The sequence below is a fragment of the Sciurus vulgaris genome (assembly GCF_902686455.1).
Source record: "Sciurus vulgaris genome assembly, chromosome: 3".
In the NCBI taxonomy this organism is placed as follows: domain Eukaryota; kingdom Metazoa; phylum Chordata; class Mammalia; order Rodentia; family Sciuridae; genus Sciurus; species Sciurus vulgaris.
In genome coordinates, this window is record NC_136463.1 from 57239136 (window position 1) to 57516033 (window position 276898).

The 276898-nt window shown below is 45.3% G+C and overlaps 19 protein-coding genes, 1 long non-coding RNA gene and 2 pseudogenes across 65 annotated transcripts in view; 10 read left to right on the forward strand and 12 right to left on the reverse strand.

Moving 5' to 3' along the window:
* Positions 1-1681: 1681 nt before the first annotated feature.
* LOC306656399 (uncharacterized protein C17orf114) lies at positions 1682-2737 on the reverse strand (the record flags this gene model as incomplete). Its single annotated transcript, XM_079131530.1, has 2 exons — positions 1682-2197; positions 2665-2737. The coding sequence occupies 2 exons, from the start codon at positions 2735-2737 to the stop codon at positions 2031-2033; spliced, it is 240 nt and encodes a 79-aa protein (XP_078987656.1). The 3' UTR covers positions 1682-2030.
* Positions 2738-11221: 8484 nt separating this feature from the next.
* On the forward strand, positions 11222-23790 carry PLD2 (phospholipase D2). Of its 5 annotated transcripts, none has more exons than XM_079132427.1 (25): positions 11222-11518; positions 12204-12313; positions 12405-12535; positions 12644-12786; positions 13163-13268; positions 13362-13427; positions 13577-13635; positions 13770-13862; positions 13958-14110; positions 14810-14959; positions 17745-17828; positions 17958-18036; positions 18758-18868; positions 19028-19198; positions 19535-19661; positions 19797-19966; positions 20058-20171; positions 20303-20407; positions 20600-20688; positions 20800-20913; positions 21065-21114; positions 21803-21937; positions 22131-22284; positions 22631-22745; positions 23019-23790. In XM_079132427.1, the coding sequence occupies exons 2-25, from the start codon at positions 12205-12207 to the stop codon at positions 23241-23243; spliced, it is 2853 nt and encodes a 950-aa protein (XP_078988553.1). In that variant the 5' UTR covers positions 11222-11518; position 12204; the 3' UTR covers positions 23244-23790. The 5 variants fall into 5 exon arrangements, with proteins under 5 accessions (XP_078988553.1, XP_078988552.1, XP_078988555.1 ...); XM_079132426.1 differs by lacking the exon at positions 11222-11518 and adding an exon at positions 11530-11663; XM_079132429.1 differs by lacking the exon at positions 11222-11518 and adding an exon at positions 11530-11663 and having other exon boundaries at positions 19848-19966.
* A 5859-nt stretch (positions 23791-29649) lies between these two features.
* On the forward strand, positions 29650-78011 carry MINK1 (misshapen like kinase 1). 15 transcript variants are annotated; one of them, XM_079132413.1, is made up of 34 exons: positions 29650-29952; positions 60732-60797; positions 62696-62752; positions 62841-62966; positions 64506-64616; positions 64993-65083; positions 65518-65648; positions 65961-66015; positions 66173-66251; positions 66497-66672; positions 67125-67194; positions 67553-67775; positions 69811-69927; positions 70430-70516; positions 70726-70944; positions 71168-71341; positions 71705-71905; positions 72324-72409; positions 72541-72651; positions 72795-72913; positions 73142-73230; positions 73460-73483; positions 73607-73770; positions 74102-74243; positions 74325-74462; positions 74655-74763; positions 75147-75314; positions 75424-75567; positions 75761-75895; positions 76050-76150; positions 76231-76380; positions 76468-76627; positions 76719-76858; positions 77159-78011. In XM_079132413.1, the coding sequence occupies exons 1-34, from the start codon at positions 29896-29898 to the stop codon at positions 77240-77242; spliced, it is 4104 nt and encodes a 1367-aa protein (XP_078988539.1). In that variant the 5' UTR covers positions 29650-29895; the 3' UTR covers positions 77243-78011. The 15 variants fall into 15 exon arrangements, with proteins under 15 accessions (XP_078988539.1, XP_078988528.1, XP_078988541.1 ...); XM_079132402.1 differs by having other exon boundaries at positions 29651-29952; positions 71645-71905; XM_079132410.1 differs by having other exon boundaries at positions 29652-29952; positions 71645-71905; positions 74138-74243.
* Positions 70870-84490, reverse strand: CHRNE (cholinergic receptor nicotinic epsilon subunit). 3 transcript variants are annotated; one of them, XM_079132440.1, is made up of 12 exons: positions 83068-84489; positions 82684-82826; positions 82515-82559; positions 82281-82390; positions 81989-82144; positions 81444-81544; positions 80877-81077; positions 80687-80801; positions 79331-79445; positions 79056-79242; positions 78868-78974; positions 78534-78783 (listed from the first exon to the last, which is right to left on the reverse strand). In XM_079132440.1, the coding sequence occupies exons 1-12, from the start codon at positions 83111-83113 to the stop codon at positions 78718-78720; spliced, it is 1392 nt and encodes a 463-aa protein (XP_078988566.1). In that variant the 5' UTR covers positions 83114-84489; the 3' UTR covers positions 78534-78717. The 3 variants fall into 3 exon arrangements, with proteins under 3 accessions (XP_078988567.1, XP_078988566.1, XP_078988565.1); XM_079132439.1 differs by having other exon boundaries at positions 78534-78755; positions 83068-84484; XM_079132441.1 differs by lacking the exons at positions 78534-78783; positions 78868-78974 and adding an exon at positions 70870-71002 and having other exon boundaries at positions 83068-84490.
* Positions 79444-80636, forward strand: LOC306656878 (uncharacterized protein C17orf107). The gene is made up of 4 exons (XM_079132457.1): positions 79444-79631; positions 79736-79945; positions 80063-80341; positions 80425-80636. The coding sequence occupies exons 1-4, from the start codon at positions 79566-79568 to the stop codon at positions 80521-80523; spliced, it is 654 nt and encodes a 217-aa protein (XP_078988583.1). The 5' UTR covers positions 79444-79565; the 3' UTR covers positions 80524-80636.
* A 13261-nt stretch (positions 84491-97751) lies between the features above and the next one.
* Positions 97752-106357, forward strand: LOC306656868 (UDP-sugar transporter protein SLC35A5-like; annotated as a pseudogene). Its single transcript has one exon. The product of its transcript is annotated as a UDP-sugar transporter protein SLC35A5-like (transcript).
* A 26-nt stretch (positions 106358-106383) lies between these two features.
* On the forward strand, positions 106384-108974 carry GP1BA (glycoprotein Ib platelet subunit alpha). The gene has a single exon (XM_079132438.1). It carries the CDS (start codon positions 106598-106600, stop codon positions 108725-108727), a length of 2130 nt encoding a protein of 709 aa, XP_078988564.1. The 5' UTR covers positions 106384-106597; the 3' UTR covers positions 108728-108974.
* A 1650-nt stretch (positions 108975-110624) lies between these two features.
* SLC25A11 (solute carrier family 25 member 11) lies at positions 110625-113637 on the reverse strand. Its single transcript, XM_079132448.1, has 8 exons — positions 113389-113637; positions 112629-112781; positions 112340-112546; positions 112076-112166; positions 111902-111992; positions 111720-111819; positions 111479-111530; positions 110625-111354 (listed from the first exon to the last, which is right to left on the reverse strand). The coding sequence occupies exons 1-8, from the start codon at positions 113481-113483 to the stop codon at positions 111199-111201; spliced, it is 945 nt and encodes a 314-aa protein (XP_078988574.1). The 5' UTR covers positions 113484-113637; the 3' UTR covers positions 110625-111198.
* Positions 113638-113782: 145 nt separating this feature from the next.
* On the forward strand, positions 113783-118038 carry RNF167 (ring finger protein 167). Of its 2 annotated transcripts, XM_079132446.1 has the most exons (10): positions 113783-113938; positions 114076-114574; positions 114655-114735; positions 115575-115700; positions 115801-115888; positions 116082-116172; positions 116394-116499; positions 116635-116728; positions 117373-117453; positions 117531-118038. In XM_079132446.1, exons 2-10 carry the CDS (start codon positions 114491-114493, stop codon positions 117839-117841), a joined length of 1062 nt encoding a protein of 353 aa, XP_078988572.1. In that variant the 5' UTR covers positions 113783-113938; positions 114076-114490; the 3' UTR covers positions 117842-118038. The 2 variants fall into 2 exon arrangements, with proteins under 2 accessions (XP_078988572.1, XP_078988573.1); XM_079132447.1 differs by lacking the exon at positions 113783-113938 and having other exon boundaries at positions 114419-114574; positions 115575-115648.
* Positions 118039-118627: 589 nt separating this feature from the next.
* PFN1 (profilin 1) lies at positions 118628-121734 on the reverse strand. Its single transcript, XM_079132461.1, has 3 exons — positions 121441-121734; positions 119843-120035; positions 118628-119011 (listed from the first exon to the last, which is right to left on the reverse strand). Exons 1-3 carry the CDS (start codon positions 121570-121572, stop codon positions 118914-118916), a joined length of 423 nt encoding a protein of 140 aa, XP_078988587.1. The 5' UTR covers positions 121573-121734; the 3' UTR covers positions 118628-118913.
* A 2049-nt stretch (positions 121735-123783) lies between these two features.
* ENO3 (enolase 3) lies at positions 123784-130068 on the forward strand. Of its 4 annotated transcripts, none has more exons than XM_079132442.1 (12): positions 123784-123822; positions 125022-125108; positions 125365-125460; positions 125616-125674; positions 125839-125908; positions 126276-126409; positions 127473-127695; positions 127807-128004; positions 128571-128772; positions 129522-129630; positions 129775-129833; positions 129917-130068. In XM_079132442.1, exons 1-12 carry the CDS (start codon positions 123807-123809, stop codon positions 129984-129986), a joined length of 1323 nt encoding a protein of 440 aa, XP_078988568.1. In that variant the 5' UTR covers positions 123784-123806; the 3' UTR covers positions 129987-130068. The 4 variants fall into 4 exon arrangements, with proteins under 4 accessions (XP_078988568.1, XP_078988570.1, XP_078988569.1 ...); XM_079132443.1 differs by lacking the exon at positions 123784-123822 and adding an exon at positions 124281-124406; XM_079132444.1 differs by lacking the exon at positions 125022-125108 and having other exon boundaries at positions 123788-123822.
* A 973-nt stretch (positions 130069-131041) lies between these two features.
* Positions 131042-138602, reverse strand: SPAG7 (sperm associated antigen 7). The gene is made up of 7 exons (XM_079132451.1): positions 137667-138602; positions 132594-132661; positions 132266-132354; positions 132045-132129; positions 131829-131918; positions 131564-131720; positions 131042-131462 (listed from the first exon to the last, which is right to left on the reverse strand). The coding sequence occupies exons 1-7, from the start codon at positions 137749-137751 to the stop codon at positions 131353-131355; spliced, it is 684 nt and encodes a 227-aa protein (XP_078988577.1). The 5' UTR covers positions 137752-138602; the 3' UTR covers positions 131042-131352.
* LOC306655951 (acidic leucine-rich nuclear phosphoprotein 32 family member E-like) lies at positions 135118-136351 on the forward strand (annotated as a pseudogene). The gene is made up of 2 exons: positions 135118-135279; positions 135649-136351. The product of its transcript is annotated as an acidic leucine-rich nuclear phosphoprotein 32 family member E-like (transcript).
* CAMTA2 (calmodulin binding transcription activator 2) lies at positions 137951-154472 on the reverse strand. 8 transcript variants are annotated; one of them, XM_079132422.1, is made up of 23 exons: positions 154378-154472; positions 152954-153048; positions 152646-152749; positions 151562-151629; positions 151344-151479; positions 150697-150783; positions 150296-150449; positions 149653-149787; positions 148169-149112; positions 147225-147351; positions 145531-145665; positions 143496-143611; positions 142703-142887; positions 142296-142374; positions 141903-142125; positions 141403-141701; positions 140181-140368; positions 139758-139941; positions 139511-139582; positions 139388-139408; positions 139055-139224; positions 138823-138897; positions 137951-138735 (listed from the first exon to the last, which is right to left on the reverse strand). In XM_079132422.1, exons 2-23 carry the CDS (start codon positions 152982-152984, stop codon positions 138672-138674), a joined length of 3597 nt encoding a protein of 1198 aa, XP_078988548.1. In that variant the 5' UTR covers positions 152985-153048; positions 154378-154472; the 3' UTR covers positions 137951-138671. The 8 variants fall into 8 exon arrangements, with proteins under 8 accessions (XP_078988548.1, XP_078988544.1, XP_078988543.1 ...); XM_079132418.1 differs by having other exon boundaries at positions 150697-150768; positions 152954-153043; positions 154378-154447; XM_079132417.1 differs by having other exon boundaries at positions 152954-153043; positions 154378-154447.
* Positions 154473-154605: 133 nt separating this feature from the next.
* On the reverse strand, positions 154606-165765 carry INCA1 (inhibitor of CDK, cyclin A1 interacting protein 1). Of its 4 annotated transcripts, none has more exons than XM_079132455.1 (8): positions 165024-165765; positions 162824-162901; positions 161142-161229; positions 156787-156900; positions 156527-156566; positions 156072-156265; positions 155485-155623; positions 154606-155272 (listed from the first exon to the last, which is right to left on the reverse strand). In XM_079132455.1, the coding sequence occupies exons 3-8, from the start codon at positions 161183-161185 to the stop codon at positions 155129-155131; spliced, it is 675 nt and encodes a 224-aa protein (XP_078988581.1). In that variant the 5' UTR covers positions 161186-161229; positions 162824-162901; positions 165024-165765; the 3' UTR covers positions 154606-155128. The 4 variants fall into 4 exon arrangements, with proteins under 4 accessions (XP_078988581.1, XP_078988578.1, XP_078988579.1 ...); XM_079132452.1 differs by lacking the exon at positions 165024-165765 and adding an exon at positions 164552-164996; XM_079132453.1 differs by lacking the exon at positions 165024-165765 and adding an exon at positions 164552-164996 and having other exon boundaries at positions 162824-162905.
* Positions 164004-190750, forward strand: KIF1C (kinesin family member 1C). The gene is made up of 23 exons (XM_079132425.1): positions 164004-164174; positions 165814-165933; positions 166169-166301; positions 166722-166798; positions 167323-167502; positions 168133-168198; positions 168561-168739; positions 168823-168934; positions 169379-169456; positions 169617-169682; positions 169772-169847; positions 170383-170461; positions 170660-170805; positions 172015-172184; positions 172337-172416; positions 172534-172609; positions 180639-180718; positions 182092-182186; positions 185371-185454; positions 185849-186035; positions 186169-186241; positions 187352-187966; positions 189526-190750. Exons 3-23 carry the CDS (start codon positions 166196-166198, stop codon positions 190210-190212), a joined length of 3312 nt encoding a protein of 1103 aa, XP_078988551.1. The 5' UTR covers positions 164004-164174; positions 165814-165933; positions 166169-166195; the 3' UTR covers positions 190213-190750.
* On the reverse strand, positions 174937-177644 carry LOC306656884 (ubiquitin-conjugating enzyme E2 D3-like). The gene has a single exon (XM_079132462.1). The coding sequence runs from the start codon at positions 175854-175856 to the stop codon at positions 175446-175448; it is 411 nt and encodes a 136-aa protein (XP_078988588.1). The 5' UTR covers positions 175857-177644; the 3' UTR covers positions 174937-175445.
* A 35911-nt stretch (positions 190751-226661) lies between the features above and the next one.
* ZFP3 (ZFP3 zinc finger protein) lies at positions 226662-238250 on the forward strand. 3 transcript variants are annotated; one of them, XM_079134379.1, is made up of 2 exons: positions 226662-226774; positions 234271-238250. In XM_079134379.1, exon 2 carries the CDS (start codon positions 234279-234281, stop codon positions 235785-235787), a length of 1509 nt encoding a protein of 502 aa, XP_078990505.1. In that variant the 5' UTR covers positions 226662-226774; positions 234271-234278; the 3' UTR covers positions 235788-238250. The 3 variants fall into 3 exon arrangements, with proteins under 3 accessions (XP_078990505.1, XP_078990504.1, XP_078990506.1); XM_079134378.1 differs by lacking the exon at positions 226662-226774 and adding an exon at positions 226784-227022; XM_079134380.1 differs by lacking the exon at positions 226662-226774 and adding an exon at positions 229041-230449.
* Positions 228946-231787, reverse strand: LOC306657908. Its single transcript, XR_013762918.1, has 3 exons — positions 230588-231787; positions 230399-230552; positions 228946-229052 (listed from the first exon to the last, which is right to left on the reverse strand). It is a non-coding gene; the product is annotated as an uncharacterized lncRNA (long non-coding RNA).
* A 4487-nt stretch (positions 238251-242737) lies between the features above and the next one.
* ZNF232 (zinc finger protein 232) lies at positions 242738-248556 on the reverse strand. 3 transcript variants are annotated; one of them, XM_079134383.1, is made up of 4 exons: positions 248432-248556; positions 246942-247416; positions 246530-246683; positions 242738-244379 (listed from the first exon to the last, which is right to left on the reverse strand). In XM_079134383.1, the coding sequence occupies exons 2-4, from the start codon at positions 247356-247358 to the stop codon at positions 243664-243666; spliced, it is 1287 nt and encodes a 428-aa protein (XP_078990509.1). In that variant the 5' UTR covers positions 247359-247416; positions 248432-248556; the 3' UTR covers positions 242738-243663. The 3 variants fall into 3 exon arrangements, with proteins under 3 accessions (XP_078990509.1, XP_078990507.1, XP_078990508.1); XM_079134381.1 differs by having other exon boundaries at positions 242738-244415; XM_079134382.1 differs by having other exon boundaries at positions 242738-244415; positions 246942-247316; positions 248432-248532.
* Positions 248557-257636: 9080 nt separating this feature from the next.
* LOC306656674 (14-3-3 protein epsilon-like) lies at positions 257637-258686 on the reverse strand. The gene has a single exon (XM_079132133.1). It carries the CDS (start codon positions 258594-258596, stop codon positions 257829-257831), a length of 768 nt encoding a protein of 255 aa, XP_078988259.1. The 5' UTR covers positions 258597-258686; the 3' UTR covers positions 257637-257828.
* A 16393-nt stretch (positions 258687-275079) lies between these two features.
* ZNF594 (zinc finger protein 594) overlaps positions 275080-276898 on the reverse strand; it is a 13511-nt gene continuing 11692 nt past the window's right edge. For all 6 annotated transcript variants that reach the window (XM_079134374.1, XM_079134376.1, XM_079134373.1 and 3 more), the window contains one exon: positions 275080-276898. This exon is cut by the window's right edge. In XM_079134374.1, coding sequence (XP_078990500.1) covers positions 275650-276898 — 1249 coding nt within the window. In that variant the 3' untranslated portion in view covers positions 275080-275649.

Consider the following 276898-nt stretch of genomic DNA (forward strand, 5'->3'; position numbering starts at 1 on the left):
TCCTCCCTATCTAAAGGCATCTTTTTTTTTTTTTTTTTTTTTTTTTTTTTTTTTCCAGTGCTGGGGATTGAACACAGGGCCTTATGCTTACAAGGCAAGCACTCTACCAACTGAGCTATCTCCCCAGGCCAACATCATTTTTTTATAATTATTTTATTTAGTTTTGCATGTGGTGCTGAGGCTCAAACCCAGTGCCTCACACATGCTAAGCAAGCACTCCACTACTGAGCCACAATCCCAGCCCAACAAGGCATCATTTTTTTATTCTGCTCTTTTCCTGTACTCCACATTCAATTTAACAGTTAAGTTTTAAGACTTTCTCAAAGTATACATAGAATTCTACTTACCATCTCTGTTCCACTCTCCTGAGCCAAGCCACCATCATCCCTTAGAGTATGGCAACAACCTCCTAAAATGACCTTGCTACTTTCCTACTTGCCTTTTAGACAATCCCATACAGCACCCCAAGTGATCTTTGTAAACCTGAGACTATGTTGCTTCCCTGCTTTGACATTCTTCGATGTCTTACCATACCACCTGGAATAATATTTTGGCTCCTTATCAAGACCTGGAAGATTAACAATTGCTTAACCTTGATACTCTAGTCACTCCTTATTTTCTGTTTGCTACAACCTATGGGATTTTGCACTTAAAATTTGCTGTCTTTTCTACTGAGGTGGGGGTGTTCATACATGTTAGACACTGCTCTAGCACTGAATTATACCCCCAGTTGCGTGAAAATTTTAATTTTTTTAAATTTATTTTTTGCTATGGGGGATTGAACCCAGGGCGCTTTACCATTGAACTACATCCCCAGCCCTTCTTATTTTTAAAGAAAGGTTCTCACTAAATTGCTAAGGGTCTTGAAGAGTTGCTAAGGCTGACCTCCAACTTTTGATCCTCTAACCTCAACCTCCCCAATCATTGGGATTACAGGTGTGGTCCCCTGCACCCAACATGATTTTTTTGGTAAAGTATTTCTTAGAGCAGTATTAGGTTTACAGCAAAATGGAGTGGAAGATAGATTTTCCATATACCCCTGGCCCACATATGTACAGCCTCCCCTGCTATCAATATCCTGCATCAGAGTGGTATGTTAGAATTAGTGACCTATTACTGATAACCTCATTTCCCAGCTTTCGCTTAGCTGCTTATGATTGAGGTCTCAACTCAAATGTCATCTCATCAGAAAAGCCTTTTCTATCCTGAAATGGAGGAAACACCACCCTCTCCCATCTCATTCTCACAATACCCTGTTTAATTTTCTTCATAGAAGCACTTGGCACTATCTCATACTGTCATTCTTATTTTGTTTACTTGTTTATTCTGTCCTCCCCCTACTAGAAAGTCAGCTCAGTGAGAAAAAAAGGTTCTTTCTTCTTGGTTCAATGACACATCCTCAACATCTGGCAGGGGGTAAATCCCAAGTATTTATTGAATGATATGCTCCTTAATCCCATCTGTCCTGCCAACCTCCCCAAACTTTTTTTTTTTTAAACTGGGGATTCATTTCAGGGATGCTTAACCACTGAGCCACATCCCCAGCCCTTTTTATTTTATTTTTTAATTTTGAGACAGGGTCTTGCTAAATTGCTGAGTTCCTTGCTAAATTGCTGAAGCTGGCCTCGAAATTGCAATCCTCCTGCCTCAACCTCCAGAGTCTCTGGGATTTCAGGTATGTGCCACCACACCCTGCAAACCAACCTCCCCAAACTTGTTCCCACCATACAACTCTGAAGCTGGATTTCAGCAAATTTACTTTCCTCTTAACACACCTGGGGTCTGCCTCATATTCACCATTCCTATGTCCCACTCCCACCTGATGCTACACTTCCTACTTCAGCCTTATACCCAGCCTTATTGCCTTGACCCCCATCAACCTTTCAGTCACACAATACTTGGCAACTCAGAAAGAATTTAATGAGAAGGTCATAACAGACTTGGGGGAGCCAGACACTGGGACCATTGAGAAATAGGATGAAGAGAGGGTTGCCAAGTCTTCCTGGAAGGTCAGCTCCTGGTAGCCCCCTTCAAATGGTGGAGTCATTGGCCGATGCTACATCATGCAGCTGGTGTCGGAAGGAGAGTCGGGCTTTTCTGCTGAAGTAGGCACCAGCTGCTGGGGAGGGTGGCCCTCCCTCAGTCGCCATGGAGGTGATAGCTGGGCTGGGATCTGGAGGGGTAACAGGACCCAGACCTAAAAGGGGGATTGGAGGAGGAAGAAAGGGATTGTGGTTCCGGGTTCAACTCCCACCACCATCACCACCTCCCACCAGTAGCTGAAAAAGAAAAATTGTCCTGGGAGTCTGAAGGGATGAGCAGTGTTAGTGGCGGCAGCAGGGATGTGGAGTGGGGATGTTGAAGAACAGGGCTGGCTTCACATGCATGCAGCCTGAGCAGTTACAAAGGGACCCCCTAAGTCCCTCTCCTGCTCAGAAAGTCTCCCATACTTGGAATAAAGGTCTTAAATTTTGCCCCAGGGCACCACTTTTCCATTTTGTACTAGACTTTGCAAAGTCTTTAACCAGCCTTGGGAGAAAGTGAGGGATCCACCTACAATCCAGGGAGATAGAGGATCCTTTTTCCTTTGCTGGTTTGAGGGTTCATCTTTCTCCCCATACACTTTTCTAACAACCCTGTTGTTCCCTCAGTTAACCCCCATACCTGCTCCTCTTTCAGTCCCCCGCTGTCTCCGGCACCCACACCATGGGAAACACCATACACCCTTCAGACCCATCTCAACAATGGAGAAGACCAGGATGCTGGGAATGGCCAGGAGGGACCCAGGGGGAGGGGTGTGGTTTCTAAGCCCCCCCACCAAGGGCAAAACTACCACTTAGCTTCAGACCGCCTGGTGATTATAGGCGCCAGGGGATAGAAGAGGGAGAGGGGGGAGGAGGGAAGATGGGGGAATACCCCGTTCAGACACCTTTTTTTTTTTTTTTTTTTTTTTTTTTGTGGTGGTACTTGCGATCAAACCCAGAACCTTAAGCATGCTAGGCAAGTGCTGTACTACTGATCTCCTCAGACATTTATTTCTTGTGTCCCCTTAATTTTGAGTTTCTCTCTGATACCCATGTAAAAACAGGAGGATGTCAGAGGAGGGGTAGCATGGCAGAGATAGGCACAGAGTTGCTATAACTCAGTGAAAATTCAGTAGAGCAATGCCTGAGAACTTGGTGCCAGAGGCTAGACACTGCCAGGGTTAAGGATCTGTTTGCATTTTTTTTTTTTTTTTTCTTTTTCTTCTTCTGGGTATTGAACTCAGGCCTTGCACATGCTAATAAGCATGTGCTCTGTTACTTAGTTATATGGCTAGCTGTTCTGCCCACCTTTCTTCCTTTCTTCCTTTCCTGTTTTTCTTTCTATATTGGGGATTGAACCTAGGACCTTGCAATGCTAGCTACCACATGTACTCTACACTGAACTATATCCCCAACGCTTGTTTTTTTTTTAACTTTAGAATAAGATTTGGAGTTGAGCTGGGCATGGTGGTACACACCTGTAATCCCAGTGGCTCAGGAGGCTGAGGCAAGAGGATCACAAGTTCAAAGCCATCCTCAGCAACGTAGTGAGGCCCTCAGCAACTCGGCAAGACCCTGTCTCAAAATAAAAAATAAAAAGGGCTGGGGATATTTAATAATATTTAATAGTAAGGAAAATGAAAAAACCCCAACACAGTGAGGCCTGAAAAAAGGGAGTGAAAAAGAAGCCATACATTGATGGCTTTCTCAGCGCATTCCTTCCCAATGACAGAACAGTTCCTAGAAAGGAAGCCAAAACATTGATCCTTCCCCAGATACATCCTTTCCCTGTGACAGTACAGTGGGACCCTGAAGGAAAAGAGATTAACACTGAATACTGACCCCAGACCCTCCATTCTTCTCCAAGTAAAAATATTGCCCAGTAAGAATAAATTTTTAAATTCTCACAAATGGGTTTCCTGAGTGCCTAAATTGACATGCTCACTAGGCCACCCCTCAAAAGTGCCCTATATAAACCCAGTCCCTGTCTTTGTTCAGGGGTTCATTTTCCACCAGGAAAGTGGGTTCCATGACACCATTTCATCCCTGCACCCCCTGTTCTCGTGTGAGACTTCGTTCCTGAATAAACTGCTGAGCTGATTTGTGGAGTCTGCATTCATCCTGGTCTCTCCTTTTGCACTAACAGATATGGCTTAGTGGGTTTAATTCCTGAAAAAAAAAAAAAAAAAAAAAAAGAAAAGAAAAATGGAATACCCAGAGTATAAAATTTGAAAGAATGATCAATTTTTAAAATAAGAAACTTCACTAAACAGGGAAATGTTATGTTCTTATTAAATGTTGTGGCAGCTCTTGTCCCTTTTATGTTTGTTTCTTTGTTTTGAAACGGGGTCTCACTATGTTGCCGAATCTGGTCTTAGACTTACTCCTTGTGACTATAGGTACAGTGTCATGCACCTGGCACTCTTTTCCCTGTTTATGGGGATGGCTGTAATTGATTAATTATGCTGTGCCCAGTAGATGCTAGAGACTTACGTTATCTCATTTAATCATGTCAATAATCGTGTACGTAGGAGGGGTATTGGGGAACAAACCCAGGCCCTTGAGCATGTACTCTGATACTGAACCACACCCCTAGAACTCAATGATCTTTTAAGGTTAGTGTTATTACTGTCCTGATTTTACAGATGAGGAAAGAGAGGCACTAAGAGACAAGATAATTTGCCCAAGGTCACACAGGCAGTTATTGCAGAGCAAGAATCATGCCTCCCCATCCCCACTCCAAGTCAGTCTGACTACAGAGAAGACTCCTTTAGTCACCACACTGAACTTTGGATGCATGTCCCCAGGCATAGGTGGCCTCAGCCTGTGTAGCTTGGTCAAAGCCTAGTCTGGGAGCTCTGAGTCCAGAGCAACCTAGCCAAGAATTCTAAGTGCCCTAGTCTAGGAGCTTTGAGTCCAGAGTAACCTAGCCAAGAATTCCAAGTGCCCTGGAGTAAAACTGTACAAATACTGTGTCATTGTTCCCTTAGGATACCATCATGTGGGAAATATTAGGAAGCACTGTTAAACTGTATGGCCTGACTTAGACAGAAATCTGTTTTTTTAAATGACTGTATTGAAGTAAAATGTATATACAACTTAATACACATATCTTAATGTACAGTTCCATGAGTTTTGTCAAGTACTTACACTCATATAATCATCATCCCCAGTCAGAATATGGGAAATTTCTATCATCTTAAACAATTTTCTCGTAGCCAGGCATGGTAGACCACACCTATAATTCACGACTTGGGAGGATGAGGCAAGAGGATTATAAGTTCAAGGCCAGGCTTAGCAACTTAGTGAGGTCCTAAGCAACTTCTTGAGAACTTGTCTCAAAATAAAAAGAACAAAAAGGGCTGGGGATGTGGCTCAGTGGTAAAGCAACCCTGGATTCAATCCCTACTACTACCAAAAAAAAAAAAAAAAAAAAAAAAAGATTATAATTGGCTCAGTGGTAGAGTGCTTGCCTGGCATTTGTGAGGCACAATTCTTAGCACCAAATATAAATAAATAAAGGTCCATTGACAACTAAAAAAAAAAAAAAAAAAAAAAAAAGAGTAGAGGGTATAGCTCAGTGGTAGAGCTCTTGCCTAGCATGTACAATCCCTGGCACTGCAAAAAAGAAAAAACAAAATTCCCATTACATGTCAGTCTCTTCCCATACCCTGCCACAGGTAGCTACTAACCAGATTTCTATTGATTGGTTTTGCCTGTTCCCACTCCTCCCCACTCTGGTAATCAGGATTGAACCCAAGGACACTCTACCACTGAGCTACACCCCATCCCCAGCTCTTTCTATTTTTTATTTTGATCCACATCTCCCAGTCCTTTTTATTTCTTATTCTATCTTTTGCTACTGGGGATTGAATCCAGGGATACTTTAACACTGAGCTAAGTCCCTAGCCCTTTTAATGTTTTATTTTGAGATAGGATCTCACTAGGTTGCTTAGGGCCTCACTAAATTTCTCAGACTGACCTTGAACTTGCAATCCTCCTGCCTCATCCTCCTTTATTGCTGGTTTAACAGGCAGTGCCACCACAGCTGGCTCCTGGCCCTTTTTATTTTGAACTACTTCCCCAGGCCTTCATAATTTTTATGTTGAGACAGTGTTTTCCTAAATTGCCCAAGCTAGCCAGGAGTGGTGGTACACACAGGTAATCCCAGCAGTTTGGGTTGCTAAGGTAGAAGGATTGCAGCTTTGAACCAGTCTCAGAAACTTAGCGAGGCTCTAAGCAATTTAGTGAGAACTTGTCTCAAAAAAAAAAAGAAAGAAAAAAATGGGCTGGGTAAAAAATGGCATAGTATTGGCACCAAAATAGACAGGTAGATCAATAGTACAGGATAGAAGAAACGGATACATACCCACATAAGTACAGGTATCTCATACTAGACAAAGGTGCCCAAAATTTACAATAGAGAAAAGATAACCTCTTCAACAAATGGTGCTGGAAAAACTGGAAATCCATATGCAGTAAAATGAAATTAAACCCCTATCTCTCACCCTGAACAAAACTCAACTCAAAATGGATCAAGGATCTAGGAATTAGACCTGAGACCCTTCACCAAATAGAAGAAAAAGTAGGCCCGAATCTCCATCGCGTTGGCTTAGAACCAGGCTTCCTTAACAAGACCCCCATAGTGCAAGAAATAAAAGTAAGAATAAGTGGGATAGACTCAAACTAAAAAGTTTTTTCTCAATACAGGAAACAATCAATAATGTGAAAAGAGAGCCTACAGAGTGGGATAAAAATCTTTTCCACACACACTTCAGACAGAGCACTCATCTCCAAAGTTTATAAAGAACTTAAAAAACTTTACACCAAAATACAAAGAACCCAATCAATAAATGGGCTAAGGAAATGGGCAGACACTTCACGGAAGAAGATATACAGTTGATCAACAAATATATGAAAAAGTGCTCATCATCCCTAGTAATTAGAGCAATGCAAATTAAAACCACCCTAAGAGTTCATCTAACTCCAATTAGAATGGCTATTATCAAGAACCCAAGCAATAATAAGTGTTGGCGTGGATGTGGGGAACAAGGCACACTCATACATTGCTGGTCGAGTTGCAAATTGGTTTAACCACTCTGGAAAGCAATATGGAGATTCCCCAGAAAACTTGGAATGGAACCACCATTTGACCCAGTTATTTCACTCCTCAGCATATATCCAAAGGACTTAAAAATAAGTATACTACACTGATATAGCCATGGCAGATGTTCATACAAGCTTAATTCACAATAGCTAAGCTATGGAACCAATGTAGGTGCCCTTCAACAGATGAATGAATGAAGAAAATGTGGTACATATACACAATGGAATATTACTCAGCCGTAAAGAGGAATGAAATTATGGTATTTGCTGGTAAATGGATGCAACTGGAGACTATCATGTTAAGTGAAATAAGACAAAGGCCTAATGTTCTCTCCGATATGTGAGGGGAGTGGAGGTTTCCTGAATTGGACAGGGGGGGAAATGGGGCAAAGGGAAGGGGGATGGGAATGGGAAAGACAGTAGAACAAATTGGACATAACTTTCCTATATTCATATATGAATACATGACCAGTGAAACTCCACATCATGTACAACCACAAGAATGGAAAGTTATACCTATGTATGTATGATATGTAAAAATACATTCTACTCTCATGTATAACTAAAAAGAACAAATAAAAAATGCTAAAAATTGCAAAAAATAATCAGGAAATATTGAGCAATCTACTAAAAAAAATGCTGGGGATGTGACTTAGTAGTTAAACACCCCAGGGTACAATCTCTGGTATCCCCCCAAAATAGAAAATAATTGAAAAATTAAAAAGTTGTCCAACCTGGCCTCAAACTTGCAATACTCCCACCTCAGCCACCAAGTCACTAGGATTACAGATGTTGCACCATCATGCCTGGCTGGTTTTGCCTGATTTAGGACTTCATATAAAGGAAATTATCTGGTATTACTCTTTTGTATCTTGCTTATTTCAGCATAATGGTTTTGAAATTCATCCCTGTTATATGTATTAACAGTTTGTGCGGTTTACAGCTTCAGTGAAATATAACTCACATACTATAAAACTGACATACACAATTTTAACATACACTATTTCTGGCTGGGAATGTAGTTAGTTCAGTGGTAGGCCACTTGCCTAGAGTGTGCAAGTCTCTGGGTTCCATCCCCAGTACAGTAAAAAAACCAAATAAATAAAATATATCACTCAGTGGTTTCTACTATATTCTTAGAGTTGTGCAACCATTGCAAATAATTTTACATTTCCATCACTCCTTAAAGAAACCTTTGTACTCTTTAGGTCACTCCCCATTTGTCCTTCTCCCTACCTGTGCCAACCACTAATGTCATTTGTTTGTGTGGATTTGATTAATCTAAACATTTCATATAAATGGAATCTTACATGTGGCTTTTTAGAAAATGTTTTATGTTATTGTATTTTTTATACCTTTATTTTATTTTTATGTGGTGGTGAGGATCAAACCCAGAGCCTCACACATGCTATGTAAGCGCTCTACCACTGAGCTGCAACCTCAGCCCCTACATGTGGCTTTTTGTGTCTGGTTCCTATCACAGGCTAATGTTTCCAAGGTTCATCCATGTTGATGATAGCATGTATCAGTACTTATCTTATTTTTATGACAAGATAATTTTACTTTGTATATTCATCCATTCATGAATTGATGGACATTCAGTTTGTTTCCACTTTTTGGTTATTATGAGTAATGCTGCTGTGAACACTCATGCACAAGTTTTTCTGTGGGTATATTTTCATTTCTCTTGGGTATCTACCTAGGAGTACAATTGTTGGGTTGTATGGTAACTCTACATTTAACAATTTGAACTATTTTCTCCCCTACCCCCAATACTGGGAATGCCTCCCTTGAACTGTTTTCTAAAGTGGCTACACTATTTTACACTTCATTCATTTTATTGCTAAGTAATCGTCTATTAAAATAGACCACAGGGTTAGGGGGTGTAGCTCTGAAGTAGAGTGTTTGCTTTGTATGTATGGGTTTAATCCCCAGCATCTATAAAGAGAAAGAATAAACCATAAATCAAAACAAAAAAACACCAAAAAACAAAATTTACACTCTTCAAAAGGTACAATTATTAAGAAAATGAGCAGAGCACTGTGGAGCATGCCTGTAATCCCAGTAATGGAAGAGGCTGAGGCAGGAAAATGGCAAATTCAAGGTCAGACTGGGCAATGTAGTAAGATCCTGTCTCAAAATTAAAAAAAAATAAGAAAGGCTGGGGGTGTATGTAGATGGAAAAGTGCCCCTGGGTTCAATCCCTAAAACCCCAGGACGAGAAAAAAAAAAAAAAAAAAAAAAAAAAAAAGTCACTATATCCTGGGAGAAAATGTTTGCAATACATACTTCTGATAAGAGACTTGTATCCAAGATACAGGGATATATGGAGAATTCTCCATATATCCAGCAAGAAATCCAGCAAGGCAACATGATTTTTAAAAATCAGCAAAAATCTTGAATAAGCACTTTACAAAATATGTACAAATAGCCAGTAAGCACATGAAACATGGTCAACATCATAATATTAAGAGATACGCAGGCTAGGCCCAGTGGCACATGCCCGTAATTCCAGCAGTTTGGGAGGCTGAGGCAAGGAGAATTCCAAATTTGAAGCTGTTAGTGAGGGCCTAAGCAACTTAGTGAGACCCATCTCTAAATAAAATATTAAAATGGTTGGAGATGTGGTCCAGTGGTTAAGTCCTTCTTGGTTTAACATCCCACCCCCACCAAAAAAAAAAAAAAAAAAAAAAATGCAAACAAAATTGCAATGATGCATCTATTTTTAAATGACTAACACTTAAGATTGACAATATTATTAGGGCTAGGGTGATAGCTCAGTGGTAGAGTGCTTGCCTCGCATGGTGAGGCACTAGGTTCCATTCTCAGCGGTGTAAATAAAGGTCCATCAACAACAACAACAAAAGACTAAAATAAAAAGACTGACAATATTAAATGTTGGCTATACTGTGGAATAACTAGAATGACCATACATTGGTACTGAAAATGTAATTTGGAACAGCATTTTTGTTTTTGTTTTTATTTTGGTATTGGGAATTGAACCCAGGGGTGCTTAACCACTGAGCCATATCCCCAGCCCTTTTTTGTTTTTTATTTTGAGGCAGGTTCTCACTAACTTGCTTAGGGTCCCCCCTAAATTGTGAGGCCAGCCTTGGGTGTGCCATCCTCCTGCCTTAGACTCTGGAGTCCCTGGTATTAAAGGCAAGCCCCATAAAGCCCAGCTGGAATAGCCATTTTAGAAGGAGGCTTGAGAGGGGCTGTGATTGTGGCTCAATGGTAGAACACTTACTTAGCATGTGTGATGTACTGGGTTCAATCCTCAGCATCACATAAAAATAAACAAATAAAGGTATTGTGTCCCTTTACAACTAAAAAATTAAAAAAAAAAAAAAAAAAAAAAAAAAAAGAGGAGGCTTGACAATGTTTTTTGTTTTTGTTTTTTCCTTTCAGTGCTGGGGGTTAAACCCAGGGCCTGGTGCATGCTAGGCAAGGCGGTTTCTTTTAAACTAAACATACTTTTATGACCCAGCAACTCCACACTTAGTAATTACCTAAGAGAAATTAAAACATATATGCACATAAGGACTTACACAGAAATATTCATAGAGGCTTTATTCGAAGATGAAAACTAGAAACGACCCAAATGTCTATCAAAATAAGAAACTTTTTTTTTTTTTTTTTTTTTGCTGTGCTGGGGATTGAACCCAAGGCCTTGTGCTGGCGAGGCAAGCATTCTACGAACTGAGCTTTATCCCCAGCCCAAAATAAGAAACTTTCTTAAAAAAAAAAAAAAAAAAAGAAAGAAAAAAGAAATATCTTGTCTTTTAGAATCTGTAAAAAATATCCTGTTTTCCCCTAGACTGTAAATTCCAGCCGAACAGGTTCTAAGACTGTCTTGTTTACCACTGTACCCTCAGTGTCTGGCACAGAGCTTGTTCGCAATAAATGTCTTGTGAATGAATGAAAGAATGCACAGTAATGATTTTGCAGTCACCATACTTCGGTTTTTTTTTTTTTTTTTTAAATCCCCGCATTCCTCCACCTGCAAACATATTCTGGGCCAGGCCCGGGGTGGTTCGAAGCCCCTCAGCAAGGGGACATAGGCGGTTCCCGCAGTGGAGGCGCGTCCCGCCAGGGTCCCAAGCGGATCTCGGCTGGCCTGACCTGGGGCCGAAGCCGGAGCAGAGGAATCGGCGCAGCGTTGAACGCTCTCTGGGTGGCCCCATAACGTGGTCTAACAGACGGCGCAGGACGGATGAACAGACCGGCCGACGGCGCCTGCGGGGCACACGAAATGAGTGGCTCGGCCGCTCAACGCTGATGGCGCCCCCGGGTAGTGGGCGGCCCTGGGGCCACCGCGGCGCACGGGACAGCGGGGCGGGCGAGGACGGCGGGGGCGGGACAGAATAGACGCGAATCCCGCGGAGGTGAGGCTGGGGGGCTGTCCCGCCCCCAAGGGCAGGCCCTGAGTCCCGGCCCCGCCCCGGCCCTCTAGGGTGTGGGCTCTGGCTCCAGCTCATCTCTGCTCCCTGTGCTAGCGAACCCGCGCGGGCGCCGGCTCCCGCAGCCAGGGTGAGGGGGCCGGGGAAGGGGCGCCGCAGAGGTCCCGGGACCCGGAAATCGGGCGGGAACGGGAACGGGCTGGGGTTGCTGGGCTTTCTGACTCAGCCACACGCCCAGATTTCGGCTTTTCCCTCCCGGGCCGGGAGCGCGTAACTTCCTCATTCCCGTCTGGACCCTCGCTCCCTTCTGGTCTGGCCTGGCTTGAGTTCCCGCGGACCCGGGAGCTTCAATTCACCACCCGGGACTCCTTCCCTAGGTTTCTGCGCTGCCCCAGTTCATGGCCATCCGGGCCTGGCTGGGTGTTCCCCCGGGCCCTGGATGAGGGACAAGGGGCGGGGCTGAAGGTTTCTGGATGAAAGACTGAGCGAGGAGGGGATGGAGGTTACACTGGGGTTGGTGGGGCGTGTCAGATCAATGGGTCTGTAATCAGAGAAAGGTTGGGAGTCAGCCAGAGCAAGATGAGTGGAAAAGATGAGGACCATTGAGTTTAGGATGGGGGCCAGATTCTGAAGGTCACAGCACTTCCCTGAGGCCTCCCCATATTCCTAGGATGACCACGACCTGGGAGAGCCCCTTCCCTTCTGGGGACGACCTGGACTCCAGCCAGTTACATATGGAGCCGGATGAGGTGGATACTCTGAGGGAGGGAGAGGACCCAGGTACTGGGAATATAAGCCTGAGGGTTGGGAAGTCAGGGGGCTGGGGCCTCCTGAATTCTAATCCCTTGGGCTTTCCCCCCCCCTCCCCCAGCTGACCGAATGCATCCCTTTCTGGCCATCTACAACCTTCAACCTCTGAAAGTACACCCTTTGGTGTTCGCCCCTGGGGTTCCTGTCACAGCCCAGGTGGTGGGCACTGAAAGATACACCAGTGGATCCAAGGTGGCTGGGCCGGCACCTGGGAGGGGCTGGAGGGAGGTCTGTCCAGAGTGGGGGAGGCAGCGCTGAGACCCAATCAGGGGACATGGATTCAGTTCCTTACACCTGCAGATAGGAACCTGCACTCTGTATTCTGTCCGCTTGACTCATGGTGACTTTACATGGACAACCAAGAAGAAGTTCCGTCATTTCCAAGAGCTTCATCGGGACCTCCTGAGACACAAAGTCTTGATGAGTCTGCTCCCTCTTGCTCGGTGAGCAGGACTACCTTGCTTCCTGCGAAGTGAAGGTGTTCCTTTCCTGTGGCAGATATCACTTTTCTGTCTGTTTCTCCCACAGTTATAACCTTTCTTCTCAACTCTGGCTGCTGGGCCCCCTCCCCTGACCCTGGTTACCAGGAAACTTCATGCTCAGCTCTCCCTCTCCAGGTTCTATGCCAATATCTCAGCTGGGCTGAATGCCCAAAATGCCCTTGGCAGCTTCCCACTTCCCTTGTCTCCATTCCCAGGGTAGGGAGCCTTCCTTCTGCCTGCATCTAGGTCTTCTCCCCTCCTCCAAGACCCCTCCTTCAGTGTTTCAGGCATCCGGACTTGCAACTCTTACCTGAGCCTCACCCCATCCCTTTCACAGCTTTGCTGTTGCCTATTCTCCAGCCCGAGAGGCAGCCAACAGAGAGATGCCCTCTCTACCCCGAGGCGGTCCTGAGGGCTCCACCAGACATGCAGCCAGCAAACAGGTGCGACCAGACCAGGTCCTCTGGGAAGGTGTGCAGTCTACAAAGGTCTCTTGTCCCATCTCTCTCTTTCTCTCTCTTCCATCCTTACTTCAGAAGTACCTGGAGAATTACCTCAATCGCCTCCTGACTATGTCTTTCTATCGCAACTACCATGCCATGGTAAGGTCCAAAGATTGGATGCCTGGGTCCTTTGAGGTAGAGCAGGATAATTAGACCCCCAGGGGGCAGAGAGGGTCTAACTCAGAATCACTAGAGTTTGAGGGGCTGAACATCAGACCTTCCTGCCAAGCTCTTGTTTTCCTCTGCAGACAGAGTTCCTGGAAGTCAGTCAGCTCTCCTTTATCCCAGACCTGGGCTCCAAAGGACTGTGAGTGTGTGAATCCCTCACCTAGCTATCTGCACACATCCCCATCTCTCCCTGCCTGAGAACAGGCATTGCAGAGTAGGCTATGGTCTAGGAGTCCCCATCCAGCATCTCTTTCTTTCCTGATGTCCCTACAGGGAAGGGATAATCCGGAAGCGCTCAGGTGGCCATCATGTTCCCGGCTTCACCTGCTGTGGCCGAGACCAAGTTTGTTACCGTTGGTCCAAGAGGTGAGGGCTAGGACTAAGCAGCTAGGCAAGTGGGTAGGGGTGAGGAGGGAGATTGGGAGGGCAGGGAAGAAAACACAGAGCCCTTTCTGCTCCAGGTGGCTAGTGGTGAAGGACTCCTTCCTGCTGTACATGCGCCTGGAGACTGGTGCCATCTCATTTGTTCAGCTCTTCGACCCTGGCTTTGAGGTGCAGGTGGGGAAAAGGAGAACAGAGGCACGGTATGGGGTGCGGATTGACACCTCTCACAGGTAAGGCCTCCATAGTGTTAGTCAACTGGTGAGTGGAGAGCAGCCCATGGCCCTAAAATGAGTTAAGTAGAAGACATCACAGGAAAGGAAGGCTTTTCCACCCCACACCCCTCTGGATTCACTACAGTTTTAAAGCAGGGAATGAGTTCAGTCAGATGCTTGGTATGTTTTTAAAGTCAGGACCAAAAGAAATGAAGGTTAGTACACGTCTGGAGGAAGGGCTCCAATATCAAAGAAAAGGAACTCCATTCATTTATTCATTCAACAAACCTAATTGCCTGGTATGATGCTAGTTGCCTAGGAGACAACTGTGAGTAAGGCAGATACATGTCCTGTGTCTATGGAGTCATGATTAAGGGCAAGGAAGGGAGTGGGGAAAAGTAATAACCAGGGCCAGGCACAGTGGTGCAGGTCTGTGATCACAGTGACTCAGGAGGCTGAAGCAGAAGGATCCCAAGTTTGGAACCAGCCTTAGCAACTTAGTGAGGCCATATCTCAAAATAAAATATAAAAAAGGTCTGGGGATATGGCTCAGTGGTAAAGTGCCTCTTGGTTCAATCCCCAGTCACCACCCCCTCTGCAAAAAAAAGAAAGAAAGAAAAGAAAAGAAAAGAGAAAGAACAAAAATAAAAGTAATAGCCAAAGCTGGGAAGTTTCTGGGCAAGATCATAAGTGGTTCATTTCATTGTTCTTGTCCAGGTCCTTGATTCTCAAGTGCAGCAGCTATCGGCAGGCACGGTGGTGGGGTCAGGAGATCACTGAACTGGCACAGGGCCCAGGCAAAGACTTCCTACAGCTGCACCGGCATGACAGCTATGCCCCACCCCGGCCTGGGACCTTGGCCCGGTGGTGAGACACTGAAGTCCCTCTGAGCTTGTGTGTGCTTTCTTGACCTTCTTGGTCTTTTCTGAGTTCTTGACCCTCTCTTTTATCTGCTCTGACACCTTCTGATTCCAAAGCCCTCTTTGATTTCTCCAATCTCCCTGATCGCTTTAACCACACTGATAGTTGCCCCTGTGACCTTCCTGACCCCCCTCCTTCCTGACTGCTGACATCTTAGGAACTTTTTAACCTCTCTGTTTTTTTCTTTTCTTCCTTTCTCTCTCCCTCCCTTTCTTTTCCTTCCTTCCTTCCTTCCTTCCTTCCTTCCTTCCTTCCGTCCTTCCTTCCTTCCTTCCGTCCTTTCCTTTTTTTCTTTTCATACTAGAGATTGAACCCAGGGGTACTTTGTCACTGAGCTATATCCCCAGCCCTATTAATTTTTTATTTTGAGACAGATCTTGCTAAGTTGCTTAGGGCCTCACTAAGTTGCTAAGACTGGCCTCAAACTTGAGATCCTCCTGCCTCAGCCTTCTGAGTTGCTGCACCCTACACCCAGCTGAACCCTTCCCATTTATGATCTCCTTAAATCTCTTTCTGATTTATTCCTTCACTTAATAAGAATTTTCTAAGTACCTACTATGTGCCCAGTCCAGTGCTGGCAATATGATACAGGCTTCTTTGGTTTAGGGAAGTAGGTGATCTAATTATAAAATAATGTGAACTTGCCATAATCATGACAGATACAGTGTAAGGAGCACAGAGGGGGAGCATCTGCACCAGCAATGGAATGTCTGAACTGGCTTCCAGAAGACATTCTTTATCTTTAGCAAGATAAAGAAAATAGAGAAGGGCAGTCCAGGCAGAGAACATAGAAGTAGCTTGACATGTTTGGAAACCGTGAAGACCAATTATTTTTTTTAATTATTTATTTATTCTTTTTAGTTGTAGATGGACCCAATACCTTTATTTCATTTTTTAATTTTTATGTGGTGCTGAGGTTCGAACCCAGGGCCTCACATGTGCTAGGCAAGCGCCCTACCACTGAGCCACAACTCCAGCCCCAAAGACTGATTATTACTGCAGAGAGGAACAGTCAGAAAAGAGCCTGGAAGTCAGCAGCACCTGATCTTACAGGGTCAATGTGCTAAGCCAAGAGGTTGGACTTTATCACAGGCAGAGGGAGTGGTAGAAAGAATTTTATTTTTCTTAAACACAAGAACTAACAATAGCTACTACTAAATAGCATTTACTTTGTGCCAGAAGCTAATTATTTTATATGCATTAACCTTTTGGATCTTCACAACTCTGTGAAGTAGGTACAGTTGTCTCCTTTTTACAGATGAGAAAACTGGGACAAGGAGATAATTTATCCAAGGTCACAAACATATGAACATTTGAACTGGGACTCAAATGCAGGAAGTCTGGGTCAAGACTCTGCTCTTTACTATCATCCTAGACTGTTAGTTTTTAAAAGTCAAGGACTAGCTGGGTGCAGTGGTGCATGCCTGTAATCCCAGCTGCTTGGGAGGCTGAGGCAGGAGGATTGTGAGTTCACACCAGCCTCAGCAACTTAGTGAGGCCCTAAGCAACTCAGTGAGACCCTGTTTCTAAATAAAATACAGAAAAGGGCTGGAGATGTGGCTCAGTGATTAAGTGCCCTAGTTCAATTCCCCTGTACCAAAAAGAAAAAAAAAAAAAAGTCAAGGGCTAGAGATACTGTAGCTCAGTGGTAGAGTGCATTCCTAGCACACTCAAGACCCTGGGGTTTGATCTCCAATACTACAAAAAACAAAAAAGTCAAAATTTGGTTAACACAATAAGTAAAAGAAAAATTTTAAATCTCACTCATTACACAACACTCTATTCCCCCTTCCTCCTCCCTTATACCCTGTCCCAGCAATCCCATTTCTCTTCCCAGAAATAACCCTGACAATAGTGGATATTTATCCTCCTAGATTTTTTTCTGCATATTTTTATATGTGCGTGCACATATGTTATTTTTAATTTTAACTTTATATATGTACCCTCTTCTTGCAACTCCACCTCCCCAACTTACTACATGTAGTAGAGATTAAACATTTGGGTTATTTCCCATTTTTTATTCTCATAGACAATACTTCCATAAATACAAGTCTTTGCCTAAGCATTTTAGAATATGTATTCCTAGAGGGGGGAATGTGTAACTCTGTGGTAAAACATGTGCAAAACCCTGGGTTTTGATCCCAACACCACCACAAACAAACAAACAAACAAAAGAAAAAGAACATGTATTACTAGAACTAAAATACTATATATATTTAATGGTATTGAAGAGTGTATGCATATGGGGCTGGGATGTAGCTCAGTGGTGGAATGCTTGCCTTGCATGTATGAGGCCCTGGATCTGATACCCAGTACTGCCCCCCGCAAAAAAATAATAATAAAATAAAATAAAAAGTTTTTTCATTCATTTCAATTTCTTGTTTGCTAACCAAATATCTTTTCCTATGATGAACCATTTTAATTTCTTCTGTTCTTTGCCCATTCTTCAGTGTCTTTCTCTTAATCAATTTGCTAGAGCTCTTTATGTGTGATGTATTGATCCTCCTAATCTCTAATCCATTTCTTTATCATTTTTTTTTAAACATAGCACATACTGGCAAATCATACTGGTAAAGCCCACTTTGATATGTCTGATACCATCTCACCTTTCTGATCATTCCTGATCTTTGACTTTGCTCTCACCTCTGACCTATGGCTGTCCTCCAGTCTTCACTCTCCAGAGCTTTCTGGTTTCTGCTTCCCTGATCTCCTTGGCTTGGCCTCCCCCCAGGTTCGTGAATGGGGCAGGTTATTTTGCTGCTGTAGCAGATGCCATCCTTCGAGCTCGAGAGGAGATTTTCATCACAGACTGGTGGTGAGTGGAGACAGACCCATGAGAGAAGGGGCAGGGTAGGACCTGTAGCAAGATCAATTTACAGGTGAAGGGAGGAGTGACTGACTGGCTGGAGCTTAGCTATCTCTTAACTGCGGCCCTGAATTCTAGGTTGAGTCCTGAGATTTATCTGAAGCGTCCAGCCCATTCAGACGACTGGAGACTGGACATTATGCTCAAGAAGAAGGCGGTAAGGAGAGTGGTCAGGCTGGAGAGGAGGCATGGTGGGATTGCCTGTGGGTGAATGTTGATTGGAAGGACTTCAACAAGGGAGAAGGTAGGGAGTTCGAGACTTCAGGGGAGGGAAATGTGCCCGTTCTGGCTCAGTGTCTGTCAGATATCACCTATTCCCAGTACTGGCAGATTTCCCTCCTGGTACCCATAGCACATTATTGTTACCTGGGGTGTATACGTGAATTTCTTACTGCGCTGATTAACAGCACTAGTTCCAGAACAAAGCACAACACCTGTCATACAAAGGGCCCTTTATGGGTGTTGATGGCTGGGAGAAAGGATACATGGATGATGGAAGGTGGGTGAGTAAGTGGATGGATAGATAATGGAAAAGGAGATGAATGGAAGAATATGAGTTAGAAAGGTGGAAGGCAAACAGGGTGGGTGGGAATGTGAATGAATAATAGATGATAGATAAGATGATGAGTAAGTGGTTAGGAAGATGGAGGGATAGATAATGAAAGGGAGGTGGGTAGATGTGTGGAGAGATGAGTGGATGAGTAGATAACATTTGGTTTAATTTTGCTGCAAGCATTAAGGCAGGGTTGCATGCAGAGTATCTAGGATCTTTGGGCAGGGTGGAGAACCATATAGGAATCCTGAACTTGAAGAAAGGAGGGTAGAAAGGGACCACTCTGGGAGAAGTACAAGTTTTTAATTCCCCCATTCACCACCAGGAGGAGGGTGTCCGTGTGTCTGTACTGCTTTTTAAGGAAGTGGAATTGGCCTTGGGCATCAACAGTGGCTACAGCAAGAGGACTCTGATGCTGTTGCACCCCAACATAAAGGTGACTATGCCTCAGAGACACCTCCCACAGTAGAAATCTCCTCACCACATTTCCCCACCCCCACTAATCCCCTACCTGGAGGTCTCATCCTTCCATCTTTCCCTCTCAATCTTCTCTTATCTAAATTCACCCTCATGAATCCTTTCATACCTGCTTCAGGTGATGCGTCACCCAGACCAGGTGACATTGTGGGCCCATCATGAGAAGCTTCTGGTGGTAGACCAAGTGGTGGCCTTCTTGGGAGGGCTGGACCTTGCCTATGGCCGCTGGGATGACCTACATTACCGACTAACTGACCTTGGAGACTCTTCTGAACCAACCACCCAACAGGTAATTCTCCCAAGGCCTTCTTGAGTTCCCCCAAACTCAGATAGCCTAAGTCTACATGTCTTCCCAGCTCAACCCTCCTCCCTCCAGTCATTCTAAGCACTGCCCACCCTTCAACATTTCTAGAATCCCAAGAACCCACTTTGAAAATACTATAACCCAGACTCTTCTCCATTTTCACTAGCTACAAGTGCAGCTAAAGGGTGGGATTGGAGGATCAAACTCTGTTTCATTCTTACTCTCTCTGTCTCTCTCAGCCTGTTTCCGTGTTCCTGTCCTCTCTTTGGCTTGGCTCTGTATGGCCCCATGACCTCGCCTTGCCCCGTGTTGCCCCTGCAGCCTCCCACCCCGTGCCCAGACTCTGCAACCACCCCAGACCTCTCTCACAACCAATTCTTCTGGTTGGGCAAGGACTACAGCAATCTTATCACCAAGGATTGGGTGCAGCTGGATCGGCCTTTTGAAGGTGAGGATCCCTTCCCGCAAGGCTTTTAAGAGCTGGGAGCAGGGGCAGATATTGAGGCTGGAACTGAGAACTGGATGACATGGTTAAGGATAGTGCAGCCTTCCATCTGGCAGCCTCCTCCTCCTCCTGCCTCAGGTACCCCTAGAGACCAGCCTGACCTCTCCCTGACTCACCTGGGGCTCCCAGATTTCATTGATAGGGAGACCATACCAAGGATGCCATGGCGAGACATTGGAGTGGTCATCCATGGCTCAGCTGCCCGAGACCTCGCCCGGCACTTCATCCAGCGCTGGAACTTCACCAAGGTGCTCACTCCTCCAGGGCATCTGGAGGTAGAGAGGGTGAGGCAGGCTTAGCTTTCTACCTCCTGCTGACTCTGCCATCCCTCTACCTCAGACCACCAAGGCCAAGTACAAGATACCCATGTACCCCTACCTGCTGCCTAAATCCACCAGCACCGCACACCAGCTCCCCTTCACGCTCCCCGGGGGGCAGTGCACCACTGTGCAGGTGAGGCTCCTGACTTTAGCCAGTGCTCTCTTCCTCAGCCCAGTGCCCCACCTGAGTTCCCTGTTGTGACAGCTCCCAAGATTCTACTTATTCTGGAGTTAGAAAACACCTTATTTTCACTGTGCCACCAGGTTTTACGGTCTGTGGACCGCTGGTCAGCAGGAACTTTGGAGAACTCCATCCTCAATGCCTACCTGCACACCATCAGGGAGAGCCAGCACTTCCTGTACATTGAGGTCTGACTGGGGTGAGGTGGGGGAAAAGATGGAAGGGATGTCTCAGAGGAGAGACAGAGGGTACGGATGGGGCCATGGAGGGCTGGCATGGGTGGGCCTGGAGCAGATGGGGAAGTACTGGGCTGGGGCCTGGGGAGTGAGGACAGGGACTGGGGCCAGGCTGCTGATGTCTCTCTTTGGTCCCTGCCCCAGAATCAGTTCTTCATTAGCTGCTCAGATGGGCGCACAGTTCTGAACAAGGTGGGCGATGAGATTGTGGACAGAATCCTGAAGGCCCACAAGTAAGGTGGACTGTCAGGAAGGTGGGGACAGTGGGCATGTTTAAGCCCAGCCCAAGGGGGTAGGGTTCACTTTAGGGTCTGTCACCCCTCTGATTCTGCCCTTCTCCCCAGGCAGGGACAGTGTTTCCGAGTGTATGTGCTTTTGCCCTTGCTCCCTGGCTTCGAGGGTGACATCTCCACAGGTGGAGGTAACTCCATCCAGGCCATTCTGCACTTCACTTACAGGTGACACAGCAAGGCTCCATGTCTCATCCTGCCCATGCTCCTTCCTAACTCTGTCTTGACTCTTTCCTGCTACACCTTGGAGGTCCACCTCTCCTGAAACCTTCCTTCCCCTATCCAACCTCCACCTCCCTCACCTTTTCTTTTCTCTCAGGACCCTGTGTCGTGGGGAGTATTCAATCCTACATCGCCTCAAAGCAGCCAGTGAGTGCTGGGGCCTGGGGAATCCAAGCCCCCACTGAACCTCTGGGGAGAGGGAGCTGCAGGTCTGGGAGTGAGGGATGGAGGCTGTCATTCTATTTTTTTAATGGTACCGGGGAGAGTGAACCCAGGGGTGTTCTACCACTGAACTACTTCCCTAGCCCTTTTGTTTGTTTGTTTGTTTGTTTATTTATTTATTTATTTTGGGGTACCAGGGATTGAACTCAAGGGTACTGGACCACTGAGCCACATCCCCAGCCCTGTTTTGTATTTTATTTAGAGACAGGGTCTCACTGAGTTGCTTAGCCCCTTGCTTTTGCTGAGACTGGTTTTGAATTCTCGGATCCTTCTGTCTCAGCCTCCTGAGCTGCTGGGATTACTGGCATGCACCACTGTGCCCAGCCCTTTTTATTTTATTTTTGAGACAGGTTCTTGCTAAATTGCCCAGGCTGGCCTTGAATTTACAATCCTTTTGTCTCAGCCCCTCCAGTTTCTGGGATTACAGGCCTCTGCCACTGCATGGGGCTTGTCATTCTTCTGTGCCTCTGGAGCTACTTAGACCACAAGTGGCCTCTCACTGCCAGACTAGACTCTAGGCAGGGCTTCTGAAGTGAGGAGAGAGGTGGGACAGGGCCCCATCTGCACACAGAGGGCATTTCTCACCTCATTTCCCATCCTCTCTTGTGTTCAGTGGGGACAGCATGGCGGGACTACATGTCCATCTGCGGACTACGCACACACGGAGAACTGGGCGGGCACCCAGTCTCAGAACTCATCTATATCCATAGCAAGATGCTCATTGCAGATGACCGGACAGTCATCATTGGTCAGTACTGGACCTAGGCCCCTAGCATCAATAGGAGGGTGGGGAGAGGCAGAGGGGTAACAAGGGATGACAGAGACTGCAGCTGGGCTCAATGGAAGTTTTGCCCATGGGCCAGTGCTCTGATAAAGGTGATGAGGTATTTGGGATGCCCCTGAGTCTGAGGCAGACACAGTATGTCCTGCACCCACTGCAGGTTCTGCGAACATCAATGACCGGAGTTTGCTGGGGAAGAGGGACAGTGAACTGGCGGTGCTGATTGAGGACACGGAGATGGAGCCATCCCTCATGGATGGGGCAGAATATCAGGCGGGCAGGTTTGCCTTGAGCTTGCGGAAGCACTGCTTCAGGTAGAGCTGGGTGGGGTGCTGCAAGAAAGAGGTAGGGGGAGAAAGGGGACTTGCTTTTTGAGTCAGATGTCAGAACTGCCTAGAGCTTGTATTCTATTTCCCAGTAGGCAGACTGATTCAGTTTAGGCTATCAGCAAAGTTGGAACACCAAAAAAAAAAAAAACTTTAAATATTAAAGTAGTCAGTATTCAGCAACAAATCAAAGCTCTGTTGGACTCGTTTATTTATTTTACAGTTTAATAGTACCATCTATTTTGAAGTACAGAGTAGGGATACTAATAACTTTTCTGATAGTCTAGTTTTCTAAAGATTTAATTTGGTCCCATTGGGATCTTTTCTTTCATAGTGTGATTCTTGGGGCTAATGCCCGGCCAGACCTGGATCTTCGAGACCCTATCTGTGATGACTTCTTCCAGTTGTGGCAAGAGACAGCAGAGAACAATGCCAATATCTATGAGCAGGTGGGAGCCTGGTGGGGGTGGGTATGTGCTGGCCTTGGGAAATTGATGGATTATCCTGTTCAGGGTGGGTTGGAGAGAAACCCTACCATATAGTCATTCTCAGAAAGGGGATGAGGATCTAGGGAGCATGTATTATTAGGGGACTCAGTGGCCCCAGACAACATAGGGGATACTGAGAAGTGGTTTGGGGAGTCAAGAGTCCGGGCCAGTTAGCTTAGACTTTTGTGCAAGTCTCCCCAAAGGTAATTGGTTTCCATGCCCTCCTGCCTCCAGATCTTCCGCTGTCTGCCATCTAATGCCACCCGTTCCCTGCGGACTCTCCGAGAGTATGTGACCGTGGAACCCCTTGCCACAGTCAGCCCTTCCTTGGCCAGGTCTGAGCTCAACCTTGTCCAGGGCCACCTGGTTCACTTCCCTCTTAAGTTCCTGGAAGATGAATCTTTGCTGCCCCCGCTGGGGAGCAAGGAGGGCATGATACCCCTAGAAGTATGGACATAGCTGAGGCTTCAGACAAGGAGAGGTGTCTAGCTATGGGACTCTACCATGTTTGGCTCCCTGTCCCTGAGGACTGAGGATGGTGCCCTTTGAGATCTGAGGAAGCAGGCATCTCTGAAAGGGACTAGAGAAATTACAGAGAACCTTTACCTGAAAAGTATTCAGAGAGGCACTCCCAAGCCTGGTCTGGGGAGGCAGAAGAGGGTCCCTGTGAGTTTCATCCTCCCTGCCTCCGAGTTGAAACCACTGCTATAGAGGAGAAGTGTAACTACTGCCAGGATGCCTGGAGTCAAGCTTCTTATTCTAGGAGGAAGGGACTCTACCCTGGGCATTCCCCATCTCCCCTCCTCTGCCCTTGGACCCCCTCCCTACCCAAGGGCCTCTCCCAGCCCACTGCTGCAAGATGGAGGGAAGGATAAAGCCACTTCTGGCTGCAGCCCCCGCTGGGGGCAGGGAGAAGGCACACTAACTCCCTCAACTAGCCTGCTGACAGACACTAACTTTGTACCAGTTCAATAAGCGTTTCATAAATAAAAGTGTAGAAAAGGCACATGTCTCTTCATTGGAGGAGCTGAGTACACATCTCAGGTGCCCCCTTCCTGCCCCTAAAGGGCACCAGTCTCCTACATCTTTCCACCCACTCCTTTCTTCTTCCTGTCTGCTTTTTATCTGTAACTTTAGAGTATAGTCACCTAGCTGCTGAGAGGAGAAGGTGGTCACAGACTGCTGCTTGGGTAGAAAGAAGGGCAGAGCAAAACCAGGACACACAGAGAACCCTGGAGCTTGTGCTATAGCTGCCAATGCTGGTGCCCTGAGAACGGCCTGGCAGGCTGCCTCTTATTCAAGTGGCAGCACTGGTGGTTAGGGTATATGCTTGAGTCTGGGGGTAGAGCTCAGAGGTAGAGCTCACATTGAGCATGCATAAGGCCCTGGGTTCAAAGCCCAACACACACACACACATACATGGTGTTGGCTTGGCCAGGTACAGTGGCTCACACCTGTAGTCCCAGTAACTCAGGAAGCTGAAGCATGAGAATTGCAAGCTTGAGGATGATTCAGCAAGACCCTGTCTCAAAATAAAAAAGAAAAAGGTTTTGGACTGTAGCTCTGGTGGAGTGCTCCTGGGTTTAATCCCCAATACCAAATGGGGGGGGGGTTTGCACAGTGTAAGCTTGTAGTCAGGGAAAACTGGATTTATCACTTAGAAGTTAGATGGTCTTGTCAAGGCATATTACCTTTCTGGGCCTCAGTGATCTGGACAGGAAAATGGGAATGATACTTATAGGGCCAGCTTGCTGTAAAGATTCAATCACTGACTTAAATATTGACTGAGCTCCTGCTATCTGCCAGGCACTGTTTTACACTCACAAAAGTAAGTACAGCAAAGTCCCCACCCTCAAGACTTAGGTTGCAGAGCTTCATTGACCAATATAATAGCCACTAGCTATATGTGGTATTTCAATTTAAATGAATTAAGGGCTGAGGTTGTAGCTCAGTAGTAGAGCACTTGCCTCACATGTGTGAGGTACTGGGTTCGATATTCAGCACCACATAAAAATAAGTAAAGTCCATTGACAACTAAAAAATATTTGAAAAAAAAAGAATTAAATTGAGAGGGGCTGGAAATGTGGCTCAGAGGCAGAGCTCTTGCCTGGGCTGCTTAGGACTTTCGTTTGAACCTCAGCACCATGAAGAAAAGAAAGAGAGAAAGAAGCAAAAGAGAATTAAACCTTCCATACTCCACACTTTGCACATTTCAAGTGTTTAGTAGCCACTTATTGCTAATGGACCGTATAGTAGACAGTGCAAATATTCATCATTTCTATCATTGCACAAAGTTCTGTTGGACAGCACTGCTCAAGAGGAAAGAGAATAAAATGCATAGTAAAGGAAAGAGGATAAAACATACCAACTGAGGATGGTTACCTCCCAGGAGGGAACACAGACAGCTTCAACTCAATTGGTGATTTATTTTTTAAACTGAGTGGAACACACATTATGGAATATAGATACATATATATGTTTATATATACACACATGTATATATAGATATATTATGGGTTTTATAAATTTTTAAAAATTCTACCAACTTTATTTATATATTTATTTATTTTTGGATTGGGGATTGAACCCAAGGTTGTTCTACCACTGAGCTACATCTCCAGCCCTTTTTATTTGTTATTTTGAGACAAGGTTTTGCCATGTTGCCCAGGCTGGACTTGAATTTGTGATCCTCCTGCCTCAGCCTTCTGAGTTGCTAGGATTACAGGTGTGGGCCACCATGCCCATTAGATTATATATACACATACATATATATTCATAACTTTTTAAAACCAACTTTGTATATCTGAAATATTTCAAAATTAGAAAAAATGTTTATCACAGGGCCCAGCATATACCCTTCATTCCACCAGTCTCAATCACCAGTATTGCAATTGACCACAGAATCAGAAAGAAGCCGAGTGGAGTAAAGCAAATTTAGTGAGGCTTCCTGCAAGATGAGGATGCTTGGGGGCTGATGATGGGAAGAGGAGAAAAAGTTGCCTGCCCCATTCTTTCCTTTGAGTTCAGGCCTCTGGTTCTCTCAAGAAGCCACTTTCCGCACCTGGGTTGAATCCCCAAACCAAAAAAAAAAAAAAAAAAAAAAATCACTTCCATGCAAGAAATCCCCCTCCCACATAGAGCAGTCTTTGGGTACTAATTGGCATTCTAATAATTAGCCTCATTATCAGAATTAAGTGCTTCTTTTCCTAGGGGGACCATTACCTCATAACCATAGAGTGGGGTAGGAGGCAATAGCTGCCCTGGGCAGGGCCAGGGTCTTGATAGGCCTCTACTTCACACTGGCAACCTGACTTTTCCTCCTTAGTTCTCAAATCTTGATTGGAAGCCAACCACAGTGTAGTGGGGGAAGGGGGAAGGAGAGAGCAGGAGAAGGTTTAAGAATAAAAATAATTAGTTCTATTTGGAGGGGCACCAGGGACTGAACCCAGGGGTGCTTAACCATTGACCCACAACCCCAGCCCTTGTGAGACTGGGTCTCACTAAGTTGCTTAGGGCTTCAATAAATTGCTGAGGCTGGCTTAGGGGTTGAGAGGGTGTAGGTCAGTTGCAGAGCACCTGCTTAGCATGCCTGAGATCCTGAGTTCAATCCCTAGCACCAAATAGAACAAGTCTCTAGGCTCAGCATGGAGGGAGAAGGTCTATTTCTCAAGATTGGTGGTGGACAACTAGGTCTATGCAGTATTCATTTATCCTCCAAGGGTTCTGTAATTAATCTTTTGTTGTTTGTTGATAGAAGCCGAGCTAAACAGCTTCTCTATCCCTGAGCTGTACCCTGGCTGATCTTGTTTTTATTTCATTTATTTTTTTATGATATTTTAAAAGAGGTGCTGTTTCTTTATTTTTTTCTTAAGAATTTAACCTTTATTTTATTTATTTTTTTAATGTGGTACTGAGGATCAAACCCAGTGCCTCACACATGCTAGGCAAGTGCTCTACCACTGAGCTACAACCCCAGCCTCTTATTTTATTTTTTGATGATGGAATCTAACCTAGGACCTCATGTATACCAGGCAAATACTTTTCTACTGAGCTTTATCCCTAGTTCCTGTCTTATATTTAATATTTCAACTTTTCTTAATGCCTGGATCTTTAGTGTCTCTTTTTGTTTTTATCATGGGCAACTTAAAAATATACAAAAGTAGGGAACAGGATAACAAATCTTCACACATCCATGTTTATCCATGTATTCATACTCTAGCTTCAATAATTATCAGCTTGGAACCAGGTGTGGTAGCCCATGTCTCTAATCCCAGCAATTACTCTGAGGAAGGAGTATTGCAAATTGGAAGTCAGTCTTAGCAATTTAGGGAGGCCCTTAGCAATTCAGCAAGACCCATCAAAATAAAAAATAGTCTGGGGGTATAACTCAGTGGTAATTTGTGCCTGGTTCAATTGCTAGTAACGACAACAACAAAAAGGAATTATCAGCTTGAGGCCAAACTTATTCTTTGTTCTCTTTATCCCCAGATTACTTTGCCTCTTGAGGCTTGGGTGACCATTTATTCCATCCTTGTGACTTAGATTCATTCATTCATTCATCTACTATTCATTAAACACTATGAGTCAGGCACTAGTAAATTTATTGAGGATCTAGTATATGCTGAGTGCTTTACATATATAATTGTGCTTTATCCTAACCTCTATTATTATCTCTGTTTTACAGATGATTAGAATTGAACCTCAGAGAGGTAGTGATTTGACTAAAGTGCTAACTTCAAACTCTGTGTATTTTGTTGGGTGTGGTGGTGCAGCCCTGAAATCCCAGCTACTTGTGAGGCTGAGGCAGGAGGATATAGCAAATTCCAGCCTAGGCAACTTAGATCCTAGTTCAAAATAAAAAATAAAAAAGGGACTGAGTGTGCTGCATGTGGTGGTGCATGCTTGTAATCCCAGCAGGACAGGAGGCTGAGGCAGGAGGATCATGAGTTCAAAGCCGGCCTCAGCAACTTAGCAAGGCCCTAAGCAACTCAGTGAGACCCTGTCTCTACATAAAATACAAAAAAGGGCTGGGATGTGACTCAGCGGTCAAGTGCCCCTGAGTTCAATCCCCAGTACCCCCCCAAAAGGGGGAGGGGAACTGAGTATACTTATCAGTGATAGCACATTCCTGGACTCAATCCCTAATTAGGAGTGGTGGTGGGTGAGGGATGGGAGTGGAGAAATCTATGCAATTTCTTACTTATCCAATAATTTTTTTAAAGTTATCAATCGACCTTTATTTTACACGTTTATATGCAGTGTGGAGAATCAAACTCAGTGCCTCACACATGCTAGGCAAGCACTCTACCTTTCAGCTACAACCTCAGCCCCATCTAATGATCTTGATCTTGAACTACTATAGTGCCTATCCAAACAACAGAAGCCTTCATTCAAGTATTTGTAAGCTCTAGCAGGTGCCAGGCCCTGTGCCCCCAACACTGACATTATTCTTGCCTTTAAGGAGATTCAACAGACACCTACAACTCAAAAGTCTTAAATTTAAAGGGCTTAAGCCAGTAGCTAAAACAAAAGAGCCAAACTCAGTGGGTTAAGAGAGCCTCAAGAGAGGTGATTTAAACATCCAGATATGCTTATGGTTCAGACAAAAAGTGGTTCAGCTCTTTTCCAAGGACCTTTTTTCAAATTCCCCTAAGTGATTTTTGATTTTTTTTTTTTTCCCTAGTTCTGGGGATTGAACTCAGGGAAATTCTGCCACCGAGCTACATTCCGAGACAGGGTTTCACTAAATTGTTGAGGCTGGCCTGGAACTTGAGATCTTCCTGTCTCAGTCTCTCAAGTAGCTGGGATTACAGCCCAGTGCTACCCGCCAGGCTCCTAAGTGATGTTTATATTAAGGCTGCTGGGGTCTTTCAGAGCTAGTATTAGTGCTGGATGAGATCTTGAGACTCACAGACTTCCCTCTCAACTTTGCAATGAAAGAAAAGCCAGGGAAGCAAAGCGACTAGTTCAAGGTCACAAAGCAAATTAGTCAGAGGCAGAATGTGACTCCCTGTTCTTATACAGCAGTATCCAGCCTTAAGTGAGGCTAATGACTGGGGGGGGGGGGGGGGGGGGGGGTGCTGTGCTAACCTGGTTAGATCTCAGGTGACCTGAGCAAGATTTGAAGGGATTGGACGTTTTCTTCCTTTTTCTCTTTTGCTACTGGCGATTCCAGTGATCAATGAATAGTGCTCGAACAGTTCTCTTGTGCAGAACACTTTAAGAGAGGTGCAGAGATAAAGGTCTGTAGTGGGATTCCCTGTGCTGAGATCTGAGACTCCCCTCCTCTCCCCTCTTCACTCTAGCTGGGGAACAGAGTAAACGGCATTCCCGAGACCGCCAGTGCCCGCTCCACCCCCCAACTCCCACGTGGTTTCTCCAGCCAACTTCTCACGGAGAGGCCCCTCCCTCAGCAGCTCCACAGTTGCCATGGCAATTGGGTGGGTGGACAGCCCATCCTATCTAGAGGCCACCCAGCCCTCGCGTGGGGAGTTACCATAACAACCCCCAAAGTAATAGAGGGGGCTGGGTCCCGCCTCCCTTCCCCCGCAAATAAAGAGGTGGGTGGCTTGATTGGCAGCTGGGCACACGAAAGGAGGGAAAGGGAAGGAAAGGCGTCAAAAGAGATCTAGGAAAGAAACAGAAGGGTAAAAAATGGGGAAGGGAAGAAAAGGTGTGTGCGCAGGCGCACCCGCTGGTGGGAGCGCTCTGCGGCCGCCGCCCACTTCTTTCAAGCCAGGCTCGAGCGGTCGCTTAGTCCTGGTGCGCGCCTTTCGTCTGCTCGGCTGCGCCTGCGCGCAGGTGTCGGCGCCTAGGGGGAGGGGGAACCCGGCGCGCTCGCGTCACGTTCCCTCTTCCACCCTCCCGGGGCACCGCCGCTCCGCGCCTGCGCAAGAGAGTCGGGAGGCTCGGGTTGCAGGCTCCGGGGCGATTGCTCCTGTCAGTCGGTGGGTCGGTCCTCCCGCCGGCCCTCCCCCATCCGCGTTCTCCCGGGGAGGCGCGGTGGAGTCCGCCCCCAGGGTCCCCCGATGGGGGAGAAGCGGCGACGGCGGCAGTGGAATAACCGAGCCGGAGCGTGAGCGGCCCTGGGGCCCCGTTCCCCGTGGAGGCCATGGGCGACCCAGCCCCCGCCCGCAGCCTGGACGACATCGACCTGTCCGCCCTGCGGGTGAGCGCGCCGCCCCCAGCCTCGCCCTGGTTACTGTCCTCGCCGCGAGGGAGGGAGCGTGGTGGCTGCACGCTTCACGTGCTTCCCTGGCGTCCCCCTCCATCAGCCCGGTTCCTCTCTGCGACCCTTGCCCCTTTCCCGGGCTTCCGCCGCTGCTGGGCACCCGCCCTCTGCTCTCCTTCTCGCTCCATTCGCTGCAGATTCTGGGAGCCAGTTTGGTCCCCACCCTGTGGTGCCCCGCCCCCACACTTCCCTGCCACCCCTACCCTCTGGGATTCGGTCCCCCCTTCCTCCAGGGTATTCGAGAGTCACCACTGAATTTCCTAAACCTTGGCCCTCTTCATCACCTGCATAGTCTTTATTATGGCTCCTCACCTCTTGGCCCTCTTTACACCCTTGCTATTACTCAAATCTTCCTCCCCCTTTTCTTCCTCGGCTTCTCCAATTTTGACTTTGCAACTGCCTTGACAGCCTCCCCCTCATCCTTCTCTCTCTTCCTCGCCCACCCCTGAATTGCAACTCTTCCCTGGTCGGCATTTCGCCCTCCCCACTCCACCCCACACCTCCTACGGTCTCCCTCAATCCCACGTTCAGTTTTCCCTGTCCCTTCTCTCGGGTTTCAAGTGCAGCAGTTCAGATCCAGGCATTTCCGGTCTCGGGGTCCCTGAATATTATATTACCAACTCTGCGGCGGTGTGGTGCCGGGAAGATAGACAAGTGCACTGGAGGAGGAGGGGAAGCATTTATTCCCTTCAGAAACTCTAGCACGGGCTGGGAAGAGGATGTTTACATATATGTACACACAAAAAACACATGCTGCATGTGATCAGTCTGGAGGTCTGGAAAAGCAGTGGGGGTAGATGCAATGATGATATCTCAAGGGAGGAACTAATTAGGAAAGGGTTTAGAAGAAACAAATGCAGCAGGAATTTCTTCAAAATACCTTTCTATTGTCCCCGCGTGGGGAATTTACTTATTCTCCTTTAGGAGCTTTTAGCAGCAGCATGTTTTTCTTCAGCTCGAAGCTTTGGCTTAAGGGCAATGTAGTGATTTCAAGGTGAACACTTCAGGCTGTCACCCAGGTGGTGTTTTGATCCAGTGCCCTTCCAACTTTCTCAACAGATCAAGGTGCAGGGAGGCAGGGTTTTGCATATCTAGGTGAGCTTCTCAGGAGGTCCCTATTCACATTGTCTTTCGGCTTTTGAGTTAGCTAGGGAACATGGCCAGGAATGGGAAAAGGCGGTCAGCCACCCAGGTGCCCTGGATATGACTGGAGGGAAGAGAGGAATTGAAGAGAGCAGAGTCATGTTGTTAATTGGGTTTCTCTAGGTGACACAGTTTTTTCTTGCCATTCAGGTCATAATTTATTTGATGCAATGTTGGGCTATAAAACATGACTTGCTGGAGATAAGATGATAAGTTGCTGGGAAGACAGACCAAGCATTGGATTTCTGTGTGTGTTGATGGGGAGAGGGTCTGAAGACTTTAGGAGGTCAGCTCAGCTAGGGTTTAAACTGGGGTGCTCAAGTTAGTTGGAGTGTTAAGACGGGAATCAGGCTGTGAGTAAAAGTCCCTTAATGTGGTCCATACTGGAATGAACCCCACCTTCCTGGCTCACCTTGGTTGTTGATTAACTCTGACCACAGGTTCTATGACTCTGGTAACTGAAATATAATTACAAAATGGGTGGGTCCAAACCATGACCTTGGATTTGAACCTCGTGGGACTCTACTTGGGTTTCTCTTTCCTTTTAGCTCTCTGGTAGATTGGCCTAGACCCTCAACCTGAGATTTCCAGCAATTTTGCAAATACTCTCTGAGCTTGGATGTGGTATTTCCCTTCTGGACTTCCCTGCTTGAAGCTATGTTAATATTTTTCCTCAATAACCCCTTGCCTTATTCTCCTCTCCTTTCCCTCAAGAGAGGTGGGTGTCTGCTCTTGGTGCTTGTCTGTCCTGCCTTATGCTTCTGAAGAAAGCTTTCCATGTCCCTCTGTACCAGCTCAGCACTCCAAGGCTTGAGGGAGAACTGTACTTTCTTTGAAATAGAATTGGAGAGGGCCTGTATTTTCCTTGCTGCTGATCTTTTCTCAGTGCATGTCCCCTCCACTCTACCTCAGAGCTGCCTTGGCTCTGTCAATCAACTGGCTCAGTCATCACCTTTTTTGTTCCTATCTTTTTCCAGAGAAAAATGGTAACCTGGAGAACTGGCAGTAAAGGATGTCTCTCTTGACTTACATGACTATGTTTTGGTGGCTGGGATCAGGGGTGGCAGAGGAACATACTCAGCATTTGGAAGCTGGTTTTAGAGAGCTTAAGGTGTCTCTTCCCTCTTGTTTCAGGATAAGTCCTGCTGTTCATCTGGTGATGAGAGTTAATGGTCTCATAGTAGGGTAGACGGAATTGTATTAATCTCTTAGCCATGCGTGAAGTGGCCAGATGGACCTGCTCTTTGTAATTGTAGCCACACTGACTTCCATAGCTCCAGCTCTATTTTGTATTTTATTTAGAGTCAGGGTCTCAATGAGTTGCTTAGTGCCTCACTTTTGCAGAGTCTGGCTTTGAATTCTTGATCCTTCTGTTTCAACCTCCTGAGCTGCTGGGATTATAGGCATGTGGCCATACTGACTTTTTTGAGGGTCTGTTTCTCCATTAGCATGGTAGCATGGTATGGTAGAGAGACTTGTGGGGTCTAGAATTGCGTTACTGTGTTCAAGACCTGGCTGCTTCACTTCCTGTATAACCTGGACCTCAGGCCCACTTTATTCTTACTCCCCTTACTGCAGACTCTGCAAAGAACCTTACATTTTCTCTTCTATATGGTGGGAATGGTGATTGTACTGAACTTAGTGTTATCGAGGATTAAGTGAAATGCTGTACATTAAGAACTTGTCCACCCTGGCACATATGTATGGTGGCCCTTATTACTGCTAAGACTCAGAGAAGTCTTCCAGGACAACTTTGTCTAAAATAGCACTCCCTTCCCTGCTTTATTTTTATATAAAATTTTACATAGCATTCCCTTAGTCTGCTTTATCTTTCTTTGTAGTATTTATCACCAGCTGACATAGATTTATTTCTGTCAACCACGACTGAAATGCAAATTTAGGCCAGAGAATCAGCTTAGTGGCAGAGTGCCTGCTTAGTATGCACAAAGTCCTGGGTTCGATCCCCAGCATCATAAAAATAAAATGAAATGCAGGTCCAGTGAAAGCTAGAATTTTGAGTGTTGTGTTCATTTTTATATCCCAGTGCCTCGAACAGTGTTTTGCACACAGTGGGGCACAGATGCTTGTTGAATGTGTGTGTGTTCTAACAAGTGAAAGCTCTTAGCACAATGCTTGCTTAGAGAAAGTGTTCAGTAATGGTTGTTTGGCTTCCTTTTCCCCTCATTTATGTATACACATGATTGAGACTATATCCTTTCTGAGATGCTTTTGGAATCAGACCTGGTCTTGGGATAAACGGAATTCTGGATGCCTCCTTGAAATAAAGTTAGGATCATCCAAGAGAAAATTTGGGTTTCTTTTTCAAACCTTCTTTCTCTGTGTCCAAGTTCGGTTAGATTCCAGAAGAATCTTCTGGCTTGGAACTCTTGGCTTCTCCCAAAGGATGAAATATGAGTGGAAGTGAATGGGACAAGGACAGAAAGACCCCAGGCTGACCACTTTCCTTTTCCACATCACTGCTTTTGTTTGACCCACTTCATAAATCAAACAGCTTCTCTTTACTGTCCAGCCAACTAGAAGTTTTAGACTGTAGTGTCCTTGAGACTATGAAGCTGGGCTCAGTGTTGCTATATTGAAATAATATGGAGCACATTCAAGAAGGACTTGTTGCGAGGTGGTGGTTGCTGACAGAGATGTTCTTTTTCAAATGATTTTTTGTTGTTGTGGCTGTTCTCTGGAAAAGTCTCTTCCCCTTCCTTTTCTTCTCATGTGCTGTGGAGCCAGCACCACTTGGAAAGCTGGCAGTTCTGGGCATGTATTTCTAGGCTGCCGATCAGTGTGGAACTGCTGCTGTGTTCTGATGTGCTAGCTGTCCAAAGGTTGACAACAGATGCTGTGGGCAAGGGAATGGGAAGACTGACCTCCCACAGCAGAGAAAGGGTGTTTCCTGACTTTTTTCCTAGAAAACTGCACATGGGGGTGACACCATTTAGGGAGCTTGTGGCATTTGAAGTGAAATGAAGTGATGCTTGGGCCAAACATTGGAAGAAAGATTACAGAGAACTTTGCTGGAATTAGATATTCCAGCCATTCTCCAGTCAAGGGACATCACTACCCTATTATGCTGTGGGATAGGACAGATTACCACAGCCCTTAGCAATACATACAGAGGAGGTTCTTTGGGAAAGTGAGGTTTTGACAGTTTATAGTAAGAGGGTCAGCTAGAGAGCCAGCTTATCCACCCCTTTACTCTTGCCCCAAGAGTTAAGTCAACATGATGTTGTATAGAATCCCAATATCAAATCTTGCCTCCATTTCCTTCGAGTTGTGAACTGTGTGCCTATGACATAGATGAGCTATGTAGAATATCTTCATTTGTCATATAGGGGACAAGAAGACAGAAAAGTGTGCTACTGCTCTCAACAGGTTTGGGTTCTAGCATAGGTCTGTAAATCAGGAATGTGGTAACCTCTTAACACAGCAATAAATAATAATGCTGGACCTGAGAGTCTGCCCACTGAACTTTTCTGTCTTCAGGTAAAGTTGTACCAGAGAAAGTTATCAGTACCTACATCATTCAGTTACCAAGCATTGTCAGTTTAGTGTTGAGAACCAAGTTCTAGATCCTACAAGAAGGTATGATATTGTGCTTAGTTGTTTAACCAGAACTTTGGGAGCATCCATCTAAGAAATAACTTTGCAAGCTCAGGCACCTTTTTCTTTTTTCCCTTCCTTTCTTTTTTCTCATAGGGTCTTACGTTGCCCAGACTGGCCTTAAATTCTTGGACTCAGGTGATCCTTCTGTCTTCCAAACCTTTCAAGTATCTGGGACTACATGTGCATACCACTGTACCCAGCTAGTCTCCATTTTTCTTAACTGTTAGTGCTTTCCTCAATATCTTAGTACTGTCAAGGTTGGGACATGTGTGTTAAATCTGATTGCCGTGAATTACACACATTTGTCATTGTCCCATGTTAGTGGTAAGTCATGCTGAAATCTGGTATTCAGTCCTTACCCCCCTCAACACCCACTTTTACCTCTCTCCTTTTCAGTTTCTTCTTTCCTAGGTTGAAGAAATAGAACAAAAAGTAATCAAGTTAATAAGTCAACTCTGAAACTGTCCCCAACCCCGTGGTGCTGGGGATTGAACCCAGGCCTTGTGCAAGCAGGGTAAGCACTCTACCAACTGAGCTATGTCTTACTCAGTCCCTGAAGCATTTCCTGAATGCCCACCAACTGTAGGAAAATACATAAACATGGTTTGGTAGAAGACTTGGACCTTCTCCACACCTCCCATTCATTCTTTCCTATTTTCAGTTCTTGCCATTTCCTCCCAGCCAGCCAGTCCTTAACTTGAGTCTGGGATTCTCCCATCTATAGAAAGCTCCTCTAGTGGTTAATCAAAAAGGTACTTAGTCTCTTTGTTCTTCCTTAAGATAAGAGATAACATACTGTAGTTGGAATTATAAGTAACCTAAAGATGATTTAAAGTATAGAGGATAATATGTGTAGATTCTATGCAGATATGACACCCGGCTTAACTCCAGTCTTAACTTCCAAAAGAATGTCTTGTGAACCTTGTGAAAATAAGAGTTTGTTTCAAAAGGTAAGGCCATGTTCCAGTCTTGGTAGTATAGCCTGTAATCCCAGCGCTCAGGAGGCTGAGTTGGGAGAATTGCAAGTTCCAGGACAGATGGGGCAATTTAGCAAGACCCTATCTCAAAATAAAGAGGATTGGAGATGTAGCTCAGTGGTAGAGTACTCCTGAGTTCAATCCCCAGTACTACAAAAAAAAAAAAAAAAAAAAAAGAAGAAGAAAGAAAGAAAAGAAAAGAAAAAGCATATATGTGGAAAGGGCATATGACTTTATGACTCACATTTATTTATTGGGGGGAGAGTCTCTACGTCCAGGGTCTGTGGACACACATGTGGTTCTGCAGAAGATGGGGGAGTGTGCTTTTATCCTCTGGAGCTTGATGTTATTAGCCTGTGTGGTGGCTAAGTGGTGACAAGGGTTTAGAATAGGTAAGTCAGTCTTCCAGAAATAAGAACTAGTAGGCCCAGGCTTGGGCTTAGCACTCGTGGTCTGTGGTAAATGGGATTCTTCCTAACATTAGATAGTGTATATAAATAGATGAGAGTCTCAATTTATATTGCATACAAGTAAAGGATGAGTGGGGTGTGTAGGGGGAGTGTTACTGATTTTTCTTGTTTGAATCGAAAAAGGGTTGGGGAAGCCACAAGTCTTGGGCTTGATACAGGAGCTAGTCTCCAGGACCAGCTTGAATGTCAGGTGGTTGGTGGTGTAGAGGATGGTGGGATGGGCTGTGAGCAGTTTGTGTGGCACAGCGTGTGGGAGGAGCCTGAGAGGCTGGAGGAAGATGAATGGAGGAGATAGGGACTGTTTGCCTAAGGAAAGTGGAGGTGGTTGATGAGCGAAGGGACCAGAGACCTTTGGCAGAGGAGGTAGTTAAGACATGAGACTCACCTGAGTTCATGTCACCAGAGCAGGAGACTCTCAGGGCCAGAGATAACAGGTGAAGTGGGGAGTTTCTGTAGTCATAACTGGGAACCCCACCACTCAGCATGTGGCAGTAAATGCTCTTGGTTCCATTTGGGCACCTCTGCTTTGCCTTTGGAACAAAAAGCCTCTGTAATGCAGGCCTGATAAAAGCTGGTCTTCTGAGGCAGGTTGGAAAATTTCTCACACCCTCTTCTACTGAGGGATCATTTGAGGATGGGACTTGAAGGGCTTGGGTTCCTGAAATTCTCCTGGAACCAAAGGTTAGAGGAATTTTTCCAGACTGTGGTCCTTGCAGGGATAGACTGAGCATCAGAAAGACTGAGTGAAGAAAATTCCACTTCCTTCAAGAACCACCTCAACTTCTGTTTTTTTCCACAATACTTCCTCTGACGATGCTAGTCCTTAACGGACAACCTTATCCGCTTCCTTATAAACCTATGATTTAATTTGATTATATGTTCATGTATTTATAGGTGTGTGTGTGTGTGTGTGTGTGTGTGTGTGTGCTATGATACTGGGGATGGAATCTAGGGGCACCCTACCACCCAGCTACATCTCCAGCCCATTTTATTTAGTTATTTTTAACTTTTGAGACAGGGTCTTGCTAAGTTGCTTAGGGCCTTGCTGAGTTGCTGAGGTATTAGCTCTAACTCGTAATCCTCCTGCCTCAGCCTCCCGAGTTCCTGAGATTACAGGCACATGACACCGTGCCCAGCTCGTTGCTTTATATTGAACAATGTTTTATGGTCTTATTTTCCCTTCCACTTCCTTGTGTACAGGGACTGTGCTCCATATTTCCTATTGATCTCATGCCTATAAAACTGCCGAGTGTATAATAGCAGTTCAGTAATTGTTTGCTTGGTAAGGTACAGATCTGAGAAACTTCTGCTTTCCTATTAGTGTCAATTCATAAGCCATAAAGGGTGTCCAGTATATGCTGGACCCTGTGGGACACAAAACAATACAAGTATGTACTCCATGGTTCTCAACCACTTTGGCCCTGTCCATGTGTTTAGAAAATGTTGGGAATGGAGTTTAACTGTCAGGCTGGGGATATAGCTCAGTTGGTAGAGTGCTTGCCTTGCAAACACAACACCCTGGGTTCAAATCCCCAGCACTGAAAAAAAAAAAAAAAAAAAAAAGAATTTGAGTTTAACTGTCACTATGTTTTGGGAGCACTAGTGGCGCTTAGTATGTGGGGATCATGGATATTAACCATCCTGCAATCTTGAGAACAGTACATTGGAGAATTGTTTTTCCACTCCGTGGTCCTTGCAACCACTAGAGCCCTGGTGAACTGGTTATGGGTTTGGTAGAGGTCAGAGGAAGGACTAGACAGGTTTCTTTTGTGAAGTAGGAAGTACTTCTGTGTTCCCTTATTTACTTCTTTCTGGGTAGAGAGAGGAAAATACAGGGCTCTAAATTATTTTAGTGCATGGCACATATCTCTTAGACTAACAGCTTTTATTTGTCTGCCAGCACACCTCTGAAGGTAAAAGCGGGTAGGCTTCAAGCCAGACTGTAAGGAAGATTTTCATGTTCTCTCTTCATCACCCACCCACTCTTTCTTTCAAGGCACATTTGTAAGAAAGTGGCTGAAGCATGCAGTAGTTGGGCTTTCATTCTGAGTGGCTCAGGAAGGAGTCTTCGAGAAAACAGCTGCACAGGGCACCCCAAAGTCTAAGCATCGTGAGGCAGAGGTAGGCATGTGTGCAGTGCTTGAGATAGGGGCTGGCATGTTTGTCTTCTCTCATGTCCTGTGGCTGTCTTCTTGAAGACAGAGGTGAAGAATGATTGTCATTGCACAAATTGTGGGGGAGTGACCAGAGGGTAGAAGGCACCTTGCCATAGTGTATCCCTTGAGGGTGGGGAGTGGTGGACGCAGAGCCGCTGAGCAGAGAAGCTGAAGTGGTGCAGCAGAGCTGCCGTTCCACTTCACGTTTCAGGATCTAAGCAAAGAGAACGGACGGAACTTGACAGATGCCTGGCCTTGCCTAGCCGAGGTTCAGAGAAGCTGGAGAAGTTTCTCCAACCTTAACAGAGTCATTCCTCACCCTGGAAACTACCATGGGCCCACATGTGAAAGCAAGGTGAAGGGAACAGGCAGTGTGTGGACCAGAATGTGTGGTTCTGTCCTTTCAGTCTTCTCTTGTGAGCCCTTCTTTTTTTCTCTTCAGTTCAGAACAATGATTGCTTTGATACAAGTCACTTATATTTTAATGTGGATTCATTTCAGAAGGGGGGTTTGGGGGCTGGAATAGGAACAACAGGGAGCAGTTACTATGCAGTAGTTTCTTTGCTTATGTAATCTCATTATCCTTCACAATAACTCTTTGAGGTGGATGATTATCCGCCTTTTCAACATGAAGAAACCAAGGTTTAGAGAAGTTACTTGGAAATTAGATAATTTGCCCGAGGTTGGACGGCCAGTAAGTGGCAGGGCCCAGATTCAGACTCAGGTCTGACTCACTGCAGAACCTGATCTTCTGTTCACCTCGGGAGTGTGGGTGGGCTGGGGGCAGTGTATAGCCAGCATGCTGCTCCATATGCAACCAGTGCTGCTCTCTGCTTGCTTGAATTACAAATGTATAATATTTTTGTGACCTCTGGTAAACAGGATTTGTGGACTTGATGAGGGCTTTAAACTGTCCATAATGTTTCTTATAAAGTACATGGAGACTTTTGGAATGTGACCCACTTCCTGGATTAGAAACAGTCTATTTGAGAAATCCTTTTGCCCTCCAGGAGCAGATCTGGTCTAAATCTGTGTTTTAGTGGAGGACAGGTTTTATTTGTATACCTGGTAAAGTTTTGAGGGTAGGAGACAGTAAAGGACTTTAGCCTGAGCCTTTGGGAATTGTGAGGAGCTTGGCATTACAGGGCACATGCTGGGAAAACAAAGCTTCATGGGGTCTGTGCCCAGAACTGATGGGGATTTCTGAATGTTGGGCCACTGGACAGAGCACTCGAATGACAGGAAGAGAAAGACATGCAAAAGAATGCAGAAGATTTAGTCTGGGAAAGAGTTGAATAATTCAAAAGAAGTCCTGTTCTTCAGAGGGAAGAGGGGAAGGCTGTCTCATTTCCTCCCACTGCTTTTTAAAAAAATCTTTTTTATTATGGTTAAATATACATAACATTAGACTTACCATTTTAACCATTTTTAAAGGTACAGTTCTGTGGCATCAAGTATATTCACATTGTTGTGCTACTGTTGCCACCGTCTATCTCCAAAACTTTTTCATCTTTCTCATGAAAAGTAACTCTCTATTCCCTGCTCCCCCAACCCCTGCCAACCACCCACCACTCTACAGCTCTGTGTATGCAGAGTGGAGCAGAGGGCCAGCCATAGCAGGTGCTTAATATCTGTGGAGTCAGGTGAGGTGAACTGAGAAGCCCATGTGTCATAAGCCAGCCCAGAGCACTACCCTCCCTCCTGGCTCCAAGGTGGTAGGCCTAGAGGCTTAAATGAAATGACTGCGTGGAATCACAAGAGGTTTGGGCAGTAGAAAGAGAAGAATTTCTCTTGTATTCAGCTTACTTTCTGACTTCATTGTGTTTTTATCTGTCACCTTGCTTGTTCTCAATCTCTTTATCTCATCCTGGGGCTCTGGGGGCAGGTGCTAGAGGAAGTTTGAAGGAAGGTCATTTAGAGGATGAAGATAATAAGATTTAACAGCCTTTCTGTAATTGTGTGTGAGGGGGTAAGTGTGTCAAAGGGAAAGTTTAAAGCCAGGTTAGGCTCCTTATCCCTCTGTAGTATCCACAGTCCTGGACAGACCCAAAGCATAACCTGGAAGTGAATGGATGTCTTAGGATGGATGTGATCTATTTGGTATTCTTTCCTTGTCCCTGTCATTTAGTTTTTTCTTTGACCTTCAGGGGAGAAAGGGGAAAGGAGGAGAGACAGACTTGGTTGTCAAGTGAACCAGGAAGAATGGAGGAGAGGAGGGCAGCAGAGCCCCCTGTCTTTGAGAGGCCCACCTTAAAGGTCAAAATCCAGGCACCGAGTCCTCTTAAGTGTGGTAGGTTGGGGTGTTATCTCAGGGTGCCCTGGTCAGGACTGTGCCCCTACATTACCAGGCAAAAGCCTGCAGCACAAAGACCTCTGTATTTCTTCCAAAGAGTGAAGGATGGAGGGAAAGCTAGTGAACTCGTAATGCCTTTGTCTCCTCTGCATGACCTTAGAGGAGGCTATGTGTGTTCAACACAACCTTCCAGGGCTGCCAGTACTGAATGGCCCATCCCGCCACAGTTTCTCTCTGCAATCTAAAGCCTCCTTTTTTCTTAGATTGAGCCAGGTATCAATTGATGCCACTTGTTTTCCTTGGGTTGAGCCTGGTCTACTCTAGTGCTCAACGTTTGAATAAAGGAATGTTCCAGTTGATGACTCCTGGAAACTCTGTCTTCCTTAGGTGTCATCGGATAGTCTGGCATTATACATTGCCTGGATGTTGTTGTCATCATCATTAATAAAAGTAAAAAGTGACTTGAGTGCTTGTGCCTATAGCAGACACGGGGGTTGGGCATTTTACATTTTAGAAGGTGCCAGGAGTAGGCTAACTTCCCAGAGCCAGTTAGAGCTGACTTTGGTACTCTTGTGCTTAGTTAATTTGCTGGATTGCCTGGTCCTCACCAGAAATGTACTCTGGTGTGTGATGGTTGTCCTGGGGTCCCAGGTGTAACCTTTGCAGATTAGGTATGTTTTAGAGGTTAACAACTGTAACTACCCAGATCTGCTGCCCTGGCCTCAGGTTGCCTTGGGTAAAATTGTTGTCTCTATTGAGTTCCTACTTGAGAATCCTGCTGATGGGAGGGGCTGTGCAGCTTGGTTTAACTGCCTTTGAGCAATGTGATCCATGAAGTGAGCATGACATTAGGAGCTGGGAGACCTGGTTCTAGTTTCCATTCCGTTTCTAGTTCACATCTCTCTGGGACTTGGTTTCCTCACCAAAAAAAACAAGGGTGTAGGAACTCTGTGGCTTTTAATCAGAGGTGCAATCAGAACCACCTTGGTAGCCTTTGAAACCTACATATACCAGGGCCCTGCCCCTGGAGGTGATTCAGTCCCCCCAGGATGGAGCCTTGGTGTGTGTGCTTTCCCAGCGAGCCAGTGTGATTTCCCTAAGTTCCCTCCAGACCCAGGAGCCCTTCTTTTGTCCCTTCCTGCCCCAAAATCTGAGTGACTGTTTGTTCTCAACAGACTTAAATGTACCAGTAGATCAGATGTGGGATTTGCAATGTTCTGTATGCAAGGAAAGGTGTTCCTATGAGGTGGTGACTGTTAAGCCGGGTGAAGGGGTTGGGAGAGATTGATAGCGGGGTGGGAGTGGTGGTCAGTGTGGACTGGTGGTTCAGAGCTGGTTGAGGAGACATCAGTTTCCACTGTGGAGATCTCAGCGAGGGCACAATATGGGAGAGTGGGCACGGGGCCAAGCATTTGTGGGAAGGGCACAGATGACCTTCAGAATATGTACACTCCAAAGACTATTTCCTGTCCTTTAGTGCTAAAGAGGAAGAACAGTAGGAACGAAGTGAGACTGACTTGGGAAGAGAGAATTTTCACTTTTTTTTGTTTGTTTGTTTGTTTTTTGAGGTTGAGGGGATGGGGGAGTTGGAATAGGTGGAGCCTTTCAGCAGTGTAGACCTTGGAGACTTGGATTCAGATCCCAGTTCTGCTACTTACTGTGTGATCTTTGACAAGTAATCAGTACCCCTGTGCCTCATTTTTGTCCTTTGTAAAGTGAAGATAACAAGACCCACCTAATAAGGTTTTTGAGAGGATTAAATAAAAGCCATGGGAAGTGCTTCCTTTAGCAAATGCTCATTAGATAGGTGGTTGCTGCGACTTCTCTGTTGAAGAAAGTACCCAGAAAGGGTGTCTCCTGGGGTTCTGTTAACATTCTTCTCTGGATTTACTGTTTTGTTTAAGAAAGAGAAAACCACTTGGTTTATTGATTTCAATCTTAATGTCTGTGGTGAGTCACAGTCCCAGGTGCAGGTCTGGAATTCTATGAGCCTGACTCCCCTTGCCCTGTCCTAGAGCCTTCTGCCATCTCCTGAAAGTCTTCCAGCATCACTGGAAGCAAGAATGACTTGAAAATCTTCTGTCCTAACATGAAACTCCTGTTTGTCCTGCCGACTGAGTCAGGAATTCTGGCAATCACTGGGCAGTTCCTCTGGCCCTGCTTTGTGTGAAAACTCTGTACCCACCCAGAGGAAGTACTCAGATGGTGGGGGTTGGGAGGACTGTGCCTCACCCCTGGGGATATTCTGATGGGGATAGGCTTGGGATGTGAGAAATAGGATGTGAGAAATAAGACATTAGTACAAACATGTCTAAAGAGTGTTGTCGAATGCCCAGATTCAGGGCTGGGCTTGGCTCCTCCACTGCCTGGAGACTGAGCCTCTCTCCTGCCTTAGAGCCCTTAGGCCCTCCCTGCCACCGGCCTTTGGTTAATTCTTACTTATCCTTAAATATCACTTCCTTAGCAGGCCTTTCCAGGCCTCCTTTGCCATGAATCTCCCTTTAATCTTTCCAATAGTAGTCAGTACTTTCAATTTTTCACAATTGTGTAATTGTGGAATTTTGTGGGTTTTCTTTTCTTTTTCTTTTTTTTTTTTTTTTTTTGTGGTACTAGACATTGAACCTAGGGCCTCCTAGGTTAGGCAAGCACTCTACCATTGAGATACATCCCTAGCGACTTCTTTATTTATATATATATTTTTTTGAGACAGAATCTGACTAAATTGCCCAGACTTTCTTCAAACTTGCAAACTTCCTGTCTTAGCCTCCAAGTATCTGGGATTACAGGTATGCACCACCACGCCCAGCTGATTGTGTCCTCCTTTAATCTCTGCTTCCTTGACTAGACTATAAGGATCATGGAGGAAAGGATTATTTCTATTTTGTTCGGTGCCTACCCTAGTATCTAGCAGAGCCTGGCACATGGCAGGTACTCAGTTGTTCATTGAATGAATGCATGAACTGGTTCAACAGACATTCAGAGTTGGCATTGAAGAAATCAGAGAAGGTTTCTTAGGAGGAGAAAGAGCAGAGACAGGACTGGCGAAAAGTTGGGTGAACATGCTTGTTCCATCCTGCTGGTCAGGAAGTTGTTCCTCCTGTCTCACCTACATCCCTTGAGCTGTAATTTATTCTGGGTTGGTTCTTGGCAGAGCCAGAGAATATCTGGTCTCCACACTGTGGGGAGTAACCTTGGCCTTCCTTTTGAAGTCCATGATTCAGACCATCTTGCCGGCCCCACCCTCCACCCTCTCTTCTTCCACTAACTCAGCTTTGCACCTCTGTGCTTCCGCCTTTTGTCATCTCTGGCCTCCATGGCATTCTTCCCTACCTTTCCTTTTTGAATTTTCATGGCCTCCAATTATCTTCTGGAATTAGAAGCAATATGGGAATAAGACAAGGCACAGGTTTTCTTGGTCATGAAGCTTCCCCAGTCTTTCCCCTTGGATTTGTGGACACTTGACTCCAACAGTAGGAGGTTGGCAATGAGGTATAATGATTTGTTTGTGCTACCATTGAAAACCAGCAGGGAGAAAGCTTATTATTATCCAACCCCTGATTACTAGTGTCGTCCTCCTCCGTTAGCTTGGTATCTGCCAGCCTGAATGGGCCTGGCATCTCCCTGCCTGCCCACCTGCCTTCTCTTGCTTCCAGACTATGTGCTCTCCTGCTCTCCTGGTGTCTGCTTCTGGGATTTGCCTTTATCAGGCCTGCCACCAAGGCCACAGATCATATTTTCTTTCTTCTCCTTCACCTGCCCTCTCAGTTTTATTTTGTCTTTCTTTTCTCCTGAGCTGCTGCTCTTCACCCCAAATCCCACTGATGCCAATAGTTCCAGTAAATCACCTCTTAATAGTTTCTCTGCTTCATGGGAACCAATTTCTTCACAAAGACTGTAGGCAAATATGTAGCAGTTTATAGATTTCAGAATATTTTCACATCAATGAATTTGGGGGGTAGCACTGTTTGGGGGTTTGAACCCAGGGGTACTTTGCCACTGAGCTATGTCCCCAGTCCCTTTTTCTTTTAAGACAGGGTCTTCATAAGTTGCCCAGTCTGGATTCGAACTTGAGATCCTCCTCTCTAAGTCTTTGGAGTTGCTGGGATTACAGGTGTGTGGCATTGCACTGGGCTATGTCAATTATTTTCTGTGAAATGGCATTGGGTAGACAAGGAAAAGAGACTATGAGAGGTTAAATGATTTACTTATTTGCCTAAATTATACAGAAACATCAGAACCAGCACCCAGGCCTTCTGGTTGTTAGTACAATAAGAACTAACCATCCCCAGTAGTTTCATTTCACCACACTTCTGGCTTGCTTTCTGCTTCAGCTAAGATCCGTGCCCTGAGTCTTCCTCTTACACTTTTGAACCTAACAGTAGGCTGTCCTCTAACTGAGATGGGGATTCCTGCCCTTCTCACCCATCCCAACCTCTGCCAGCTTCTTTAACTCTGTTCTCCTCCAGGAGGCTTTCCCTTCGTGTCTTGCCCATTGCCGTCTGTGATCTTTGGGCCTTTATTAGTGTTCCTGTTTGGGTTTTGCTGATCATATAGAAGTTTCTTGCTTTAAGAAAGTCTACTTTCTGGTAATACTTACTTACCAAGCTTATGAATTATGGAGTGCTGATTCACATGACAAAAAAGATTCACTTTTAGTAGTTGGCATAGTGCACTGAAGCGAATATTCAAGGATCATTTTGTAAGGAAATAACTCCAAACTAGTGTTAGAAACCACTGCCTTAAGGAGCAAGGAAGGTTTTTTCTAGAAATGTCAACTTTTATTTCTGTATTCATTCATTCCATGGACAGGTTTTGAGTACGGCCCTGTCTTCTAAGAACTTAGTCTAGCAGAGGAGACAGACAGTTATAAAAATGTAATTGGTATTATGAAAGGGGTGGTACAGGTGTTGCAGAGGACAGGCAGGGGGCATCTCCTGGAGATGATGATGTCTAAATTTGGATCTGAAGGAATGAGCATGAGACAGCCTGGTAAAGAGGAGAGTGATGAACTTGGAAGAGCAGGTATGAAGACCCAGAGGTGGGAAACTGAGAGGTGCAGAACTGAGAGGTGCATTAGAGCACAGGGCTCCTGCCCTTTGCCTCGACCCACACCAGCAAGAAATAAAAGGACACCAAAGTAAACCACACCTGGCATAGTCAGCTGTGAGGCAGTCACAGCTGAACCTGCAGCTTCACCTCATGACTGGCAGGGGGAATCTAGCCATAGTAGCAGTGTGGTATTGCCATCAGCAGACCAAGCAGACTTGAATTCTGGCTTCACCATGACTAGCTTGTCAGAGCTTTGGTTTCCTCATTTGTGAAATGGGTAATAATTCCTGCCCAGCCACCCTACAGGCTTGATGTGCAGATGAGATAATGACTAAAAAGCACCTTATAGACTGTGAAGCACTGGGTAATGGGTGGTGGCCACAGCCATGAGGTGATGAGATTAATTCTGCAGACAGGGATAGAGATTGATTCTAATTCTTATGGAGGAGACAGAATCAAACCGCTGCTGACAGCTTGTAACATTTTAAAGAAACTTTTTGTGTGTGCATGCTAGGGATTTAACCCAGGGCCTCCTGAGTGCAAAACCGAGGCCTCACCTAAGGTGGGACTTAGGAAGGAAGATTGAGAGATAAGGGCAAGATACTGTCTTGGCTACCTAGAAGATTTTGCAACATCTTCTGACTAGGGACAGATGGATGGCTAGAATGACCTCTAGCAGTCTCCTGACCCAAGGATTGGCCTCTGAAGCTTGCAGCTCTCTTTTCTCTTAGAAGGCTTTGGAGGCAGACAGAAAAACCTCAGAAGCAGGCTGTTTATCTTTTAGGTTTTTCCATTTATTTTTAAATTCCTGACTGTGATGGTGTTTATTTTTCCCTTTTCCCTTTCCCTGCTTCCCCAGCACAGAATCAGAAAGGGACCATCTGTCCTTGCCTTGCCTGCAGCCATTTTAGAACTAGTCCTAGGCTGCTAGATTTCTGGTCCCCTCTTCTCCCTCGTGCCCTCCCTCTTCCACTGCCTGACTGTCTACTCTGCACTGCCCCCAAACCTCTCTCCTTGTGTCAGCTACCACCTCCTGTAGGCCTCTCCATCTGTGAAGACTTCTAGACCCGGCCCTGTCTGAGGCTGCCAGGTCTGTGGGGAGCCTCACATGGAGGCAATAGAACCAACTTATGAGAGGAGGAGGGGAGGTTCCCAGCCTCCTTGCTGCAGGCAGGGCCCCCTCTGCTCTGACCGGTTTCTGATGAGAATGGAATTTGCGTTCGTGGATGTATCACGCCTTGACTTGTTTCTGCCTCTGCGTGTATCTGCAAGCGTGTGTGTGTGTGTTTTACACGTCCTGGCTTAAGAGACCCAGGAGGAGTCAGTTATAACCACCCTTCCTCCCCTATATAAATATCTTTCCTGACTTCTTCCCCTCCCATCTACTCCTCGAGCCTACTTGATTCCCTCCCTCTTGTGCTTCATTCCCATAAAAACACTTCAACATGTGGATATACAGAGGACTAGTACTTCACAGTGTGGAATCAGCACAGAGGAGTCTGATTGAGGTCCACAGTGTGAAAGGGAGGACTCTCAGAGTGGAGAGTCTCTTTCAGGCTAAGGAAACCTGGGAAAAGGAGTTTAGGGAATGCTTTCTTAAAGAGTCCTATTTGGCTGGACGTGGTGATGCCTGCCTGTATTCCCAGTGACTTGGAGACTGAGGAAGAAGTTTGATGTCAGCCTAGCAACTTAGTGAGACCCTTTCTTAAAATAAAATAAAAGGGGGTGGGGGGGAAGGGAAAAAATAACAGAATGAATCAAACAACATTGTTCTATGTAAATTTATGATTACACAAATGGTATGCCTTTACGCCATGGTCAAACAGAGAAACAACATGTATCCCATTTGTTTACAATAAAAATAAATAAATAAAAAATAAAAATAAAAATAAAAATAAATAAATAAAATAAAAGGAATGGGGATGTGACTCAGTGGTAGAGCGCCTCTGAGTTCAGTCCACAATAGTGGTGGGAAAAATGTTGAGTTTATTAATGGAAATGATGGACAATAGGAAACTGATAGGGTTTTAGCCTTTTGTCCATTCTTTCTTCCTTTCTGTTATTGGGCTCAATGAAGAGGTGCTGTAATAAGCATCTGTCCCCTGTCGACTTCCTTTCTCCCCCTAGGAATATTTAATCTGTTTCATGCTTTGGCTTTGGGCCTGCCTTTCACAGTGAGCCCTTTGGTTCACACTACATCCTCCCCTGGTTCGCTTGGCAGACTTCTGCCTTTCTGCTTTCCCTTTGGGTCTCTGGGGACTGTGCTTGGTATCTCCGCTGGGTGGGAAGAAGGGGGTGATTTCTTGAGACTTTTCCTGCCACCTCACTACCTCTGGCCTCCCTACCCCTCTCCCATTTTCTCTTACGCACACACTGTCTTTTCATAGTCTTCTGTATTTTCTCCTTTTGCATACATCCTCTAACTACCCATATCTAATCAGAGGGTATCTGAGACTCTACCCCCTCTACCAGAACACTTGCCTCTCTTTCCATGTTGTCAGTACTTCTGCCTCTTCCCTGGTGGTGGCTTCAGAAAATCTCATATAGAAGGAGATTAGGATTATTAATCCAATTGGTAGGGGATCTGGGGTGGGCTTTAAAACTGCATTTGAGTGGGCTGGGGTTGTGGCTCAGTGGTAGAGCATTTGCCTAGCATGTGTGAGGCACTGGGTTCAATTCTCAGTACCACATATTAATAAATGAATATAATAAAGCTCTATCAACATCTAAAAATTTTTTAAAAAACACAAAACTGCATATAACTGGGCACAGTGGTGCATACATGTAATCCCAAAAACTTGGGAGGCTGAGGCAGAAGGAGCACAAGTTCAAGGCCAGCCTCAGCAATTTAACAAGCCCCTGTCTCAAAAGATAAAAAAAGAACTGGGGGTATAGCACAATGGTAGAGTACCCATGGGTTCAATTTCCAGTACTTAAAAAAAAAAAAAAAAGGGCAGCATTTTCATAGAATGCACTGTTTTAGTACTTGGATGGTCCATGTTTTGGGGGGTGGCTTTGAAGGAGCTGCCAAGTTTATGGGAGGTGGAAGTCCCCCCCACCAAACTGTTCCTTGGTACTGCCACTGCCTTTGCCCCTCTCTTCCTCTTCCTGTGGGTTCTCTGGATTACAGGAAGAGTTTAGGAAAACAGGCCTATTGTTTTCAACCAGGAAGGAGGGAGGGCCAGCCTCTCAGCCTAATCCAGTCCTGGTCTCCTCTGAAACAGAGAAGACCAGGGCTTCTCTGAGAAGAGACAGGGAAACAAGGGCTACCTAGGCCTTGGCAGCCCTGTCTTCTAGTGAACTGCTTGGCTTGACTTCCCTCTTTAGGCCACAAGTTCCCATTCTCTTTCCCGTTGGCCCCTTAGTTCTGTTTTCCCTCTCCCTTCTGTTTCTATCTTATCAAAAGTTTCCCTGGGTCTCTCCTCCCACTGTATAGTCCTGGTGTGGTTGGTGACAGGAGGAAGCTTGTCTCCTGTGAGTGCACAGGTGGGTATGGCCTAGCAAATGGAGTCCACCCCACCCCCCTCATCTCAGCCTCACAGTTGGTTCACTCTATCTTGTCCTTCTGTCCCCCATACCCTGTGGTGGCCCCACCCCCACCTCCTGACACTGTTCCCCTGTTGGGGTAGGATGGCACCTTGCCTCGATTTGGGAAAGGCACTGCCTGCAGCAGCAGGACCTGCTAGGGCATATCTGAATAGGCTTGAAGCACAGGTGAGACCAGTTCTTCCCTTGTCCCCACTGGGGTTTTGTTTGTGTCTTTCCCAAGGATTTCCACCACCACCACCACCCCCACCACCACCACCACCACCACCATCTGGCCCTGCTGCCCAGTCTTTATGGTTCTAATTCTTTCTACCATTCTAACAATTCTCTAGGATCTCCTGGAATTCATAATGGACCCTTCCAGGTCTGAATTTCTTTAATTATAAAACTCATGGGTCAGCAAAAAGTGGGAAGATCTATTTTCCTATCCTATCTGCTTCTCCTGCAGTTACTTCACAAGCAAATCTATATCTTTATATTTTAGCACATGTAACTTTCTCATGATATTAATTCTTTTCTGTGTTGGTGTCTTTTAAGCTATCTCCAGGTTTTTAGAAGGTATGAAGTCTTTGGGCTGGAGGTATAGCTCGGTGGTAAAGCCCATGCCTAGCATGTGTGAAGATCTGGGTTCCATCCCGAGCACCACAAAAAAAAAAAAAAAAAAAAAAAAAAAAGAAAGAGAGAGAGAAGGTACCCTTTGACAGGTACTTAATAAAGATACTGGTTAATAACAGTTTGCATTTGTTGAAGTACATAAAAATAAACTTTACCCCTCAAAGGATTTCATCTACAGACAAAGCCAACCAACAGAATTACTTTCCACATTTGGAGATGGGCAATCTAGATACAAATGGAAGGGGCTTGGTGCTAGAGGAGTTATTATTATTGGAATAATGAATGAGGTTCAGAGTTCCTACTCCAACTCTTGGCCACTTCTAAGAAATTTTACCCCAAATCTCAGCTGCTGGCCTCTTTTTGTCTATTCCTGTCTTTTGTCCAGCATTCTGCTATGATCCATACACCAGTTGGGAGGGACTGATTGGAGTTTACCTCCTTCATTCCTTTTTTCCTCAGCCTTTGCTCATATTCCCAGCAGTTAAGCTTCAGTTAGTGTCCCTACCACCACCCATCCCAGCCTCTGAACAGGGCTATGTCTGGGTAGTCCTGACACAATGAGTATACAAATCATTTTCATTTTCTTTTGGGAAATAGCCAAAGCTTTCACTTCTAGTCTAATCTCATTCTGCCCTATTATTGCATTTTTAAAAAATGACTTTTTGGTTTCAGGGAAGGGAAAGGAAAATGTCACCCAATACAGGGTACCAGGCATCAGAGTCAGAGCCGTACTTGCGGTTTCCTTCCTGTTCTACACAAGCCATGGGAGGAGCCCAGGTAGCCCTTAAGGGTCAGCAGAGGAAGGAAGGATGAGCTGAAGGCCAGTTTGTACCTGGTTCTCTTCTGGTCAGCTCTAACAAGCAGAGCCCAAGGTCAAAGAGTAAGTGGGTGTCTTGGGAAGGATCAGTATGCTCTCCTCCTCATTGCCCAACACCTCTCCTTCCCCAGTGCTGAGGAGACTGAAGCATAAGGCAGTGCCTTCAGGAAGTGTTGGGCTGTAGCTGGGAAGACTCATACATTAGCAATAATCAAAGGAAGCTTCAAGACAAGGGAGCAGAGTCTGAGGGGCAGTCCATACCCTTCTGTGCCTGTGCCCTTCTGCTCTTTGCCCATCTCAGGCTATGTGTTTCCCTAACCCACCAGTTTTGTGTCTCTTCCTTCCTTCCTTTCAGTCCTATATCCTTAAATTCTTCTCCCCCTGATCCCCTTTCCTGTGCTGGGGATTGAACCAGGATCTTATACTTGTTAGGCATGTGCTCCACCACTGAGCTACCTCCCCAAATTTGTTGTTTTGACCACAGGAGAGGTATGTCAGTTGTCTCAGAGCCCCTCCCTTTGATAAATGGGTCCAACACTTTTGTGATTCCTTCCACAGTCTCTCCATCAGCCAGAAATTATAAGTATGTATAATCTCACCACCCTCCCCAGTACTGGGGATCAAACCCAGGGCTTCATGCACACCAAGGAAAAGCTCTACCACTGAGCTACATCCCAGCCCTTTTTATTTACTTTTTTTTTTTTTTTTTTGGTATTGGGAATTGAACCTAGGGACACTTAACTACGAAATCATATCCCCAACCTTTTTTATTTAGTGTTGCTGAGCCTGGCCTCAAACCTGTGATCTTCCTGCTTTAGCTTCCCAAGTCACTGAGATTGCAGGTGTGTGCCACCACGCTCAGCTTATCCTTAGTTCTTTTTGTGTTTTATTCTGAGGCAGGGTCTTTTTAAGTTGCCCAGGATAGCCATGAACTTGCAGTTCTCCTGCCTTAACCTCCTCAGTTGTTGTGATAACAGATGTGTGCCACCACATCTGGCATACAATTTCAATATATGTAAAATATGGGATGATAAGATATACTTAACTATAGTAAAAGCTCTAGTGAGAGGAAGAAAGCACTTACATACTGGTTTCACATGCTCACTATGCAGCCAAAGTAGTTCAGTGTATGCCACAGAGTCAGAGTGGCATGGGAAAAATTCTGCCATTATTTTTCATTTGAGTACCCATATCAATATGAGTCTGCCCAACTCTCATACTGTGTTTAATACCTATGTACCATCTGAACAGCTTCTATTCTACTTGGGAGAATGAGACATAATCATGTGAGAAATACAGTAGGAATGTGAGGTCTGGTTTGCTTGGTTGCAGGAACCTGCTCTGGCTAGATCAAATAAAGGGATAGTTATAGAATAGATTCTGGAACCAGCCACGTGCATACAAATCCTGGCTGTACCACTGAAGTGGTTGTTTGACCTTGTACTTTCCTTCACTGAGCCTCAGTTTCCTCATCTGTAAAGTGAGAATTATAAAACTGTTTACCTCTTGGAATTATACAAGGATTAAATTAGTGGGTGTGTGTAAAACTCTCTTTTATAGTGTCAGGATGTCAATATTATTATTATTTAAGGTCAAGAATCTCATTAGATTCTGAGCAGCAGGACTGCAGTGTGGATGGTTCTTTGGGATTGGAATTGCAGGGTGATTCTGGATTCATGCTAACAGCAGGGGGTGGCTAGAATCACTCCCTAGCTCCCTCTCCCACTCCTGTTTCCTCTACAGCTCTTGGCCCCTCTTGCCCTGCATATGCTTTGATCTCCAGGTTCTTCTGCCTCTCTTTGCTGGCTGAGAGCTTCTGCTCTCCTTTACCTGTGGTAATAAAGCTTCTGTAGTTTTGGCTCTCCGTGTACCATATGGCATCTTCCACATTGTTGGAATGGCTGAGGGGAAGTTTGCCCTTGGTCGTTGTTTTCTTCTGTCTTGGATGGACTGCCTTAGGTCAGGAACCCATCTCTTGAACTCTTGCTGAAGCAAAAAAGGGAACCAAGTGTTTGAAAACATAATCCCTTAGGCCACAGGAGCTGAGAGCCAAGCAAAGCACACTGTCGGCCTTGGAGTCAGATTTTTGAGATCAGATCCTGGCTCCACCACTTACTAGTTGTGTGTAACCCTGGGCAACTCACGTAAATGCTCTGAACTTTCTTCATGTGAAGTTCATAGATGAGTGTAACTATAGTACCTACCTCAAAGTTTGTTATGAGATTGTACTTTTTTTTTTTTCAGTGCTGGGGACTTGTATATGTTAGACAAACACTCTACCACTGAACTAATTCCCAACCCTTTCACATTTTTTTTAAATTTTGAGACAGGGACTAGGTAAGTTGCCCAGGTCAGCTTTGAACTTGTGATCCTTTTGCCTCAGCTTCCCAAGTAGCTGGGATTATACTACATCTGCACCACCACATCTGGCTGAGAGTGTACTTCTAAAGTACTTGGTAGTATCAGGAACAAAGAAGGTGCTTTAAAATTGCTAGTTATGCTGGGCACGGTAGCGCATGCCTATAATCCCAGGGACTCGGGAGGCTGAGGCAGGAGGACTGTGAGTTCACAGCTAGCCTTTGCAAAAGGCACTAAGCAACTCAGTGAGACCCTGCCTCTAAATAATATACAAAATTGTGCTGAGGATGTGGTTCAGTGGTCGAGTGCCCCTGAATTCAATCCCTGGTACCCAGAAGAAAAAAAAAATTGCTAGTTACTATAATTATTAAAGGGCAGTGGGGGGCTGGGGTTGTGGCTCAGTGGTAGAGCGCTTGTCTAGCATGTGTGAGACACTGGGTTCGATTCTCAGCACCACATATAAATAAATAAAATAAAAATTCATTGACAACTAAAAAAAATTTTTTTTAAATGGACCATGGGGATCGTGGACAGTGAGCACAAACTCAGACAACCAAGGTGAGAGATCTCCTAAGGTAGTAAAGGCAGGGACCAGGGGAGGGGACAGATGATAGCCTGCCTTCTTCACATGAGGTGCTAGGACAACTTTCTATTGTGGTTTGTGCCTGTTTTCTTTCAAGAGCCTTTCCCTGACTCCTATGTTCTGGACTTGGCTGAGTTTGTTCTCTTAACACCCTGTATGTCTTCATAGCATATAGAACATCACAGCTATAATTAAATAATCAATTGTGGAGCTGTTTTGTGCAAACCAGGATGGCAGGAACTGCCTCAATTTATTCACTCTTTTATTCCCCAGCCCAGGAGTGACACAGAGTAAGGAAGGAGTAGACATAGGGTGGCAGCTCCATGCATTACACCTGAAATTCGGGTAGAATTGGAGAGTTTTCTTAGTTTGTCAGAAAGGAACCCAGAGTTTAAGTGACTTGCCCCCAAACACAGCCTGTTAGTGGCACATCCAAGAATAGAAATCAGAATTGCCAAACTAAAATCATGTGAGTTATCATATGTTATTTTTTGCTCTGTTTGCATTCTCCCCGACCCCTTCTGTTGGCAATCATTAATCTACTTTAGGTCTCTATGAATCTGCCTCTTTTGGACATTACATATGAATGGAGTCCCACAACACGTGGCCTTTTGTGACTGGATTCTTTCATTAGCATAATACTGTCAAGATTCTTTCCTGTTACCACTTCTAGTCCAGTACTTCATTCCTTTTTATTTTGTGTGAGTGTGTATACGTATATGTGCGCATGCGCGCGGGCACACACACACACACACACACACACACACACACACACAAAATGTTTATCCACTCAGCAATTGACAGACATTCTTGTTTTTTCTACTTTGGGGATTTTATGAATAATGCTGCTGTGAACATTCATGTACAGGTTTTATGTGCTTTGGATCCTTTTGAGTCTATACCCAGAAGTAGAATTGCTAAGTCATATGGTAACTCTCTGTTTAACCTTTGACAGACTACCTGCCTTTTTTCCAAAGGACTCTATACTATTTTACATCCCCACCAGCAGTGTTTAAGGGTTCCAATTTTTCCTTGTTCTCATCAACACTTGTTATTGTCAGAATTTTTTGATTATAGCCATTCTAGTGGGTGCAAAGTGGTATTCTCATGTGGTTTTGATTTGCATTTCCCTGATGACTGTTGATGTTGAACATCTTATGTGCTTTTTGGCCACTGAATATAAGTTCTTTGAAGAAATATCTATTCAGATCCTTCCCTCGTTTCTTATTGTTTTATTTTTACTTTTTGCCTGACTCTCCCTACCTCACAGGCACAATAAGTGCTGTCCAGAGTGTAGCCTTGTTTGGGCAGCACCTCTGCTCAGTGCCAGGCCCCCTGGGGAATTCAGGAACAAAAGGACCCTGGGGGGGGGCCCTCCACAAAGCCCACCGCAGCCCAGGAACTGCATAGCTAGCACACAAGAACCAGCAGTCACCCATAGCCTGCAGATGGTGCCCCTAGCCACCCCATGCTCTGGTCCACAGTGCTAAAGGGTTTGCCCATTTTTAAATTGGTTTGTTGATCTTTTTTCTTTATGTTTGTGATTCAAGGGATAGAACCCAGGGCCTTGTGCATGCTAGGCAAGCATTCTACCACTGATACATTTCCTGGCCCTTTCTTTTTATCTTCTTCGTGTGTGTGTTTGTGTGTGTGTGTTTGCTGGAGATCAAACCCAGAGCTTGTGTGTGTGTGTGTGTGTGTGTGTGTGTGTGTGTGTGTGTTTGCTGGAGATCAAACCCAGAGCTTCACAAATACTAGGCAAGTACTCTACCACTGAACTATACCCTCAGTTCTGTTTATCTTTTTATTGTTGAATTGTAGAAATCCTTTTTATATTTCAGATACAAGTCCCTTATTAGATATATAATTTGCAATTTTTTTTCCATCCTATTGGTTGTGTTTTCACTTTTTAAATGAAAAATTATCAGTTTCCCACATGTTAGGCAAGCACTCTACCACAGAGCCACATACTGACCCTTTGTATATTTTGTTTTATTTCTTATTTTGAGACAGGATCTTGCTAAATTGCCCTGGCTGACCTTGAACTTACAATCTCCTGCCTCAGCCTCCTGAGTTGCTAGGATTACCCCTGTGCCTGACTCTAGATACCTCTCATTTCTTTTTCTTTTTTAATCACTCTGGCTAAAATCTGCAGTACAATATTGAAATCAAAGTGCTAAGTGGGAATGTCTTATTGTTAGATTATTATTATTATCATTATTTTTATTTTTTTTTAATTTATTTTTTTGCAGTGCTGGGGATTGAACCAGGGCCTTGTGCCTGCAAGGCAAGCACTCTACCAACTGAGCTATATCCTCAGCCCAGATAATTTTTTAAAATATATCTACTTGATCTTGTTCTTGAGAAATTTAAACTCAGGGTGGAGATAAGATTAATAAATAAAACTAAACCCCTCTTATTTTATTTTTGAGTTAGGGTCTTGCTAAGTTGACCAGGCTACCCTCAAATGTGATCCTCCTGTCTCAACTTCCCAGGTTGCTGGGATTACAGGCATGTGCCACCATGTTCAACATTCATCTTCCTTCCTCTTGACCTCAATAGTCCACTGTCTATTCACTTCTCATCTCTTCCTGTCCTCCTCTCTTGCTCTTGTGATTTACCCCTGCTGTGGTTATCATCCCTTCCTACCTTCCAGCAGCTGACTGGACAAGAAGCAGACTGCTGAGGGAGAACAGAATGTGAGTATCACAAGGAAGAGCTGGACAAGACCAAAAGCACATTGCAAAGCTGTTCTAGGGCCAGCCAGGACTGCCTGGGGGCTTCCCAGGAGCACAGCACCTCCCTCTGGAGACCTCTCACCTTTGAAGAGGGTGAACAAAGGTGCCATATTTGAAGGGCCACACTGGTAGCCTAATTAACACACAAATCAAATCTGAATTGTGTTATATGTCTCTGGGCATTCTAATCCATGGGTATGTGTATAAGAGATAAATGGGCACTGTTGGATTTTATCACTACTGCAAATCAGAGAAAGAGAATTTATATGTTGTGAAATAAAAATGTACGTGCACTTGGGTTGGGGTTGTAGCTCAGCGATAGAGCACTTTCCTAGCATGTGTGAGCTCTTGGGTTCAATCTCCCACACTGTAAAATCAAACAAAAAAACACATATACATATATAGTATTTAAAAAACCAGTTCCTCTGTTGTCCTCCCTTTTTGGATCCTTCCCTTCCACAGGCATGAGAGCTCTTCCCTGTTTTGAAAACCATCTTGTCCAAACCTGCTGCCTCCTCCAGGCATCATCTGATTTCCCTCTTCCTCTCAGAGTTCAACCCCTCCAGAGAGGGTGCTGCCCCTGTAGCTTCCACTTCCTCCTCTAGCCCCTGCTTGCTGCCTTATTTTCAAACTCCAGTTCTCACAAGGGTTCCCTAGCACTAAGGCCAGGAGTATTCAGTGTCTTCTGACTACTCTGGAGCATTTGAGCCACTGTTCACCCTGTTCTTCCTACACGATGGTCTCCATGGTCATCCCAGTCGTCCCTCTTCCGGTGTCTCTTCTCTCCAGTGTGTAACCTGCAGCCATTCCTAAGGCTGGCCTTGGCTCTCCTATTCTGCTTTCCCTGTACATGATCCCTCAATATTTAGTCTTATGTCTCTCACACATAAGAATATCTCTAAATCTTTATCTCCAGATCCTGTTTTTAAATACCTGTAGGCATGTACTCCCACGTCTCCCCTAGCATCTCAAATTCAATATCCATACCCAGTTTCGGCTCTCCCTCACTGGGGCATGGCCTTCTCTGTTTTTTATTTCCTATCACCAGTTGAAAACTTACCAGACTCCGAAGCCCTCAAACATCATCTCCAGTGAGATGGCCAGACATTCCCAACTAGAATTTAATTCTCTCCCCTGAAACCATAAAACAGACTTTGTACCCAGTCCAACTACCTCAGTTTGTGGGAGGAAAATGAGTCCCTAGACAATTCAGTGCTTACTGAGAGACAAAGGGCTAATGCCCAAGTTCTTACTAGAAAGCCACTCTGCCATGCTCTTTCCACCATACCAAACAGTTTCTTCATTAGTTCTGTGACATATAATCATATATTACCACATGTCTATTTTGGATTCTTGGCCTGTCTCTAAAAATGATAAGGCGATATGCTTCTTACACATGGTTGAGCTCCTGTGGTGCCTAATTCAGGAGTTGCTGCATAATTAGTACCTAATGAATATTTAAGGGATGAATGAAATAAGATAAGGTTTCCTTATCAATTTTCCCTGATTAGGGCCTAGCCCAGTGCAGGGCAAATGTAGACACATACTCAAAATATTCCCTGGTTGGTTGATGACGGGGCAGTTGTGAATATCAGGCAGAGTTGTTTGGACTTCCTTTCAGCAGTAGGGAGCTGTGCCAGTTCTGGGACAGAGGAGTGAAATGAGGAGAGCACTGTGCTTGGAGGATAAAAATGGGCAGTGGCAGCAAAAAGAGCTGTGGAGAGACAGGAGGTGCATGGGGGAGGACAGAAGGGACAGGGCTGACATGGCAGGTGCAAGAATTGAGATGAACCAGGGATACTTGAAGGGAGAGAGGACAGTGGTGCTGAGAAGGGAGGGGGAATTGCAGAACACAATGCTGGGGGTGGATTTTGTTGGGGAAAATGTGCTGCTGTCCCCAAGCAGAGTGGGTGGGGCCTCTATGGAGCATCTTTTGTGAAGGGTCCAGGGTGCTATGACCACCATAGCATGCTCACTGTCTCAGTGAATTCTCCAAATCACCTTTCCAGCAAGCATGTTCCAAAATTGGACTTAAAACCCATTGAAAATCTATGTCTGAACCCAGCTTGTCTGACCTCAGATTACTTCATCCCTTAGTGCCTCCCAAACATATAGAAAGGAGACAGATTGGGAATTAGTATCACAAAATTAAAATGTATTCATTGTGATTTTCAGAGATGGTGATATATCACTGTACTTTTAGTAGGCCCATTGTCATTTTCCTCTTAGATCAGGAGCATTAAGAAAATCACAACCCTGAGTCCTTTTTTCTGTCTCCCCCCAATGCAGAAAAAACTAAAGTTAGATTCAGGGATGGACTTCCCAAACATGAGAGCTATGAGGCCTCAGAAAGGATGGACTCTTGTCTTGGGAAGATAGATAGATAGATAGATAGATAGATAGATAGATAGATAGATAGATAGATAGATAAATTTTTATTTCATTTTTGTACCAGGGATTAAGCCCAGGGGTGCTTAACCACTGAGTTACATCTCCAGCCCTTTTTAAAAACATCTTTATTTTGAGATAGGGTCTTGCTAAGTTAACTAGGGCCTCATTAAGTTGCTGAGGCTGGCTTTGAAGTTCCAATCCTCCAGTCTTAGCCTCCAGAGCTGCTGGGACTACAGGTGTGTGCCACTGTGCTGGCTCTTGGGGAGATCTGAAGGGAAGTGTGTTCTCCTCAGACCTCTAAGTCTGGAGTTGTAGATGGACATGAGAACTTCTTCCACGTTTCTTGCAATTCTCAGGTGCAAACAAAACTCTTATTTGCCCTCCACCCCAGTGATGCCTCTTTCCTATGAATCTAGACAAACTATTAAAATAGTTTTTAGTAACTTCAACTGAAGCAAAATAATTGAAATACACCCTGAGGTTCTTGGCCTGGTCAGCCCAGTCCCCATCAGAGCCTGTAGGAAGTCTCCAACTTCTGTGTCCTGTGCCCCCTGGGGGCAGTCTTGGCAGTTCTCTTAGGCTACCGAGTGCCAGACCTGGGCTGGGTGCTGGACAGCCTTAGTGTGAGAGATGAGACATGGCCTTTTCTCCAGGAATTACAGACATGTGAATGCAGTCAATGCACTGTGCCATGTACTGCGATAGGGCAGGTTCAAGGAGCCAGGGAGCCATTCCTGCCTTCCAGTTCCTCTCAGAAAATGCACTGAGTTCAGTGAGGACATTCTCAAAAAGCCTTAAGCCTTCTTCTGGTCTCCACCATGCCTGAATCCTGTTCTGTCTGCTCACGTCAGTGGATAAAGGGTGTTTTTGCCTTGCTTGTGGAGTTTATTTTGTTGTTTTTATTTTTTCAGAAATCTTGTTAGTTTTCAAAATTAGGGAGAAGGGAGCCTTGGATTATGTGTGATCAGCACAGAGGCCCGAGTGTTCCCTGGAGAGTTATTCCCAGGTGCCATCCTTACTCTCTGCCTCCCCTCACCATCCCTTCAGTGGTGGAGAGGGACCTGCCCTTTCCACAGGAGCCACAGGAGAATGGACAGTGCTGGGGCCTCTCTCCAGCTTGTAGCTTCACCTGCTAGCTTCTCTCTCTCAAAAAAATGTCTGGCCTGGAGTGTGTGGGTGGCCTCAGCCCAGCTGTGGCAGCTGTGCTTCTGAGGCCAGGCTGCCCACTATGACCCAGCAGACCCAGGAGCCTCTTAGAAGCTTTGTTCAGCCCTGGGCCCTCTCCTCCTGGCACTGCTTGGCTCAGAAGAGGAGGAACAGGGAGTTCTTCCTGATCCTTTGCCCGCCAGAGACCCTTTCTAACTATCATCTGTTCTTTCCCTCCCTGGAGGTTCTTTCACCTGCCCTGAAGTGCCTCTAACCCTGGCCTTGAAACCCGCAGCCTCAGGAGGACTGGGAAGGGGAGAAAAGGACCAGAGGAGAATGAATTCCTGCTGGTCCTTCCTGCACCCTGATAGCTTTGTTCATCCCTGCCTTTAAAATAAAATAATAATGATGGTAATTAATTTTTATTGAGCACACACTCTCTGCCAGACTCCATCTTAGCATTTTATGGTCATTACATCACTTAAAGTTTTCACTAGCTCCAGAGGTGGGTTCTTCAGCATCCTCATTCACAGGTGAGGGATTCAGACACAAGCTGATCAGTGTCTTGAAAAGCCATTTGGGCTCTGACTTCCATGCCCTGCCTGCTCCTTCTGACTTTTCCTGTAGAACCTGAACTCTGAACCATCCGGGAGCAGGGCAAGCTGACTATTAGAGTTGCCCAGAAAGCCCCCTGGTGACATTCTTATATACTATTCATCATCTGATAGAACACCCCTCTTCTCTCCACTAGTGTCAGAGTCCTTTCCTAAAGTGTTGACACTGTTTTTTTATGTCCCTCTTGTCCCCATTCTGCAGGACCCTGCTGGAATCTTTGAGCTGGTGGAGGTGGTCGGCAATGGAACCTATGGACAGGTGTATAAGGTGAGATTCTAATCATGCAAAAGTGTGACTTCCACATCTGTGAGGCCCTCTCAAATGGATGAAGCAGGTTCCAGTTCCAGAGATTTGAGGGGAGCTACAGGTGATTTCAGAGACTGGGGGAAAAGAAAGGACCCAAAAAAGAGGAGAGCAAAGAGAACAGCAGCAAGAAGCAGGGCATTTGAGTTCTCCTCTCAGTGTAGAACTGGTCTTGGGCGTGGCAGGAACAAGTCTGCAATTGGGTGGCTGTGGGACAGGAAGTGGGAGGAGCAAGGAAGGCAGTGGGAAACATATTTGGGTGTCAGAAGTCATCTGGGAATTCAGAACTCAGGCCAAAGGTGTGGGTTTGACTCCTCCCAAGACCACAAAGAGACTCAGGACTTGGGGTTGGTGGCCCTTATAGATAACCTGCAGAGGGGAAGTGGCTTCTTGATCTACAGCTGCCTGTAATAGAGCCGGAACCAGAGCTCAGACCTTCTCCTTATGAGTCTGCCTCTCTCCTGCACAGGAGTGGCATTTTCTCAGCCACTGATGGTACTTTTTAACCCAGCCTTCTCATGTGGCCTGACCACTATTCACACTTAGACTTGGGGAAAGGGAGTGGAGATGCTGAAAGTGCTAGCAGCTCTCCTAGAATACACAGCCTGCTTCTTTGTCTCCAAACACAGCACTTGATATTTTCACAATTCCCCTCTTTGTTTATCAAGTCACTGGGACCACTTGACTTTCTTTTGCCTTCCTTCCCTTGTAAGCCTTGGGAAATAGGCACCCTGCCCTGTCTCTTGCCTCATTGTTGCCATGGAAATAGTAGCTCTGTGTGCTTCTGCTTCTCTGGGATTGGGGTCTTGAATGGCTGTGGAGGACAAAAATATCCATGGGCTGGTAGTACCCAGGTCCATCTGCACAGTGGCTGCCCTTCCCTGCCCTCCCCAGGAAGCCTTGGACTTTCCTGTCTAAGCCTTTGATGGCTCCTCCTAGGAATTTCAGAAGGATGGTGGGGGAGGATAGGGAATGGCTGGCACAGTCAAAAAGGGGAAGTTTCCGCCCATTAAGACTGATGACAGAGCATTGGCTCATATCATTGGGTCCCTGTGTCCCTGTTTCCCCAAGTTCCTTAAGATCCTAAGCTGTGTCTATTCTTCCCCTGTTGGCAGCAGTAAAAAGCCTCGGGATGGGTTTGCTGCTGGTAGAGGCCTCCTGTCTAGAGTGGGCGTGCCAGGAAAGCACCAGGCACTCTGTCTCACATAGAGATGAGAGAGGCAGCCCCTCCCCCAGCTACCTCCACTAGAATGGAGAAGGGTCTTTCACTCCTGCTCTAGTTATCATCTGCGGAAACACCAAATCAGTAGAGCTGGAACAGGATAGCAGTGACTGTCACGCTCGAGTTTTTTATAGGACAGGCTTTATCTTTGTCGAGTTTCATCTTTGTAGCTTGGAAGTCCAGTCTAAGAAGCGTTGGCCACAGTGGCTCAGAAGCTCTCTCTCCCTCTGCTGTCTATGACCAACATGTTTTTTATGTTTGCTTAGTTTTGGTTCTGGGCATTGAACCCAGGGTACTTTACCACTGAGCCACATCTTAGTTCTTATTTATTTATTTTATTTATTTCTGAGGCAGTATCTCCCTAAGTTGCTGACAGTCTCATTAAGTTGCTGAGGCTGGCCTTGAACTTGCTTCTCCTGTCTCAGCCTCCCGAGTTGCTGGGATTACAGGCATGTGCCACCACACCCAGCTTATCTGTGACCAACAGGTATACTAAGGCATCTGATCACAATGAGGGGCACATTCTTCTAAGACTAGAAAAGCTAAAAGACAGGACCTCTCCCAGAATCAAGCCTTCCCTGTTGGTCTGTTCTCTGAGTACAGACCTGGATCCCTCCACACTCTCCTCTCTGTCCTACAGGGTCGGCATGTCAAGACTGGGCAGCTGGCTGCCATCAAGGTCATGGATGTCACAGAGGTAGGGAGCAGAACAGGGCAGAGGGTAGGCTGGACATCGATGGAGGGATATAGGGGTCACCCAGGCTTGCTTCCTCATGTTCACCTAGGACGAGGAGGAAGAGATCAAACAGGAAATCAACATGTTGAAGAAGTATTCTCACCATCGCAACATTGCCACCTACTATGGAGCCTTTATCAAGAAGAGCCCGCCTGGGAATGATGACCAGCTCTGGGTGAGAAATGCCTGCTGCCTGCCCCTCCCACACTTCCCTGCCTCCCCTCAGGCTATTTGTGTGGAAATCAGGGTCAGTGTCCAGAGTCTCTGCCTGCCAGCCCACCCTTCAGTGTACACAGCCTCTTCTGTCTCTGGATCCAGAGGGACCTCATGACTCACATGGACCCTACATCCAGCCCTGCACACACACTGCAGCCCGGTGTCTGCCCCCATTTTTGCCCTGAGCAGTCTGACAAGCAGTAGAATACTGGTAAGGGCTAGAAGAGATAAGGGGCAGTTAGTCATTCAGTTTTCCTGCCTTTAAGCATAGCTTCAGAGGGACCCTCAAAATCAGTGTCTATTAGAAACGACAGGACTCAGACCCCTTCCAGCAGTGCACAGCCTTTTTGGATAATTATTCTACCAGAGCCCACCCAGAATCCTCTTGGCCCAGAACATTCTTAAGAGTCATTCCCCTCCCTAGCCTGAGCACTGGTGCCAACGGATTCTCCCAGCCTCACCCTTTGTGGTGCTGCACCCGGCCCTGAGGGGAGAGCAGCAGGCAGCATCGCAATGGCTTTTGGGAGTTTGGGAGCTCATGCCAGGCCTCCCCTTCCAGCAGTCAGCCAGGCAAGTACTTAGTAAGCACCTTCTGTATATCCTGTACAGAATATGTACATCCTGTACAGAGCATGAGCCATGGTCCTGGCCTTAAAGGCTCTTAGACTTTCTGAACACACACATTCATACACACGAAGGTGATTAACAGGTTAACCTGCCAGATGTGGGTGTGGTGGCGGATCATTGAGGACTAGCAGCTAGGTGCTAGTGGCTGGGCGCCCTCTTCTGGACTTATTGGGCACTGTGTTCCCCTGCCCCAGATACAGGCCCAGACTCAGGACACATGCAAATTATTTCAACTGAATAGCAAATATACATGTCCCATCCATTTTTTTTTTCTTTGCAGTTCTGGGGATTGAACCCAGGGGTACTTTATAACTGAGCTTATTTATTACTTATTTATATTTATATATATTTTTTTTTTTTTTTTTTTTTTTTTTTTTTTTTCTTTTTTTGGATTAAACCCAAGGGCTCTTAACCACTGACCTACATCACCAAATAAAATATTTTTTATTTTGAAACACGGCCTTGCTAAGTTGCTTAGGGCCTTACTAAGTTGCTGAGGCTGACCTCAAATTTACATTCCTCCTGCTTCAGCCTCCCAAGTTGCTGAGATCACAGTTGTCCACCACTGTAACCAGTAGGCAGAGCACTAGTTCATAACTATTTTGGATTTGGGGATCTCACTGAGAATCTGATGAAAGCCTTGGGCCCTTCCTCAAGGAAAATGTACCTGCTAGTTCTTTCCTAGCTATGTTCCTTGTTCTTTCTCTCTTGATCTCAGGATATTCTATGCCTTTTAGGGATCAGGCAGTTCCTGCTGTCTGACCTAGATCAATTCTGGCCCAAGGTTTCTGGTCCTCCTCCAGAGGTCTGGCAGGGGGCAGAGGCCTTGCTTGATGAATACTTTCCCTTCCGGTGCCTTCCTGGGACATAGCTGGTGATGGAGTTCTGTGGTGCTGGTTCAGTGACCGACCTGGTAAAGAACACAAAAGGGAATGCCCTGAAGGAGGACTGTATTGCCTACATCTGCAGGGAGATTCTCAGGGTGAGCTCAAGGCTCCCTCCCCCCACATCCTCCCCCTGTGCCACCCTAACCAGAACTTCTGCGTGGGCATACACCATCCCCACACCAGGGAAAGAGAACTGCCCACTCTAAGGAGCATGGGGGCGGAGACAGGGTCCCAACCTTGGGAGCTCTCAGGCTATTGGAGGAGACAAACTCCAAGCTCTGCCACTTCTCCACTTGTAACCCTGCAGCTGCTGGGGCCTCACAGGGAGTGAGCCACCAGGGAGCTCCTCCCAGGGCAGCTCAGTTTGTATCTGAGGTCTGGGTGGGGAAGGTCTGCACCTTTAGCTCACCTCCTTGTTCTTTCTCACACCCTCCAACACCATGGCTGATGTTCTCCACTCTGCTGTCCCAGGGTCTGGCCCATCTCCATGCCCACAAGGTGATCCATCGAGACATCAAAGGGCAGAATGTGCTGCTGACAGAGAATGCGGAGGTCAAGCTAGGTACACTGGTCCACTGTGAGGCCCTCCCACTGGACAGAGAATGGGGGGCCCCTTTTCCCTCTGGTGACTCAGGTTCAATGCCTATATGCTGAGGAGGTCTGCTTCCTCTTCTCCCATATCCTGCCCCGGGATGCTTCCCTCCTGCCTTCCACTGAAAAGCCTTTGAGAAGCTTCTCACCTGCCAAGGGCTCCCAGTGCTATGCAACTGTTAGAGGGAGACCCCTGCTGCCTGGGATGCTGTCCCTTGATCCCCAAGATATAGGAAGGCTTGTCAAGTTCTCCAGGATATTGATGGGGAGAGTGCTAAGGGTTTCTGACCACTCTCAGAGATGGGACCAGGGCTTCAGCTGCCTCAGATGCTGTGTACACAGGACCTGACTCAAGGGAGCAGATGGGGACTCCCTGTGCTGACATTCCCTTCCCCCATCTCACAGTGGATTTTGGGGTGAGTGCTCAGCTGGATCGCACTGTGGGCAGGCGGAACACTTTCATTGGTACCCCGTACTGGATGGCCCCTGAGGTTATCGCCTGTGATGAGAACCCTGATGCCACCTATGATTACAGGGTATGAAGTGGAAAGTGGGAGCATGGGGCCCTCAAAGGGCAGGGAGTAAGATGGGCATGATGGGTAGGTTAAAAGTCTGGGTACATGAACAGAGGGGAACAAAGTGAAAATGTGGTAGAGTTAATAGTAAGGAATGTTTTATAGCAAGGAAATTATAGATGGGAAGACAAGATAATTTGGAGAACAGTGGCCTCAGGAAGGGGAGTGGACCAGGAAGGGATTCTAAATGGGCTGGAGATGACAGGCAGAGAAAGGTTACTGGGGAGAATTGTCAGGAATATTTACCTGTCCCTTCCTCTCTCCCCTCCTTAGAGTGACATTTGGTCTCTAGGAATTACAGCCATCGAGATGGCAGAGGGAGCCCCCCGTAAGTGCTGAGTCTGTCCTGGGTAGGATGGGAAGGAAGGGTGGGGGACCAGAGAGTGGCTATAGGGAGGAGATAGTCCTGGGAGGTCATGTCAAGGCGAGGTCCTTTGGGCCCTTGGTGTAGAGAAGGGATTGATGGTGTCTCTTCTTTGTCCCAGCTCTGTGTGACATGCATCCAATGCGAGCCCTCTTCCTCATCCCTCGGAACCCTCCACCCAGGCTCAAGTCCAAGAAATGGTAAGTCTCTGAGGGTTTAGGGTCTGGAAAGGAAGGTTTCTGTGCAGGGTGACCCCCACTCTAATACCCTTCTGTGTTCAGGCTTGATCTGCCCCATGGAAGAGGTGTGGGTGGTGATAGATTGGAATGTGGAGCTGCCAGGAGGAAAGTCAGGGTGGCTTTTGGGTGAATGGTCCACTCTCTTCCTCCTGCAACCCTCCCCTTCCAAAGGAGGCCCTCCTAGTGTGAGCCACCACTGTTTCCAGGTCTAAGAAGTTCATTGACTTCATTGACACATGTCTCATCAAGACTTATCTGAGCCGCCCACCAACAGAACAGCTACTAAAGTTTCCCTTCATCCGTGACCAGCCCACGGAGCGGCAGGTCCGCATCCAGCTTAAGGACCACATTGACCGGTCCCGGAAGAAGCGGGGTGAGAAAGGTCAGTGGACAGGTGGGAAGTGGTAGGTCTTAGGAGATACCTCAACCCCAACTCCCTTCAGCCCTGATGCCTCCAGGCTCTGCTTCATACTTGCCTCCCAGGCCTTAGCTCTCCTTCTCTAAGATCTCCTTTCTAAACTTCCAGCCCCAGATGGGTTTTTAACCAATTGATCTGAGTCAACCTGCCAAATGAGGATTGCCCTTTCACATCCTAGCAAACCTCACACTGAGTGCCTGCATGTGTTAGTGCATGTGCACATCTGCCCCATCCCACCTCCTGTGGGACCTAGCCCCTTCTCTGTCCTGGCCCAAACCTGAGACCCTGCCTCCCACTGCTCTGGGTGCTGGTCATCCAGACAGACCTTACAGGTTATCACTATCTAAGGTTTCCCTAGTCCAGGGTGGGGTCTGGGCCACTCGATGAAGAAACAGCAGTGATCTCCTCCCCTGCAGAGGAGACTGAATATGAGTATAGTGGCAGTGAAGAAGAAGATGACAGTCATGGAGAGGAAGGAGAACCAAGGTGGGTTTGGCAGGTAGAGGTAACAATTGGGGCCATCCTGTATTGTCTGAGGGGACAATAGTGATCCTTGGCTTTGGGGACTCTCAGTCTGGTGGTGGTGGCACAGAAAGGTAGAGGCCTATATAAACTGATTCCCTGAGTGCCTGAGAGATAAAATGAATGAATGAGCAAGAGGTGAGGAGGGGCATGATTCAGGGATGAAGAGGGTGCAGGCTGGAATATTGAAGACAAATCTCTTGGCCCCCTGGGAGTGGCCAGAGGCAGACTCTGTGGTAGTTAAATCACCCAGACAGGCACCCCAAGGATGAGGGGAAACAAGCAGGTTCTGACCCAGCATTCCTCTGTGACACTGACCCAGCTCCATCATGAATGTGCCTGGGGAGTCCACACTACGCAGGGAATTCCTCCGACTCCAGCAGGAGAATAAGAGCAACTCTGAGGCTTTAAAGCAACAGCAGCAGCTGCAGCAGCAGCTGCAGCAGCAGCAGCAGCGAGACCCCGAGGCGCACATCAAACACCTGCTACACCAGCGGCAGCGTCGCATAGAGGAGCAGAAGGAGGAGCGGCGGCGGGTTGAAGAGGTGGGGCTGACCTCTGCCCTGGTCCTATCCATGGTTCCATTAAGGCAGCAGGAAGAGCAAGGATCGAGCTGAGTCGTCCCAACCCTCTTCTTTCAGACTTTTCTTTCTTTTTTTAATTATTTTTATGTGGTGCTAAGGATCGAACCCAGTCCCGCACACGTGCTAGGCACGGGCTCTACTACTAAGCCACAACCCCAGCCCCCAGATGTTTCTACAGAAGCTCTATCTTCTCTTATTAGAGTCTCGGTTTCCAGGCCTAGGTCTCCACCAGTTCAGCCCTGTGTGGTAGTTGTCCTGTCAGCATCCTTTAGAGAAGACATGACTTCTGAAAGGCCATTGCCATTTCCTAGGACAAGACTACTCCTCTCTTAGTTTCTGCTATAAACCTCTACTGTGCGTTTATCTGGTTCCATGAACTGACAGTCTCAGATAGCCAGGGATCTGTACATATAAGTGCTTGAGTGCATATTACTGTCAGATGTGCTGCTGATCTGCTCTGAACGTGAAAAAGACCCCTCAAAGTCTCCTTTTACTCTTGGGTTATTTTGGCTTTGATGTTTTTATAAAGTACTCTTTTCAGTTTGGGTTAATTAGAGACGAGTGGGGGAAATTCATTTTAATTAATGGAGAATCTTTTTTTTATACCAGGGATTGAACCCAGGGGTGCTTTACCACTAAACCACATACCCAGCCCTTTTCTACATTTTATTTAGATACAGGGTGTCACTAAGTTGCCGCAACTGGCTTTAAAGTCATGATGCTCCTGCCTCAGCTTCTGAGCCTTTGGGATCACAGGCCTGTGCCACTAGAATCTTTTTGTTGTTGTTGGTACCAGGGATTGAGCTCAGGGGCACTCAACAACTGAGCCACATCCCCAGCCCTATTTTTTTTGATGTTGTTATTTTATTTAGAGATAGGGTCTCACTGAGTTGCTTAGTGCCTTGCTTTTGCTGAAGCTGGCTTTGAACTCACGATCCTCCTGTTTCAGCCTCCCAAGTCACTGGGATTATAGGTGTGTACCACCACACCCAGCCAGAATCTTATTTTTAAAAAAGTGTAGTTTTTCTATCTTTTTAACCAATTAAAATATATTTGCATGTACATACATATTTAAATTATTTATTTTACAGGGGTCAGAGAGTACAGATTGTTTTTTAAGTGCCTTAAATGAATGTATTTTTTTGTTGAATTAATTACCTAATTTCAAAGTTTGTAGCTGGGCTTAAAAAAGAGGTAAGGAACTTATACAGATCCACACCACCTATTACTCTCCCAAGCAGGCTCCTATCTCTGTAGAACAAAAACTAATCTATAAGAAAGCCTGCTAGAATCTTCCTCAGTTTTTTATTAAGTGTAATACTTGGTAGCTTGTAACAGAATCTGGGGTAACAAGGTATCTTCTGGAGAAGGCTGCCACCAGCAACTCATTGCAGAACAAGCGCAAGTTCCTCCAAATGTAAGGACCCCAGGGCTGAGCTTGACTTTTTGTTGTTGTTTAGAGGGACCCAGACTTATTTGTCAGGAATATTCTGAAAAATCACAGGCAACCTGGGGCTATGAAGTTGTCAAGGCAGTTTCTTAAATCCAAAGGTTGTTTTTCTGTGTATGGCTACCTGGTGCCCTCTAGTGGCCAACGCCTATCACTAGTACCCACTGTATTTGTACTCCAGGCAGAGGTTGATTTGAAACCAGGAGTTGGGGGCGCTGAGGTTTTTTGCTGATGAACCTTGGTTTTGTTCGTTGTTTGGTAGAGTAATGGATAGAGGAAGGTGTCATCCAGTTCAGACTACTCCAAGGACAGCAGTCAGCTCTCAGCCTCTGGTCCCATGCTCCCATTTTCCCCCAAGCCAAGCCCTTGCAGTTCTGGTACAGGGGCAGGTATGTTTGCAGAAACATGTTAAAGCTGTCCTTTCCACCATCCCTAGCAAGCAAGAAGACCTGCTCTTGCTGTTCATGGAAGGCTCCCCTTTCCAGGGCTGTGCTGTCATCGTAGCATCTGGCATGGTCCATAGACCACTTCCTCCTTGGTTCACAGCAACAGCGGCGGGAGCGAGAGCAGAGGAAGCTGCAGGAGAAGGAACAACAGCGGAGACTGGAGGACATGCAGGCCCTGCGGAGGGAGGAGGAACGGCGGCAGGCAGAGCGTGAGCAGGTACGGGCCGCCAGCGCACACGTACACACCCGCCTCCCTCTCCACCCTGTTCACCCCGTCCTCCCTGTCCACCCTCCCCCTGCTCCTGCTGCCTGCCTCCCCTGCTCCCTTGTGCCCTTCCCCCTTGGCTCCCCTACCCATAGATTCCTCCTATCTTTTCTAGCTTCACTCTTTCTCTCTGTTTTCTCCCACCCTTCAACCCCCAACCCTGGCTCCCTGCCCTCCTCCTGTCTCTGTGCCTTCATTCCCCATCTCTCTAACCATCCCTGACTCCTCTCCTGCACCTTCCCTCATGGTCCCCACCTGCTTCCTCCTCATTCCCTGTGCCCTCTTCTTCCCATCTGTACTGCATCACCCCCAACCCCTACCCCGGGGCTCATTTTCCGCTGCTCCTCCTCATCCTCACCCTGCTGATCGCTCCCTTCGCCGCTGCTGCTGCCCCTCCTCTGCTGCCTCTCCTTCTTTCCCTGCCCTGTGCCCCCACCCCACCCCCGCCCCCCAGGAATATATTCGTCACAGGCTAGAGGAGGAGCAGCGACAGCTCGAGATCCTTCAGCAACAGCTGCTCCAGGAACAGGCCCTACTGCTGGTAATGGGGTCCCTCAGTGTCCTTTGGGAAGATGCCATCCAGAGCTGCTTTGATGGACTGGGATGGGAACACTTCAGGGGAAGGGACTCACCCAAGATTTCACAGGAAAGCAGCTCTTGTCTAGGCAGTTGGAGGAAAGAAAGGGCATGCCTGCTCTAACTTCCAGGGTCACACCCTGCTGAGCCCTCTCTCCCTACCCTTGGGCCCAGGAATACAAGAGGAAGCAGCTGGAGGAGCAGCGGCAATCAGAACGGCTCCAGAGGCAGCTGCAGCAGGAGCATGCCTACCTCAAGTCCTTGCAGCAGCAGCAGCAGCAGCAGCAGCTTCAGAAGCAACAGCAGCAGCAGATCCTACCTGGGGACAGGAAGCCTCTGTATCATTACGGTCGAGGCATTAATCCTGCCGATAAGCCAGCCTGGGCCCGAGAGGTACTCACTGCCTTCTTTGCCTCCTGAGGCTCCATCCATCAGCCCCACTGCTCCAGCCCTGGAGAGTGCAAAAAAGCAGTTTTTCCACAGTAGTGGGCATTGATTAGCAGAAGGGAGCACCCAACACAGGCTGTAGGACTGGAGCTGTTAGAGTAGGTGGGAATCTACATTTTGAGACCAGGAAGGCAAAAGTTGGCCTGCTTGACAGCCCTTTGTATCATAGGTGGAAGAAAGAACAAGGATGAATAAGCAGCAGAACTCTCCCTTGGCCAAGACAAAGCCAAGCAGCACAGGGCCAGAGCCCCCTGCCCCCCAGGCCTCTCCTGGCCCTCCAGGATCCCTTTCCCAAACTCCTCCTATGCAGAGGCCGGTGGAGCCCCAGGAGGGACCACACAAGGTGAGTCTCCCCATTCCTGTCATAACATACACACATAGGTAGTCACGCTGAGTACACATGTCCACTTCCATACATATGTTCACTGGAGTCTTAGCAGGATCATAGAGCAAAGACCACAAAGGCAGAGACAGTCATCTGCTTGCTGCTAGGAGCTTGGATGTATTTCTGTCTGTTCTTGGGCTCTGGAAACCCCTTGTCCTTTGACAAGGGGGCAAGAAATCCCTCTTCTCAGCCCTGACCCCAACTGGCAGGTGGGGATGTGCCACAGAGCAGGCAGCCCACCCTCCTGGTCTCTCCCTGCAGAGCCTGGTGGCACACCGGGTCCCACTGAAGCCATATGCAGCACCTGTACCCCGATCCCAGTCCCTGCAGGACCAGCCCACACGAAACCTGGCTGCCTTCCCAGCCTCCCACGACCCTGACCCAGCAGTCCCGACACCAGCTGCCACGCCCAGTGCCCGAGGAGCTGTCATTCGCCAGAATTCAGACCCCACCTCTGAAGGGCCTGGACCCGGCCCGAACCCCCCCACCTGGGTCCGGCCAGATAATGAGGCCCCACCCAAGGTAAGGACAGCCCTATTGGGGGACCAGGAAAAAGCAGAGAATAGTGACAGGAGGGAAAGGAAGGAAAACAGATGGGCACATAAGGTGGAGAGTTTATAGAGTTTAGGGAAGAAAAAGAGAAGGCAGTGGCTTTGGCCCCTGCCGTGCCAGGTAAACCAGTTACAGAGTGTGAAGGCACAGGCTGTGTCCTGTGACTGACTGTGGGGATGGAAAAACACCTGGGTGTTTCGAGTACTCTGGGGCAGCCTTCTGAGTTAGAATCCCAGCTCTGCCATCTTGTAGCTTCGTAACCAGGACTTACTAACTTCCAGAAAAGCCAGGGACCACACCTCTCAGGGCTGCAGAGATGGTCAGTTGTTTATGTAGTGCCCGTGCAGGGCTGGCTCAGGGTGGGCTGACTGCACTTTCTCCTTTCCAGGTGCCTCAGAGGACCTCATCTATTGCCACTGCCCTTAACACCAGTGGGGCCGGAGGGTCCCGGCCAGCTCAAGCTGTCCGTGCCAGGTAACATCTGGTTGGGGTCAGGTGGCAGCCTAGGGAGTAGGGGACTTTACCAAATTACCCACTTAGGGGTGGGCAAGCCCTGACCCAGTCACCTCAGTCCCTTTGCCCGGCACCCTGTGCTCCCTCCACAGACCTCGCAGCAACTCCGCCTGGCAAATCTATCTGCAAAGGCGGGCAGAGCGGGGCACCCCCAAGCCTCCAGGGCCCCCTGCTCAGCCCCCTGGCCCGCCCAACGCCTCTAGGTAATGGAGTTGACCCTCCACTCACTCCCACCTCTCACTTCTGCCACCTGCTTCCCTTTGGTGATGGCTTTCTTTACAGTGTAGCTTGACACCCCAGGGAGGGAAGCACCTGTTTCCCTGACCCTGACTCTGCCTCTTCACAGTAACCCTGACCTCAGGAGGAGTGACCCTGGCTGGGAGCGTTCGGACAGCGTCCTCCCGGCCTCTCATGGGCACCTCCCCCAGGCTGGCTCGCTGGAGCGGAACCGAAACCGAGTGGGAGGTATGTAAGCCAGGGCCGGATGGCCTGCGCTGGGTCTGGACAGTCTTGATCAAGACAGGCCTGCCTTTGTGAACTGGAACACCCATGGGGTGAGAGGGACCTGGTTGGACGTGGAACATGTTGCTGAGCTCTGGGCTCAGGGCCAAGGGATCAGCCCAGGGTATGGGCCTGAAGCCATTCCCTGTCCAGGTGTCAGTGACCACCCTTCTCCCACCCTGCTGTGTCCAGCCTCCACCAAACTGGACAGCTCCCCAGTGCTCTCCCCTGGGAACAAAGCCAAGCCTGATGACCACCGCTCACGGCCAGGCCGGCCCGCAGTGAGTCATCTGGTAGCAGGCGTGGCCCTGCCTTATCCTGGTCTTGGGCTTAGGGGCAGGATGTGGAGCCTCCAGAGCCTCAGGGGGCTGGGTGTCAGGGGGGCCTTCACTAATGCACATGAGGTTAAAGACTATGGGGATCATGGATGTCACGTCCACATCACTAACCTTTCTTACCCTCTCTTCTGCCTCTTCTTGGCTGCCTTTCTTCCCCTGCGGCCCCTCCCAGAGCTATAAGCGAGCCATTGGTGAGGTTAGTGAGGGGCTTCTGCGGGAGCCCTCTCCTGCTTCCTGCCCTGGTCTGCACTGGTGCCCTTTGTACTGCCTCTGCCCTGATCCCTCTCTGTCCTCCCCTCATGCCTCTCCTCCCCTGCAGGATTTTGTGTTACTCAAAGAGCGAACCTTGGACGAGGCCCCCCGGCCTCCCAAGAAAGCCATGGACTATTCATCATCCAGTGAGGAGGTGGAGAGCAGCGAAGATGATGAGGAAGAAGGTGATGGTGAACCATCAGAGGGGAGCAGAGACACGCCTGGAGGCCGGTATGGCGTGTCCTGGGGGCAGGGGCCTCCCACATCAGAGAAATGGGAGAAGAGGGATGCAGGCGGGAGGAGGGGTGGGGCTGTGGACAGGTCTGAGGGAAGGTGGTCCCCATTCTGTCTAGAGAATCAGGTGGGGGTTTGGGGTTTCTGCTCTTCCACTGTGCTGTCCATTGTGGGTGGGACTTTCCAGGTGCCTCTGCACCAACCTGCTCTGGGTACCATGCAGAGAGTGCCTAACTGCTTAGTGAGGGCTGAGCAGGTCATGTTTTGAAGAGAAACTGGAAGCCTGAGTCCCTGGCTCTCTGCTTCCTGTGGCACTTGTGTGTGGCAGGCAGGACTTGGAGGGCCACCTTCCTCTCTCCCACAGCAGTGATGGAGACACAGACAGTGTCAGCACCATGGTGGTTCATGACGTCGAGGAGATAGCTGGGACTCAACCCCCATACGGGGGTGGCACCATGGTGGTTCAGCGTGTGAGTGGGTCTCTCACCCTTCCCCATGCCTGTGGCGTACCATCCTCTGTCGCAGCACCAACCCTTTCCTCTGTTCTTCAGACTCCTGAAGAGGAGCGAAGCCTGCTGCATGCTGACAGCAATGGCTACACAAATCTTCCAGACGTGGTTCAGCCCAGCCATTCACCCACCGAGAACAGCAAAGGGCAAAGCCCCCCCTCCAAGGATGGGGGCAGTGACGTAAGTGGGCTGGAACAGGTCCATAGGGCAAGAGCCCTGAAATTGCAGGAGAGCTGGAGGTGCGGGGGCACGGTAGTAGGCAGGGCTGGGCACTGCGAGCTTCTCAGTGGGTACCTGAGGCCTGGGAACAAGAGAGGGACAGGGCCACAGGTGAGGGTCTCATTTGTTTGCCTGTTGCCCCCCTCTCAACAGTACCAGTCTCGTGGACTGGTAAAGGCCCCAGGCAAGAGCTCCTTCACGATGTTTGTGGATTTAGGAATCTACCAGCCGGGAGGCAGTGGGGACACCATTCCTATCACAGGTGAGGAAACATCTACCTGGGGTGGGGTCCAGAGATGGCCTGGAAGGGAACACAGGTGTCCCTGAGGATGTAGCTTTACAAAGTGCAAGCAGGAACTCTCCTCTGGACCTCAACTCCTGCCCCAGCACAGAGGTGGGAGAACTTCTGAGACCCCTGGACAGAGGAGGCACATGCTCAGAGTGGTGGCAAGAAACCTGGGCAAAAGTACAAAATGGATGTATGACAGCTGGAACTTGAAATCTCTTTTATGTACCCCCTTGTTCAGCAGTCTTTCCCTTCACTTCTGAATATTCTGAGGTGCCAAGGCCACCTGTAGGGGGTTGGAGGTAAACAGACAGGTGAGAGGGCTTTAGCCTACCCTCCCTCCCTCTTCTTTCTGGTAGCCCTAGTGGGTGGAGAAGGTGGTCGGCTCGATCAGCTGCAGTACGATGTGAGGAAGGGCTCTGTGGTCAACGTGAACCCCACCAACACTCGGGCTCATAGTGAAACTCCCGAGATTCGCAAGTACAAGAAACGATTCAATTCTGAGATCCTCTGTGCAGCCCTCTGGGGTAAGCCAGGCCAAGAAGGCTAAAGAGGGGTCTGATGTGGCTTCTGTGCTCACAGTTAGGTGAGGGGGCCTGGCTCTCCCTCTGACCTGCCCGGGGGCTCCTGTTTCAGGGGTCAACCTGCTGGTGGGCACAGAGAATGGGTTGATGTTGCTGGACCGAAGTGGGCAGGGCAAGGTGTATGGGCTCATTGGGCGGCGACGCTTCCAGCAAATGGACGTCCTGGAAGGGCTCAACTTGCTCATCACCATCTCAGGTATGTAGGTGGAGTTGGGGGAGGGGCTCAGCTCCTCAAATTTGTCACCATCTTCAGCCTGGGGAGGAGGGCAACTTTGGTCCAGGAGCCAGAAGGTGGGGCCATACTTGTGGTATGTAGACAGGATGGTGAGGAGGCAGCAGCTGGACCTCCAATGAGGATGGGAGTGTGTGTATGTGTGTCCACCCCTCAGGGAAAAGGAACAAACTGCGGGTGTATTACCTGTCCTGGCTCCGGAACAAGATTCTGCACAATGACCCAGAAGTGGAGAAGAAGCAGGGCTGGACAACTGTGGGAGACATGGAGGGCTGCGGGCACTACCGTGTTGGTGAGGATGTCAGCAGAGTGGCCAGGGAGAAACAGAGCCTGGGCTAAATGCTGGGAGAGCCTCAAAGCTGGATACATGGTCCTGGGCTTGGTGAAACTTGGGGAAGGGCCTGAGAAAGGAAGTTCCTGCATCTTTCTTTCTTTTCTGCCTCTAGTGAAATACGAGCGTATTAAGTTCCTGGTCATTGCCCTGAAGAACTCAGTGGAGGTGTATGCCTGGGCCCCCAAGCCCTACCACAAATTCATGGCCTTCAAGGTAATCTCAGCCTCAGCCCATGACAACTTTTCAAGGTCTAGCTTTTCCACCTGTCCCACTAATTCCTTTCTCTTCCACAGTCCTTTGCTGACCTCCCTCACCGCCCTCTGCTGGTTGACCTGACAGTAGAGGAAGGACAGCGGCTCAAAGTCATCTATGGCTCCAGCGCCGGCTTCCACGCTGTGGATGTTGACTCGGGGAACAGCTATGACATCTACATCCCTGTGCATGTGAGCTTGGTGGGGCTGTAGGGAGAGTAGGACCAACCCAGTCTGGGCACTAGGCCACGAGGACCCAGCCCATCTTTTCCTCCTCAGATCCAGTGCCAGATCACACCCCACGCCATCATCTTCCTCCCCAACACTGATGGCATGGAGATGCTGTTGTGCTACGAGGATGAGGGTGTCTATGTCAACACATATGGGCGGATCATTAAGGATGTGGTGCTGCAGTGGGGAGAGATGCCCACCTCCGTGGGTGAGTGATGGCCACCCTTCAAGCCACTTGCCCCTCAGGTGGCACAGTAGAGTGGCCAGCTCATTGCTTCTCTATGACCTTCCCCCCACAGCCTACATCTGCTCCAACCAGATAATGGGCTGGGGTGAGAAAGCCATTGAGATCCGTTCTGTGGAGACGGGCCACCTGGACGGGGTCTTCATGCACAAACGGGCCCAGAGGCTCAAGTTCTTGTGTGAGCGGAATGACAAGGTGGGAGGCTCTTTCTCTTATCTAAAGGTCCCTGGGCAGAGATCTGGGGGAGGGAATGACTGTGGAGTCTTCCTGAAAGGAGACCCCTCTGAAAACACAATGTGTGGGCATAATATCTGTCTTACCGCCCCTTCAATGATGCCCCTGCCCTGGGATCTGGTAGCATACCTCTGCCTTTCTTTGGGGCTGGATGAGGCACCCAAGTCTCTCTGCAGTTTCTTTATTACTTCCTTGTATCTCCCTAGTTAATTGAGATCCCCCACCCCAGCCCTTGGTGACTTCTTCTCCTATCCTACCCAGGTGTTTTTTGCCTCAGTTCGCTCCGGGGGCAGCAGCCAAGTTTACTTCATGACTCTGAACCGTAACTGCATCATGAACTGGTGACGGGGCCCTGGGCTGGGGCTGTCCCACACTGGACCCAGCTCTTCCCCCACAGCCAGACTTCCCAGGCCGCCCCTATTTCCCCTCCCTGGGCTTTTGCTTTTACTGGTTTGATTCACTGGAGCCTGCTGGGAACGTGACCTCTGACCCCTGATGCTTTTGTGATCACGTGACCATCCTCTTCCCTGACATGTTCTCTCCCAACAACTGTGCCTGTCCCCAACTTCTGGGGAGGGACACAGCTTCCCCTTACCAGGAACTGAGTGGGCCTTGCCCCTTCCCCCTTTCTCCATTTAAGAGGAGAGTGCTTGGGGCTTAGATCCCTTACCCCACTGCTGCTGACTGGGCAGGGCCCTGGACCCCTTTATTTGCACGTCAGGGGAGCCGGCTCCCCCCTTGAATGTACCAGACTCTGGGGGGGGGTCACTGGGCCCTAGGTTCTAGGGGGGGGTCACCAGCCACTCCAGGGGCAGGGACCATTTCCTCATTTTCTGAAAGCACTTTAATGATTCCCCTCCCCCTAAACCCCGGGGAATGGAGTGGGGACCCCGCCAGCCAAAACATTCCCCCCTTCCCACCCCCCATCTCTTCTAGCCTCTCCCCTTCCCTGGTGGAGGGAGGGAGCAGGAAGCTCTCACCCTCCATGCCCCCTTGCTTGCATCTGTATATAGTGTGAGCAGCAAGTAGCCCTTCTCCCTCCCTTGCCCCTCCTCAATGTAGTGGCCTTGGATATCCCGTTTGTTAATAAAGACAATTCAACCAGCTCCCACCATTTCAGACCCCATATTATTCTTTTTTTCCCACAATCCTGGATACTAGCCAGGGAGAGCATGCACCATTGGGATGGAGGGAATAGGGCTGGGGAGTGTGGTGGGGGGAATGTGTGATGATTATTATGGAGGTGGGGTGGGCTAAGCCAAGAAAACCTAGAAGACATGACAGATGGCAGGCCAGGGGATTCTCAGCCATAAAACTTCAGTGGTGACCTTCACCAAGGGTATTGGGTCCCCACTCATTCTGGCAGGGTCAGGCCAAAGCACAGGGCTTCCTGCAAGGCCTACAAAGGGGTCTCTCCTAATGGCTATCAACTGGATAAACATAACTTAGAGGCTCATAGGCCTGGTGTCTCTAGGACCAGGCTGGAGAAAAGCCCAGAGGTCAGCAAGAGTGAACTGAGGGCAAACCTGAACCATTTGCCCTCCACTTCTGCTGACATCTGAACAGGGGCCAGCCTGCCCACATGGTCACTGTGGTACCTCTTTGGAAGGAAACATAATACAGTAGTGGTAGCCACTTGTCTTTTCAAAATCTATTTCCTGCTAGAGGTGTGTGGACAGTTGTAGAGGGAGCAGGTTCCGGCTCAAGCTTGGATACAGGGTGGGTAGGGAAGATCAGGCACTTGGTTGAAGTAGCCCCCAAGGAAGATGAGGCTGGAACCCACGCTGAAGAGCACCAGAGCAGCCCAGAAACAGATGTTGTCAAGGGCCTTCCCCATGCGCACCCAGTCGGACACCTCCTGGGGAAGGGACAGCAAAGTTGAGTCCCTAAGGAATAGCTGCAAGGGTTAGGGACAAGAGCTAGTGGGAGGCCTCGGTAGCTTCCCACCCTGCCTCTGGCTCCTAACCCACCTCACCAGTGGCCTCCTGCTCTCTAGTACTTGCAGCCACAAAGTTCACAGCATCCACACAGCAGCGGATCTCCGGGGCTGCAGCGCCCAGGCTCTGGCATAGGGCAGCTGGCAGGGGCAAAAATCCGGCTGGGTCATTAGGTTTCCTCCATTTCGGATGCCCCCATTGGCTCGGGCCACTGTGCTCACCCGTCCAGGCCCCGTGCCGGTGCCTCTGTCCTTCAAACACGAGCTCACTCCGCGGCTTTTTCAGGATCAGCTCCTCTGCGCGGAGCAATATGCCAACCGACGATGCGCGCCTTGGAGTGGAGGCGGCCCGGGGAGCCTCAGGAGACTGGCGAGAGCCCAGGAGACGCGGCAGCAATTCCAATAAGACCTGGGGTGCGGGCAGGGATCACTTCAAAGCCACGCCTTCCACTCCAAGACGTTCCTCCCCCACCCGAACAGCCTCCTCTGCGGCTTACGTGGCGCAGCCTGAAGGACGTGGCATGAGTGGTGGGCGTCCGCAAAGAAACGTTAAGCACAATGACGCAATTCATGACAATGAGCGTGGCAACCACCATGACGAAAATAAGATACCTAAGGATTCCCGAATTCATTACGTTACAGCACACTGGCTTCTCTGACGTCACAAACATACCTCAAACCCTACCTGCTCCCCCTCAGTGAGGTCCTACTGTCCTACCACCTGTGGCGGCCATGAAGGGGACCCCGAGATCCCTGGACACTCTGCTGTGGGTCTACCACTTCCACAGCTCCACCGAGGTGAGGCTAAGTGAACAGTCCACCCAAGGGCAACACAGGGAGCCTCTGGGGAGGTCTCCAGCGCCCCACACTTGGTGATTCCACCATCCCTGCTCATTCTCCAGGTGGCCCTCCAGCCCCCACTTTTATCTTCACTGGAACTCGCTGTGGCTGCAGCCCACGAGTATCTGGAGCAGAGGTTTGGAGAACTGAAGTCCCTGGAGCCGCAGGAACCCAAGAAGCCCGAGAAGCCGCCTGCCAGGAAGCCCACCCTAGTGTTGGTGCTAAGAGAAGCCGCTGCCAGCATCATTAACTTTGGCGCCACCTTGTTAGAGGTGCAGCGCTAGGGATAGGGGGTGAGGAGGAATGCGGAAAGAAGGGACTGGGTAAGGGAATTAGGGCAGCAAGGGTGGAATCTTCGTATCCTCTCTAGCCCCTGAACTCCAATGCAGATCTCAGCCCTGTGGCTGCAGCAGGAGGTGTGGAGACTGGACGGCAGCGACAGCAGCACGGGCCTAGCCCCGGACTCTGGGGATCCAGGTGGAGCTCTGGCTCGGGTAGCCCAGGCTGCCGGGCAGGGGGCTTGGCAAGCTGGGGCTACAGCGGGCGCCAGCGCCAGGCTCCTGGCCCAGGGTGTGTGGCTGTGCTTGTGTGGACGGGGTCTGCAGGGGTCCACTTCATTCCTGCAACAATGGCGACGCCAGCTGGGTCTTGGAATCCCCGGGGAACCGGTGAGTTCGGGATGGGAGGGCGTGCGTTGAGGATCAGAGGTGGTGGGGCTGAGGAGACACTGAAAACAGCTATCCCCCACCAGAGATACTCAGGAGACATCAAAGTGGTGTCCAGCAGCAGTGAGGACGACGGGGAACCAGAAAACCCACCACTGACCCAGTCCCACACTGCGTCCAAATAAAGCCAAGAGGGAAGGAGACTGCTAATTCTAGAGTCCTTTGGTCTTGGCGTAGTCCCTACCCAGGCCGTCCCTTGGCCCCGCCCCCATGCGTGCCAGTCCAAGGGTTCTAACTCCGACTTCCACGTTGGCCCTGCCCCAATGTGGGCAACGCCAGAACCCTTACCTGCCCAGCAGCGGCACACTCAGAGACGTCTCTGGGATTTTCTGGGCAATTAGGAACAAGAAGACAGTCTGGGCGAGCAGGACGTTGATAGAAACCGTGCATTTCTGACCGCCGGCTAGAGGGAACACCTGGTAAGGGCAGTCCTGACCCCGGGAGCAAGCCAGAGTTTAGGTTTGAGGCTATTCCTTACCCTGCGCTGGTAGAAAGTAGGCAAGCAGCACTAGGCCAGAGATGAGCACGCAAGGTACGATGATGTTAATGACATAGAAGAGAGGCTTCCGGCGGATGATTAGCGAGTAGATGACGTCAGTTTCTCCCGGGCTGTCAGCGGAGCCACTGTCGTAGTGGCGGATCAACCCCGGGCAGAAGTCGATGGCCCACTCGCCATTCTCTGCAGCACAGGAGGTACAGTCACTCAGCTCTGGGAAGTGAAGCATCCTGCGCTGCTCTCTGGATGCACACCTGACTGTGGAAACCTGTAACGTCTAGCCAAGAAGGATGCAGCTGTCTGGCCAGGGTGCACTGCTTGGGCCATGGACATGGGGCAGAAAAGGGCATTTTTAGTGAGGTTATGAAAAGATTAAGCGAGGAGACAAAACTAAAGTGACAGTCAGGAATTACTTCAGAAAAAGGGCAAGCTAAGGCCGAGTTGTCGAAATCAGTCCTCAGGATGCCTGATGTGGGGCAATCCCACTCTTTAGAATCCCCTTTAGACCCCTCTAGAATTGGTTTTTTTCAGAGCAAGAGGGAACCTCACCAGTAAAGGCCACCGTGTCGATATCTATCTTGTTAACGGTCTTGCCATCTTCATCCACTGCAAAGACGAACTCCACCTCTTTGGCACTGTACGTCTGAGAACTGTGGAACCAGGGCCAGGGACCCCACCGAGGAACTCGGACCTGGGTCCCTGCCCTGAGCCCCACCCTGGAAGCTTGGATACGGCCTGGTGATAAGGCCCCACCACCTTACACAGACCCTGCCTGCACTCTGTTTGCATCCCTGCTTCCTTTTTGCTTTTGTCTTTGTTTTGTTGAGACTGGGTCTTGCTATGTTGCCCAGGCTTGCCTCAAACTCTGAGAATCAAACAATCCTCCTGCCTCAGCCTCCTGAGTAGCTAAGACTACAGCTGCCCGCCAGCTCCAACCCTAGCTGGAACCCAACTCCAGAAACCCACCCCATTCCACTGCCTGGCTCCACCTCCAGACAAAGCCAGGTCTCAGGGATCCCACTTCCCCATTTTTCCCCGCCCCCTGCTCCAGGCCCTTCCCACAATCGTCCCGGCCTGTGAGTAACTCTTCCCACCGGAAAATGAGAGAGCAATTCTGCCAATCGAAGGGGAAGTAGGTGACCTCCATGGCGCAGGTGCTGCGGTAGATGGCTGGAGGCAACCAGCTCACGTAGCCACCCTCATAGATGAGCACGTTAGCGTCGTAGGCCACCCCGAACTGGCCGTCAATACTGTGGGCTCAGGGAAACCGTGCTTTTACACAAATGCATACCCCTGGTCCAAGCACCCAGCCAACCTCCTCACCCAAGTCCAGCTCAACCCCTGAGGCGGGCTTCCCTCTAGCCTGGTGTCCTGACTGGTCCTTACTTGTTTTCCAGCACAATCTCTGGTAACCACACGAGTTCTGAAGGGACCCGCAGGATTTCTATGCCTCCAAAGTCGTCCTTGCTATAGTTAAATCGGTAATCATGCCAATCCTATAAGAGTTGGGGGACGGAAGAACATATACCCTGCATTTCCCACCTGATACTGCCTCAGAGTAGTTTGGGAGAAAGGGGTCCCCTGGACAAGACCTCACATTGCTCCCCAGATTTGACTCACAATTCCAATCCAGACGCTGGTAGTAAGGGTCTCCTCCTTCTCGTTCTACAGACAGGAGAATGAATGATTGAAACAGCATTTCAGCGCCAGAAATGAACCTTAGGACAGAGCTCAGCAGTTGGGGCCAGTAGTGGGATTTTAGGCTCACGGTGGGAGTGGGGCATCTTACCAGTGAGATGAGATTGGTCAGGGTGACCTTGAGGGTGATGGTGACAGTGTCCTCGGGCCTCTTCACTGGTCGGCATTCTCGGTCATAGTTGTTTAAAAGATGGTGGTAAAGATTCAGCTCCTCATTTTTCCCCTCACCTCTGACTGTGATAAAGTCAAGAAGGAAGGGTCACAAAGAGGCAGGAGGTTCCTCTCCTCTTTGACTGTCTGGGTCTGCACAGGTCCCTGAGGCTCTGTATCTTTCTATACCTGTCTCCTAAACCAACCATATCCCACCTAGGGACCAAATATTGTGTCTCAGTCTACCTACATCTTGGTCTCTATCCTAGTCCCTTCATGTCAGTATTTCTGTGTATCCACATGCCTCGATGACCCCTGTCCTTACCAACAAGGCCCAAGAGGAGTAGGACACCAAGCAGAGTCCCTGCCATCCTTCTGTCTGGTTCTCTTGAGTTATTCTGAGCTTTGGCAGGGTTGGTGGGGGAGGCCAGGGTGCATGAGCAAGAGGGAGGAGGGTGTTAGTTCCGGGCTAGGTTAGGGGACTGTCACCTAATCCTCTACCCACCCCTACTGCAGCTGGGGACATTTTGGCTGCATCTATTGGCAACTGCCCCACCCTATTCTGGCATCCTTTGCCTGGTCTTCAGCCAGCTCCCCAGCTGCAGACCTAATCTTTCACAAAAGGAACAGGCTTTCAAAAGCACCTGAAACCACAAGCCCACAGCAGGGTTTGGAGACCCTGCTTTCAACACACACTGGTGTCCTTGGAGTAAGTTGCCCTGTGCAGGTAACTTTGCCTGATGAACCCATCTGGACATGCAAATACTCCTTGCCTCCCATATTCACCCATATGAAACACACTGTGACCACCCATGACCCTGCCAAATTCACACTAACGGTTCCTGTCAGCAGTGTCTGAGAAAGCATTCTCATAAAGACTGCATAATGAGACGGGTGGTCACAGGGAATCAGTCAGCAATAACAGATTCCACCATGCTGCAATACAAGGTCCTTTGACAACCTGATTCTCAGATATGCCCAGCCCTGTCCCCTTGGTGTGAGTGGCCCTAGGAGAGGTTCCATTCCCCCTTAGTGCTCCCTGCTGCCACCTTGTGGCCACACGTGATAGTACAGGGTTCATCACCTGGCTGCCTGAAAAACACACCTTAATCCTTTCATTGTTCTTCTTTGAGGGAGGGGGTCCTGGGGATTTAACCCAGAGGGCTCTTAACCACTGAGCCACATCCCCAACCCTTTTTATTTTTAATTTGGAGACAGTCTTGATAAATTGCTGAGGCTGGCTTTGAACTTGGGATCCTTCTGCCTCAGCCTCCCAAGTTGCTGGAATTACAGGCCAGCATAACCACGCCAGCTTTTTTGGTTTTTGTTTTGTTTTGTTTTGGTACTGGGATTGAACCCAGTGTGCTCTACCACTGAGCTACATCCCCAAGCCTTTTTCATTTTTGTGAGACAAAGAATCTCATTAAAGCACCAGGCTGGCCTGGAACTTGCCATCCTCCTGCCTCAGGCTCCCGAGTTGCTAGAATTTCAGGTACTAACACTTCAGGTTCATTGTTTCTTAAAACCACGCTCATCATTTACCTGGAGTGCTTATTTAAAATGCAGATCCCTTGACCTGAAAGGTGGTGCATGCCTGTAAAGTCAGTGACTTAGGAGGCTGAGGCAGGAGGATCTCAAGAGGCTAGCCTCAACAAACAAAAAGGGTTGGGGATGTGACTCAGTGGTAAATTGCCTCTGAGTTCAATCCCCAATGCCAAAATAAAATAAAATAATAAAATAAAATGAAATGAAATCAAGTGAAGAAGTACTTTTTTTTTTTTTTTGCAGTGCTAGGGGCAGAACCCAGGGCCTCAGCATATACTAGACAAGCACTCCATCACTGAGCTACAGCCCCAGGCCTGAAATAGGCACTTTTTATGTCTGACACCACTTCCACACACCAATCCAGCAAAGCAGTGGTCCAAGGTCACATGAGTACATTGGCAATGATGCATGAGATGTATTAATCAACTTTATTGATTATATACACCTGTGTTAATTTTGGTCTTCACAAAATACTTTCATGTCCCTCATTTCTTGGTCTCTTTCTGTTGTCTATGAGGTCCCTCATTATAATTTCCATATTACAAGTAAGGATCCAAAGACCAGCATGTTCCTGTGGCTTCTTGCACATTTCCCATACTTCCTTAAAGCCTCTGCTTCTACTGTTAACTGCCTGTCATTCCTTACTTTCTATTTCAGACCCCTAGAAAATATCTCTTGGTCCCAGATCACCTCCTTGTACCATACATGGTTGGCACACATATTCTTTCTCAATTCTGTACTGCTACATATTCCATAGCCTGTGGGTTAGGGTCTGGGCTAAGAGTCGTGATAAATATGAATATTTATTCAAACATTGATGGGCACCTACAAGGGCCCAGATGCTATTACAGAGATGAATAATACATGCCTCAAGATCTTACTGACTAATTGGGGAGAACTACAAATAGACTGTTAATACCAGAACTGTGAAAAAAGTAAAAACTAGGAACCATGGAAGGTATTGTAGGGCGAATTACATCCACTCAGGTCTGTCTTAAGAACAGCGAGGTTTCCTGTGGGCTTACGTATGGACTGGGACCACAGTGGACCAGTGTCTGAGGTCAGGACCATGTGGAGGACCTGCTAGCCACCCCCACCGATCCTCTGCTACTCAGTGCTGTGTTCTTCTCTCTGCGGACTAGCTTGCCTGTTCTACATCTATCACCTTTCTTCTGCGTAATTTCTGCATCTTTCACCATGGTCTTGGCCAAAAAAATTGTCTTCTTGTCTTCTCTCTGCACTTGTTCCATCACTACCTGCCTGATACCATGAAGGTCGGGGGTGCTGACAAGGAAGGGCTACGGGGTTGACTTAAGCTTGTCGCATTGGCCAAGGAAGTGGGTGTGGCAGGCCCTATGACTGGCTACACTAATCTGGTGCCTCCCACCACTCATCAACCCAGCTGGCTTCCTACCTAGTTCCCTAACATCCTGTCATGTTCCCATTCTCACTGTTAAACCAAAAATCCACTCTATCTCCCCCAGCAGGATTAACGCTTGATTACAGCAGGGGCCCTTCAAAAAATCTCAACCCAGAGTCCAGTGCCCTCTGTTGGTCTTTTTTAATATTTTGCTTCAGTTATAGTTGAACACATACCTTTATTTCATTTTTATGTGGTGCCGACGATTGAACCCAGGGTGTCACACCTACTAGGTGAGCACTCTACCACTGAGCTACAACCCCCAGCCCTCCTCTGGTTTAAGTACAGCTTAGTCCAAGTGTGACTTCTATCCATTCTCCAAACAATAGGTGAAATCTTCCATTTAACCATCACCACTACATCCTGTATAAACAATACATCACACACACACACACACAAACACACACATCAAATACAACGGTGGGCAAAACGGTACTTGGGCCACCAATCTGCATGTAGAGAGTTGTTCAGAGGTGGGCAGAGAATAGAAACCCTCATCCCTTGTTTAGGATTGTGTGCCGCTGGCCTCAGGCATATGTCACAGTTGACAGAACAGCACCTGTAGAGTCCCTGGCTGGGACTTTCACTTGTAAGTGAAGTTCTTGTCCAGACCAGTGAATCCCATGGGCATCCGTTTGTTGCCCTGCTTTTCTTATAGAGTCAGCACATCAGAAATCTTCCCCCTGGAGGGGAGTTCTTACCACCCCTGTAACCTACCTCACCACCAACAACCACAGCAGTCCATTCCTGCTGGTGCTGGGAGCAGAGCAAGAATTCTTAGGTTTGCCCAGGATAAGGGGAATGAAAATTCCAAAGAACCTTAGCGAACTGCCTAATTTGTTTCTGGGGACATCTTAAGTTACAAGCTAGGCCTGGAGATCTCTACTCAACAGGAAACCACTCCCTTCACCAATGGCTCTTGGCTAACAACTCAGAACAGCTGCAGCTGCCCTCAGTGGTATGACTGCCAGGCTGCCATTTCTTTGCCTTCAGGGGTACAGTAGAAATATCCTCCAGCCAGTCTAATCAGGGCCCCTTCTGCATCCAACACAAAAAGCCTTTTATCAGTAAACAGGGAAGCAGATTTGGCTGAGACAGGACAGGGAGTGTCCAGTAGACACTAATTGATGAGCTGCTTCCCTCATGAGAACCCAAATGGATGGCTGAGACTGTCCTGGGCTACTCTGTTGCAGGCACTTAGGGCAGAGTCCAGCACTTTAGAGATGCCTGAAAATTATCTATCAGACAAATTAATATGAGAATAAACAAAGGAGTGCTTTTTCTGCAACATGGTACCTTCTACTGAAAATTGTTCCCCAACCATGTGCCCCCCCCACCCCAATAGGAACTGCCAGCTACTTAAAGACTATTTGGCCAGAGTTGATAGGTCCTGGGGAGGACACCTGACCCCAACCAAGCCAAAGAAAGTCCTTCCCTGGGAATTCTCTCAAATAGGAACTCTTGAAGGCAATTTCTATACTACCACAGGTATGAAATTCAGATGCATCGGGCAGCCACACTCACTCCCTGTCTTTTACTTGAGTGAGACAGAATGTAGCAGATACACAAAATCAAGTAGAGACAAGAAAGGGTCTTTGGCATTCCAGCCTTTGGGACTGGGAATTCCTAAGGCCCAGTGTGCTTGTCTCTCCTCCTACGGGCCAGTTGCCCAACACTTCCTTTTTTTCTGAGTGAGGTATCTCAACATCTTTCCAATAAATCCCCCTTTCTTAGCTTAAAAATATTAGGAATTTTAAAGTTGGGGATGTGGCTCAGTGATACAATGCCTATGTAACATACACAGGGCCCTGGATTTAATCCCCAGTGCCAAAAAAAAAAAAAAAAAAAAAAAAAAAAAGATTTTAAAATAGGCCAGCCAGGCACATGGTACACACTTATAATCCCAGCAACTTGGGAAACTAAGGTGGGAGAATCTCAAGTTCAAGTCCAGCCTGGAGAAGGGGGTTAGTGCCAGGGGAAAGAGTCAGCAGAACAAAATCATAATAAATAACTTCAAAAACAGAGTGGCAGCTGGTCACAGTGGCACACACCTGTAATCCCAGTGACTGGAGAGACGGAGGCAGGAGGTGGCAAGTTTGAGGCCAGTCTGGGCAACTTAGCAAGAACTTGTCTCAAAAATAAAAAGGGCTGGGACGTAGCTCAGTGGTAAAGTCCCCCTGGGTTCAATCTGTAGTACCAAAAAAAAAAAAAAAAAAAAAAGAGGAGGATGGAGGGAAGAGAGGAGGGAAGAGGAGAAGACAGAAAAAAAGAAAGGAAGAAAAATTGGGCAAAAATTTGTGGGGGGGGTGCAAGGAGAGGGAAGGACAAAAGGGAGGCTGTTCAGCAATTCCCTTGGGGATCTGAGCACCACCAGGGGGGACCCCAGTTTGAGGGCCAAGCACCCAACCTCCTTAGACTGCAATCACTTTACTAGCTGGGTAAAGAAGAAAGAAAACAAAAATCCTTGGAACTTAACAGGGAAGATATCCCATATAGGTCATCGTATAAAAGAAGATTTTGAATCAATTTTTCACTTGAGGAAGAAGACAAAAGAATGAATCATGAAGGGGAGTCTCCATGTCAACAAAGAATGAACAGTAGGTTCATGGGAAGTTTCCATGGGAAGTTCCATGATGTTGTGAGCTTGGCTTTGGAAAGCAAGAAGATGGTGGTGGACAAGGTTGTGGAACTGTAGATGCAGTCCTGAGGATTCCTCTGATCCTGAAACTCTAAACATAGGATTCAGAGAAAAACTTTAGTGAACTCTCAATTCCCCAACAGTTTGATGAGGTGAGAATCCCTTAACATAACAGGTGCAAGAGGCAATTGTAAAATGATGAGTGTTAAATCCAGGGATTCATTATCCTCTCATTGACTTTTGTGTTGGGGGGCTACTGAGGATTGAATCCAGGTGTACTCTACCACCAGCCCTTTTTATTTGATTTTGAGACAGGGTCTTGCTTAGTTGCTAAGATTGTCCTTGAACTTGAGATCATCCTGCTTCAGCCTCCTGAATACTGGGATTAGATGTGTGCACCACCATATCCAGCTCTTACTAGCTTTTAATACTCTTACTACCAATTCTTAGTATTTATACTATTAATATTAAAAGTAAGGTTTTTTTTGTTTGTTTGTTTGTTTTTTAAGTGGAAATGTAAGCTGGGTGTGGTGGCACATTCCTGTAATCCCAGTGGCTTGGGAGACTGAGGCAGGAGGATCATGAGTTTAAAGCCAGCATCAGCAATTTAACGAGACCCTATCTCAAAATATAAAAAAAGGTTGGGGATGTGGCTCAGTGGTGAAGCACCCATGCGTTCAGTCCCGTGTACCAAAACAAACAAACAAACAAACGTGGAAACATAAAATGAACAATCACTGTGAGAAACTGAAACATAAAATGAACAATCACTGTGGAAAACTGACAGTTTCTTATAATGTTAAGTATGCATTTCCCCCATGACCTAGAATTCCATTCCAAGAGAAAGGAAAACACATGTCTGCAAAAGATCGGCCAACAACTCTTCATAGTAACTTTACTGCTAATAGCAAAAAAATAGAAATAACCTAAATACCCATTCATGGGATAACAGATAAACGGACCATGGCAGGTCCATACAGTGAATACTGCTCAGCAATTAAAAGGAACACTGAGTGGCTGGGGGTACAGCTCAGTGATAGATCACTTGCTTAGCATGTGCAAATCCTGTTTTGATTCCCAGCACCACAAACAACAACAAAAAGGAATATTGCATATTCTTACACAAACTATACAAAACAAGGATGGATCTCAAGCCATGTTTGCTGGTATGTACCTTATTGTCCCAGCACTCAGGAGGCTGAAGCAAAGAGAATCACTGAGCCCAGCCTGGGCGATATAATAAGACTCAATCTAAAAAAAAAAAAAAAAAAAAAAAAATGGAGGAGAAGAGTGAATCTCAAAAACATTACACTCCATACAGTGTGATGATGGGAAGTTCTGAAACAGCTAAATGATAGACATCAGATCAATAGTGGCTTGGTTGGGAGGCCTGACTGGGAAGGGGCACAGGGATTTCTAGTAGTCATAGGGTAAACACACTGGTCAAGATCTGTGTGTTTTTATATAAATTATTACTTGATTTTTTTTTTTTTTTTTGCAGTGCTGGGGATCAAACCCAGGGCCTTGTGCTTGTAAGGCAAGCACTTTACCAACTGAGCTATCTCCCCAGCCCTTATAACTTGATTTTTAAAAAGTTTTTAGTTAAAAAAAAAATAAGCTGGTCTGGGAATGTGACTCAGTGGCAGAGTACTTGACTAGCATGTGTGAGGACCTGGGTTGGATCCCCAGCACCCCAGAAACAAACAACAAAAAAAGTAAGTCATATTGTTTAGATACACAATGTAATTGCTTATTTGACATACAACTTTGCATTATAATTTTTTTTTTCAGTGCTGTGGATGGAACCAGAGTCTTGCACATACTAGACAAGTACTGTACCACTGAGCTGCACCCCAACCCCCTGCTTGAATGACCTCCCTAAAGGGTCATTTTAAATAATTACAAAGAGTGTTTGCTGTAAGATGCTATGGGTTTACACCTTTTTTTTTTTGGTACCAGGAATTGAATCCACTTAATCACTGAGTCACATTCCCAGCCCTTTTTATTTTTTTATTTTGAGACAGGGTCTCGATAAGTTGCTTAGGGCCTTGCTAAGTTGCTGAGGCTGACTTTGAACTTGCGATCCTCCTACCTCAGCCTCCCACCAGTCTCTAGTCACTATGGATTACACTTTGGTGGTTGGCTATTTTTGTAAAGTATAACAGTTGTATAAAATGCAAAATAATTACAATTCCTGTCTTCCTTTTCTTTTCTGTTTTGGTTCTGAGAATTGAACCCTGGGGGGCTCCACCACTGGTCTACATCCCCAATTCCCAGACTTTATTTTCATTTTGAGACAGGGTCTTACTAAATTGCTGAGGCTAGTCTCAAACTTGCAATCCTCCTGCCTCAGCCTCCCCAGTTGCTGAGATAACAGATGTGTGCCTCTTCACCTGGCTTCCAATCTTTCTTTCATATTAACATCTCACTATTTTACTTTTTATAATACAATAATGAGAGACATAGTTTCAACACATGTTTTGTGAACTTTTTTTTTTTTTTTTTTACTGACAGTTGGTTTCTTTTTTTTCTTGTCCTTCCAATTTTTCCTTGTAAAAAGTTCACCTGATACTGCAATGATTTCATGAAATAATTCTTCCTTTTGAGTATTCTTGTTAGAGTGGAACTATTTATCATGAATATTTCTCCTATCAGTAATATTTGGGAAAATAGTAAGTGCTTAAATAATTGTTAATGGTCCTGGTTATAGTCTTTGAACAAAAGCAACATAAAGGGCAGATACATACCCATCTGTTGGGGCTGATTACAATCCTCATATGTCTTTGTATTATTTGAATTACATAGCACATCACATTTTGGTCAAATGTGTAGCTAGTTTTTACAGGAATCATCTAATTACTTTTATGATCATGTGATCCTTTCTATTAATCTAAATACAGGGAAAGGAGATTATGATCTAAATACAGAGAAAGGAGATTCCCATATTTGATTAAGATTTCTTTGTTCCCATGATCTCAAGACGACAAAAAGCTTTATGGAGCAAAAATCTGAAACAGGAAGTTCTCTTTGCTTTATACCAAGCCTGACTTTTTGGTTAAATTCATTTGTTTACTCAAAAGAAATACTACTTTACATGTCCAAAAAAGAAGGAAGTATCCATATACTGAGGCAGAAAGAAACAATTATAAAGAATAGTTGGCAGTAAAGTGGCAATCAAAGATCTCTCTTTGCAGCAAGTCATGACAAGAAGTTTTACAGAGAAGTTCTTCCAAACTTTCAAGGAGCAGATCATCTATACTTCATGCAAAATTCTTTCGGAAAATAAAAAAGAAGGCAAGACAACTAATTTTACAAAGGTTTTGTTTCAGCTTAGGATAATACAAGAAAATTACAATACAGTCCCTGTTTCCTTATGAACATAGATGTGACAGTCCTAAATGAAATACACATCAGCCAAATCCAAAAAGTTATTGAGAAACTATCTAATCTAACTTAGTAGAGTTGCACAAATGGAGAGATACTCATTTAGATGGGTTAATTTAATATTATAAAGATGTCCCTTTCCCCTAAAATAATTTATAAGTTAAAATTTTCATGACTTGATAAACTTATTTAGAAATGTGTATGAGAACTGGTTATGGAGGTGCATGCCTGTAATCCCAGTGACTCAGGAGGTTGAGGCAGGAGGATCAGGAGGTTGAGGCCAGCCTCAGCAATTTAGTAAGACCCTGTCTCAAAATAAAAATAAAAAGATTGTGGACATAGGTCAGTAGTAGAGCACCCCAGGTCCAATTCTCAGTACCAATAGAAGAAGTCAAGGAGTGGGTGGTCATCTTTTTAGATATATATTTGTCTGTTTGGTTTTGGTACTGGGGATTGAACCCAGGGTGCTTAACCAATGAGTCACACCCCCAACCCTTTTTATATTTTATTTAGAAACAGGGTCTCACTAAGTTGCTGAGATTGGCTTTGAACCAGCCTCCTGCCTCAGCCTCCCAAGCCACTAGGATTACAGGTGTGTGCCACCACACCTGGCAATCTTTCTAGATATTAAAACATACCACAAAATACTAAAAAGCTATGTCAAACGAACAACAACAAAAATAAACCAACAAAACAACTTTTAGTAAGGGACAAAATTAGGAAACTGAACAAAGAACTCAGCAATAACCCACCCACAAATGGAAGGTGGATGTAGGATAAGGTAGCACACCATCAGTGGGGAAGATCAGATTAGCAGGTAGAGAGAGTAATTGCCTCACTCCATGGAGAAAAAGGAAATACAGCTGACCCCTACCTCACGCCATAAACAATAGTAAACTTCAGATGAATTAAAGACTTTAACGTAAAAAAAGAAAAAAAAAAGACTTTAACATGACAGGTAAAACTTAAATCTAACAGATGAAAATGTAGAGTATTTTGTGAGTTTGGATAGGGTTCTCTTAAATAACTATAAAAATCATAATCCATAAAAGGAACATTGATCGATTTGAATACATTTCAATTTAGAATTTCTACTCAACTAAGGACATCACAGAACCCTTCCCACTGTTATCTGCTTACACTGCCCACATTTATTCACTGATTCAAGAAATACTTATTAAGCACCATGCCAGGTATAAGGCACATGACAATCAGCACAATCCCTGCAGAAGCACACTGGCATTGTTGAGCAAGGGAACAGGGGGAGTGCATTCTCCAAAAGAGGCATCTTTTTCAGGGCTGGGAATGTAGTTCAGTGGTATCCTTACCTAGCAAGGGTGAGGCGCTGGGTTTGATCCCCAGCCCTGCAGAAGAGGGTGGGGGAGTGTCATCTTTTCAACAAATGTAGAGGTGATATTTTGGCAGAATCATTGTAAAAACTATAATAAAGACTTCAGAAGAAGTGTATAAAAATGAGACATGAGGCACAAAGAGAGAAGCAGAAGGAGGTGCCTCATTTAATGTTTTCAATCCTTCCTCAATTCAATGAGAAGCTTCTCCCCCTTAGAGCATGGACTGGATTTTTGAAAGCCTACTATTCCAAAATTAGCCACCTACAGAAACAAAGTTTCTTAATAGCTCTGGCAGGGTATTGTAGGAGCTTACAATACAGTGACTAAGCTAGTCCACAGAGATCAAAGTGCAATTTCCCTCCTGGAATTGACCCACTGCTAGAGCCACCAATGCACAGAAAGCCCTGTTGGCAGAATATTCATGTTTAGACTTCAAGAGACCCCAGGAAGATTCCCATGTTACAATTTAATTAGTGGCTTTGCCGGAAAACACTGGATAAAAACATTCCATTCCACCTGCAGATACTTCTTATACTGACTCAGGATTTGTTCCACAAAACCCTGCTTCTTTTTTTAAAAACAGAGGAACTGTTTTAAAGAAATAAGATCTCTCACTGTGTTACTCAGACTGACCTTGAACTCCTGGGTTCAAGTGATCCTCCTACGTCAGTCTACTGCATGCTGGGTCTCTAGGTGGGTGTCACTGTACCCAGTCAAACCTGGACTTTACCTCTGCCTGGCAACAAAAGGGCAGTACACCCCCTTTCCCTATCAGAGCAGTGCCAGAAAAAATCAGCTATAAAAAAGAAGGTTTAAATAAAATCCACGGTCTCATAATATAAGACATCAAGGCTTCCAACTGAAAATCATTTGTCATACCAAGAAGCAGCAAGATTTATACTGAATAAAAATATTAATAGATGCTAATACGCAGAGGACAGAATTTAGAATTATCTGAAAAATGGTTTATCTGGGTGTGGTGGCACACACCTGTAATCATAGTAGCTCAGGAGCATTGCAAGTTCAAAGTCAGCCTTAGCAACTTAACAAGGCCCTAAGCAACTCAGTGAGGCCCTATCTCTAGTAAAATATAAAAAAGGGCTGGGGATGTGGTTCAGTGGTTAAGTCCCCTGGGTTCAATCCCCAGTAGCTCCCCAAAAAATGCTTTAACAAGAAATTATGGGGACCGGGGGTGTAATATACTGGGTTAGATCCCCAGCATTCAAACAAACAACAAAAACCAGAAAAAAGAAAATTATTAGCATACTTAGAACAAATGAAAAAATACATAAAACCACAGCAGAGAAACAGAAGATATAAAGAAGAACGAAATGGAAAATTCAGAGCTGAAAAGTATAACAACAGATTAATGCTCAGTGACTGGGTTCAACCACAGAATAGAGGCAATAGAGAAAAGAATCAATGAACTGCAAGAGACAACAATAGACAACACCCAATCTGAACATCAGAGAGAAAACAGACTTAAAAACAAAAAATCCTCAGGGACTGTGGGATGATAACAAAAGATCTACCATTTGTGATAAATTGGAAACAGAATCAGGTGTGGAGCTAAAAAAGTATTCAAAGGAATAATGGCTGAAACCCTACACATGCAAACAGCTGTGCCAAACCAAACAGGATGAACCCAAAGAAATATCATAGTTATATTTTTTTTAAACTAAAAATCTTAAAAGAGACCAGAAAAAAAAAAAAAAAAAAAAAAGGCACCGGCCTATAAGGGGAAAACTGATTCTTTTTTTTTTTTAATTAGTTTTATTTCTACCATCAGACATGATTTCAAAAACTGAAGAAAAGCTTTATTGTATTTATCATATTTCTGTTTACTTTGTTCTTTCTTCCTCCCTGATTTTTTTTTTTTTTTCTCTTCAGCACTGGGGATTGAACCCATGGCCTCACACATGCTAGTCAAGAGCTCTACCATTGAGTTACAACCCCAGCATCCTCTCCCCTGCTTTTATAAAATCCCCAGCCCTTTTAAAACATTTCTTTAGAGATAGGGTCTTGCTAAATTGCCAAGGCTGGCCTGAAACTTGTTGTGTCCCCCTGCCTCAGTCTCCAAAGTAGCTGGGATTATAGGCATGTACCACTGTACCCAGCTCTTACTGATGTTCTAGTATTCCTTTTTTTTTTTTTTTTTTAAATGTTTTCAGTTGGAGATGGACATATTTTATTTATTTATTTTTATGTGGTGCTGGGGATCGAACCTGGTGCCTCACATGTGCTAGGCAAGCACTCTACCACTGAACCACAACCCCAGCCCTCTGATCTGATATTCCTTCTTTTACCATTTCCTTTCTGATTTTTTTTTTAAAGGGGGTCTCTTAGTCTCTCATTTTTCATTCATTTGAGGCTGTCTTGATTTTCTATTCATTTCTGGAAAGTATTTTTGTTGGGTATGGGATTCTGCATTGATAGTTCTTTTCTTTCAGTATTTGAAAACTACTGTGCCACTTCCTCTGGCCTCCATGGTTTCTGGCCTCCATGATTTCTCTCAAATTCTTTTCCCTTTATAGGTAAGGTACTATTTGTTTTGGGGATGTTTTAAGATTTTTAGTTTTAAAAAATATAATTATGATATGTCTTAGCTGGGTGTGGTATCTCACACCTGTTATCCCAGTGACTCAGGAGGCTAAGGCAGGAGGATCACAAGTTCCAGGCCAGCCTCAACAACCTAGCAAGGACCAGAGCAACTTAGATCTTGTCTCAAAATAAAGAATTAAAAGGTCTGGGGATGTAGCTTAGAGATGAAGGGTAAAGTGCCTCTGGGTTCAATCCCCAGTATCAAACAACTAAAACAAAAAAGAGGGTTAGGGATGTAGCTCAGTGGTAAAGTGTTCCAGTTCAATCTCCAGTTCCAAAAAAAATATATAAAAAAATAAAAACTCTAGAGGGAAGAGTCAATTCCTATCAAAATTCTAATGAAATTTTTTTGGTAGTATGGCTTGAAACCAGGGGATGTACCACTGAGCTACGTCGTTATCCCTTTTTAAAGTTTTATTTTGAGATAGGGTCTCCCTAAGTTGCAAAGGCCTCAACTTGGCCTCAGATTGCAATCTTCCCGCCTTAGCTTCCTGAATTGCTGAGATTATAGGAGTGTACCGCAGCATTGAGCCCTAAGACTTTTGTAGATTCAGACAAGATTATTTTAATTTTCATATGAAAAAAGCAAAGACACTAGAATAGCTAGAACAGTTTCTAAAGGAGGAATAAAATGGTAGGAATCAGTTTACCCAAATTTCAAAACTTATAATATAGTTAGAGTAATCAAGACTGTGTAGTATTTGTGGAGGGATAGACACAGATCAATGGAACTAGATGGTAAACCCAGAAATAGACCCGTATAATTATAGCCAAGTGATTCTTTTGTTTTTCAATACTGGGGATTGAACCAGTGGCACTCTACTACTGAGGTACGTCTCCAGCTCTTTTTAGTTTTTTTATTTTGATACAGTCTCACTAAAAGTTGCTAAGGCTGGTCTCAAACTTGTGATCCATCTGCCCCAGCTTCCCAAATAGCTGAAATTACAGCTGAACACCACAACACCTAATTTTTCTTTTCTTTTCCTTTTTTTTTTTTTTTTTTAAGACTTTGTCTCACCATGTTGCCCAGGCTGGTTTTTGTTTTTTGTTTTTTTTTTTGGGGGGGGGGGGTGCTGGGGATCGAACCCAGGGCCTTGTGCGTACAAGGCAAGCACTTTACTATCTGACTGAGCTATCTCTCCAGCCCCGCAGGCTGGTCTTGATTCCAAAGCTCAAGTGGTCCTCTTGTCTCAGCCTCAAGGTGGCTGGGACTACATATGTGTGCCACGACACCCTGGCATCAACTGACATTAATTTTAGGGAAGTACTAGTGATTGAACCCAGGAGAACTCTACCACTGAACTCTATTTCCAGTCCTTTTTAAATTTTGAGACAGGATCTTACTAAATTGCCTCAGCTGGACTCAAACTTAAGACCCTCCTGCCTCAGTCTGCCCAGTCACTGGAATTATAGGAAAGCACCACTGTGTCAAGCATTTTTTGTTTGTTTTCACGATTATGAGGTTGAACTCATGGCTTACCACATTCTAGGTAAATGCTCTATCCCTGAGCTAAATCCCCAACCCTTTTTATTTCATTTTGAGAAAAGAACTTGCTATATTGCTCAGGCTGGCCTCAAATTTGTGATCCTCCTGCCAAAGCCTCCCAAGTAGCTGGTATTCCAGGTTGTATGCCACCATGCTAAGCTCAAGTCAACTGTTTATTGATGAAGGTACAGAAGCAATTCAAAGGGGAGAAGGTAGTCTTTATAACAAGTGGTACACCAATTGAACACTCATAAGCAAAATTTTAAAAAAGAATTTTTTTGTGTGTGTACCAGGGATTGAACCCAGGGCCACTTAACCACTAAGCCACATCCCCAGTCCATTTTTTTAAAATGTTTTATTTTGAGACAGGCTCTTGCTAGGTTGCTTAGGGCCTCGCTAAGTTGCTGAGGCTGGCCTTGAGCTTGCTGTCCTCCTGCCTCAGCCTTCTGAGTCACTGGGACTACAGGTGTGGGCCATCATAAAAAAAAATTTTTTAACTTTATTTTAAAAGTAAAATATAAAATGATAAAAAAAAAAAAAAAAAAAACACTGAAGAACTGGGCACAGTAGCACATACCTGTAATCCCAGTAGCTCAGGAGGCTGAGGCAGGAGGATTACAAGTTTGAGGCCAGTCTCAGCAAATCAGCAAGGTCCTAAGCAATTTAGTGAGACCCTGTCTCAAAATAAAAAAATAGAAAGGGCTGGGGTTGTAGTTCAGTAGTAAAGTACCACTGATTTAATAGTGGCTTTACTACTGAGCCACATCACCAGCCCTTTTATATATTTTATTTAGACACAGGAACTCGCTGAGTTGCTTAGGGCCTTGCTTAGTTGCTGAGAATGGCTTTAAACTTACACATGCACACACACACTCTTGAAGAAAAACAGTAAAGAAAATCCAGTTAGAGTTCTTAGAGTCAACACCAAAAACAAAACCAATCCATGAAAAAAAAAATTGAAAAATTGGACTCAGTCAAAATGTAAGACTTTTGCTCTGCAAAAAACTCGTAAGAAGATGAAAAGGTAAATTACAGGACGGGGGGGAATATAATGCACAAACCACATTCCCAGTAAAGAAATAATATCTAGAGTATATAAAGAATACTCGGGATATGAGGGCCATCTGGCTACAACATCTGTCACCCCATTGATAGCCAGGGTTAATTCAACTGATCTGGTTGGCAAGGTGAGTGTCCCTTTTCTCCTCCACCACTCAACATGTGTCCCTCCTGAAGTTTCTTGGTCCTTCAAGGAGGACAACCTTCGCCAATAGAGGAGGATCATTTTTTGGTTAAGAGTATACAAGTAGCTTCACTCCCCTGCTAGAACCTCCAAACAAGATCTCAAGAATGACCAGAATGGGCTGGGGTTGTGACTGAGTGGTAGAGCCCTTGCCTAGCATGTGGGAGGCACTAGTTTCGATTCTCAGCACCACATATAAATCAATGAATAAAATAAAGGTCTATTAACATCTAAAAAATATATCTTAATTTTTTTTTCAAAAATTTGAAAGATTTTAAGGGGGGGCAGGGCAAAGAAAGTTGGCGCATGCCTGTAATCCCAGCAGCTTGGGAGGCTGAGGCAGGAGAATCACAAATTCAAGGCTAGCCTCAGCAACAGCGAGGTGCTAAGCAACTCAGTGAGTCCCTGTCTCTAAATAAAATACAACATAGTGTTGGGGATGTTGCTCAGTAATTGAGCGCCCCTGAGTTCAATCCATGGTACACCCCCAAAAAAGAATGTCCAAAATGTTGGGTGCAGTGGTGCACCCCTGTAATCCCAGTAACTTGAGGGGCTGAGGCAGAAGGGTTGCAAGTTCAAAGCGATCCTCAGGAATTCAGCAAAGTCCTAAGCAACTCAGTGAGACCCTGTTTCTTAATAAAATATAAAAAAGGGCTGGGAATGTGACTCAGTGGTTAAGCACCCCTGGGTTTAATCCCTAGAACAAAAAAAAAAAAAAAAAAAAAAGTCCAAAATAACAGTAAAAATAAGAAGCCAATTTGAACATGGGCAAAAGACATGAAGAGACACTGTACTGATGAAAATATACAGAGGACAAATATGTGGGTGAAAAATATTCAATATCATTATCCATTAGGGAATCACCAATTAAAATTATAATGATGGGGGGACGGGGGTCGTGGCTCAGTGGTAGAGTGCTTGCCTAGCATATGTGAGGCACTGGGTTCAATTCTCAGCACCGCATGTAAATAAATGAATAAAATAAAGGTCTATCAACATCTAAAAAATTTTTTTAAAAATATTTTTAAAAAATTATAATGAAATATTACTACATATCTATTAGAAAGGCTATAATATTGATAATTCCAAAGGCTGGTAAGGATGCAGAGAAACTGAATCGCCCATATGTTGCTGGTGGGATTGTAAAATGTTATACATACTCTGGAAAACAGTTTGCCAGTTTCTTAAAATGAACATGCAATGAACATGAACCAGAAATTGTGGCCAGCCAGGTAAAAGTGAACTATGATATTTGGAAGCTGTCAGTGCTGCCTGCAGTCCTGCCAGCAGACATGGCCTAGCCTCGCCTAGTGAGAAGATGCAAAATTTGAAAATGTGTTAACATAATTTAGGACACTGACATCTGAAGAAAGTAAAACACAGGATCAGTGTAATAGGTGCCAAAGCATATGAATCTCTTTTGGATGTTTGGAAAATTCTTCAGCTTTAGAATCTTTGGAGAAGCAGAACATGTTTCCTATTTCCGAAGCTGAAAATGCCAGATATTTGCCTTCCCAGACTCCCTTGAGCCATGGAGTTTGGAAAGTCAAATGGAGTGTAACATGGAGTCAACAGGCTCATGACCAATCAAACTTATACCTAGACTTGAATTAGAAGTTAATGTCACAAAGAAATAGGGATTGTGTGGGAGTCTCTCTCTGCTGCAGGGGATATAGTGATGACTGAATTTCTGGCTCAGTAGCTGGGGTAATGCAAGCTTCAGTGGCCTGGTCTTGAAGCAGAAGCAGAGTTATACTCACCAGACTGGTTCTCCAGCCTGGTTCTAGGCACTATTCCTGCTGCACATCTCCATGTCTGGTCTCCAGCACAGAAGTCTGTGAAGTGACTGATGTTTTTTTTTTGTTGTTGTTGTCTGTTTATTTTTGTTTTTAAGACAGGGTCTTGCTGAGTTGTTCGAGTTAACCTAGAACTCCTTGGCTCAAGCAATTCTGCAGACTGTTTCCCAAGTAGCTGGGATTATAGGTGTGTGCCTCCACACCTGTCTTAACCAATGTATTTTTTTTGTTCTTATTTATTATTATTAGGGATTGAACCCAGGGGTGCTTTACCACTAAGCCACATACCCAACCCCCCCTTTTTTTTTTTTTTTTTTGAGGCAGGGTTTTGCTAAATTGCTTAGGACCTTGCTAAATTTCTCAGGTTGGTCTCTAACTTGTGATCCTTCTGCCTCAGCTTCCCGAGTCACTGGGATTACAGGTATGTGCCTCAGCATGTGAAACCACGTATTTTTAATCAATTCATTTTCAGTCTAAATTAGCTAGAACATCATTTTCTTTTGCTTTCAACTGAAAATTCGGATACAAATGCAGTAAAAATCACCAGCCTCAGGGTTCTTAGTCAATAACATCATGGCTTCTTTATATATGATCTCCGACCTTGCTTCCTGATACTAACTGCATCTTTTTCTCCACATTTCCCAATTTTTTTTTTTTTTGTTGTTGTTCCAGGGATTGAACCAGGGATACTTAACCACTGATCTACATCCCTAGCCCTTTTTATATTTTATTTTGAGACAGGGTCTTGCTAAGTTGTTTAGGGCATCACTAAGTTGCTGGGGCTGGTCTCAAACTTGTGATCCTCCTGCTAAGCCTCCTGAGTTGCTGCACCATCGTGCCTGGCTTCCCAATAAGTTTTATATAGTTGGAAAACTATATAAATAGTAAATCTATGAATTAATTGCATCTTGCTTAAGTGCTACTCTTTGTCCAACAACCAATGGTAAGCAGATAGGGGGCAAATTCATGGGTTTTTACATGGTACCCTTTCTGGGAACCAGTAATTGAGGCATTTTTTAGAAGGGTCAGTGGCTCAACAGACATGGTTCTAGCTCTCTGAAATAGGAACCTAACTTGGTCTTGGGAAATCAGAAAAGGCTTTCCAAAGGAAAAAATTCTAAGTTGAAACTTTTGAAAAAGTAAGACTTAGGCAGAAGGAGATAAAGAGTAAGGAGAATTTCAAACACAGGAAAGAGAATGATCAAGAGCGTATACAGTCAGGTGCAGGGATGTATGCCTGTAATCCCGGCGAGTCAGGAGGCTGAGGCAGGAGGATTGAAAATTTGAGGCCAGTCTCAGAAACTTAGTGAGACCCTAAGCAATTTAGCAAGACCATGGCAAGACCCTGTCTGTAAATCAAAAATAGAAAGGGTTGGGGATGTGGTTCAGTGGTTAAGCACCTGTAGAGGTGAGAGAGAGAGAGAGAGAGAGAGAGAGAGAGAGAGAGAGAGAGAGAGAGAGAGAGAGATTGATCCAGACCAGTAGGCAAAGTTCAGATCTTGCAGGACCCTGAAGGCCATGTTAGAAACTTTAGATTTCCTCCTTAAAGCAATAAGGAGCCACTGGTGAGTTCAAGCAATGGAAGGAGATGAGCAGATTTGCAGTTCAGAAAGACCACTCTGGTGGAGAATGGAGAGAAGGGAAATAAAAAAAAATTGGAAGACAAACTAGGAGGCTACTGCAGGGAAGCAGTAGAGAGAAGACGGTGCCTTGGAGTAGAGGGGATGGTAAGTAGATTTGAAAAAACATAGAGATGGATCAGAAGAACTTGGTGATAGGTTGGATGTAAGGATTAAGGAAGGGAAGAAATAGGGATGGACATCAGGGATTTTTTTTTTTAATTGATTCAGTGTTTAGGTGGATGAGTGGATATTGGTATCATTTTCCAGGTTGAACAACATAGGAGAGAAGCTATTTGGATGATATGAGCTCAGTTTAGAACATATTATTTTTGTGCTTGTGGAACACCCAAGGGGAGAAGTCCAAAAGGCATTGGAACACTGGGTATACTGGCACATGCCTGTAATCCCAGCGACTCAGGAAGGTGAAACAGGGGGATTGAAAGTCCAAATACAGCCTCAATAATTTAGCAAGGCCCTAAGTATCTTAGTGAAACCCTGTCTCAAAAAATTTAAAAGGGTTGGGGATGTAGCTCAGTGGAAAAGCGCCCCGTGTGCACCCTCTCTCCTCTCCTCTCTTTCTCTCTCTCTCTACACACACACACACACATATATGTATAGATGTATATGTGTATATATATGCCTAAAAGGCATTTGGATATATGTGTTTGGACCTCAAAAGAGGGGTCTGGAATAGAGATACAGATTTGAGAGCCACTGGAGGGAGAGGTGGTGGTTGCAGGCAAGGAAATGAATGAAGATGATTCCAGTTCCAGTTACTCATGGAGTGTAAGAAATGAAAAGAGCCTAAGAACAAACTCTGGGGAATAGGTTAACTGCACAGGAAGGGCAGAAGATGAGGAATCCACAAAGGATTGAAAAGGACCAATCAGGCAGGTAAGAGGAAAACCAAAAAAATTGGTGTCACTTGCATGCAAGCCAATGGAGAATCCTAAGCATGGACTGGCCATGGGTATGCAGGCTTCAAAAATCAAGTAAGATCATAATGAAGCCAAAACAGTAGCTCACACCTGTAATCCCAGCAATTTGCAAGTTTGAGGGAATAGGATCACAAGTTTGAGGTCAGCCTGGACAACATTGAGATTCTGTCTCCAAATATATTTTTAAAAATCATAATGGGATAGTACTTTTTTTTTTTTTTTTTTTTTTTCGGAATAAAGAGCCGAGGAGAGAGGCTTTTTCGCCTCTGTTTCCCTTTCATAGCTTTCCTTCCTATGGACCCTACAAAGCTACTGCTGCTACTACGGAGCTAAACAGTCACCGCCTTAGCTCTATGGTGTGCGTTCCCCCACTAGAAGCTTTTCTGATGGACTGAGGCAATTTAAAAACAGTGGAAGGGAAAGAAAGTACTGTAGGCGACCAGGGTCATGGCCCTTCTCAACAATGTACACATTCCTATTAGGTGCCTTATTCGTTGCTTAAAGCTCAAGTCGCATCTTACTGGTAAAATATTCCACCAATGAAGAGAACAAGTATGATTATCTACCAACTACTATGAATGTGTGCTCAGAACTGGTGAAGCTCGTTTTCTGTGTGCTTGTGTCATTCTGTGTTATAAAGAAAGAACCTCATCGAAGTAGAAATTTGACATGTGCTTCCTGGAAGGAAAATTTTCTAATTTCATGAAGTGGTCCATTCCTGCCTTTCTCTATTTCCTGGACAACTTGATTGTCTTCTATGTCCTATCCTATCTTCAGCCTGCCATGGCTGTTATCTTCTCAAATTTTAGCATTATAACAACAGCTCTTCTATTCAGGATAGTGCTGAAGCGGCATCTAAACTGGACACAGTGGGCTTCCCTCCTGATTCTCTTCTTGTCTATTGTGGACCTACTGCTGGGACTAAAACTTCACAGCATAACCTGGCAGGATATGGATTTCATCATGATGCCTTCTTCACCCCATCCAATTCCTGCCTTCATTTCAGAAGTGAATGTTCCAGAAAAGATAACTGTACTGCAAAGGAGAGGACTTTTCCTGAAACTAAATGGAACACCACAGCCAGTTTTTAGTCATATTCGCCTTGGCTTGGGCCATGTTCTTGTTATAGTACAGTGTTTCATTTCTTCAATGGCCAATATCTATAATGAAAAAATATTAAAGGAAGGGAGCCAGCTCACTGAAAACATCTTCATACAAAACAGCAAACTCTATTTCTTTGGCATTCTTTTTAGTGGACTGACACTGGGCCTTCAAAGCAGTAACCGTGATCAGATTAAGAACTGTGGATTTTTTTTTATGGCCATAATGCATTTTCAGTAGCTCTTATTTTTTTAACTGCATTCCAGAGCCTTTCAGTGGCTTTCATTCTGAAGTTCCTGGATAACACGTTCCATGTCTTGATGGCCCAAATCACCACTGTCATCATCGTAGCAGTATCTGTCCTGGTCTTTGACTTCAAGCCCTCCCTGGAGTTTTTCCTGGAAGCCCCAACAGTCCTTCTCTCCATTTTTATTTATAATGCCAGCAAGCCTCAAAGTCTGGAATATCCACCCAGGCAAGAGAGGGTCAGAGATCTAAGTGGCAATCTTTGGGAGCGTTCCAGTGGGGATGGAGAGGAACTGGAAAGGCTTACCAAACCCAAGAGTGATGAGTCAGATGTAGACAATTGGTACCCAAATGGCAGCTCTCAAAAATTGTATTTTCACATTTTCAATATTTGTAATATTTATGTTTTCATTTTGATAAACCAAGGATGTACTAAAGCATAATACTCTTTGTATATATCTAATCACTCCTAAAACGGTTCCATCCCAAGGCTTAAATTACCCAAAGGGTGAAAAATTTTCTGAGGAAATGTCATAAAATCATAGCATAGAGACCATATTAATAGCCCAGTATTTGGTAAGTCAGCAACATATATTTGCAGATTATTTTCTTTGTACTCCAAGTTTCCAGAAAACTTGAAGTAATCATGTTAAATAGATCCTATAAATATGCAGATAGAGATCAGTTTGCAAGATATTCATAATTATATGGTTCTAGTATGCATGTCACAGTCTTCCCTTTTTTATCATAAATAACATCTAGGTTGTTTCCCAAACTTAGAGACTGTAGAGATAATCATTTTGCATTTAAAAAGCAATGAAGCTAAAAATTTTGGCTGGAGGGCATGACTCTGCCATAGTTTGGGGATGATGTAGTCTGTGCTAAATGTTTTGCTGAAGAAGCAATTTTTCAGAAACAAAATTTCAGAATTTTAGTTTTTGGGAATTTTTTTTAGTAATTATCTTTCATTGTTTTATATATAAGTAAGCTTCATATAGGTGAAGTTGGTTCCCGAGTTACCATAGTTAACACTTGCATTTTAAATCATTTAAGCAACCATTGTGAGTTTTTTTCCTCCTCTTCAATTTGTGTATCTCAACATCTTGACATCATTGCTCTTGAATTATTACATTTGGGAAAATTAATATAAAGGCATGTTGTTTAATTAGTTATTAATTAAAGCTTGTGACTATTAATATATCTTTATATCATATCCTTTTTCTGAGAGTCAAGACGCTGGCTTCATAATCATACAAGATTATCAGTAAGACTAAGAGTTCCTTTTAAAAGGATCATTTTGCAAATAACTGTTGACTTTTAATGAAATATAAATAGTATAACCCTAAAAATAGGAAATCATTTTAGAATAATAGTTCTTACTTATAAGTGCATGGTATTTTTTAAGGTACTTTCTCATGCAGCCAATTGACTCTGTTAGATAGAGCTATCAGGTAATAATTCAAAAACAAGAAAACAGTGACTTGTTCAAGGTCATGCAGCTGAGGACAGGGTTTACCTGATAACACTGTATATTTACAAAGTCCTATAATATAAGTTTAAATGATAAGGTGTCAGGGAGCCTACACATTTCTTCTTTTTTTCTCTTAATTTTTATATATGTAAGATAATGCTATTATATAATCCATCTGTGAGATCCTGAATAATGTGACTGTCAAGAATTGGTCACAATTTGTAATTAAATTAATCACTAAACCTGAAAAAAAATCATAATGGAGAAGTTTCCAATGGACGTAGAGGAAGGAGGGCACTAGTGACCTTGGTAAGAACCAAGCCAAGGAATAAGTAGCAGGAGAAGTAGTCTGAGGAGAGAGAAGGCAGAGGATGGTGAGGAAGGAGAGAACTAAAATTAGGCGACTCTAAAAAAAAATAAGCCAGGCAACTCTAATAATGTAGTGGTGAAGGGAAGGAAAGAGTGGTATCTGGAGAGGTTCTTAAAATTTGGACAAGGTTGGTGGTTAAGAGTCCACCCAGATCTCCCCAGTGTGGAAGGAAAGGGGGAGAGAGTAGATCCCAAAAGAGGGCCTGGGGAATTGTGGAGGGAAGTGATAAGGGCTTGTGTTCAGGAGGGAGATTGTTCCCTGAGTCACAGGAGACCCTATCAGGCTGGCATTTCCTCCCCATCCTCATCCCCTTCCTGCCCCTGGTCCGACCCTCCCTGGAGCTAGAAGACAGAAGGACCAAGTCACACCCTGGAAGAAACTCTGTGCCTTCGAAGGTCTTTCTGTCTGCCTGTAAGCTGGGGTTGGGGGAGGAAGAGGGTCTATCAAGTGGATAAGAGCCAAGGATATGGAGCGAGTAGTTTAAACTTTAGGGGTAAGATTGGGAGAAGGGAATGGAAGGTATGGAAACTGGGTTTCTGGAAGGGATTCTGGGATCTACAGGTGTGAAGGTCCAGGACCTGGGTGAATGATGTCAGAGGCTGGTGGAATGTCCACTCAAGCTCCCATTGTCCACAGGTCCCCATGCCTCTCCTCCTCTTGTTGCTCCTGCTGCCAGGCCCCTTACACTCCCATTCCATCTGTGACATCTCCAAACCAACCAGCCAAGTGGAAGTGAACTGTGATAAAAGGAACCTGACAGCGTTGCCTGCAGACTTGCCAGCAGACACAGCCATCCTCCACCTGGGTGAGAACCACCTGGTTACCTTCTCCACAGCATCCCTGGTGCCTTTCACTCGCCTTACTCAGCTGTACCTGAATAAAAATCAGCTGACCAGCGTGCAGACGGATGGAACATTGCCATTGCTGGAGACCCTGGATATATCCCATAATAAGCTGAAAAGCCTGCCATCCTTAGGGCAGGCACTGCCTGCACTCACTACCCTGGATGTTTCCTTCAACCAGTTGGCCTCACTGTCTCCTGGTGCCCTGAATGGCCTGAGCCAACTTCATGAACTCTACTTGCAACACAACAAGCTGAAGACTCTGCCCCCTGGGCTCCTGGAACCCACGGCCCAGCTAAGGAAGCTCAATCTTGCCAACAACAAGCTGGGTGAGCTACCCCCTGGGCTCCTGAATGGGTTGGAGGAACTTGACACCCTCTACCTCCAAGCAAACTGGCTGCACACGATACCAAGGGGCTTCTTTGGGGACCTCCTCCTGCCTTTTGTTTTTCTCCATAGCAATATCTGGCAGTGTGACTGTGAGATTCTCTATTTCCGTCGCTGGCTGGAGGACAATACCAGAAATGTCTATGTATGGAAGGAGGGTGTGGATGTCAAGGCCATGACCCCCAATGTGGCCAGTGTGCAATGTATCAATTTGAACAAAATACCCGTCTATACCTATTCAGGGAAAGATTGCCCCACCCTTGGTGATGGGGATGACTATGATCACTATGAGGATTATACGGTGGATGCCACAAAGACTGTGGTCAAGTTCTCTACCAACACCAAACCCCATACAACCCACTGGGGCCTATTCTACCCAGAGTCTACCACTTCTCTGATTCAAATGCCCTCTTTGCCTCCAACTGAAGAATTCACTAAGGGACATACCATATTCCCACACAGACAGATTCCAGATTCCTCCACATTCCCAACAGCCATGGAATCTACCACACTATCCAAAAGTCTAAAACCTACTATTGAACTCATCACAACTGTAACCACCCCAATCTTAAGCAAGCCAGAACCCCCAACCCCAACTGTCCCAGAGCCCCCCATAGCCCTGACCTCCTCAGAGGCCACCACAGCCATCATCTCCCCAGAGCCCACCACAGCCCTGACCTCCCTGGAGCCTATCACCGCCCTGATGTCCCTGAAAGCCACCACAACCCCAACCTCCCCAGAACCTACCACAACCCTGACCTCCTGGGAGGCCACCACAGTCATTACTTCCCCAGAGGTCACCACAACTCTGACTTCCTCAGAGCCCACCATAGCCTGGACCTCCCCAGAGCCTATCTCAGCCCTGACCTCCCTAAAAGCCACCAAAACCCCGACCTCCCAGGAGCCTACCACAGCCCTGAACTCCCCCGAGGCCACCACAGCCCTAACCATGCCAGTACCCCCAACCTCAATCACCCCAGAGCCTACCACAACCTTGACCATTCCAAAACTATTCTTTACCATAAAACATACCTCAACCCCTACTAACTTAGGCTCCCAAACAATTCCCCCTGAATTTGTCTATCCCCCAATTGTCCCTGTAGTAGCTCAAGGGAATTTTGATAACACCAGAAATGACCCTTTTCTCAACCCTGACATTTGCTGCTTCCTCCCTCTGGGCTTCTACATCTTGGGTCTCCTCTGGCTCCTGTTTGCCTCTGTGGTCCTCATCCTACTGCTGACCTGGGTCTGGCATATGAAATCATATGCCCTGGATTCTGATCAGTCTGCTGCCCTGGCCACAGCCATGCAAACCACATATATGGAGGTGCAGAGGGGAAGGCAAGTGACTGTGCCTCGGGCCTGGCTGCTGTTCCTTCAAGGGTCACTTCCCACTTTCCGTTCCAGCCTCTTTCTGTGGATACGGCCTAATGGCCGCATGGGGCCTCTGGTATCAGGACGGCGGCCCTCAGCCTTGAGTCAGGGTCGTGGTCAGGACCTGTTGGGAACAGTGAGCATTAGGTACTCTGACCATAGCCTCTGAAGGTGAGTGGTTCTGGGGACTTTGAGGGTCTGTCTGATGGACTCTCCTATTGGAATTTGGCTGGGGGTGGGTGGGTAAGGCACACAGCATCACAAGAAGGACTTAATTACTTTTATCTGAAGCCTCCTCTTCACATTCACTCAACCTAGACTGTACAAATCAGGCAGGGTAGTGAGATGATGGAGTTGTGAGGGTCACAGAACCAAGCTCCCTATGCTATGGGGTATTGCCAGCCCACACAATTTTGGGAAGTTTGAAAAAAAGCAAACAAAATAGTGCATGGCTCCCACATGCATCCATATACAGAAGAAAATCTGTAAAGTGATTTATCAAGATGAGAGTATTGATTGTCTCTGGGTATTAGAAGTGTAGATTTTACCCCCTCTTTGTTTAATGTTTTATAGTTTTACAACATCATTGTATATTATTTGTAGAATAAAAAAAATAATTTAAAAAAATATAGTTTCTTTTGGAGCCAAAATGACTGGGGCACTTGTTACAGTAATTTCCAAGGTCTTGGGCTGGGGATGTAGCTCAGTTGGTAGAGTGCTTGCCTCACAAGCACAAGGCCCTGAGTTCAATCCCCAGCACCGCAAAAAAAAAAAAAAAAAAAAAAAAAAAAAAAAAAAATATATATATATATATATATATATTTTTTTTTTTAAATTTTTTAAATAAATATATATTTTCCCAGGGTCCCAACTAACCTTCAGTCATAGCTGGAAATCCCTCTCCTGCAGGGGTAGCCACCCACCCAGCCACCTCAAGCAGAAACTCCAGAATAGTTAATTCTTCCTGGAGTTAAGGGACACCACCGAAGCCTACCCACTTGTAGATGAGCCCTTGAGGTGAAGGGGGTTATCTGCTCACACCTGGAGACTCAGAAATGCAGTCAGTAGGACAGAGGGAGGGTGTGGGTCTCGCAGTGTATGTTATTCTGGTAGGTTTGACTGAAGAATCTCAGGTTTCCTGATCTCAAACCAGGATGCAGGCAAATGGGACACTTCTCTACCCTGGTTCCATTTATTTATTTATTTATTAACCAGAGTTTGAACCCAGGGGTGCTTAACCATCATGCCACATCCCCCACATCCCCAGCCCTTTTTATTTTTTTGAGACAGGGCCTTGCTAAACTGCTAAGGCAGGCTTTGAACTTGGCAATCCTCCTGTCTCAGCCTCCTGAACCCCAGGGATTATAGATGTGCGCCACTATATTCAGTTCCTGTCATCTTCTTGCTGGACTTGAAATGCTTTAAGGACAAGGTCCAGCCATCAAGTGTCTCAAAGAAGTCACAATGGTCCAGGACACAGAGTGCATGGAGGGGCAAAAGGGAGACAGCAGTAAAGGTGTTAGGATGCTGAGTTCCTTTCTCATTCCATTGACAAGGCTTTCCCAAGGGGACAGCTCCCACCTGCTGCCTGCCCATCCCCTAGCCCTCAGGCTTCACACTGCCCAGCACTCCTCCCAGTTATGACCTTCTCATGCCCCTTTATGTTTCAAGAGATTTGTAGGTTCCTTGAAAGCAAGGGCTAGGAACCACAACTCTCAAGAAATGGATGAGACAGGCACTCTCCTCAGCCAGCACTAGTCTCTGGCCAACACCCTCCCTTTCCTCCAGGGTCCGCCCCCACAAGCTCTGTCCCCCAGCTCCCACCCTATTAGCTCCAGTTCACAAAAATCTGACTTAGTCTCTTATCCCTTCCCTCTTGAGGGGATAAAGCAAAAAGGGGACTACAAAAGCAGTCACCAGATCCCAGAGGCTTTTCCTAGGGATTAATGTGAGATGATTTGTGCATCTGCTGCATTCTTGGGCAAGTGGCTGGGAAGAAACACACAAGGCCTGGGGTTCTAGTTTCTTTGCCCCATGCTGCTATAGCATGACTGATATACATAGAATTTGCATAAAACCATCAGATGCTTTTTAATAATTTTTCTTAAAAACTCCAGTTACTGTTCTCCAGGGGTATCAATTTCTTTGTCGAGTCTCCTCCCCTCTTCACCCCCAAAACTCTCCAGATTTGGGGGTGGTGTCATCAATTCAATTTATTAAGTCCTCAGTGAGGGAAAAGCCACATCCGCCCACTGTAGACCTTTTCACCATCTTGATAGCTTCTGCTTTCTTCTGTCTCCTCTGCTCTGCCGTGGCTTCCCCACAGAAGGGGGATTTTCTGTTGTCCTCTGTGCCCTAAAACTAACACCCAAGGGGAATCTAGAAATCCTTGAGTTTCCCAGCTCCCCCAAGGAACAGCCAAGGACAGAGTGGTTAGAAGAATCAGGCCAAGCAGGGCAAACTGCAGCAGAGGGTAGAACAGACTGAAGTCCTTTTACCACAAGGAGGAAACCAAACTGTGGAGGGGAAATAAATAGAGGGGACCAGAGCAGCAGAGTCTGTGCTTCCTGGTGTACAGTGACTGTAGGAGCAATGGGTGACTGGGAGCCCCAGCACATTGGCTCCAGGTCCCCTGCCCGCTCAGCCACTGAGGAAGAGACGTTTGTAGGCCTTGTTCATCTGCTCCAAGAAAATGAAGGTGAGGACAGTGTGGGGGCCCAGGCGGGCATAGTATGGTGTAAAGCCCTTCCACAGGCTGAAGAAACCCTCATAGCGGACGACCTTCATCAGCACATCCTAAACAGACAGGCAGGATGACAGGGCTAGGACCTGAACTTTGGGACCCTGTCCCCTTTACCCAGGTACCCTCATAACCCTCCCAGAGCATTTGACACTATGACTCAAGCCCCTGCTTCCTCACCAGCCCATTCTTGTATTCTGGCTTCCCATCAATCATTCGCATGTTCTGGATCCTGAAAGAGAGGAAGCAGGGATGGGGGATGTAACTCGGTAGAGCACTTGTCTATCATGTATGAGGACCTGGGTTTAAACCCCAGTACTGCCAGAAAAGAAAAAAAAAAAGACACAGAAGAGAGTAGGGGCATAAGAGACAGAAAGGGGGGCCTCCCACACCTCTCTAAAGCTCAGGCCTGCACACTTACCGGGTCTTGACAATGTCCACAGGCATAGAGGCAGCAGTGGTAACCAGGCCACTGATCATGCTAGCACAAAAGTGGCACAGAATATTGTCAGAGAAGTAGCCTGGAGAGTGAAGCAGGAGGTGACAATCAGTTTGGAGGGGTCCAACCAGGCTGGGAGCTAAGAGCCCAGTTCTGGGTCTTACCTGAGTCTAGTAAGAACTGCTTGGATTGGGAGTAGGAGGCAAGCTGGGCTGCATTGACGACAACAGCCCGAGCCATTGTAGGAATACAGCCCTGAAAGTGGGAGAGTGAAGGAAGAGTCAGAAATGTTAGGGACCTGAACCCACAATCCCCAAGTCTCCAGAGCCTCTACTTACCCGCCACAGTGTGGGGACTCCCTCTTCCCGGGCAATTCGAATCAGGGCATTAAACACATTTTTGTAGCCACGACGCTGATCAGCTGGAAGCCTGGGAAGAGCAGGGAGAGCCCAAGATCAGGATAGTCCACACTGCCCACAGGAGCAAAAAATAGGAGCAAAAGTAAGTATATGTTCTGCTCTAGATCTGGGATTTAAAAAACTGGTCCTTTCATTCTGGATTCCAAGAATGGGGCTGGAGTTGGATTCAGACTTGTAACTCACCGACCATCAGCAGTCATACGGATAAGAGCCACCTCAGCTGGTGTTCCCACAAAGGCACCAGTTGCACCCGCAGTCATGCCAATCAGGGCCTTCAGCAGAAAACCAGGGGGTGTACCATCAGCCCCGGTCAGGCGCTCAAAAAGCACAGTATAAATGCCAAGGCGAGTAGTGGTGTAGGTGGCCTGTCGCAGGAGACCAGCTGACAGCCTGAGGAGCAAAGGGGTCAGCGCATCAGGCCAAGATCTAGATCTGCCAACCCACACCCTTCCCCCCAACCTGAGTCCAGTACCCAGTGTAAATGCCCTTCAGCCCTTCTGCCTTTAGGATACTGGTGAGAGCGTGGAAGCTGGTTTTGTACTCCCTTGTCTTGGCCCCTTCTCCGCTCAGTTGCATTCGGTTCTTCACTAGGTCCAGGGGTTGAACAAAAACTGTAGCTCCCATCCTGGAGGAAGGCAGGAGTGGAATCAAGGGTCAGGAGTTGCAGATTTACTAATGCCTAAAGGAGCCTGGCAGCAAGAAGTTAGTTACAAAGGTCAGGGCCTGTCATGTGGTTAAGGATTCAAGAGGCTGTTGGGCATGTTTATAAGAATGTATGTACCAAGAGCAATGTGTCTGGAAAATACAGGTGTCCAGTAGGGGCCATGCAATGAAAGTGGTACAGGCAGCTCCATGGGCGTCAAGCAATGAGTTGGGACGACATGCAGTTAGACCCAGGGAAGGGAGGAGGGGGACATCCATGATGTGGGACTCCAAGTAGTCTTTCAGGAATTACTTAACGACTTGGAACCCTATACAGCTAGGCAGAGCCAAGCAGTAAGCTGGAAAACTCAGGTGGTGCGGCGAAGGTCGTGCAATGACCCCGCATGCAGTCCAGTAGGGTCCTGCAAAGAGTGAAAAGATCCTGGCAGCCCATAAAGGACCTCACATTTCGATGGTGAGCACGCTGACCCCGTGCTGGCTCAGTTCACTGCAAAAGACCCAGAGAGAAACCGGGCCCAGTCCTTGCGCCCGTCCCTTCCTCCTTTCCCATCCGTGGGGCCTGAGCTTACCCGGCCAGGCCCCCGAAAAGGAACTTGACGGACTTTGGGGAGGTACGGGGCTTCCCGTCCATCCCGCCGGCCCCGGGACTCGCCGTCGCCGCCATCACCACTCAATGGCCCTCGGCTTCGGGTCCCGTGCGCGCGCGGCCCCGCTCGCGCCCAAGGTGACACCGAGCGCGCAACAGGGCGAGGGCGCGCGCGCACGCCCCTCCGGTTCTCAGGTCCAGCACTAGCACCAGCTGGAAGCCGGGGCTGGCGCAGGCGTGCAGCGCAAAGGCGGCCGGGAGTAAGGCGGAGACGAAGGAGGAGCTTGAAGGATGCGTAAGGAAAGGGGTGTGGCTGTTATAGGAAAACAGGTTATAGGCGCAGTTTTTACCGAATTACAGTCGAGGGAAACTACAGAGTTTATTGGGAAATCTCGCGAGAGCGAGTCAGACTAGCCCCAGTACGGAGGTTTCTCGCGATAGATGGAGAGATTTCAGTGGCGGGGCGGAGAGGAGGTGGGTGATCACTCTCGCGAGACTTATAGGTACGGCGGCTGCGGCCAGAGGGATGAGAGGTTTGTAAACAGGGCAACACAGGGGAGATCACGGGCACTAAAAGGAATCGTTTAGATCCTATTTTAGGCATTGCTGTTCTCTGTATCTACGCAGGCATTCTTGCCATCTCTAACATTTCCTCTAACTGGCCTTTTAGGACCGGAAGTCCTTCATCTTGAGCACCCAGTGTTGGAAGCGGCCTGACTTTCTTTACCGGAAACCCTTTTCCAGGGGACAGGAAGAAGGCCCACCTGGCCGGAAGTCTCGCCTCCTTTAGCTCCCCTACCCTTCCAGAAGTTTTTCTGTTACCTGTGTTTACCTCTGGTCCCTTCATCCGTTTTATCTCTATATCATAAAAGATACATTTAGTGGCTTCCTTCCAGCTCCAGTAAACGAGTTGGATAGTTCACTCCCCGAGTCGGGGTTCTTTCCCTGGTGGCCCCATGTAGCTGAGAAGTGGGACCTGGGGGTGGTTGGACCCCTGGGATCCTGAAGGGACAGGGAGGGCGCAGAACTACACTTCTGCCCCTTCTACAAGGACTCGACCTCCTCAGCCTTTCTTCCCCGCTGCCATGCACTCTGCGGCCTTCCCGCTTCCTGTGGTTGTGGCTACTGTGTTGTGGGGAGCGACCCCCGTCCGGGGGCTCATTCGAGCGGTGAGTCTAAAGGTCGGGTGGGGAAGGGTGCTGAGGGGACAGGTTGAAGGTTGAGGAACATGGATTTTTTTTGTCCGCAGACCTCGGAGCACAATGCCAGCATGGATTTTGCAGACCTCCCAGCTCTGTTTGGGGCCACCCTGAGTCAGGAGGGACTCCAGGTGACCTTCCCTTTTTTTCTATTTTCCCATATCCTTCCCTGGGTGGGGGTTCAGGAACCATGTCTGAGGTAGGAAGGCATGGAGGTAGGAAGAATCAAGAACTAATCGCATGAGCGCATCTGGTGTGGAATCCAGAATCTGGAGGTAGAAGCCAGTGTCCATCTGTGGAACTCCGAGATTATGAGGGAGACTGAAAGTGGACTAAGATGAAAAACAGGAGGAAGTGGCACTGATCAGTAGGATCTCTGGAGTCAGCTATTGGTTGTATAGACATGGACAAGCTAATCTCTCTGAAGCTTAATTTATTTTATGGTAAAACAGAACAGAAGTTACTTAAGGTTATAGTGAGTGAGAAAGATAAGCAGTTCTGTGGTACTTCATGGCAAGGCTGCAATACAACAAGAACTTGGGCCATAGATTATCAGTACAGTTGGGTGAAATGCATAATTGGAAAATTGTAAGAAGGAAAAAGTGTGCATGTGCTAGAGAGAGAAATGTGAATTAACTTGAGAGAAAGTGATATGAACGTTATAAAACTTGAATTAATTAGTGAGGAGCCAGGGGCAGAATTGAATTAACCTGGAGGATGGGGTACAGGCTAGCCCATCTGGGAAAGGGAGAGGGAAAATGGGAAGATCTGGAAAAGGGATGTTGTTTGCTATAATTGAATCCTCTGTAGGATAAAAAAGATGCAGACTTCTGACTTGGGTGGATGCTCAGAGCCCAGGGATGAGAAGGAAGTGAGAGGACATGTAGTATGCCAGGGCCAATGTACTTGGGGATTCTGTGGGAAGCAGAACCTAGAGAGATGTCCAACTGTTTTTGCTTCTGTGTCCCAGGGGTTCCTTGTGGAGGCTCACCCAGAAAACGCCTGCAGCCCCATTGCCCCACCACCCTCAGCCCCGGTCAACGGGTCAGTCTTTATTGCACTGCTTCGACGATTCGACTGCAACTTTGACCTCAAGGTTGCTGAATATGGAGCGGGAGCTGGGAAGCTGAGGGTATAAAACAAAGGAGCCAGGAACAAAGGCAGGCAAGGTCTATGATGCCGCCTTATCTCCCTAGGTCCTAAATGCTCAGAAGGCTGGGTATGGTGCAGCTGTGGTACACAATGTGAATTCCAATGAACTTTTGAACATGGTGTGGAATAGTGGTAAGTTGGGAAATGTGGAGAACTAAATTTTCAATAGAACTCAGACTGAAGAGATAGTGGGAGGGCTGAAGGCTTAGGGAAAAGAAGCCAGTCCTTTGGGTGGGAATGGGGCAAACGTACCAAATGCCAAGGTTCCCAAAGGACTTAAGCAGTAAAAGGTGGAGTTCCCAGTGTAACACCCTGATCCCTGCAGAGGAAATCCAGCAGCAGATATGGATCCCATCTGTGTTTATTGGGGAGAGGAGTGCCGAGTACCTGCGTGCCCTCTTTGTCTACGAGAAAGGGTAGGACATGTGCCACCTTGTGATTATTCCTTCAGCAGTTCCATGCCAACCTATAACCCAGGTCTCATTGCCCCAATCATTCAGTCTTAGGTCCTACCTCCCCTGCCTCTTTTTATTCCCATTCCTTTCCCCAATCATGGGTCTAGTCCCGAGCCAGTTACCCAGTCCCTTCTTCATTCATTTGCTTTCCTTGCTTCTGAGATTGAGCTTCCTTTCCTCAGGGCCCAGGTGCTTCTTGTTCCAGATAATAGCTTCCCCTTGGGCTATTACCTCATTCCTTTCACTGGGATTGTAGGACTGCTGGTTTTGGCCATGGGAGCAGTAATGGTGAGTAGCTCAGAGAACCTGATAGGAAAAACTATGGCTTATAAAGCCTGATTGGAGATGGGAGGTGGGGTGGTTGATGCTGCACCGTTCAGTTTTATTCCCTAAGCCTGGTCCATGCTCTCCCCTTTCCCCCAGATAGTTCGTTGTATCCAGCACCGGAAACGGCTCCAGCGGAATCGACTTACCAAAGAGCAACTGAAACAGATTCCTACCCATGACTATCAGAAGGGTGAGGATCTAGGGAGGGCCTTGCCCATATCTTACTTGGTTTCTGAAGGAGTTAGACCCCCTAACCCTTAGATAAGGAGCACAAAGATGGCAGAAAAAGGTGGCAGTATGAGATGTCTTGTGTACTCACAAATATGGTGAGGATAGGAGAGGGACATAAGAGCATGAGATAGAAAGTAAAGAGGACTAAGAAAACTTTAAGTGGAATAGTTGTGGGGAATAATGGAAGGACAGACCTTGCATAAAAGTGAGGACAGAGAAATGTAAAGTGGGGAGGATTGTCAGAAGAAACTGGTAAGGGTTGAGTTTTCAGGCCTTGGAGCCCTTGGTGCCCATATAAGGCTATAGCAGAAGTCCTGCCCCTGTTTCCACTCCTCCCACTCCCTCTCTCTCCACCCTCACATCACCTCCCCCAAACCCACTTCCCTTCTCAGCTCTGCTTCTCTTTGCTTGTCCCTTCCACCTCAGTCTTTCATGTTCTACCCTGGCCTTTATCCTGCTTATTTCAGTTTTAGCTCTTCCACTGACTCTGAAGAACAAGGGAACTTTTTTGAAGGGCTTAGTTCTACAGCAGGCCTCCCAGAGTTCTCATGGGCCCAGTTCAGAATGGCTCAGTGAAGGACTAGATTCCTTTTTCTAACCCAGGAGACCAGTATGATGTCTGTGCCATTTGCCTGGATGAATATGAAGATGGGGACAAGTTGCGGGTACTTCCCTGTGCTCATGGTGAGGCCTTCACTACCTGTGCCTTTCCCTCACCCCATCCAAAGGCACCAAGTACCTGAACTCATTCCTCTCTACAGCCTATCACAGTCGCTGTGTGGACCCCTGGCTTACTCAGACTCGGAAGACCTGCCCCATCTGCAAGCAGCCCGTTCATCGGGGTCCTGGGGATGAGGAAGAGGAAGAAACTCAGGGGCAAGAAGAGGGCGATGAGGAAGGGGAGCCAAGGGACAACCCTGCCTCAGAACGGACCCCACTCCTGGGCTCCAGCCCCACTCTTCCTACTTCTTTTGGCTCCCTAGCTCCAGCCCCCCTTGTTTTTCCTGGGCCCTCAACAGATCCCCCACCTTCTCCTTCTTCTTCTTCCTCCTCTTCTGCCATCCTTGTCTAATAACTCCCCCACACCTGGCATCTCTGTAACCTATTTGCACAGGCCCTCTTCCTCCAGTCTTATAAATTCTGGGATAGGGAACATTCTCAGCTTAGGTTTTTCCTTTATCTGGCCCTGTCCTTTTCAGGGGTTGTATATTGGGGAGGGTTCAAAGGGGACTGAGTCTTCACATGAGTTAATAAAACTGTTTTTGTGGACTAAGAATATTTTTTCACCCTAAGATGTGGGGATCAAAGTGAAGCCAGGGCTTTGTGCATGCTAGGTATGCACTCTTACAACCAATATACATCCCCATCCCCATTAATTTTTTTTTTTTTTTTCTGTACAGAGGGGCAGGGGAATCCTGGAAGAGTCTAACCTGTAGTCATGGGGACAGCCCCAACAAGCATTTGCTGTGACTCAGAGGGGGGAACCCCACCTACACATGAGGATGACTCAACTGGCCCTGCCTGCCTTGCCCGCAGGCTTGGACCCATTCTCTGGTCTGAATGACTATTCCATTATCTACCAATTCAACTAGCACATGCTGGAGGACCTAGGCCTGGAAATACCACTGTGGAGTGGGTAGGCCACCTGGACATGGGTATAGAGCAGAAAAATGGAAGTAGTGTGAAGGGCTCAATCCTAGACATGGAGGCAGGAAGCTCAAATACCTGGACTTCATAGTGCCTTAATTCTGTTCCTGACCCTGAGCCAGGATCAAGGAAGTATATCACAGTGCTTGTCCCTCTTCTGATACCTAAGCTCAAATCATGTAGCACCTTGTTAGTAGAATCTTTTTTATTCAAAAAAAAAAAAAAAAAAAAAAAAAAACCCAAAAAACAAAAACAAAACAAAAAACAAAAATGAGAAAAAAATTTTTTCCAACCACACACAGGAGGGGTATGGGTAAGGGGGAGGTATCTTTCCATCCAGCCCCGGCCCCGGCCCCAGCCCCAGCCCCAGCCCGTGGTTTTGGCAGCAATAAGGGATATGGGGTAATGGCCCAAAAAATAAAAATGGTATATGTGTGTGTATGGGAGGGAGGGGGTGCAAAAGCTGTGGGGAGTGGTGAGGGAAGGGACAGACGAGGTCAGTACTGGGCACGCCGCAGGTGGGAAGCCATTTCATAACATTTCTTGTTGATCAAACCACCGTGGACACCTTCTTTGCCCATCAGCAGGACTAGCGCTGGAGGAAAAGAGAAAGGAGGCTAGGACCCAGGTGTCACAATTCCACCCCCTCTGCCAGCTGTTCAGCAGCTGTCCAGCCCTGGGGGCTGTAACCCAACCTCATCCCTCCCACCCCCCCCCCCCACACACAGGCAGGCTGTCAGTCAACCTGAAACAATAGGGCTTTTCAAAAGGAGAAAATCAAGCTTAAAGACTAGAGAGGAACAGGCTAAAATTTAGGGGTCAACAGCTCAGACTATATAGGCTCTTGTGTTCAGGCTAGAAGTGGTTATGGAAGAGCCTGTTTTAACAAAAAACAGTTCAAAAGAGCAGAGCTAAATGCTGACTTAGGTTCTAACAATCTACCTACTCCAAGAAAATGAGTTTCTAATTTGAAAATGCTCAAGGCAGGAAAAAACTAAAGAAGTAATACAGGGGAGTCAAGTAGCAGTGGCAAAGGCCTGTGATCCCAGCAATTTGGGAGGCTGAGGCAGGAGGATTACAAGTTTGAGGCCAGCCTGGGCAACTCAGCAACACTGTCTCAAAGTCAAGAGAACTGGGGATGCAACTGAGTGGGGTAAAGCACCCCAGGGTCCAATCCTCAGTACCAGGAAGAAAAAAAAAAAAAGGCAATGCAGTTCAACTTCTTCATAAGATGAGGAACTGAGATAGAACTGGAACTGGAGGGACTATCCAGGGTTCCAGCAGACAGAGTAGAATGCTGGTGGGACCCTCTTCAAAACAAAGTCACAGAAAAAGTACCCAAGAGGAATGGAAAGAGGTACATTATGTATCTCAGATGTTTAAAAAAAAAAAAAAAAAAAAAAAAAAGGGTAAAAGACAAACTCACTCTTGGCAGTCATGGTGACAGTGACATTGAAGGTGGGGGCTCCACCGGTGCTCTTGGTACGAAGATCCATGGTAAATTCCCCATCCTGCAGCAGTGAGTCCCGGATCACAGAACATTTCTGGCCCCCAAGTGTCAGCCCATTCACGAAAAAACTTGACCGGTCTTTGCCAACCAGGACACCAACCTCAGCTGGCTAGAAAAGGAATCAAGCACCCATGAAGCTAATGCACCAAGTTTCTCACTGTTCTCTAAAACCTACCTCTCCTACTGCTTTGGAAGTTATAGTTCTGGGGGTATGGTACACGTCAATGATATCTGAGAAACACTTTAGTACTGTGGAAAGTTGCTGCAAAAAATACCATCCTCGAACTCTCTAAATGGGACCAGGGATAACATAATCCTCTGGAGAAGTAGATCTCAGTGTTTTAATATCGAAAGCAAATCTAAGAAATATAGGGGGCCAAAAGACAGTGAGAAAAGTGGGGAGCCTTTGGATGCTCAGAACTCTCCTTTAGGAAAAGCAGAAGCGGAGAGGGGAAGGGAGGGGGCGGGCAAAGCAAGAGAAAGCAACTTTGCCCTTATTTGGTCAAAGGTTCTGCAGGAGATGTTAGGAACTCGGACGCCTGGGTCTCCAAGTAACCTAGAGTTTAGATTCAGGTATCTATGTCCCAAGATGAGGAAACAGACCCCTGGGGGCTTTCCAGGAAAGTTGGAAAAGTTTTGAAGGGGGTGGGTGAGCAGACGGGTAAGCCAACTCTCGGGTCTAGATACCCTAGGGAACCTTTCTCCTCCTCCCCCTTACACCCCAAACCCCTATATCCGGTCCCCTCCCGCCCGGAAATCCCCTTCCCCCCTTTCGAACTTCCGCTCCCCCTCCCCACTTCCGGGCAGTGTGGCCAAGGGAGGTGGTAGGAGACAGCAGCGGTCATCCCTTATTCCTTGACTTATACCATCTCTGAACTTCTTACAAAGTTCCCTTGCCCCAGGTCCTGCCGAATGGCGGGAAGGAAGGGCGAAGGGACTTCCGGGAATGGCCTCATAGGAAGGCTGAGGACAACGTGCCGAGTTGGGGGTGTGTGTGGTGGCCTCGCCCTCTCTAACGGGGTTGGGAGGGGCAGGGAACCCACGAAGGACAGGCATGGGCCCAAGGCCCTGCGCCGGGTCTCCAATCCGCATAATAAAAAACAATGGTGGACGAGACGTGAGTTCACAGCCTAAAGGAGAGTCATGAGGCTCCAAGTCCCGTCTCAATCACAATCCCTGGTTAAAATTGCAACGCGCGCCCGCCCCGCCCTGGAAGAGGCGGAAGTGGGCCGCCGCACCGGGCGGCGCGCCCCTCCCCGCCCTGTATGCCCCGGATGTAACGCCCCGTCGCAGAAAACGGGGCAGCAAGCGGGATGGGTGCCGCCGCCAGGGGCGTAGGACTGGGGGGCACTGAGGAACCTGCTCACGTGCAGCCGCCATTCGCGCCGCTTCCAGGGCAGGCACCTAGTCACGGCCTTTCGCTGCTCTCCCTAGACCGCGCCCGCCCCCACCCAAGTCCCTTCCTCAGGATCCAAGGCCGGCCAGTGCCCCGAACCGCGCAAGGCTCGCAGTACCGTGATGTTCACGAAGGTTTTTCCGGGGACGGCGGCCCAGACGGAGGGCGAGTCCTTGTAGCCCACGATGGCCGCGTCCTGACAGGTCCCGTCCGCCATGAGGTTGTCGATGTAGGCGTTCCACCCGGCCATGGCGCTGCTGCTGGGACTGCTCTCGGCGCTGCTGCTGGGGCTGCGGGCTGGGCTCGGGCTGCCTCGGACTGGCGGGCGGGGGAAGGCGGAGAGCTTGGGGCACGCGCTGCCGTCCGGACCGCGGCTCTGCTAGCTGTGCAGCAGCCCTCGCACCGCCACTTCCTGCTCCTCCCCCCCCCCCGGATTTTTATTTGTAATGGGCGGTAGGGGCGGGGCTTGCTCCCCATTCCCTCCCTCCCCCCCGTCTGCCCAGATACCGAAGTTTGCAAATGAAATTTTAAAAATCCCTCCCCCTATTGCAAAATTTGCAGAGTTCGATGGAAAGCTATAAAAATGGCTGGGGGTTGGGGGTTGGGGGTGGCGGGGGAGAGGATAAGGCTCGCCCCAGTCGGCACTGGACACAAACCAGACTTTGGTATAGGGGAAAGGAATGAGACAGAGAACGGAAGAAAAGAGAAAGGAGGAAGAATTAGCAAAATGCAAATTGAGCAAATTAGAGTTCGGGGAACTCAGGGTTAAACAGAACGACTCCTCCTTCCCCCACCTCCGCCGGAGGGAAGGAACGGCGGGCGGCGGCGGCGCGTGCGCCCGCGCCTGCGCCGGGGCAGGGAGTGACGGCGCGTGGGGCGGTTGGGGCTGGCGGCCGCTGTGCGGGCGCGCGCCGGGAGAGACGGATAGGGACCTTCCTGGGGAGGAAGGCGGGCGGGGTACGTGTCTCCCGCCAGGCGGAAGGGGCGGGAGCGCAGGCGTGCGCGCTGCCACCTCTCCACTCTTAATATTATTACTTATTTAAGCAACACAGGAGCTGGAAGGAATTTGACAAAATACCCGGGTCGTTTTCAGGGCTAAAGGTACCCACCTGGGGTATTTGTCCCCAGCGTCTACCCAGAACGCACAGATTAGATTCGTTCGAGAGCATCCACTCCCGGGAATTATCCCTTCCCTGGATCGGCTCAGCCCAGGGCCTCGCCCCAAGTCCCATCCCTGCTCAAGGGGCACCAGCCGTGCCCCTTGGTCTGCCTCTTCCGAGGTCACTGAGCGCTGGCGCCCTCGGGACGAGACGGGAGGGACTAATTTTTCAAAGCGGAAGAATACTAAGGCTTCAAGGTTGGCAACTTTTTCAATAGGGCGAAAGTCCCTTCAACTTTGGGTTTATTGGTTATTAGTCTTTTCCAGTAAAACTCATGCTAAAAAGTCCTTATGTGCGATCAGTTGCTCGCTACCAAACGCTAAAGAGATGCGCTGGCTTCGGTGACCTAACTCTTCTAGCCCCTTGCTGCTGAGGGGCTTGGCCGCTTCCGGTCCCTTGGGGAGGGGCGCGGAGATTACTTGGCGCGCTTCCCGGGCGGCACAAGGATCCTTTTCCCTCTGGTTTTTCAAGACAGAGTGTGGTCCCCCAGCATCCATCTCGAACCTCTGGAGTCTGACGCCCCCCGAGCTTGTGTTCCTCGACAGCCGCGTGGCTGAGTCACTGACAGGCTCGGGCGGGGCCGAGCTCGGGCACGTGGCGGCCCTTCCCTCCCGCCATCTCCTGAACTCTGGCCCACACACCCTCCACCCCGGGGTGGAAAAATCCCGGAGGGAGCGGCCCGAGATAAGGGGGGAGGGGCGAGATGGTAGACCCGGGGCAGGTAGGATTCCTGGGGTGGGGGCGGGGAGACTGACCCCCGTGGGGCAGGCGGGGCAGGGAGGAGAGCTCGGGAAAGGGCCTACGAGGTGAGTCACCTGGCTCAAGCAGATCGGGCGCCGGCGGGAGGAGCCTCCGAGACTGAGCGGAGGCGCCTGGGTGATTGCGGCCCGTCGGCCGACCCTGGAGGCTGGAGAACTCCGAGCAGACTCTACACTCCCCAGATACCCGCCAAGGCGGAGAGAGTTACCTAGTGCAGAGACAAACATCCTGCAGTGCTGCAAGTAGTCTGCAGGACCGACCCCAAGCCACCCTCTCCTCGCGTTCATTCATTTTTTTTTTTTTTTTTCACTCTGATACAACACCATTCATTGATGGTCAGGGGCCGCGCTTTGAAGCGCTCAAAGTCTATAGGAAAAGGGATTTCTGACCGACTAGATACGCATTGGGCTACAAATGCTGTCCCAGCACTATCAGTCGGGCTCTGGGCCATCTCACAGGGCTGGTCTAAATTCGTCTACCGGCCTCCCTCTCACCCCCCTCCCCCCGGCCTCCAGCCTTTGCTGGCCTGGAGAGTTAGGATGGGGTGGCGCCGAGAGTGGCCCTTATGAGGACCCTAAGAGGTAAGGCCTTCTAGCCTTGTGGGTGAGTGGGGGGTTTCCACTTAGACTTAAGAGCTGGCCCCAGTCCCTTCCCCCGCTGTGGCCAAGAGACCTGCGGAATGAGCTGAGCATGTGTGAATGTCAATCCTGCAAGCCCCTCTTCCCGGCCCCCTCCCCAGCCCTGCAGGGCTCAGGTTACCCCTGGCCTTTCCTAAAGGGCATTAGTTCCTCTTTAACCTTTGCAAAGGGGGAATATAATCCTGGGGACGAGAAAGACCCTCCAGTCTGAATCCCCTCCTCTGCACCTCTCAAAGTGTAGAATTAAAAATACGAATTTTTATCGGGAGACACAGAACGTGGGGAGGTAGTCATTAACTTTTGGGTGGGGGGCAGGTGCCCAGGGCCAAAAGCTGCTTTAGGCAGTAGTGGGCACTTGGCAGCCAGCCCAGTGTGGAGGGGGGAGGATGGAGTGAGAGAGAGGCGGGGCTGGCTGGGGGACAGGGTGGCAGGGGATAAATGCCCAGCCTGAGAGGGGGTGAGCTGACACTGTCCCAGCTGCCACCTAACTTGGAGCTTCATCCAAAGCCCCAGGGAAGACATCCCAGGTCTGGTGAAACTTACATGTTCAGGGTGTGGAGATGCGGGTGGTTTCCCTTTAGAGAAAGTGGGGGAAGTTTCTTGGGACTGGGGGTGCTTGAAAGAGTGGTGGGGCTAGAGCAAGCAGTATGGCACAAACACTGGAATACCCAAGGATATGGGGAAAGGAAACTCTGAAGAGAGTAGGGATGAACAGAGTAGCATTTTTAAGAGCTGGAGCCAGGTAGAGAATTTGGGGCCTGCCAGGATTTGGGAGCAGAAACATAATCATAGAGGAAAACACCAATTTCACTAGGAAGCCATGGAGAACAGATTACTTGAGCAGAAGAGTGGAAAGAGAAGGCACAAGTGCAGCTTTTGGGGAGGTGGGGGGGTTCAGGGAGGGATGGAATCTGAGGAGTTACAAGGCAGAGGCCCCTGAATTCTTAGGATGGGAAGGTGCAATAGGAGCTGTTCTGAGGGGGGGTGGGGGGAGCTGTGCCTCTCTCTCTGGTCTGTGACCTTTTTATGGGGTATTTTTAGCTCCAGCACCTGCCTTCTTGGGGTGGGGAAGACTCTTAAAGGGCAAGGGATTTCTGGTTCCTCAAGGGATCAACTGTCCACACTTTCTTCTTGTTGTGCAGCCATGGCCATGCAGAAAATCTTTGCCCGGGAAATCTTGGACTCCAGGGGTAACCCCACGGTGGAGGTTGACCTGTACACCGCCAAGGGTAACACAGGCCCATTGAATTGATTTGCTTCTGAAGATTACAACCCCACATGGCCTTTGTCCCCCAGCTCCATATTACAACTGTTCTTTCTCTGGGGTCCCCTTCCCCAGATTTTTCCCCAGGTCCTCCTCTTCCAACTTGGAGCTGGGAGAAGAGGGTGTCTCTTGCACTGTCTCCTGTTCCTGGGCTCAGGGAGAACTCAGCCCTTTGTGGTGGGTGGGTGGAACTCTCTGATCTTCAGTACCCCTTGCCTCAGGTCGATTCCGAGCAGCTGTGCCCAGTGGAGCTTCCACAGGTATCTATGAAGCTCTGGAACTGAGAGATGGAGACAAATCACGATATCTGGGGAAAGGTGAGCCAAGACCTATGCTAGAACCTGTGTGAATGGTTTCAGGACATAGGCACACAGGGGTAGAGGACTGGAACACAAAGTCCTTAAGAAGCCGGGGTATGTGGGAAGCACTCTGATTGACTTAGAAATCTGAACCCCTTCCTCCGGCCCTTTAGGAGTGCTAAAGGCTGTGGAGCACATCAATAAGACTCTAGGCCCTGCTCTGCTGGAAAAGGCAAGTGTTGGAGCCAGCTCTCCCTTCCCTCCTCTCTATGCTCCTGAGCCTCACGCAGGCAGTCCCTCTCCCCCAAATATTTTCACTTGTCCTTGCTTCTGTACGTACACTGACTCCTGAGAAATCTGACCTCTGCCCTCTCCTCTTCAAACCTGTCTTTCCAGAAATTAAGTGTTGTGGATCAAGAAAAAGTTGACAAATTTATGATTGAGCTGGATGGGACTGAGAATAAGTGTGAGTGAAGGGCCAGAGGTGGGAAAGGAGTGGGGTGTGGGGATTGGAGAGACCCCAGGGACTGAGGTCTGGTTGGGGTTATTTCTGCGTCCCACATTTTGGGGTACATCAGAGCTGGATGACTTTTTTATTCATTCCACAGGCATTTTCTGAGGTCTGTCCTCTGCCAAGCCTCGGTTGGTTGTGGACAGATGTGAAGCTGACTCTCAGAGTGCCTCAGGCCACTGGAGAGAGAACAAACTTTCAATGCTTAGTGGTTTGGAGCTCTAGATTCTTCCTGGGGTGACCATAGGGGGATGTTCAAGGAAATAATTCCAGACCCTGCAGGAAAAGCTCTTATCCTTCCTTCCCACTTGCCTCTTTTCAGCCAAGTTTGGGGCCAATGCCATCCTGGGCGTGTCCTTGGCTGTGTGTAAGGCAGGAGCAGCGGAGAAGGGCGTCCCACTTTACCGACACATCGCAGATCTTGCAGGGAACCCTGACCTCGTACTCCCAGTGCCTGTGAGTGTGGCAGCTACTGCCAAATCCTGGGTGACAGCTGCCCCCACCCAGCAAGGGGTACTTAAGCAGCCTTTGGAAAATCTACCTTTCAGACTCAGCTCCAAAGAAGGGTTTCCTGAAATCAAAACTCTCCCCAGCTGTGCTCACACTGTAGCCCCTCCTTCTTTCCCACAATCCAAACATTCCCTAAGCCCCTCTGCTTCCTTTCCTGGCTATGTAACCTGGTTCCTTCACATTCCAATCCTAGGTTCCATACTCTGACCTCATTTCACTCTTGCACCCGCAACCCCCATTAGATGACAAGCTATTTCATGGCAAGGAACTTGGCATTTTCTTTGTATCTCTCATATCCTTATTAAACCAATGCCCTCTTAATTGGAAACTCTTTGAATTTAATTTTAATAATAATGTTACCATTTACTGTTACTTACTAGGAAGATAACTGTATAAGAGTATGGACTCTAGAGAGGACCTCCTGGATTCTGATCTTGGCCTTCCATGTTTATTAGTGAGGTCTCAGGCAAATTATTTAACCTCTTTATGCCTCAGTTTCCTCATCTATAAAGTAGGAAGTAATAATAGTACCCAGCTAATAAGAGATATTTTGAGAATGACATGAGCTAATTTTTGTTAAGCTCTTAGAACTGTTTCATGAAACTGTCAGCAGTTTATCCAAATACTCAGGAGGCTGAGGCAGGATCAAAAGTTTGGGGCCAGCTTGGTCAACATAGTGAGACCCTATTTCAAAAATAAAAAGTACTTGGTACTAGTGGTAGAGCATTTGTCTAGCATGTGCAAGGCCTTGGGTTCAGTCCCTAATAATACCAAAAAAAAAAAGAAAAAAAGAAAGAAAAAAAGAAAAAAATTCTACAGGGAAATACAGGGAAATTGGTATTGTCCCCATTTTATAGAAAAGAAGGGGGAAAAGCCTCTGAGGAGGAAAATTACTCATCCTAGACCACTCAGCTAGGAAGTAGGAAAACCAGGGTTCAGTCTTGAGCACCCAGCCTTGCTTAATCCCTCATGCCCCAGCCTAGGTCTGAGTACCCTTTCCATATCCCAGGCCTTCAATGTGATCAATGGGGGCTCCCATGCTGGAAACAAGCTGGCCATGCAAGAGTTCATGATTCTGCCTGTGGGAGCCAGCTCCTTCAAGGAAGCCATGCGCATTGGTGCTGAGGTCTATCACCACCTCAAGGGGGTCATCAAGTCCAAGTATGGGAAGGATGCCACTAATGTAGGGGATGAGGGCGGCTTTGCACCCAACATCTTGGAAAACAATGAAGGTCAGTGCTGAGCACCCTGGGGTGCAAAACCCCTGGATTCCTGGGGAAGAGGAAAGAAAGGCTTAGAGACAGGGCACTAGAGTCTCAGGTCCTCTCTTGCTTCCCTCCCAGCTCTGGAGCTGCTGAAGACGGCCATCCAGGCAGCTGGTTATCCAGACAAGGTGGTGATTGGCATGGATGTGGCAGCATCTGAATTCTATCGCAATGGGAAGTATGACCTTGACTTCAAATCACCTGATGACCCTGCCCGGCACATCACAGGGGAGAAGCTTGGGGAACTTTACAAGAGCTTCATCAAAAATTATCCTGGTGAGCCAAGCGCAGTCGCGCACCCCTGTAATCCCAGCTACTTGGGAGGCTGAGGCAAGAGGATTGAATGTTTAAGACCAGGGCAACCCCTATTGGGTCCCCCTTGCCCTGTGGGAACTCAGTGTCTTTTCTTCTCACTTGAATAAATCCTACTCTTTTACGCTCAAAATAATAATGATGATAATAATAATAATAAGGAAAGAAAGAAAAAAACATTAAAAGGCAGTTTAGCAAGACCCTGTCCCAAAATTAAAAAAATATAAAAGGCTGGGATGTATCTCAGTGGCAGAGCACTTGCCTCACGTAAGTTAGACCCTGGGTTCAACCCCCAGTATCACAAAGAAAAAAGAAAGAAAAGAACTATACTAATGAGAGTCTGAGGTGTTCCAGTAGTCTACCCGAGTCCCCTGCAACTGCCTTATACACTGACTTCAGTGCCCAGCTTTGCCATGACTCATTTCCTTCCATTCCTCAGCCCTGGGTCAGTCAGTGTAGATTCTGTTACCTGTCATCCCTCCATGAGGTTTATTCTGACTCTAACCCTGACTGCCCTTTATCCTCACTAGTGGTCTCTATTGAGGACCCCTTTGACCAGGATGACTGGGCCACATGGACCTCATTCCTCTCGGGGGTGAACATCCAGATCGTGGGGGATGACCTCACAGTCACCAACCCCAAGAGGATTGCCCAGGCTGTTGAGAAGAAGGCCTGCAACTGCCTGCTTCTGAAAGTCAACCAGATCGGCTCGGTGACTGAATCCATCCAGGCGTGAGTGCCTTCTGCCTGTGGGGCTCACCATGGCCACTCTCAGCCCCAGCTCTGTCCACTCCAGCAAGTCCTGCCCACTAATCTAAGTCTACCTTTCCCTGGCACCTGACCCATCCACACTACTTTCTCTTTCTTTTGTTTTTGTGGTATTGGTGATGGAACCCAGGGCCTTGCACAAGCTAGGCAAGGGCTGTATATCACTGAGCTACATCCTCAGCCTCACCCATACCTTCTTTTTTTTGGTACTGGGAATTGAACCCAGGGGTGCTTAACCACTGAGCCACATTCCCAGCCCTCTTTATTTATTTTGAGACAGGCTCTAAGTCACATAGAGACTCACCAAGTTACTGAGGCAGGCTTTGAACTTGCTGTCCTCCTGCCTCAACCTCCCAAGCCACTGTAATTACAGGCGTGTGCCACCATGGCCCCAGCTTCACCTATATCTTTTTGACTTCAAGGCTTTGACTAACACTTGGTCTGACCTCATTTTACTGCTGTGGCCCTGCCTTGTCTCCCACCCCAGCCTATGCCATTCTTGTTTCCCAAGTTCTGTTCTCTCCATCAGCATCTCAGAAGCCCCAAGTCAAGACTAGAAATCTCTTCTCTCATGCTACCCAAAGAACTTGGTCACTGTCTTCTCTGCAACATGCCCACAACCCAAAATAGAAGGGAAAAAAAGCCCTACCTACCTCCTAGCTTTCCCACTGAGGAGTTCACACAAGGCCTTACCAGATATTCTCTCTACTCAGCTGCAAACTGGCTCAGTCTAACGGCTGGGGGGTGATGGTGAGCCACCGTTCTGGGGAGACTGAGGACACATTCATTGCTGACCTCGTGGTGGGACTCTGCACAGGACAGGTACTCAGGGTTTCCCTTTACTGAGTGTTTGACCAAATTTTCTTGGGGTTCTCGGCTTGCCCCTGAATTGAATGCCACCAAAGGCTGCTCCCTTGGAGCTGAGCCTAACCCCTCCAAACTTCTAAATCCTACTTCCTATCTCAGATCAAGACTGGTGCCCCTTGCCGTTCAGAACGTCTGGCCAAATACAACCAACTCATGAGGTACAACTGGGACAGTGGCCTGGATATTGAGGAGCTGAGGGCTACTAGGTTGGAAGGTGGCAGCTCTGACTTTTGTGTTCTAGGATTGAGGAGGCTCTTGGGGACAAGGCTGTCTTTGCTGGACGAAAGTTCCGTAACCCAAAGGCCAAGTGAGAAGCTGGAGACCCAAGGAACCCACTGGACAGACCCAGGCCTTCAAGCCCTTTTCCCACAAATAAACACTGGTGCCAAAGTAGACTGTGGTGTGTTTGTTTGTGGGAGGAAGAAAGGAGATGTTCAGCTCTGGGCTGGGAAAGACAGGAGGTGGATAGGTCCAGGGATGGAAGGGAGGCACAGAATAGATGTGTAAACCTGCTAAGATAAGAGGAAGTGAGGGACCCCAGGGGAAGCTGGGTGGATCTAAACAGAGAAGATCATATTTTGGAGGGAAGCCAGGGAAAGTAAGTCCTGTAGGTGAAATGCAGCTGAAGAGGTGTTGATGGAGCAAGGAATCAGCTCTATGAGAAAGGTAGGAGTAGAAAAAGCAGCACTGAAGGACCTGCCAGCACTGTGAGGGGAAAGCTGGGTCAGGCCTATCACTGAGCTGCATTAAATGGTCTGAGAGTATACTGTGAAGAAAATGCCACAGCCATACTGCTTTGTGAGGATGAGTGATAATTAGAGCAGCTGCCACTTTAGTGCTTACAAGGCTATGAAAAGCACATTAACACACACCTGTAATCCCAGCTTCTTGGGATGCTGAGGCAGGAGGATTGCAAGTTCAAGGCCAGCCTTGGCAGCTTAGCAAGATCCTGTCTCAAAATAAAATAAAAAGGGCTGGAGATATCACTTAATGATAGAGCACCCTGAGTTTAATCCCCAGAACTGAAAAACAAAACAAAAGAAGCAAAAAAAATAATTTCTGGAAGTATTCTTGGTTATTTTGACCTTTTGACCTATATAATCCTGTCAGATAGTTATCATATTATCCCATTTTATGAGTGAGGAAAATGAGGCACATAAAATTTAAAAATCTCTTACCCAAAGTTGCAGAGTTAGCAACTGGCAGGCCATTTGGCTCCAGCAATTGTGCTTTTAAGAACAGTGCCAATAGTTGGCCATCTTTAACTTTCACAAACAGCAACTGTATACAGTTCAACCTAAAATTATGTCTCCTCTGCCAGTGGCTCTAGGGCCCACTTTTTCATGTATAAACAAACCAGGACATAGGGTCAAAAAGTGTTTATTGAATGTAAAGTAACCCCAGCCCCAAGGGGAAGAAAGTTCCAAGGAGAACAGAGAATAATACAGATTAAATACCCACCTGCACATTCACACTCTTCTTTTACACAAACACACACACCACATACATATCCAAGTTCCAACAGTGACACATCAAACACCTGCTTGCTCTCAGCCTGAGTGACAGCTGGCAGGAGGTGATTAGGAGGTGGGGCTCCATGATGGGTCCTAGTAGCAGCAGCCTTGTCCCTCCCTGCCTCCTGTCCTGCCCAGAGGTCAAAGGGAGCTGGTGGGGAGCCTAGGAGGTAGTTGGCAACTCTTCCCCACTCTGCCGCAGACGCTTCTTGGCTCGGATTTCATTCATGGCCTCTTCAATGGAGCGTGTGTCCCTCTTGTTGGCCACAGGCACTGGGGGAGGATGAGAAGGTGGGCAGAACATCAGCCTACACTCCCCTCCCCCCATCCTATGCTCTTCTCCCCAGGTTTCCCCTAGTCCCAGTGTGGCTCACCACAGCCATAGGTCTTGTTGGCTTGTAGCATGTGGGCTGCATCCTTGGCTGCTCCCTTGCCAATGAGGTGGCTGTACTTATCCTTGTAGTCACTGGCAGGGCTCACCACTGCAGGTCCCTGTTGGGCTGCCTCCTCTTCCTGCTGCTGGGCCAGCTCCTAGGGACACACAAAGCGGGAGCATCAATGCTCAGGGCCCTGACCCTAACTCATTCCAGGTGAGGATCATGGGCTGCAGGGCTCCAGGGACTGCCAGGCACAGCTCACCTTTAGTTTTCGCTTCTCCTCTGCCTTCTGGGGGTCCCATTCTTCTCCATGACGGTAAGAGTCCAGTTCTTCATCTGAGGGTGCAAACTCCTGGGGAAGAAGAGAATGCTGGAGTCATGGGTCCATACAAATGTTTAATCTCATGCCTCTCCCCCAGGTATGGGGGGAATAGGCTGAAACGGGAAGAGATGAAAGTGAGAAGCTCAGGCCTTTTACCTTTTTGAAGATCATGACATAGCGACAGTCATTGTCTTCCCCAAAGGAGAAGGATGTCAGGCCAGCCACTTCTACTACGTCATGTCTGGGAAGGGATGGCATAAGAGAAAGACTATTGAGTCATAAGGGAGCCTAGTGTCTTCCTCTCCAGGGATCCCTCTTGACCCTTTTATGCTCCCCAGCTGCCCATTTCCTGCCTCCCACAGACCAGTGACACTCACAGTATGCTCCTTTCTATCTTGTTCATAGGCTCAAACTTTTTCTTGATCTGCCCACTGTCTTGGATGAAATCTGACACCTCTTTCTCCATCTTGGGAGAAGGAAAGGGAAGAAGACATGAGATGATGGCTCCACCCAAATATCCCTCTCCCCAGCTGGGCCAATGGCCTTTCATTGCCTCCCCACACCTTCCCCAGCCTCCATGCCACTGGCTTTTAGGCTTCACCTCTCTTGAGACATTTTCAATGCCAACTGAGTCCTCAACTTTTTAACTCTAACTTATCGGAAATCCTTCCAGAGGCTGACTTTGATCTCTCCAGTTGTTCTCACCCTTTTACGAAACTCCACTTTCTGTTGTTTCTCTTGCTCTTGTAGTTTCTTCAGGCGAGCAGCCTGCTCTGGGGGTGAGAAATGGCAGCATGAGGCCAGGGCTAGAAGCACGGGTGGGGAGTGTGTCAGGCTTCAAAGATAGTCAAGTGCCCAGTAGGTGTTGGGTGGGAAGGTAGGATTACTGTTTAATCACCAAGCATTTACTGATGTTTATTATATACCTGGCACTGTGCGAAGGCCCTAGGGTACCAAGATGATTCAAACACAATTTTGCCCTTTAAGAGCTCACTGTTTAGTGGGTCTGAGAGGGACCAGAATCTTGCTTAACCCCTTTACCAACCTCATTGGGAAACCAATTAACATTTATTTAATGTCCACAACATAAGGCGCCAGAGAAGGCAAGGGGACTAAGCCTTTGGTCCCTGATTTTATTATCTCATTGTCTCATGGGAAAGGGGAAATTATTTAACTTTCTATATTTTGTAAGCACTCTCCCCACTTCTACGGACAGGACAAGGCTGAAATGGCTAATCTGACACCTTTCTCCTTTGGGGATGTAGGTGTTCAAGGTTAGCTGTAACGGAACTTTCTACCCTGGAGTCTTATTAAACTCTCCTCCCTTTCCTCAGATCCTGGCTTTATATCATATCCCCTCTGTCCCTGGAAGAGTGGGGACATGTGTATGCTCAGTGCTGGGTATCAAACCCACGGTCTTGAGCACACTAAACATAAGCTCTATCACTGAGTTAAATCCCCAGCCCCAAGGGGTGTGCCTTCGTAACCTAGGCCCTTATTCCTGTCTTTCCCCACAATGTGATTTTATTATCTCTTAAAATTTGAACACATGTGCCTTCCTTCTCCTGCTCTTCAGTCTGAAATATCCCCTCTGCTCCCTCCCCTGCCATTTCAAATCCTTAAGGCCATTTCTTCCACAGGATATGAGCTGCACTGAACCTTTTTCTATTCTTCTAATCATTCTGTGCCTTTGCACCTGTTGTTCCTTATGCTTGGAATGCTTTTCCTCCTCTTGCAAACATTGATATCCGCCATGAGTCAGAGGTACTTCTTCTTCCAAGAATATTTGGTTCAGATACTCACGTATACTGAGAACTAACACACCATAACTTATTATTTGCTTGTCTTCCCTCCCAGACTATAAGCTCCTGGAGAGAAGGGACCCTGTTAATCTCCTGTCCAGCTATCTTCCAGGACCCAGGCCTAATAGCCAAGAAGCTCTCATCCTTCTGACCTTATTGATCATCAGTGCATCCTCTTTTTTTTTTTTTTTTTTTTAATATTTTTAGTTGTAGATGGACATGATACCCTTATTTTACTCATTTACTTTTTTGTGTAGTGAGATTGAACACAGGGCCTCACACATGCTAGGCAAGCACTCCACCACTAAGCTACAACCCCAGTCCAGTATATCCTATCTTGGTCATTGATTTTTTCCTATCGGTTTTCCACTCTTCTCTGCATCTGGTGAAGTGGTATAAGATCATGGTTAATAACATACGTTTAATCTCTGCAAAAACGTGAGGATGCATACTGGAGAGAAGCCTCATGAAGGTAAAGGGTATGGGAAAGCCTTCAGGTGGCCCTACCTTTTCAAAACCATGTAACATTGGATAGATGCCCTATGAACATATGTAATATTCAAAAACTTTTGGTTATCAAATCACTTTTTGTAGAACATGTAAGAGCACACACCAGAAATTCAATAACTATGTAAGAAATGTGGGGAAATCCCTTGCTAATTCTTTTTTTTTTTTTTTGGTACTGGGGATTGAACAAGGGGTGCTTAACTACAGAGCCATAGCCCCAGTGCTTTTTTTTTTTTAAACATTTATTTTATTTAGAGACAGTGTCTCACTGAGTTGCTTAGGGATTCACTAAGTTGCTGAGGCTGGTTTTGAACTCGGGATCCTCCTGCCTCAGCCTCCTGAGCTATTTGGATTACAGGCATGTACCACCACACCCGGCCCTGCTAATTCATTTTTAATGCTCCAGAAAATTCACTACACGAGAGAAGAATACTACACATTATATAAAATACTACATATCATAAACATAGAATAGTCTTTGTCAATATCTTGTTTAAATGGGACTCATTTATTTGAATATAAATAATTTTAAAAAAACACATAGGTTTGTCAAACCTGGGCTTGAAACTCTGTCACTAACCACGCGACCTCAGGCAAGTGACCAAACTGAATTTTCCTAGTGTATCAACAGCAGCTAGTGTTCATCCACCTAGAGAGTCATCTGAGCATTAAATAATTCCAATTCCCCCTTCCTTCCCTATGTGCTCCTTGCCTTTGAGAGCTTTTAAATACACTTATTCGGTCTCTGAGCAGCCATTGAAGGGGAAGGAACTGCTGGGTGTGTGCGTGCGCGCACGCGTGCGCTGGTCTGTGAACAAGGAGGCAGCCGAGTTAAGAGTCCCAACTCCTTGGACTCCATTTGCTATTCTTTTCTTTCTCCTCCATATCTATTTGGTGGTAGTGGGCATTTATATTTGCGTTTCTTTTCATTCATTTCCAAATCTTTTAAAATTTTAGGATTGGGGGGTAGTGGGAAAAGCAGGAAAGGGGAAAGGAGGAGAGTAGTAGCAGAAGAGCAGGAGGAGGACATGGAGATGAAGAACAGGATTAACATGGAGTTAAGGAACAGAGCCCCGGAGGAGGTGACAGAGTTAGTTCTTGATAATTGCCTGTGCGTCAATGGGGAAATTGAAGGCCTGAATGATACTTTTAAAGAACTACAGTTTCTGAGTATGGCTAATGTGGAATTAAGTTCACTGGCCCAACTTCCCAGTTTAAATAAACTTCGAAAGTTGGAACTTAGTGACAATATAATTTCTGGAGGCTTGGAAGTCCTAGCAGAAAAATGTCCAAATCTTACCTACCTCAATCTGAGTGGAAACAAAATCAAAGATCTCAGTACAGTAGAAGCTCTGCAAAATCTTAAAAATTTGAAAAGTCTTGACTTGTTTAACTGTGAGATCACAAACCTGAAAGATTACAGAGAAAGTATTTTTGAATTGCTGCAACAAATCACATACTTAGATGGATTTGATCAGGAGGATAATGAAGCACCTGACTCTGAAGAGGAGGATGATGGAGATGGAGATGAAGATGATGGAGATGAAGAGGAAGATGAAGCTGGTCCACCTGAAGGATATGAGGAAGAGGAGGAAGAAGAGGAGGAGGAGGAGGAAGAAGATGAAGTAGGGTCAGAATTGGGAGAGGGAGAAGAAGTCGGCCTCTCTAAATGATGAAAGAAGAAATTCAGGATGAAGATGATGATGATGATGATGTTGAAGAAGGGGAAGAAGAGGAGGAAGAGGAAGAAGAAGGTCTCCGGGGGTGGGGGGGGAGAAGAGGAAACGAGATGCCGAAGATGATGGAGAGGAAGAAGATGACTAGATCATTCTAAGACCAGATTCCCTAACGTTCCTGGGTGTGCAATAGAGTGATCACATCTTTGTTTTTTCATGTACAATAGCTATCCCTACAGAAGATAATGTGTAACATTTTATAGGAAAAGTGTGGTTTTACTATTTTTGCCTTATTATTCCAATTAAGATATACTAGTCTGTTAATGATCATATTGTATGTAGAGAAAAAATTTCATTGACACTCCTCCCATTGAGACATTCTCTAGCAATTAGATTTAGAATCTTAATTTTTCTAATTCAAGTTCAAGTTCATTGTATTAGTAATTTTTAAGTCCATAATTAAAACATGATTGCTTTAAAAAAATACACTTATTCTCTGTTAGTTAACATTTTACTCTTCTCTCTCATTTACTGAATCTACTTTTCAAATCTTGGCTGCAGACAAGGTCAGGACTTCCAAATATATTATATATATATATATATTATATATATATGTGTGTGTGTATATATATATAAAATATATATAACATTTACATACATACACACATACATAAACACTCAAATATATATGAAAAAAATATATAAAAGCACTTATTCAATTGGTTATTAAAATTCTGTGTGATCATTTCAATCAATGAGCATCTCAGAACGAACTGTGCCCTTCCTGAGTAGCACCCCTAGCAGGTGTTCAGTAAATAAGGGACAACATTTAGATATCGAGGAGCTCTTGAGCACTCTGGAGGCCTTCTGCTTGCTCTGCGTCTTTGGGGCAGATGGGGACCAAGTGGCTGGGACCCGGCTTGTTCAGTCGGGGCCCGCAAGGTTGAGAGCTGATGTACTCTCCAAGGCAGACATTCCGCTAGGCTACTTCACATGCCGCAGCACACCCTAGGGACGCCTCCACCAACCCGCCGGGCCGCGCCCTAGGCTAGCAGCCGAACTCGAGGCCGCCTGTTGGGAAGCTACTCAGAAAGTACAGGCGGGGAGACTACGACCAATCGGACTCAGCGGGACATTCTCATCCCTCCAATCAACATCACGATCCCCCTGGGCAGCTCGCGAATTTAACGCTACAGTTGGAAAAAAGGTTATTGGACGGAGACAGAAGGTACGGGGTTAAATTAAGGAGGAGGAGCATAAGGAAACGAAAGACTTAGCAGCCAATGGGAGGTGCTGAGGGTGGGGTGGGTCAAGAAGGTCCAACAACATTCAGGAGGTAGAGCTTTAAGTTGAGATAGCTAATAGAAGTGAAAGGATTGTAGATGAACGTGTCCTGAACCCAATCAGAAAAGAGCTGGAGGTGGGTGGGGTAGGAATACGCAGTACGCCATCCCCCAATCGAAAAAGGAACGAATGGGGAGGGGTTGGAGGCGTCCTGCCAGTCAGAACTTTCCAGCAGCGGACAGGCGGGCGTATTGGCCAATTGGAAACAAGGACTGCAGAAGGCCAGGGCAGAGAAAAGAAGGCAGGAGGTTGGAGCCTGGCTTTAGGTAGCCAATCATCATCCGCTAAGGGTAGCGGGCGGGACCGTAGCCCTTTTGGGGACTCTGAGGGTCTCGGATGGGGCCTGTGAAAGGTCTTTAGGGGTTCAGGAGACGGCATCATCCAAAGAAGGAAGAATGCGGTTCGGAGAACCGGGCGAAGAAAGGCGGTTGTGAATGTGGGATCCTCACCTCGGGCCTTGCGCCGAGTCTCCTGGTCACCGAGGCTGGGTGGCTTCTCCATGGAGCTCAGGATGGAGCCCAGTAGGTCCGCCATCTTGGGAGTGACTGAGAGGGGGGCGGTGCGTCTTAAAGGGAAGGGCGAAATGCCTTTAAGGCCGGAAACACGTCGGAGGCGGAAAACTACGCGCCGGCCCAGCCCGAGCGCTGATCAGAGGCCTGCCGCAAACAAGGCACCTCCCCCTCTGTCGGCGAGGCCCCTTCCCGATCCCCGCAGACTGAGGCTGGAGACTGGCTGGTGCAGCGATGTTTAATGGCAATTCGTATAAATCAAGCCCATGCACAAGTAGAAAGTGCTCGTGGAGCCGGCAGGAGGTCCCTGCCACGCAGCCTTCCCGCATCTTAAATAGATTCTTCACTATACTCTGTATGTTACAGTTATATACAAGCCCCCTCCCCTCGGGGGATGGTGGCGGGACTCCGCAATGCGTTCCTATGTACATCCCCTCCCCTTTGGCCCGGAGGTGGGTGGCCAGAGTCGGGGTGATGGGGTAAGACAGGGCCAGGAAGGGAGAAAACAGACGCAAACACGCGGAGTCGGAGTGGGGCATGGCCAGCCCCGAAACACGAGGGCGCGCAGCGAAGGCAAAGGTGGGGACCCAGGCGGATACATTCAGAGACGCGTCGAACAAATAAATAAGGCAAGTCAAGAAACCGGGAGTTGGGTGCAGGCAGGGAGAGAGCTGTGGAGAAGGGGCAGGCAGGGCTCCGCAAGTCACAGCTGAAGATGCAGGTGTGTGGGGCGAGGGTTTTCTGGAGTCAGGGATCAAGAGAGGAGGGAGGAGGAGCGAGGTGCAGGAATTGGAGCTGGGACAAGGAGGGTAGAGGCCTGCGAAAGGCTCCAACAAAGGTGACAGGTAAAGCTGCCGACAGGGGATTTCCCCCTGCCTCAGAAAGCCCTCTCCATGTTAAGACTGCCAGAAGTGTCCCCAGTGTGGTGAGAAGGCTGTGGAGAGGTCAGGTGGCCAGTCCCGGCTGGGGAAGCCCTTCCAGCTCCTGGTTCTGCTTCAGTTCCCTCATCCTGCAGAGAGATGAGAAAGGAGTCAGAGGAGCCGGGTGAGTAAGGGGAGGTGGCAGGTAGAAATCCAGCGAGGGAGAGGACCAATACCTGTGTCTGCAGCGCCGAAGGAATCTCATGATCTTCCGGGCTGCCTGGTCCTGCTTCTTGGTGAGAAAGGAGCTTCTGGTAGAATTAAGAGGAGAGTTCATGGAATACCCAGGCATCCCAAGTCCTCTGCCCCTTACGAATCCTAGCAGGGAAGGGCAGGTGTACAAGATGAGGAACAGGGAGTGGGCATGGACAAAGCTGGTAGCAGAGGGCTTCAGGGCCAGGGCCATACTTATTGCGGGCAGGCAGGGGGCCTGAGGGCCGGCGACGGTATGAGCGGTAGTGCTGCTGTATGAGTACAGCCGCTCGTCGGCTCTGCTGAAATCGCTTCTGTTCATAGTAGCTTCGGAACTTGCTCTGGATCAGGATGGCTGCCTGGGTCATCTTCTTATAAAGTGCAAACTGTAAGGGTGGGGAGGAGGAAGAGGGGCTGAAATGAAGGGTCAAAGACCTAAATTCCTAAAGGTCACCCCAAAGTTAGGTTGATGCAAGTCTCTCTCTAACCCCACAATCACAAAAAAGACTGAATCACAAACAGCTCTCACCCAGATCTCATGCCTAATACCTTAAGAGCAATCCAAGTCAGCTTGTGGAGAGAGAAGGGAAGTTAGGGCCCTGATGGCATTCTGGGTGCGCTGGGCTGGAATGGGTATGGGCTGGTGGTATGCTTTCAAGAGAAGGGTCTCACCTGCTTGTACTTCCTGTAACAGCGCTGGATCACAGCTGCTGCTACTTCCTGCTGCTCCTTCAGCCGCCGGCCCTGAGGGGAGAGGGTCTCAGTACCTCACAACCCATCTAATAGACACTGGAACTATTCACTCCTCCATGGTCCCCTGACTCTATCCCATCTGAGAGCGGTCTGGATCACTGCTCTTTCTCCAGAAGCCTTTGGAGCCCAGTCTCAAGATTGCATAAGTTATCCTGAGATCCCTGACCTTATACTTTCGGAATGCTGTCTGGATGACTCGGGCTGCCTCATACAGTTCCCGCTGCTCATGATCCGATAGTGTCAGTAGGGCAAAATCACTTTCCATCTTGCCACTGGTAGATGCAGAGAGAAACTCTGCCCAGGAAGGTGCTGGAGGGATAGCCAGGCGACCTCGCTCAAAGGACAGTTCACTGTGGGAGATAGGAAGAAGGAATGTCAAGGAGCATCTGAAGTCCCTCTTGACCCACTGAGGGGTGGCTGTGAAGGAAGACCCCCAGTAACAAGAGAGAGAGTGGCTTTCAAGCAGTTTAGTTTCCTTTCCAAATGGCCTAGGGCCTCAAGCACAATGGATCTTTAGCTGTAGGGAAGCTGTGCTTCTTCCCTTCCTCTCATCTTTGAAGAATCTGGAGACTTTGTCCTAGCTGATCACCTGGGAGGGGCTGAGCTGGGGAAGTGGTCCACATTCTCCAGGTAGCTGGCCAGCCAGGACATGGTCTCACTGAGCCCCACGGCCCCTGTCCGCTCCCTGCCAGCCTCAGGTAGCCCCACAAAGTCCTCTCGTTTAATCCGCTCTGGTGTGGCTTCAATGATCTGCTTGGCTAGTGAGATCATGTCCACCTAGATAAAGGGAGAAGCTGCATGAGCCATGAGAGGCCCCAACTGCCAGATGATCTTGCCCTGTCAAAACTGTAGCTTCAGTCTGCTCCTTGTCTGGTTCCTTCTCACCATCAGACACTTGAGTCCTCAGGGACTGCTGTCCTACTCTTTTCTTTCTTAGCCACTGTTCTAGATTGATTTATTCTTGTTGGCTCTCACTCGAGGGATCAGCCTTCTGTGCTGAGATGTGGTGAACACAGAAGAAGACATAACTCCAAATGGGAATTCAGGAGCTGAGCAAATAGGCCCAGGTTCTGTCCCACCTGGGCCTGCCTGGTTTCAGCCAACAGCACATCCTCCCCACAGGTTTGGCTATGCTTGCCACCCCACCCCCTTCAGCTCTCTGAGAACCACTCAGGCTTACTGACCACATGACACCCCGGTGAATGGCTCCAGTCTGGCCTTTGCTCCAGCCCTAAAGCCTGTAGCACTTCCTGTTGGCCATTTTCCATGCAGCCTATACTGTGGAGTTCTCAAGTTTTTTTGTACTTAGAGATTGGTCTAATTACTCAACCTTTCTAAAGCAAGTATGTCTCCCAGGTTCTAGTAGAGGAGTATGTGGTTATGTTTGAAGATTCATTCTTACTCTTTCCACCAGACTTCCTTAGCTTTTACCATGTGCAAGTCTTTTTCCCATTTTAGACCACACTGCCAGGTACCTACAGCTTGTCTGTTTATACACTGCCCCAGTTGCCCACCATCTCCCTGATCTTCAAGAATCCTGTCCTTTTATGAGCAACAGGTAACACTACAATACAGCTCTAAGATACTCCCCAAAATTCTTAACCTCTGCTGCTGCATGACTGCTAAGTTATGGGATCCGAAAGGGGTTGAGCAAAGGGGTTACTTTGGCCTGTCTCAAAATGAGAGTAAATGTCCTTTCTTCCCAAACGGCAGTCAGACACTGATTCTGCTTCATGAAATTGTCTGCTTTACTCCACCTCTGCACCCCACTCCACTTTTAGCCCTCCTAATTCCATCAGCATAAACAGTACCGGGATCACATCCACAGCCGATGAGCTATTGGTGTCCTCTGGAGCCTCATCATCTGGGGCTGGTGATAGGACAGGAGCAGGTGGGGACCCTTTGGAGTTGGTAGCTTCATAGTCCATGAGGAGTAGGGGGGCCTCTGGAACATCAGAGGAGAGTTGGCCTGGGACCACCTCCTCCATAGTAATCTCAGAGGTTGACACAGGAGCAGGGGGAGGACTGCCATCCGGGGCACTAGAGTAGGCGGATGTGATGGAGAAAGTGCCATCTGATAGCTCTGATGGTGAGGACACGCTGCTCAGACCTGTGAGGTGAGGGCAGAGGGTGAGGGCAGCAGGAGCTATAGGTCATCCCTCAGGTCTAACCTCCCTCCCCTGGCTGTTCTTGCTCCTGTTATCTTCCCATCCCTGCCTCTTCCTCTCCCAGTTTGTCTCCTGCCCTTTTGCTTTACCCGGGCCTCTCCTATCCATATCCCTCTCTCAAAAAGATCAAGAACAGCCCTCACCAGTGTCTGAGTTGGAGGAGGGTGGTGACAGGGCAAGTGAGGGTTCAACTGAAGCTTCCTGTCTCTGCAGCTCCTCAAGGCAGCGGGCAAGGCGCACATGACCCCGGGAGTGAGCCACAGACAACGGTAGACGGCCCAGAGAATCAGGAATGCTCAGTGCCTGACGGTTCCAACGGAAAAGAAGCACCGCAGCCTCCAGGTGTCCCAGGGCACAGGCCCACATCTGAGGAGGGGGAGGTGGAGGTGAGGCCTGGACTCTTCCCCAGAAGATCAGAAGATCAGGTCCTCAGACTCTGGCCTACCACACTCTCTGCACTATCCAAAGAATTTTCCTTTGGAAGCACTATTCTATTGCATATTGCCCTGAAGGCTCACAGGAGCCAGCATCCTCACCAAAGGGGTGCAAGAGAAATGATCCACGTTGAGCGGGTCAACCTCTTGCTCTAAGTCCAAGCTTCCAGTCTCCACACTCCTGGAGGGTTTGAGAGAAGGACAGTAGAACCCAGTCAGGGAAAAGGGGTAAAAGTCAGGAATATCAGAAATAAAGGGACAGGGAAGTGAGCTCTAGAAGTACTAAGGTCAGTGAGATGTGGTAGACAGAGACTAGTAAATTTAAGGAGGCCAAAAGGCTGAAGGTTCATAAGCCAAAGGATATTAAAATTCCCTTCAATGCCAGTCCTTTCCTAGCCCTGTCCCTTCCCACAGGGACCCCTGCTCCCCCTTCAATGTTCCAGGTCCTCATCCCATGGCACCTTCTGACCCAAGAGCTGTCTAGCCCCCTCCCTGCTGCCCCTGCTCACCGCCACTGGCTCAGGGTCTCGATGAGGCGGGCATAGCCCTGAGCAGCAGCCAGGTGCAGAAGACTCATGCCCCGGAAGGGGCTGCCATGGGTCAGACGTTCAGGACCTCTCCAGGTAGAGCGTGGGATCATGCTTTCTACCAAGACGACCACCCGTGCCTCAAACCCAGGCCCTTGGCCTTCATCCTGTGGTACATACAACCATATGCAAATACCTGTGCATCTGGTCTCCTGGCTCATTCTACCTTCTAATTCTGCTCCTTCCCCACACTTCCTATTCCAATCTGTGATAGCCTATGAGTCCTCCCAGTTTGAATTCCTGTGTGGCCTCAGTATCCTCTACTTCCACAGCCCATTTGTTCCAGCAACTCTGAAAGCCAGGCTTTACACACCCTTGCCCATATTGTGCAACTCAGATGGGTGCCATCCCCACATGACTTCTCCCCTTAGGAGTCAGAGTATTCTCAGCCTTTCCCTACCCTTCTTCCTTTAGAGACTTAGGACCCTCAAAGCTCAGCCCCAACTCTTCTGGCCCCCTCCCTGACCTGCTCCTTCACCTCCACCCTTCTTCAGACCAGAAATAGTCTGAAGCCTGTCATGCCAAGAGGGTGCCCAGAATAGCCACTCTTGCCATGGGGTGGGGTTGGAAGCAGGGTGATGTCAGAGAGAGGGAGGAAGACTGGCTAAGGAAGCTGGGTCAGGCAAGTAAGGACAGGCATCTGCCAGAGCCATTTTCTTTAGTGGACCCTCCCTGTTCCCCACTATAAATCACCCTCCCCCCCCATTGGAAGTACCTGAATTAGAGGAGCCTCAGGACCCTGGCAAGGTGCCTGCCCGGCTGCTGCAATCTCTGCCATACGCTTCTCCATCTGCTCCAGCCGTTCCAGGATGGACATTCGAAACTGGTTGTCTGTGTGGAATGGGGGTGGGAGGTTAACTGGGTCTGGGTATTGCCCGGAATACCACATTTGAACCTGCCCCCAAGTGTGGGGGGTGAAGGTACAGAATTCTATTCTTTTCTCTTGCCCCCAAACAACAGCCCTTCTACTCAATCTTCTAAATAAAGGCCACCAGGACTCAGTCCTTAAACCAGGGCTCTTAATCCCACCCATGAACTAGAATCAGAATCCAGAACTAAGGTTGCTTTCTTCAAGACGAGGGTGTTAAGAATTCCCCAACAGCCATCCAGCCCCCAGCTACTCCAAATCACACATAGCATGGCCTCCCCTAGTCTTATCCTAGGCAGAATGTTCCCCTAGTTCTTGTCCCAGATACTACCTTTGTCTCCCATGTTGGAGCTGGAAGACTCCAGGGTTCCTCCTCTGTTAATCACTGCCCAAAAAAGCTTAAGGACTGTGATTTGTAAAGCACCGCCCCCTCCTCCCAGCCCCTCACAGCTGTCCACAAAGAGGTGGGGAGGAGTGACAGATGGATAGCCATGTCCATTCCTCCTCCCGCTCCAAACCCCATATATAAACACATGCACACACACAAACATGTATACAACCCAAGGTATATCTGACTCCTCCTGAGATCAAATAAGGACAAGGAGGGGAGTTGGGAGGTGATCTCTGAACCAAGGGAAAGCAGGCACAGAAACAGGGTGAAGGCTGGGCATGTTCTGAGATGCCAGCATAGAAGAGGATAAATATACAGAGGTGATGGCAAGGGGAAGGTAGAGAATGGTGAATAAAAACCCAAGACGTACAGAGAAGACAGCAGGAAAGCTAAACAAGGTGAAAGCAAGGAGAGAAAGGACAAAGGGGCAGGGGATTAGCCAAGCAATAAGAAAGGAAGAAAGGAGGCAAGGTCAGATGCTGGTTTCAGAAGAAATGAGGAAAGGGAGGAAGGAGACCCATCTGAGAGATAGTAGCTCAAAGGTTAGCAAGGGTAGAAAAATAAAGTGATGAACAGTTACAGGACAGGACAAAGTCAGTGTGGGTCTGAGAGAACTGGCTAGAGCCCACGGTAGGCAAATGTGAGTCACACACAGGTAACCCAGCACATACAAACTTGGGTTTTGTGATAAGTGGCTCCAAGAATGAGACAAGGCTGGGATGTGACTTAGAGGTAAAGCACTTACCTAGCATACTCAAGACCCTGGTTTCAATCCCCAGTGCTACATACACACACACAAAGAAGACTGAGGACCAAAGCCTCAGAAGTAGGGATGGCAGGAGATAGTAAGCTAACAGGGGTGGCAGCAGAACTGAAAGAAACCAACAGGTAAGAACAGAAACAAGAGGAGGAGACAGAGGAAAGCAAACCTCAAGGGAGCAGCATAGAAAGTTCTCAAAATACCAGGAGAAAGAACCAGTAAAAGCAAAAGCTGTCCCAGACTTCAGTACACCTACATACATATATACAGGAGGAGTACATGTGTGCTTCTGTGTGTTTGTATAAGAAACCACACCACAATGTGGTTATTACTAAGCAGTAATATTATAGGAGATTTCATTTTCCACTTTGTGCTTTCCTGTAATTTCCAAATTTCCTATAATGAATGTGTTTTTATAATCAAAGGGAAAATAGAAATAGAAATTTAAGTACAAGTCTATATATACTCATGTAAAATGCCTGTATATTGCTCTAGATCTCGTCCCCAGCCCCTTGTCCTTTCTTGTGTGCATCCCATCCTTAGGATGGCAAGCACAGGGAAAGAACTGGCATAAAGAGAACTCTGTGACTTATAGGGAAGAGGAGGTGAGGGCACTTTGCTGCCACATTCAGAAATGACTGAAGAAACATGGCCCACTCAGGAGTCTAGAACATGTCATGCTCAAAGGTTATGGGAACTGACACTTGGAATCAGAGGATTTAAGTACTCACCATCCAGTGACAACCAGTCAAGTTGTGTACTAGGCAGAGACAGGAATCTGCGGGCTCGATATTCAAAGAGCACAGAAGCGGAAAGGGGCCCCTCCTGCCCTGCCACCTGCAAAGATACCAGCCCCACCTCGTGGGCTGGGGAAAACAGGGTCAAAGAAAAGGCCTTCCCTGGCTTCTCTGACCATCTGTGTTGGAGCCACTGCCATCATCCCATATCTATTTCCCCAACTCCCCTGCTATGGGCCAAGAGGCCTCTGGCTTCAGTGAATAGCCTTGTCACTTAGTGGGGTGTCCATTTATGCAAGAACTTAATATATACTATGGACCAGAGAACTCTGGGATTCTAGGCCCTAGAGTTAAGGACATACTTAGCAACAAAGTTTGGAAGCTGAGGGTCAAGAGCTATCTATAGGACTTGAGGTATAGCTCAATGGTAGAGCACTTGTCTAGCATGTACGAGGCCCTGAGTTCCATCCCCAGCATACATACACATACAAAGACACCTATACTTATGAATAACTTGATGGGGGTTAAACCCTTTAGTTCCCTAGACCAGAGCCCAGGGGTTATGAGTCTGTTACTGAGATGGGGGAAGCTGGCTGTTTACCAACAGTGTTCAATGAGGACTGTGTCCTAGGATCTCAATCTGTGGACCTAAGGATGAAGCCACCAGGTCTTGTTCCCAAGCCCAGGGGCTGAGACTTTTTCTCCCAGTTCCTATGCTCTGGTCTCATCCCCTTTCCTTCCATGCATAGTTGAGTGGGGCTGTTAAGACTGGGAGGAGAGATGGTGGTGGCGGGGGGAGTGCTGGGAAGTGATACTGGCCAAATTATGTTGTTATATTGTGTGCATTTATGGATATGTAACCACACATCCCAGCATTATGTATAGCTATAATGTATCAGTAAAAAAATGCGGGGGGGAAAAAAAAAAACATTGGGTAAGAGTAACTTCATAGATAACAAAGCTATCAACCTGTCACTCTGGTGGTCCTTGGAGTCCCATGAGAAGGCCAGCTGTTAAATGCAGGGTCAGGGGCAAGAGTGGTGGCAAAAGGGCAAAGAAGTCAGTCTAGACTGGTGCTATCTAGTATAACTTTATGTAGTGACAAAAATATTCTGTATCTGCTGTATCCCATAGGATAGTACCAGCCATGTGTGGCTATTGAGCACTTGAAATATGGCCAGTGCAACTAGGAGAATGAATTTAAAATTTAATTTTAATTAAATAGGCACATGAGGCTAATGACAGCCATTATTAGGCAATGAAGGTCTAGAAACCAATGTCCTTTACTCCTAGGACTGGTTGGAAGAGACCAGTATCTCTCCTTTCTGATTCTCCCTGGATTAAGGTTGGAGATTGATTCCAATCAAGCCAGAGAGGCTGGGTAGACATTAGTGATATTTCTGGTCAAATGCCTGATCTTACAGGAGGGTAGGACTCAATAAAGGAGCAGAATTATTTAAGGTCATGATTAGCTGAAGAGTACATTTATTGGACCACACCTAGATTTTCCAATACCTAAGCCACGTTCTCCTACTTGCTTGGGGAACTTGGTGCCCAGCCTCAGGACTAGATAGGTCTTTGTCTTCTCAGAACAATCTAGTTGTTCCCAATACTTCCTGGAAGCCTGGAGGCCCTAATCTGTCCTAACTATCCACATATCTGTTCCCTGCTGTTCCCAATTCCCATACCAGGACAGTAGCAGCGTAAGACACCAGGCTGGACAAGTGACGCTGGCACTGCGATGTGATCAAAGACGCAGGAATAATGCTCGGCGGCCTCCGTCCAAGGACCTGTGATGAGCACCTTGACCCCACCCTGCAGACAGAAGGCAGAGAGTCATGCAGTTGAGTGTTCACTCATTCATTAATTTATTTAAATCCTTTGGGAATATGTACTATATGGAATAGCCTGTGCTTGCCAGACACTGGGCTACAGGGGCTACAGGACACAGTGAGGTGAGATCAACCAGTTTGTCCCTCGTCCCAACTTCACTGCTAAGTGGTTACATGATCTCCATCAGAATCTTTTGAATCTGCCAGAATCAGGGGAACTCAGGGCCTCCCCAAGGCTACCAGGAACTATCATCATGAAGAAGTTCTGTTCTTAGGCTAATTCATCCCATTGTAGTTCCTCATTTCCCTCTCAGAAGCAGCATAAAGCAGAACTTCTCTGCTGCTGAAGATGGTCTTTCAGTTGCCTAGTCTGCAGTCATATCTCCACTGTATATTTTCTCCTCCATAATGAACGGCCCCATTTACCTCCCCATGACTATAGTCACCAAGGGAATGAAGGTCCCTGGTGGATTCTCAAAACCATATTGACACATGGAAGGGGGAGAAAGGGAGACACAGAAGGTGAGGACTATGGATATAGAAGAGAAGCTACACTCTGTGTAAACATGGAGGTCAGAAAGAAAACCAAGAAGCCATGAAAGGGTCTGGGTAGCTCAGTGGTAAAGATTGCCTAGCATGCATAAGGCCCTGATTTCAATCCCCAGCATCATGCAGGAAAAAAAAGTTATGAAAACCAAAGAAAACTAGGTTACAAATCACAGGGTAAGAGTTAATACAGTTTGTTCAGGGGAATCAGAAAACAAATGGAGCAGAAGGGAGGAAATAAGCCTGAGACTCACCTCTGGGTAGGACCATTCTGGGGAGAAATCTGTGATGGTGCTAAGAGCAGGAGAGAGCTGTGGATTTGGGGCAGGGATGCTTGGAGCTTCATCACTGATGAGTTCTCCCATAAGGTCTGGGAATGATGAAAGACTGAAGGGCTCCAATTCACTGGACCCACCAGGTCCTCCAAACAAGGGCTCCCCTCTTGCTACCCTGCCTGATGGCTCTGAGGGGGTCGGTGAGGATGGGGATGAAGGAGGGGGTGAAGGTACAGATGGGGCAGCCCCCTGGCTCTTGAGCTCCTCTCCACTATCATCATCTTGGATGAAGAAGCAGTTTCCTCTTCTCCCACCTGTTCCAGACTGTGGAGGGGGTGCCCGAGCAGCTGCCTGGGGCTCCAGGGCAGCAGCAGGCTCTAGGGCAGGACAGGGGGTACGGGCAGCCTCTGCTTCAGGGAAGTCTGGGTTCACCCCCTGGCCCCCTCCATATGTCTGGCCCCTTTGAGGGCTGTTGAGAAAACGATCAGGGTCAAAAGCAGGGCTGGGAGGAGCTGGTGGGGCAGAGGGCTCAGAGCCTACAACCACAGCCAAGCTCACAGAAGGCCTACGATCAGTCTGGTGAGACAGTTGCCTGGTGGGTGTCAAGCCCCCTGCACGCTGTTCCAGTCCTGTCAGGAGGAGGATGGCAGTACCTCCTCTTGATGAATTCCCTCGAGAGGTGGGAGGGCTAAGTCTGATTTCTAGGGGTTCTGCAAAGCCTGATGAGGAAGAGGAGGAGGAGGAGGAGGAAGATGGGGAGGTATGTGCCTTGGGGAGCTCTGAGGGAAGTGGGGCTATCAGTGGAGGAGGCTCAGGGGGTTGGGGCTGGGAGATAGAGGTCAGGGTTAAAGGTCGGGGATCCACTTTGGGAGAGATGATGCGGTGTTTCGTGCTGCTGCATTTGTGGGTAAGGCTCCCAGAACCTGGAAGGGAGAGGGGTGAGGAAGGGAAAAGGGATAAGACACATCCTTCTCCAGCCTTCCCTTTCTGGAAGCCCTTAGAAAGTATTTCTTAGAATTTCCCTGTAGACTAGAGGTGTAATACTGATTTTAGCCACTGGGAGGCATAAGAAATGAACACCCCAACCCGACTCTGTTCCCTTCAAAATAAAACCGACCAGAGGAACACTGCAGGGTAAGACCCACGGCTTGGTGAAATAGTTCAGAGCAGTCAATACAGGCATAGAAAGGACAAAAGAACAGAACTAAGAAGGACAAATTAGGAACAAAGGTAAGGCCAGGTGTAATTGATAGTATGTGGTGAAGGTGAGGTAACAGGCTGCCAGGACTATAAAGTACAAGGAGCTAGGGCCAGTGTTGGCCAGATGGGAGGGCCTCTGCTCATCTGCCCCATCTTTCTGGACATGCAGAAGACTTGTAAATCAACATGCAAATTTGATCAAGACAAATATACAGTAGTGTAGCTAGGTAGAAAGAGAGCTCCAGGGTCAGGAGGTAGCTCACCAAGGCCCCCACTGCAGAGACAGGCATGGGTTCGGGGTGCAGGCTTGGTTGGGTGTGTGTCCAAGATCTGCTGCACCAGCTGTTCCACAGAGAACTCTTCTGTCCCATTCCCACAGCTCCACTTGATGCCATGAACTACAGGAAAGTTGGTAGAAGTATGTAGGACCCCCAAAGTACCTTTTGTTTTGGTACTGAGGATTGAACCCAGGAGTGCTTAGTCACTGAGTCACATCCCTAGCCCTTTTTATTTTTTAACTTGAGATAGGGTCTCACTGAGTTGCTTAGGGTCTTGCTAAATTGCTGAGGCTGGTTTTGAACTTCTGATCCTCCTGCCTCAGCCTCCCTAGCTGCTGGGATCACAGGCGTGTGCCACCACACCTGGCTTCTAAAGTACCCTGATGGTTCCTCCAAGCATGACATGCTAAACAGAGGTCAGAGCCTCAAGACTGCTCAGACATGTAGTCACAGCTGACCTTCATGTCTTTCTCTGTATTCCACACTTTGAACTGCACAGGAATTCTAGCATCCCCACAGGAAATGGGGAAATGATCATCCACAGGCTTCTGGGTACAGAATCACAGCACCTTTGGGAGGCCCCATTTCCACTTTCCCCTTGGAGTTCTATCCTTGCCCTACTCCTTACACATAGGCTTCAGCTGTCCCAAAAGCTCCTCCCGGGACCACTTCAGCCACTCTCGCCGGTCGCTGCTGATGGAACAAAAGATGGGGCTGCAGCCCTTTCCACAATCCTCGAGGGCTGGGACGTTCAGGTAGTGCACAAGGACGATGTCGGGATTCTGAGAGCAAAAGGGCACACATGGAGAGTCATGGGGTCTTGAGGTTCATGGGCTCAGCTCCCTAGTTCTTGCTTTCTTCCTGGGTCCCCTTCTAACTCACCCCCAACTTCTAGCTCTCTCCATCCCCAACCCCCTGTCTCTTCTTCCTACATTGAACCTACTCGTCCTTCCACTTTATCCTTTTAGACCCCCTCTGTCCCTCAAAGAGCCAAGTAGAGTCTAGCTCCCTGAGCTCTTTCATCCTTACCTGGAGCAGCCAGTAGCAGCGCCGATGGAATGTGGGGACGATGGAAGAGTGAACGTAGCAGCCATAGAGACACTGCCAGGAGACAGGCTGGGGTGGGGGGAGGGCTAGTCTGCTCCCCAACTCTTCCTCTGTTCAGTCCCTTTGCAGGAATCCCAATCTTTCCACCAGTTCCTCTTCAACCCTCTCTCCACCCCCATCTATTCCCCACCCTTTTCAAATCCCAGGAGCCCCAGATGAGGGACTGAGAGAAGGGAACAGTGGGGTTGGGGCCTTACAATGAGGGCCAGATTTGATATATGGGACTATCCAGAAATCCAAGGGCAGAGCAAGAATGCATCTGAGAAGAGGAGCAATGATTTGGGAAGAGAAACCTGTGCTTAGAGCATCACTGCTTGGATCCCTGTGGGAAATGCAAGAGAAGCCAAGGGACTGGCATCAGTGCACTAAGGCCTGGAGAGTTGGGTCATGGAGGGAAATGGGAAGTAGAGAGTGGGCTAAGTGATCAATCAGCTGATCCAAAGTAAGAAGGGAAGAGTGACTGGGAGGTGAAGAGGCAGACAATGTCCCCAAGCCCTGGTAGGGCTGGAGCCCAGTAAAGAGTGGAGGAGGGTGGGCAGGGCAAATGATTAGATGCCTAATGCTCTTACCTCCATGCCCTGGACCTTCAGTTTCATGTGGTCCTCTCGGGTAGTCTTCCCATCTTTTCGCTTCTTCCAGAGGTAACCATCCTTCCGGTATTTCACCTTCTTGCGGTTGTAGAGGATGATGGAGCCATTTTGAGGTCTGGGAAGAAAAGGGTTCACCTCAAGTTCTGTGTACAGAACTCAGAACTCCTGCCACTTCTTACCTTTGAGAATTTTCTCACCTTGTCTTTGGGGCACAGGATAGCCACTCATCATGCTTCTCAAAGGTGATCAGGTAGGATGCAATCTCCTGTGAGAGAGGAGGTACTCATGTGGGTATTCCCTACATGGAAGGTCTCAGCCTGATCTCTTGGTCATTAACTCAGGGTCTCAGTCTCTGCTGAGCTGTGGCAGCTGGTGGAAGATACTTCTAGGTATCTGGACCCAGAAAGGCCCCTCTGCCCTTCTGAGACTCCCAGGTTCCATCTCAGACAAAATATAACCTTCTCTCCTTTCCCTTCCAAGTAGAGCCTATATCTTGGCACTAGGTTCATCATCATTCCTCATTCTGTATATTATTTTACTTCAAATCCTACTTTTGTGCCCTTCCCTGAGAAAAACTTTCAATTAGTTTGACATTACCAAGAATTTCAGATTCTTTAACTTGACTTCAAGGCTCTATTTACCTGTATTCCATGTACGATTCCTGCCAGATGAGTCCCTTGATTTCTCCCTGAACATGCTCTTAACAGTCACCTCCTGCATGTTAGTGCCCTACGAGCCTGAAGTGCTATGTGTTACTTCTACATGACTAGAAATTCCAAGGCTCTATGTATGGCACATAAAGCTTTCATATGCACACACATACCCTTTTACTGACAGTTCTAACATCAAATCAACAACTATTGACCATCGACTACATATAAGGCACTAAGTATGCAAGATACAGAAAGCATGTAACACAATGACTATGACTTCCAGAAAGTGGTTAACAACAGTGACTCTGGAATGAGTTAGAGAAACTACAAGTAGTACATCAGTTTCCTCATCAATAACACGGGAGTAAAAATATAAGATACCACAGGCCAAGTGTTTAGCATGGTACCCAGTGTGTAAGAAATAATAGGTGGTGACTATTGTTTTTACCCAGCTGGATATGCCAAGGAGCAGTGGGCTCCTTCGAGATTCATGTCTTTATACCTCTCCTATGATTCTAAAACAGTGTTCTGCACTGAGAAGTGTGCACAGACCCAGAAAGACCCCACTCACCCTCCTCTAGCCTGCTAGGCCTTGCTAGGCCCTAATCCCCCAAGCTCCCCAGAAAACCTCATTTGTATTCCATCGTAGCCGCTCTGGAGGCAACAGCGGGCAGCGAGGAAGACACTCCAGCAGCTTCTTGGGGAGGAAGATCTTCAAGTGATGGCTGTTCTCTAGAGGGAACCAGAAGGGAGGGTTTGGTGTGCTGCTCTAGCATTCCTGTGAGAGGCAGCCCAGGGGTAAAGGGTCAAAGGCAACACAGAGCATCAGGGAAAATTGCAACCAGGACAAGAAAGCAGAGAATCTAAGTAGAGAGCCTCCATGAGTAGGGAGAACATAAGGGTGGGCCAAACTGGGAATGTGGTTTGTGAACTCACCAGCAACCTCCGTGGTATCCTTGGTATTCATGGTGAGGGCTCCAGGGAGCAAGGTCACCCCCGGCCTCTCAGGCCGGGGGGAGGGGGAGTCTGTGCTGGGAAGGGAACGAACAAGATTATGGAGAAGCCCCCACATTAATCCAGAATGAGAAGCATGAGATGGGGGAGGTAATAGAGAACTGGGTCATGATATCTGGGAAAGATGAAAAAGAGAGAGGAAGGTGCTGGACTATGATATGACAGTACAGCCTGGGAATAGAGGTAAGGGAGAACCCATACATGGTGCCAGGAACAACATGAGTGGGGAGAAATAACAGTGTTCCAGAAGAAATGGGTGGGAGGGAGTAGGGGAGAAGGCTAGTCAGGCTAGGGCCTCAGAGGCCCTACAATTTGGGCTCTTGCAGCCACTAGGATTATTGTGGGATCAGGTTCTGGGGGCAGGGACTCAGGGCATCCGGTCCTTGGAGGATGGGTAGGCAAGATAGTGTAGATGTTCAGATGAGGGCAGGAGATCTAAGGGTGGAGAGCTAGGCCTTAGGGGACACACCCTTAGTTTCTTTATTTGATTTTCTCAAGAAGGGCAGATATGGTAATTGACCTAACCTACTCTCTTCTCCAGGTTGCTCAGGGCCTGGCAGAATCTGGACCAGGCAGGTGCAGAACCCAGCTTTCCACCCTGGGGACAACCGCCCTAAGGCTGACAACCCTCTCCATTCCCTCACACTCCTCTTCCCAAATGCCTCTGCCTCCTCTTGGCTTCCAGTCCTACCCTACCCCATCTACCGCTCTGGTTGTAGTCTGAGCCTCCGCCTGCCTGGGGGAACAGATGGAAGCTGGAGGAGGCTCTCAGCCGGGCTCTGCTTGGTGTCCAGGGATGGAGAGGGGGAGGAGGCCTATCCAAGTCCGGCTATGTGCAGTGAAGCTGGGGTTAGGGTAAGGACTCCGCCCCAGGGTACAGGTGCGCAGTCCCGGCTATCTGCCAGGGTGCGGAGCGGGATTTGGGCTGCAGGCCCGGGGGCTGCACAGGACTCTGACGCCCGGCGCTCGAGGTTGCCCCCATGGAGGTATCGGGGGAGTCCCAGGAGAACATCTGAGGTGGGAGGGTCCCGGAGGGTCCCGCCCGCACACCGAGATGTCCTGGAGAAGGCGCGTAGCAGAGTCTGCGAGTGCGCAGCGGGCGAAGGGCTGTGCGAATGCTGGTTGCCGGGGTCTCCAGGACTGTCCCCAGCACACGCAGGTCCGCGGTGGGGCCCTGTGTGGAGCTGCGCCCCCTGGCGCGGGGGAGGAGGACGGAAGCGGGTAGGTGGGGGCGAACCGGGAGGAATAAGACGGTGGTCCCCAGCGCGTGCTCCACATCCGGACCCGGTAGAGCTGCGCCCCCTGTCGCGGGGGCGGAGAGGCGGGCTAGAGGCCCTGGCTCTTACCTCCCGGGGTCCCGCGGGTGACGGCGGCAGCGGCCATTCTACCCCACACCAACCCCCCCCCCAGCGCCGGCTGACAGCAACGTCTGACGTCACTGCGCACGGGGCGGGACCTCCCAATTAAGGGAATGGGGTCGGGAAGGGAACTTAGGGTCAGCGCACGTGGGGTTCTGGGTGGGGCGTTGGGCGGAGGGACTGGGTTTCGGTGGCCCTTGACCAGGCCGAGGGACAGTTTGCTAGTCTGTTCGTAGCAAGTCCCTAAAGGGGCAGAGGCGCTGAGGGACTGGAAAACTGGGTCCAAAGACTGAAGCCCAGTCGACGTGACTCTTGGTCTTGGAGGACCCGGTGGGAGCTGGAACCAGAGGGGCTGGTGAGAAACTCTAGACGCAGGCAGGACTATTCCAGCAAGACTTCTTTATTTTGGGAACACGGGCTGACTTCATTTTTGAGAAGCTGAGGCTTCCTCATTAGCCTCTCCATCACTGCCTCGCAGAAAGACAACTCCAGGCTTCACTTGCTTGCTCTTTAATAACCAGAGAACACAAAGCCAGGGGAAGGCCTAAGGGAAAACCTGGCTTGAGTTCCTGTAGTTGAGATGGGAACCCAAGGGGGCTGTGAATGCCTTATCTGGAGGATGGGACCAACAGTTAGGAAAAGGAAATGCCTCTATACCAGCGATGGGGCGATTCTAATGATGGAACTATTCTTGAGTTCCTGAAGTTGCACCAGCATCTTGGACACAGATGGTTTCTCCTTACTCTTCAGACTCCAACTCCATGCCCCAGGAATTGTACACAGGGTTCCTTCTGGCTGTGACAGTGCTGTAGGGCATAGAGCTCAGCCATCTGGAGGCACAACCCCCATCCTGCCTCAGGGGACTCCAGGGAGACCAAAGCAGCTGGAAGTGAGAAGTTGAAAAAAAGAATGAAAGAATCTAACAACAGATCTCTTTGCAGATTTCCTAGGTCCCAAACCCAGACACCCACAATTCACCTACTTTATTTTTGTACCTCTTGTATATAGCTATCCAACCTGGCTTTTGCTGTTTCCTCATGCAGAACCAAGGATCCACATCACCCTTCACCTCCCCAAGTTCCTCTCTAGCCATACCTGGTCCCTGCCAGGAGTGACAAAATGGTCCTCTTCCAGATCAGGATATTCAATAGTGCTGGGGAATCCACAGCCCTCTTCATCAAGCACCAGAGGCTCAGATGCTGCCCCAGAGTGGCCCCACTGGGCCTTCTTCAGTCTGTGGAGACTTTAGGCTTAGGAGAGAGGTGCCTGGAGGCCAGGCTTCCTGCTCTCCACCCTTCACCTTTCTGTTCTTTCTGTTCTGAAGTACTTCCTGCTGGGACTCAAGGATGTTGGCACTGACCTCCAACTCACCATTGTCAATTTTCTACTCCCCCCCCATGCTGCAGTATTTTCAGTCTAGGGACCCAGAGGTGACTCTTGGCTCCCCCTAGTTCTATGGCATACTCTCTTGTCTTCTGTGATCCAGTGCCAACTCATTACAATTCAGGTGGCTAGTCCTCCATCCTTCAGTTCCCTCCTCCTTTCTACACTATAGAAATTGCTCCAAGTTTTTTCCCAAACAAGGTCCAATTCCCTGAAAGCATTCAACCCCTTTCTTAGCTCAAACTATCCTGCCCCAAACCCTACTTGGCTCCCAGAGCCCAGATTTCAGGCCTCTTTACTCATCCATGGTTCTCTGGCGTTTCCTCAGGTCCTCCAGGTGATAAGAGACAGCCCTTACCCGGGCTGGGATGCCCCCAGGTCCCTGCTTCATTCCTTCTGAAAGTGATCTTCTTCTCTTTCTTCTACAAAGCATCTCAGGGGGTGGGAGCCCCTCAAGAGGGTACAGGCCAGGCTGGGAGTAGCCAGTTGTTCTCTGTGCCAGAGAATGAAGAAAAGGAGCTAGAAGGCAGAACTGGGTCTCGGGGGGGACTTGGACTGAACTAGGGAATTAGGGGTCTTAGGAAGCTCAGTTCTTAGAAACATGATGCTTGATTCACAGAAAAGGAAAGTTTGGACCGTGAACTGGTAGTCAGTTGGGAAACACCAGAGGGGAGGGGTAAAAGAACAGCTGGGGACAGGAAGGCAATGAGTATAATTTTAACAGAGAAATATTGAAGGTCAGAGTTAGTCATACCAGCATGGGTGGAGTATACTGTTCTTCTGTCCAGGTGGGGCTGTGAAGCACAAAAATGGAGTAAGGTCAGAGGGGACACCTCCATCCATAGTGCTTCTCTGATGGCCTCTCCCAGCTACCTCTCTGACATTAGGAGCTACAACGCCCATCAGCCAGTGAGGAATTAATCTCCAGACTAAGGCTATAAGGATTTATGGTAGTTAAAAATTGTACAGGCTCACCTTCCCACCTTTAGTTGGTCACTGTTTTCTCCTACTCACCTGGGCCTTTGGCAAAGATTCTCCCAGAAGACATTTCCATAACGCTGGGATGTTGATGTGAGGCCCTGGGAAGGGAGGCTGTGAGGTGGAGATCGGCTGACCACTCTGGAACACCTGAGGTAAGGACAAGGTAAGCTCACATCTGGCTCTTACAGTATCTTCTCACTACAGGATTCAGGGACCCATCTTTCCATGGGACCATATAGCTGCCCAGGTTCCCTCAAATCATATCTTCTTTGTTTACTTAGCTGAGGAAGGTGGTGAAGTCTTTGAGTGGAGATTGGAACTGAGGTGAAGGAGGAGATGGGCTATATTCGGAACCTCAAATATCACTAAATCTCAAGCTTCTATACCTCATAGCCAAAGAAACCAGAGGAAGACCCTGGTTACTCAGGTGACTTGACAGGCAGGGTTTTTTTAGGTCAATGGAAGCCTCCAGGATAGAGAACCTCTCTATCCCTACTTTCTCTCCCCTGTCTCCAAAGGAATAATATCCTTGTAGATAGGGAGGGGTGTACAGAGCTGTTTAAGAATAGTGCTCTCAATCCACAGTGAGAAGAGTGAAGCAGGAGGCATCACAATACCAGACCTTAAATTATACTATAGAGCTATAGTAACAAAAACAGCATAGTGCTGGCACCAAAACAGACACATAAGCCAATGGTACAGAACAGAAAGTATAGAGACAAACCCACATAAATAATACTAGACAAAGGCGCTGTAAACATACATTGGAGAAAAGATAGCCTTTTCAATAAATGGTGCTGGGAAAACTGGAAATCCGTATGTAACAAAATGAAATTAGGGCGGGATTTGTGGCTCAGTGGTAGAGCACGTGTGATAGTGTTAGTGGTAGTGCCTAGCATGTGTGAGGCACTGGGTTTCTCAGCACCATGTAATAACAAATAAATAAAGGTTAAATTATTTTAAAAAACTGATTAAAAATAAAATTAGATCCTATCTCTCACCCTGCACAAAACTCAACTCAAAGTGGATCAAGGACCTAGGCATTAGATCCCAGACCCTGTACCTACTAGAAGACAAAATAGGCCCAAATCTCTATCATGTTAGCTTAGAATCCAAATTCCTCAAAAAGACTCCTAAAGCACAATAAGTAAAATCAAGAATCAATAAATAGATGGTATCAAACTAAAAAGTTTCTTTACAGCAAAGGAAACACTCAAGAACATGAAGAGAGCACCTACAGAATGGGAGAAAATCCTTGCTAGCTCACCAGAAGATACAGCATTAATCTCCAGGACAAGAACTCAAAAAAGCTAACACCAAAAAAATAAATAACCCAATCAATAAATGGGCAAAGGAACTGAACAGACACTTCACAAAAGAAGAAATTCATTTGGTCAGCAAATATATGAAAAAATGTTCAACATCACTAGTAATTAGAGAAATGCAAATTAAAACTCCACTGGGATTGGTACCAGTCAGAATGGTAATTATCAAAAATACAAGCAACAATAAATGTTGGCAAGGATGTGGGGAAAAAGGACCACTCATACATTGCTGTGGGATTGCAAATTGATGCAATCACTCTCAAAAGCAGTATGGGAATTCTGGAAAACTTGGACTGGAACCACCATTTGACAGAGTTATCCCTCTCCTTGGCATATACCCAAAGGACTTAAAATCATACTATAGTGAGGCAACCACATCAATGTTTATAGCAGCTCAATTCACAATAGCTAGGCTATGGAACCAACATAGGTGCTGTTCAACATATGAATGGACAAAGAAAATGTGGTATATACACAATGGAATATTACTCAGCCATAAAGAAGAATGAAATTATGATATTTGCCAGTAAATGGATGGATCTGGAGACTATCATGCCAAATGAAATAAGCCAATCCCAAAAAACCAAAGGCCAAATGTTCTCTCTGATGTGTGAATGCTGACTCACAATAGGTGGGGGTGAGGAGGAGTGGAGGTTCAAGGGATTGAACAGGGTGGAGTCAGGGGAAGGGAGAAGAGATGGAATGGGAAAGACAGTAGAATGAACTGGATATAACTTTCCTGTGTTCATAAGTACACAACCAGTGTAACTCTACATCATGCACAACCAGAAAAATGGGAAGTTATACTCTATGTATGTATGTCAAAATACATTCTACTGTCACATATAACTAAAAAGAACAAATAAAAAATGAAAAAAAAAAAAAAAAAAGAACAGTGCTCTCCAATTCCAAAGCCCCCAGACTGAATGATGACAGCCCTCCTGATCTTTAAGAAATGTAATGTCCTGCCAGGCATGGTGGTCCATGCCTGTAATCCCAGCAGCTCAAGAGGCTGAGGCAGGAGGATGGCAAGTTCAAAGCCAGATTCAGCAATTTAACAGAGGCCCTAAACAACTTAGCAAGACCCTATCTCAAAATAAAAAAAAAAGAATAAAAAAGACTGGGGCTATGACTCAGTGGTTAAGCACCCCTGGATCCAATACCTGGTACCAAAAAAAAAAGTAGTATAATGTCCTGTGACTTAGGCTAAGGTGGCCTTGATCTTTTGCATCTCCTTCTCTCCTTAGGTGATCTGACCCAGTCTCATGACTAAATACCATTAATGTGCTGATGACTCCAAATCATTTTTCCAACCCTGGTTCTCTGGTTTCCACTCAACATCACCCTATACCTCCAGCCTTTCCCGCCTTGCTAAAAGGCACTCCAAATGCCCTGTTGCTAGGACCAAAAACGTGGTATGCTTTGCCTTCCCTCACCCTCCAATCCTTTGGCAAGTGCTGAGTTCTAAATCTGAAATATACCTGAATTTGGCCACTCTCCACCATATCCATTCCCACCACCATATTCCAGATCATCTTCTCCTTTCCGGGCTATTGCTATAGTCTCTTCCTCTTCTCCCTGCTTCCATTTTCATCCCCCACAATCTATTCTGCACAGAGCAGTGAGAGTAATCTTTTAAAATATGATGTGAAATAATACAAGGTTTGAGATGTATTTAAAATAAACTGGGAAGGAGGGGGGTAAATGGGTATGAAAAGATTATTCTTAAAATAATTATTGAAGATAACTGAAAAGGGCACATCCAGTTCATGATCCATTTTCTGTGGTTCTATATTTGTTTGAAATTTTCCATAATAAAAAGCTGAAGGAAAAATACTCTGCTCATGTTACTCCCTTTCTTCATTCTGTGGTGCTGAGGATCGAACCCAGGGTCTCATGCATGCCAGGCAAGTACTCTACCACTGAGTCACATCCTCAGCCTTTGATTACTATTGCCTTCAAATTTTATTATTCAAATTCTATTCTATGGATTATAACATCCCAAATGATCTGGCCTCTCACTAGTGCCTCTCTGACCTTACTCTATCTACTCTTCCCTTGATCACTAAGTTTCAGTTACATTGGCTTGCTTCCTATTCCTAGAACACACCAAGCTTTTTTCCTTCTTGGGGCTTTTCTTTTCTTAACCTACTCCCCGGACTCAATTCCTCTCTAGACTAGCTCCCTGTTACTTTTCAGATCTCAATTCAAATTCACCTCCTTATCATTACCCTATCTAACCTTGTATCCTCCAAGACCTGCTATTTTCCTTTATATTCCACTTATGTTTTATTTTTTTCATGGTACTTATCACTAGCTGAAATTATATTTGTTTACATATTCTGTCTCCCCACCCTAGAATGTAAACTCTATGAGAGCAGTACCTATATGTAAGTGTTGAATCCCCAGACTACTGTAGTGTTTAAAAATTATCTGTTGAGCTGGGTTTGGTGGTGTATGCCTGTAATCCCAGTGACTTAGGAGGCTAAGGCAGGAGGATCAGAAGTTCGAGGCCAGCTTCAGCACTCCTGTGTCAAAAAGTGGAAAGGGGAAAGGGGGCTGGGTTTGTAACTCAGTGGTAAAGCTCTTAGTATGTCTTAGGCACTGGGTTCCATCCTTAGTACCACATAAAAATAAATAAATAAAATAAAGGTATAGTGTCTAACTACAACTAAAATATATTTAAAAAAATGTAATTCATTCTGAGGCACTGGATGCAATTCACAGCAATTCAAAAGGAAAAAAAGAATTCCAAGTGTGGTGATGCATGCCTGTAATATCAGCTACTTGAGAAGCCACTGCAAGAGAATTTGAGACCTGTCCAGAATTAAAAAAAAAAAAAAAAAAAAAAAAAGTAAAAAGGTATAGTTCAGTGGTACAGCACTCCTGGGTTCACTCCCCAGTATCACCAAAAATTATAAATAAATTAATGAACTATCCTTGAGCCCAGGCACAAAGCTGAGCTTCTTGTTCCTTCTTTCCTTATCCTCTCAGGAAGAACTCAGGCATGCAATCTTCCCTCCATCCCATTTTCATCCTCCTCACCCAGCAGGGAGGACTCACTTGGCAAAGGGAATGAGATTGTCTCCATCTTCCTGTGCCTGCATGACTGGACTAGGCTGGGTACCTGGACTAGGTCTCCTTCTTGGTGCTAGAGGATAATGGAAAATGAATCATTTACTCAGGGCTGTAGATCTAGAGACTGGAAAGAGAATGTGTGAATCCTGAAAACAGAGACTAAAAGGTATTTTTAAGGTTAGGGATGTAGCTCAGTGATAAGTGCTTGCTTAGCATGTATAAGCTCCTGGGTTCAATCCCCAGAGATGGAGGTGAGGTGGAGAAAAGATATTTCTAGGTCTGGACTATTAAATGAACTTATAGGCTGAAGATGGTAAGTACAGGAAAGGTAGATGTGGTAAAAGGGAAAAGAAATTTCTGAAGCTAAATATATAAAGTAAGTAAAATTTACAGATGGCAGTTAAGGGATTTGATAGGTAATATGGGATGATGCAGTGAAAAAGGATAAGTGGAGATTGGATAGGGCAGAGGCATTGGAATATGAGGCACAGAATTAGTGGTTAGGGGCACTTAAAGACATGACCAAATTTGAAGGATGGTAAATGAATCAGGTATGAATGGTAAGTGAAAGTGTGGACAGGGTAGTACACTGGTGACAGGGAAAGAGAGGCAGTTGAGAATGTCTTTGTGCAAAAAGGTGAACAGGGAGGTCAGTTGCACAGTGCCATATTTAGGGGCAGTCAAAGATGACTGGGGTTGTGGCTCAGTGTTAACGAGTGCACCTAGCACATGTGAGGCACTGGGTTCGATCCTCAGAACCACATAAAAATAAATAAATAAAACAAATAAATGAAGATATTATTTAAAAAAACAATAAACAACAACAACAACAAAACACTAAATGAGCCAGGCGTGGTGGTGCACACCTGCAATCCCAGTGGCTCGGCTTGGGAGGCTAAGACAGGAGGATTGTGAGTTCAAAGTCAGCCTTAGCAATGGTGAGGTGCTAAGCAATTCAGTGGGACCCTGTCTCTAAATAAAATACAAAATAGGGTTGGGGATGCGGCTCAGTGGTTGAGTGCCCCTGAGTTCAATCCCCAGTACCTCACAAAAAAAGAAAACACTAAATAAGGGCTGGGGTTGTGGCTCAGTGGTAGAGTGCTTGCCTAGCACATGTGAGGCACTGAGTGCAATCCTCAGCACCACATAAGAATAAATAAAACAAAGGTATTGTGTCCATCCACAACTAAAAAAATTTTTTAAAAAAATGAGCATTAGGAATATAGCTTAGTGGTAAAACTCTTGCCTAGCATGCAAGAGACACTGGGATCCATTCCCAGAACTTGGTGGGTAGGGATGGCGGTGGGGCATAGGGAGGAAACCTGGATGAGATAGGAAAGTGCATATAGGCTGCACACAAGACAAAAAAAGTCAATTGGGAACTCTTAGAGCTGAACAAGTATTTATCCAAGAGTAACTGGGTATGGGTCAAGAAAAGTTACTTGAGGTTAAAAAAATATATTTTAAGGGCAGAGGTGGCTGATAGGGATAGAGTGAAGGAGCAGGTGGGATCTAAATGGAATATCCTGGGACAGACCTAGTGGCAGCTGGGAGCTGAGGGGCATTCTGAGGGGTATTTAAACCTCAACAGTTGGGCTTCCGTGGGTGGCCTAAAAGGGACAAGATGGGGGCTTAAGGAAGTCAGACAACAGGGCAGTCGTACACACCTGTAATCCCAGGTACTTGGAAGGCTGAAGCAGGAAGATGTCAAGTTCAAAGGCCAACCTGGGCAATTTAGCCAGACCCTGTCTCAAAATAAAAAAAAAAAACAAAGGGCTGGGGATGTAGCTCTGTGGAAGAGCACCCCTGGGTTCAATCCCGAGTACCAGGGCAGGGGTGGGGGTGAGGGTGGGAGTAGGCAGACAGGAGCCTTGAACAGTTGACCCAGCGGTAGGCAAGGCCTTGGAGGGCAACCCAAGCCTGAGAGGGTGGATGAGGAACTGAGGAGTCAGTAGCCTAACAGTTGGGTAGTAGAGTAGCCACTACCTCCCTGGAAGTACGGTCCCAGGCCTGAGGAGCTACAGGGTCCCTAGGTAGGTGGACAGGGTCTTGGCTGAACCTTCGGGCACGGCTAAGCCAGAAGGCATAATCGTGGGACCTAAGAATCCCTCTGGACCTGACGTGGTGGGCCCATGCCTGAGGGGCAGCCTGGGCCCTGAAGTGGCCAGGCTGCCAGGAGAGGTTGTTTGCGTCTGGGAAGGTATCTGCAGCCACAGACGGCACCACCGCCTGAGGTGGCGTCTGGGAGGTCCCGGACAGCCAAACTTGAGGACCAGGAGAGAACAGCGATGGCTCTACCGACGCCGGCGCCGGCGCCCGTACTTGGCCACAGCACCTGAGGAAGATGAGCCGCGAATTCTAGAACTACAGGCAGAACTGAGAGGAAGGGAGACGCCGGGATCCAGGCCGAGGGAGGAGCCTACGCGCACCCCGCGCTTGGGGGCGGGGCCTCAACTGAGCCGCCTCCCGGGGGAGGAGCCTAACACGCGGTTCCGCCTCCCCGGCGCGCCCCTGTCCCTCCGGGCGCGCCTCCGAGGTGGCGACGTGCGCGGGTCCGGGGCCTGGGTTCCTTCTGCGGACAGCCTACACCTTTCCCGGCTCCTCAGGAGCCGGTAATTTCCAAAGTCTCAAAGTTCGGCTATCCCTTCTGTTAGTAATTCGGTTTTCAGGTCCCCGCCCGGAGGGCCCACAGTCCGGGAACATTGCCCCTTTAACAAGAGTAGACGGGTGGCTCCTGGCCTCTTCTCGGGACAGCGTGCGCGCGCCCGCCCGTCCCCTCCCGTCCCCCGCCCCTCGCGCCCTCCCCAGCTCGCGCTGCCCGGGCGGGCGCCGGCCGCTGGCGCCGCTACTGCTGCCGCCCCCGGGGCGCAAGTCCGCCGCCCGCCGCCCGGGGACCCGGCGAGGGGCGGGGGCAGCCCCGAACCGGCTCCCGATCTTCCCCGCTCCCGTCTCACGCTTCCCGGAAAGTTTGTCCCTTTGCACTCCGCCGAGCTGCTCCCGGAGCCCCGCAGCGACGAGGTGAGAGCTGGGGGTGGGGGGAAGGGAAGGGACGCCCGCGGAGGAATGTGCTGGGCTGGGGGGCGGGGAGCCGGGGTCCCGTTTGCACCGCCCGGCGGGCGCCGGCTGAACGCTAGAGCTGGGATCAAGTGCTGTTTGTCCCGCTGAGGCGCAGAGAGGTGCCAGGCCCCGGGTAGCCGTAGGTTAGCTGGACAGAAGGACGGAGTCTGTATGGTTGCTCCAAGAGGCCCGACGGGGGCCTGTTGGAGAACTGCGGGGTGGGCAAGGTGCAGGTGACCCGAGGCCCCCTTTCGGGTCATTCGGCCCCACCCCAGCCGCGGGCTCCTCCCTGTACCCCCTGTGCCCTTAAAGCTACACCGGCAGACCCTTGTACCTACTCCCTATTCCTTTACTCCGCTGTCACCTAGCCGTGCCATCCTATTCCCTGCTCTGTTAGCTGCAACGGCGTCACTCTCGCGTGTCTCCAGCAGTGTCCTTCCCTCCCTTGGTCAGGGTCTGAGGGGTCAGGGCTGTTCTTCCTGAGCCAGCGTTTGTGATTTCGGCTACTCCCTTCCTGTCCTGGGACAGACCAACCCCTCACCCCTCCCATGCTCTGCCCAGAATGGCTAGTGAGGTAAGACCCGGCAGAACAGAGGTTTGAGGTCCTTTGGGGCCACAGATTGGGGCCCGGCATCCTGGTCCCTTTCTATAATCCTCATCCTGCTGTCCGTGGGCGTGGGCTGCTCAGCCTCTCCTCCCAGGGTGTGGGCACTCGATCACCCACATTCCTGGGCTCCAGCCTGGCACCTTCCCCAGTGGATGCCATAGCATTAGCTCCAGGCTGGGGTTAGGATCAGCCTGCTTCTTTACCTTCTCTCCTCCTTCAAGGAGGTCCCCAGTGCCTTTCCCTCCAAAGACACAGGTATTCTTGGTCCTACAGCTGTGGATCCTTAGGGTTGGTATGATGGATACAGGATGACCCCACCCTCCCCTGCCCATTGTCCTGGATCCTGAGGAGGAAGTGCTGGGGGCTGGGCAAGGGGTTTCGGGCTCACAAGGCAGGTCCAGTGGAGCCCAGTCCCATTCTGTATCTCCAACCACTTGATTAGAAGTGGTGGGCTCTAGGTGGGCTCAAGGTCTCCCTTGCTGACTCTGTAGGGGATTATAGGTTGGGTTTTAAAATTGGAATTTTCTCTTCTCTCATCTCTCTTCTGGGCTTCCAATTCACCATCTCTGGGTTTGATGTTCCCTGTATCTCTTCCTTCCCTCTTCTCATTCTTTTCTCCATAGCATGACCTCTGTCTTGCCTTTGTTTTATTTCTCTGGTTTTCTTGGTGTCTATGACTTTATGTCCCTCCTCTCTCCCTTTCCGCCGTCCTCAGTGTCTCTGCTCATGTGTCCCTCTCTGAATTGCCCTCTGTCCAGCTCCTCTCTCTCTCTCTCTCCCCTCTATCTGAGCATTCAGTATGCTTGTGAGTGACTGAGGAATAAAAATATCACAGTCCCTGCCCTTGGATTCACATTGTATTCAGCTACTCCAGAGGGGCAGCTATCCTTACCTTTCCTAACATTTCCTCTACCCCTTGCCCTCTAAATGAAGAACCCCAGACAGACCTCTGAAGCCACTGGTGCCTCCTAACCACTCTTCCCCCACAACCAGGGTTTTCCCACAGCCCCTGCTGGTGAGACCAGGTCCCAAGTATAGGATGGGGCTTCCCCTACGAGGGCCCGTGGCAGCCAGAACTGATACAGCCCTCCTGGTCTGGGGCCACGACGCCAGGTAACTCTGGGGTTATGACCCAAGTCTCTACAAGCTGGGATAGGGCTGGGGAGAGAGACAGGAATACCTTTGGGAGCTCCACAAGACAGTGACATTTGGGAGGAAGGCCGGGGAACAGGAACTGGATCCTTAGGGGGCTGGGAAAGGGGAGTGGAGAAATGGTTTTGAGTAGAAACTGGGAGGCAATATCTGAGTCCTGCTAGTGGGTCTGATCAACCCTTTCTCTGTCCTCCAGCTGAGGAGGGCAAGAGTATCTGGAGCTATGGCTGGTGCCTCGGTGAAAGTGGCAGTGAGGGTTCGACCCTTCAATGCCCGTGAGACCAGCCAGGATGCCAAGTGTGTGGTCAGCATGCAGGGTAACACCACCTGTGAGTGAGTCCCAGGGGCCTTGCTGGGCACAAGTGGGGAAGGCCAGGCCCATCGTGTAGGCCAGTCCTGCTGGGCCGAACCAGGAGGAGGGCTGTGCAGGGCACAGAGCAGGTGCTCTGTTGTAAGGGCGGGGGTTGGGGCAGGCTGGCCTTTCCATGTTCCTGTCCCTGGGAGGGGGAATGTTGGCCCAGAGCCTTCCATTGCCCAATCCAGGGAAGCAGCTCAGAGGGGGCGGGTCTTAGGAAGCCAAAATTAGCTTTGGTGACTGAAGGGGGTGGGGAATGTTAAAGGGGAGAGATGAGCTAGGACAGAGTTGGGGAGTGGGATGCCTGGATCCCAGGGACTCTCATGGGAGTAGGCAGAGGCTGGGGACGATCTGACCTTGTATTTTCTTTCTTTGCCCTCTCCTGCCTCCTCAGCCATCATCAATCCCAAACACAGCAAGGATGCCCCCAAAAGTTTCACCTTTGACTACTCCTACTGGTCGCACACTTCGGTGAGATTGCTAGGCCAAGGGAAGAGCTCAGCTGTGGGGGTGACAGGGGGCTTAGGTTCTGGGAGGGGCTGTTGCTGGAAACAGGGCCACCAGGAGATTGGTTGGGACTGGTTTGGGAAGAGGAGGACCCCTGGGTGGGGGTGGGTAGGACCCTTCGGTTATGATTGGGACCAGAAGGGGGAGGTAGAATCTCTTGGAATAATTAGGACCAATAGGGGCTGGATAGTATCTTTAGGATTAATTAGAGTGAAGATGGGGCTAGTGCACACAGGACCTTTGAGCGATATTTAGTGATAAGAGCAACACTGGGGGCTTGGAGTTGTGGCTCAGTGGTAGAGCACTTGCCTGGCACGTGTGAGGCCTTGGGTTCGATACTCAACATCACATATAAATAAGTGAATAAAACAAAAAAATCCATTGACTACTAAAAAAAAAGTTATAAAAGCAAGGCTCTTGGGCCACAGGCACAAAGGATAAAGTCATTCAGTGCTTCTACTGTCTTTCTCTGGTCCCCTTTCACATAGGCCGAGGACCCCCAGTTTGCATCTCAGCAGCAAGTGTATCGGGATATTGGGGAAGAGATGCTGCTCCACGCCTTTGAAGGCTACAACGTGTGCATCTTTGCCTATGGACAGACTGGGGCTGGGAAGTCCTACACCATGATGGGGCGTCAGGAGCCAGGGCAGCAGGGCATAGTGCCTCAGGTACATGCCTGGACCCTGGCTGGGCATTCAGGGCAGAAGCATCTTCAGCTGCCCTGCAGGGGAGGAAGGACAGGGGTCTAAAGATTATGCATCAGAGATCTGGCTTTCTGAAGCTCTTAGTGATAGGGAATGTAATGGGGCAACTTGGACACCCAGGGCCCTTTAGGGAAGGGGCCTTTTTCTCCCACCAGAGACAACGAGGCTGTATGATAAGAATCAAGGCACTAGTGTCAGAGCCTTGGGTTTGGATTTTACCACTTACTATTGTTTTACTTTGTTTCATAACTATCTGTGAACATAATTCCCCTCTGGGCTTCTATACTATAGACAAGGTATTAAATATAGAAAGATCTAGTTGTGGGTAACTGGGAGTTGGCCGTAATTCTCCCTGGCCATGTGACTTTGCACACAGACTCAGGAGCAGGACTACTGGGTTTGTGTCCTGGCTCACTGAATACTAGCCTGTGACCTCTCAAAAGGTTGTTTACCCATCTGTAAAATGGGAATGATCCTGCCCTCAGGGCTGTAGAGTTAAAAGGGGACACCTGGGGCAAGACCTGGCCTAGGGCTGGGCACTGCAGGTATGTTATGAACAGGTGCTTCTCTGTGGTTCTTTGTGTGCCCCTCCAGCTTTGTGAGGACCTCTTCTCTCGTGTTAGTGAGAACCAGAGCTCTCAGCTCTCCTATTCTGTGGAGGTAAGCCCATGTCTTGGTGGGAGGCAGGGAAGGGGCATGCTGCCTCTGGGCAGGAAGGCAGAAGAACAGAGTATTTAATACTGAGGGCATCTCTGCAGTCACCCTGGGATCTAATTCTGGCTCTGCTGGTTATTAACTGTACCTTTGAGCAGTGATTTCAGCCTTTAGCTCCTGAGTGTGTTTGTGTGTGAAATGCTAATGATTGGACTCACCTGGGGTTGGTGGGAAGATCAGTGAGCTAGCATATGCAGAATTTTACCTGTCTGGTATACCAGAGGTGCAATTGCTTATATCCTGTGCTGTGTTAGATTTCGCTGGCAGTGTCTCTGCCGGCTTCCTCCTTATGTGTGTCTCCCACTCAGGTGAGCTATATGGAGATTTATTGTGAGCGGGTACGTGACCTCTTGAATCCCAAGAGTCGGGGCTCTCTCCGAGTCCGGGAGCATCCCATCCTGGGTCCCTACGTGCAGGACCTGTCTAAATTGGCTGTGACCTCCTATGCAGATATTGCTGACCTCATGGACTGTGGAAATAAGGCGCGGTGAGGCAGGCTGACGGAGGGAAAGGGAGCCAGAGTTGGAAAGGTGAGGGGCAGGACCTGTGATTACTCCTTTTATCCCCTAGGACTGTGGCTGCCACCAACATGAATGAGACCAGTAGCCGTTCCCATGCTGTTTTCACCATTGTCTTCACACAGCGCAGCCATGACCAGCTCACTGGGCTGGACTCAGAGAAGGTGGGGACCCCTCCCACCCCCGACAATGGTGACAGTGATATAATGGAAAGGGCCTGGGCCTTCCCTCCTCAAGCATGCTGAATTGTGCCTCCCTGGGACTTCCACAGCCCTCTCTACCATCCCACCAGAATCAGATCAGTGCATCACAATCTCTTGTTTGCTTATTTTTCCTTATTAGACTTCTCAGGGCAGGGCTGTGATCCCACTGTGTCCCTTGTCCTGGTACACAGTGAGCCTATAGAGACTTGTAAGTGAATAAGTAAACAAATCAATGAGTAACCAGCTCCTCATTGTTGTCTTCCTGTATTCTATTTTCTCCTATCCTTTTCCTTTACTTCCCTCCTGGCTTTCTCCAGCCCTTGCTAATTACCCAAACTCCCTTGATTTGCTTTCCTTATCCACCATCCACCCTAGTCACCTCCTGCCTCTTTCCTCTGACCCCAGGTCAGTAAGATCAGTTTAGTGGACCTTGCTGGGAGTGAGCGGGCTGACTCCTCAGGGGCCCGGGGCATGCGCCTGAAGGTAAGGTACTTCAGAAGGATGGATGGGGTCAGTTTGGGGGGCCATGTAGAGGGGAGCTTGCAGATTGTAACCTAGGACTCTCACCAGGGATTGGGAGAAAGGGAAATAGATTGTAATAAGAGAGCAAGTTCTCATCCCCACGTTCCTCCTCCTTTTCCAGGAAGGTGCCAACATCAATAAGTCATTGACTACTCTAGGGAAGGTGATTTCAGCCCTTGCAGATTTGGTGAGACCTGGGGTTGGAAAGAGAAGGGGATCAGGAGAGGGGCATAGGGAGTGGCCCACTCTGACTGCTTTCTCCCTCCCATCCTCCAGCAATCAAAGAAGCGGAAGTCAGATTTTATCCCTTATCGAGATTCTGTGCTCACCTGGCTACTCAAGGAGAATTTGGGTGAGGGGCTCCTCTTCTCTTAACTCTACTACTATTCCCATGAACCCCTTTGATATAGCTTAACAAATTCTCTTGCCACCCCTAGAATCCCACATCCAGTCAGTATTGTCCTACTTTCTCCCCTCTGACCTAGGGAATATACTTTTTTTTTGGGGGGGGGGGGGGTGCTGGGGATTGAACCCAGGGCCTTGTGCTTATAAGGCAAGCACTCTACTGACTGAGCTATCTCCCCAACTCCGGGAATATACTTTGAAGGCTGCACCTTCCCTGTCAAGTCAAGGGCCTCACTGACCCCACACCCACTGCTGACTTCAGTCCCCTCCCATGGTCCTATGAGAGTCCCACAGACATCCGATGTTTCCCTGACCTCACCTCACAACCACCAGATGTCATGGTTGGCTCCACAACTCTTAGTTTCATTTTACCTCAGACAGTGACTCCGTCAGACCCCTGTAGGCACTGAGGATCCCTGACCCAGTCTGATTTTTCTCAGGACCTGGCTCAGTTAAAGCTTCTCTGTTCTCTCCATTCATAGGTGGGAACTCACGCACAGCAATGATTGCAGCCCTGAGTCCCGCTGACGTCAATTATGAGGAGACTCTCAGTACCCTCAGGTGGGGTTTCTGGTTCTGACAAGGGTGGGGCAGTGTACAAAAAAGCAACAGTACCTCAGAGGCTGGTCACCCATGAAGGAGGAGGAACTCTTAGCCTTACCAAAATATCTTGAGGCCTGGGAGAGCAGGGAACAGGCTGCCTAGCTGGGGTCCCCTGTATGGGCCTTCACCATTCTTGATCCTCTGTCCTTGCCCCAGGTATGCTGACCGCACCAAGCAAATCCGCTGCAATGCTGTCATTAATGAGGACCCTAATGCCCGGCTGATCCGAGAGCTGCAAGAGGAGGTGGCCCGGCTGCGGGAACTGCTGATGGCACAGGGGCTCTCAGCCTCTGTTCTGGGAGGTAGGTGCTTCAAGCAAAGAGCAGCTCAGTGATGCTTTCTGGCCCACCCTTTCCCTCCACCCACCATGAAGCCCTTTGCAAATTCAATGATGTCAACACAGATATAGAGAGGCACATATTTCTTTCAGCGTTACAGAACTGGAGGGGACTAATTCTCCAGAGGAGAGTCAGGATTTGGAGGAACTTTGGCAGGCTTCTGAAACTAATAAAAGGTTCAAGAATAATGGCCAATTCTGAGTTTATGGTTCATACAGTAGATTATTAGGAAGAATCTTTTGAGTGCCTGCCTTGACGGAAGTTCTTGTTAAATATCATGGTTTTAGTTGATCATAAACTTAACAGTCATTGATAGAATGGAATCTAAAATCAGTGGTTAGCTTCACTGATAAGAAATAGCATCCATATGGGGTATGGTGGCATGGGTGTATAATCCCAGCTCCTGGGGAGGCAAAGGCAGGAGGATTGCAAGTTCAAGGCCAGCCTGCGCAACTTAGTGAGACCCTGTCTCAAATAAAAAACAAAAAGTGCTAGGGATGTACCTCTGTGAAAGAATGGGTTCAATCTCAGTATCAGAAAAAGAAAAGAAAAGCATCTGTGTTACAGAAAGTTAATCCATGTTGACTGGATCAAATATGGACCCTGCATTCAGTCTTAGGGTCCATCCCACTGAGGATCGTCAGGGTGCTGAGAGAGCAACAATGGGGTTATAAGGGCATTCTTGCGAAAAGAGGATGATGTAGACATGATGTTCACCTTCAGCATTTGATGGGTTATTTCCCAGAAGGAAAAAAACAGCACTCTTACTCTAGATGGCAAAACTAGAAACAGTAAACACACATGACATGCTGAGAACTTTCTGACCATGCAGGTCATCAACAATGGAAAGAAATGGCTACCTCATTCAGTAATGAGCTCTCCATCCATGGGGTAGAAGCAGAGATCGGGTGCTTATTTGTCAAGGCTACTTAGGAGAACTCCCTGCCTGATGGGAAGTTTCCCAGATAACTTATGAAGTCCTTTCTGAAACTCATGGCCTTTTATAGTCTCTAATCAGTTCAATCTCTATTTAATCACATTTCTTTTCTTTTTTGTTTTTTTGAGACAGTGTTTCACAATGTTGCCCAGGCTAATCTCAAATTCCTGGCCTCTCCTCCCAGGTAGCTGGGGCTATAGGCCTTAGCCTTGTTCTTTTACCTTTCTCCCTCACAGGCCTAAAAATGGAAGAGGGGAGTCCTGGAGGTGCTCTGCCAGCTGTATCATCTCCTCCTCCACCAGCTTCACCCTCATCTCCTCCTTCACATAATGGGGAGCTGGAGCCCTCTTTTTCTCCCAATACTGAGCCCCAGATTGGGCCTGAGGAGGCCATGGAGAGGCTGCAGGTGGGAAGCAAGAGCTGGCAAGGGATGGGAGTCTGGGAGCTGCTGGAAATTTAACTTCCTGAAGAGGAAGGAGGAATTCCATGAATACCATGGTCCTCATGGTAAGTATTTGTCCTCACTGCCCTGATCCTTGCCCACCTTTGTGTCTTTAGGAGACAGAGAAGATTATTGCTGAGCTGAATGAGACATGGGAGGAAAAGCTGCGAAAGACAGAGGCCTTGAGGATGGAGAGGTGTGAGGGGCTGGGGCTGGCAGCAGCAGCGGTGGGCTAGGGGAGGTGGTTAGGCCCTGTAGGGAAGGTCCTAGCTAGTGAGGATAAGACTGACATTTGCCTCTCCTTTACCCACAGAGAAGCGTTGCTGGCTGAGATGGGGGTGGCCGTCCGGGAGGATGGGGGAACTGTGGGCGTCTTCTCTCCAAAGAAGGTGCGTGAGGGCTTGGGTGAGGAGGCCTAGGCAACTCTGGATGCCAAGAGAAAAGGGTTGGGGTGGCATGATCGGAGTTGTAATGATTTGTCCCTTAGAAATCTCTAACTTGTCCTTTCATCATCTGTGTCTCCTCTCCTTCCACCACCTGTCCGTGCCTTCTCTCTCATCCACTGGACGGTCACTTAGAGTCTAATGCTTAGTAAGTGCCCTGGCCAAGCATTCAGGCCACAGAGGGATGACAGGGTTCTTACCCTCAAGGGATTGCAAGAGCTACTTAGAATCTAGGTCTTCACATGTGTATTTCTGAATTCATGGGGTCATGAGAAATTGCAGTTACCTTGGGAGAGAGGGAGAGGAACTGGGAAACTGGAGGTTTCCAACGTGCTTCCAACTCAGAAAAATTACACTTTTTGAGAGTATAGCTTGGGAAAACAAGACTAAGGCAGGGAGAGGAAGAGTGAGCACTATTCTGTAGGACAGTGATTGTCAGTGCAGCAGACTTGGTTTATAGGTGGAGGCATCAGTGTGGCCTGAAGATACAGCAGATAGATCCCTGGAGAAGCTGTTTTGGAAAGTGGAGCCTGAAAGATGGTCAGGACTTGGGGTGGGGATAGGAAGGAATAGAGACAATGTGAGGCTAAGCAAACTTAGGGTACATGTTGGACTGGGTGGGACCTGCAGGCATCTGACATGTGCCTGCCAAGTTGTAGGTACTCTGCTCAGAGGAAGGAGGAAGCAGGATAAGAGTGGTTGGGCTCCATTGGGAGCAGAAATGGTATTCAAAATAGTTAACCGGGCTGGGGAGATAGCTCAGTTGGCAGAGTGCTTGCCTGTCAAGCACTAGGCCCTGGGTTTGATTCCCAGCACTGCAAAAAAAAAATAGCCATCTGGCACTGGGACCGAACAATCAGAAAGGATGTTGGCCATGGCACAGCCCTACTGGTGCGTACCAATAAAGGGGTGATGCAAAGGCCAGTTTGAGCAGAGCAGGAACTTCCAGTCCCACCAGGGAACTAGCCCAGCCTGTCTGGTCCATGGTGCAAAGCATACTAAGATTAGACTGTAAGTTCAGACACACTGTTACTGGCCAGACACTGTCACTGAGATTCTGTCAGGAAGAGGTGGTGGATTAGTGGAAAGAGTGCTCACTTTATTTTGTAAGGTCATGTTCTTCTAGAAAACTGAGCAAACAGGGATCGTTGAACTATTGTTCTGAAAAGAGAAGAGGAGTTTGCCTTATCTGGCCCAATTTGCAGGAAGGGAGTGAGAGAACTGTAGGTGGATAATTAAGGGTGGCAGACCAGGCTGAGAGGTCTGGTTCAGAGCTAGGTACCCAGGACTTTGTAGTCCTTCTGAGGGAGTCAGACGCTGGGGACCCAGTGACATCTTGGGCATGGTGGCTGCAGATGGTTCTCAGTGTGGCTTCCATCCATCTTTAGTGCCTATATGTGGGGCACTTCACCCATTTGCAGGGATGGAGAATAGGCAAAGGAGTGGGGAAACTGAAGAGGAGGATATTTCTTCCCTAGAGAGTTCAACATTGCTTAGAGATGCCATCTACTATAGCCCTGAGACCAAAACTGGGAGTTCTTGTTTGTTGGTTTTTTGGGGATTTAACCCAGGGGCACTTTACCACTGAACTACATTCACAGCCCTTTCTTATTTATTTATTTTTTAATTTTAATTTTAATTTTTTATTGTTTTTCTTTCTTATTTTTAATTTTGAGATAGGGTCCCACTAAGTTGCTTCAGGCTTCACTATTTTGCAGAGGCTGACCTAGAACTTGCAGTCCTTCTGCCTCAGCCTCCCAAGTCAAATCCCTGGAATGACAGGCATGTGCCACTGCACTTGGCTTCTTGTTTGTTTTTAATTGTTTTGGTAAAGAAAATATTCAAAGTACTAAGAGGTTTATGTGTGAAAAGTAAGTCCTTTCTACCCTCAAGTGCCCCTCCCAAAAGCAACCTCCATTATCAGTTCCTAACAATTTTTTAGAAGTAATCTGTGCATGTGCAGTCATGTGTTATATATAATTATACGCATGTACACACACTGCCTCTCCTTTTAATAGTGGTGGTTGCATACCTTATTTTTTTATTTTAAAGGTTACTTTGCTTTTTTTCATGGTGTCAGACTATTCTGTCTTATAGATGTAATATAATTTAGCCAACTTCCTGCTTATGGACATTTTGTTTTTTCCCATTCTTTGTTACTCCAAACAATGCTACAATGAATGATTTTATAAAGAGGTGTTGTCTGTCTAAATGAATTCTTAGAAGTGAAGATTTGGTACTTGTGGCATGTCTGAGGTCCTGGGTTCAAGTGCCCTTTGAAGATTATAACCATGCCAGTTTATACTCCTAAGAACAACAGAGGGCTGTTTTTCCTCCCTGCTACATTTTTATTTTTTATTTTTATTTTAGTTTTTTGGTACTAGGAATTGAGCCCAGGGTCATTCTACTACTACATTCCCAACCCTTTTTATTTTTAATTTTGAGATAGGGTCTCTGTATTCACCCAGACTGGCCTTTGGAATACTCCTACTTCAGCCTCCTGAGTAGCTAGGATTATAAATGTGCACCACCTGCTGGCTCCCTTAACCTTTTTTTTTTTTTAGTGTGGTGCTGAGGATTGAACCCAGAGCCTTGTGCTTGCGAGACAAGCACTCTACCAACTGAGCTATATCCCCAGCCTACCTTTTTTTATTTTTTTTTTAATTAAAAAAATTTTTTTAGTTGTAGATGGACACAATACATTTATTTTTAAAAATTTTTTTAACAGTAATTTAAAGTTTATTCCAGCTATAATGCTGGTTATTCTGACTTTAAGGTAGCATCACATGGCATACTTCTGAGTCCATTCCCGAGATATTCTGTTGTACTTATCTCTGTCTGTTTTATAGATCTGTGCAATCTCTGGCACTGAAGGGTCATCTGGGTTTGGATCACATAGCAGTGAACAAATGGATAAAAGAACTTTAGAAATAATTAAAGCAGGAGACCATTGTGATCTTAGAATCTCGAGACAAATGCTGGCATTACTGTTAATATTTGGATGATAAATTCTTGTTGTAAATGCAACCTTAGGTGGTTTGTAGGGTAGTCTGTAGGAAAATGAATTGTCATTAGGTCCCATAATTGTGGCTTGCCAATGAAACATATCATCCCCACCTGGACCTGCAGAACATTGTGCTGAAGGGTCACAGGCCAAATCACTAAGTTCTTCATTAATCCGTTTCAGTGCCATAGTCTGTGCTTTTCGTCTGGCTCCTTACTATCTTGGTGTGTGCTCAAAGTTCCGGCCAAAACTCTTGATTTTCCGGGCGGCGGGGAAGGATTGTCTCTTCGTCTCACACTGGCTGTGCCAAACACAGGTGCAGAGGGACCTGCCCTCCCCCAAGCTGTGGCCTCGGCCTCCTCCCTGTGTGGCAGCTGGTGCCTCCCCGGCCCTACCGGGCTCACGCGCAGGACACACCAATACCTTTATTTTTTTAAAAAATATTTTTATTTGTAGATCGGGCACAATACCTTTATTTTTATTTATTTATTTTTATGTGGTGCTTAGGATTAAACCCGATGTTTCACACATACTAGGCAAGTGCTTTTTTTTTTTTTTTGGTGTGTACTGGGATTTAACCCGAGTGCTTTATCACAGAGCCACATCCCCAGCTCTTTTTATTTTGAGACAGGGTCTACTAAGTTGCTTAGGGTCTTTCTAAGTTGCTGAGTCAGGCTTTGAACTTGCTATCCTCCTGCCTCACCCTCCTAAGTTGTTGTGCCATCATCATCAGACTTTTTGATCTTTGCCAGTGTGATTAGTAAAGTGGTGTTTTGGAGTAGTTCACATTTTCATTTTTCTCAAAGAGGTGAAGATGAACATATTCTCATTTGTTACTGTGGTGCCAGAGGTCAAATGCTAGGCAAGTACTTCACCACTGAGTTACACCCCCAGCCCCTTCTCATATGTTTAAAAGGCACATGTTTCAGTGGGAGAGCTGTTAGATTGCGGAAATAGGTTTGGTGGGGGTAGCTCCAATCTTGTGATGGAAGAGTAGAGAATTGGGTCCTAGGGGAAAAGCTACAGTTTGTATTGGAGAGGGCCAGGACCCTTTCCTTAGGCCATCAGGTCTAAGAATTTCTTCTCTTTCTTTCTTTCTTTTTTTTTTTTTTTCTTATATATATTTTAGATGTTGATAGACCTTTATTTTATTCACTTACTTATATGGGGTGCTGAGGATCAAACCCAGTACCTCACACATGCTAGGCAAGCACTCTACCACTGAGCCACAACCCAAGCTCAAGAATTTCTTTTTAAAATCAGTGATTTTTTTTAACCTAGCTCAGAGCTTCCTTCTCAGAGGCCACAGCTGGTGGGGAGGAGAGGACCAGACTCAGTTCTCCACACCCAGCTTGGGCCTGATTGGATTTCTGCTTGACATTCTAGGCTCCCAGATAAGGTTTCATTGTAACAAAGAGTTCCAGGGCTGAATAGAAATTGAAAAGCACTGCCCCAAATCATGTTGCCTCTCCCCAGGGATAGATTACTTTCTGCTTCCAGATCCCATCACTGTCTGCCAGTCCCAGAGCAAGCCTGACATTGCAGTATAGGGAGGGCATGGGAGTGTCCCTTGGGCAAGGTATGGCAGCAGCAATCTTGGGGTCCCTGAGGAGGGGCAGACATGGATACCCATCATATCAATCATGGACACAGCCCCGGGCTCCCACCAGGGTGCGAGGTGAGTTCCAAAGAAATCTAGGGCTTCCATTCCTGGCTGTTTTGCCTCTATACATCATGCTTTTCTGCCTCCATGCTTTCATTAGATTGTTCTCCCATGGAACATTCTTCCTTCTGCATGTCTGGGCCCACCTCAACCTCAGACTAGATCCCATGTTGCCTTTTCAATGAAGTGCTCTAATCCCCCTGAGCTCCTATAGTTCTACACTTCATTCCTCTTTGCATGGAAGTCCCTTCCAGAATATGGGGGCACTTCCTTCCCTGGGAAGGAAGGAAGGGAGGGAGGGAGGGAGGAAGGAAGGAAGGAAGGAAGGAAGAAGCAAGGAAGGAAGAAAGGAACGAACTAAGTGAGGTCATGATGTCAAGAAACTCTTCTATAAGGCATCCATTTTTTCCCACTTGTAATGAGTGGTGTTTCCACACCAAGTCCTACCTCCCCAAGTTGACTGATTTCCTTACTGACAGGACAGCAGAGTGAGTGAGTGAGTCATTTGTGTCCCCATCCTGTATCTCACTGAGGTGAGGTTGAAAACCTATAGTGAAGTCTCGTAGATTGGAGGCAAGGGATCTTGTATTGGGTTGGAAGACCTAGAAAAGCTTCATGGATAAAGTGGCATTTGCAACAGACTGGGAGGAGCACAATGGAAGTGAATGATTTTGATAGACGAGGGTTGCGGTAAGTGGAGAGGAGGAAGGCAGTTCCAGTGCAGGAACTCAAGCAGGGCTCAAGTCAGGAGGGCATGAGGCACCAGCAGGAGAGGTCTTGGTAGAAAATCAGTGATATAGCCCCAGTGTGGTATAGGCAGGAAGCTGGGAGACCCATTGAGAGGGTGCAGAGTGAGGCAGATCTGAGGCAGGATTGTACCAGAGTGGAAAGTTATAGACTGAGGCAGCAGCCATAGAGAATAGGACTTTTGGCATGCAACCAGTGGCAGAGTAGGTATGGAGGGAACAAAGCATGTGTACTACCCAGAGTTTCATGCCTGGCAAGGGTGAAGGTATCATAAACAAATCAGGAAAAGGTGTTTTGCAGGAGGGGAATGGACTGGATTTTCAGCATAATGATCAGCTAGGTATTTGGGATGTGTTTAGTCAGGGACGCCTTGGGCAGGAACAGCACTAAGCAGTGCTGTTACCGTGGTGAGTGACCCTGACCTAAGGTGAGCAGGGACAGGGAGGGGTGGTGGCTGGGGAAGTTGGAGACTCTGCCGTGAGAAATGGATTTGTTTTGTTTTTAAATTGATGTGTTCTATTTATTTATTTATTTATTTAGTTAGTTAGTTAGTTAGTTAGTTACTGGTACTGCGGATGAAATCCAGGGTCTTACCACGTGTTAGGCAAGTGCTCTACCACTGAGTTATACACTCAGCCTAACAATTTTTATTTTTAAGTTATAATTATAAAAGTAATCTATGAACTGGACACAGTGGCACCACCTGTATTCCCAGTGGCTAGGGAGGCTGAGACAGGATTGCGAGTTCAAAGCCAGCCTCAGCAAAAGTGAAGTACTAAGCAACTCAGTGAGACCCTGTCTCTAAATAAATACAAAATAGGGCTGGGGATGTGGCTCAGTGGTGGAGTTCAGTCCCTGGTACCTGCCCTCAAAAAAGTAATATAATCTATGCTCACAAGACATTTGATATGTAATAAAGGGTGGAACATACCAGTTTCCTCACCCAGTTTCTTCTCATACTCTGTAGAAGTTGCAAGATAGATTTTTTTTTTCACAATTTAGAGATTTATTTTTCTCCAAATTATCAAAGTAATTAAATGTAATTTCATTACATTGTTGTCGATTACATTAATATAACTACTAGTTTATGATTGTGTTCTGTTTCTTGTGGATGACTAAAGAATAATATAGCATACACAATGATTGACCTCAGAATAAATGTTGATAATTAAGCAGGGTATATAAATTAAGTCATAAAGCTATTTCCAAAATTCTGTACCAACATGTAAAACTATGATGACAGATTTTAAAACCACGTCTAAAGTAAACAACCTGCTGTTTTCAAAATTTAATTCACTGTAACTCATTTGTAATTTCTATCCCATGCATATGCAACATACAAATACTTAATTAAGTAATGGTCCTGATTGAAGAGTTAAACTGTTTTGAATATCAAGAAACCATCAAAGTCAAATGAACAAATCAGGTGCTTCAAATATCAAAGTGATATGCTTCTTTACAAAATGTTCAGAATAAACATTTTGTTTGCACAAAATTATTTCTGAATATTTCTCCTATAGTAAAAAATTCTGTTGGCTAAAGGAGGTAGCACGTTATTCCCGTAGTAGATATTGCTGATGATTTTCTCACCAGAATTGACTTTCCCTTAACCCATTCTAATGTACTTCAACTTTAATGTGAGGTCTTTAAGGGTCCAGAAAAATTTATCATAGACTGGAACTTCTGTAGTCACTTAGATCCCATTGAAAGTTTCAGTGTTGAGCATGATATCTAACTGAAAATATTGAATCTCAGAATCTTTGTAGTGAGTGCAAAAAGAAAAGCAGAGAAAACACATACATTTCTGAACACTATGGCATGCATTAACCAAAACCAAACTTACCCACATAAGGTTTTTTCCCATCCTTTCACCTTTAGTTTGTGGATGTCTTTTTCTATGAGATGACTCTCTTGCAGGCAGCATAATGTTGGGTCTTTCTATTTAATCCATTCTGCCATTCTGTGTCTTTTGATTGATGAGTTTAGGTCATTAATGTTCAGGGTTATTATTGAGATATGATTTGTATTCCCAGTCATTTGGCTTATTTTTGGTTTTTAAGTTGGCTTGGTTTCTCCTTTGAGTGGTTTTTCTCTAAGGTAGTTCCTCCCTTTGCTGACCTCCATTGTTGTTTTGCAAGATAGATTTTAAGGAAAGAAATTACGTGAGTGGCAGAATACAGGGCAGAGAGGACAGTGCAGGTGGGTACCAAGCCTTCCAGTTGGGCACCCTGGTGGGCTGGGCTGAGGCACCTCCTAAGAGATGGGGCCTTGGGAGAGGTTGCTGACATGGGAAGGGTTGGTAGTGGGGGTGGTTTTTGTAGGTCCTGTAATGTGAGAAGAGGATGGTTATTATGAGAAGTGGAAATCATAGACTCAAAGATTCTCCTCAGGGCAGGAAGGAGGGTGGAAGTGCTCTCCAAGAGTGACAGCAGGGCGAGCAGCAGGCAATGGGAGAACCTGGAGGAATGTCTACTCATTTGGGCTCCTTTATTCCCTCTCTTTGCAACCACCCTGGCGGTTCTTATGAGCCTTTTCCTGACCATTCACCTCTCCATCCTTAGACTCCCCACCTGGTGAACTTGAATGAAGACCCCCTGATGTCTGAATGTCTGCTCTACCACATCAAAGATGGCATCACCAGGTAGCATGTACCCAGCAACCTGTGGGGTGGCCTCTTCTTTTCAGGCTACAGAGGATGACTGGCTTGCTGGCTCACTGGCTGGCTTTCTTCAATAATGGGGATTAAATCCAGGGATGTGCTACCATGGAGCTATGCCCTCAGCCCTTTTATTATTATTATTATTATTATTATTATTATTATACCACGGATTGAACCCAGGGGTGCTTAATCACTGAGCCACATCATGAGCCCTTTTATTTTTTATTTTGAGGCAGGGTATCACTAAATTGGTTAGGGCCTCACTAAGTTTTGAGGCTGATTTTAAACTCTTGATCCTTTTGCCTGAGACTTCCAAGTTGCTTGGATTATGGACTTATGCCACCATGCTCAGCCTTTTTTATTTTTTAATTGAGACAGGGTCTCACTAAATTTCCCATGCTGATCCTTGCAATTCTCCTGCCTCAGCCTCCCAAGTAACTGGGATTACAATTGTACATAACATCTGGCATGAATCCCTTTCTTGGTGGTCACTGCAGACAGGAACTGCAGTCAAATGCTCTACCCCTGAGCAATACCCATGACCCCAGATCTATGGATATTTGCCTCCACAGCCCTGATTGCTGTCCCAACTTCTCTTCTTCCCTCTTCTACCTTCTCTTTTTCCTTCTTTTTTGTTTGTTTTCTTTTTTCTTTCTTTCTTTCTCTCTCTTTTTTTTTGTGTGGTGCTAGGGATTAAATCCAGGCTTCACACATTAGGTAAGCGCTCTACCATTGAGCTATACTCTCAGCCCTCTCTCATCTTCTTGACAAGTTGCTGAGTGTACATGTTCAGTGGCATCCACAGTTTGGTGAGAGCAAGATGTTTGTTGGAACCAAACTGATCTGGCTCTTCTGGGAATGGCTTCTGATTTACTGGGGTGGAAGAATTTTTGAGAACTGATCCATTGCATTCTTAACATTGTTTTGGCATTCCTTGGTGAGACCCTCTTCAGGAGAGGGAGAAGGGAAACACACCTGGCCCCACATGTTCAAGGGGTGGTACCCACATGGCAAACTTAGAGGTTGAGGGCTGGTGGTTTTATTGGCTAATGCTAATGAAACCCTGGGACTCAGTGCCTCCTGTAGTTAAAAAGTGTGAGGGTTCCCCCTCCCCTCCAACTGCAGTTGTTTGTGACTATCCTGGGTGATCCTGTGGGTAGAGAATAAATCTTTGCGGTAATTAGCTCTAAATGTGGGTAGGAGGTCCATGAGTAAGAGTGCCTATCCAGTCCAGCTTTGCTTCCTTGTCTGTGAAATGTGAATAACTATGCTTGGCTTATTGAGTTGAACGAATTGGCCTTTGGGAGGCAGATGTCTGGAACATGCTCAGAAAATGTTGGCTCTTGCTTCCCCAGGGTCGGCCAGGTAGACGTGGACATCAAGCTGACGGGACAGTTCATCCGGGAACAACACTGCCTATTCCGGAGCATCCCTCAGCAGGATGGAGAAGGTAATGACTGGTGTGTGTGTGTGTGGAGGGGCAGGGCGGGGGATGGTGCTGCGGTGAAAACGGAGTGGCCAGAAAAAAATAGGGACAGATTCCATCTTCCATCCTATACAGAGGCCTGGGTCTCACATCGGGGAGTGCAACTGTGTAGAGGGGGCATATATTCTCACGCTCAGGGCTCTGAGCTCATGGTTAAATAGTGAAGGTACCAAGGCTTTGGCTTTGTGCATGGTCAGGGATTGCGAAGGGTCCCAACAGAAATCGAACACTGCAGTGTGTCAGAGGATGGGTTTTGGCACAGAGGAAATGTTCCCCTCTTCCTTAATTTTTTAGCCTCAAAGAGCACCCCAGTCATTATGTATAAACACCCATATTCATTTTAGTGGGATATCTGCAAGAAACCGAAATTGATCAAGCTATGATGACAGTTTTCTGAGGTTAAAGGGCTCATTTGCCTTTGTGGTTCCAAAACTTTTAGAGACTTTAGCCCTTAATATGGCCATAAAGCTTTTAGGAATCACAGGTTCTGCTGGGCACGGTGGCACACACTTATAATCCCAGCAGCTCAGGAGGCAGAGGCAGGAGGATCACAAGTTCAAAGCTAGCCTAAATAAAATACAAAATAGGCCTGGAGATGTGGCTTAGGGGTCGAGTGTCCCTGAGTTCAGTTCCTGGTACAAAATAAAAAAAAAAATTTAAAAACGAATTACAGGTTCTAAGGGTGAAGGTAGAAGCCAGTCCGACATATCAGTAAAACAGTTCTCTTGCAGTTTAAGGTGTATTTTTTTTTCATACTCAAAGCCTCATGCATGCTGAGCAAGCATTTAAAACTAAGCCACATTCCCACCCCATCACATTTTTAGAAATAAGGAATAGCTGTGTGTGATGGCACACACCAGAAGTCCTAGCTGCTCAGGAGGCTGAGGCAGAAAGATTGCTCAGCTCAGGAGTTTGGGGTCATCCTGGACAACAAAGTGTAACTTCATCTCAAAAAAGATAAAAAGATACTATTGGGGCCTTATAACACAGGTTTGAACACAGTTTAGTTCAGGGTCTGATTAACTCAGTCATTCTGGTCCAGTTCAAGCTCCCAGTGGCAGCAAATGCTTCCACCATTTTGGTTGAAAATGTTGAATCAGTTCAGTTCTTTGGTTCCCTCCAGCCATGTGCTGGGGAAGATTTCAAAGCATTATAAGGCCTGTAGGGTGAGCCCGCTATCCAGGAGCTCTCAGGGTATTTGAGGAGAAGACAGATGTGGGCAACACTGTTAAGTATCACAATAAAAGCAGTCAGTGTTTCTGTGCCCCAAAGGATGGAGCTATAAAGGTTTAGTCTGTCTGCTGTTCTTAAAATTTGAAACTTGACCTAAAGCTGGTTGTAGTGGCACACACCTATAATCCCAGCAAGTGGGGAGGCTGAGGCAGGTCTATTGGAAGTTCAAGGCCAGCTTGGGCACTTTAGCAAGATACTTTGTCAAAATAAAACGTAAAAAGGTCTGGAGTGTATAGCTCAGTGGGAGAGCACCTGTGGGTTCAGTCTTCAGTACTGCAAAAAGAGAAAGAAAGAAACAAACAAAAAAGACCTGACTAAAGACAGGCAGAGAATATGGACAGCATAGACATAGCAGTGTAGTTATTGCTTACTGATCATCTGTTTGTACCTTTGCATTCTCTTCCATAGCTCATTGGTGACTGAACAGGGGTTCTCAGATTAGATAATTTTCCCAAGACCACACAGCTGGAAAATGGCAGGACTCCCAACTGCAGGATTGCAGGCTCTAGAAACTATGCTGTGGTCTATGCTCTGGGCTGCCAGATTATCGTGGGTCCAAGGACAGGGAAGAGGCTACCCTGACCTGCTGAAATGGTTGTCTCTTCATCTGGCTCTGTTTTCTATCCACAATACCTACCCCATCCTTTAGAGGGGACTTCAGATTATCTGCTTTTTAAAATTATTAGAACTAGATGTTTTAAGTTTCTTGTTTATTGTCTATATGTTGCCAGACAGAGGTAAGCTCTGTGAGAGCAGGGCTTTTGATTTTTACCTTTATTAGGTTCTAGGATCTAATAAAATAGTGCCTATATAGGGGTGCAGTCTATTTGTAAAATCAGTAAATGTAGTTTGGGGCATGGCAGGAAATAAGGAATAAAGGTGGGATAAACTGGCACCGCTTACAGCTACTGGCTATAGCTATCTTCTCATTGCTGTTCCCAGACACATAGTGCTGCCCTCAGCTATCTCTCTCCCAGTCCTGCTCTTCTCTATTGCTTTTACCCATTGAGGTTCAAGTCTTCCTCTGAGCAATGGCTTAAAAGTTGCCACTTTCACATAATCCTTCTCAGTTCTCTTTCCCTAATCCAAGTTCTCTGCTGTGTTTGTCCTCTTTTTGTATGATAGTCCCCAAATCTGCCTGATAAAACAGTTCATTACATATTAATGTAAATAATAATAAAAGTCATGTTTATTATTTTACGATTTATTTGACCCACTCTTTAAATAAAGATTTAATTATCCCACTTTATAGAAGATCCCATAAATCATATGACTTTCTCAGTGTCTCTGGCTAAGGAGTCACAGAGCTTTAGTCTTTGGTTATGAGGATCCCTTGGTAATGGTCACTGTAGCTCCTTGAGGACATGGAGCTGCCACATACATTTTTGCGTCTCAGGCTCAGTGATTTGTACCACTGATCACCTTGATATGACTTTTATCTTGTTGTATGTCAGCTGTGGCTTAAGAAAATTAGTCAGGTGGCAATTTGCAGGATGTATCAGGCAGATGGGTTGGAGCCTGCTGGAAGAATCCAGGCCTGGCTAGGGATAAATGTTAATGGGAAAGGTAGGAATGGACATCTGAAAGGCAGAAGTGATAGAACCCCTGCTCAGATGAGCATGAGGATTGAAACTTTTTGAGAATTATAGGTTTTCTATGCTGCTGCTGGGAGGATGGTGGTGGGTGAGTAGGGAGCCACTGCAGAGGTTTCTGGGAATCGTAGTTGGGGCTCTAACCCTCCTTCTGCTCTTCCTTTCCTGTGCTGCCTGCCACCAGAGGGGCCATGGCACCCCCCACAGGTACTGGGGGTGGGACTGGTGGTGCATGTGTTTTGGGGGGTAAGGCAAAGTGGAAATCTGACCATAACCCACTCTTGCCAGGGTCTAATCTTTACCCTTTGTCTCTGTCTACTCAGTGGTGGTCACGCTGGAGCCTTGTGAAGGAGCTGAGACATATGTCAATGGGAAGCTTGTCACAGAACCACTGGTGCTGAAATCAGGTAGAAAACATGTCTCAGAGAGAGGGTCTAGGATATGGCCATATATAGGAAGTCCCAGGGCAGGGCTTTCTGGGTACATCCTAGGGTGGCCCTGAAATAAATCAATAACAGTGTGGGTATATGAAGAAGGAGCTAGAAAGCGAAGATCAAGGAGTCAAGTCTTGATTTCTTGCTGTCCCAGCTCCCTCTATTCCTTTTGGCTGATAGGGATGGGGTAGTTCCTGGGATCAACCAGGAGAGTGTTAGTTTCAATTGCCCTCTCAACCTGAGGGTGATAAAACAGAGTATATTAGGGCCCTTGGGAAATGACTGCAAGGTCCTATATGCTGTGGGCATGGGATTGGGTTTGCTTCTATAGAGGAGTGAGTCTACTTTCCCCTCTTCTCATCTCTAGGGAATAGGATTGTGATGGGCAAGAACCACGTTTTCCGCTTTAATCACCCGGAGCAGGCACGGCTAGAACGTGAACGAGGGGTCCCCCCACCCCCAGGACCACCCTCTGAGCCCGTTGACTGGAACTTTGCCCAGAAGGAATTGTTGGAGCAACAAGGCATTGATATCAAATTGGAGATGGAGAAGAGGTATGGGAGGGTCTTCCATGTGTCCTTCCAGGCCCCAGGCCCCCAGCCCCCAGCATCTTCCTATTGTCAGGATTCCCATTGAAGTAGCTCCAGAGCCCCCACAACTCTTCTTTCCAACTCTGCTCAATCCCAGGCTGCAGGATCTGGAGAATCAGTATCGGAAAGAAAAGGAAGAGGCTGACCTTCTGCTGGAGCAGCAGCGACTGGTAAGAATATAGTAGGGGCATGCAGAGCCTGGGGATGGGCTGGCAGGCAGAAAAGCAGGGAGGCCCAGTATCACCTCACTTGACTTCAGTTTGGATAAACTCTGAACACAGTGGAAGTGGGGGTGGGTTAAGAGGTAGAAGTGGTTGTCTAAGAGGAAAGTTAGCAGAGAGATGTGATCTGGGAGGAAAATGGTATATGCAGGGAACTAAAGTTCCTTCCAGTTGACTCAGGGTTTTTTTTACATCTAAGTTACTTCTTTACATAAGATTGATCTTTTCTCTTTTGTGGTACTGGAGATCAAACTCAGGGCCTTACACATGTTAGGTACACACTGGACCATAATATATGTTCCTTTTTTTAAAAAAAAAAAAATTTTAATTTTAATTTTAATTCTTTTTTTGTACTAGGGATTGAACTAGTTCTTAACTGCTGAGCCACATCTCAGCCCTTTTTATATTTTATTTAGAGACAGGGTCTCACTGATTTGCTGAGGGCCTCACTAAGTTGCTGAGGCTGGCTTTAAACTCACAATCCTCCTGCCTCAGCCTCCTGAGCTGCTGGGATCACAGGCATGTGCCACCACACCTGGCCATAATATAGTTCTTTTAAATGGACTTTTAAGTCTTCAGCCTTATCCCAAGCAGTTGTTTGCTGCATAATGACATTTGTCAGTGACAGACCACAGTTAAGAGGGTGGTCTCATAAAACTGTTTCACCAATATGTAGTGCCTTCATTTGTGTCATTACACTCTCTGATGTGCCCATAATGACAAACTCACTGACTGGTGCATTTCTTAGAATGTGTTTCCATGGTTAAGCAATGCCTAACAACATATGCACAAAATTCCAGACTCAATTAGCCTAATACAACTAATAGCCTACAACTAATAGTTGTTATTCTAAATGTTTAATCCTTAAAACATATTTGTGGGGTAGACACCATCATTTGTCTAGACCAGCAAAGGTTAAGCAATCCACTCAAAGTTCATAAGAGGCACAGTAGGACTTGAGTGCATGCATGCTGAGAAGGTATCTCCTGTGTCTTTGGAACAGGGGTGGCCTCTGGGATGTCCTTAAGCTCTCTCCTTGTCTTCTCTCTCTGGCCCCAGTATGCAGACTCTGACAGTGGGGATGACTCTGACAAGCGCTCCTGTGAAGAGAGCTGGCGGCTGATCTCCTCCTTGAGGGAACAGCTGCCCCCCACCACAGTCCAGACCATTGTCAAGCGCTGTGGCCTGCCCAGCAGTGGCAAACGCAGGGCCCCTCGTAGGGTTTATCAGATCCCTCAGCGGCGGCGGCTACAGGGCAAAGACCCCCGCTGGGCCACCATGGCTGACCTGAAGATGCAAGCAGTCAAAGAGATCTGCTATGAGGTGGCCCTGGCTGACTTCCGCCATGGACGGGCTGAGATTGAGGCCCTGGCCGCTCTCAAGATGCGGGAACTGTGTCGCACCTATGGCAAGCCTGAGGGGCCTGGAGATGCCTGGAGGGCTGTGGCCCGGGATGTCTGGGACACAGTGGGCGAGGAAGAAGCAGGAGGAGGTGGCAGCGGTGGTGGGGAGGAGGGAGCCCGAGGGGCAGAGGTGGAGGACCTCCGCGCTCACATAGACAAGCTGACCGGGATTCTGCAAGAGGTGAAGCTGCAGAACAGCAGCAAGGACCGCGAGCTACAAGCCCTGCGGGACCGCATGCTCCGCATGGAGAGGGTCATCCCCCTGACCCAGGTAGGGAGGCCCTGGTGGGCTTTCTTCCTTCTCCTTTCCTTTAGCTCCTCCCTTTAGGAACCTATACCTCCTACCTCAGATCCCAACCTCCTTCCCCTCTGTCTTTGAAAAAAAAGTTACTGAGTTTTAACAGTCTCAATGTAATTTATGAATCACGCGTACCTCAAGATCACTAGGCTGCTCACTAAAAATGCAGATTTCTGGGTTACACCAAGCCTACTGAATCTATATCTTTGGGGATGAATTTGTATTTGTAGTAAGCTCCCCAGGTGTTTCTGAAGTGCAGTAAAGTTTGAGAACCACTGATGCAAAGTACACAGTTGTTAAGTTGCAGCTTGAAGACTGTTGATGTGTGTACATTCTCATAACCTGTCTCCCTGCTGGTTGGCCATTTACTCTGGTATCTCTGTGCGCCAGGCTTTTTGTGTGTCATCTCGTTTATTCTTTATAATTGCCCTGTGAGTGACAGTGTTATTTTCTGTCCCTGCTTTGCATGTGTATACTCAACCCTACTGTGTGCCCGGTCTTGTACCAGTTATTGTGGTTACTTAAACCACAGGCAAAACTACTTCCCCCGTCCCCAGTACTGGGAATTGAACCCAGGAACTCTGTACCACTGAGATACATCCCCAGTCCTTTTTCATTTATTTTTTTTTTTAATTTATTTATTTATTTTTGTGGTGCTGGAGATTGAACCCAGGGCCTTGTGCTTATGAGGCAACCACTCTACAACTAATCTATATCCCCAGCACTATTTATTTACTTTTTGAGAGTTTCACTAAGTTACTTAGGCTGTTCTCAAACTTGTGATCCTTCTGCCTCAGCCTCCTGAGTAGCTGGGATTACAGGTATGTGCCACTGTGCCCAAATGACAGGTAAAACTTCTGCTCTGTTCCAGCTTCCTGTCCAAGGAGGGACCACAGTCAGTCAGTTGTAGTCAGGGCTCAAGGTGACTGAAGGCTTCCCTCTCTAGCAGTGCTCCTCTTCTTTCACTTGTCCCACTCCAGCCCTACCAGCTTCCATGCTGGTTCTTAAAGTTGCTGGTACACGCTAGTCTCAATGCCTTCACACCTGCTCTTCCTTCTACCAAGGTGTTTTCCCTCCGGACAAACCAAGTGCTTCTCACTTTTTCAGGGTTTCAGTGACATGATGATTATGCATTTATCACTGTAACCACCCTTGCCCTGGTTTCCTATCCTTCTCTGCTCTATTCTCATCTGTAATATAACTGATTTAATCATTTTAACATCCCTATGCACTAGGTACTATTATTATTGCTGTCATTATACAAATGAGGAAACCCAGGCTCAGAGAGGTTATAAGGCAAAGATCTGACCACACAGCAAGGAAGTGGCAGACCCAGGATTTAGCTCAGACCATCTGACTGTTGGGCCTGTACTCATGAACCACAACCTGCTAGCTTCCTCATATCCAGGCTCTTCTCTGGACCCCTCCATATCGTCACTCCAGTTCTTTCTAACATCCTCTTAAACCCACAGTCCTCAGGATTCAGCTCTCCTCACATCCCTTCTCTTTTTCTCTTACCCCACCCACTCCAGGATCATGAGGATGAGAATGAGGAAGCCAATGAGGTCTCCTGGGCCCCACCTGAAGGGTCAGATGCAGTAGAGGAGGCAGCACCCAGTGACCACTCGCCCTCTGCCCGTCCCCCTTCGCCGCCCTTGTCCAGTTGGGAGCGGGTGTCACGGCTGATGGAGGAGGACCCTGCCTTCCGACGTGGCCGCCTTCGCTGGCTCAAGCAAGAGCAGTTGCGTCTGCAGGGACTACAGGGCTCAGGGGGCCGGGGTGGGGGGCTGCGTAGACCTCCAGCCCGCTTTGTGCCCCCTCACGACTGCAAGCTGCGCTTTCCTTTCAAGAGCAACCCCCAGCACCGAGAATCCTGGCCAGGAATGGGAAGTGGGGAGGCCCCAGCTCCACCCCAACCCCCTGAGGAGGTCACTCCTCCTCCCCCAGCCACCCCTGCCCGCAGGCCTCCAAGTCCCCGCAGGTCCCACCGTCCTCGCAGGAACTCCCTGGACGGAGGGGGCCGATCTCGGGGAGGGGGTTCCACACAGCCAGAACCCCAGAACTTCCAGCCTAAAAAGCACAATTATTATCCCCAGCAGCCCCAACCTTACCCAGCCCAGCGGCCCTCAGGGCCCCGCTATCCCCCATACACTACTCCCCCGCGAATGAGACGGCAGCGTTCAGCCCCTGACCTCAAGGAGAGTGGGGCAGCTGTGTGAATCCCACACACTGGGCAGAGAGGGCCTGGCAGGGCCCTTGCTGGGAGGAGGGAAGATGCCGGAGTCGCTGCTTCCCCAGAAGCCCTGGGGCAGGAAGGCCCAGAGAGGACAGCGAAGGTCCGAGTAGGTGATAGAGGACGTCGGTGACTGAGCTGGAGGCTGAGCGAAGGAAGAGGGCATGGAGTTGCCAGGAGCAAACCAAAGTGAAGGAAGAGCGATAGGAAGCCGCCTTGGGGCTACCCCTTGCAGGGGGGAGCCCCACAAACGCTGCTATGGGTGGGGTGGGGGGTGGGGCTGCATAGCCAGTGTTTGACTTTCTTTTTGAGTGGGTGCAAAGGGGAGGGAACTGAGTCAGGCACGTTCTCTTACCCAGTCCCTGTCTGTCTGTCTGTGGAGGGTATCTGTTTCCAGGAAGGTGTGGTGGGATCGTAAGTCATTCCCCTCCCCTTCCAGGCCTCCTGCTATATTTGGGGGACCTGTTTGGTTTGGCTGGAGTCCCATGAGGATGTGGGACCCTTTAATAAAGGATAGCAAACAACTTACTTGTGGTTCGTTGTTTGGCTTTGGGTTATGATAGAGGTACAGGTTGTTTTAGTAAAATTCACAGCTTTTAAGCATCCAGTGTTTTGGTAAATTTTGGGGTGTTTATGTTCCCATGCTCTCAGCACCCTAAGCAAATATGAAAAAATGTTTCCATGGCTTGGGGTATAGCTCAGTCATAGAGTGCTTGCCAAATGTGTGAGGCCTTGGGTTTGATTCCCCAACACCACACACACACACAAATTTTCCTCTTGTTTTCATGAACTGACAACCTCATGTCTCCTCTCTTCAGAAAATACATTGCTATTCTTTACCTTCTTTCGTTTTTGCATACCTAGTGTCTCCATCTCTACTCCCGGCACCACTCTGAATGTCTTGTACAAAATAAAGAGGGAGAATTATGAGGGAAGGGAGAAGGACTACATCCTGTTGGTCCCCAACTGGCTATTCCTGATAAGATTCCTGATAGATTCAGGAGTCTGGGGGGATGTTGTCACCTAACTTGTTTGAAAGGTCTCCCAAGGAGCCTGTTTCTGTGGGTAGTGAGTGGGTTGCACCTACCCGTTTATTTTCATTCCAGTCTTGTTACCTGCCTCTGGCAGGGTGTATTCAGCATTCCAAATAGTATTTATTTGTCTTAAGAACTGTTTTCAAGAATGCTGCCTGCTTGTTTTAAAGCTCTGGTTTAGAGAACAAGCTGCGGCAATGCTATTCTGTAAAGGTTTTGCATATTAGATTGTATCACTGCTCTGTCCTCTGCTTCCCAAACTCTGCAATCCATGCTTTGTCTGGAAAACACTTCTACTCACTGGAAAATTGTACAGCTGCTTCTGTACAGCTTCCTGATGTCAGTCAGTTTTGTTGTACATACAACCAAACTGTAGATAATTCCAACTGCAGCCAAACGGGGCTCCTGGGGAAGGCTGATATTAGTTTTGTGGTTGGTTTCTGCACTCTGCTAATGGCTACCTTAATTTTGATACCTTTGACTGCCAGGTCTTCAGGGATCTGTGACCACAACCCAAGATCTGGAATGTAATGGATAGTTTGGCAGCAGTGTTTACTTGAACATTTTATGATATGGTTGGGGAGAATAAATGTTAGTAAGAAAGTGGTGGCATACAAAGTTCTCTGCAAATCAGAGTGAACTGAGTAATACAGAGTGCTTTGGGAGTCAAGATGGGAAATTCAGCTAGGTAGTTGAAAATAAATTTGGATTCTTATTTCCTAAAGACTCTGCCTTATGTAAATATGTATTATCTTCCTTTTTAAAAAAAATCCATTTGTAGCTGGGCGAGGTAGCTCACTGTAATCCCAGTGGCTTGGGAGCCTGAGGCAGGAGGATCAAGAGTTCAAAACCAGCCTTAGCAAAAGTGAGGCCCTGAGCAATTCAGTGAGATCCTGTCTCTAAATAAAATACAAAATAGGGCTGGGGATGTGGCTCGGTGTTTGATTGCCCCTGTTCAATACCTGGTATCCTACCCCACCCCCCAAAAATATCGACTTCTCTGACCTTCCAAGTCAATCTTTAAGAATATGGATGAACTTTATTTAGATTTTATTCAGGGAAGTGCCCGTTAAGCTCGTGTATGCATTTCATTTAGTCAACCCCATAAAGTAGATCTTCTGTTTCCCTTTTCACTTTGGAACCAGACTCAGGTTTGATTACATTAATAAATTGTCCAAGTATGAATTTAAAAAAAAAAAAAAAAAAAAACAGGATCGAACTCAGGGGTGCTTAACCGCTGAGCCACATCCCCAGCACTTTTTATTTAGAGATAGGATCTCATTGAGTTACATAGGGCCTCATTAAGTGGCTAAGGCTGACCTTGAACCTGAAATCCCTCCTCAGCCTCCAGAGTTGCTGGGATTACATATGTGTGCCACTGTGCCTGGTCTGAACCCAGTTGTGTTGTCTATGGTTCTTAAGTGGCAAAGTTAAGATTCCGACCCAAGTCAATCTGACAAACCCAGACTCCATCTCACCCCTCGAGGCATCAGTTAATTTTTTTTCTTCTAGAAACCATGTTGCCTTCTTACATTAGGTTCTTCTCAGATATGTCACCAGCTTGCCTCTAGTTTCTGGTCTCTCCCCAATTGCCCTGTAAAGAAGTGAGAACCACTATTTTGTGAGCTTCCTCTGGAATCATGGGAAGTTGCCAAAATAATTTGCCTGTTTTCTGGCTCATTCAATTTTGGCATTTCCACAATTTTGCCCTTGGTTTCCTTGGAAATTCATTTTGGTTTTCTTCATTTCTCTTTGGAAGGTTCTTTCCTTTGGCTAGTCATTGGTTTAGCCTTTTTGTTCTGTCACCTGCGATTTTTGTATCTTGAATACATTTGGGGCTCTCAATTTTTTTCCCCAATAACTTTTTAAACTATACTTTTCTATATTTGCAGCTTCTAATTTTGGTTTGGTTTGAAATTGTTCTTTTACCTTTTAAAAATTTAGTGTCAGCAGCTACCTGATGCTATTTTGCTTCAGTTGGATCATGGATCATAGATTCTTAGCATTCCCAAAGGCCCACCGGTCCTAACAAATCACAGCTTCTGCTTGTACCATTATTCTATCCCTTCACATGCAGTCTTTGGAAACTTGGATGTCAGGGGGTCCTGCTTCCTTTGACAATAGAATTGTAAGCTCTCCCTAATCCTGTGCTGCCTAATTAACATCTCTGGCTACTTGGTTAAGGGTTCTTGGTGTTCACATCTCCAGGCCAAAGGCCAGCAGTCTCTACCTTAATATATTCATTCTTATTTCTATAACCCACTCCTGCCTCAAAAGGCAAGAGGAGACTGGCATCATCTGGATGGGATGGCTCAACTAAAGGTCTGGTCACCCAATGTGAGTTGTAGAAACTGCTTCTCTCATCCCTAAACAATGTGAGTTGTCAGAACTCACATTAACCTGCAGTGTCATTTAGCAGTGAGGCTTTCCACCCCAACTTGAGTTCTTCCCTCTCTTGTCCTCCTGAAGGAATACGTTTTCAGATACCTGGGAAGGTCTTACCCTGAGCTCCTATAGCTTCTAGACTAGTTGGTTTCTTGATAACCCAAACATGGGGAATGGTCTAAAGAATTCTCATGCCAACAAGCTGTAATATTAGGAAGCGACCCTAGCTGGGTCACAGTGATCCTCCTCTATAACCCACTAAGTTTTTCTACAAATGACCATGGAAACTTCAGAGTTCTTGCAGAGCATTCTTATCTGGACAGAAGTGGCTCTCTTTTTCTCTAGGTCCAGGGCCCCATTCCCAACAGGTTAGGCTGCAATCAACTTCTGGAGTACATAGACCTGGGCTCCAGCCTCCTCACTAATTACCTGTGCTACTCTGGGTAAATCACCTTTTCTGAACCTGTTTCTCTGTCAAACAGTTCTAATAACTTAATGGAGCTCTTGGGAAGATGTGATAATGTGTGTAAAGGGCCTACCACACATTAGGAGCTCAAGGTTGGTGCCTTCCCCTTTTCCTTGCTCTGTCTTTGGGAAATTAGGGAGGTGCTGTAAAACGAGGTCAAGTTCCAAAGGATGTCAAAGCTCCTCTTCAGTTTAACCTTTCTCGATGACCACCATCCATCTCCTCTTTCTCCTCAGAATATCTCCCCGAGTCCTTTTGTTCCATTATTGTCCGCTAGGGGGAGAAAAGGCGCAGGTTCCCTCGAAGGCCGCGTTCGCTTGCGCGTTCACAGAGCCTTGAGAGATCGTGACCGTGCGGCCGTGCGCGCCCGGGGGATTTTCTGGGGCGGGGCGGGAGGGCGCACGCGCAGAAGGCCTGGCATGATGCTACACCAGGTTGGGTTTGTGTTTTTCGCTTGACTGGAGCTGGGATTGAGGCTGGGGAATTGGATGAGGAGTGGGACTGAAGAGTCTAGAGGGAATTTTTCCTTCTGGACTGTCTTTCATCTTCGTTTTACAGGAGGGACGCGTTGACTCCCTTCAGAGTTTGCATTTCTTCTCTTTCGTGGATGCTCTTGGGTGCCAAGAAGAGAAGGAACATTCATTGTGCAATTAGTGCCGTACTTTGCAAGGAGACTGGATTAAACTTAGGGAAAACAACGCCTCCTTACTAGAGGAGGTTTGGTTTGGAGTTTGTTTTGTTTGAAATCTAACAAATACAGCCGGGCGTGGTGGTGCACCCCTGTAATCCCAGGGACTCAAGAGGCTGAGGCAGGAGAGTCAAAAGTTCAAAGCCAGCCTTAGCAATTTAGCGAGGCCCTAAGCAACTTAGTGAGACCCTGTCTCAAGATAAAAAATAAAAAGGGCTAGGATGTAGTTCAGTGGTAAAGTGCCTCTGGGTGTTCAATTCCCAGTACCCCCGCCCAGAAAAAAAAATTCAGAAGAGTAGAAGGAATAAAATTGAAGTAACCTGTATTTCCATACCCCCAAAGCATCTATTGCTGTGTTCTGAAAATGGATATCCTCAAATGTTTGTTCAAGAAGTATTTATTGAACGCCAATTTATACCCAAAACTGTTCACTTGGGAGGGGACCACAGAGGGGAAGAATGATGATCAGGAAACAGGATTTTTATAAATCTGCAAATGAGTACATGTTAGAGTATCTTTAGGGGATGATCCTACAGCAAATGCCAAAGGATGATTTTACTAGGAAAGATTTTTGGACAAGAACAGACACAGAGAAGAGAACTATATATAAAAAGGCATTATAGCCAGGTGTGATACCTGGTACAAGAAAAAAAAAAGGCATTACACTCTGTATTCAAATCAAATTGCACATTAGGGAATATATATAATGAAAAAAATCTAGCCTGATTTATTTCACATTTTTTTCTTATAAGGTTTTCATTAATTTTGTTTGTTTGGTTGTGTGTGTGTGTGGGGGCTGCTGGGAATACAACTTGGGGGCCTTCAGCAGCTAGGCAAGCGCCATCACTGAGCCGTATTGCCAACCCCATTCATTAGATTCTTAAATCACAAAATAATGCCTGTTAGTTGTATACGGTTGTAAACGCTATCATAATTTTAATACTCATGAGATAAATGAGAACCAGCTTAGTGACTTGCCTAATTTCAAGCCCTGATTTCAGGTTTCCAAACTGGTTACACTTTCTGTTGTATCACAGTAGCTAAATGTGGCTCAGGTTTAAGTGATGTTTTATTCATGTCCACTTGATTATTGTCCATTTCAGGGATTGCTCTGGCCCACTGCTTCTTGTTGTATGGCCTGTGAGCTAAGAAAATTTTTAATTTATTTTTGGTACCTGGGATTGAACCCAGGAGCACTTAACCACAGAGCCACATCCCCAACTCTTTTTTGTATTTTATTTAGAGACAGGGTCTTGCTGAATTACTTAGGGCCTCGCTAGGTTGCTAAGGCTGGCTTTGAATTCCTCTTGCCTCAGTCTCCCAAGCTTCTGGGATTACAGGCATATGCTTCTTCTGCTCCTGGCACTGGTTTTTACATTTTTAAATGGTTGGGGAAAAGTAGAATAATAACAATATTTTGCAACAATAGAAAATTTTATGAAATTCAAATTTCAGAGTCCATAAATAGAGTTGCATTGCAACACAGTCATGCCTGTTGCATACATGTTGCATGTATATTATGCGTTCTTGCTACTAGGGCAAAAATGAATGGTTATGCCCTTGACCATATGGTCCTTGAAGTAGAAAATATTTACTATCTACCATTTACTGAAAAACTGCTGACCCCCCTGGTCTATCTCCCTCACTGGGATGGGGGCTTGCTGAGAGGTGCTACCTTATCTATTTTGCTACCTACCCTATTCTCTTTGATCATTCGACCACATAGTAGGTGTTCAAAAAAAGAAGGAATACAACTCTAAAATGTGTATTCATTTTTTAAAATGCAAAAGGCTGGGATTGTATGTGGTATTGATGTGCAACTGGTATGGGCCCTACTGTTGAGGGGAAAAGTTAAAACAGACAGGGCTGTGGACACATTTAGGTCCCTTCAGTAATACCAAACAATGGTGTTCTAATACTCTGAAAGGATTAGAATAAAAAAGACTACCCAACACATTTTTGTGTTTATGTGCCAGGCTCTCTTCTAAGTATTTTTAAAAAATGGTAACAAACTAAATCATCTTAGCAGTCAATGTTGTTCTATTTATGCATGAGGAAACAGAGGCATATAAGGATTAAGTCACTTGCCTAAGCTTCTGCAGGAACTAAGTAGAGCCTGGGGTTGAGTCTTGCTTGGCAATGACCTGACTCCAGGGTCTGTGCCCTTAATGTAGGATATTCCTCCTCTATACACAAGAAGCTCCTGCCCCACTACCAATTCCTGATTAGTTATGGACAAATAAGGACACAGCTGCCTATGTCTAAGGGGCTTTGCAAAGAAATAGTCAAGTGCAGGTGCTTCTCTTGGAGAGAGTTTGAGACAAGAGACCACTATATCTTTGGCAATGAAGCTCTGTGACTGAAGAATGCTAGGAAAGCTACAGCAAGGGAGGACAGACCCACGAGAAGGGAGTCACCAAGCAGGCTGCGAATGGTTATTGTTAGAAGTGCATCCAAAGCAGTTGTGATTGGTAAAGATTATAAAAGTGCCTTATGTGTGGGGCAAACTAAGGGATGGATACTTGAAGGAGGAAGTGAAAGAACATTACTTAATGAAGAAGAAAGAACATTACGGGGCACTGCTACATCCCAAGATCAAATTTGTTCATGTGTGTGGGGTAAGAAGGCTGGAAATGAAATGACAGGTTACAGTAGGTTTTAGTGGGAAGTGCCTCAAACCTTGGGCTTCACCTTGAATTTTCACAAAAGAGCAGGGGATGGGGATGGGAGATGAAGGCTAGAGACAGAGTGGAGGGTGGGGGATGGGATAACCAAGTATCTAACTTGCCAAGGTGCAGGATCCCTGTGTTTCTTGGTGGATGGGTTCTCTGGGGTCCTGCACAGGGGCTAAACAGCCATAAGGCTATCATTTGCAGCTCAACCCCCCACAACACCTTAACACCATGTACTCCAGGGAACAGGGTGTCCTGAAGAAATGGCACTTCTTAGGTAAGAGGTGAGCGAGTTTGGGGCCCAAAGCTTGTCCTCATTCAGCAGGCAAGAGAGGCTGGCTTCTCACGGTCTTTCTTAATTTCCAGGGCAGGTAGGTGGGAAGAACAGTGGGAAGGATTTTCCACTTCCTCTGATTCCCTTACCTATTAGCTACACAGTATAACAATCCTAGACAATTGCTGGTGTTCCTACTTTGAAGATCTGTCAGTGGCTTTTAATATCTTGGTGTTGAGGGGAAGGAGGGTGGACACAATTCCTCACAGCTTGTGAGGAACTGGGGTTGTGGCCTTGGGGTAGCCCCTTAAAGGCTCTTCATTCAGGAGTATTGAGCATGAAAATTCTTCTTATTGACTTCAGTCATTTATCCCACATATCTGTAGAAGGTCATCCCAGCTGAATTTTGCTGTCTTGCAGCCTTTGACTTCTTCTCCAGAGGCATCCTTTCACCTCTCCTGCCTCTCAGAAATACCTGGTCTTTGGTGTCAGAGGAGGCAAGCCCAGTCAGCCCGAATCCTTATCTTACCTTGTGTTTCAACCTGGCTCCTCCTGACCTCAAACCCTTCCCTGAAGGTGATCATAAAGGGCCCCAGTTATCACCCCTCCAGTGTAACTATCTCTAGTTTAGGGCCTGGTTTTCACAACTCACCTGGAGAGAGAGCAAACCCAATCAAATTCCACAATTTAAACCTTTAAGGTGGTTTAACACCCTCTCCCCTCAAATAAATACTCCTATGGAGGGTTGTGGCTCAGTGGTAGAGCGCCCACCTAACATGCATGAGGCCCTGGGTTTGATCCTCAACACCACATAAAAATAAAGGTATTGTGTCCACCTACAACTAAATATATATATATATATATATATATATATATATATATATATATGGAGCAAAGTTTCTAGAAAATAAGCCATAGACAATCTCCAATCAGAAACCTGGCAATACAATTACTAGGGAGGCTGAGGCAGGAGGACCTCTTGAACCCAGGACTGTAGGACCAGTCTGTGCAACACAGCATGATCCCATTTCTTAGAGGAAAGAAAAGAAAAAGAAACCTGGCTATCACTGGAGTTTAAATCCCAGGGAAGCCATGAGCAGCAATGCCTATTTTCATGGGCTAGAAGGAATTTAGAGAACATTTAATCCATTATCTCATCATATTTGTTTTGTAAAAATATGGAGGGCTTGATGCATTAAAAGCATTTTGTGATGTGTTTCAAAAGACACAAAACCATATTTATAAATAACACTACAGCCCTCTCCTACTCTCTTGCCTCTTTTCTGGTACTTTCTCCCTCCCACCAAATTGTTTATGGTTCTTTGTGGACCCCATGCTCTTCCCTACCTTGTGGCTTCCTTTTCTTGGAAAGTCCTCGGCACCTCACCTCCTTGGCTGGCTGGTTCCCACTCCCTCATGAGTCTCAGCTTAGCTGCTCTACTCACAGGAAACCTTGATTCCCTTAGTCTAGGTTAAGCACCCTTTTCTTTTCATGCTTACTCTGGGCACATCTTTATCACTACACTTACCATATGATAACACAGAGATAAAGTTTGTGCCTGAAATCTCCTCTTGACTTTGGACTCCTTGAGGTTAGAGAATGAATCTTCTTCATCCTTCGAATCAGACCCAGAATTTCCTCTAAGGGAGATTGCAGTCTGGTAGGAGATAGAAGCCATCATGAGACTTGTAAAATGATCATATCACTGTGCTGTGATACATGCCAGAAGGATGGTATAAATGGGAAGACCAAAACTGTGACTGAACTAAAGCCACTCTCAGCTTCTTGGCAGCTGGCCAGGGCCAGAAGCCCACCACCAGCTGAAGGAAGTAGCTTGGGAAGGAATCCCAAAGCAAGCCAGGCTGTAGGCTCAGATCTCAAAGCTCAAGAGCCGTTAGGAGGTTGTGACTAAGGTGAAGGGCCATAAGCAGGCTGTTCTGGCTGTTTGGTTGGCGGCAGTTGAAAGATAATGGAAGGAGCCTGAGACTGGCGTCAGAAGAACTGGGATCTTACTTTTTTCCACCTGAGCTTTTAGTAATTGCTTCATAATGAGAATCCACTGACCAACTAAGCTTCTCCCTCCTATCATCTTTCCATGAGCCTAGAATGACTTCTGTCCTTCCCTACCTACCTCCTGACTAATATGCTCCCTTTCTTTAAGATCCGGTTCAGGCCCCACTCAGTGGTGGAAACCCGTAATCCCAGAAACTGGGGAGGCTGAGGCAGGAGGATCACAAGTTCAAATCCAGCCTGGGCAACTTGAAAACCCTGTCTTAAAAAAAAAAAGAAAGAAAGAAAGACAGAGAAAGGTTGGAGATGTAGCATGTAGATCAGTGGTAGAGTGTCCCAGGATGAACCCTCAGTACATAAAAAAATTCTTTTAAAAAGATCCAGTTCTGGAAATCCATATGCAGTAAAATGAAATTAAACCCTTATCTCTCACCCTGTACAAAACTCAACCCAAAATGGATCAAGGATCTAAGAATTAGTCCTGAGACCCTTCACCAAATAGAAGAAAAAGTAGGCCCAAATCTCTATCACATTGGCTTAGGACCAGACTTCCTTAACAGGACCCCCATAGCACAAGAAATAAAAGCAAGAATCAATAAATGGGATAGATTCAAACTTAAAAGCTTTTTCTCAGAAAAGGAAACAATCAACAATGTGAAGAGAGAGCCTACAGAGTGGGAGAAAAATCTTTTCCACACACACTTCAGGGAGAACACTCATCTCCAAGATATATAAAGAACTCAAAAATCTTTACAAATAACCCAATCAATAAATGGGCTAAGGAAATGAGCAGACACTTCACAGAAGATCTACAAGCAATCAACAGATATATGAAAAAATGTTCAACATCTCTAGTAATAAGAGAAATGCAAATCAAAACTACTCTAAGATTTCATCTCACCCCAATTAGAATGTCTGTTATCAAGAATACAAGAAACAAGAGATGTTGGTGAGGATGTGAAGAAAAAGGTATACTCATACATCATGCAGTCTGTGAAAAAAAAAAAAAGGGCTGGAGAGATAGCTCAGCTGGTAGAAAGGCAAGGCAAGCACAAGGCCCTGAGTTCGATCCCCAGTACTGCAAAAACAACAACAAAAAAGATCCTGTTCTGATCTCCCCCCCTGAGTGAAGCCTATCTCCCTCATCAGATGAGGGGTGAGAGTTTCTCTTTCCTCTTGAACTCCCATAGAAAGAATTTATTTACCTCTCTTAGAAAAATTTTTTCAACTTCTCTTATCTATTGGTATATAATAATTATACAGAATAGTGAATTTTATTGTGGTCCCTTAGAAAATTGAATCTTGTTCTGCTTTACTATTTACTCACATGCTTATCTTGTTTTCCCTCCTAAATTGCATCCATGAAGTTTCCCCCACCTAGAGAGCAAAGATCATATTTATTTGTGTAGCTCCCTTATTAACCTAACTTATGGTAGATGCTCAAATGTTTATTACTGATGACTCCCTTTTATCAGTAAAGTGTGGTGGCCAAGGGCATGGACTCTGGGCCTCCTATTGGCTATGTGACTGTGGTCTAGTTACTTGAGCTATCTATGCCAAAGTTTCCACAACAGTAAAGGGAGATAAACAGACCTGCCTCAAGTGGGTGAGTGATCACTTAACCCTCTGCCTGAGTCTCATCTGCTCTTCCTGAAGGATGTGTCAGAGCAGGAACTGCTGTCTTCAGTATTGAGACACTGCCACATCATGAGACCTTTTCCCTCCCTGACTTAAAGACTTTCTCCCTCAAGTCTACATTGATTTGACCATGATAAGTTATGAAATCCTCCCAGAGAACTTTGTTTGAGCTAGTTTTTTTTTTTTCTTTTTTTGCCCCAGTACTGGGCATTGAACCCAGTGCCTTAAGCTTGCAATCACTCTATCACTGAGCTACATCCACAGTTCTTTTTAAATTTTATTTTGAGACAGATTCTCATTTAGTTGTCTAGGCTGGCCTGGAACTTGTGATCCTCCTACCTCAACCTTCCTAGTAACTGGGATTATAGAGTGTTACCAAGCCCAGCAGTGATTTATTTATTTTTTTCTAATACAATCATCTATCTCATATAGATGTTCAAATTTATGATTACAAGGTTGAACACTTATAGTTTTATCACTTTATCTTGATATTTTGTGATTGACTCAACCTGTGTCTTCCGTGTAAGGGTGAGTTTAGATATACTTATTGTACATATGGATACTAGGGGGTGATTTCAAGAAGGAATGCCTTTTGATAAGTTCCTGATTTTTTTGGGAATTATAGAGGTTTTCATATTGGTAGAGTTGATCAGAGCTGAAGAGTGAAGTCATTGAGAGTTAATAATAATCACATGCATGAGACAAGTCAACATCTTTTAGTGAATAAGGACGGTTTTAGTGAATCCTCAGACCAATGTGGATTCCTGTAACAAACATTCACAGGCTCAGGTTACCAGATATCAATTCTTAGATTTATGAAACACCTCCTCTAAAAAAAATGAAAAGATTGCTGCTTATAGAAAACCAAAAGAAACAGAAACCCAGTTTTAGCAGGACACAATACAGAATAAACAATGATGTAACTTAAATTTTATGGCCTCTGGCATGTAAATATTTTCCAACCATATTTCTTATCGTGTTGGAGAACAAAGGCTGATGAGTAAGCCCAGGTCTTTGCATTCTTTAAGTAGTTCAAACTATATCCAAGGTGTTCGATTCATAGGTTTTTTTGTTTGTTTGGTTGGGTTTTTGTTGTTTTTTGGTTGATAGGTTTTTAAAAAATACCACAGGGTCGGGTGGATTTGCTTCAGATAAAAGAGATTAAGGGGCTGATGTGAGAAGAGGTAAGATAAGGTAAATAGTGAATAGTGAAAGGGAGTCCGCAGTCAATGGAGGGAAAAGAAACAATAATTCTGAGTATGATTGCTGCATTCATGCTGGAACTCTGAAGCAGATACATTGAGTCCCCTCCCTGTTTTTCTACCTCCACCACCAATAATTTCTCTTTTAGAAACTTTTTCTATTTTAAGGTTCTGGGCTGTGGCTACACTGATTTTCATAATACCTACATATGGCACCAGATGGAGGCATGCAAGGAAGGGGAGCCTTCCCAAGCTCTGCTTTCTCTCAAAGAGAGGACAAACTACAGACACCCATCTTGGGTGATTTCCCAGGCACTGGCTGCAAAGTGAATTGGGGTGGGACGGGAGGAGGTTGCCAGGCAAGCATCATCTCCTCAGGCTGTTGCTTATCTCCTTTTAAGGGCATTTATTTTGCTTCTGTTCTGACAAACAAATAATAAGATTTTCCATGGAGGACTAGATCATCATAGGAACTTAAGATGAAGGGATATATTCCTTCTTTTTGTATAGCTTTGCAAGAAGGAAGGAGAAGGAAAAAGATGGGTTTGGAAAGCTTACCTGTGCATCCTTGATTAGATTTTGTATTTCACTGAAACAAATATTGTACTTGATCCTAGTTATACGTGGCAGCAACCTATGGCTGAAAGTGAGTTCAGAATAGTAACCATAGAGACTGGATTAAGATTATGTTTTACCCCCCAAAGCAGCATTTCTGTGTGGGAGTGTTAAATCCAGATGGGAAGAAGCACAGACAATAGGAGGAAGTTTAGAGGTTAAATTTTTTTTTTGAACTTGTGGCATTGGATTCTATTATTGAAAAGACATACAAAGAAGCAATTCTGACTGGGCATGGTGGCACATGGCTATAGTCCCAGTTACTCAGGAAGTGTAGGCAGGAGGATCATTTGAGCCCAGGAGTTCAAGGCCAGCCTGGGCCACATAATGAGATCTCATCTTGGAAAAAAAAAAAAAAAAAAGCAATTCCACTGAGCCACATCCCCAGCTCTTTTTATTTTTTATTCTGAGACAGGGTCTCACTAAGTTGCTTAGGGTCTCACTAAATTGCTGAAACTGGCCTTGAACTTCAAGTACTTCTGCCTAACCTCCTGAGTTGCTGGGATTACAGGTGTTCACCACCACTCCCGGCCTGACTGAGTTTTTGGTTGTCAAAGGTGGGTGATCAATACTTAGGTATTCATTGTATTATTTTCCATATTTTGGTATGTTTGAAATTTTCCATAATAACAAGTGAATTTTAAGAAACAAAACCACTTAAAAATACTGTGAGAAGTGAAAGGACAGAAAGGTGATGAAGAAGGTGCAGGCCAACAACACCAGGTCACAAGTGCCCCTGCTAAGGTGGTGAAGGCCCTTGTGAACCCCAAGGAGGTTAAGCACAGATCCCAAAGGGTGTCAACTGCAAGCTCAGGTGACTTATCCACATTCCCTACCCCAAGCTCAGGAGGCACAACCGTGTCCACATTGCCCAGGGTCTCAGGCTCTGCTGGCCAAAGCCAAAGCTCAAACAAGAAGGCCCAGGCTCAGACTGCAGCCAAGTCTCTGTTCCAGCTCTGTCTCTGTCTCCCAGGAATGCTTCATAGTAAAGGCCTCTTTCTCCCTCCTCTCCCTACGCTTGTTTCATTTCCTTCTCTTCTCTTCTCTTCTCTTCTCTTCTCTTTTCTTTTCCTTGTTCCTTTCTTTCCTTCTCTCCCTTCCCCTCTCTCCCTTTTCCCTTCCTTCCTTATTTCTTTCCCTCTTTATCTCCTTTGTTTCTTCCTTTATCCCTCCCTCCCTCTTTTTTCTTTCTTTCATATTAATAGGAGTTTTCCCCTCTAAATGTTTATATTGAAAAAAATTAGAAGAACAAATATTTGTACTGGAAAAAATAAGAAATTCAATCTTGGACTCCAATATTTGGATTTTATGTGTCGTAAAATTAAGAACAAAAACGATGGGAACCTCCATGTTGTCACACAGTGGGCCCCTTCCTCAACACTGCTGTGCAATCACCCTTCACCAGATGAGCTGCCCTCTCCCTGTTTCTGTGTTGAAATTTTCATGGGTCCAGGCTCGGTTCAGAATGCCCCTCCAGCAAGCACAGAGAAGTTACGAAAAGATACAACTTAGAGAAATGACCTGGAGGTGTGAGCTCGATAAAGGCCACATTACTAAAGGCCTTATTACAACATGGTGATGGGGGATGTGGGGAAGGATTATTTAACAAATGAATGCTCATAGAAATACGAGTGCCCCCAAAACATAGGGAAAAGTGCTCTTTCTGACTACATAATCAAAGAAAAGCAAATGGAAACACCAGTAGGATACCCCGTTTGTTAATTATGAAAAGGAAAAAAAAATTACAAATATTTGGTTGGTATTCAGTGAAAGAGACTCCAATTCTGCTGGTATAAATGTGTAGGTGAGAAAGGGAAAAGTTATCAGAAGAGGAAGTGAGGTACCTGGTAGGTAAAAACAAGGGCCCATTACAAAGGAGTTCTGATTTTGACCTTTTTTCTGTTCCAGATAAATTCCCCAAAATAGAATTATTGGGTGAAAGGGTAAGAACTTGGTTAAGGCTCTTGAGACAGAATGCCAAAATGTTTTCCCAGTGATCCTGGTACATCCTGCTCAGTGGTAGTGTAGGAGGGTGCCTGTGCCAGCGTTCAAAATGAACTTCAGAAATTAAAGAGAAAATCTGTGATTCAAAAGTACAAGAGGACTATGGGTATTTTAAGCAGATGCTGCAGGACAGAGCAAGATCACAGAAAGTCAGGGGACTAGTCCTGGTTGTGGGTTCAGATCTTGAACCATGAAGAAAGTTCCAACTTTCTCTGTTTCATTGAGTACAGATGTTAAGTAGAGGTTTGGATTATCTGCTTTTTAATATCTCTTGTGGTATTAATCTTTCTTTCTCTCTTTGTACAGGGCCTCACACATGCTAAGTACTACCACTGAGCTACACCCCCAGCCTGTGGATCACTATTTTATAACTCTATAATAATAGCTTCTTCATAGCTTTAAAAGGTTTGGAGTATTTAATAAAGGAATCATTGTTGATATTTATTCTTGCCAGGAACCAGGACAAGTTGGTACCTCATGGCAGGAGTTCTGAGCAGGAAGAAGTGCAGAAAACTTCATGGTTGAAGTCAGTTCACAATAACTAGACTGGTTCAATGGTGCACGTAAGACATCCTCTGGGAACTCTCACAAATACTTGGGGTGTGCTAGTCAGCTTTTCATTACTGTGACAAGATGCTGGAGAAAATCAACTTGGAGGGCAAAGACATATTTGGGCTCATGGTTTCAGAAGTTTCACTCCAAGGTTGGCTGGCTCCATTGCTTTGGACCTGAGGCAAAGCAGAATATCATGGTGGCAGGGTATGGTGGAGGAAATCTGCTCACCTCATGGTATATAGACAGGAGAGATAGAGAGAGGGAGGGAAAGAGAGGAAGAGGCTAGGGACAAGATTTAGTTCCCAAGCCAGGCACAGTGGTGCACACCTGTAATCCCAGAGGCTAGGGAGGCTGAGGCAGGAGGATCATGAGTTCAAAGCCAGCCTCAGCAACTTAGCAAGGCCCTAAGTAACTCAATGAGACTGTTTCTAAGTAAAATATTAAAAAGGGCTGGTGATGTGACTCAGTGGTTAAGCACCCTTGGGTTCAATCCCTCGTACAAAAAAAAAGAGAGAGAGAGAGAAAAAAAAAAAAAGATTTAGTTCCAAGGGCATGCCTCTGGGGATTCACTTTCTTCAATTAGGCCCCACCTGCTAAAGTTTCCACCATCTCCCAATAATATCATAAAATTATGAATTCATCAATAGATTAATCCACTGATAAGGTCAGAGCCCTCATCATTCAGTAACTTCCCCAAATTCCCACTTCTATGTTGGGGACAAGCCTTCAACACTTGAACTTTTGGGGACATTCCAGATCTAAACCATAGCACTTGGGGACTACATTGCCTGGAGTTTTGATCTGCCATACTGGCCAGTGGGGTAAGAACCAAGGATACATGAGTTATGTCAACATACCCCAAATCTAACTCAGCTTGCCCAACCCACCTTTTACATCTGCCAGTGGCACCACTGTCCTTCCAGTCACCCTGGCTCCAACCTTAGTGCCATTTTGACTCCTTGCCTCCTTTGTCTGGTTATAACAATAGCAGAAAGCCCTAACAGCTTGTTCATTCAACAGGTGCTCTCAAGCTCCTCCTTGCTCAGCCCACACTGACTTGTTTTCCCTTTTGGCAATCACCATGGGTAGGTTCAGCTCAATACAGAGTGTGCTGTTCATTTGAGGAGGCATTCCCAAGTGTCTTGACTTGCCTAGTGTGTAACTCGTCCCAGGCAGGGGCACCACTGCACACCTCTTTGCATCTTTCTCAGTACCTACTTTACAGCCCTGTGGGTTGCCATCAGGCCTCATTCTCTCTGTACTGTATCTATGTATCGATATTAGTATGGGTCTAGATTCAAGAAAACCAGACAATAATCTCTACCTTCATGGATCTTACATTTCAGGGGAGAAGACAAAACAGTAATTGAGATAAATAAATAAAATATATTGTATGTCAGATCATGATAGTTGTTAAGAAAAAAAAAAACAGAAAGGGGTTTAAAGTTTGTGACTAGAGAGAGGTAAGATGTTGAAATATTAAATAGAATATTCACACTTTTGACTAGACTAGAATATAAAGGAGGTCAAAGGGTTAGCCATCAGTCTTTGGATAAAACAGGCCACAAAGGTCCTGAGGCAGGAGTTTGTCTCGTGACATTTAGGAATGGGAAGAGAAAATAACCAATATGGTGGAAAATACTATACTTCCTTCCTGCATTAAAAAGAAGAAGGAGAAGGAGAAGAATCATTGAGTTTAAGACCTCAAGGATGGCCAGGCATGGTGGCACACGCCTGTAAATCCTAGCAACTTGGGAGGCTGAGGCAGGAGGATTGCAAGTTCAAAGTTAGCCTCAGCAACTTAGCGAGACCCTATCTCAAAATAAAAAATTAAAGGGCTGGGGATGTGGCTGAGTGGTAAAGCACCCCTGGGTTCAATTACTAATATAAAAAGAAAAATCTTAAGAATTCCTCACTGTGACATAGGCTTATCCTGGGCAGCCACTGGCCCATCACATATAGCCCCAGTCTCTCACAGTTCCTCCAGCTAACAATCGAGTGGAAGCCTAGAAGGGATCTGAATCCCCACAAGATAATGCTGTGTGCTGACGAATGCCTGTAACCCCAGTTCCTGGAGAGGATGAGGCAGGAAGATTGACTGAGCTTATGAGCTCCAGACCAATCTGGGCAACACAGAGAGACCCCATCATAAAGTAAAAAAAAAAAAAAAGAAAGGAAGACAAAATTCTACTTTGTAGATACTCCAAGTTATACCTCAAACCCCCTTGAAAATAAACTTTTAAAAAAACAAGAAATGCAAATATTTACTAGTGAAAGACCAGAACCAGAAAATGATAGAAAAAGCATTTGCATTCATGATAGCATCATAAAGGCCTACAAAATATCAAAGTAATTTTTTTTTCTTTTTTGTGCTGGGATTATCCCAGGGCTTTTACACAAGCACTCTATCTCTGGGCTACATCCCCAGCCCTTCCTGTTTTTTCACTTTGAGACAGGATCTTGCTCAGTTGCTTAGGCTGGCCTGGAATTTGGATCCTCTTGCTTCATCCTCCTGAGTAGCTGGAATTACAGGCATGTGCCACTGTGCCTAGCCAAAGAATAATCTTAAATATAAGGACATATACAGTTTGCCCTCCATCTTTGTGAATTTTGCATCCTCAGATTCAACCGATTGTGGGTGAGAAATATTTGGGGAAAAATTGCCTCTGTACTGCAATTTGTGCAGATTTTTTCCCCATTTTTCATTATTCCCCAAACAAAACAACACCTTTTACATAGCATTTACATTGTATTAAGTATTATAAGCAGGCTGGGGATGTGGCTTAGCAGTAGAGTGCTTGCCTAGCATACATGAGGCTCTGGGTTTGATCCCCAGCACTGCAGAAAGAAAAAAAAAAGTTATTATAAGCAATGTAGAGACTATTAGAGTATATAGAGTATACTCTGCCATTTTATGCAAGTGATTTGAGCATCCTTAGATTTTGGGGTCCTGGAACTAACACTCCAATGGACTACTGTAGCCTTCCCCCAGCACATTTTTTTTTTCTCTCTCTCATATTGGGGATGAACCAGTGGCACTCTACCACTGAGCTACAACTGCAACCCTTTATACTTTTTATTTTGAGACAGGCACTCACTAAGTCAAGTAGGCTGGACTTGAACTTGTGATCCTCTTACCTCAGTCTCTCAAGTAGGTGGAATTACCCAAGTAGGTATGCACTGGGATTATAGGTGTGCATCCCTGTACCCAGCAAGGAACTCCTTTTTTAAAATTTTTTATTTTTAGGTACTGGGGATTGAACTCAGGGGCACTTTACCACTGAGGCACATCCCCAGCCCTATTTTGTATTTTATTTAGAGACAGGGTCTCACTGAGTTGCTTAGCACCTCACCATTGCTGAGGCTAGCTTTGAACTCACAATCCTCCTGTGTCAGCCTCCCAAGCCTGGGATTACAGGTGTGTGCCACTGCACCCAACTGGAACTCCATTTTTTCCCCCAAGTTAATATGGTTTATTACTATACTACAAATCATTTACATTAGATCTTATTAGATTTGTGTCTGTTAGATCCCTGCAAATCTTCAAGTACCTAGTCTGAGAAACTGGCATAAAAACAGGGACCTGGATGGATCTGCAAAGGATTTTGGATGATGACTCAATTCCTAATGAACAAAATACACATAGAAGAGAATGTATCACAATGCAAAAACCATTAATTGCAAAAGATGTCTAGAAAACCTTGCTATACCTGAAGAATTCCAGAATCTTAGACTGATACAGAGATTGTTGGTGCCAGAACCCAAGTGATAAATGTGAATAGATACAATAATGAATGCATATTTCTATAGTAAGTGATACACTAGCAAAAATATTTGTAAGACTCTAGTCATCTGGAAATACTTTTGTAGAAACAACTCCATTTGAAATATACCTGATAAATACTACTTGTATAGTGCTGACTAAAAAATAAGTTTTCTCACTAAAATTCACAATACTGAAACCTTGACCATCATGAGAAAAAAAAATGTTTCATGATGTATGTTTAAGGAAAAAGCAGATAGCCTGATTAATTAGATAACTTACAGTTAAATGAAACTCCATTTTTTTAAAAAAATTTTTTTCTGGTGTTGATGGATCTTTATTTAATTATTTATTTACATGCAGTGCTGAGAACCAAATCCAGTGCCTCACACATATGAGGCAAGTGCTCTAACACTGAGTCACAACCCCAGCCCACAAGACAAGTACTGCTGACATTGTAGCCAAAGAGCAGATGGTAAAGATGGGGTGGCTGAGAACAGGTGAGAAGCTAAGATCTGCTGCTGAAGATAGAGAACAAGCATATCAATTAAGTATATGCTTCAGTCAACAAATATTTATGGAGCATTTGTTCCATGCAAGACACTGTTCTAAGCTCTAAAGAGATAGCAGTGAGAGGGGAAAACACTAAAGCAGATAAAAATTCTTGCCCCCAGTGAACATTCTAATGCAGGTGAGGGAAAAAAATGAATGAAATATTTAAGTAAAATATATGACAGATGATAATATATTATATGGAGAAAAATAAAGCAAGAAAAGAGGACAGGGGAAACAGTAGGAAGATTATGATTTCAAAAAAGGAGTTCTCTGAATTTCCTTGCTCTGTTGTAGACATCTGTCTATCTATGTTCATGTCTTTATCTATCTCCTTCACAGATTTCAGGAATTAAAAAAAAAATAACTGATACATTTTTATAGCACAGAGTTCAGAACAAAGGGTATCAGCACCCAATCTTCCCCCCTAAAGGAAGGATCCTGAGTTCTTCCAGAGACAATCTGTGCATAGTCAAGCAAATATGTGGGTTTTCTCTATCTCCCACTCTTTCTTTTAGCACAGTAGTGTTCTGCAAACACTATTCTGAACCTTGCACTTTTTTTTTTTAAAGCTAGTTCCATATTGGTTTTTTTTTTTTTTTTTTGTACTGGGGATTGAACCCAGGGTTGCTTAACCACTGAACCACATCCTAGCCCTTTTTATGTTTTATTTTGAGACAGAATCTCACTAAGTTACTAAAGGCCTTGCTAAGTTGCTGAGGCTGGCCTTGAAAATGCAATCCTCCTGTCTTAACCTCCTTAGTTGCTGGGATTACAGGTATGTGCCACCGTGCCTATCCAGGAACACTTCATAGGTGTTGACCTCAATTTGTCCAACATCAGAGAATCCACAGCAGAGAAATTCATGGGAAGGATGATTGTATAAAACTTTCTGGGGGATCTCATACATTATTCAATATCAGAGGATCCTTTTGGGAGAAGACTCTGTGAGTGCATCAGGAGCAGAAGAGTCCTTAGCTACAGCTTGGGTCTTAATGAGGAAGAACACTATGAATGTTAGGAGTATGGGGAAACATTTAGACATATTTCTGCTTTACCAGCCTGGAGACTTCATGCTGGGAGAGAAACCTTTGACTATAATGATTACAGGAAATCTTTCCCTCTGAGTCCGCATCTTATTCCACATCACCGAACCCACTCAGTAGAGAAACCCTGTAATTCACTGAATGTGGCAAAACCTTTAATCAGAGCTTGAATCTTATTCCACATCAAAGAATTAACTCTGGTGATAAACCAGATGAATGTCACAGATGTTGGAAGTCCTTCAATTACAGCTCATACCTTTTTCGACCCCAGAGAATTCGTGCTGGTGAGAAACTGTGTGAATGGTGAATGTTATAAATAAGAAAATGCTATCTGTCACTATGACAACATCAAATAATTCATTTCACTGAAGAATCCTATGCTGTAATGACAGTGAGGATACCTCTGGGTCCTACCTGAGAATCTACTTTGCAAAAAAAGAGATGATGATAATTTGAGCAACTCAGATATATTTGTGGATTTATTTTGTGATATAAAGTCACTGGCTCAGCTGTGTGTGCATTGCCTGCATTCATACATGTGCATTTCATTTGTTTTTTTATTGTGGTAAATATACACAATATATAGTTTAACATCTTAATCTTTTTTTTTCCTCCTTTGAAGTGCAGGGGATTAAACTCAGGGCCTACACACATGCTAGGCAAGCACTCAACCACTGAGCTACACCTCCAGCCCTTTTTACTTTTTGAGACAGGGTCTCACTAAATTGCCCAGGCTGGCCTTGAACTTACCATCCTCCTGCCTCAGCCTCCCAAGTAGCTGGGATTATAGATGTGCCTGTCTTCCACCAAGTTTGTCTTCCATTTTTCCTTCTTAAAGCCTGAATATACATACATTTCTTCTGGGAATAATTGATCAAATGATAAACTTGGAGGGAAGTTTGTCTTCTTTCATTACTTGTATATCATCAGAAGTCACACTTATATGCACACAAGTACCACACTATATGGAAAAGTAGTCGTACAGTTCTTGGAAATTAGTGGAAGTTTTCATGCATCTCTATTCTGAAACAATCCAGTTCTAGTGAGTGAGAACTTGCCCCAAAGTGGCCATGAGACTGAAGAAAGAGAAGCAGATGGATTGCATATAGTCCAATTTATTTGGGGGGATTTATGATAGAAGCATAGTGTAGGGTGGCAGCAAGACCAGTTGAGCGTAGGGTGGCAGCAAGACCAGTTGGACCCCATAATTTAGGTCAGAAAGAGGGGCATATTTATTTATGGGTTAGGACAAAAGTGACTTCATCCTGATTCACTTTCAAAATGATATCGATGAGTCACTGACGGCATGGTGGTGCAGATCTATAATCCCAGCTACTCATGAGACTGAGGCAGGAGGATTGTGAGTTCCAGGCTAGCCTGAGCAATTTAACAAGACTCTGTTTCAAAATAAAAAATAAGAAGGGCTGGGAATGTTGCTCAATAGACAAGCACCCAGTGTTAATCCCCAGTACACCAAAAAGAAAATCAGAGTCAGGCAAATTCCCAGAGAGCTAGGGTCTGCTTGTAAAGCTCCTCATCACTCTAATGGTTTTGTCTATTTTAGTTTGCTGAGACACTATGTAGGAAAAACAGACTATACTTACTCTGAGGCTATAATGGCAGTTATGACTCAAGATGTTTGCAGGTATGTTAATCTGAATTCATACAATCTCACACAACATAAGCAGTTCTAATGTTTATAAGGATCTGAGTTCCTAGTATCTCTTAAAGAAATTTCCTGCTCAGAATCAGGGAAGTGGAAGGTAGTTCTGAAATTGTTCAAATTCCATAGAACTCACTGGTGAGTTTTCTGCCACCAAGATGCGGTTTGTTAATGGGAAGAATTCAGAGATGTTGCAGAAAAAAATCCTCATGCCTCTGAAGTGTGAAGGGGCCTTGGTACAAATGTGGGGCTAATTTTAATTATTTTCTGATATTTATAGTGCATCGAACTACTTTTAGGATGGTGCACAGTAAAGAGGAGTTTGTGAAGACATTGTTTGCTTGAATTAAGGCTCAACCATGTTCTAGAACAAGACACCTGTGCTGTTTCTCATACCTTCCCATTCCTTCTTAATACACACAAAATTAAGGGATACAGGTTCCTATCCAGAAACTTTTTGAAGACAGAACATAGGCTAGGCATGGTGGCACATGCCTGTAATCCCAGCAGCTTGGAAGGAGAATCACAAATTCCAAGGCCAGCGTCAGTAGCTTAGCAAGACCCTGAGCAACTCAGTTAGACCCTGTCTCAAAATAAAAAATAAAAATGGCTGGGGATGTGACTTAGTGGTTAAGTGCCCTGAGTTTAATCCCTGGTATGAAAAAACAAACAAACAAACAAAAAAGGCAGAACATAGGAGTGAGGTGAAGCAGGTACTTAGGGTACAAATTTTTTTCCATATTTTAAAATTGGTGCATTAGTATTGTACATAATGATGGGATTTGTTGTTACTTATTCATACATGCACACAATATAATAACATAATTTGGCCAATATCACTCCCCAGCACTTAGCCAACTTCCTCCCCACCTCCTACCCCTTAGTCCCTTTCCTCTACTGATCTTAGATTTTCATGAGATTGCCCATACCTTTCTTTTCCTTTTTTTCTCACTATCTTTTGCATGAGAGAAAACATACAACCCTTGACCACCTGAGTTTGACTTAGTTTGTTTAACATGATGGTCTCTAGCTCTAGTTTCATCCATTTTCCTGCAAATGACACAATTTCACTTTTATTTATGGTTGAATAAAATCCTATTGTGTATATGTACCACATTTTCTTAATTCATTCAACCATTGATGGACATTTAGGTTGGTTCCATAGTTTGGTTATTGTGAATTGTGTTGCTAATTGTACTAACATGGGCCTGCATGTGTCTCAGGTACAAAATTTAAGGAGGCACTCCCTCTTAATGACCCTGAGAGTGAGGGCCATCTTAAAGATTGTGATTCTCAGGTTGGGGTTATGGTTCAGTGGTAGAGCGCTTGCCTAGCATGTATGAGGCACTGGATTTGATTTTCAGCACCACATATAAATAAATAAATAAAATAAAGTTCCATCAACATCTAAAAAATTATTTTAAAAAAAGATTGTGATTCTCTGTCCCACTTGCCCCATCCCAGTCCTGACTTTGGACAGAAGCCCTGAAGCCTGGATTACTTGCTGGTGGGGAGAAAACAGAAATGGTATCTGGCTCTTGTGGACCTTGGAATAGCTGGATCAGAGAGAGAGGAATGGAAGGAGAACACAAGGGAAATGCTTAGGAGGAAGTTGGTCAAGGGAAGATTCAACCACAGAGGTGCAGCTGGAAACATTTGACAGCTCTAAGACACAGATCTCCCATCTTCGGGGTGCCAGTAATGAGCCTCCCTATATCAATCCATTTAATCACTGAATTCCCATAATATTAGACACATTGCTAGCTATTAGAAATGTTTTGATTGGACCCTTTTCGTGGAAGGAGTGGAGGTCTTTAGAAGTAACTCAGGTAATGGTGTTTTATTATAAAAGTACTTTACAGTGAAGAGCTAACTCAGTAACCCTGGGCTGCCCAAACACTGATCTTCAGGACTAGCCCTTTGTTGGTTCTTGGGAGATAACCCTGAAGCCCATGGAATATCCCTCCTGACAAGAGTGCCTTTCTATACCTGACGAAGATAGTTTATGGTAACAATATAATGTGTCATGTGTACCTGTTTTAGTATAACTAGGAGTTCTGGCCAGGCTGTATTAGTTAACTTTTGGGAGGGTCTAGAAGCTGCATAGCGAAGATCTGTCTTGTAGGCACTCCGTGCTTATGTTGAGTAACCTCTAATAAAAATCCTGAGCTCTAAGGCGAGTTTTTCCTGGTTGGCCATAATTTGTATGTGTTGCCACACATTGTTGCAGGAGAATAAAATGCTGTGTGGTTTCACTGAGAGAGGACAATCAGAAGCTGGTGCTTAGTCCCTATTAGATGCCATACTATGGGTCTTTTTCCTATGTGGATTAATCTGTATTCCTTTCACTGTAATAAACTGTAATCATGAATATAACCATAAGTTTTCTGAATTGAATTCTTTTGATAAACCAATCAACCTGAGGGTGGTCTTCAGGACTCCAACGTAGGCAATCATGCAAAAGAACCTAGGAAAAGTTGACCGGAAAGGCTTTGGATCATTTTGTATCTACAACAGCTCAAAGAACTTCAACAACAGAAGTTTGCAAGTCTTCACTTTAGTCCTCCACTTGACTTTTCCTTTTCAGACAGCACTGAAAGAAGACTCAAATTCATAGTATGTTTATCTTTGTCACAGTTGTCCCCTTCCATTTCTAATTTGAGCTGCTACTGGGTCTTTAAAGGCTCAAGAGTTGTCTTTGTATCTCTCACTTTCTTCTCTATTTGATCTTTCATTCTTTCCATCCATATTTCTTTTTTCTCCAAAGGTATTTATTCTTTATATGCTGTATTAGACTGTGTTTGGCAATGGATGGCAGAGAACCAAAATGACGGTGGCTTACACATGATTTAATTTTGTTTTTTCTCACATAAAAGACCAGAGGCAGAGAATTTAGAGTTTCTACGGAGCCCTGATACTCACTTGGGATCTAGGTTGCATCTAACTTGCATTCTGTCATCCCTAGCCTGCAGCCTTGATCTTCAGGTTCAAGCTGGAACTCCTGTCTTCACAACCATGATCCAGGCAGGGAATGGAAGAAGGTCCCTCCATCTGGCTCTCCGGGAAGTGCCCATAAGCTGCCATTTCCATTCATATTCCACAGGTCAAGGCTTAGCCACATGGTCACCCTCAGCTCAAGGAAGGGTGAGAATTGTACTCTTTATGGCAAGCAGCCATACACCCAACTAAACCTCCAGGATTCAAAGAGGAGTAGGCAATTGCCAGTTTCTGCCGCAGTTGTGTTCATAATTTTTTTCTCTCTCCTGTCTTCATCACAACCCATGCTTCACTCCTGCCTTTACAAACCAAAATGGCCTGTCTGATTTGTGATCTCAATTGTGATGTTACTTATTATAGGAAATATACTTAAATACTGTTGTCCTTTATGCATGTTTTAACATGTCCCTTGATACAGAAATAATTAGAAAAAAATCTAGAGGCTAGGGGTATAACTCAGTGGTAGAGTGCTTGCCTAGCATGTGTGAGGCACTGAATTTGATCCCCAGCACAGCAGACAAACAAAAAAGTAGAGGAGGCAAACTAATCTGTATATTGAATTTATTATTCTTTTTAATTTTTTGAGATGGGGTCTGACTATGTTACCAAGGCTGATCTCCACCTGCGGGGCTCAAGTGTTCTCCTGCTTTAGCTGCCCAAGCAGCTGGCACTACAGGTATGCACCACCCTGTTTGGCTTGTATATTGAATTTTATGGATGAATTGAAATGTAAGCACCTGGCTTAAGACACCTCATCTACACCAAGTAGCAGATGCATCAGGTGGACAGGTGCCCTGAGACTCAACTTTTTCAACTTCCTTCTCATCCATTTCCCCCGTCATAGGTTCTTATTTGTAAGCTCCTGGCTCCCCCTAATGCCCAGTGAGGAAATTCTCTCTTTATCCTGACACGGACAGGATATCTGGATGTATAAAGGTATCTTATCTTTTGCTTTCAAAATTAAGTTTACTTAATTCCTTTTCAGATAATATTTTCACACAAACATCCTTTCTTCTTCCAATTTTCTTCCAACTCCTGCCTGCCTGCTACCTCTGGGAAGTCTCTTTGTCCCCTTAGTTACGGCAGTAGTAGCTGCAATGGCAACTGCCAGTGTACATTGCCTAGTGCCTGGCATGTGCAAGGTGCTTGTCATGGAGCATCTCATTTAATTCTTATAAAAGCTCTGTAGAGAGGACAACCAGAAGCTGGTGCTCAGTCCCTCCTGGATGCCATCTGATGGGTCCCATTTTACAGGAGAAGAAACTGAGGCTCCAAACTCAGGTCACTTTTCCAGGTACACAGAACAAGGAGGTGATAGAAACCCAAGGACAGGAGGTTGGGGAGATAGCTCAGTCAGTAGAGTGCTTGCCTTGTAAGCACAAGGCCCTGGGTTTGATCCCCAGCACCAAAAAGGAAAAAAAAAAAAAAAAAAACAAACAAAAAAAAAAACAAGGACAGTTTGCAGATGTCCCCCAAACCTTTTATGGTACTTCTTAACCTTGGAAAGTGCTTTCTCTCTCTCTCTCTCTCTCTCTCTCTCTCTCTCTCTCTTTCTAAAGATGGGGCCTTGCTATGTTGCCCACATTGGCCTCTAACTCTCATACTCAAGTGATCCTCTTGCCTCAACCTCCCAAGAATCTGGGACTACAGACATATAGCATCATGTATCATCATGCCCAGATTGAAAAGCTTTTTTTTTTTTTTTAATTTTTTTTATTTTAGGTGTTAGGGTTGAGCCTTCCCCATGCTAGGTAAATGCTCTATCCCTTAGCCCTGGAAACTTTTTTTTTTTTTTTTTTTTTTTTAAGTACCAATACTTGTACCCATCTCCCAATTTTTAATTTAATTGATCTGAGGTGAAGCACCTAGCATGAGAATCAGGGCTAATCTAAGCTGCACTGCAAACTTTGGTGGTGAGTCAGAGAGAACTCTGAATTGTGTCCCCACAATGAATATATTTTGAAGCCCTAATTATCAGTGTGACTGTAGTTGGAGATAGAACCTTTAAAAAGGTAATTAGTGTTCAATGAGGTTATAAGGCTGAGGCCCCAATCCAATATGACAGGCATCCCTGTAAAAGCAAGTGACATCAGGAGTCACATGGAAAAAAGGCTGAGTGAGGCCACAGTGAGAAGGTAGCCAGTTGCAAGCCAAGGAGAGAGGCCTCAGGAGTAACCAATCTGCTGACAACTTGGTGTTTGACCTCCATCCTCCAGAACTGTGAGAAAATAAATTTTCTATTGTTTAGATTACTAAACTTGTGGTACTTTTCTATGGTACTCTGCTCAGACTATCATGCATGGACACATTTTTAAAAGCTCCCCAGATAATTCTTAGGTGTAAGCAGCATGAGAATTAGGGCAAATCTAAGCTGTACTGCTAACTTTGGTGGTAAGCCAGAAAGGACCATAAGAGAAAAGGGAATTTGGGGTAAAAAAGGACCAATAACCCTTAGAACTTTTGAAAGGATACACAAGGTCCCCTCAATAACTCTGCCTGCTCATTTTCTTTTATCCTCAATATGTTTATTCAACCTCAGCACTTGAGATAAATAAAATATTTCTTAAACATCTCCCACTTTTTTATGACCTGTACTGCCAGACCATTGTTTTATATTGCTCATTGCAAGGGCATGCTATTTTACTTGCTACTGGTTGTGCAATACATTTTTGTGGGTTGGAAGAACTTACTCAACATTCATAACAATATTCCAAGGGTAAATAATGTCAGGTTTCAAACAACAAATTTCATTTCGTTTCATTCCTCTCTCTCCTTCCTTCTTACTTTCCTTCCTGGGGGTTGAACCCAGGGGCATTCAACCACCAACCTTCATCCCCAGCCCTTTTTATTTTTGATTTTGACACAGGGTTTCACTAAGTTGCCAGTCTGACCTTCAACTTGCAATTCTCCTGCCTCAGATTACTGATAGGCATGTATTACCACGTATAGTTTCAAATGACTGATTTGAAAGTGGGATCTGGGAGCACATCCTGTATGTAGGTTTAAAGATGTCTGTATATTATGTGTCTTGGCATTTGTTTATTGAAATATTCATCATTAATTCTCTTTAGTGTGGATTTCATCATTTGGGCTTGCTGTGTTACTTGGATACTAAATTGAATTCAAATTTATAGGTTTGTGTCTATAAATTTAGAGATTCCCAAATGCATCAGAATCACCAGGGAATTAAAATACACAAAGCTCTGCCCCCATCCTGGACCTTCTAAATCAGGCTCTCTGGTGGGTCCCTGGGTTCTGGAATCTGTAGCCAGTTCACTGGTGGCCTGGCTTCATTTGTGTGGTATTACTGAGAGCATTTTATGTGATGTTGAGTAATTTTAAAGCATATGATATACATTTTACATACAAAATGTAAAATAAAGTCAATCCTCTAAATCAAAACAAGTTTACTTTCCTCCCTGTTATGTTGGAGATAGTGCCTGTTGGGCAAGTACTCTATTGCCTAGCTACACTCTCAGCCCTAAACAAAATTTAAGAGTTGTATCTGAAAGCATGTGAGGAAATTGTAAATGATTCACAGTATTCACAATGAAATCAATAAATAAATGCCACCTGCTTTGTGAGTTTCATGAGAATGTGGCATTTGTTTTCATCTACTTCTGAATCTCATGGTGAGGTGGATTGTGCTGTCATTTTAATATGTACTATGTTCTAGCTAAGAAAACCTAAAGAGACAAAAGACGATTAAGTGTAATGTAGTATTCTGAATGGGATCCTGGAAGAGAAAAAAACATTAGGTAAAAACTAAGGAAATCTGAGAGGTGCAGACTTTAGTTAATAACAAAGTATCAATATTACCTCTTTAATTTTAATAAATGTACTCACATAAGATGTCTCTAGGATTTGAATATGGTTTGCTGCCACAAAACTCAGGTTGAAATTTAATCCCCATTATGAGACATTAAGAGGTAGAACAATGTGAAACAAAATTTTAAGAGGGATGCAACTCAGTATTTGAGTACATGCTTACCATGTGCAAGGGCCTGGGTTCAATACCCAGCAACACACACACACACACACACACACACACACACACGCACACATACACATATAAATATATACTTTCTTTAAAATGGAAGATGTAGTAAACTCCATGAACATATTTCAACAAGTGCTATGATACTTAGTAAATTAAATTTTGGAGAAAGCACCTTGTGAAATCCTAGAGATAATGAACATAGCCTTAAAGCAAAATGAGTACATCATAGGTTTATAAGCCACATGATAGCATCACCCTTTATTCCTATTGGTGAAATTGTCTTAAACTATGTGATGTATTCGGAAATCTATATCTCATTTTCTTGCATAAGACTGACAATCCTGAGTTAGGTGGGATGGTGTGTGCTTACAGTCCTAGCAACTGGGGAGGTTGAGGTGTGAGGACCCCTTGAGTTCATGAGTTTGGGACCAGCCTGGGCAACATACAGAGATCCTCATAACAACAGATAGCTCTGTACTTGGTTTTCACATCAGGCATGTTAAGGGCTGATATGGCACACTCCTTTGTCCCTATTTTTAGATAAATGGCTAAGAAACCTTATTAAGTTTCCAGAAATAGTAAAATGGTAGAGGAAGGACCAGAATTCAGTTCTTAAGATGCTTAATCCAATGCTGTTTCCACCACTTGGCAACAGCTGGCCCTGTTTCAAACAGTAGAGCTGGTCCTTAACATTTAAAGGGTGGGCCAGCCCCGTTCCCTCCTTTCTATCAGAACTCTGCTTTTACCCCAGTGTGTGCAACTTGTCTGGAGCACCAGAACTCCAGGGAAGTTGACGTGGCTCCAGCTCTAGGTGGTTCCTCAATAGTTTCACAAAGAATTCTCAACCTTGCAGTGCTTTCGAATAACCTGGTTTTGCCTCCACCTGAAATACTTGGTCTAGAAAACAGCCTTGGATTTTTTTCCCCCTAAAATTGTGCCATCTTGTTTAATGTCACTACCTAAGAACAGAAAAAGTCCTGCCCATTCAATCTGCCTCAAACAAAGGCTGATTATGGGGTTTTGATTGGATATAAGCTTTCCCCTTTGAAGGAGATGCCTGGTTTTGTACAAAGCACATTGGGTCTTCTCCCCAATAAAGTGGAAGATTAAGACCTTAGATTATGAAAATAAATTCATGTATTAGATTATTTTAGGGCAGATGGCTGGTCACCATCAACCTGAGGGCTGAAAGAAACATGATAGTACCCAATTGTGTGCTCTTGTCCTGAACTATTCTACTAAAAGGGTAGACTAGTTCTTTGTTCTCTGAATGTCCACTGCCTTGCATAATTTAACACTGAGCTAGGCATAGTGGCTCCTCCCTATACTCCCAGCCACTTGGGAGGCCAAGGTAGAAGGATTCTTGAATCCATGAGTTCGAGGCCAGGTTGGGCAACATAGAAATACCCCATCTCTAAAATAAACAAATTAAAAAATTTTAAATTAATTAGGAGTTCCTCTGTTAGCCCTAAGTCTCTCTAGACACATTGGGAGTTTATAGGTCCCTGTAATATAAGAGTGTAGGAGTGGTGGGAGACATTGGAGCTTGATTTTCTTTTCTCTTTCTTTCCTTCCTTATTTACTGTGGTTCTTATTTATTTACTTATTTATTATTTTTGAAATTTTTTTTGGTTGTTGGCAGACTTTTATTTTATTCATTTATTTATATGTGGTGCTAAGGATTGAACCCAGTGCCTCAAACATGCTAGGCAAGCCTCTACCACTGAGCCACAACCCCAGCCCTCTTATTTATTTTTAACATTAAAAAATTTAACATGCAATAACTGTGCATACTAGGGAGTATAGTGTGATATTGCCACACGTTATGTGGTATGCACTGATCAAATCAGGCAATTATTATTTTCCTCTCCTTGCCATTTCTTTATGTTTAAAGCCTTCTAGTTCCTTTAATCCACATTTTCATAGAATACATAATAGGTTATTCTGAACTGTATTCATCCTACTGTGCTGAGGAACACCAAACTTATTTTTTGTATCTGTTGTTTTGTTTTTTGCAGTGCTGTACTGTGCCGCATCTATTTCCTACCACTCCACACTTGACACAGTTCTGTTGAAAGATCATTCTCCCTCTTGGGGGCCATAGGCGTGGCATGTCTCCATGTAGTTGCTTTTTAATATTAATAATCAATATATCATTAGAAACTTGTTGGAAAAACATTGGGAAGGTTTTACTGTATTAGGACACAAAATAGTATACAATAAAAATTTGGTAGTAATACATAGATAAAATATATAAAAATAAACAATTGTAGCTATGTTCGAGTTAAAAGGAGCCTGTGATTACTTTAGTATAATAATTTCTAAATATAGATGGATAAAGAGGCATTCCTCTGAGCTTGGATGCGATGTTTAGCCTTTGTTGCTTTCCTAGTTTTAATAATTAACTCTAGAGATAATTTACATAATAAAAATATTTGGATTAGTCAGAAATATAATTTGTATTTTTCCTATGTTTAGTCTAATTCTTTGAGAATCAAAATAAGATTGTAGTCAGCCATTAAATGAAATAGAATAGACTAAATATTAACTATAAGCTGATTTCTTTGCCCTTTGTTAATAATAGTAAAAGCTTTTCACTGTTAAACACTGGAGTTCATGGTGGGGGTGGTTTCTCAGAAAATCTAGTGACGTGTTTGTTCTGGAGGTTGATGGTTGGCAGATCATGGTGCCCTCGGTTTGGCTGGGGGATGGGGTTGTTTTGGTCTGGCTGGGAAATAAGGTTGTTTTGGTCTGGGCTGTTATACAGAGGGAATGTGTACTTTGGGAAGAAGCATAGATTGTACTTTTGAAGGTTTTTCTTATTTTAAACTAACCATAAAATGATATAATCATTACTAAAGAAAAAATGTATAAAAAGGCTGGCAGAAAAATAAAGATAGAGATTCAGGCTCAGAACACTTGGTGTCTCTGTCTGCTGTTTCTCCACCATGTTGCCACCTCCCATCCCCCTAGAACCCCTGACTGCTGCTAGGGCTGGACCCCAGCAGTACTAAATGGGCTCTAAGACAGATTCAGAGATCAGTGGACAAGAGCATTACCATTAGGTAGGGCTCAGTGATGCCTTACCCAAAGTGACAAGCATGCTGGTTAGTCTGTTTACCTTGTGAAGACTCCAGAGCCTCATAAGCTGAGGTACAGCTTTGTTCTGCTGTGTCCTCTGACCACTTGCTTTATTGTACATTTAACTGTTGTCTAGTTCTAGTTCAGCCCCTCCCATCACTTCCAGCTCCCCTACTCAAAGCCCAGCACTGACCCATCTATTAGGGCAATCTTCTCTTTTCCTTTTCTCCTTTGAGTAGCATCAAGCCACGTGGTTATTGGAAGGCTGAGGTTTCTGGACACTGCTGCATTTTACTCCATGTGAAAGGGGTGGTGCTTCACCTAAGAGAGATGCAAACCTTACAGACCTCTCAAGCCTAGAGAACTTGCCCAAGAAGGAGGATCTGCCATCCAAGTATCGAAAAACAAGACCTTACCGGGTGCCTGCTTATAATCCCAGTAACTCAGGAAGCTAAGGCAAGAGGATCAAAAGTTAGAGGCCGCTCTAGGAGACCTGTCTCAAAATATAAAATAAAAAAGCTGGGGATGTAGCTCAGTGGTAGAGCACCTCTGTGTTCAACCCCAGAACTGCAAACACACACATACACACACACACACACACACACACTTGACCTTAGTCAGGATTAGAATTGTTCTCTGTGGCCTCTTTGGTATAATTGTTAACTTTGGAGTAGGAAGTTAACCTTTTGCTCTACTTCCTGGCATCTTCACAGCTGGAGGTCGGGAGCAGGGTATTGAGGACTTAACTGAGCCCTCTTTTTACTTTAGCCAGGTGCTTCAGTGTGCAGAGGTAAGGGCATGGTGGCCTCACCTATAATCCCAGTAACTCGGGAAGCTGAGGCAGGAGGATTGCAAGTTCAAAGCCAGCCTCAGCAACTTTGTAAGGCCCTAAGCAACTTAGCGAGACCTTGTCTCAAAATTAAAAATAAAAAAGGGCTGGGAAAGAGGCTCAGTGGTTAAGTGCCCCGGCACTTAAAAAAAAAAAAAAAAGAAAGAAAGAAAGAAAGAAAGAAAGGAAATGATTAAGTCAAATAAGGCAAGATGCATTTCTGTCACATTGAGTGAGACTTTGGGGATAGGGTGGGGTATGTTCTGTGAGATTGACCTAGATGAAAGAAGAAAGGAAATGGAGAGAGATGTCAGTGATAAATAAGAAGTAGGTGTAGAGAAAAGGCAGTAGTCAACAGGAAGAGAAAGATATCCAAGCTGGTACCCTTACATCAGATCATCCCCAGTCCTGGGTCATGTGCCTGTGAAAGATTTCAAAAGACTCCAAACTTCACAAGGTGGATACAAACTTTTTGGTTATTTCTTCCAGAATCCTAACAGTGGCTTACACTTACAATACTGCTTAAATCTAAGCAGACTAATTGCCAATACCAATAGTTTGTAACTCTTGGAATATGGGCCATAAGTGATTGAAAATATAATTATGAACAGCACTAGGCCTAAATCAGTTGCAAACTAATTTGGGAGAAGATGTGGTTTAGCATAGGAAAGGAGTACAGTCAGTTCTTCTAGCTCTCCTTCCCACACTTTCCACAGACAGAGGGAACAGAATGAAAAAGAGCATTATGTCTTTTATCTGCCATGTACCCATCTATCTGTTAATTTAGAAGGGTAGTCAAGGTTCCTACCTATACTTTTTTTTTTTTTTTTTTTTTAAGGAAGAAACAAAACTGCTAATACTTACCTATAAACTAAATTCCATGGAAATGCTGATCCTGTTAATAGACTGAAATATTAGCCCCCACCCACTCATACATAGCTTCATGCACACTGAAAATGGGCATAGCATTTGTGGACCATATGCCCTGGTCTCTTTCCCTTAGATTCCTATTGCTCCAGATGGTTCCTAAATTGGCTAGCATAATAAAGCAGATGGTGGGCAGGGGAGTACTCAGAAGGAGACAATATATCCTTTTCCTTTCTAACCAACATACAAGGGCTTATCAAGTGAAGCAAGTCAATGTCTGGGTTAATGATTCTCACTTTAGTGTGCCTGAAAACCCTGAAGGGTTGTTAAATCACAGACTGCTGGGCTCTAACCCAAAAGTGCCTGATTCAGGTCTGTGGGTGAGGCCTGAGAATCTGCATTTCTAAGAAGTTCCCAGGTGATACTAATGCTGCTGGTTCCACACTTTGAGAACTACTGACCTATGCCATTGAGTTTCAATATTGGCTGTATTTTACAGTTGTCTGAAAAATTAAAAATAAAACAAATCAACCCATGCCCAGATCATACCTTGGGTCAATATCAACAGAATCTACATGGGTGGCAACAAATCTTTGTATTTTTAAAGATTCTCATGTGATTCCATTACGCAGCCACCATTGAGAATCACTGATTTAGGCTCTTGAAGCAGATGTCCACTAATGCAGGCATACTAGAAAAAAAAAAAAATCAATAGAACCAATTATCTTGGTTCTGAGGCAGAATGTTTTCGTAGTGTAGGCATTTTTTTCTTGAGAAGAACATAACTGGCAATGATCATGATGTAATTGATTTCTTTTGGATCATGGCCTAGAGTAATGTTTGAGCAGAGTGAAGAAGACTGAAATAGCAACTGTGGAAAACGGTAGACAAAGTGTTAGGGAAACAGAAAATTATATTTAGGGGTAAGTCAAAGACCTCTGGAAAACAAATACCATAAAACTATCTTAGGGCTCTTTAATGTATTCTTCCCACTCATTGTTAGCAGCCTGTGCAAGGAAGATCGACATTTTGAATGAATAGAGGTCAACAAATTTCCCAGGCAGATGTACATAGTAGGGAAAAGGGGTTAAGGATGTTGGTGCAAGAGTGGTTGAAGTGAGGGACCCTGGAGTCTACTGCCTAAGTCCCAGGATGAACTCAAGAAAGTTTTCCTTTCTGCTTTTTTTTTTTTTTTGTACCAGGGATTGAATCCAGGGACCACTGAGTCACATCTGCAGTCTTTTTTATTTTTTATTTTGAGACAGGGCCTCCATAAGCTGCTGAGGCTGGCTTTGAACTTGGAGTCCCTCCTGCCTCAGCCTCCTGAGCCAATGGGATTACAAGCGTGCAGCACTGTATACATCCTCCTTTCTGCTAGTTCATGTACTGGGTATATAACACAATATTCCCTTCTGATGGAAACTCCCTTTCCTATTTCACAGATTTATGATGGGGCAAACACAGAAGTCCTCCTTCACGGGTGGGGCAGACAGGAGTCCTAGGCTTGACTAATTCCACTATCATTTCCCCCCTGATTTGTCTAGGGGTGAGCACTAGACCCAAACAGGACCCATCATACCATTCCCTGCAACTGATATTTGGGAGGGGTGGTGGTGTTTGAGGCAACATTCACAGGGGTGAAAGTCTCCTTCAATATAGTGATCTTTGAACTGAAATCTGAAAAACAGTAAGTTTGTTGCACAAAGTTATAGAGAAAGAGCAGAGGAAGTGACAAGCCTAAGAGGCAAGAAGGGACATACGAAGGCCAACATAGAATGCAATTCCCACTTCTTGAATAGCTCTCTCCCCTATTCTTAACCTAGGTGACTTACAATCATCTCAGATTTCTGTCCAAACGTCACTCCTTCTTCAGTCCTCCTAGACGAAAACCGGCCTGTTCCTAGGATCTAGAGGTCTGTTTACTAGACTCACGGAGCCAGGAAAGGGAGTGATGAGTGGCATGTGGGTTGCAGGAGTTAAACCGGCCGCGCAAACAGTACGGATAAGAAGGTGAAGTGGATCCCAAATTCTACCAGCCCACAGAAGTACCAGGGCGCAGAGCGACCGCTCACCGGGCGGAAGTTTATCCCTGGAGCCGTTCTAGGAAACCCGGAGGACCCAGCTCGTCAGTGATCATGGGACTGAAGTGGGCATTGCCTGGTGCACAGGGACATTCCAAGGAGACGACTCAGCAGGCGGCGACGAGGTGGGGTTTGGGTTAGGTGAGAACGCGCGGAAAACAAAGCTGGAAAAGACAAGGAGGCGTTGGCATGCTGACCACCTGTTCCTCCAGCGAGTGCTCCGCGCTGCTATAGGCTGGAGTGTCGCCCGGGTACCGGAAGTGGCCGATGCCCATCGCCCGTGACACCAAGACAACAGCTGCAGGTTCTGCGCTAGCTGCCGAGCGGCGCCGGGAGCCCAAGCGGAGTGAACGTGGGGCGGTAGCGGCCAGCGGTGAGATTTCATTCCGTCATGGCTGGGAGGAGGACCGCGCTGGGCTCCCTCCCCACTTCCCCAGCCCGCGAGCCGAGCCGGAGCCCGGTGTTTAGGCCCGTTCCACACTCGGGTTTGCTGTGTGACCTTGGACTTAATGGCTCCCCCACGGGCCTCCATTTCCCCACTTGCACACCGAGAGGGTGGGCCCTGGACATTGCCAGGGACTGTCCCAGTTCTGGTTCGATGCCTGTCAAGCCGCGGGGACGGGAGAAGCCGGGTCAGACTTGGGGATCCATGGGAACTGTGCTTTTCACAGACATTCCTTCGCCAAGTAAACCAACGGGATGAAATGGCGGGCAAAAATTAAGGCCCCCTTGGCAGATTGTGCCCTTTGCCGGCGGATAGGATATTGGCTTATGAGGGTTAGTTATGTAAAGGAGATGGCATTGAACACAGAGTTAATCGAGCCCGCTTGATTATGGATACCAGAGGGAGGACAGAGAACGAGGATAACAGTGCCTTAAATTAAATATCCAGACTGAGAGAAGGAACTTATTTTTACAAATAGTTATTGAGACCGCTACGTGTCAGACACTGTCCTAGGCTCTTTAGGCATAACGATGACCGAAATCTCCAGTTAGCCCTCAAGAGTATCAAAGGTTCCTTGTGTAGATAAAAACTTAAGTTAATTTGACAGACATTTATTTACCAGGTATCCCAATGTGCTAAGCATTTGGACTACCCAGATGAATAGAATGTTATCCATGCTCATGGTCTAGAGAAGAAAATAGACATGAAAGTAACTAAAATAATACATTGGGGGTAACTGCTATGAGATGAAGGAGTATTCGTTTATTTTAGAGCCTGGGGTCCAGGAAGACAGTGGAGGGGCCTGTATGTGCTTCAGCTAAGTCTCAAAGATGTTTGTTAACTGAACAAGGTGGGCAGTAGTATTACAAGAAGTGGAAATAATTTGTTCTCAAAGGCAAAGAAACTTTAAAGATTAGGAAGTGTTCGAACTGCAAGACGCTGAGCATGGCTGCAACTTTCAGCTGTTTTTAGAGAATGAGGAATAGGAGAGGGGAAGGGAAACAAGCCTGATCACATTATGAGGGGCATTATGAGCCATGGGAAGAAGTTTTTATTCTGGAGGCCTTGGGGAGCAATAAACAGGAAGTAACATGGAAACTGCAGTACAAAGAAAGAGTTAAGAAAAGGACCAGTGAAATGCTGGTTCAGAGGACCAAGAGAGAGCCTCCATCCTGTAGATGTTAGTGAAGACTGGGGAGGAGGTCGTCCTCGTAGTAGATTTTGAGTGTTTGGCAAATTTGACTTTCAGAAGTTAAAGGAAAGCATTTGTATCAGTTAAGCTTATTATTTTCTCTGTAAGTAACAAAATCCAACTCAAGTTGATTTTAAAATATGCAAGTTTAACCGGGCCCAGTGGCACATGCTTGTAATCCCAGCGGCTCTGGAGGCTGAGGCAGGAGGATTGCGAGTTCAAAGCCAGTCTTAGCAATTTATTGAGGCCCTAAACATCTTGCTAAGTTGCTCAGTTGCTTAGCAAGACCCTGTCTCAAAAAATAAAAAGGACTGGGGGTGTGGTCAAGCACCCCTGGGTTCAATCTCCAGTACCAAAAAGTAAAAATATGCAAGTATATAAGCTCTCATAAACTGGAAGTCAAGAAGTATGGCAGTTTCAGGCCTGACTTAACCCAGGGGCCTTGGCTTCACTTCCCCTTGACTTTTTTTAGTTCTACATGCCTTCATCCACAAGCTGATAGTGTGATGGCAGCAACAGGTCCAGATAACAATACATAGAAGTCTCTTCCTGTGGGTCTGTCAGAGTGGCAGGAAACAATTCCCAGAAGCTCCCAGCAAACTTTCTCAAAATATTATTGACCCAGATGGAGGCATATGTCCATTCCTGAACCAGGAATTCCTGAATCCCTGCTGTTTTTGAACCAGTCATTTCAAGGTGCTTGGTACCTACCTGGGTAAATTCATTTGGGGTGCACTCCTAGGGGTCTTGGGTGAGGTAAGATCTCCTGAAAAGAGAATAAGGCCACTGGAAACATCTTTGCTTCATTACCCCACAAAATGATTTTGATAAGATTGTGTCCTCTCAAACATTTGTATGTTGACATCCAAAATGTTTCCATTTCTTATCATAAATTTTAATAGTTGCAAAGGATATTATTCTTGGTGAATTAAACATTTTGATATTTCAAAATAAAATCTCATTCGAGTTTCCAAGATACAGTCCCTTGTTTTCATGTGCTTCTAACAATCTTCATCCTTTCTGTAACCTTTTAGCATTTCACTCCTCCCTCTACTGACCCACTCCCTTCATTTGCCTTCCTGTCTCACATAGTCATCTCAGCTATGTCCTGGCTAACATTCCCAGTTCCTCACTCTCTCAGTCTTCCACTACACATATCTTCCCAGATTCCTAGCCTGCTCCAAGGATGCTAAAAGTTCTGCTGGGGAAATTCGGGAGAGCGTGCCAATTAGCTCCTTCTTACACTGATGCTCTCCAGTGTCTCATAAGGAGGTTGTAAGGGTTAAACAAAATAATTTCTGTAAGTTGCTCAGCACATGACATGTAGTAAGTGTTCCTCACTCTCCACATCAAAATGTCAATGCATTCTTGCTTATATGTTTCTACCTTGTACATGCTTACACTGAAGTAAAAATGTTCTTTCCTATTCTGTCCATTCTTCCTGGTCTCTGAAGCTTTGCTTGCCCATTTTCTTCCCAGAATGCTGTAGGACACTAAATTTCAAACTGAGGTAAACAAACATTTTCTGTAATATCTGTGGGCATATGGATTGCAATTGGAAATCAATTTCTAGATCGTTGACTTCAGTTTGTATCTTTGCCTAGGACTAATCTTCTTGAGAGTGGGCCTCTGGACTACAGGCTTCTTTTTCTCAACTCCTCTTTTACAAGTGCTCTTTTTCTCATTTATAAAAGAAAGACATACCTCTCACCATCTCATCCTTAAAAAACTCTGGCATGCCATACAAAGGTATAGTTTGTTGAGAGAGTAAATAATTCTTGGATCTTCTGTAATACAAACTCCAATCCTTGCTTTCAACAAAAATTTGAAAAGGTCTACTCATACTCAGCTGATAATTATTTAATAATGTCTTACTACAAATCACAATGTGAGTTTTGATACATAAGTTCAAAGAATTAACTGATATTGCTGTCAAAGAGATTGTTGTAAACTGATTTAGGCAATTTGGGCAATATCCAGTCTAGTTATAGTAACTAGGGTCAATCAGATAAACAATAGAAATGTGATTTTTCAAATTTCTTTCTTTTTTCCCCCCAGAAGTGTATTTTAACTCAGAAAGGAGTATTTAGAGTTGAGCATGATGGTGCATACCTGTAATCCCAGTGACCAGGGAGACTGAGGCAGGAGGATCTCAAGTTCAAGGTCAGTCTCAGTAACTTAGGTAGACCCTCGGCATCTTAGTGAGACCCTGTCTTAAAACAAAAAATAAAAAAGGGCTGAGAATGTGGCTCAGAGGTTAAGAAATCTCTGGCGCATGTGAGCGTGCACGCGCGCGCACACACACACACACACACACACACACACACACATACACACACACACACACACACAAGAAAAGAAAAGAGTATCTAGTCAACTATATTTTACCTGGCCTGTCTGCTATCAGGAATTTAAGGTTGAAGAGGGACAATCAAGGGGAAGGGAGCACATTAGCAACTTAGTGAGACCCTTTGTCTCAAAATAAAAAGTAAATGGTAAGGTGACCCTGGGTTCACTCCCCAGTACAAAAAAAAAAAAAAAAAAAAAAAAAAAAGAGGAAGGTAGGAAACTGGCAATGTGATTATAATCCTGATGCTTCACAGAGACCAAACTTTGGGTAGAGATAAATGAACCAGATTGAGCAGGACAACTCTAGTCATTGACACTATACCTGACTGGGCATCAGAATCACCTGCACATAAGTGTTAAAAGTACTTTGGTTTTCCTAGAGATTCTCATTGAGAGATCTGGGGTAGGATCTGGAAGTCGGTATTTTTAACAAGTTTTCCAGTTGATTCTTCCACAGCTAGCCTAATTCCAAGCCAAGAACCATTATTTAAGAAGCATTTATCTAAGTAGATCTTCCTACCATGATTGCAGGCCTACTAAACAATTTTCAGTGTGTGTGTGTGTGTGTGTGTGTCTTCTCATGGAGATTTTCATCTAGGCAGCATGGTGCTTTTGAACTTTTATTTTTTATTGTTAATTTATAGGCATCTGGTGCATGTATTAGTATTTTGTGTATGAAGTTTTCTGAGGCTGCTGTCCTAGGGTTCAGGAAAAAAAAATTTAGTTCAGCAGAGTTAAGGAACCTATTCTAAACTCTGGAGATCCTCTGGAGACAGTGAAGGTCTGCCTATCATTCCTCAAATTGAGGACCAAGAATAGTGAACCTCCATTCCTCAGGTGGCACCTGTATCTTCAGAAAGAGTTATTTCAGATTTAGAAAAGTAGTCAGTGATACAAAAACTGGAAATTATATTTGGGAATATGAATTTACATATGAGAAATGGAGTGTTTCCATAGGAGGATGAGGTCTGTGCCTCTGGGAAAATCAATCAAAAGGAGACAGACTTTGATATGAGAAGATACGTACAAAACACTGTTTAATGAATGACACTAGTATTGTGTTTTTGTTAGAATTCAAAGTAAAAGAATGGTTAGGGTGCTCAGATTTAGTTGTGTACAACTTTAGAATTTGAGTTTTTAATTTGGTCTTGAAGTTGGCTTATCACCTGAGCAAAGTTCAGGCTCATTTGTCTATCATTTGGACTCCACTTCTGTGATGGGGACAGCTAAATTCCCAGGATATTTTTATTAGAAATAAGTTTGACTTCATACAATAATATTTTCTACCTGGGTGTGGTGGCACACATCTGTAATCGCAGTGACTCAGTAGTCCAAGACAGGAAGATTGCAGATTTGAGGTCAGCCTCAGCAACTTAGTCACAACCTGTCTCAAATTAAAAATAAAAAGGACTTGGGATGTAGAACAGTGGTGAGATTCAATCCCCAGTATGAAAAAATAAATTAATAATGTTCTAAAGATTCATAAATGGCTTAAGCATGGCAAAAGTTTGTCATTTACATAAAAGAAGTCCAGAGGTAAGTGTTCCAGGATTGATATGGCAGCTGTGGGAGTCATCAGGGACCCAGGTACCTTCCAGTTCTGATCTCCAGTCCTGTGTATGTTGGTGTACTCATATACTCATGGTCTAAGCTGGCACATCACTCCTCAGGAACAGCGTGGAAGAAGACAGTGAAGAAATGCATCCTGTAGACTTTAAGATTTCCTAGTAGCCCTGTGTGCTTTAATTTGCATCTCACTATCTCATTGGCCAGAATTTGGTCACATGGCCAGAGTCAGCTGTAATAAAAGCTGGGAAATGTATTTTTAAAATTAGGCTAGGGGCTGGCCGTTGTGTCTCAGTGGTAAAGCACTTGCCTGGCATGTGTGAAGCCCTGGGTTCGATCTTCAGCACCACATAAAAATAAAGAAAGAAAATACAGATACTGTGTTCATCTACAACTAAAAAAAAAATCTGTATATAAAAAAACTAGACTCAATGCCTCTGTAAGTACATTCACTATTCTATTATGAGGAGATGGAGAAGGATAGATATTGGGGAAGGCAGCTAAAATTTTTCCCAAAGATTTTTGGAAATTTAAAAAATGTACTCTTTAATACCTATAAAAATATTAAGAAAATTCGGTAAAAGGGCTGATTTTATGGTTACTCATTTTGTGATTACTTAATATGTAAAGATCAATATCATTGCTATATATAAAAATAATAACTAGTTTGAAAATGTAAGAAAAACTCACTAAATGAAAAGACAGACAGAATGGACATAAAACAATCAGGATAAGTTTGGAATTTTTTCTTTTTGTACGGGGGATTAAACACAGGGTGCTCTACTACTGAACTATATCCCCTGCCCTTTTTTATCTTGAGACACTAATTGCTTAGGGCCTTGCTAAGTTTCTGAGACTTGTCTCAAACTTGCCATCCTCCTGTCTTAGCCTCCAGAGTCACTGGGAATATGGGCTTGTGCTACCACACCTATGTTTGGAAATTTTACAAAAGTATACTAAAATTTACTTGAAAAAAATATGAGAATAGATAAGAAATATCTGAGAAAGAAGACTAATGAGAGACAACTTTCTCTAACATATAAAATTTTTTTTAATAAAGCTTCAGCAATTTGAACAATTTGGTATTGGAGAAGAAATAAATCAGTAGAACTGAATAGAATATAGACATTGACCCAGAACTGGGTGTGGGATTACCCACACCTGTAATCCCAGCAATTTGGGAAACTGAGGCAGGAGAATTGCTAATTCTTGTCCAGCCTCAGCAATTTAGCAAGACCCTATCTCACAATAAAAAAAAAAAAATAAATAAAAGGTCTAGGGATGGAGTTCAGTGGTAAAGTGCCCTTGAATTCAATCCTCAGTACCATAAAAAGAAAAAGACTCAAATATATATACACATTTTTACTATGGTACAGGTGGCGTTTTAAATCAGTAGGAAAAAGAATTATTTAGTAAATGGTATTGATATGATTCACTAGCCATCTGAAGAAAATTAAAGCTAGACCCTTACTTCATGTAAACTTAGGGAGCTAGGAGTAGTTACTTCTGTGCTATAGCTCAGTTGCATTAAACTTTTGAATAGGTAACCCCAGTATATATTATGCCCTGCTCCACAGAGCTGGTGAATAACACAGAACTGGACTAAGGATAGGTCATCCTACTGTTCATTTTGTGGTTATTTCATCTGTAAGCCCCCAAATTATTTCTGTTGACATAGCACTCTTGTCCCTTTTCTTACCTTTTTCCATATACCCATCTATGAATATGGCTATCATTTTCCCTAAATGTTTATTATCAACCTCATGTTCTATTCCAGTTCACTGTTAATGTTACAGAATGTTTATCAGTATCTTTTTACCATCCATTTCTGATTTCTGTCTTTAAATCTCTGCCTCTGATAAGTTTTCTTATCTTCAGTTAGCTTCTGCTCCTGAGCATGTCTATCATAATCCTAAATCTCTGTCTTCTCCAGCAGCATCCTTTCATTTCACCAGATACCAAAACTTTTTGAGGGTTGTCAGTGCTATGTCAAAGCTCTGTCCTCCTCTGCATTAGCTTTATTTAAATATGAAACAGCGACTTCATGTATTTACCCTCTCTCATTTCAGATTGTGAGATGGGGACCGAGAACAAAGAGGTAATTAAGGAAGAAATTTCTGAAGAATCTGAGCTGCATGGGCAAACATTGGAAAAACTTCCAAAAGTGATTTACCAAGTTCATGAATTTGGAGCAGTGTGTGAAAAAGACATATTAGAGGGACATTCAAGAGAGTCCTCAGAAGAAATTATACAACACATGTCTCCCCAGGAGAGAGATTTTGCACCAGAGTTGATTATCTTTAAGAAATCACCCTCAAGTGAGAAAGACCAGAAGAATAGTGAAAGCGAGAGAGGCTGCAGTCCTAGTCCTAATCTGGTGACACATCAGGGAGATACCACAGCAGAGAGTGTTAGTACCTTTGCTATTTCTGGCCAAAACTTCATGGAGAATTTAGAACCTAGCAGAATTCAGAGGACATCTGGGGGGGAAAAGCCTCATACATGTAAAGAATGTGGGAAAGCCTTTAATCAGAACTCACATCTCATCCAGCATATGAGAGTTCATAGTGGAGAAAAACCCTTTGAATGCAAAGAATGTGGAAAGACATTTGGAACTAACTCAAGCCTTCGAAGGCACCTGAGAATTCATGCTGGAGAGAAACCTTTTGCTTGTAATGAATGTGGAAAGGCCTTCATTCAGAGTTCACATCTTATCCACCATCATAGGATTCACACCGGAGAGAGACCCTATAAATGTGAAGAATGTGGTAAAGCCTTCAGTCAGAATTCAGCCCTTATTCTACACCAGAGAATCCACACTGGAGAGAAACCTTATGAATGTAATGAATGTGGGAAGACCTTTAGGGTTAGCTCACAGCTTATTCAGCATCAGAGAATTCATACTGAAGAAAGATACCATGAGTGCAATGAGTGTGGCAAAGCCTTCAAGCATAGCTCGGGCCTTATTAGACACCAGAAAATTCATACTGGAGAAAAACCCTATCTGTGTAATGAGTGTGGGAAGGGCTTTGGTCAGAGTTCTGAACTTATCCGTCATCAAAGAATTCACACAGGAGACAAACCCTATGAATGTAATGAATGTGGGAAAACCTTTGGCCAGAACTCGGAGATTATTAGACATATTAGAATTCACACTGGTGAGAAGCCCTACGTGTGTAAAGAATGTGGGAAAGCCTTCAGGGGGAATTCAGAACTTCTTAGACATGAGAGAATTCACACAGGAGAGAAACCCTATGAGTGCTTTGAGTGTGGGAAGGCCTTCAGGCGGACATCTCACCTTATTGTCCACCAGAGAATCCATACTGGAGAGAAACCCCATCAATGTAATGAGTGTGCGAGAACCTTTTGGGATAACTCTGAGCTGCTTCTCCACCAGAAAATTCATATTGGAGAGAAGCCTTATGAGTGCAGTGAGTGTGAGAAAACATTCAGCCAGCACTCCCAACTTACCATACATCAGAGAATTCATACGGGAGAGAAGCCTTATGAGTGCCAAGAGTGTCAGAAGACCTTTAGTCGGAGCTCTCACCTCCTCCGTCATCAAAGTGTTCATTGTATGGAATGACCTGCAAAATAGAAAAGCTTTCTGGGGAAAGGCTAAAGTCAGACTTATTGGTCTTAATATGCATCCCAAATTCTCAGATCAAATGAAAGGAAAGACCTCTGTCCTTCCACTGATTTTTTTTTTTTTTTATTTCAATCGTTGGTTGAAAAAGGATGAGGCACTTTTATGAACTATTCATTGAAAAGTTTTGATGTACTGGGTTAAATCATAAAAGCTGTTTCAGGCCTTAATTCTCATCTGTCCCTCTTCCCTTCCCCTCTTTGCTCCTCCCCCAGTGGATTACATAACATTATGGGTTTGTACCTGCCATCTATCCTACATGGTTGCTCTTCTGAAAAGTGGAGAAACAGGATTCACCACCTCCTAAAAATTACAGAGCTGACCCATTGAACTTTACCCTCTGAAATGTTATAAAGTAATGACCTAGGTGACACATCTCATTCTTGTGTCCACTGTTTAGCCTTGGAATAATTTAGCATATTTCTATTAATCGCCTCAAGGTCTTCCAGCTATGCTATCAAGTTCCCTTAGAAGATGGCAGCATTAATGAAAAAGTAGGAAGGTTGGGTCATTTCACATCTGCTAGGCTTCCTCATTCATCTGAAGAGGATGCCGTGAAGGAGGAAACTGACAGGCAGTTCACAGAATTGTAAATGAAGGCCGCAGGATCCAAAAGTCTGATTGAGCAAGGCGAGGGGATAAACAGTTGAGGTCAGAACACTCAGCATGGGCAAAGGGGCTCTGGCAGCTATCCCCACTTCAGGGCTGCTCAGACTGACTGCTACCAAGAATTCTGCTGCATTTTGCTTTTGGTCACAGCTTCTGCTGCTGTGTAAGAAAGTAACATAGAGAACTGTGTGACTTCACCTTTACTAGGTATCTGGCCACAGTAAAGAGCTGGTTCACTTGACTAACCAGGGCCTGGCCTTGCCAAGGCACTTTAGCTCTCATAACCTGGATCCCACCACTGCCAGTCCTGACTGATAGGCTGAGATGTGATAGCTTCTGCTTGGTCTGACTAAGGGTCATGAAAATTTCTTTTTTCAACACCTCTACATGTTTTGTGTTCTCTATGTCATTTCTTCTTTAAGAAAACATATCTTTCATTTTTCATGTCTTTTTTTTTTTTTTTTTTTTTTTTTTTTGGTGATACTGGGGATTGAACCCAGGGGCACTCAAACACTGAGCCACATTCTCAGCCCTTTTTTGTATTTTATTTAGAGACAGGGTCTCACTGAGTAATTTAGGGCCTCGCTAAGTTGCTGAGGCTGGCTTTGAATTTGCAATCCTCCTGCCCCAGACTCCTGAGTGGCTGGGATTACAGGTGTGTGCCACTGTGCCTAACTCTTGTGTCTATTTTTTGAGGCAATGGGTGATAGTAGGAATTGCACACATGGGGCATAGGGTCTGGTCTGAGAGCTAGACTTTGAATAAGACACTTCACCTGCTTCTAATTTTCTTATCTGTAAAATGAGGGGAGTTAGACTAAATGCTAAATGATCTCTGACACTTCCACCAACCCAATAATTCTTTGATTCTTTTAAAAAAATCTAACTGTATATTCTTTGTTCTATTCTTCAATCACTATTAACACTAATACTAATCACCAATATTTATTGAGTATTTACTATGTGCTAGGCTTATGCCCAAAAGTACATTTTTATTTTCACAACACCTCTATGATGTGGGTAACTTTTTTTTTTTTTTTCTTGTGAGTTTTGGACCTCATGCATATCAGGTAAGCAGGCACTTTACCACATCACCAACTCTGATGTGGGTACTCTTTAAAAAAGAATACTTTATTGAGATATTAATATCCATACATTTTACCTGTTACAAGTATTCAGTTGAATGATTTTTAATTTATAGAACTGCACAATCATCAATAATGTGGGTATTTTCTGCCCCAATTTACAAGAAGAGATAGCCAGGCCTGGTGATGCATGCCTGTGGACACACTTGTAATCCCAGCTACTCTAGAGGTCGAGGCAGGAGGATTTTAAGTACGAGGTCATCCTGGGCACTTGGGAAGGCACTCTCTCAAAATGTTAAGAAAACAAAAAAATGGGAATGTAGCTCAGTGGTACAACTCTTACCTGTCATATGGCCCTAGCTTAATCTCCAGCACTGGGGGAAAAAAGGGTAGAGAGGGGATGTTAAATAATTTACCTGTGCTCACACAGCTCGTAAGCACTAGAACCAAGATGCTACCCTGGTCTGTTCTGTTTTCTTAACCACTATGCTGTGCTGCATACAGACTAATTTGTTACTGCCTTATTTGAAATCCTTTGCACATTTTTATTACTAATTACATTGATTTTAAATGAATTTAAATCATGTCCTTGGAAACAGCTGGTCACAACCAAAATTCATGAGATGAGGACTGGCAGTGTGGCTCAGTGGTAGAGCAAATGTTTAGCGTTTGTGAGACAGTGGGTTTGATCCTAGTACCACAGAAACAAAAACCCCCCCAAATCCACAAAATGGATTTATTTTGTACATCTATAGTGTCTCCCCAGGTTCATACCCTTGGTTTGATAAAAGGGCTGTACAAATAAGCATGATTGCACAGCTCCCACATTGTTCCGGGTATGTCTGCCTCTAAATATCTAGTTATTAGCAGAAGTATTTTTTGTTTTTCTGTAATGGACACTTGCTAGGCAAGTGCTCTACCAGTAAGCCACCACTACTGCCTTAGGTGAAGTTCTTTGACTTACCTCTTTCCTTAGGTGCTGATGAGTGCAGTGTGCTCTCTCATTCCTTATTTGTTACTCAAGCTCAAATGAGTTGTGCTGAGAACATCTTTCTCACATGAAACCTGGATGCCACCTAACTTCTGATTTTTGTGTTTGTATAATTTATTGCCACCTTCATCTCTTGCCAGTCCTGACACAGAACTTAGCAACTCTTCAAGGTCTCCCCACAAAGATTCTACCTAAACAAATGCATGAGTAATAAGGATTTCATTGATGATGCTGTGTGAAAGGTGGAGAAAAGTTCACATTGTACATCCCATCAGACGCTTTTTTCCACATTTTTAAATTGGTGTATTATAGTTGTATGTATTGATGGGATCTGTTATTACATATTTGTCCCATCAGACATTTTGTTCTCAGCAGTTCCTTGTTGGCTAAACTTCCAGTCAAGTTTTTTTTTTTTTGTATTTTTTTTCCTTTTCTCTGTCCTTCCCTCTCAGGGAATCAGCCATCTTAGTTCTTTTCTTCTTGCCAGATACCCTACACCACCTGCACTTAGCTCAGTTACCTTAGACCCATCACTATTGAAGGAAGAGAAGGCTCTTCAGTTAGCAATTCACTCATTTGAACATTAGTAACCAACTTTTGTTGTAACTGAGCATGTCTTAAGATGGGGGGAGGTCTCATGTCATTCTCAGGAGAATCTTCCAATGTGTATTATATTGCTTTCCCAAGAGGAATTCTGGTGAGTGAAATCGTCTCCATCTTGTTATGTACACCACACACACATTCTATAACACCATTTTCTGTCCTCTTCATCTGTACCCCAGTTATCTCAGGAAGATTTCTCAATTTTCCTTCTGTTTGCCTTCCTCTTTCTTCAACTTACATGGGAGTTAATATCTGACCATAATTGTGACTGGTAGTTATGATCCTGTGCAAGTAGAATTATGTAAAGGAAAAGTCATGAATTAATTTTAAACCCATTAAAAATAAAGTCTACATATCTCAAAGTCCTACCTAAATACCCAGAAATATCCTCCAGGATTTTAGAAGCTATGTCGGTTTACATTTTTTTTCCTTCCAGAACTAACACTAGGTAAATAAAGTATGTGTATAATTTTCCCATTTGAGGTCTTTCTAATGTTTATTATTACAAACTGCATTATATTTCATTATGGTCTTAATATGACTTTATGCCAGTTTCATCCCTGTAAGTTTCACCCCTACCCAAGTACCTCAACCTGCTGTGGTGTTACTTTAGCTTCTGATTTTGCATACACAGTTCACTCTGTCCTTGACCTGTTGCTTTGTTTGGTGAGTTCCTTTATCTTTCATGCGAGGCCAAGAGTTATCTACTGTGTTTGTGTGTACACAGTTTTCTTCATTAATAATGTAAGATATTCTAGGTCATCTGGATGGTCAGTTTTGTTTTTTGGGGTGGGTACCAGGGATTGAACTCAAGGGTACTTGACCTCCAAGCCACATCCCCAGCCCTATTTTGTATTTTATTTAGAGACAGGGTCTTACTGAGTTTAGGGCCTTGCTAAGTTGCTGATGCTGGCTTTGAACTCATGACCCTCCCGCCTCAACCTCCCGAGCCACTGGGATTACAGATTTCAGGATTGCCATTGCTAGTTGTCTACAACTCAATTTTACATGTGTTCTAATGACTCCTGGTCCAAGTTAAGTTACTAAGGCTGTTAAATCAAGAATTTTTGAGAATCAGGAAACCTCTCCCCAGAAAAATACATACAAATTGGAATTTGTGAATCTTCTGAAACCCATCCTTTGGACCCCTATGGTCCTTTATGCATTCCTAAAATTGAATTCTTGAATTAAAGAAAAAATTATCAAATAACTTCCACAATAACTTCTGCTTGTCCCTCAGTTTTTGGAATGAAATTATCAAAATACCCTCCCAAGGTGAAGCTGGAAATGGATGGCAGCTGGATCCTCAGTAAAAATATAGTGAGAAGGGTGGGGACAATTCTCGTCATAACTTGAATAAGGGAGCCTCAGTGAGACAAGTCAGTATGAAGTCATCTACTTGCTGTGAAGGCAAAGTGCAGATAGGGTGAGCTGAGACTTGTGGTGACTTGAATAACCTGGTGGTGGTCAGCACTGTGAAGCACTGAACTTGAATTGCACCTCCTCTCAGGTATGCTCTCACAGCAGCTTCCTGTCAGGACTCAGACCCAATATTATGGTAAGTCACAAAAAACAGTGCCTCCTATGTGGCAGTACCTCCTATTGATCTTCCTGTTCATATGAACAGCTACTGAGCACTGGACTTGGAATTTGTACTGGATGCTGCCTCAAGAACCCATACTTCATTACTAAAGCAATGAATTCTATCAAGTACAGCACAGGGAGTGGAGACCACACAATGCAAAGACTGCTGCTCAAATATCTGCTGAGAGAAAATGTTCCAACTTTTTCAAGATATTCTCTCCATTCCATCCAACCTCCCTCTCCCAGGCAGTCTTCACAGGATGATTTCTGAAAGGGCTTCCCTGTTCATGGCCACACCCCAGGAAACAATGGTGCAAGGGAAACATGGAAGCAGGAAAATAGGACAGCAAGAGGATCCTGGTATAGCAAATGCTTAAATTGCTTGGTTGTCTGCAAGTCCCTTCATCAGTGGTTTCTTCATTCCAGGCAGGGTTTGCTTGCTTCTTGCACCTTCCTATTAGTGAGATTTTACTGGTGGGGCCAATGAAGTCGAATGGAAATGTACTCAGCTGAAACTAAGATCTTGTAAATAGCTGGACATGGTGGCACACAGCTGTAATTCCAGTGACTGGTATAGCTGACACAGGAGGATCACATGTTCAAGGCCAACCTCAGCAACTCTGCTTAAGAGGAGACCCATTTTTTTCCCCTTCCAGGTACTAGGGAGTGAACCCAGGGTGCTTTGCCACTGAGCTACATCCCTACCTCTTTTTGACAAAAAGTTTTAAGTTACCCCTTAAACCTTTGAACTTGTGATCCTCCTGCCTAAGCCTCCCAAGTTGCTGCGATTACAGGCCTGTACCACTCCACCTGGCTCTGTACGAGTTAGTAGGCAAATGGCTGTCCTGCCAGAGGCATTTTCCAAACTCCTTCTGACCAAAGGATTGGGCTACCTTGCATGACGCTTGCTGAAAGGGAAATTGCTTGTCCTTGTGATTATTTTCAATTTCCTGTGAGCCAGAATAAGAATACGGCAATGATATAGCTTCAACCATACAAAAATATCATCAGGGGAATAAAAACAAGATGAAAAATATATAGGCTCCTGAGTATTAAGTGAAACTGTACTGGTCTGCCCTCTAGACCAGAGCTTGGCACTTTTTCTATAAAAGGCCAGATGGTAAATATTTTAGGCTTTTTGGACCATGTTCTGTCACTTTTTTTTTTTTTTTTTCCCCTTGGTAATGGGGATTCAACCCAGGGGTGCTTTACCACTGAGCCACATCCCTTGCCCTTTTTATTTATTTAGCGGAAGAGACTGAACTCAGGGCTTAACCACTGAGCCTCATCCCCAGGACTTTATATTTTTTATTTTGAGACAGGGTCTAACTAGGTTACTTACAGCCTCCCTAAGTTGCTCAGGCTGGCTTCAAACCTGTGATTCTCTGGCCTCAGCCTTTTGAGACACTGGGATTACAGGCATGTACCATCAGCCCTTTTAATTTTTAATTTTGAGACAAGGTCTGCTAAATTGTGGAGGCTGGCCTTGAACTTGTGATCCTCTTAAGTATTATATGCCACTGTGCCCAGCTGGGTTTTTTAAACACCTAAAAAGAACTGTAAAAACTATTTTTAATGGGTCACACAAAAAAGGCCATGAGCTGGATTTGAATTTGACCCTTGAGAGCTGTAGCTTGCTGAACACCTTGCTGTCTCTGGATGTTTATGTGGGAGAAATAAACTTGTATGCTGGAGCCAGGAAAGGTTTCTCCAAGGAAAATAACATTTAAAGAGATCTAGATGAAGGGGGTGACTGACATAATTGTTAGGTGGAAAATAGGCACAGGGATAGAGGAAAAGACAGGTCCTAAGAGGGAAATGAGTTTAAAATATAGGCCAATGATCAATTTATTGACGCCTAGTTTCAAATGCACCATTCTTTGTTCTGCTTTACTACTCCCTGACCGATAAATAGTTCCCCTTTGTCAGGTGGTACAATGGAAGGCTTTGACAATTAAGGGCACTGGAGAGAACAATAAAAAAGGAGCTTCTTCTAGGTTTTTTTTTTTTTTTCCCCTTCTTCTCCATCTTGTTCAAGAGTACAGCTGCCAGCAGTGTGCAGGAGATCCAGTGGCACCCACCCTTTGGTGTCACTGGTACCTCATCTAGTGGCTTCCTGTTTATCAGTCTTGGACTGCTGCACCTCAGTGAATGTTACCATCCAGTGGGTCATAGCCAGTGTTGTGTTGGTAAATATTTAACCAGCTGCACACCAAAAAATTCTTCATTGTTGCATTTACTGATTTCCATGGTGTGAATATTCCCATTGCAGCTAATTTCAGTACAGATTTGGGCAGAGATGTGCAAAATTGGCTCTTGCAAGTCTGTACAGACTGGTTCTAGCATACCTCTGGAATAGCAACACCCTGTCCTATGAGGTCTGAATTTCAGTCTTGTGAGGGCAGAAGGGGAGTTTCTAAGTTTGCAGCCCTGGGTCGTAGAGGTAGCTGTTCCTCATTCCACTATCTCTATATCCTTTAGAAAATGATACCCTTTTACTAGTTAATTCTTTATATTAAACGTTCCCTGTTCAAATTACTAGTGCAGATTCTGTCTCCTGCTTGGATGTCTGCAGGTGTGACCCTGTCCAAAGAAGCAGAACTGTGCCGAGGACCAAAGATCCAGTCACAAAAAATACCAATAACTATCACTGCCTGAGCAGCTACTCTGTGCTAGAATTAGACCTCTATTGAAAGCGTAACTATTCCTATTTTATTGGTGGGCAGCTAAGAGTCTTGTACAAGGTCTGACAGAAAGAAACAGCAGCACAATTTGGCTATTACTTGTAGCCAAAGGCATCCTATGGATATATTCATTTTAATCAAAGGACATTAAGTAATAAAATCTTCAGCTGACACTACCTCAACAGTTTTTCCTAAATCAAGAAAGACACAGGAAAAACCTTAAGATGTTTATAACTTTTATGAGATCTAGTCTTAAGTAGCTTAGACAAAAGTACAAGTCTGTCTGGAGACTTTCTCATCTTCAATACACTGGGAAGGCTCTTTGCTAGCATGAACTCTCTGATGTCTAATAAGCTCTGAACTCCATCTGTAAGCTTTTCCACATCCTTTACATATAAAAGGTTTCTCTCCACTGTGAATTCTCAGGTGCTGACTGAGATATGAGCTTTGACTGAAGGCCTTCCCACACTCATTGCACTCATAGGGCTTCTCTCCTGAATGAATCCTCTGATGTTGAACAAGATGAGCACCCCACCTGAAGGCCTTCCCACATTCATTACATTCGTAGGGTTTCTCTCCAGTATGAATTCTCTGATGCTGAATAAGGTTTGAGCTCTGATTGAAAGTTTTCCCACAGTCACTACACTTATAGGGTTTCTCTCCAGAATGAATTCTCTGGTGTATTACAAGATGTGAGTTATAAATGAAGGCTTTCCCACATTCACTACACTCATGGTCTTTCCTCCCTGTGGGAGTTTTCTTATTTGTGACAACCATCTGTGTAAAACTTTTCCCTTGAGCAGGGGACCTCCTCCGTCTCTTTGCTTTGGAATTTCTCTGCGGCTGTCCTAAGGTGCCCTCAACTTCAGAGGTAGCTTCAAATGGAGAGGTGAGTTTTTCTGAGATCACTTGTGATTCCACTTTGGTAATGGGCAGCTGTGGCAGTGATCCTTTGTTGTTGGGTTCTGGGCCATCTTCTGCAACAATTGATGGAAAATGTAAACATACCTGTTCTGGATGTATGGAGAAATGACACTTAGATTAGAATTTGTATTTCTGGAAAGAAAATAAAACCTTAAAAATATTCAGTATACCTATGACAAACACTGGAAGGATATTCATTTAGATATTTATTACCCATGGTTATTCTCTTGGTGGTGGGATTGTGCATAGGAGAGGGTTTGTTTTTTGTTTTCTCCCCTGCTCACTTCCCGTTTATCTGTCCCCTCAGATAATTTTTCATTTTTCCACAATGAAACACTAAACAAAGTCTCATTTGAAAAATAAAATAAGTTTCACCGGGCATGATGGCACACACCTATAATCTCAGAAGCTCAGAAGGCTGAGGCAGGAGGATCACAAGTTCAAAGCCAGCCTAAGCAACTCAGTGAGGCCCTAAGCAACTTAGTAAGACCCTGTCTCAAAAGAAAAAAATGCTGGGGATGTGGCTTAGTGTTTGGGTGCCCTTGGGTTCAATTCCTGGTACAAAAAAAAGAAAAAAAGTATTTTTAGAATTCATCTCAAAAATAAGAAAAAAAGTATTTTTAAGGAATTGGGGAGTGGTCAACTGATGTTGGGAAGGAAGGGAAAAACAAAGAAGAATCATTAGGGTCAGGAGAAAGGAATGTTCATAAAAGCAGAAAGACAGCCCTTCTCAGCTCTGTAAACTTGACTTCTTCCCATTCATTCTCCTGTCCTATAATTCTTCAGCCACTAAAGAGGATCCTCACATAGCTTCACAGATGTCCTTGCAGGGAGAACTCATCAGCTCCCTGGCTTCTATAGCTTAGTGCCCTCTGCCTTTCCCTTTGATCTTCTCCTTAAAAAAGGAAGAAGAGAGTGCTTTGCTCTTTTGTTTTTAAATGTTTGTATTAGTTGTTTTATTTGTCTGTAACATTCCCTATAGTCTAAGAAATACAAAAAGCAACTGCTTTAAGATAACTAAAGATCATTTGATTAAAAAACAAACATTTTTTCCAGATTAAATGCAATGGTTAATTTGAAATATGCTTACTATTAAAAAAGGCACATGATAGCTAGATTTTTTAAAGTTAAGTATCAAGCTGATACTTTTAGTAAATTAAACAGAAGAAGACAAGAAAGAGTCTGGGAAAAAAAAGACAAAGAGGAAAGGAGAATTGGGAGATAAAACATACTTTTGGAACAGACTCTAAGATTAATTTTCATTTCATGTTTTTCCCCTGTTGTTTTAATAAAAATTCAATTTTTCAGATACCTCTTTGGTAGTGGGGTCGTGGCACAGAACCAAATATTGAAGAGAAGCTTCATGATTTGCAATGATACATTCACATGTTGTTACAGAGGTCAGAAAGGACAGTTCACAGTCCTGAGGCTCTAAGCCTACTGTCTCTGTTTACAGTTTACCTTGGAGAGAGAGGGGAGGATGTTTGTGGGGATGTATACAGGCCAGGAAGAAAGTTTTTGCAATTAATCTGAAGGAATAAGGTAGGTGCAGACAAGAAAGTTTCAAATAAGGCTTTTAGATGGTAGAGTGTACATGGCACATAACGGTAATGACAGGCTGTGTCACAGGCATGCTTTATGGTTTAAAAAATGTGCTGTGGGAGACACAGGGAAGCCAAAAGGGTCTTAAGGCTAGCCTCCAGCTCACAGCAGAGCTATTATGAACTAGGTGTCAAGAGCAGTGGAGATAAGGCAGGCAGTGAGTAAAATATTTTGTGGTCCTGAGTTAGGGCTCCTTAAAGCTGAGAAATACTAGCCAGCTTTATAGCCAGATACAATATAAATTTGATTTAATTCACAGAGTTATCTTATGAGGTAGGTCATGTTTTTTTATTTATTTATTTTTAAATAAATTTATCTTATGAGGTAGGTCATGTTTTTATTTATTTATTTTTGTGTGGTGCTGGGGATGGAACTCAAAGCTTCTCACATGCTAGGCAAGTACTCTACTATAGAGCTATACCCCCACTCTAAGGTAGCTTATTGTTATTCCTAATTTTATAGGTGATGAGACAAGCTGTCTCTAACCTAAGAGGCAAGAACTGTGAGGCCATGATGATCACAGCAAAAATTTGAGGACCTATAATGTGTCCTTTATATGTCATTTCCTCTCTTTCCCTCCCCACAAGATCCTTCTCCTCACCAGTCTGTGGTAAAGGCTGTGTCTCCTGAGACTCATACTTGAGCTGGGTCTCCTTAGGTTGGAGCTGGATGCTTGGTGCCTCCTGGGCTGGTCCCAGAGGTGCCTTCTTCTTCCAAGGTTCTTCCTGTGCAGGTCCATGTGCAGGGCCTGGAACCTGGAGGTGATCAGGTACCACTTGGTTTATGTGGGACCAAAGCTTCCAAGGAGACTTTAGAGAGCCTCCTCAGAGTCAGCACAGGGAAAGGAAGAGAAACTAGAGTCTCTTTCTCATTCAGAGCTTGAGGGCAGAAAAAACAGAGATAGAAACACATACTAACTGCTCTACCTTGGCAACTCCCCCTATTGCTGCCCCTCCGTCCAGCCTGAAGGTCATTGATCTGGTTCCCACAACAGATCAAATCCCCCTTCCCACCTGAGGTCCTGGTTCAAGTCCTTTCTCTAAATCTTCCAGCACAGTCACAGCCTCCTCTCCACTCTTTGGGTGATGTCCCCGCACCCAGGACTGGAGTTCCTCAGGCAGGATGGTCAGGAATTGTTCTAGCACAAGTAAATCCAGGATCTGCTCCTTGGTGTGTCTCTCTGGCCTTAGCCATTCACAACACAATACCCGTAATTGGCTCAGGGCCTCTCGCGGACCAGGTGTCTCCTGGTAGCAGAGCTGCCTAAAGCGCTGACGGAAGATCTCTTGGCTGCTAGAATGGTTCCCAGGTAGTCTGGTCTCATATTCCCAAGACTGTTCCTCTTCTTTTGGTTCCAAAATCATAATCTTCTCTTGTTCCTGTGTACCCTGAAGGGCCAGAGTTTTAACTGTTGTTAGTGATACAGCCATACTAGCCTGGACTAGCTCTGCAGAAAGCCCACACCAGCTGGAATCTTTCAGGGGTACCCTGCAACATAAGAAATAATTCATTTTTTTCATCCATTAAACACATACTCAACATCTACAAGGAGCCAAGTTCTGTACAATTCCCTTTCTTTCCTCTTTCTCCTCCAATCCTCCCCAGTATCCTGCTTTACTAAGTCACTGTCTGAGAAAGTTGCAATCTGGTAGAGACAGACATGTAAAATATTTTTCTAAATCTAGATAAACGCCGTAACAGGAAGGAAAAAAAAAAAAAAAAAAAAACTGTTCTGGGGTCCCACAGGAAGAAATAATTACTGGAAAGAAACAAGTCTGAAGCAAAACCCACATTTTCAGATTCAAAGCCCAGAGCTAAGCAGTTCTCAGTGCATGGGTGTAGGAGAGCGGAACCCCTCCTAAGATGGCACCTCCACCCTTTCTCAGATTTCTGAGGTAGTACTACAGCAAAAGAAAAATGTAAAGTCCTTCTAAGGGGTTAGATCACATTTAAACGTCCAGGATTTCTGCAGGATTGTTATGGGACTTTTAGAAGGAACACAGTTAGAGGTACAATATCAAGCGTCAGGAGTATCTAATAGGGCAAATGAAGCAACCAGTGGCCACTAAAGCAGCACACAGAGGTAATGCTGGCCAAAGACAAAGGAGCTCAAATGCACAGCCAGTGTTCCTGGGTGATGCCTCAGCGTTGCCAGCGCCCAGCTGAACTCTGTGCCTGGTGTTGGCAGGTGCATAACCGAAAGACCTGGGGAGAAGCTGTGGTCCACGCCAGTTACAACAAACTATCCCCACCCTTCAGTTCTTCCCCTGGGATCTCCAGAAGAGGGACCCGGACATCACCCCCCCACCCCCGACCCTCCCCAACACGTGACGCAACGCAGCCAGCACAGAGAGGGTAGGTGGGGAACCAGACCACTCTGCGCAAAATCCCACGAAGCTGCCTGCGAGGCCTGCTCGCCGTAGGACTGCCGCTGCCTGCGGTGACCGACAAAAGCAGCCGAACCACGGAGAAAGACCTCCAAGTGGCAGCCGCCAGAACTCACCCCACAGGGCCGGGTGTCCATCAGGCACTGCCCCGGACCACGCAGTTCCAGCCCCAGCCCCTGCCCCAGCCCCAGGTTTGCGCCTGCGCGTTTCGTGGCAAGGCCTCCATCTCCCAGAAGCCTCGGCGCCGCCAGCGGCCGCTGGCAAACCCCGGCGTGAATTAGCTCCGGCTCGAGAGGAGCAGGCAAGAAACACACTTGCCACCGGTCCGCCTGGACTTCAAGCTGCCGGGCCCAGCAAAACCTCTGCGAGTTGCAGTCCCGGGGGAGGTGAAGGGGAGTTGTGGGTGGGAGCCAGGCGACCAAGTTTGGCGGACTTCGATTCTCTGTGAATTGTAGTTTAAGGGGCAGTGTAGGCTGAGAGAAATGTCAGGGAAATTCTACCTTTGTGGATAGCCTGTTGCAACACTTGCTTTTCTGTGTTCTGTTTTCCAGTTTCCTCTTTCCAGAACTTTTCAGTCACAACCGAGGAAGGAGATCCTTTCAAGAAGAAAATGTTGGACAACCAACCAACTCAAGTCCTTTGGGATATAAAGCAATTCCTGGGACATGGGGTAGGGGTGTGAGGGAGGAAAAAGAAAAATTCAAAGGTTTCGTTTGATAGTGGAAAGCTATCCTGTTTTGTATTGATAATAGAGTTTAATCTGATTATAAGTTTTAGGAAGGTTAGGTGATCATTGTGAGAAGGAAAAAGTACAGAATATGAGATAAACTAGGGAAAAAGAGTGCACCAGAATATGCGTAAGCCAGAAAAAAAAAAAAAAAATTGGAAAAGCTACTTAGAACAAAAGAGAAACCCAAAAGCCAAAATTACAAACGATCTAGAAGGCAATGCAAAGAACACTTCATGCTGAAATCTGTGGACCTAGCAATAGCCACACTTGAAAATGACTTCATTATCTCCTTTAAAAAGGAACAAAGATATAAAGTAATTTAAAATTCGTCTTAACAAACTTTAAAAGCATATTAAAATAAGGCAAATGAAAGAGTGAATTAATACAAACTATAACTAGTGAAATAGAAAAATTAAAAATAGTAGGAGAGCCGGGCATGGTGGTGCAGGCCTGTAATCCCAACTGCTCAGGAGGCTGAGGTAGCAGAAACCAAAGTTCAGAGCCAGCCTAAGCAATTTAGGGAGATCCTGTCTTAAAATAATAAAAAGGGCAGGGGTTATGGCTCTGGTTAAGCACCCCTGAGTTCAATCTCTGGAATCTGCCCACCTCCCCACAACCCCGCAAAAAAGTAGGAGTAAATTCAAATGCTGATTTTTTTTCTTTGAAAGAGCATTGAAATAGATAAATGTGCTTGGAGCCTAACAGAGGAGAAGCAAAATTGCAAAAAAGTAATGTTTGGAGGGGGATGAAAAACAAGAAAGAAAATGATAGTACTATCCTCTTATGAACAGACTTTTCAATAAAAAACTAGACACATAAATTTGGACATTTTTTTTCCTTGCTGTACTGGGGATTGAACTCAGGGGTGCTCTACCAGTGAGCTACATCTCCAACTCTTTTTTGTTGTTTTGAGACAGGGTCTTGCTAAATTGCTCTACCTGGCTACATATGGACATTCATTCCAGCATTTTTGGAGCAAGAATATATATGTAAATCTGAATCTGGGTTGGGGCTGAGGTAATATAAAAATGTAGTTTCCTGTTGGCATGGTGATGCTTGCCTGTAATCTGAGAGACTTGGGAGGCTGAGGCAGGAGGATCACAAGTTTTGAGGCCAGTCTCAGCTAATTAAGTGTTAAACAACTTAGTGAGACCTTGTCTCAAAATAAAAAATAAAGAACTGGGGATGTAACTCAGTGGTAAAGCATCTCTGGGCTCAATCCCCAGAATCCCCCAATCCTATGTAGTTTCCTACTTTCAAGAAGCTAAATGTCCTGGCAGCTGGGAATGTGAAGAAAACAAGAGTACATAACAGATTTATAGTAGGGTAATGTCTTCCTCTAAGCTGGGGATTGGAGAAATGAGGAATTTTGGCTTATTCATTGAAACAAATTATACTTCAGTGTTTGGAATTTTCTTGAAATGAGCACTATAGGGTTAGGGTTGTGGCTCAGTGGTAGAGTGCTTGCCTAGCATGTAAGGCACTGGGTTTGATTCTCAGCACCATATAAAAAAATAAAGCTATCATGTCTATCTACAACTAAAAATGTAAAATAAAATGAACTCTATAATAATACCAAAGTGTTAAGGCATTTCCCTTTAAAAAACTGAGTGTGTGCCTAACCACACACCAGTTAGACATATTACCTGGATTTAAAGAAAAAGTTATCAGTTTAAGTGATAGGGACTCCAGATGCAACAGATTAATAGGGCCGGAGATAGTGAGCTGGGCCTTAAATAAGAGCACAATGCAGTAACTATTTAAGGAAAGTAATTAGACCAGATCTTGATCTGGAGAGTTTTATGAAATGAGAGGTAAGTTAGTATAGGACAGATGAGAGAGGGCATAAATGCCAAATTAAGGCCTTTTAATTTAGGTAATAGGCAACCATTTACCTTTTTTTCAGTGTGAGTTTAATGTTTGTGTGTGAGAGATGATTAAGCAGCGTTAGGTGTAATATAATATAAAGCTGCTCCCCCGCCCTTTACGCTGCAATCATTTCCCCGCCTCCCAACTTGTCAGTCTGTGAACATCCTAGCTAGCTATTGGCTCATCAGTCAGCTTGCGAGTATCCTTCTGGTTATTGGTCTTGTTAGCCCACAGAATTTGACTGCTTAAGTATGGCTCCCCCGCCATTTTCTCTCTCTTCTTCTCCTCATATTCATGCTTTCTCTCTAATACTCACTTCCTTTCTCTCTCCTCACTTTTCACACTCTCTTGTGTGCGCTCTCTCTCTTTTCCTCTCATTTTCTCTCTTACCTGCAGGGAGACACTCTGTTTGCTTAGTAAACCCTCTTATGTGAGTTCTCGTGTCTGGAGTGGTTTCTGGGTTCTTACATTAGGAAAATCAAATAGTACATGGCTTAGAAATATGAACAGTTTCAAGGCTACTGTAATACCAGGACTCAAAGAGAACTTGCTGTACTTTCACTCAGAAGTTAGATGTACTGCCATATATAACCTAGATATTCTCTACGGGTGTAGTCTTTTTGATCACACATTCACAAAAATAGTCAATGGATACCTTTCAGAGGTAATCTGGAGAAACCATTTTACCCAAAAGACAAACTCCAGAGACAGAAAAATCAGTCCTTCCAGACTTGTCCCGTGTTGTTAAAGGCCCTCTTCACCAAAAGGTTTAACTCATCCTCAACCATATAGGACATGGTCATATTGTCATGTCTTCAACAGAACTTAAAAGCCTGTCTTGGAATCTCATCGCTTTCAAAGGCAGGGAAAAATTCCTCTAAATTTTTCATCAGATTTAGAAATTGGAAGAAGAAATGACTTGTACTCTGGCTCCAACTAAGCAACATCAACTTATTTACCTACTTTGTTATTAGACATCCTCAACTGCTATAGTAAAACTAATCCTCCTTCAGAGAAGAGATTGCCTCCAAGAAGGGAGTTAGATAAGGAAATTCAGTAATTAAGGTCACTGATATACTTTGTGAAAGTAGATTTGATAGAGCACTGGGAGAGGGACCCCAGTGTATTGAAGGAGAGAAAATACTGGAAAAGGTGAATGCAGAAAACTCTAAATAAAAATGTGGCTACAAAAGAAGGTGATGTGGGGAGAATGGGGTCAAGGGAGGTGTAGTTGAATTGTGAATTGTCTATTGTGTTTAAGACACAAGACACTTGGGGGCACAGTTTTTACACATTTGGGAAGGGGCAGTGGGGAAATATTGAAGATACTGAATAGAGTTGGGAGAAATGGATAAAATGAGTTCCTGGAGTAGGATGGGAAACACAGATAGAAAGATGATCTCCAGACAGGGAAAAGGGAAATTCTCTTGAGAAGGGAGCAAAGTTGGGGATGAATGCACGTGAGAAATGGGTCAGGGATAAGGATGGGAACAAAAAGTTGAAGATGTTTCTGTGTGAAAATGTTGAATTTTTTTGGAAGTAAGAGATCAGGTGCTAAGATTAGGTGGTGGGTGAGTGGTTAGATGTGTAAGGAGAGAAGGAAGCTATTAAGTGGTTATTACAGACAATGGAAGAGAATGCTGACTAGAGATTGTGTTGTGTTGAATCCCCAAAGGGGTGCAGCTACCTAGGTCCTGTGGTTTTCCTACCTTAACTCAGGTACAGGCTCAAAAGAGAACAGTTAGAACTGTTCATGCTAAGTTTCTGTTGTAGCAAGGTACTGTTACTGAAAGACAATGTGGAAAAAGTAAACTAGGCAAAAGGATTGTGGACAAAAGAGTGGTTAAATGTTGAACAGTGTTATCTAATAGGGAAGAGTAAAAACTAGGTAGATGGATAGGGTAAAGTGGAAAGTCACTGGACTGGAGATCCTCATGAGTAAGAAGAAGGCAAAGATCAAACTACACATGATGCCATGGCTCCTTTGAAGTAATTCAGATGATCCAGAGAACCTTTCCCAATATGCTACAATTTACCTGCAGATATGTAAAAGGTAAGATCTCCTTATTCTTTTTGTAAATTTTAAATTATTTACTTATCCTTTAATTTTTTTACAGATTGCATTTTGATTCACTGTACACAAATGGGGTACATCATTTTGTTTCTATGGTTGTACACAATGTAGATTCATAGGGTACATAGGGTAATGATGTCTGTCTCATTCCACCATTTTTCATACCCCTCTTCCTCTCATTTCCTTCTACATAATCTAAAGTTCCCCCATTCTTCTCTCACTCTCCACCCCCACCCCCATTGTATATCATTCTCCACTTATCAGGGAAAACATTCGGCGATCTCCTCATTCTTGATCATTAACCTTCTCAAAAACCAGTTCAACCACCTAATAGCAATTAAAGTTCTCTCACTGTCAGATTTGCAGGGTATTTACTGATCCAGTCTCTCAATATGTTCGTAAGTATCTTAATCCTAGTCTCTCCAAGAAAAATCTTTATTCAGTTCTGTGGTACAATAGTAACAATTCTTAGGTAACTGTTAAATTTGCTTCTTCTAGATACAGCATCCTTGAAAATTGTATGAATTATCCCCACCCCCTGCCCAAATTCTTGCCATTTATTAGATTAAGCCTCTTCTGAATTCAAGTAGGATCAGGAGGCAGAGACTCTTATAATCTGCAAGGAATATGTCGTCTCTTTTCCTTCAAAGTACCTTAGATAATCACTGTGTACAGGAAACACTGATAAACATTGCTATCTGTTTTTTGAGTGTCTACTTTGTGTTTAGAACTATGGGATACTCTTAACAACATTGTTTCATTTAATCTTCAGAGCAGCCCTACAAGGGAGGTATCATCTTGATTTTATAAATGAGAAAATCAACTCAGAAACTTTGAAATTTTGTCTAAAATTACCCAGATTAAGCAACAGAGCCTGGATTCAGTATATAAGTGCCATTATACTTTTAAATCCTATAGAAGAGATTTAGTCACAACTTCTACCCTCATATGAATGACAACTGGTCCTGAAGTTTCTATACATTTCCTCTCTCTAATTAAATAGCTGCTTTTGTATCTAATTTTGGAGAAACAGCTCCAACTCCTTAAACTACATATTGACATCTTGTCTAATGGGAAAGCGTCAGGTTCATTTGTAGACTTTTGGATTAGACTCTCTCTGAGGAAGGACCACCTGCCTTAGAGTTCAGTAGATCATACCCATCTTACTATTCCCTGGTACAATTCATATTAAGGTTAATGATAGGAAAAGCTACTAAACTTCTGATGCTGCTAAGTAGGAGTAAGGATGCCATTTTGTGATGATATGATATAGGTGCTTTATGCAAGTCTCTCCATTTGTAAGATTTTCCTGTGATGTGGAATCTGGTGACAAAGTAAGGGGTGAAATGTAATTAAAGACTTACCCCTGTTAAAAATTCTGATTTATTATGTGGGAATCATTGAGGGAGGATATGTCGGTACATGCTCTGAGGCTAAACTGAATCAGATAAAAATTGCTCTTAGTAAGTTTAGAATTTTCCACTACTAAAGGTAGATACAACAGTAATTAAAAATAAACAGGGCTGGGGTTGTGGCTAAGTGGTAGAGCACTTGCCTAACAGGTGTGAGGCCCCCGGTTTGATTCTCAGCATCACATAAAAAACAAAACAAAACAAAACAAAACAAAAAACAACTAAGAGGCTGGGGTTGTAGCTCAGTGGTAGAGTGCTTGCCTTGTACGTGTGAGGCACTGGGTTCGATTCTTAGCACCACATAAAAATAAATAAATAAAATACAGATATTATGTCCATCTACAACTAAAAATATTTTTTAAAATTTATTTTTATTGTAAACAAATGGGATACATGTTGTTTCTGTTTGTACATGGAGTAATGGCATACCATTTGTGTAATCATACATTTACATAGGGTAATGGTGTTTGATTCATTCTGTTATTTTTTTCCTTCCCCCACCCCTCCCACCCTTCCCTCCCTTCTTTTCCCTCTATACAGTCCCTCCTTCCTCCATTCTTGCCCCCCTCCCATCCCCCATTATGTGTCATCATCTGCTTATCAGCAAGATCATTCGTCCTTTGATTTTTGAGATTGGCTTATCTCACTTAGCATGATATTCTCCAGTTTCATCCATTTGCCTGCAAATGCCATAATTTTATCATTCTTTATGGTTGGTTCCACAATCTGGCTATTGTGAATTGAGCAGCTATGAACATTGATGTGGCTGTATCTCTGTAGTATGCTGATTTTAAGTCCTTTGGGTATAGACCAAGGAGTGGGATAGCTGGGTCAAATGGTGATTCCATTCCAAGTTTTCTAAGGAATCTCCACACTGCTTTCCAGAGTGGCCACACTAATTTGCAGCCCCACCAGCAATGTATGAGTGTACCTTTTCCCCCACATCCTCGCCAACACCTATTGTTGCTTGTATTCTTGATAATCGCCATTCTAATTGGGGTGAGATGGAATCTTAGGGTAGTTTTTATTTGCATTTCTCTCATTACTAGAAATGTTGAACATTTTTTCATATATCTGTTGATTGCGTGTAGATCTTCTTCTGCGAAGTGTCTGTTCATTTCCTTAGCCCATTTGTTGATTGGGTTATTTGTATTCTTTGTGTAGAGTTTTCTGAGTTCTTTATAGATTCTGGAAATTAGTGCTCTATCTGAAGTATGAGTGGCAAAGATTTTCTCCCTCTCTGTAGGTTCTCTTTTCACATTGCTGATAGTTTCCTTTGCTGAGAAAAAGCTTTTTAGTTTGAATCTATCCCAGTTATTGATTCTTGCTTTTATTTCTTGTGCTATGGGAGTCCTGTTAAGGAAGTCTGATCCTAAGTTGACATGTTGAAGATTTGGACCTACTTTTTTTTCTATAAGAGGCAGGGTCTCTGGTCTGATTCTGAGGTCCATGGTCCATTTTGAGTTGAGTTTTGTGCAGGGTGAGAGGGGTTTAGTTTCATTCTGCTGCATATGGATTTCCAGTTTTCCCAGCACCATTTGTTGAAGAGGCTATCTTTTCTCCATTGCATATCTTTGGCACCTTTGTCTAGTATGAGAAAATTGTATTTATTTGGGTTTGTGTCCATGTCCTCTATTCTGTACCATTGATCTACCTGTCTATTTTGGTACCAATACTATGCTGTTTTTGTTACTATTGCTTTGTAGTATAGTTGAAGTTCTGGTATTGTGATACCCACTATTTCATTCTTAAAAATATTTTTAAAAAATAAAATAAAATAAAGATACTGTGTCCATTTACAACTAAAAATATTTTAAAAAATAAATAAACATCTTCATCATTACTATCTTCATATGGTTATGGTCAATGCTATGTGGTTATTCTTACTGAAAGGTTTTCCACACTCATAACATTCATAAACTTTCTCTTGAGTATGACTTTTCTGATGCCTAACAAGGTCTGAGCTCCTGAAGGCTTTTCCACATTCATTACATTCATAGGGTTTTTCATTGCACTCATAAGTTTTCTTCCCACTGTGAATTCTTTGATGCTAAGTTGCAAGCTTTCCCACACACACTACATTTATAAGGCCCCTTCCCCCTGTGGGTTTGCTGGTGTTCTGTAAGAACTAAGTTCTGACTGAAGAACTTTCCACATTAACTCCATTCGAAAGTTTTTTTTTTTTTTTTTTTTTTTTTTAAATACTCGTGTTGTACTTTAATGATCAACATAAATACTGGGTTGCTAACTGATTTGGAAGACAGGACATGTAGTCAATTAACTTAAAAGATTACTTAGTGTTCTTTACAACCAGATTACAGGCAGTATTTTCTTTTTCCAAAATATACATCTTTGGGTGACAGATATATATAATTTACGGAAAAAAAAGGAGAAATCTTTTCACATTCAGGCAAATGTAATACTGTCAATGTGTTTGGACTACAGATTTTATTTTAGAAGTATAAAGGATAGAGGTGCAATGTATTTGGCATTTTTAACTTAGGTTTGTTTTATTTAAGTTTAATGTTAATTCCATGCTGTGTTTCAGTAAGAACAATACAGATTCTGTATCTGTGGCTCCAGTCAGATATCCAGTAGTACAAATTAGCTTCAAGTTACACATACTGAACAAAAGAGGTTGAGTGAGCGAAGGAGGGTAGGGGAGGCAGAGGGAAAGGGAAGGAGAAGAAACAAAGAACTGAACACGCATGCAGGCTTCTCCACACCACCTTCAATGCTAACCTGCTTCAGAGGGAGAGTAAAAGTAGGCAAGAATGAGCAGCCACGGATTGTTGAACTGTTACCAGCACCATGCTTTTCAGCAACATTTCAGCAGAGTTTGAAACACTTTTTACAGCAAAACCATAACAAACCTCCTCCAAAACAACCTTTTAATCACCTCAAGCTAATACCCAATTAAGTTTAAACATTGGTATAAAATTCAAACAATTAGAAAAAGGAAAAAAAAATGATACCACATATGCCTCTAAAGTGTGATCAGTTTCTCAGATACATCACCTAGAAGTCTAATGGCTTTCAAATGTAATTTCCATTTCTAATGGTGATCTTGCAACTTCTGGCACGGAGACAATACAGTAATGCTGAAAAAGCCTCTATACAGTCCTGTTAGTGTCTTAAAGAACCTAAAAGCTGGGACCAGTAAATCCACAGAAATTCACTCTTGCCTTTAAGAACTTTTGAAAACTGTTCAAAAAAAACAAAAAAACAAAAACAAAAAAAAAAACACACACACACACACAAAACCAAAAACAAAAAAAGGGTGGGGGGAATAGGGCAGGAACCTAAATTCTGAGACCAAATGTAAAAGTCAGATTTGGTGGTTCTCAGTGACAACGGGGAACTTCCAAGGGGTGGGACAGGGAGGAGTGGGGTGGTCAGAGATGGTTTCTCTTGTTGGCTTTTATGTCTCACTGATTTTCATCTTCCACATCCTGCAGTGCTTCTTTATTCTGCTCTTCACCATCACCCTGCATATCTGAAGTCCGTAGTGTCAGGTTATCACGTAACAACTGCATGATAAGTATGGAGTCCTTATAGCTTTCTTCACTCAGTGTATCCAGTTCTGCAATTGCATCATCAAAAGCTGCTTTTGCCAACCTGCAGGCACGGTCAGGGGAATTAAGAATTTCATAGTAGAATACGGAAAAATTGAGAGCAAGACCTAAACAAATGGGGTGCGTTGGTGGAAGTTCTGTCATTGCAATATCACTAGCAGCTTTATAAGCCACTAGGCTGTTCTCTGCAGCCTCCTTCCTGTCATTTCCTGTGGCAAATTCAGCCAGATACCTGAGGTAGTCCCCTTTCATTTTATAATAGAAAACCTTGGACTCGCCAGTGTTAGCTGCTGGAATGAGGTGTTTGTCCAGTACATCCAGAATGTCACAACAGATTAACTTTAGCTCGGTCTCAACCATTTGCCGATATTCCCGAATCATTTTTAGTTTGTCTTCTCCTCCCTTGTTTTCTTCTTTCTGTTCAATGCTGCTGATTATTCTCCAGGAAGCTCTTCTAGCTCCAATCACATTTTTATATGCAACAGATAGGAGGTTTCTTTCTTCAACTGTCAGCTCCACATCCATCCCTTCTACTTTCTTCATTGATTCCACCATTTCGTTGTATCGCTCAGCCTGCTCGGCCAGCTTTGCCTGATACACCAGATCCTCCCGATCATCCATAGCGGCAGCGGCTCCGGAAGGGTCTGCGCAACGGATGGAAGCGGATAGCGTCTCCGACTCTCTCAGCCTCTCGCTCTGCGTCCGGGCAGCAAAAATCTCCATTCATAAGTTTTTTCTTCAGTATAAACTGTATAATGTCTAATAAGATCTGAGTTCCCGCAGAGGGTTTCCTCACATTCATTGCATTCATAATGTTTCTTTTCCTTATGAATTCTCTGCTGTCCACTAAGTTCTGAATCTGAACTGAGGGATTTCTTGTATTCCAGTTTCTCTCCAGTATGAAGTCTTTGGTGTGCACCCACTGACGAAAAACTGTGCACCCACCGATTGCTTTCCCACATTCAGAGCATTCTCAGGTGGGTAACAAGATGTGAGTTGCACAGTCATTAAGTTCATCAGGTTTCTCTCCACTGTGCATTCTGTGATGAGTAATAAGATCTGAGTTTGATAGACTTCTCCAAATTTTTACATATATGGCTTCCCTTCACTATGAATTCTCTGGTGAAGGACATGATTTGAGCTATCCCTGAAAACTTTTCCACATTGATTACACCCACAAAAATTCTCCTCAGTATGAATATGCTGATTTTGAATCAGATTGGAGCTCTGATTGAAGCCTTTCCCATGGTCACCACAAACATAGGTTTTCTTGCTATATGAATTCCTTTTTTTAAACATTTTTTATTTGTTATAATTAGTTATACATGACAGTAGAATGCATTTTGACACATCATACATAAATGGAGTATAACTTCTCATTTTTCTGATTGTACATGATGTAGATTACACAGGTCATGTAATCATATATGCACATAGGGTCATAATGTCCAATTCCATGTGACTTCTTAAAGGTTATCTTTATAGTAATGATTTTTTGCCACTGAGCAAGTGCTGACCTCTACTTGAAGCTCTAACCACATGTCTTGCAATTTCTTTCTTCTTCAGTCCACTCTCTGATGATGTATAACAAGTGGGCTCAGATCACAATTTACCAATTATTACATTCAAGTTTTCCTTCTTCTCCTTCCTCCTCCTCCTCTTCCTCTTCTTTTTCTTCTTCTCTGTCTCTCTGTCTCTCTGTCTCTGTGTGTGTGTGTGTGTGTGTGTGTGTGTGTGTGTGTGTATGTAACTGGGTGAACCAAGGGTGCTCTACCACTGAGCTACATCCCCAGTTCTTTTTTTTCTAATTTTAATTTTGAGATAGGGTCTCACTAAATTGCTGAGGTTTTGAACTTGTGATCCTCCTGCCTCAGCCACCTGAATCACTGGGATTACAGGTGTGTGCCAACATGCCCAGCTTACTTGACCAGACCCTCTATCTTCAAAAGGGGGTTGCTGCAGTCCGGTCTCTGAGAAGTTTATTGCCTCGCCAAATTGTTCTCACATTCACTGGGTTCTGAGCATTTAGATTCCTGGAGTATTTGTTTGGGTATGCTAATTTTGTTTGTTTTTTTATCCCCCCACAAATTTCCTGCTTTAGCTTTCATGCCTTCTCAGTTTTCTTTTCATTATCTGAAACATAAATTAGAAGTATCAATGACTACCTACTCATGCTAGAAGAAAAGAAATTCTTAGGAAAGGAGGCAAATGACTAAAGTTAAACATTCCCATATTTGGGTTGAGCTTCTAAAGTTTCAAAATTGGCTTTATAATCTGGGAAAGACAAAAACTTCTAAACCACTCTGTTCTCTTTGGTCTATTGATAAGGGCAGTTTTCAATCTTAGCTGATCATCAGAAACACCTGGAAGAGCTGCTCAAAGGAGTGCACTTGATCCTTCTCTCTGCAGTCTTTCTCCTTTATTACCTCAGTTCTTGAATCTTGAAATTCGTGTTACTTGAAAGACCTGCTCTAGATGAATTAGAAGCCCCTGGTTCCAGTCCCAAAATCTTAGAATCAGTTGTCCTGGTAGGTCAAGTGTTGACCCTATCAATTGTGACAGGGGAAGTATTTTGAGGGGGTCACATAGGATAAATTTATTTTCTGGGGGTCCACCAATGTAGGTAAGACAGCATGGATGCTTAAAAATTTATTACATCTTTTTTGCCTGAGAGGTTAAGATTCTTAGACAATGGTTTTAACTTCTTGACCATTTAGTGGATATACTGAATACACAGGGGAAGAATGGCTGTAGGTTTTATTTCAAGCATCAACCCTGAGACATTGAAAGTAGTTGACGTAGGGCATCACATTGAGGATTCTAAAGCTGCCTCTGGCTCACTAAGAACAGAGTACTGCTCTGGATTTCTTAAGTCATGGGTATGTGTGGCGGTATAGGAAAAGGAAAGGTGGGATTGATGGGCTTGTCACACCAACTGCTACCTTACCAATTGTACTAAACCTAGTGAAAAAGCACTAAGCTGCAGTCCAGAAAAGATGGAGTCAGAAAGAAAATGTGCTGCATCTATAATGCTGTTCATGGGGAGATTTTTGTCCCAGCTGATAGAGGAACTTTGACTTCATGGAAGACATTTTTTTCCCAGGAGCAGCAGGTGGAGCTACAAAAGAGAGCTGGATGAGATTTGGATTACTATTACCCAGATAATTTCCCTGTTTTGCTTCCATGCCAACTAAGCAATCTTCTAATTAGTATTTAGCTTAATCTATAGATTTTCCTAGAGAGAATATTTTGACAGCCCATTTAATTTTGACTCCCCTGTCAGCTAATTTTTTTCCTGACTTTTACATCATTTTCTTATTGGTGTTGTTTTGTTTTGGTGGTACATGAAGATTAAATCCAGGGTTTTGTGCATGCTAGGGAAGGGCTCTACCACTAAGCTACATCCTCCCCTCAACTTAAAAAAATTTTAAAAATTTGTTCTTATTAGCTGTACATGACAATGCATTTATACATTTTGATAAATCATACTAAATGGAATATAGTTTCTCATTTTTCTGATTGTACGTATTGTAGGATCACATTGGTCATGCAGTCACATATGTACATGCAGTAAGACTGTTTCATTCTACTATCCTTCATACTCCCATGCCCTGTCCCTTCCCTTAACTCCTCTGTACCTAGTATAAAGTAACTATTCTTCCCTAGCTACCCGTCCCCCATTGTGAATTAGCATCCACATATCAGAGAAAATATTTGGCCTTTGGTTTTTTGAGTTTAGTTTATTTGCTTAGCATGATAGCCTCCAACTCCATCCATTTACCAGCAAGTGCCATAATTTCATTCTTCTTTAAAGCCAAGTAATATTGGCTTTCTAGATAGATAGGTAGATAGATAGATAGATCACATTTTCTTTATCCACTCTTCTGTTGAAGGGCACCTAGATTGGTTCCATAGTGAGTTGAGCTGCTATAAACACTGATGTGACTGTGTCATCATAGTATGCTGATTTTAAGTCCTTTGGGTATAAACTGAGGAGTGGGATAACTGGGTCAAATGGTGGTTCTATTCCAGATTTTCTGAGGAATCTTCATACTGCTTTTCCAACTCTTGCTATGTTGCTCAGGCTGGCCTCAAACTCTTGAGCTCAAACATTCCTCCTGCCTCAGCCTCCTAACTGGTACTACGGCACATCTGTACCCAGATTTTTCTTATGATTTTGATGAAGTAGGAGTCTATTTTCCTGGCCTGAACAATTCTGGATAGGCACACTGAAAATAACATTTCTAGACCTGGAACGTGGAGAACCTATTTCTGAAACCTGGTAATTGGAGTATGAGGTTCAGTTAGTGAGTCAACTGACCTTCCCAGACAAAATTTACATTTCATCACAAGTGAAATTGTGAATGTTTTCTCTTGGAACCAGATTATTTCTAAATTAACAATTTCAAAACTGTCCTGCTTTTCTAATATTCTTGTCTCTGCCAATGCTCTGCCTCAAGTTTCTTTTTAAAAAAATTTTTTTTGTACTTGTAGATGGACCAGAATGCCTTTATTTTGTTTATTGTTATGTGGTACTAAGGATCAAACCCAGTGCCTCACACATGCTAGGCAAGTGCTCTGCCACTGAGCTACAGCCCCAGCCCTCAAGTTTCTTATCTTAAATTATTCTTAAATAATTTCCTTATTGTACTGAATAGTGCCCCACCAAATGCACGCTGTGTGACTTTGTTACCTAGACTTACTATGCCTCAGTTTCCCCATGGGTAAGAATTACACATTAGTATTGAAGAGATTTTGTGAGGATAAGTTAATATGTATAAAGTGCTTAGGATAACAGCTGGCTCACAGAACTCAATACATAATATTTAAAATTTTTGGGAGGCCGCTCGGCACAGCGCTGGGACTCGGAGCAACCACTGGGGCTCCAGCGGCTGCCCAGGGGAAGTGTGGCGAGGAGAGCTGTGTGGACTCAGGACACCGGGGCCTGCCCTGAGGAGGAGGAGGAGGAGCGTGGCCACTTGGATTCGGAGTGACTACACCAGAGCTACAGGCGGTTGCCAGAGGAGAAGCCGCGCGGCGAGCTGTTTGGACTCAGAACGACGCTTCTGAACCCCGGGGCCTGCCCTGAGGACGAGGAGGAGGAAGAGGAGCGCGGCCGCTTGGATTCGGGTGACTACACCAGAGCTACAGGCGGTTGCCAGAGAAGGGGCTGCGTGGCGAGCTGTTTGGACTCTGACCACTTCTGAACCCCGGGGCCTGCCCAGAGGAGTAGGAGGAGGAGGAGGAGGAGCGCGGCGGGTCGTTTGGACTCGCAGTGACTGCATTAGCGCTCCAGGTGGCTGCTCAGAGGAGAAGGCGAGTGGTGAGTTGTTTGGTCTTAAAGTGACAGCTCCTGAACACAGGGGGGCTGCCTGGAGGAGAAGCGTGGTGGGACGCTTGGTCTTGAGTGGCCGCACCAGAGCTCCGGGCGGTTGCCCAGAGGACCTGTGCAGCGGGTCACGTGGATTCAGAGCCACTCAGAGGGACTGCTCCTGAACACCCGGGGGGTTATCTGGAGAAGGAGGAGGAACGGGGAGGGTCACTTCAACTCGGAGTGATTGATTGCCCCGGGCTACGGGTGGTTGGTGGGAGGAGGAGGCACGAAGTGAGTTTCTTGGACTCCTAGTGACCGCACCGGAATACTGGGCGGCTGTCTGGAGGAAGAGGCCTGTGGCGGGTCTCTGGGACTCAGAGCAATTGTTCGGGGCCATAGGTGGCTGCTCAGAGGAGGGGCCACACAGCCAGGCGATTAGGTGCAGAGCAGGGTCCCAGGATCTAGGAGGCTTCTGGGTGGAAGAGCCGCACAGAGACAGGCTTAGGGCGGAGCGAAGGTTCCAGGCCTGTGGGCAAATTCTCTGAGGAGAGGCAGCCTAAGGAGATTCATCTGCAAAGGGTGAGGCTCCCAGGCCCAGGAGGTAGGGCCGGGCCCCTGGGAACTTTGCAGAGGAAGGCAGCCCAGCCCAGGCGGTAGCTGTAAATTGAGGGGAACCTCTAGGAGGGAACTGACCAGCGAGACCTCCCCACCGGGTGAGTCTTCCCTGCCGGGTGAGGTTTCCCCACAAGGACGGTAAAACCAGAGACTCAGGCCCAAACAGGCCTTGCCTCAGCCCACAGCCTAGGTCCCCTTTGGATGACCATTGGTCAACAAGTGGAGGCACCTCTGCCCACTAGCAGGGATTATACCCCACCTGAAGGCCACCACTCCTAGAGAGGCAGCTTCCTTGTGGAGCACCGCATTATCAACTTCCTCCAAGACTTCAGCCTACTGAAGACTAAGGGGGGATATATATAGAAATCTTCAGGGACATTGTAAGTCAATAGAGGAAATCTGCAATATCTCAGCGGTCCTCTGATACCTGAACAATATGAGAAAACAAGGAAAGAAAATGCTGCAAACAAATCTAGATGTTACATCAATAAAACCCAGTGACAGCATGGCAGAAGAAATGACAGAAAAGGAGTTCAGAATGTACATAATTAAAATGATCAGAGAAGCAAACGATGAGATGAAAGAGCAAATGCAAGCATTGAATGATCGCACCAATCGACAGTTAAAAGAGCAAATACAGGAAGCAAAAGATCATTTCAATAAAGAGTTAGAGATATTGAAAAAAAACCAAACAGAAATCCTTGAAATGAAGGAAACAATAAACCAAATTAAGAACTCCATAGAAAGCATATCCAATAGGATAGAACACCTGGAAGACAGAACCTCAGACATTGAAGACAAAATATTTAACCTTGAAAACAAAGTTGAACAAACAGAGAAGATGGTAAGAAATCATGAACAGAATCTACAAGAACTATGGGATATCATGAAAAGGCCAAATTTAAGAATTATTGGGATTGAGGAAGGCTTAGAGAAACAAGCCAAAGGAATGAACAATTTATTCAATGAAATAATATCAGAAAATTTCCCAAATCTGAAGAATGAAATGGAAAATCAAGTTCAAGAGGCTTACAGGACTCCAAATACACAAAATTACAACAGACCCACACCAAGGCACATTATAATGAAAATACCTAACATACAAAATAAAGACAGAATTTTAAAGGCTGTGAGAGAAAAGAACCAAATTACATTCAGGGGGAAACCAATACGCATATCAGCAGATTTTTCAATCTAGACCCTAAAAGCTAGAAGGGCCTGGAACAACATTTTTCATGCCCTGAAAGAAAATGGATGCCAACCAAGAATCTTATACCCAGCAAAACTTACCTTCAAATTTGACGATGAAATAAAATCCTTCCATGATAAACAAAAGCTAAAAGAATTTACAAAAAGAAAGCCAGCATTACAGAACATTCTCAACAAAATATTCCATGAGGAAGAGATGAAAAACAAAGAAGCAAATCAGCAAAGGGAGGAATTATCCTAAAGGAATCGTCAAATAAAGGAGGAAACAAGTTGTGTCAAACAAATAAATAAACAAAATTTTAAAAATGAACCAAATGACCGGGAAACCAAATCATTTCTCTATAATAACCCTGAATGTTAATGGCCTGAATTCATCAATCAAAAGACATAGACTGGCAGACTGGATTAAAAAGAAAGATCCAACAATATGTTGCCTGCAAGAGACTCACCTCATAGAAAAAGATACCCGTAGACTAAAGGTGAAAGGATGGGGAAAAACATACCATGCACATGGACTCAGCAAAAAAGCTGGAGTATCCATCCTCATTTCCGATAATGTGGACTTCAATCCAAAGTTAGTCAGAAGGGATAAAGAAGGTCATTTCATACTGCTTAAGGGAAGCATAAATCAGCAAGATATAACAATCATAAACATCTATGCCCCAAACAGTGGCTCATCTATGTATGTCAAACAAATCCTTCTCAATTTCAGAAACCAAATAGACCACAACACAATAATACTAGGTGATTTTAACACGCCACTCTCACCACTGGACAGATCTTCCAGACAAAAATTGAACAAAGAAACCATAGATCTCAATAACACAATCAATAATTTAGACTTAACGGACATTTATAGAATATACCATCCAACCAAGAGTGAATACACTTTCTTCTCAGCAGCACATGGATCCTTCTCTAAAATAGACCATATATTATGCCACAAAGCTAATGTTAGCAAATACAAGAAGATAGAGACACTAGCATGTATTCTATCAGATCATAATGGATTGAAGTTAGAAATAAATGAAAGAGTAAAACACAGAAACTATTCCAACATCTGGAGATTAAACAATATGCTATTATATGATGAATGGATAACAGAAGATATTAGGAAGGAAATTAAAAAATTCTTAGAGGTAAATGAGAACAAAAAAACATCATATCAAAATCTCTGGGACACTATGAAAGCAGTACTTAGAGGGAAATTTATTTCATGGAGCGCATTTAATAAAAGAAGTAAAACTCAACAAATAAACGACCTAACACTACAGCTCAAAGCCCTAGAAAAAGAAGAACAGAACAGCACCAAAAGTAGTAGAAGACAGGAAATATTTAAACTCAGAGCTGAAATCAATGAAATTGAAACAAAAGAAACAATACAAAAAATTGACAAAATAAATAGTTGGTTCTTCGAAAAAATAAACAAAATTGATAAACCTTTAGCCACACTAACAAAGAGAAGACGAGAGAAAACCCAAATCACTAAAATTCGGAATGAACAAGGAAATATCACAACAGACAGGATTGAAATACAAAACATAATTAGAACCTATTTTGAAAATCTATACTCCAACAAAATAGAAAATTTCGAAGACATCAACAGGTTTCTAGAGACATATGAATTGCCTAAACTGAACGAGGAGGACATAAACAATTTAAATAGACCAATTTCAAGTACTGAAATAGAAGAAGTCATCAAAAGCCTACCAACAAAGAAAAGTCCGGGACCAGATGGGTTCTCAGCCGAGTTCTACAAAACCTTTAAAGAAGAGCTCATTCCAATACTTCTCAAAGTATTCCATAAAATAGAAGAGGAGGGAATCCTCCCAAACTCATTCTATGAAGCCAATATCACACTGATACCTAAACCAGACAGAGACTCATCAAGGAAAGAAAATTTCAGACCAATATCCTTAATGAACATCGATGCAAAAATTCTCAACAAAATTTTAGCAAATCACATACAAAAACATATTAAAAAGATAGTGCACCATGATCAAGTGGGTTTCATCCCAGGGATGCAAGGTTGGTTCAACATCAGGAAATCAATAAACGTAATTCACCATATTAATAGACTTAAAGTCAAGAATCACATGATTATTTCAATAGATGCAGAAAAAGCATTTGATAAAATACAGCACCCCTTCATGCTCAAAACACTAGAAAAAATAGGGATAGTGGGAACATTCCTTAACATTGTAGAGGCCATTTATGCTAAGCCCATGGCTAATATCATTCTAAATGGTGAAAAACTGAAAGCATTCCCCCTAAAAACTGGAACAAGGCAGGGATGCCCTCTTTCACCACTTCTATTCAACACCGTTCTTGAGACTCTGGCCAGAGCAATTAGACAAACCAAAGAAATTAAAGGGATACGAATTGGAAAAGAAGAACTCAAACTATCCCTGTTTGCTGATGACATGATTATATATTTAGAGGAACCTGGAAATTCCACCAGAAAACTCTTAGAACTCATAAGTGATTTCAGTAAAGTAGCAGGTTACAAGATCAATGCCCATAAATCCAACGCATTTTTATACATAAGTGATGAATCTTCAGAAAGAGAAATTAGGAAAACTACCCCATTCCCAATAGCCTCGAAAAAAATAAAATACTTGGGAATCAATCTCACAAAAGAGGTGAAAGACCTCTACAATGAGAACTATACAACACTAAAGAAAGAAATTAAAGAACACCTTAGAAGATGGAAAGATCTTCCATGTTCTTGGATAGGCAGAATTAATATTGTCAAAATGGCCATACTACCTAAAGTGCTATACAAATTCAATGCAATTCCAATTAAAATCCCAATTGTGTACCTTACAGAAATAGAGCAAGCAATTATGAAATTCATCTGGAAGAATAAGAAACCCAGAATAGCTAAAGCAATCCTTAGCAGGAAGAGTGAAACAGGGGGTATTGCAATACCAGATCTTCAACTCTACTACAAAGCAATAGTAAGAAAAAACGGCATGGTATTGGTACCAAAATAGAAAGGTAGATCAATGGTACAGAATAGAGGACACGGACACAAACCCAAATAAATACAATTTTCTCATACTAGACAAAGGGGCCAAAAATATGCAATGGAGAAAAAATAGCCTCTTCAACAAATGGTGCTGGGAGAATTGGAAATCCATATGCAACAGAATGAAACTAAACCCATATCTCTCACCATGCACGAAACTAAACTCAAAATGAATTAAGGACCTCGGAATCAGACCAGAGACCCTGCAGATTATAGAAGAAAAAGTAGGTCCAAATCTTCACCTTGTTGGTCTAGGATCAGACTTCCTTAACAGGACTCCCATAGCACAAGAAATAAAAGCTAGAATCAACCACTGGGATAGATTCAAACTAAAAAGCTTTCTCTCAGCAAAGGAAACTATCAGCAATGTGAAGAAAGAGCCTACAGAGTGGGAGAATATCTTTGCCAATCATACTTCAGATAGAGCACTAATATCCAGAATCTATAAAGAACTCAAAAAACTCTACTCCAAGAATTCAAATAATCCAGTCAACAAATGGGCTAAGGAAATGAATAGACACCTCACAGAAGAAGATCTACAAGCAATCAACAAACATATGGAAAAATGTTCAACATCTCTAGTAATAAGAGAAATGCAAATCAAAACCACCCTAAGATTCCATCTCACCCCAATTAGAATGGCGATTATCAAGAATACGAGCAACAACAGGTGTTGGCGAGGATGTGGGGAGAAAGGTACACTCATACACTGCTGGTGGGGCTGCAAATTAGTGCAGCCACTATGGAAAGCAGTGTGGAGATTCCTTAGAAAAAAAAATCTTAATAAAAAAAAAATAAATAAAATTTTTTACTTGATTAATAATCTTGAACCCAAGATTTTCCTGCTTTAATTCAAACTGCAATTAAACTGGAATTAGCTATACATTATTTTTCATCATATTAATTACTGTTCAAATATCTTTAATTTATAAGGTACAGTGGCACATACCTGTAATCCTAGTGACTGGGAGGCTGAGGCAGGAGGATCACAAGTTCAAGACCAATTGTAGCAACTTAGCAAGACTGTCTCAAATTTTAAAAAAATAAATAAAACATAAAAGAACCAGGGACAGAGCTCAGTGGTAAAGTGCCCCCAGTTTAATCCCCAGTACCAAAAAAAAAAAAAAAAAAACCAAAAAACTCCCCAAACAAAACTCTTCAATTCTCTCTATTTATTGCTGTATCATATCTTTAGCCAGGTATGATGGCACATGCTCAGGAGGTTGAGGCAGGAGAATAACAAATTTGAGGCCAGCCTGGACAACTTAGATTCTGTCTCAAAAGGGATGGGAAAATATCTCAGAGGTAACATGCCACAAGTTCAATCCCCAGTACCCCAAGCGGGGAAAAAGGTTTGGGGTACAGGATTTTTAGGGAAGTGAAAATACTATGTTGATATTATAATGGTGGATACATGCCATTATACATTTGTTCCAAGTCATAGAATGTTCAATATCAAGAATAAAACTCAAAGTAAACTATAGACTTTGGGGGATTATGATGTGCCCTTGTAAATTCATCACTTGTAACAAGTATACCACTTAGGTGGGGAATTATGTTGGGGGAGGCCATGTATGTGTAGGACCAGGATTATAAGAAGAATTCCTAACTTCCTCTCAATTTTGCCATGAACCTAAAATTAATTCAAAAGCCCAAAGTCTTTTAAAATAGAAATTTTTTTAAAATGGGGGAATGCTATGGTTGGACTGTGTCCCTTCAACATTCATTGTATTAAAGCTCTAACCCAAAATGTGATAATATTTGATCTTTTGACTCTTTAGAAAATAATTAGTTTAGATGAAGTCACAAGAGCACAGCTGTTACATGAGGGCAAGGTTACGATGATAGGATTAGTGACCTATAAGGAGAGGCACCAAAGATCTTTGGGCCTTTCTAATGGATATGGAGAATGAGAAGTTCCCAAGATAACGATGCCTGAGAAAAAGGGAGTAAAAATGAAGGCCATGCATGGACAGCTTTCATCTCCCAACACAAATGTTTTCCAGATGCTGGTTAAAGGCAGAGAGGAGGTGTTTTACATCCTCAGAAGAGACAGTCTCTAAGGAGATGTTTATCGCCTCCAAAGTAAATCCTCTTCAGACACTGCCCACAGACCTTGACTAAAAATGCTCAAATTACTGAGTGTTCAAGGAAACTGATAGGTTCACTAGACTACCCCTCAAAATAACCTATATAAATCCAGTTCCTTTCTTTGTTCAGTGGGCTCATTTTCCACCAGTAAACTGAGTTCCATAGGCACCGTTTCATCCCTGCAACCCCTGAATGAGCAGCTGAATTGACTCGTGAGGTTTGCGTCCTGTCTGGTCTTTTTGTGCTAACACTTTATCTCTGCTATGTAATGACACAGCAAGGTGACAGGACCTAACCATGCTGGAAGCCTGTTCATGGACTTCCAGACTTTAAGAGGGGAGAACTTTGGTGGGGATGAGAAGGTAAAAGGATCCCATGTCCACAAGGTGCTTAGGACCTTTATACTTGGTAGTTTTCTTATCTGATGACTTATCTACACATTCCGGAAGAAGCCAGCAAGATATCAGTCTGTCTCGTCTTATTTGCTAGAGGCATTTTTTTTTTTTTTTTTTGATGGGTGATGAGGGGGGTACTTTGTGTGTGTGTGTGATGCTGGTAATTGAACCATCCCCTCATGAATGCTAGGCAGGGGCTTACTACTGAGCTACACCTCCAAGCAAACCTTTTCATTGAGAAGTTATTTCAAAACAAAATACAGACAGTGTGTATCCCTGGGGGATTTATTTGTAATGTCTGCTCAAAAAAAAAAAAAAAAAAAAAAAAAAAAGTCACACCCTAATATTCTTCCAACTCAGGAGGAAGTTTGTTTTGTGAAGGAGACAAGTTAAGAACATTAAGGAAAAACAGTCACAACTGTATTCCAGATAGTGTTAGAAATAATGTGGTGCCACAAGGAATCAAACATATGGTCAGAAGTAGCTGAGCAAGGCATACTTGTCTTCTTTAGGAGAGTGTGCTACTGAACAAACCTGGCAAGTAGATTTGCCTGCCATCCTGTGCAATGTTGGGCAGACAGTCCACATATCCTAACACAGTACTGCCGTTGCTCTGATAGGAGAAGGGTAGGCTGATAATCTATAATTGGCTAATTTTGAAATTGGTGAGGACAAAGCCTAAAGCTATTGTTAAAATGTCCATGATTGGATGTATGTTGGAAAGCTCAAAATGCCCACAATTGGATCTTACATGCCAATTAAACCTACATACTGTAGTCTGACAATGGACTACCAGACTTTGTATTTCACACTAATTCTCCTTTTTTCTTCCCTAACTTTTGGTCTTATTTTCCTTTTTGCTCTTGTGCCCTTTGGAATTGCCATGCACCCAAGATATACTAATATTTTTGGAACTGGAAATCACCCATGGTATTGATTTCTCCCTCTTTAGCAGTTTGGGTAGCTATTCTGGGGATTAGAAGACTTGGTAAGGTCTTTTCCAGCTCAGTTGAAACTTGTCTTCTTTCCAGGTCTTGATTAAAGCCAAGTAACTGGGCTGGAAGTGATGAATTATAAATTCCAGACAAGGAGTCTGAGTGGCAACTAATTATAATCATACCAGCAAACAAACAAACAAAAAGCGGACAGATTAAGTAGGACTCCGCATGTCATTAGGAAGATTTGTAGGTTTCAAATTGACACAGAAGAAACTTGTGACTCAGACAAAGCTTTTGTGATGTTTTTCAGGCATTCCTGTATAAAAACATTCCTTTGTACCCTCCCAGTTTCACTTACTTTTGGAAGGAGTGACACAAATGTGCATTTCAAGTAACAATAAAAGAACTCTCCTCTTTCCTTTAAAAAAAAAAAAAAAAAATAGTCCCCGTGGAAAACTTTGGAGTCTCTGAAGAAGCTCCTTACCCAGAAAGCCCTAGCCTCCTTCCCTCTCTTGCACTCAGTTCTTGCAGAGATCTCCTTGTGCACGGACTAGAAGTCCAGCTCCCTGGGGACACTGCCCAAGTGTATCCAACGGAGTCGCTGGATGCTGAAATATCAGTTCTCTGGGTGCAGGGCTAGGCAGAGCTATTCGCTGCAGTGCCCCGGGATGGGGAGTGCTCTGGGAGGATGTAGGGCAGGGCTGCAGGATCTGGGGAAGGAGGGATTCAAGGCACCAGACCCTGCCAGGCAGGGCACCTAGCGACTAGACCTCAGCGCCCAGCTGCCTAGCTACCTCGGTGGTCGTGTCCCGCCCCAACCAGTGACCAGAAGCCACTGGCTGCACTCAGGGATGCTCTCTTAAGAGGATTCCTTGCTCAGGTGCTCTCAGCCTGCAGTCACCAGCTGCTTGTTCCAGGGGACTCACCTGGACTAACACCCAGAGTTGAGTATTCCTCTATTCCTACACAAACCCAGGGGAGGGGGACGCACTTCTGGTCCACATGAGCCATGTCTGTCTAGCTGAGGGTTTGGTTTGCATCTGAAGGCATGACGCTACACGGGAAAAGCCACCTCCAGGTCAAGAAAGGGCCTGGTCTAGATTACAGTTGATGAGCTAAGTTGGCTGTGGCCCATAGAAGCACAGTATGGAAGCACTTAATACCAATTGGCAGTTTACCTGGGAAGGTGACCAGAATCTGTGAGGCCTGCACGCAAGGAAATTTGAATTCCCTTCTAGTTGTGGGTCTTTGGGCAAATTACTTTGATTTCTGGAAGCTAGATTCCTATTTATAAAACAGGGACACTAGTACATACAAATTAAGACTGAGACAAAGATAAAGTTGGTGTTAAGTGCTTACCACTGTAACCAACACAAAGGAGGTCCTAAAAAATGAGCTAGGAAGTAAGTAGACTTCCTGACAAGGATTTTTCTAGAAAGACCATAGGGCAAGAAGGCAGTGCCTAGGCCTGCAGGAGGTTGAGGGGTAAATGTTGGATTTATAAAGGGAAGGCCTTCCCAACTAGGTTAACCTTCTCATTATATTACCATATGCCCTTCCTTTCTGCAATTATCATAGTTGTAATTTTATTTATTAGTCTCATTGATCTCCCTTTCATTCTTTTTTTTTTTTTAATATTTTTAGTTGCAGATGGAAACAATACCTTTATTTATATGTGGTGCCGAGTATTGAACACAGTGCCTCATAGGTGGTAGGCAAGCACTCTACCACTGAGCTACAACTCCAACCCTCCCCTTCATTCATATAAGCTTTATCAGAACAAGACACTGTTGTTTATTTGTTTACTTTTTGTAGCCCCTAGTGCCTGACACATATTAAAAGATTAATATGTCTGGAATAGGTGGATGAATGGGGCCAGATCAGAATACATGTGTCAGTTTAAGAACTTAACTTCAGGGCTGAAGTTAGTAGGAAACCAATGCAGAAGTTTAGAAAAAGGGTGGCATTGTCAGATTTGTTTTAAAGAAAGTTGAGGCTGCCTGGTAGAGAGGGGTTGGAAGCATGAAGACATATTAGGTAGTATGGTAATACTACAACCAAGAGTTGATGGTGGCTTCAATTTAAGGGCAAAAGTTAAAAAAAAAAAAAAAAAAAAAAAACTGGGCAGGTGACCCACACTTATAATTCCAGCAACTCAGAAAGCTGAGGCAGATACATCACAATTTTGAGGCCAGCATCAGCAAATTAATGAGACCCTGTCTCAAAATAAAAAAATAAAAAGGGCCGGGGATATGTTTCAGTGGCAAAGCATCCTTGGGTTCAATCCTCAGTACTCCCCTCCACCTGAAGTTGAGAAATGTGGACTGAACTGGCAGATTATTGAACATTCACTTCCTCTACTGAACACACACAATTTCTCCCATAAGGTTGACAGTAACAGTTTTATTTCCTATGAAATCTTTATTTTACATGAGGAAACCTCTCCTGATACACATTTTAACTGTACCTGTTCCTCAGATTATTAGACTAATTTTCTCTCAGTTTTGGTCCTCCTGGAGTTTAGTCTATGTTCCCTTCACTACACCAGATTGACCTTCTTGAAGCAGTTCATCAGTCTAAAGGTTTCCCGCAGACTCTGGATTCCTCTTGATGATGCATTGCCATGCCCACCTCACACTTGTTTAAATGGCCCCAGGGACTAGGATCCTAAATATTCTTGGATTTCTTAACTATGCCACTATGGACACTTGGGGCGAGGTAAGTTTTTGTTGTGGGGGCTGTGTACTAAAATAGTAGCAAACCTGCCCCTAGTCACTAGAGTCTTTCCTCCCAGTTGTGAAAACCAAAATGTCCCCAGGTATTGCTAAACTATCCCCTGGGAAGAGGGCAAAATAACCCCAATGGAGAACTGCTGACTCCTTCCTTGTATCTCCTAAATACCTCTGTTATGAAGATATGAAGTTGTATTTCTCCTTGTTTTATATTGACCCACTTGGTTGTTTTCCTATTTGATGACTTATATAAACTAATATACAATCTGCTAGTAGGTCAGAGTATAACAAATATTTGATGATTGAGTTTGATTGCACAGTCAGGACCCATATAATTAAGCAGGGTCTAATTAGCATTTTCAATCGCCTAATTTGACTGGCTTATTTCTAGAGTTCTATTTAGACTCTCCACTTCTCAAATAAGCTGTCTCGTTAAAGACAAAACTTTTTAATCATCTGATCTTTCAAAGAAGTCATCTAAATAGTCTAACATCTGTCTAATTCTATTCCTAGAACATACTCTTCTCCTGTCTCTTGCTCTCTTCAATTTTCTGATACTACTTACTCCTAAGTCACAAGTCTTTCTCTTAGGAATACCTGTCTTAGCTCTGGTGTCCTGGTTTTCAGCTATTGTATGTATGTATGTTTTGGAGGAGGAGGGTACTGGGGATTGGTCTTTATTTACACATACAAGTGCCCTGAATGTGGGATGTTACACATACTAGGCAAGATCTCTACCACTGAGCTATACCTCCAGACCTCAAGTCATTTTTATTATCTTTTTGTTTCCTATCAATAAGCGGATTATCCTAATTAGCATTATGGCATATGCATGAGCACATTTTTTTGTAGGGAAGAAGGGGGATACATATTAAAATATGTACCTAAAGACCCCAAAGAAAGATTTAGAACAGATTTATATTGTCTCTGGACTATGGAAAGATTGAAACAGCTTCTTCCATGAAGAATTTAGTTTTGGGGTTGTTGCCACAGTGATCTCTAATGATTTTAATGACAGAAATCCCCTAAAATGTTATCAAGTAATTATATCCTTGGGACCATACTCCAGTGTCAACACTGAGGCAGAAAAAAGTTTATTATGCCCAAGAACTTTTAGCTTTCCCACTTGATTACACTTGTATGTTTTTCATCCAACAGAGATTTTCTAATACTTTTCTGCTTTCAATTTTTTTCCCCCAACAATAAAAAATTCTCTGTAGTGTAGTAAGATGTAGTTTCCACTAGATTTTTCCTATATTCATTAGGTTTCTCCTACCTGGTAGTATTAAGTCCTACTTGAAGACTCTCACATTCCCCAAATTCCTTTCCAGTATGAAGTTTCTGATGTTTCAGAAAAGCTGTACTCCCACCAAAGGCCTTCCCACAGTGGCTACATTCAAAAGGTTTCTCCCCAGTGTGAGTTCTCTGATGACTAATAAGGTGTGAATTCTGACTGAAGGCTTTCCCACATTCAGGGCATTGTAGGGCTTCTCTCCAGTGTGAACTCGATGGTGTTTAATAAGATCTGAGCTGGCCCTAAAGGACTTTCCACATTTATTACATACATAAGGTTTTTCTCCACTATGAACTCTATGATGTCTTATCAGATCTGAGCTCTGATTGAAAGTTTTCCCACATTCTCTACATTCATATGGTTTCTCTCCTATATGAGCTTCCTGATGTCTGACAAGGTCAGAGCTGCCTCTATAAGTTCTACTACTCTGATTATACTGTGAAGTGTTTTTTTCTTGGTGAATTCTCTGCTCTTTCCTAAGTTCCTCATTCTTGCTGAAGACTTCCTCACATTCTTCAAGTTTCTCTCCAGTATGAAGTCCCTTATGTTTTAGAAAGGCTGTGTGCCAAATGAAGGTTTTTCCACATTCTTTACATTTATAGGGTCTCTCACTATTGTGGACTCTCTGATGTTGGATAAGGAGGGAACGCTGTCTGAAGGCTTTCCCACATTCACTGCATTCATAGGGCTTCTCTCCTGTATGAATTTTCTGGTGTGTAATCAGGTGTGACCTCTGACTAAAGGCTTTCCCACATTCACTGCATTCATAGGGCTTCTCTCCTGTATGAATTATCCAATGCCGAATTAGATCTGAACTTCCCCAGAAAGTTTTCCCACATTCAGTGCATTTGTAAGGTTTTTCTTCCTTATGAATTTTCTGTTGTCTGATAAGGTCCAAGTCAAAAGTGGAAGCTTTTTCACATTCAAGTCTCTTTATAGTATGTAGTCGCTGATGTTTAAGAAAAGCTGTGCGACCACTGAAGAATTTCCCACATTCTTGACATAAATAGGGTTTTTCTCCACTGTGAAGTCTCTGGTGTTCAGTAAGATGAGAACGCTGCCTGAAGGCTCTTTCACACTGATTACACTTGAAGGGTTTCTCTCCAGTATGAATTCTCTGATGTGTAACTAGGTGTGAACTTTGACTGAACGTTTGTCTGCAGTCATAACATTCATAGGGTTTCTCTCCAGTGTGAATTCTGTGATGTATAATAAGATCTGAGCTTTGATTGAAGGCTTTCCCACATTCACTGCACATATAGGGTTTCCCTCCATTATGGATTCTCAAGTGTAGAAGGTTTGTG

Bases quoted from the DNA above. Each gene is read 5' to 3' on its own strand.
- SPAG7 (XM_079132451.1), bottom strand. From the start codon at position 137,751: ATGGCGGACCTACTGGGCTCCATCCTGAGCTCCATGGAGAAGCCACCC. The intron at 132,355-132,593 runs GTGAGAACAACT...CCTTCTCCCAAG, and splicing joins AAGTGGAGTTTCGTAAAAGG to ATGGAGAAAGAGGTGTCAGA. The intron at 131,919-132,044 runs GTAAAAGGCCTG...CTTCTTCCCCAG, and splicing joins ATGTCATGATCTTCAAAAAG to GAGTTTGCACCCTCAGATGA.
- LOC306656878 (XM_079132457.1), top strand. From the start codon at position 79,566: ATGAAGGGGACCCCGAGATCCCTGGACACTCTGCTGTGGGTCTACCAC. The intron at 79,946-80,062 runs GTGCAGCGCTAG...ACTCCAATGCAG, and splicing joins TTGGCGCCACCTTGTTAGAG to ATCTCAGCCCTGTGGCTGCA. The intron at 80,342-80,424 runs GTGAGTTCGGGA...ATCCCCCACCAG, and splicing joins TTGGAATCCCCGGGGAACCG to AGATACTCAGGAGACATCAA.
- ZFP3 (XM_079134378.1), top strand. From the start codon at position 226,917: ATGCCCATCGCCCGTGACACCAAGACAACAGCTGCAGGTTCTGCGCTA. The intron at 227,023-234,270 runs GTGAGATTTCAT...CTCTCATTTCAG, and splicing joins TGGGGCGGTAGCGGCCAGCG to ATTGTGAGATGGGGACCGAG.
- CHRNE (XM_079132439.1), bottom strand. From the start codon at position 83,113: ATGGCAGGGACTCTGCTTGGTGTCCTACTCCTCTTGGGCCTTGTTG. The intron at 82,827-83,067 runs GTAAGGACAGGG...ACTTTATCACAG, and splicing joins ACTCCTCTTGGGCCTTGTTG to TCAGAGGTGAGGGGAAAAAT. The intron at 82,391-82,514 runs GTGAGTCAAATC...CAACTCTTATAG, and splicing joins CCAGCGTCTGGATTGGAATT to GATTGGCATGATTACCGATT.
- MINK1 (XM_079132402.1), top strand. From the start codon at position 29,896: ATGGGCGACCCAGCCCCCGCCCGCAGCCTGGACGACATCGACCTGTCC. The intron at 69,928-70,429 runs GTACGGGCCGCC...CCCGCCCCCCAG, and splicing joins GGCAGGCAGAGCGTGAGCAG to GAATATATTCGTCACAGGCT. The intron at 71,342-71,644 runs GTGAGTCTCCCC...CTCTCCCTGCAG, and splicing joins CCCAGGAGGGACCACACAAG to AGCCTGGTGGCACACCGGGT.
- ENO3 (XM_079132442.1), top strand. The intron at 125,675-125,838 runs GCAAGTGTTGGA...CTGTCTTTCCAG, and splicing joins GCCCTGCTCTGCTGGAAAAG to AAATTAAGTGTTGTGGATCA. The intron at 127,696-127,806 runs GTCAGTGCTGAG...CTTCCCTCCCAG, and splicing joins CATCTTGGAAAACAATGAAG to CTCTGGAGCTGCTGAAGACG.
- LOC306656674 (XM_079132133.1), bottom strand. From the start codon at position 258,596: ATGGATGATCGGGAGGATCTGGTGTATCAGGCAAAGCTGGCCGAGCAG.
- GP1BA (XM_079132438.1), top strand. From the start codon at position 106,598: ATGCCTCTCCTCCTCTTGTTGCTCCTGCTGCCAGGCCCCTTACACTCC.
- LOC306656884 (XM_079132462.1), bottom strand. From the start codon at position 175,856: ATGGCACTGAAACGGATTAATGAAGAACTTAGTGATTTGGCCTGTGAC.
- PLD2 (XM_079132427.1), top strand. From the start codon at position 12,205: ATGACCACGACCTGGGAGAGCCCCTTCCCTTCTGGGGACGACCTGGAC. The intron at 13,636-13,769 runs GTGAGTGTGTGA...ATGTCCCTACAG, and splicing joins GACCTGGGCTCCAAAGGACT to GGAAGGGATAATCCGGAAGC. The intron at 17,829-17,957 runs GTGAGTGGAGAC...CCTGAATTCTAG, and splicing joins ATTTTCATCACAGACTGGTG to GTTGAGTCCTGAGATTTATC.
- CAMTA2 (XM_079132417.1), bottom strand. From the start codon at position 154,414: ATGGCCGCTGCCGCCGTCACCCGCGGGACCCCGGGAG. The intron at 153,044-154,377 runs GTAAGAGCCAGG...TTCCCAGCACAG, and splicing joins CACCCGCGGGACCCCGGGAG to ACTCCCCCTCCCCCCGGCCT. The intron at 149,113-149,652 runs GTGAGCTACCTC...TCTCCCTTCCAG, and splicing joins TCTCTGCAGTGGGGGCCTTG to GTTCTGGGAGCCTTACCCAC.
- ZNF232 (XM_079134381.1), bottom strand. From the start codon at position 247,358: ATGGCTGTATCACTAACAACAGTTAAAACTCTGGCCCTTCAGGGTACA. The intron at 246,684-246,941 runs GTGGGAAGGGGG...GATCACCTCCAG, and splicing joins GACTTGAACCAGGACCTCAG to GTTCCAGGCCCTGCACATGG. The intron at 244,416-246,529 runs GTGAGGAGAAGG...CCATACATCCAG, and splicing joins ACAGCCTTTACCACAGACTG to AACAGGTATGTTTACATTTT.
- INCA1 (XM_079132455.1), bottom strand. From the start codon at position 161,185: ATGCAGGCACAGGAAGATGGAGACAATCTCATTCCCTTTGCCAA. The intron at 156,266-156,526 runs GTATGACTAACT...TCTCTGGCACAG, and splicing joins AGTATACTCCACCCATGCTG to AGAACAACTGGCTACTCCCA. The intron at 155,273-155,484 runs GTATGGCTAGAG...TCTCACTTCCAG, and splicing joins TCACTCCTGGCAGGGACCAG to CTGCTTTGGTCTCCCTGGAG.
- RNF167 (XM_079132446.1), top strand. From the start codon at position 114,491: ATGCACTCTGCGGCCTTCCCGCTTCCTGTGGTTGTGGCTACTGTGTTG. The intron at 114,736-115,574 runs GTGACCTTCCCT...TCTGTGTCCCAG, and splicing joins TGAGTCAGGAGGGACTCCAG to GGGTTCCTTGTGGAGGCTCA. The intron at 116,500-116,634 runs GTGAGTAGCTCA...CCTTTCCCCCAG, and splicing joins TGGCCATGGGAGCAGTAATG to ATAGTTCGTTGTATCCAGCA.
- KIF1C (XM_079132425.1), top strand. From the start codon at position 166,196: ATGGCTGGTGCCTCGGTGAAAGTGGCAGTGAGGGTTCGACCCTTCAAT. The intron at 168,740-168,822 runs GTGAGGCAGGCT...TTTATCCCCTAG, and splicing joins GACTGTGGAAATAAGGCGCG to GACTGTGGCTGCCACCAACA. The intron at 172,185-172,336 runs GTGGGAAGCAAG...TTGTGTCTTTAG, and splicing joins AGGCCATGGAGAGGCTGCAG to GAGACAGAGAAGATTATTGC.
- SLC25A11 (XM_079132448.1), bottom strand. From the start codon at position 113,483: ATGGCGGCGACGGCGAGTCCCGGGGCCGGCGGGATGGACGGGAAGCCC. The intron at 112,547-112,628 runs GTACTGGACTCA...TTTGCTCCTCAG, and splicing joins CTGAAGGGCATTTACACTGG to GCTGTCAGCTGGTCTCCTGC. The intron at 111,820-111,901 runs GTAAGACCCAGA...TTCACTCTCCAG, and splicing joins GCAGTTCTTACTAGACTCAG to GCTACTTCTCTGACAATATT.
- PFN1 (XM_079132461.1), bottom strand. From the start codon at position 121,572: ATGGCCGGGTGGAACGCCTACATCGACAACCTCATGGCGGACGGGACC. The intron at 120,036-121,440 runs GTACTGCGAGCC...TTCCTTTTCTAG, and splicing joins AAACCTTCGTGAACATCACG to CCAGCTGAGGTTGGTGTCCT. The intron at 119,012-119,842 runs GTGAGTTTGTCT...CTTTTCCTCCAG, and splicing joins TGTCACCATGACTGCCAAGA to CGCTAGTCCTGCTGATGGGC.